Source organism: Rhinolophus hipposideros (assembly GCF_964194185.1).
Source record: "Rhinolophus hipposideros genome assembly, chromosome: 20".
Classification (NCBI taxonomy): domain Eukaryota; kingdom Metazoa; phylum Chordata; class Mammalia; order Chiroptera; family Rhinolophidae; genus Rhinolophus; species Rhinolophus hipposideros.
Window position 1 is genome coordinate 6,584,756 of NC_138066.1, and position 288,358 is coordinate 6,873,113.

Genomic DNA, 288,358 nt, shown 5'->3' on the forward strand with positions numbered 1-288,358 from the left:
AATTGGAGTACACTGCCACCAAGTGGTGGTAAATGCAGCGCTCATGTTAAAATAAGCAGTCTGCCTGAGATCAATGGGCAGACAATCATATAAACATATTGTCTACTTTTGAATAGCAAAAATATGACTTTATCAGAATAGTTGAAAATTATAAAATATTTTCAAGAGAATATAAATCAATTTCAGAAAAAAAAAAGAAATCTATGTGGTAACCACTATCATTTAATTCCAAGCAATTATTGAGCACCGACTGGTTTTAAGGAAAGGTCCCAAAGATAAGCAAGACCATAGTCTCTGAACTTCCATAATTAGATATGCACACAAATAAATGATTCACGACTCAACAAATATTAACAAGCACCTACCATGTGCCGGGATGGTGTTAAAATGTAAGGACTATAAGAAAAGTACTTAGAAAATGCTATGAGGACACAGAGGTAGGTGACATTGATTCAGACAGGCTGTAAGATTCAAAACAGATTCTCCAGAAAGACAGAAAAATTTGTGCATGGCTTTGAGCCATGGATAATCTTTTGAAAACTAAAAATGGCAGAGACATGCACTCTAGACAGTGGAATAATACTAGCAAGGCACAGAAGTAGAATGTGTTTTTGGAGAAGACAAATGGCCTGGCTTTCCCGGATATGGAGGAGGTGAATATGGAAAGGTGAGCTGGAGCAGGCACGTGGAGGACCTGGAACACATACTGAGAAACATAAATGGTCCACCATATGCAATGGGGAAGACTTTGAAGCAGAGAGATGAATGGTCATGGCTGTGGATCAGTGAGAATAATCAGCTGAAGCTTGGCAGACAAGAAGGAAGCAGGTCTGGCTGCTTGGAGAACAGGGAAGAAGGGCTCATTCTAATTTTATATGAGGACCCCAAACTTTTGCAGCACTTTACCTTTCTGGGCATTTGAGATGTGTAGGAAAGGGAGAAGAGAAGGGCAGGAAGAAAGTAAGGGAGGGAGGTGGCAAGGAGGGAAGAAGTTTGATGAGAGGGAGCCTACATGGGCCCCCTCCCTGCCCTCAGCTGCCAGATGCGTGGGTTGTGTCCAGTAGCCATTGAGTCCACGATGCCAGACAATAATTTGAGTTCAAACCTGCCTCAGGTAGAAATCCTCAGAATCGATTTCTGAATGATACTGCACCCGGAACATACAATAGCACATTTTAAACTGCTTCTTTAAATGGATTTTGAGACTGGCTTCGCTGACCATGATTGAAAAATAGCAGTTGACATATCATCACAGGGCTGATGATTTTTTAAAAATAGGGTGTACTGAGGGCTTCCTTATACACATACACACTGACTGGGTAATGAAGCATAAAAACTTTAAAAGCACCATGGAGAAAAATGTTCTCATTGACTTCATTCACGACTGCATTTGTTTTGCAGCAGACACCCATCACAGACACATGGGGGGTCCTCTGCAGATGGGGGTTGATGCCCTACAGAGAAAGGAGGGAGTCTCTGGGGCAAAGATAACATACACAGTATCTGGAGGATTTCTACCTCTCATCTCAATTCCCCCAGCCCCCCAGTGCCTACAATCAGAGGCTCGGTCCAAAGTCAGGAAGGTCAATATTTCTTTCCTGGAGTCCACCAGTGGGCAGAACTTAAGTGAGATTGCTTAGGGTAACAGAAAATCCCAAAACCAAAGGACCCTCCTCCAATCTCCTCTAGCGTAACCTCCCCATAGGTGAGACTGCTGACATCCAACATGAATGCCCAGACTGGGCACATAACCCCAATTAAGCAGTTACCCTGTGGGCACTTCTTGCAAGGGCCCCACTGAATTCTTTGCTGAAGAAAGTGAGAGGGGACCATAACCAAGTGCTACGAACTCAGGTGAAGGCATCCTGGCACAGGAGGAAATTAGAGATGCACTCTTCTTAGGGCGCCTATGGTCCCTGGAAGGGCTTCTGGGGAGTTGGGGCTGCCAAGAGAGACGATTATTGAGAGTCAGACTGTCCTAAACCCAGATCTGCCTGAGCCATGTTTGCTGAGCAGGTCACTTCACATCTCTCAGCCTCGGTTTCCTCATCTGTAAAAGTGAGGGCACTAATGCGACAGTTCAGTGAAGCTGAAGGTTCTGGACGTGATACTGGTGAGCCCTTCGAAAGGGGGCGTGGTGTTCATTAGGATTCATCCCATTTAAGAGATGTCACTGGAACTGGAATTAGTGGAGTGATCACATTGTAAGGTATAAAAATGTGGAATCACTATTTTGTACACCTGAAACTATTACAACTAATATAATAGTGTATATCATCTATACTTAATTTTTTTAAAAAAAAGAGAGAGAGATGACCGTGGAGGTGGAGTAGAGTCTGGTGGATCACACCTGCCCAGCTTCGCTGCCCTCTAAGTGACAGGCTTTGAAGAAACCACCAGGTCGGGGGTGAATTTTTGGTACACATAATCCAGTTTTCCAGAAACTTTATCTGCCTGTCTGTGCATGCATGGGAAGGATATATTGATGGAGTATATCATTTAGAGTAATACCCAAGATTCTGCTGCCCTCATGTGCTTTTGTACATCCAACCCCTGCAGGAGATGTGCAGGGCTTGTACATCACCCTGCCCCCTAGTACTGCTGGGAGTCCCCATATGGTATCCCCTGCCCAACTCGTCTGCTGATGCCTGCATCAGCAGCGCCATTTTCTCCCTTCCCACTTTGTGGGGGGTAGGGAGAGACTGCATGCAGGGACCTCATCTCTACCCTCTGTGTCACACACAAGGCAAGCTGCCTCATTAGTACACTGGTCACACTGGGCAACCAAGTAGCCACAGGTGAGAACTGCCTTGAATTCCCTACAGAAGAAGGGAGACTGCCTCTATGGAACATTAAAGATGGCCACAAATGCTTTGACCCTCCTCCTAACCATGGATGGGTCTACTTCCTCTCCCCTAGAATCCGGGCTGGTCTGTGATGCCATTCCAGCCTGTAGCAGGACTAGCAGCTTCTGCCTTGGCCTCATGAAGCCCTGGGCTGCCATGTTGAAGTGTGGCTACTCTGCTAGAGAGACCATACAGAGAAGGCCCAGAGAAGGAGAGGGACTCGGCCAATCCAAAACAGCCAGCCATCCCTGCCAAAGTGCCAGGGATGTGAGCAAGGCCCTCGTGGACCAGACAAGCATCAGACCAACATCTTCAAGTGGTCCAACACCTTCAAGGGCTCCAAGCATGCCTCTAAGCATGCCTCTTGGAGCCCACGGATCCCCCAGCCATGCCCTGCCCGACTCGTGACCCACTAAACCATGACAGCTAATAAAATGGGGTTTGTGTTAAGCCACTGAGTTTTAGAATAGACCGTCTGGTGGCAACAGATAATCAACAACCTCTTTCCCTACTTCATTGTTCTGTGTTCCACCAACATCAAAACAATGTTGTTTGTGTCCTGACTTAAGACATTAGGTAACTGAGGCTTACTTTACAGCCACACTCTTTATTAGAAAGCCTCACCTCCCTCACACATCCAGCCATGGGGAGATTGGGCTAGGAAATTAACATAAGTAACATGTTCTGTTCTCAGAATTACCCATCCCTCCAACACCTGGGAGTCAATTCAAGGCAACCAAGAGTGGATCTGACCCTTATACTCCCTCACGACAAATTTTCTAACCAGAGGCTCCTTAGACTCTCATGTAAAGGCTCCCACTGGAACAGGCCTGAGTCCCAGCAGAGGACACAGCTCAGGGTTAATCTGAGAGCTTGCTGTGCATTCTTTGCTCTCTGTCCATCAAGAAGTCCTAACAATGCCCAAGGCTTTCTCTGGATCCAGGGAGGTACTCCTTCCTCCACTTCCATGTCTCTTGTAAGAGAAATGAGGCACCTCGTAGGCCTCTTTCCTCCAAGATGGGCCTGGGTTTCAAGGACTTTAAAGGGTGCTGCTAGCACAGTCCAAGCCAAGGGTTTTCAATAGGTTTTGGCACATCAGCTGAACACGTTGGAATATTGTCAACACAGATTCTAGAGCCGCTCAGGGCTGTGCACGGGGGAGCTGCAGGTCAGATAAGATCTGTCTGGCATGCAGCCTGTATGCAGAGAAGCATGAAGTCCTCTCGACTCAATTCTTGTCCATTTCAAGATAAATAGTCTATCTAGGTAAATAAGATCTTTTACAGGAAGTTAGCGCTAGTGATGCAGATATTGACAACTGTATATCAGATTCCCTCCATTTGAGGATTCAAGGCCTAAATATTTATTAGATTAGAACATGCTGGCATTTCCATGGAACTTTTAACGATTTTATGCTTTATTGTCGAGTCAGTGTGTAGGCTCACAGGGAAGCCCTCAATACACAGTGACAAAGATACACACCACCTACCGGATAATGCAGATTCGGGAACAGAAGAATGACATAGCTTGCACTAATGCTGTATGAATAATACAGTGGTTTGCCATTTTTACAGCACTTTCAGTTTCTTATTTCAACAATATGGCAAGGTAGCTATTGTTTCCTTCTATATTACAGGTGAGAAAACAGGAGTTCGTAGAAACTGTGACCAAAATAACATGTGGCAGAGAGGGAATTCACATATAGCTTTTCTAAAGCCAGATCTGTGCTCTGCGTTCTTCAGTCCACCTGTCGTGAACATCGTTTGGTTTTGCCTACCCAAAATTCTTGTCCTTGTCTTTCTATGCTAGCGTTTTATTTTCCTCTGGGGACCACCCCTTTCCTTCATAGTGCAGTCTTGATGAGCACATCAGTCAAAGTTCCACCACCCGGGACCTCCAGCCAAGGATTGCCCTCATTAGAATCTGATTCCTGGATATAGAAAACGTTGGAGCAGATCTACGCCAACAGCAGCACCGCCTTTTCAGAAGCCTGGCAATAGCTATTCCTTCCACACGAGCTACTCCTTATCCATTCAATGGATCACATTTTTTTGTTGTTTGTTTAAATTAGGTATTAAGGTACTGTCGCTTGCAACCAAAGAATCCAAACATGGAGCCCCCATCAAAAGTAGAGTCCATTTCAGCATATGCTAATTTCTATTCTTTCATTTCTAATGTGAAAGTTAGACAATATGAAATACTACGTGTTTTTTTGCTGATGATAATATGGCAGGACATTAGCCGGGAGATTTCCTGTTGTCTCAGAATTGAAAGCCAGGACCCAAAATTGGGGTCAAAGAAGTATAAGGTATCATGCATTCTAAAAAGTGCAAAAAAGAGCAGAAACCTCCCTCAGACAAACAGGCTGTATGAACCAGTTCTTTTATTTTCTGTATTCTGATGCTTTGACATCCTGGGGCTTCGCTGACTACAGAAGGACTTAATTCCTAGAGATAGTAAACAATTTGCCTCTGGGAATACCAATCATTCCAGAGGCCACATTCCCAGCTGCTTCCTCTTTTAGGATCTTACACTCTGGGCCACTATCCACCTGCCCTAATCACCAGGTACCAGACACCGAGGGACAGCCGCTGTGCTCCAGAGCCCACTGGAATGATTCAAACTAGCCAAGCTAAGCCTGCTCACCCTGCCTCGCATGTTTCTTCCGGGGAAACCACAACGGAGACTTTTGCCCACAGCTCCCCCTCCTCCCTCTGCCTCTTGACTGACCTTGGCTCTTCCCATGTGGCCCTGCGTGCTGTGCCTCTTGCTCCTGGGGAACTGTGAGTATAAGAAACTTCTTATTTCATGATAGTCATTTCTATGTCTGCATGCCTTACCATCCCTGATTAAAACAAATCCCAAAGACCCTTAAAACACTGGCCTTGCTTCCCAGGCACGGCCCGCCCTACCCCCCCTTTCAAAGGAGAATGAGAAGTGAGAGAGGAGAGCTGCAGGTGTAGGCTGTCATCAGCCTCATGATAAACACTGGCCTCCTCTCCTCTCCAAAGTCAAGGGAGGAGAGAGAATCCAGGATAATCTCTTACAGTGGTGGGGCCCTGCAGGAAGGGGCACGGGCACCTTATTCTCCAGTCGGAGACCCTCATCTTTAATGGACTTGCTAAGCCGTGCATGTGACTATCGGGACAGAAGAAAAGAGAACTGGAGGCAAAAGCAGGAGGGAGTCATGGAGCGGCCTGCAGTCCACTCTGGGCACGGCCAGGATACAGAAGTTTCCCATGGGTCGAGCGGACACTGTGGAATGCAGCTGGGCTGGAGCCATCTTTCCGGTACCCCACCAAGAGGGCTGCCTGCCAGGCGAGCAAACTTGAATAACGGAGCTGAAGAAGAAAGGACATCGGTCCAGAGCCAGAACGCCTATATCAGGGAATGGGGCACTGGGGTGGCCCCACAGGGTGTTCCGAAGAATTCAAGCAGCACCCCCAAGAAAGCCAGCGTTTGGACATCAGCCATACCACACAGAGCTCATAACTGGCCGGTCAGTGTCAGCCAGAGAAGCAGCAGCAGCGGCCAGTAGAAAGGGCTGTAAATGTGCACAGTGAAAGAGAGGGGTAATAGGGGTGGGAGTTGGAGGGGTTAGAGGGGATTAATGACTGAGGGCAGCAAAACATGGAGCTTCCCCAGAGCTTTCTATCTTTTGACCTGGTTTACACAAGTGCATTAGTAAAAACCCAACAAATAAGTTATGTTTTATGATTTGTGTACATGTCTATACGAGTATATGTGTTATACTCCAATTTAAAATCTACTTTCAAAGAAAACACGGACACTCAGAATGACTGCTCTGCCCAAGCACGAGTCCTCCACAACCCACTTCCTCACCCATGTCGAGTTGATTCTCTGGGCCCTGCGTCCTTCTGTTTCTCTCTTAGTATCTCTAACACCCACTCAAAGGCAAAATGCATGGATCGGTTCCTCTAATCCTTTTGGGTGGTTCTTTCTCCAGCTTTGGGGATGTTTATCCACATACATGAGGTGCTCGGCCCTCACCCAAGACTCAAGGGGGACCCTCTGCAGACCTCTGGAGCTTTCTCACGGTGCAGCTCTCTTTTCTCTCATGCATGTGCCCTGTGATGTCCAGCTCTCCAGGTGTTCTGGCACTCCTGCCTCTGACTCCTCAACTTGGAGAGACCAGGGGTTCTGCCTGGGTTCCTTTCCCTGTGCTGCAAACTCTCTCCATGCAGTAAGCTGGCCAGTCATGGCATGTGCCTCCTTTGTTTCCCCACTCTTGATCCCTGCCTTCTGCTACCTGATCTCCAGTGTCTGAAAGCCATTGTTGTCTATATTTTGTCTTGGTTTTTAGTTGTTTCTAGTGGACGGGTATACCTGGTACTCATTACTCCATTGTGGTCAAAGCAAAAGTCCCTGGATTTATGGTTAACCAACCCATAGCTAATTCAACAGCATTTTTAATTGAATTGGCTTTATCAAATTCTTTACAAGGTTTCTAATATGGTTTTCATAGCATCAACAATACTTCTTGTTCAAATTTTGTTATTTTGTATGGTAAGTACCAGTGACCTAATCAGGTGTGGGAGTAAATACAATTGACTCTTAGGGAGCACGGACTGATGGGAGCAGAAATGTGTAAGTGGGACCTGAGCTCACAAGTATTTTGCTAGCATTGTCACCATGGCTTTCAGAGAGAATGGGGCATATTTGTTTATCCCAATGTCTTCTATAATAAGAGCATTTGGGGGCATGTTCTGTTTGAATCCCCTGAGGAATATCCACATGGAGATGTAAATATGACAGCCACATCTTTTTTACATTCAAGACAGCTAGCTGTCTGGGCTGGAGACATCGACTTGGGCAGTCTTAAGCATACAGAAGAAAGTTGAAGCTGAGTATGGGGGCAGCAGAGACTATGGAGAGTGTGGAGCACAAGGTAAGAAGATGACTAAGGTAGAGTGCATGGAGCCTTGACATTAAGGCACAGACAGAAAAGCGATGTCACAAGCAAAAGAATCACTACTTGTGGCCCCTAAGTCTGAGTTATAGCAACCAAGAGGGAGGGTAAGCCACGAGCCAATGAAAGGTCCATATTAATCAGCTTCTCTGATAGTATGTTGGTGCAAAAGTAATTGCAGTTTAAAAGGTTGAAAGTTATTAAAAAACGCAATTACTTTTGCACCAACCTAATAGAATAAGCAAGAGCTGGAAACATGCTGAACCCACAACTTACAGTCAACACAAAGGGCACTTTAATAAAAGGGCTACAACATCAGGACTAAAGTGTTTGAATAAACAACTACTCTGTTTAATAAAGATCCTCTTCACTCTTCATTGGGGACAAACATAAAGCTCCACTGTAAGAATAAACAAAGAAACATCGCTAAATATAATGAAAATATTAACTGATAAGTCGAAAGCATGAGTTATTCCAGGAAATAAAACTTCAGGAAACTCTCTAGTTTGTCTCCTCAGTGAGATTCAAGAGCACATTATGTGTATAAAACTGGAGAAAAACCAGAAAAACTATCTGAAATCAGGAAAAATATACTTGGAGATAAAAAATATAAACATCAAATTTTAAAACACGATGTAAATAATGAGCAACATACGACACACTGAAGAAAACTCATCAGGGAATTAAAACCAGCTCAAAAAAATCCTCCTGGGATTTAAAAAAAAGGAAAAGAGAAGTTCTAGTTAATGTACTAAGGAAAAAAAGTATAAATATTGGAAAGGAGGAGTAAAAATTACCATAATTTGAAGATTACATAATTGCCTTCCCAGAAAATATAAAAGTGACAACTGAAAAATGATTCAACTAATAAGATAATTCAATAAGCTGGCTATTTACAAAATGTTTTAAAAAATAAAAAACTGAAAAATATGAAAAGGTAATTTAAAACCAATAAAAATTAAATTAATAGTAAACAAAAATTTTATCATCATTGCTTACTGAGTAAGTGCCTATTAAAACAATGACATAGTATTTATTAGTTAGCAAATTAGCAAAAAAATAATAATTCATCAGTTATTGTCATATATAGAGGGAAATTAGCCTTCTTACAGATTGGTGTTAGGAAGATGAATCCATGCAACTTGTAGGTAATTAAGCAATATGTTTATGTGTGTTTAGAGTTTTTGCATACATTTGATTCAGCAACCCCACTTCCAGGAATTTATTTTAAGGAAATAATCATCACCATCTACAAACATATAGCTACAATGATTGTCATCATGGTATCATGGCACAGGTAATCATGGCGAATTATTAGAAACAGCCTAAGTTTTATAACAATAAAGCAATCATTAAATAAGTTATGTCATTTCTATATGATAGAATAATATTTACCCATTAAGATATGGTAGAAAAAATTAATAAAAGAAAAAGTTTATAATAAAGTAAGTAAAAATGACTTTTAAAAAACTATTTTAAATGATTCCATCACATATATACTGGGCATGCCGAAAACATGTATATACATTTTAAGAGATGTTATGTACATATTACTTTTCAAAGTTGAATTGCAGCAGCAATGTGTAACATGACAATCGCTCAAAAGATGGCGTTAATAGAATTCTAGCATCATCATGCGACAGGCAGAACAGTCAAAGAAAATGGCAGAAGCATGGTTGTCGTTTGAGAAGACTATTTTGAAGTGGTATTTGAAATTTGAGAACGTTGTGGAAGTACAACAACAATGGAGGCATGAGTGTGCAACAGAACCTCCAACACACCTAACAACTGCACGCATTTGTGATAAGTTTGAGACTCATGGTACTGTGTGAAGAAATTGAAACACCATGCACAGTGATCCAAGGGGACACTTTGGTCAACATTGCTCAAGCAGTAGTTCGCCATAATCAGAAGTGTCGGGATGCTGATGGTAACCACTTTGAGCACCTCTTGTAATTGCAGAAGTCAAACATGACTTGCATTCATCTTTTGTTATCAATATATATATATGTATATATATATATATACATATATACATATATATATGTGTATATATATATATATATATTCAGTATTACAAGTTTTTTCCTTTTTTAAAATGTGTATACATTTTTTGGAACCCTGTATAAATATAGAGATATCTCTATATCTCTTTATCTCTATATCTGTTGTCTATCTATCTATCTATCTATCTATCTATCTATCTATCTATCTATCTACCTATCATCTATCTATTTACATTATCTCCTGGAATTGTGCACACCAAAATGTTAAAGTCTTGGTGGTGGAATAATGGGTGACTTTCAATTTTTTAACTTTTCTCTTCTGTGTTTTCTAAAAATTCTAAAATTAATATTAAGTAACTTTTATGGGTTTTTTAAAACTATTTTTATACTCTTCCCTGAAGTCTCTCTCATAGTTGCACTTTTAAATTAGGATTGCAGACGTGACAGAATTTTGAATACAGGGTAAGGATCTAATTCACCTCTAATTTAAAAGATTTTATACATGTTTGAATTTTATACATGCAGACTCATGAAGAGATAAAGGACTCTCAAAGATGACAGCGTGAAAATATACATCTCTGTACAGATTTGAACTTACAGACTTATGAAAAGCACAAAAAAAATTGAGTAGAGATAAGAGGTTATTAGAGTCAGAAAAAAAGAACATTTAAAGCCTTGTTGATTTTTTTTTCTGTTTAAATATTGGTTGAATAAGCTGCTGGATAAGATCCCTGAGTCAGGAAAATTTTCTGTACTTTTATAGCAGATGAAAACATTCAGAGCTCAGGTAAATGTAGGCCTGGGAAAAATACTCATTTCTCTGCATTTATCCTGTGTTTTCTACCCACACTGCTCCACCTTCACCCTCATTTCTTCTGGAAGCCACAGAAATTCTCTTATCTTGTACACATAACTGCTGGGTATTTAGAGCAAACTTGATCAGTACAGCAGTTGAAATTACACTGAACATCTATCAGGAGAAGCATTTGCTTAATTGCTCTCCTTTTCCCTTTTCCATTAGAGTTTGTATCTATTTTGTCAAAGGACTTGGATTTTCTTTATGCAGTGCAGCTTCCACCCATCTCTTGCATACCTGGGGCACAGGAGTGTCCCCATAGATGGATTTGTCTTAGCCAAGGCTGGAAGGAGGACATAGCAGCATCACTTCAGGAAGCCCTCACAGGGTCACTGGGAATAGATTTTACAAAGCATAGAGCTCATTCTCAGGGACTGTGTCTTTTACCTTTATTTGTGTCCTCTGGATTTGCATCTGTATTAACTGGACATCTCCACTAGAAGGCGGTTAGTTTTTTTACCTTGTGAAAAGAAGTTTAAGATGACTCGAGATAGGCCATTAGAAATCATTATTAAAGCAGTTAGTGATGGAGGGAAAACCCAGATCTAGTTTGGGCCCCGAATTTGGGGTCTAAACTCTGTTACACCACTGTGGGATTCCACAGCCAGACAGATGGGATGTTGTAAAGGAAATCAACAAGCCCCTGGGTCCTAGAGGTCGAGAAGAGAACAAATGGTCCTCCATTAACTTCTTGTTATCCCATAACTGCATAGCATAACCTTAATTTGCTTTTGCATTTCCCATAGTTAAGTCGTACCGTGAGGCGTGCATTCAAACGGGCACTGAACATATCCACCGGACCTGTAGGCAGGTTTGTAAGTATTCTTCACAAAGTAGAGAAAAGGAAACTTTCTAAGCCAGGAGTCAGCCTACGCTCCTCCATCAGTGTCCAGATAGAGCCAAACAGACTCTCAAACACTTGGCTTCTTCACAAGAGCCATGTTCAAGTCTGCTCCTCAGGAGCGCAGACAGACACAAACAGCAAGCCTCCTGGATCCAAGAATGGCCCTTTTCCACCAGCGTCAAACACATTTCACAGCTGACCTGCCAAGAATGTGGATCCTGCTTCAAGATACACAGCCTGAGACAGCACACCGCAGCCAAAAGAGGGAATCTCCGTTTAGCCTGAATTCTAGTATATCCCCTCCAGATGGACAGTGTGTATACGGACTGGCAAGGATCCCAGCCTTTGGCCTCCAACAAAAAGTTCAGGATTACTTCAGAAGTAGATTGAAGAGATAAAGCAACTCCTCCAAATATCCTGTGTTTTCCATGGGGATTTGTAAAGTGGAGTGGAGGGAGATTCTCAGATCAATCCCTTTACGAGCAATTTGACCAGGACAGGGCCCATGCAACCATATATCCACCAGAAAGAGTGCAGAGACATCCAGGCTCTAAAAACCACCCTGGATTTAGTGTGCTTAAACTTTCCTCTGTCTGTATGGCTTCTAGGTCTGCCTGGTCAGAGTAAGGGAGGGTGGCATAGGGAAAGCGCATTACACCAGAAGTAAAGAAATTTGGATTCAAAGTCCCAGTGTCACCATTGATTCTCTGTGCTTGGAAAATTCATTTTGCCTTGCTTCACTAACCTCAGTTTTCATAGCCTTAAAAATGAAGGAGGGGGAGATAGCTTTGAACCAGAGGTCTCACGCAGACTTGACATTCTATGATTTTTTTTTCCTGCCCCAAATATCCAAAAATACCTATTCCCATTAGTATAGTGGTGCAAAATGGCACTCATTCTCAAGCTGGAAGTCTTTTGTGGATGGCATAACCAGATCTTGTGTGATGGTTAGCAGAAAATAGTTGGATGGTAGAGGGTAGGGATAGAAAGCATATTCTGCTTTCTCTCCAGGGTGCAATGTTCCCTGTCCACTCTCAAACTAGAATACCTGCCAAAAAGAGCTTCTGAGAGAAGTGAGGATAAACTAGTCTCAAGTGTTAATGGCTCACCATTTTCTAGACCTAATCTAAACACCCAAGGATCTGCCCCTGGGCTCTAGCGTACTTTGCTCCAATGAAGTCTTTTAACTCACTGTTTCTAGATCTATGCCTTACTAATTTCCATTCATGGCCTTTCATGCATTAGGCTGGCCTACCATTTCCTCCACCATGCCTCATCATAAAAAGAAAAAGCACATATGGACTAGAAATCGGAATAAAAAATGTGTCAAACATACAAGAATAGAAAACGCTAGGCAAAATTGTATCAATTTCAAAATCACAATGAAATGGATCATTTTACTTCTTTTAATTATCGAAAATTCTGATATTAGAAGATGTAAAAGAGCTCAATAGACAAGTAATCAGGAAATTTTTGAAAATTTTTCTCAAAAATGTATCTCCAAAAATACTTTAGGCCCAGATGGTTTTACTGATGGGTTCTTTAGAACTTTCATGAAAAAAATAATAATAATGATAATTGTTGTCAAAACCATTCCAGAGAATGGGGGTAAAAATTACAAATCAGGTAGTGACAATTCCAAAGAATAGAGAAGAAAACGAGAGAGTAGCAAGTTTACAGAGGACGGATCTGACAAACACACTTTAATCAAGTGATCCAGGTTCAAACTGTCAGTCATGTGATCATGTATCCTACCTATGATGTCATGAGGACGGCACCTCACCTCTAGGGTTTTCTTTTCCAAAAGCCATAAACCTCATCAAATCATGACAAAACCATTAGACAAACCCCAGTTGGGGGAAATTCTACAGGATACTCAGCTGGTACTCTTCAAAACTGTCAAGGTCATTAAAAACAAGAAATGACTGAGAAATTATTAAAGATCATAGGAGCCTGGGGAGACATGAAAACTGAATGCAGTGTGGTACCCTGAATTGGATCCCAGAATAGTAAGAGAACATGAATGGAAAAATAGCTGAAATCCAGATAAAGTCTGGCAGTTAGTTAATAGCAATGTTTGTTGGTTTTGACAAATTTACCATGGTAATGCAAGAAACTGGATGAGGGGCATACAGGAACTCTCTGTATTATCTTCATAACTGTTATGCAAATATAAAGTTATTCCAAAATTAAAAGTGTAAATAAAAAGTTAAAAGGGGAAATATTTAATATTATATTAATAGACACAAGGGAGATTTAGGGCAAAAAAAATTTTTAAGCCAGTGGCTTAACTGCTCATGAGATCTGTGAGGTGTGACTGTGCTCTAGAAAACTCTGATCCAGGACTTCAAAGGTAGCAAACAAAGATGAAGGTATGAATACTGGACACCTAGTGAGCAAGAAGAGGATACAAGCAGCATTTGGGTTTCCCCTATCAAAGCATGAAAACTTAGGGAAATCAGACCAAAATCAGTTCCAATTTAGGAACCCAACACCTAACTACTTATAATGAATGTTTTATTTTATTTTTTTCTTCTTCTTTTTCTACAAATTTTCATCAAGGAAAATTCCAAACTGTTCTATGAAAAGTGTAGGATTTCTGACACTCTCACATCAAAACTGACATCTTCCTTGCCGTCAGATTAATGCCCCCCCACAGCATTCTTAATACCTCTACTGACCCCAGATGCACCTCTGATATGATTCCCTAGATATATTCACTAACCTGTTCACTCCCAGTCGCACTCCTGGTCTTCTTTAAAATAACCCACTTTATTTTCGACGCCAGCCATCTGATCCCATGAATTACAGCCAACTTATTTTTCACCACAATCTTCAGACATTAAAAATTACCTAGGTGCTCAATTTCTCCCTGAAGCCCACTTTTTGATTCAGCATACATATTGAACAGTCAGGAAAAATTGTGAAAGACTTTGAAATGAGTTTTAAACGTTTCGTGAGTATCCTTTCAATCAAACACTAAGCAACCCTTCTGGGTTACCTGATTCTATCAGGATCTGTGTCTTTTATTGTCATGAGCTATTTTACCAGTCTGTAAGTGATACAAATGATTCTTGACTGTGGAAATACAAATGGGTTTTGTCTGCTAAAGATGCAGTTGATTATTGTCTATGGATAATGACCAGTTTGGCACCCGTTAGAAAATTTACTTTAGTATTTCTCATGACTAACATACGCGTTTGCTCTTTGAAATCTCCTTTGAGCTAATTTTTACCATCTTACTGGTTTCTTCATTAATTAACAAGTTACATAAAGTCTATTGTACATGTTCATTTTCTGTTTCTGTGATAGTTGTGAATGTTTCCCTTTTTAAAAATTGTTTTCTTTTGCCACAGTTTCTGATCCTCAGACCAATGATCAGAAGGAGTGCACAAGCTGGGTATTCTAAGAGAGCTTACCTTGCTATATGTCAGACTTGTACACATTGAGGAGTGAACGCTACACACGTAAGTCCCAGTTTCAGCAAAGATACTCAAAATCATGCAAAACCATCCAATATCAAGGAACCATACACGTTAGGATAACAAGGACCTCAGCAGTAACAAAGTGGACGAAAATTCATTGAGACCTTGCCCACACTGCTCTGTGCAAGGCTCTGAGGTAATTAGTGGTGGAGGAGGTGAGAGAAGTGAGGGGATCTCTCTTCCATCTGAGATGAATTTCTTGCCACAAAGATAGGAAGAAGCCCATTGTTGGTTTTAAATGAATCGATGGAACAGTACTCATACTTGCTAGATTGGCTCTAGGGAAGTAAATGGAGAAGATTCATGCTATTGGTGAATTTACAGATTTTGAGCATGTGCCCCCTTAGAAGGATGGGGTCCTTTCAGCCTGACTCTGAGGTGGAAGTCCCAACAGCACCTTGCTCTGTCCTCTGACCATGCAGATGTACTCTGGATTGTCTTTCCATCCAATTTTTCTTTCTTAAAGGGCAATGATAGAGTCTGCACACGGCCTTGTGGGTGTGGATTTCAGATAAAGCTGCTTGTTATATGAACAAAACCCTTCGCAACCCTTTGTTGACTATTTGGCCACTTTAATGATGGGCCACACGCTCCAGGCACAATGAACGATGATGTCAAGTTCCTTTAACTGAAGTGTAACTTGAAGCACCAGGCTTATCATTCTACATGCAATTTGATATTTAGTCCTAAAGAATTACAGTGTGCTCACCTGTGTTGAACCTGACTTTTCCCGCTACAGTTTATTCTCATTTAGTTTGCACTTCCCTACCTGAAAGAGATTACTTTCCATATCAAAATGTAATCGCTGTGCATTTTCTCATTATGGCAGGTTATGATCACTCATAAGCCTTGTTTTGGCAACATGCCCTGAACTCCCCTGCAGTGAACAGTACCCATCCCTTCCCTTCATATCTGCAATTTGTTCCCTAATCTCTCATAAAACAATCCTCTGTTGAGTCTAAACATTTCAAAACTGATTTGAATGTCAAATTAGATATTTTTGAGATGTAACTCACATTTCATATGCAAACATAAGTATCAGTCAGATTGTTACATGCCTTATACTGTTTTAGAAAATTCTCATAAATTTTATAATGTCCCTTTTGGGTTTTTGCTTTTCCAAACCCGACTGTTTGTTAGTTTAAGGGAATTTATACAACTCCTCATTATAGGCTCCATCAGCTCGTAAGGGGCAATCACTCTAACTGGGACATAGTCAGCCCTCAGCGCCCCAGGTCACTTCTCGGCAATAAGGCTCAGGCTGTACTTAAACTCAGAGCTGAAATCCAGCACTGCACCAGTAATTACAGAAGGAAGAGGACAGACATTTTTCCATTCAGTGTTCCATTTAATCTCTGGGCAACATCCAGACTTTGAAGTGGCTATTATACGCCCTAGGGACTTAGTCACACTCTTAGTTCATCTGACTTAAAAATGAGAAGCATCATAGCATACAGCTTAAGATCACAGCTTCTGCAGCATGGATTCAAATGTTGACCCCACCACTTAAAAGCCATTTGATACTTACCTAACCTGTGATCCCTTACCTCTCTGAACCTCAGCTTCCTCATCTGTAAAATGGGGCTAACAATAGTACCAATCTCACAGAATTTCTCAGAGGATTCAATAAGTTAATATACATAAAGCTCTAAGTCAGTTTCTGACACATAAACTCTTTCATAAAAGATTAAAAATTCTCATACAAACTGTCATACTATCTAACATCACTATTTTATTTGAATTGATTTTCTCCTGATAGAGACAGGATAGCTCAGTTAGGAGAAATCTTCTCACAGACTGTGTCCTCGAAGACACAGAAACTCCTTAGTTGAGTGAAAACAATAAATTGTGTAGCTGAGACGTTCCCTGACTGATGTTTACACTTTTCAATCAGTTGTTTTGAGCAGAAACTTACTGATGAATTTTTTCAGCAAGGCTTATGCTGGAGACAGCAAAATGGAGTCCTAACTGACTCACTCAGGTACCCAGTGTCCACATTGAACTTTAAGCGGCCAGTTATCCCTCTAAAACTTTTTCGAACCTTCTTTTTTTCTATGACTGCAAACCTTTTGACAGTTTTCCTTGATTCTTTAGTCAATATTGTTTCCAACTAGCCTACTCACGTCTGCGAAAAGAATCTTCTACAATCATCAAATATGTGTTTCAGGAAGCAAGTGACTCCCTGATGCCAGGCACCAATTCTGAACTCCTTGCTAGCACTCAAAGCTGTTGCTCTGTCAGCCTCTCCACCCTCTCCAGGTTCACCTCTCATCCCTTCTCTCTTCATCCCTGACACTACAATGATTTTTGTAATGCCATTAGTCTCCAGCCCACCCCTTTCCTCTCTACCAATTCTTTTGTCCTCCGTCTTTAACCCAAAACAAACACAGACAGCTCCCCAACCAGGTGGTGGGCTGGAGGTAGGCAGGAGGAACAGGTGCTTAAAAATAAACAAAAATTAAAAAATAAAAGATTCATGCTTTTTTCTCTTCTCTACTCACAACACTCTGATACCCAATGTGTGAAGGATGTCCCCTCATTCACCAGTTCTCCACCTTCCCAGACACCAACTGGGTGTCCAACAATTCAATTCTGACCCTAACTACCCAGAGTTAGAGCAGACCCCGCAGGTTCAGGGCTCAGTCCTATAAGACTGCCCCCACTTCAGATGCTAGTCGCAAGTCCTAGGCTGCCACCTCTGCTTCTGACCAACTGGCTATAAATCAGGGTTTCCAGGACCCCCTTCTCAGGTTCAGTAATTTACTAGCATGGACCACAGAACTCAGGGAAACACTCAGTTGCATTTACAAAAACGAACAGTCAGATGAAAATGTACACAGTGTGAAGTCTGGAAAGGCCCCGAACACAAAAGTTTCTGTCCCCATAAAGTTGGGGTACAGCAACCTGAAAGCTTTTTAGACCCCTTTGTTTAGGGATTTTTTTTTATGGAAGTTTCATCACATAGGCATGATTGATTATTAAGTCACTCTCTAACCTCTCTTCCCTCCCTGGAGGATGGGGGCTGAGGCTGAAACTTCCAAGTTTCTAATCATGGTTTGGTCTTTCTGGTGACCAGTGCCCATCGTGAAGATATCCAGGAGCCCACTAGAAGTCGTCTCATTAGAAGGAAAGACACTCCCAGGAAATTCCAAGGTCTTTAGGAGCTCTGTATCAGGAACCAGGGTCAAAGACCAAATAGTAGAATAAAAATGCTCCTACCGTGTTTACCCGAAAATAAGATCTAGCCGGACCGTAAGCTCTAATGCATCTTTTGGAGCAAAAATTAATATAAGACCCAGTCTTATTTTACTATAAGACCCGGTCTTATAATATATTTATATTATATTATATTATAGACCGGTCTTATATTAATGTTTGCTCCAAAACATGCATTAGAGCTGATGGTCCGGCTAGGTCGTATTTTGGGGAAACACAGTATTTCCCCATCACTCAGGAAATTACAAGGGTTTTAGGAGCTCTGTGTCAGGAACTGGAAGCAGAGACCAAAAGTATATTTCTTATGTCACAGATGGTCAGAGCAGATAGGCCAGGCTTCACTGTAAGCAAGAAAAGAGTGAAGCAGCAAGATCCAGGCCACACAGGAAGGGTCAGCATCCTGAGAGCAGCGGCCAAGAGGGAGAGAAAGCTGTTCCAGCATCGACCCAGGAACTGCAAAGGAGCTCTCCTCCTCCTCCTCTCTATAGAAAGTGTCTGGCTGAGAACCAGGTGATGGGCGATAGGTCACAATGGTCTACTTTGGAGGGAAGAGCTCTGTCCTTATAATCCAATAAGATACCCCCATAACCCACTAATTATTTGTTCCTTTTCTGTGTGTGCACAAGCACCTTGCTTTCTTTGTTACTTTGGTTTTTTTGAGGTTTTTTTAAAAAAATTTTATTGGGGGAACAGTGTGTTTCTCCAGGGCCCATTGCCTCCAAGTCGCTGCCCTTCAATCTTGCTGTGGAGGGCGCAGCTCAGCTCCAAGTCCAGTCGCTATTTTCAATCTCAGTTGCAGGGGGCACAGCCCAGCCCACCCTCCCATGTGGGAATTGAACCAGCAACCCTGTCATCCAGAGCTCACACTCTAACCAACTGAGCCATCCGGCTGCCCTCTTCATTACTTCATTTTATCGTACCAGGATACACTGTATTTTTTCCTTCATCTGGTTATGATTTATTTGGAAAAAAAGAGACAGCATTTTTGTTTATTTGGTTGTATCAATGAAAAATTCATTTAGCTGTAAGTGATAGAAAATGTGATTACAGTGGCTTAAGAAAAAGATATTGATTTTCCTCACTTAACAAGAAGTCTAGAGGTAGGTAATCTGGTGGAGTTACTAGAATATACCCTTAAAAACCTAGGTTCTTTCTTTCTTTTTTTTTATCACCCTTAGCATGTTGGCCTTTGTCCTCGTGCTGTGACCTCAGGGTCACAAAATGGCTGCTGTACCTCCAAGCATCATAACCATGTTCCAGGCCAAAATGTCATTCTCTCTCTTTTTTTTAATCAGGAAAACAATAGATTTTCCAGAAGTCTAAGCAAGAAGATATCAATTTGTATCTCAGTAGCCAGAATGCTGGACCATGGCCATTCCTAGACCAATTGCTAGCCAAAGGAAGCAAGATGACAATGATTACTTTTGAGACCCAGGACAAGCCATGACTCGGAACCAGTTTTGCCAGATAATAACTCTGAATTCTAGGAACAGGAGTCTACCCTTTCCAGGATCAAAACATCCCCACAGCCGTGTATCTACCGTAATAGTTAACATTTATTAAATACTTGCTAAATGTCATTGTTCTTAAGCAGTTACATGAATTCCCATTTAATCCTCACAACAACCCTAAGAAATCACTACTGTTGTTAATCCTATTTCACAGAGGAAGAAATAGAGGTATAGCAAAGTGAAGTAACTTTACAAGACTACACAACTTCTGGGCAACAGAACTAACAAAGACTCAGGCAGCCTGATCACAGAGGTGATGTTTTAGCTACTGCGTGTCATCACTGCTCATCTCTCTCCCGTGCTGTATAGGGGTCAATAAAGTTGGTTGAATGAATGGATAACTGATCAAAGAATGCATCTTTTCCCAGAAGAAACCGTAACTTGCTTGGGACTTCCAGTAGTGTTTGAAATCACTGTTCTCCATCCATCTTTTCAGCGGGGTCAGAGTGTTATTCCATGTAGAGAATTTATGTCAGTTTATTGTGCTCTGAAGGAGAACAAAAAAATCTGGTTTTCTTGCTGGGTTTCCTGAATAACAGAAAGTAAGTAAAAGAAATCTGCAGAAGTCTGAGTTTTATCAGCAGACTGAAGTAAAACAACTGTACATACATGTGCGTCTTGGGCCAAAAAATGAACAAAATGCAAAGCATGTTCAGACTTCAGCTGAATCCTTGAAAATTCTAGTAGCATGTCCTGGGCCCCCGTGGAAAAGGAGGGGAGAAGGGACACAGGGTCATCACAGATCAGAGAACTGAGATGTAGGTACTGTCCCAGTCAGTACGGGGTGAACTCGAAAGCTACGGATGCAAGAGGCCAGACTTCCAAAGGACAATTGAGCACTTCTGCCAAACATCTCAATATTTTGTCTACCCAGTGCAAACATCTAGACTGTGAATAAGTGATTGAATTGTTCTGGTCTCATATCGAGATTTGGCACTGCTGCAAATGTAGCTACACTCCTAAGAACTCCCAGAAAGTACTCAGACTCTGCCTCTGAGTGGAGACCCAGACAAGCCTACGCAGCCATAATTCAGTTTGATAAATATTTTCAATGTGAATTTCTTCTTTTGTAGGGTTGCCAGGTTTAACAAATGTAAATTGTAGGGTGCTCGGTTCAATTCGAAAATCACATAAACGGTGAATATATGTTTAATATAAGTTATGTCCCAAAACACATATTTGGGATATACTTATACTAAACATTTATTCATTGTTTATCTGTAATTCAAATTGAACTGGGTGTCCTGTATTTTCTCTGGCAGCCCAAATCTTCTGGAACACATAAACCCAGTTATGTTTTTGTCACTGTGCGCTACCCCCAGCTATAAAGGTGGGACAGAGATTCTCCTTTCCTTGTGTTCTCAGCCAAAGACAAGTGAGAAGTGCACTTTGAATGGCTGTCAGGGGAGCAGAATTTCTGTCCCAGCCCTGCCACTAAGTCTTGTACGAGCTTGGACAAATGGCTTCCTTTGCCTCGTTTGTAAAATGGAGGCTGAAATTCTGAAAGCACATGATTCTTCTATCACATTCCTCTGAACCACATTCTAGGCTAACCACTGAAATGCACGGCCACATTTACTATTCAGAACAGTCCTAACACTGTTCACATCTTTCACAGATGAAGAGCCTGAAAGGTCAGTGAGGTCTCAAGGTCCAGTCACTTGTAACAGCAATGTTATGATTTGTCCTTATTTGCTCTGAACACAGAAATCCAGATGCATACACCCTAAGATGGTCTAAATTCTAGTTCATTGTAAATAATTTTCTACATGAAGACAAAAGGATGAAGGCATTAGGGGAGGAGGTCATTTCCCTTGTCTGAGAGCCTCTGGAGCCCAAAGGGCCGCCTGGCCCTGAGCAGAAGAGACCTGCGATTTCCCCAGCCAGCTAGAAAGGGGAGGGAGGTGCCACGCTGTCCATAGGGCCAGACCACACAGCAGCCCGTCTCCCTCATACTGGAAATGTTGGAGGGGTTTTCAGCGTCTCTGTTGCCCTCCCCAACCCCTTCACCAGCTCAAGCCTGTGCCTTTTCAAGTTTTCCTTGTCTCTTTCTGGCTCCTTAGTGCTGCTAGGACAAAGTGTTAAGAACATTCTCTCACTGACTCCTCAGTTGCCAGGAACACCTAGTATTCGGAGAGTGCTTCGAGTTTGCACAACTCAGCTTTTGATTCCCATAGCTGTCTTGATTCAACTGTGAAGTTGGTTGCGTCCTCTCTCCATTTCAAAGATATGGAAGGAATATGATGAGAAAGTGGCAAAGCCCCAGCTCCCAACCAGGTGTTCAAATCCTGTGTCCAGGGTTCTACTTATGACATCTTATCTCTGTTAATTCGCCTACGTGACAAGCTCTGCCTTGAGTAGATGACCACATTTAGTGCCTGACATCTATGCAGGTAAATGGCCACACATAACAAGAAGCCATTGAAGCATAGTACTTAATACAAAACGGCTGTACCCTGGAGCACACCTCAGCAGCTGGCCTAGGGAGTGGCGCTGCTTGGCGGTGTCTGACAAGGATTCTGATGGGAGCAGAGTGGACTGTGGTTTGGCTTGCTTTCACACTCAGGCAAAGTGAAAACCAATTGCAACAAACTGTGAGCGGAGACGGCTGTTCGAATTACACTCACTCTGGGCAACTGATTTTCTAAAAATAATTTTAACATCTTGCGGTCCAACCGGAGGCAGGAAAATACTCAGTTATTCAAGTCCCACAAGTTTTGTTGGGAAAGGAGAGTGCGGCGAGAAGAATTATTCACTCCAGGAAGCAGAATGCAAAATCCAGCACAGAACCCATGTGTGTATTAAATTAAAATGGACACTGGAGTCATCCTCCTCAGATCTTCCTGTTAAAACTGCATCCCCTCGTTTAGGGAGAGAGCCCCCGAGGTTGGCCAGCAGAGCTGAGCAGAGCTCTGCCCTCTGATAAGGCAGAGCAGGGAGCTCTGATGGAGGGGGCCCACCTCTGGGGCTGGAGATCAACTGTGAGAGTTAAGCTGGCGGAGAGCCAGCAATCGTGGGAGTTAGATAACGGCACTACTTTCAATTGTCTTTCAGTGTGGGCAGATGCCAGTCGTCAGGTTTGAAAGTCATCAGAGTTGCACATTGTTTATTGCTCAGATTTCATCAAGACTTAGAATTCTGTTACTTTCATTCAAAACCCCATGGGGATGGGAAAATGTCTTTTCTCTGTATTTCTCTTATGAGGAGTGGAAACTAACCTCCACTGAGCATGTTCCATGTGTCAGATTCAGGGAGGCGGCCTCACCTATATTTACAAAATATATACTATTTTATCCTCTCCATGCCCTCCTAACGTTTAAGTAGCAAGTGCTGGAGTAGTACACAACCTGATCCACGGTCCGTGCTCCTCTTGAAGGAAAGAGAAGACCTGGGAGTCTCTAGGTGCTGGGAAAAGAGAATGCTGCTACATGTCCCAACTGGATGGTGATCCCAGCAGACCCTGGAAACAGGAGGAAAGTGTGGAGGGACATGAAAGCTTGCAGGCCCAGCTGCTTCAGAACGCACAGATCGGTTAGTGGCTGGTGAACAGAATTCTGACTTTAAATTTTAGCAAATCACTGCTATGAAAGCAAATAACCTTCTCCCAGCAAGCCTTCACCCTAAAAATATCACTCTATTTCTATCCATTTCTTTTTTTTTTTTTATTTCTCCAGCTTACTTTTCTTGCACTCAGTTTATCCTTCCAGCTTCTGTGGCCTTATTTTCTGTTCCTGAAATATGTTAAACAAATTGTTGTCTGGGAACAACTGGACTCTCAGTTCCCTAGGCCTTGGACAAATAGCCCCAGCTATTTCACGGTGGTTACCTCTCATCCTTTGCGTATCAGCTCCATTGTTGCCTCCTCAGTGAGCCTTCCAGAAATATCTATATTAAGTTAGCAAAGCACCCTTAATCTCTTCCCATCACATCCCCCACTTTCATCTATAGCGTGTTTCACTATCTGAAATTGCTCTGGTTATTTATTTTATTGCTTATTTACTATCTAGCCTCACCCCTTAACTACAATGTAAACTCTGCTAGAATGGAGCATTGGTTTGTCCTTTTCATTACAATATTCCCAGCCCTTTGAACAGTGCATGCCACCAACACGGTGCTTGATAAATAATTGTTAATTCAGTGTTGATTTATGATTAACTGAATACAAATACCCAGCACCAAAAAAGGAAAGAAAGAAAGAGAGAAAAAGGTAGGGAAGGAGGGACGGAGAGGGAGAGAGAGAGAAAGACAAAGAGGAAGAAAGGGAGAAACTGATTTGTTCGTACTGAGATGGAGTACAAATTCGTTTTTGTGTTTTGGTTTTAAGCCTTTCATATGAGTCCATTCTGCAGCCAGCGCCTGCTCTGGGGCACATAGGGCTGACTTAAATATATATCTCTTTGAGAGAAGTATTATGGTATAGTCTTACCCATTTTAATGGGAAGAAATGAAGCCATATTGTACTGCTCCCCAATCCTATGAAATCAGCCATCCACATGAGCAGCCACAATCACAGAGATGAGTTTAACTGATCAGCTAGCTGTCACTTTGGAACACAAAGAGCAGGCTTTCGCCACCAAACCCTGATGAAGAGACAGGTAAATAGTGATTGGGGTTACAGGAGAGAAATGTTTGGAGTATGGAAGGGCCACCCTGGAAGGCCTAGAATTGAAATAAAGGAAAGAAAGTAAGAGCCCTCACAACAAATAGTAATAATCTCAGACACCAAGAGGGACAGGAAAGCAACTATCCTGCAGACTAAAGAGCTGATTCCCTGAGTATAAGTGCAGGGAGAAGGTAAGAGTGAGAAGGGTGCAGTCGTGAAGGGACGAATGGGCTTCTTTCCCTCACATAGCTGCTTGAAAAGGTAAGCCAAAACCGAAATGCGTGCTATGTCATGTATCTGCCAGTGAATTCTTCCTCCCCTACGCTTTCCAATCCTGGCCAAATATGACCTGTTGCTCTGGGATCGGAAGACACAAGTTAAGTGTGAGTAAGTGCTCTTTTCTATTTAGTATAAAGGAGTAACACAGAAACTATTAAAAGGAAAGAGGGCCGTGATGACCAGGAATGCCATTGTTTCATTGTAAATGCATCCAGCCGACATCACTTCCTGTAGTTTTAGCTCACCAAAATCTGTCGTTCTCCATTTACCTCACCACCTGATTTATACCCCACACAGGCTATCAAACATGGAAAACTCCATTAAACCATTACCGCTGTTGGAGTTATTTTTCTTTCAGGGATTATGTCTCTAATAATTATGTTACTAATATTGGCATAGGATAAGCACTTAAATTTGTTAAAAAGGAAAGAAAAGAAAATGGGGGCAATTTCAATGAGAAAAAAAACTTTTTCAGAACCTCAAAAACACCACATGAGCTGTGTTTGGTATTCGTCTGGAAAAGTGAGTATTTGTCTGTGGTATTCGTCTGTGCTGTGGTAACGAATTAATCCCTCAAATCAGCGGTTTAGCCCCACAAAGGTTTATTGTGCCTTTATGCTACACACCCAGCGCAGGTTGGTGGCACTCTTCGCCCCACATACTCTCGCAGGATACAGGTCACTGGGTGCTCTGCCATCTTGTGAACTGAGGTGTCAATACCTGGCTTTCAGGGTTATTACATCCGAGTGCCTCCCTCTTCTGTCTTTTAAGGACCCTGGTGATTACTTTGGGCGCATCTAAGTCATGCAAGTTAGACTTTTCATCTCAGAGCCCTTTAGTTTCATCACATATGCAGAATCTCTTTAGCCCTGTGAAGTAACATTCACAGATTGCTGGGATTAGGACTTGAACATTGTGGGAGGTCATTACACTTCCTTCCTTTAAACCGAGAACATTGTTTTTAATTGAAAAACAAAAACAAGAAACTTAATTCTCCTGAATTTTGCTCTTTGCCCATCTCGGGATCATAAACTGCACGTGTTCAGTTTGGAGGATATCTCCTCTTTAATGAAGTGGGATTCTCAGCTGAAATGTTAAAAATGCACAGGGAACGTGTTAAGACACCTCAGACCTCCCTGTTGGTATACAAGACTTTGTTTTAAGAACTTAGGACATGATATTTACATTTTAACATATTAACCTCCATGCAATTCAAATGCACATTTTTAGGGAGTGGATTCTTAGATTATTCCATCCCAGAAAAGAATAACTATATTATTTTCTGATATAGTTCCAGGAATTGTGGTTTCATAAACCCATTCGTTTTCTCCTGTGGTAGACACAACTTTCGAGGTCAACAAATTTTACCTCAGATCTCATATTCTCTTTTTTTCTTGCACTAGCGTCAGAGAACAGCCACTATCTTATGCACAAGGCCCAGGAAAAGAGAGGATCTTCTACAGAATCAAGCTACTAAGCCAGTTGTCAGCCTTTACACTGCTTTCCTCAAGGAAAAATAGTCCCAATTCTTTTCATATTTCTCCCACAATTCTGGCCTTCATCCGTTCCATCACTTTTTTCTAGCTTTCCTTGACCTCCACGCAAAGGCCAAGTCTTCACACGGACTAACGACTTCAGCTGAGGCCTGGTCATCAGAACAGCCCCTGCACACAGCTGTGGAAATTCTTCCACCCCAGACCACATTCCTTGACAAGTCTGTGAGGAGGGGAAGCTGTGTGGTGAACATGTCTTTCCCTCTTCTCCAGCACACACGGTCTAAGAGGCACTTATTTATTTTGTTGATATGCCCCTCTGTGGTAAACTCAGAAACCAAAACATTGGTCCACAGAAGTGAGCGAGACACTGCACAGGATTTGTGGTATCTGAGGCCACCCAGGCTGTGAAAGGATCAGGTTCATGGGGTCACAACACTAGAAACTGCCATGTGTATATTCGATGCAACTGGACATTTGCTGCAAAGATACTTGGGAAATTCCCACATCAGGGTGAAATCCCTGTTGCTTAGTTCCCAGCTTCCACAGTGGGTTTGCAGCACAGGCTTTCCTGCCTATCCAGTCGAAGGTAGGTTCCCATCCCCACCTTACTGCCCATTGCATGACACTATTTAATTTCTTTGCATACTAACTGCATTTATTTGAGTGTTTATGTTTACTATATGTTCCTCCCTACTTCCACTCTCCCCACAAGCGTCCTCTGCTGTCGCTCATTTTTTTTTCATTTTTACTGACATCAAGTTCATGTTCAGGTGTGATTCCAGCAGGAGAAACGGAAGCTGCATGCATCCTCATTTACAACCACAGACAGAGACCCACATCTTACAATAAGATCATTTCCGCAAGACCTGAACACTCTGACCAATCCCTGTGGACAGAAGAAAGCTACAGCCTATGAGCTGACACAAAGGCGATGGGGTTTCCTGCACGGGCTTACTCCAAGTGGGGCTCAGCCATGGAGCTCCAAACAACATGCAGGACAGCCACACAATGCAGGTGGGTGGTTTCCCACAGGAACAGTGGGCTGCCGTTTGGAAGGGAGAGGAAGAGAAATGGATGCCAAATGCATGACCAATGAACATTCACAGCAACCAGCCAACCCCACCTGCTTCCCAGCTACCATTTCCCCCATGGATCCCAAATCAGTCTCACAAGTGTCTGGTCAAATCATTAGTTTGTGTATACATGTAGTGTATCTTACATAAATTCTTTTTAAAGCAAATAATTGATTTTATGGGAGACTTCTGTAATGTACTGAAGATATTGGTACAAAACTCTACTTTGAATGTCCCTCTCCACACACACCTAGAGTTGTGCAGAATCTTCGAAGAACGTTTCCCAAATTTTAACCCACTACTTCGTTAGGGCAAATCGCATGTCTGAATGGCTTTTTGCAGCATCCAACACTATTCCTTCCAACTGTGAACCATTAACAAAAAGTTGGTTTTGACTTAGAGAGTTGGTTTACAGGGAGGAAGAAACTTTTGGCCACACTCCTTCATGAGGGGGATGGATCGAGACATAGCTGGACAATGTATTCAGATGGGGAAACAAAATTAAGACTGGCTGGTGTGTTTAGGGGGAAAAATTAAAATGTGAATTTTATAAAGTTTGAGGGATTTAAGTTTTCCAGATTTCTACAGTTTTTAAATTTTCTGTAACTAACTTGTAGATTTGTTTCTCTCCTAGGTTTGTGTAAAGAGAGTATTATTACAGAAATAAAAAGTCAGTGGATTTTTCTCTGGCAATAAAGTATATAAATATTGAATTGGGATACAGATATTTAATAGGTTCAATGTGTTAATGCACTTTAAAAGATTATGATCATTTTCTGTTTCATTATTAGAATGTTAGGGCGAGAAAGATTTTGTTGGCTGGCTCACCTTTTCGTTTTGCAGATAAGAAAACTGAAATGAAGAAAGGTGAAATGGCTTTCTTTGATTCCCTAACACTCAGCCCAAAGCTCTCACCATTCTAATCTATGACTTTTTTGTTCTGGGAGGCCTCTTTTCAGGGAAATGCCATCTTAAGTAAGTTCATCAGTGTTCCTGGGTTAACCTGAGATAAAGCTTGACGTGTTTTGGGGGGCGTTTTTGTTTTTGTTACTTTTGCTGACATACAGGCTTACATTTTGCTAGTGACTTTGGAGAAACACAGGATTAACCAGGCAGGAAGTCTGAACATTGGTCCTCATTTGAATCTCATACACTCCACTCAGAGATTTGCTAACATGAAATGTTTCTCCAACAGCTCTATCTTCCCCCCTTATAAGCACCGGTCCCTGTGCTTTGGTAAATGTATGCCACTGCCATAGTAGCCCTGAAGGGGAAAAAAAAATTGAAAATCCCAAGGTCCACAGTGAGAACTTTCTCACTCCAGCGTTTTACTCTGGGATTCCAAACTGAGCTGCGGAAGCGGTCGGTCCTCAAGCAGATGGCCAGGGCTTAGCGTCCAGCAGATGGTTTGATCCGGGAGGTCAGGGAGGAAGGGGACCCCAGGGCAAGACCTCCGGACATGTGAGGCTCGTTATGAGCTGGGAACGAAGCCAAAGAGGCAAGATATGTATGCCGTTGGGAGCGGAAGGAGGGTCAGGGCTGTGACTTCGTCTGCACACCCGGCGGAGGGAAGTGTGGAGGCTGGGCGGGACGGTCAGGATTGGTCCCAGAGGCCAGGGGCATGACATCGGGGTGAGGGAGTGGAAGGCAGTCTTCAGCGATGGGGCACAGAAGCAGGCAGGAGGTTTGAGGACCAAGAGTTTGTTTACACAGAAACTTTTTTGAGACAGTAAAGACCTAAACCAATTGAGTAGAGCAGAAGTAGGGGTGATAGGAAGCAGAACCTGAGAAGATGAGTATCTCATCCTTTTCGTGGCTCCTCCTCCCTTTACTTTCTCTCCCTATGTTATGGGTTGGCTTGTGTCTCCCAAAATGATACATTGAAGTCTTAACCTCAGCATCACAGAAGGTAACTTTATGTGGAAATTTCAGGATTATTTCAGATGTAATGAATTAAGATCAGCTCACACTGCAGTAGGGTGCACCCTTCATCCAATATGACTGGGGTCCTTATAAGAGGGAAATTTGGATACAGACACACACAAAGAAGAGAACTACATATGAAGACACACATGCAGGTGGAAGATGGTGGGGTGAAGACCGGGGCAGAGAATGGAGTGCGGCTGCCACAAGCCAGGGAATATCCGGGCCTACCAGGAAGGAGCTCTGAAGGGAATGCAGTGCCACCAACACCTTGAATTCAGACTTCTGGCCTCCAGAACTCTGAGATCATCCATTTCTGCTGTTGTAAGGCCCCCAATTTGTACTTTGTTACAGAAGCCTTAGAAAACTAATACACACTCTTTTTATGATTTTCAGTTGCAGCCAATTAGAGAGAGGAACAAAATATTTTTTTCAACCAGTTTTTTAAATTAATTAGTCCAAATCTACCCTGCCATCCACTGTCCTCCCAGACAGGTTTTGGTTTTGTCCTCCATCAACCTTGGTGTACCTTTTTGGGGTGGAGAGAAGATGGAGCTCTCAATATCAATTTCTGAAAGAGATCGTTCTCCCTAAAATCTTTTCTTATCTGCTCTCTTAATCCTTTTATATTCTCAAAGTAGTTGAAAGAGTCTAAGGGTTGCAGAACAAGTTCTCAGAAATTCCTGATAAATATCTGCATATGGTGATTTGTCACCTCTGTTTGAAAGTTCCTATCTGTGGTATCTTGGTTCTTAAGCAAGACTTTATTTTAACAAATGTTGAAAGACTGAAAAACAACAGAGGCTTGCAAGTATGATAAAGGAATGGGAATCTATTTTTTTTAAGTGATTTGGAAAAGAACCAAACATAATTTCTGGAAGTAAAATGTATAGTAATTGGAATTGAAAACATCATGGACGTGCAATGGGGTAAGGCTTGGCCACCAAGGGAAGAGATTTGAAAATAATTCAATAGGTTAAAGGAGATGGTGGTTTATTTCTCTCTTATGAAATAGACTGAGGTGAGCATTCCAGGCAGCTGTCAGGCAGCTGTCAGGCAGCTCTGCTCTGGGCGGTCATTTAGGGACACCAGTTCCTTCCATTTTGTTTCTCAGCCATGCCCTAGGACATAACCTCATCTGGTCGCAGAGACAGGTGACAAAGCAGTTTTGTTTTTTCCCCCAATCTTTCCTGAACCGTTGCTTTTGTAAAATACAAAAAAATAAATTACCAGTAAAATGATTACATGCTTGAGTATTGTGACAATGTTGAATTGTTATAAAGTGTCCAAATGCTTTTCTTTCTGTTTTTAAACAAATCCCATCGCAAGCCAGTGACAGTTTATGGACCTGCTGTGTTTGAGCAGCGTTATTCCAGCTCCCCAGAAGGATAAAAGGTATGGAAGAGACACACCTCTTGTGCTAAAGTGACACACATCATTTCCATTCACATCTACTGAAGACTTAGTCACATGGCCATATCTAACTGCAAAGTTGTCTGGAAAATACCATATAGCTGAGCATCTATGTGTCCAACTACCAAACGATTAATACAGAAGAAAGAATAAATTATTGTATACAACAGTTGTCTCCATCACAAAAAGGTTACAAAGCACATTAGACAGAGTACATCGGAACGTCAGTGAACTAAAGGACAGAACCAAAGAAATTATCCAGAAGACGCTCTAAAGACAAAGAAATGGAAATATAAAAGACATGTTATGAGTCATGGAAAAGGCCCAACAAAAGAGGAAAAAGACAATAGTTAAAGGAGCATAGAACAAGAATTTTCTAGAATTTTGAGAGATACCAATGTTCAGATTCATGAAGCACAATAAATCCCATGCTGGGCACTATTGTAAAGGTTTCATATATTAACACATTTAATCCACACAGCAATCCTATATGGAAAGTATGGTTATCATCACCATTTTACAGAGGAGGAATTCAAGGTTCAGAGAGGTTAAACGACTTGTTCAACATCACACAGATAGCAAGGAGCAAAGGTAGGTTTCTAGAGTCTTTTACCACAATACTATACTAATGCTCAGAAAAAATCTGTGCTGTTTTAGTAAAAGCATCAAAGTCAGTGCTTTAAAAATATATATATATTGAAAATTTTTATCTGCTTAGAGACTAGGTCCATAGACCTAAATATGACTCCATCCTAAATATTAAATTTATACTACTGGGAAAGATGGTAAAATTAGTGTACATTTCCATAAATCCCTCTGAGATACCCACTCAAAAACAAAAAATAAAGAAGAAAATTTCCTTTACAATGAAATTAGAAAATGACTGTAGCTTCAACATCACAAATACTGAGGCCTCTATAGCAGGCACTGTTTTCATTTATCAGAGAGACCACAGGGGACAGGTTCTCAGAGACCACACAGAGGTCCCATCTTCTGTGGCCCAGGTGGTGTTTTAAGAGACCAATCTTGCTTTGCATCCTTCCTCCTTCCCACTTTATCTCTGTTTCTCAGAATGGTTCCTCTCTCCACCCAGAGCCATGCAACAGGGAGAGGGTAGGGCTCCTAGTTCCAAGTCCCTTTCCAAGAAGCTGTGTGATCTCAGGTATATCACTCTACCTCTCTGGACTTCAGTGTCCTCATTTGTAAATGAGATGCCTAATTTGCATCAGCAGTTTTCAGACCGACCCAAGACTCAAATCTTTTTCTCCTCACAAAACCTGAGACCAAAAAATTGCATAGATGGAACAGAAATCAAGCCACTGTAGCTGAATCGGAGAAGGAGGGGCGAAATCCCTGCCCACCAGGTTTTCCCATCCCATCCCACAGGTTGGGCATGATACAGACTTATATTCCTCAGAGGAGTTTCAAAATCACCCATTTTTATGATTTCTGACATCTTTTCCAGCTGTAATGACTGATCATTCTTTCGGGAGCCAGACAACTAAATATTGGTCGCTGCTCATTCTTTGGATGAGTAATGTAAAGAGTAGGGAAGGATGGGAAGGGGAAAGAGGAAGAGGAGGAGAAGGAAAAGGAGAAGAAAGGAGGAGAGGAGGGATGGGAGGAGGCGGTGAAGAAGAAAGAAGAAGCAAACTAAGCATTTAAACAAGAGCCACAAGTTATTTTCAGGCTAAATCCCAAACAAAATCTGACCACTGTCTTTGTGTAGTGAATAATTAACATGAGATAACTAAACGAGACATTTATTAACAAGAATTATGTTGCAATATCCCTTTTATGCTCCATCCTATTAAAATGTCTTGGAAAAAAAGAGCCATTTGTGGGCCACAGGTCTCACCTGGGGAACAGGCAGAGGGGAAGCCAAGCACCGTATCCCTATGAGGCTACGCAGGTTGGTGGTGACAGTTCTGGCTACAACCAAACAAACACATCAGCATCTTGTTTCTTCCACCTGAAAATTTATGTCAGCCCTCTGTGTACGCAAATCTGAAGAATCCCAGCAAATTGGAAACATGGAGCAAGAACAAAAAGCCTCTTTTGTCTCGAAGGCAACAAAATAAAAAAGGGCTTCTTTTTTCAGGCCATAAGAAAAGAATTACTCACTTTAAGCGCTCAAGCTGACATTTTCATGAGAAAACAAATTTGGACGATTTCATTTACTGCTTGCAAATACTGAATGACCTGGAGAGCTAAACAGTATTTCCACATATGTCTCCCGTCCTCTCCCCTGCCCACAGATGTTAACTCACCCTTGCCCTTTTCTCTTCAAGGGGTCCCTATAACATTCTTCTATTTATTTATTTGGGGTAATTTGGAGACTGAGTATTGTGTCTATCTGCCATGTGTTTTTGGTCAGTGTCAGTAGCAAAGTAATTCTTACACTTACATTGTACTGAGGGCTATTAAGATGACAATGCATTGATGTTGCAGAAAATGGCTCATTAGTTCAATCTCGGAGAAGTTATCCCTTCCCAGAGTGCCTCATGCTCCCCCTGTGCCCCCCTCCCGTCCCCACTGAACTTGAGTGCCCTTCACCACTTGTCCCTGTCACCTAGTACTGTTCTCTCAGATCTTCAAACTCACTTTACTATATTGCATCAAATCCAAGATCTTGCTGATTCTAAAATGTACCATTATCTAATATAACTTTGAAAAATAAAAATCCCTGCCAATAAAGTGTTGACACAATGCTTTCTTAGCACTGTTATTCTATACTTATTAAAAGAGTTCTTTTGGGCTTATTTAGACATAGGACTGACTTGTTTATTGCTCTGTGCCTACACAAAAATGAAAATACATGCTAAATGAATTGGTATTTCTAAAATTTCTTCACATTGGGAGCCTAGCTCTTCTGAATCACTTTTCTACTCTGAGTCATCAGCGCCCATGGTCTTTCATGTATTTTCATCCTCTACACTCTCGAGAGTGTTGGTGACGCTGAGTTTCCTATGATGGCTCCTCTATTGTCTTCGAGATGTACTCCCAAGTCACGGACATGCATCCTGCAATTTTTAATGTTGGCACTTTCTTGGCCTAACCAGAAAGTGTCAATTAAGGTTGTCAGACGACAATCAAGACTCAATGCCTTTCTCAAAATGGCTCTTAAATTGTCCGTCACATCATCATAAACAGCAACAGAATTGTTACGTGTGCAAGTAATAACATGTCATGACTGCCACCTGGCCAAAAGTGATTGTGAGATGCTGTCAGTTCTAAGACTCATCCCAAATTCAGAAATGTGAACATGTGTCCTAACATTGAGAAACGATGGGGAATGCTGTTTTCTCTGAATGTTGTCTCCCTACCCTTCGACCAGTCAACTCCTTTTGCTCTGGAGTTCTCAGCTCAAGGGTTTCTTTCTCTAGACCACCTTCTTCTCTAGGTCTAGACTACTCTCCTTTAGAGTTTGTGTCTCAGTCCATAATATACATTTACAAGTATGGTTACAATACAATGGGAGACATAAATAAGGTACTGAAAGAATAAGTGTGTGAATTCCCGATGGAATTTACATGCAAATGTACAGTCAATTTGCAGTAAATTTGTATCTAGGTATAAGGAATGAACATAACTGTAACCCATTATTCATTCAACAAATATTTTTGAGCCTTTTTATGTAGTATGCATTTGAGTGGAGGAAGTAGATCATGAACAAAGATGATATAACACGATATGATGTGATATGATATGGTATGACATATGATGGGTAGTAATGAATCATATCAAGGAAGGTAAAGCACGGAGAGGGGATAGAGTTTTTAAAAGCTACTTTAGATATGGCAGTAAGGCTTCTCTGAATAGGTGACATTTGAACTGACCCCTGGATGAAGAGAGAGAGGAAGGCCATGAGTGTATCTGATGGAAGAGCTTCCTGGACAGGGTAGGAAGGCAAAGGTCTAGAGATGGAAGGATCTGCATAGTTGAAGGACAGCAAAGGGGCTGGTGTGATAGTAACATTGTGTGCAAAGAGGAAAGTCGTCATATACGATGTGAGAGAGGCAGCCAGAAGATCAATTTGCAGTGCCTTGAAAGCCACTAGAAAAGCACTGGTTAAACTGGTCAGTTGTCCCAGCATGTACTCAAGAGCCCTTTAATGCTCTCTGATTTCCTCAGGGATTTTAGGGGCAATGTCCCAAATAGTAACACGAGAGAGACTCCCCACTCTCCTTTCCTAACCTGGTCATCATTCACTTGAATCCCTGCCTACCCAAAAGCTTCCCTGGGCAAGTATATTTGTGCAATGAGGTAGCTTCTTGCAATAAATATTGAACAAGAAGGAAGTGTAGATCCCAATGACTGTAAAGAAACATTTTTCTTTATCCCCTTTTCCCATGCAATCTTGCCCTGTAGGACCCATTATTCCCCTGGCACTGGAAGAGAGAAGCCATAGACTCTTATTCTCACATCTGCATGAAAAACGGTGCAAAGACATGATGTCAAAGAGCATGAGGGCAAAAAACAAAACAAAGAAACAAACAACAAAAAAGAAACAACCCGTGAGGGCTACCAGGATTATTGCAGTCATCTTTGAAATCAATCTGCCATAGAGGCCTTATAGTAAGCCTGGGAATGTATTTTATCTAGAAGACGAATATATTTCCCACCCAGACTACTTCAAAAGTCTACGACGACCTTCAAGCGTGGAGACCTGTCTAATATGTCCACTGAAAAGCTGAAAGCAGGGCTGGGGGTACAGAACAGACCCAAGTGCAAGGTGATGGAAGGGAGACCACAAAAGCTATGCCTCTGGAATATTCTACCATGCTTGCATACTGGCTGATGTGTTCTTTCAGTTTTCAAATGATTCTAAACAAACCCAAATTTATATTTCTATATTTAGCAGCCCCCAGTTTGATTCTGATCCTGTCTGGAGACGGCATGGCCTTCTGCCAGTGATTAAATTAGTCTGTGAGATATCTATTGCTCTGAGCTAACCAATAGTCATGTGATATTTTTAGCAACTGTAATATAATATTAGTAGAATTATGCATTTTTATGCCTTTGTAAAGTAATCTCTAACATAGTTTAAAAGCCGTGTCCCTTATTAACCCCATAAAAGCCACAGACCTCTGTAACAAGACTGTAAGAAACAGACTGGGTTCTAGATTTCTGAGACAGGCAAGTCCAGAGTACATCCATGCAAGAAGTCCCTCCAACAAAACACTACACTCAGGCAGTGTTAAGCAGTGTCCCTTCTCTCCCTGGTAAACCATTCCCTTTGCCATGCCAGAAAAAAAGATGAGCAACACGTGGGGAAAGTGGGTGAAAGCCCCTTCTAAAAGAGCCATGCCTCTGTGCCCTGAACAATCCACGTACTCCACTAAGAGCCTTTCTCATCATCCCCCATATGCCACCCCTACTGGAGTAATCATTTGCAGAGCACACCCAGCACATTGTCACCTTCATGGCTTTCCTTAAACAGTTTCTTCTGCCTGGATGCTTTCGACCCATCGCCGCCTGCCAAGTCATTCTTTGAGCTCAATACTACATACTCCAAAAAGGCTTCTCACATTGTCCCAGGCAGAAATCATCTATCTCTGATCTTCATATTATTTCTGTAAAAACAGGAAAATATTCTGTCTTAAAATGCTTACAAAGGTCATCCAAGGCAAAGAAATTCAGAAACTGTCACAGCCAAGAGGAACCTAAGGAGACAACTAAATGTAATATAGTACCCTGGAAGTAGTTCTGGGGGAAAGGGAGGCACTAGATAAAAACTAAGGAAATCTCAACAAAGTATGGGCTTCAGGTACGAGTAATGAGTCAATATTGGTTCATTAGTTGAACTAAATGTACCACACTAGCGTAAGATATTATTAAGAGGGAAGCGAGATGCAAGGTATATAGGAACTTCTGTATTACCTTCACAATTTTTCTGTAAATTTAAAACTGCTCTAAAATAAAATATTTGTTAAAAACACAAGCGCAGGAAAGAGCTCCACAGTTAAACCTGATGAAAATGAGATCAACAGAGGGTCACTGCCAACCATGTTGGCCTCAGGAGAGTACAGAAAGGCCAAGAGCCGGGTGAACAGGTCACTCCTAATGGGCAAACCCTCCTTGCTGATTCCATTCCCAGGACCAGATCTGCTCAAATACGTGAAAATGAAGATTCCACACAGAGACGAAGACCTGAGAGATGTGTGAAACTGTACAAGTGGTGTGCAATATTTTGAACAGGGAATAAAATGTCACATGATGCCAAAAAAATAAAATTGTACAAACCGTTTTGGAAAGTCATAAGCTGATAGCTATTACACTGAAGAATACATATACCCTTTGACAAAGCAGTTTCACTTTAGGACTCAACTTTTAAAATCTAACAGAAACAGATTCTTTTAAGGAGATCCAAGATGGCAGAGCAGATAAACACTGTGCCTGCTTCTTTCCATGAACACATTAAAATTACAACTAAATTATAGAATAATCAACCTGAAGAACCATCTGCAGCCTAGCTGAACAGAGGTTTTATAACTGATATAAAGCGGAAGCTACATCGAGACTGGTAGGAGGGGCGGAGTGGCCCCAAACCACAAACAAAACGGACTGGCCCCAAACCACCACGTGGCGGTTAAGAAGCAGGAGGGATATCTCAGCCACTGAAGCTCCCTGCCTCCCCAGAGAAATGAGAGGCCACAGCCCCACACCAGCCTCCCAGCCCAGAGTACTGGTGCTGGGAAGAGGAGCCTCCACAACATCTGGCTGTGAAAAGCAGTGGGGATTCTGACCATCCAGGTGGGACAGAAGATGGCAGGAAACCCAGACATCCTTTTAAACAGCCGATGCATAGACTCTCTCAGGCCCTTGCCTGCTGTAAGGAGAAGGACCCCACACAGGGAAAATAGCGCCTGTCCTCCAGCCCTCATTCTGACAACCCCCAAATTACTGTCCCTCAGCCAGAGCCCAAGGTGAGTGTCAGACAGAGAAAGACAGATGCAATGTGATTTTGCTTGTATGTGAAATCTAAAGAACAAAACAAACAAAACAGAAACAAACTCACAGATACAGAGAACATTTTGATGGGTGCCAGATGGGAGGGGGTTGGGTGAAAAGGGGAAGGGATTAAGAATTACAAAAGGGTTGTTACAAAGTAGTCATGGAGATGTAGGGTATAGCACAAGGAGTATAGTCAATAATATTGTAATAACTATGTATGGTGTCAGATGGGCACCAGATTTATGAGGGTGATAGATGGGAGGCGGTTGGGCAGCTGGTCAAAAAGTTTAAGGGGTTAAGTAGTACAAATTGGTAGTTGCAAAATAGTCATGGGGATGTAAAGTAAAGCATAGGGAATACAGTCACTAATATGGTAATAATTATGTATAGTGCCAGGTGGGTACTAGACTAGTCAGGGGGATCACTTAAATGATATAAATGTCTAACCGTATATGACTCTTTTATTGAGATATGCTGTACACCTGAAGTTAATATAAAATAATATTGATGTCAACTATACTGAAAAATTAAAAAGAGGGCAAAAGGTGAAGGGAAATAAGAGGTTCAAATCTCCAGGTATAAAACAAATAATTCATGGGGGTATAATGTACAAAGTGGTGAATATAGTCAATAATATTGTGGTAACATGGCACAGTGTCAGGTGGTTGCTGGACTTATGGTGACCACGTCTTTAGGTATATGAATGTTGAATAACTATGGTGTATGCCTGAAACTAATATAGTATCGTATGTTAGCTATATATTAATTAAAAATCTTGAAAAAATACGTAAATAAATATTATACTGCTCTTTGCCTCAAAAAGAAAAAAGAAAACCTAACAGCAGCATGACCTGAGACATGCAAACAAGGGTCGTCGCTGTGGCACTGTTTCAAAGGGCACAGACTGGGAAAAAAGCCAAATGTCTGTCAACAGGGAACTGGTTGACTAATTGTGGCACAGACATACTATGCAATCATATTTCAGTCTGTCCAAGGATGAGTCCTTTGAATTGGAAGGCCGTTCCTGGTGTCTTGTTAAGTAAGTGAGAAAAGCAAGTCATAGAGGCGAAAATGGGGAAGGGGAAATGGGAGTGGCTGGTTAGGTTTCCTTTCTAGGATGAAAGTCTCCTGGATGTAGACAGCTATGATGGTTACACAACGTTGTGAGTGAACAAAACGCCACTGCATTAAATAGTTAAATTGGTGAATTTTATGCCATATGCATTTCACCTCAATAAAAAAAGTGATAACTAATAAATCCCATATATTTGTATATTTTCAAAGTGCTCCTCTAAGAACCCCTTCTTGTTAAAGAAGACACTTGCTATTTGTGAGTGTGCTGTGGGGGGAGAATGAGCCCCCCAGGCCTGCTTAGAACCCAGGCTTTAGGTGGAAGGAAAGAAATCTCTGTAAGGGGGAAAAGGAGAATTAGGAAGGAGGACTCGGGTTAAGAGTGAAGGGGACAGGCCTCCTGGATGGGATTGGGAGGAGATATCAGGGAGGAACCTGTCAAACAGGAAGGTTTTAGGGACATTCTCAGGGCCTAAAGACGTAATCCCTCCACCCTGACTTCACAAACACTCAGTAAGCCATCGTACATGCTTACTGATGCTTAGCTGGTTTAGCTTTATTGTGGAAGCCAAGGAGAAGGATAAGGTTTAAGTCAAGATCAAGAGGAAGCTAAAAAATGAGTGAGCCCCTGGAGGCCTGGAGGATAAACTTCAATGAGTTCCGCTTCTTTAGAAGTCACGTTGTTCTGTGCCTCAGCTAATGAGGGTGACAGTGAGGGGGCACACCTATTCCACGAGGACATGCTTGGGATCTTGTCTGTCCTTATAGTCCCTGAAGGACTTAATACAATGCCAAGCACATAGTAAGCGTTCAATAAACATTTATGGAGTTGAATTATATTAAGATGGGTTTTTTTATTGAGATATAATTGGCATTCAATAAGCTTAAAGTATACAATATGCTGATTTGATATATTTGTATATTGCAATATGATTACCACCATAGCCTTAGCTAACACCTCTATCACATTACATAATTACTGTTTCTTTTCTGTGGACAATATTTAAGATCTAGTCTCCCAGCAACTTTGAAGTACATTATACAGTATCATTGACCCTCATCACTGTGCCATACATTAGGTCTCCAGAACTTCTTCATCTTCTACCTCCAAGTTTGTGCCCTTTGGCCAACATCTCCCCAACTTTCCTACTCCCCAGCCTCTAGTAACCATCATTCTACTGTCTGTTGCTACACGTTTCGCTTTTATAGATTCCACATGTTGGTGATACCATACAGTATTTGTCTTAATACTTAATTTGTCCTCAAGATTCATCCATATTGTTGCAAATGGCAGGATTTCTTTCTTTCTCAGAGCTAAATAATATTCCATCACATAGATAGATAGATAGATAGATAGATAGATAGATAGATAGATAGATAGATAGATGATAGATAGATAGATAGATAGATAGATAGATAGATAGATAGATAGATAGATAGATAGATAGCATATCTTCTTTATCAATTTATCCATTGATGGACACTTAGGTTGTTTCCCTATCTTGGCTACTGTGAAGAATGCTCCAATAAACATGGGGTGCAGATATCCCTTTGAGTCAGTGATTTTATTTCCTTCCAAACGTTTACCCAGAAGTGGGAGTGCTAGATCATATAGTAGTTGTATTTTTAATTCTTTAGCAACTTCCATACTGTTTTTGACAGTGGCTACACACATTTACATTCCCACCAACAGTGAACAAGTGTGCCCTTTTCTCCACATCCTATAAAATAAACAACATCCATTATCTCAGATTTTCTTGATGATAGCCATTCTCACAAGTATGATTTTGTGGTTTTGATTTGCACTTTCCTGATGATGATAGATGTTGAGCATCTTTTCATGTACCTGTTGGCCATTTGGATGTCTTCTTGGGAAAACATATAATCAGATGCTCTGCCCAATTTTTAACTAAATTGCTTGCTTTTTATTATTGAGTTGTATGCATTCTTTATATATTTTGGGTATTAACCCCTTATGAAATATAGAGTTTTCAAATATTTTCTCCTATTTGATAGGTTGCCTTTTTATTTTATTGATTGTTTCTTTTGTTATGCAGAAACATTTTAGTTTGATATAGTTTCACTTGCGGATGTTTGCTTCTGTTGCTTATGTTTTTTATATCATAACCAAAAAAAAACAAATCATTGCAAAGATCGGTGTCAAAGAGCTTCATCCCTATGCCTTTTTCTAGTAGTTTTATGGTATCAGGTCTTATGTTTAAGTCTTTAATTTGTTTTGAGTTAATTTTTGTGAGTGGCATAAGGCAGGGGTGCTTCATTTTTCTGCATGTGGTTATCCAGTTTCCACAACTCCATTTGTTGAAGAGACTATACTTTGCCCACTGAGTGTTCTTATCTTTAAATAAACTTTTTAAAAATTATTTCTAATCAAGAGATAATTCAGTACACCAATAACAAACTATCAGAAAGAGAAATTAAGAAAACAATCCCATTTACAATTGCATCAAAAACATTAAGTTTGTGAATTCATCCTAGAAAAAGTGCTACATACCTCATTGCTGAATATCACTATAGTCACTTTTGAAGTACTCCCCTTGGGAAGCTATGCACTGATGCTATTGCCTAGTCCACCCTTCTAAGCAGTTTGGAACTCTTTTTCTGGAATGGCCATCAGAGCTGTTGTCGTACTACCCTTGATTTCCTGAATGTCATCAAAATGTCTTCCTTTCAATATTTCCTTTATCTTCAAGTAAAGAAAGAAGTCATTGGGGGGCAGATCAGGTGAGTAGGGAGGGTGTTCCAATACAGTTATTTGTTTACTGGCTAAAAACTCCCTCATAGAAAGTGCCGTGTGAGCTGGGCATTATCATGATGCAAGAGCCATGAATTGTTGGCAAAAAGTTCAGATCACTTTCATCTAACTTTTTCATGCAGCCTTTTCAGCACTTCCAAATAGTAAATTTGATTAATTGTTTGACCAGTTGGTACAAATTCATAATGAATAATCCCTCTGATATCAAAAAAGGTTAGCAACATCATCTCAACAAGTTTGTTAATTTAATTATCAGACCTCATATAGTTGATGCATTCCCTATCAAAACACTAATGACATTTTTCACAGAACTAGAATAAATAATCCTAAAATTTATATGGACCCCGAATAGCCATAAAAGACCCTGAATAGCCATGGCAATTCTGAGAAATAAGAACAAAGCAAGAGGTACCATGCTGCCTGATACCAAACTATACTACAAGGCCATAGTAATCAAAACAGTATGGTATTGGCATAAAAACAGTCACATAGATCAATGGAACAGAATAGAGAGTCCATAAATAAACCCATGCCTATATGGTCGTTTAATCTATGACAAAGGAAGCAAGAATTTACAATGGGCTAAAGACAGTCTATTTAAATAAATGGTGCTGGGAAAACTGGACAGATACATGCAAAAAAATGAAACTGGACCACTTTTTATGCCATATACAAGAACAAACTCAAAAATGACTTATATGCAAAACCCCAAACCATAAAACTTCTAGAAGAAAATATAGGAAGTAAACCCACAGACATTACCCTTAGTAATATTTTTGCTGATATATCCCCTTGGGCAAGGGAAGCAAAAGAAAAAATGAAAAAATGAGTCAACATCAAACTAAAAAGTTTTTTCACAGAAAAGGAAACCATCAACAAAACAAAAAGACATCCTACTGAGAAAATATATGCCAATGATACATCTGATAAAGAGTTAATATCCAAAATTTATTTTAAAAAAACACTCATATAATACTGAAAAAAAAAACAACCCAATTAAAAAACAGGCAGAAGACATAAACAAGTATTTCTATAAAGAGGACATACAGATGTCCAATAGACATGTGAAAAGATGCTCAATGTCACTCATCATCAGAGAAATGCAAATAAAAAATCACTAGATACAACCTCTCTCCTATCAGTATGGCCATCATCAATAAATCAACAAACAAGTGTTGGCAAGGATGTGAAGAAAAGGGAACCCTCGTGCACTGTTAGTGGGATTGCAGATTGGTGCAGCCACTATGGAAATCAGTATGAAGTTTCCTCAAAAAAATTAAAAATAAAACTAATTATGAACCAGGAATTCCACTCCTGGGTATCTATCCAAAAAATCCAAGACACTAATTCGAAAAAATATATGCACCCCTATGTTTATTGCAGCGCTATTCACAATAGCCAAGATATGGGGGGGGGCCTGAAATGCATATCAGTAGATTGTTGAATAAAGAAATTGTGGTATATTTATACAATGGAGTGTTACTCTGCCATTAAAAAGAATGAAATCTTACCATTTGCAACAACATGAGCCGACCTAGAGGATATCGTGCTAAGTGAAATAAGTCAGACTGAGAAAGACAAATACCATATGATCTCACTTATATGTGAAATATAAAGAACAAAATAAACAAATAAAACAGAAACAGACTCATAGATACAGAGAACAAACTGATGGTTACTAGATGGGAGGGGAGTTGGGGGACTGGGTGAGGAAGGTGAAGGGATTAAGAAGTGCAAATTCGCAGTCACAAAGTAGTCACGGGGGTGTAAAGTACAGTATGGGGAATATAATCAATAACATTGTAAAAACTACGTAAAGTGCCAAGTGGGTACTAGACTTATTGGGGGAATCACTTCATAAATTATATAAATGTCTAACCACTATGCTATACACCTGAAACTCATATAAAATAATATTGAATGTCAGCTATAATTTAAAAAATAGTCACAAGGATGTAAAGTACAGTATAGGGAATATAGTCAGTAAAATTGTAATAACTACAGTGTGAGATGGATAATAGACTTATTGGGGTTATCACTTTGCGAGTTATATAAATGTCTACGCACTATGTTTTGTACACCTGAAACTAATAAAAAATAATTTAAAAAGAGGTACACAGGGCAGGTTTTATTAGCTCGATGCTAATAAATTTTGTTTTGGATGACCAAAACAAAAATCAGAAATTTGAAGATGCAGCAAGCAACGAGATTCCTCCTGAGAATCTAAATTACAGGGATAATTTTTCTAAGTTAAATCAGCCATTCGGGGGATGAACTTTACCAGTTGAAGCCAATGTACTTGTTCACTCATTTAATCATTTGCCCATTAATTTAATCGTTTGCCTGTTTGCTAAACTTTGTATTCTTCCCATCTGGCACAGTGTTTAAAATAATAGAAAGGCTTCACTAAATGTTTTAGAATTAATAAATGGCACATTTTCTTCCCTAAAAAAAGGAGCATATGATCATCCTATAATGATAAACCAGTAAATAACCAAAATACAGTGCCATACGTATAACTATATTCATTAATTCAATTAATATTTGTTGAGTACTTACTATATGCCACGAGCTGGGAAGAGACGGGCAGTTGTAGTGTGGAATTTAAGCAGTGTATGAGAACTTGACTGCCTGGCGTCAAATCCCAGCTCTGCTAATTTTAGCTTCGGAACTTGGGCAAAGTATTTATATGTCACAGAGCTTCAGTTTCCTCCTCTGTAACAGGGAGATAATAAAACATACTTGACAGGGTAGTTGTAAGGATTCTATTAGTTACCATATGTAAAAGTTTCAGATAGTGCCAGGTCAACAATAATGCTCAATAAATTATAGTTATCACCATTACTAGTTATTACTATTATGAAGCTGTGATATAAAAAACAGAGTCTACGGGCCGGCCCGGTGGCTCAGGCGGTTGGAGATCTGTGCTCCTATCTCCGGAGGCAGCCGGTTCGATTCCTAAATGGGTCAGTGGGCTCTAAACCACAGGGTTGCTGGTTCGACTTCCGCAAGGGATGGTGGGCTGGGCCCCCTGAAACTAGCAACAGCAACTGGACCTGGAGCTGAGCTGCGCCCTCCACAACTAAGACAGAAAGGACAACGACTTGAAGCTGAACGGCACCCTCCACAACTAAGATTGAAAGGACAACAACTTGACTTGGAAAAAAGGCCTGGAAGTGCACACTGTTCCCCAATAAAGTACTGTTCCCCTTCCCCAATAAAATCTTTAAAAAACAAACAAACAAACAAAGCAGAGTCTACAACTACAGGAAAACACAGATTTTTAAAATAAAATCTATGATTTCAAAAATAATTACTATATATATGTGTATATATATATATATACATATATATATATATATATTACAAAAAATGTATATAAGTGGACACTTTGGTCAACGTTGCTCAAGCAGTAGTTTGCCATAATAAAAAGTGTCTGGATGTGATGGTAACCACTTTGAGCACCTCTTGTAATTCCAGAAGTCGAACGTGACTTGTATTCATCTTTTGTTATCAGTATATATTGAGTATTACAATTTTAATACAGTTTTTTCCTTTCTTAAAATGTGTATAATTTTTTTGGCACTCTGTGTGTGTGTAATAGTGTGTGTGTGTAATAGTGTGTGTGTAAAGGTGCAAATGGAATTTGATTGGGAAATGAGAATCTTTTCAACAAATGGTGCTAGAACAACAATATCCATATGCAAAAAAAGAAAAGATCTGAAGCCTTACCTCACACCATACACAAAATTTTACTCTTAATGGACAACAGATCTAAACATAAAAGCTAAAATTACAAAACTTAATTCCAAAATGCTACTTCATACCCCTAATGGTTTTGACATTCATTTATGTTCTTGCACATTTGGGAAATTGGTTCATTTTCATTGCTGAGTGGTATTCCATGGTTTGATATACCACAGTTTGATAATCTAGTCACGTGTCAACACTTGGCTTATTTGCAGTTTTGAGCTATTATGAATAAAGCTGCTGTGATCGTTTGAGTACAGGTCCTTGAATGGACTTATGTCTTCCTTCCACTTGGATAAATACCTGTTCACAGGTAGGTGAATGTTTATAAGAAACTGCCAAACTGTTTCCCTAAGCAGTCATACCATTTTGCGCTCCCACAGCCTCTAAGCCAAATTAGGAGGAAGATGAGGACAGAAAGGACCACTGAGTTGGCCTCAGGCCTAATGAGGAGATGCGCATAGTGTTTCAGACCTAACTGAAAAGCAATCTTTACTCCCAAGGGAGACCTTTAGGAAGGCAGCTGCAGAACTGAAGCACAGAGCAAACCAGTACCCTCCTTCGGAGCCCAAACCCAAGGCAGGGCCTCGTGTTGGCAAAGTTTCAAAATATCTTAAAGACAAGAACGGCAATTTTCTTACCCTCCAAGCTCACATTCTTTATCCATGTGCTCACCCTTTGGCATGCAGAATTGCAAATATTTAGGAAACAAGAGGATGTGGACTATTCTATATACAGATCAAGGGCCCTCCTCCTGAACCGTTTCCATTTCATGTGAGTATTTGATTCATATTTGCCTCATTTGTTTAAATTCATTAGACAGGGACTGAAGTTCTAATGAAATCCAATAGTTGTATAAAATGTGAGAGGAGACACAAAGACCAGTGGTGCGTTCTGCAGAAGTGTCTCCCTGAAAGTCCTTCACTGACTACGTCAGCCATGAGGCCACACAGACCCAGGCACACAGGGCTGTTTATCAAACTGGCAGAGCAAAGAGAGCATTGTGTGCTGGACAGGGCTAGGGCTGGGAGAAAGGGACACGGGCAGGTCAAAAGGTCTAGTTGGCTGGTGCTCATGGTTACAGACGGTCAGGCCAGAATCAGCAGGTGGCCGCAGGGTTAGCGTTTAGACAGACTTCCGGGGTCTGGAGTAGGGCTTCTCACGCTACGTCCTGCAGAGCCCCAAGGCTCCCCACAGTGGACATGAGGGGGTATGGGGTTCCAGGCTACTATCTCTGTCTTCAACCAAAGCAGCTCTGCTTTTAAGTGTTTACATATTCAGGCATGCACAAGATTTTATTGCTTTTTTTTTAAAGGAAAAAGCATTTTCTTGCTAAAAAATTTTAAAAATTATTAGTTCAGAGCTAGACCTCAAAATCAAGCCTCTACAGAGGCAGAGAGGTAACATCAAGGAGCGAAGCAGGCAGAAGAGAATATAAAAGAGAAGGTTGGATCGGTACTGTGGCAAACTAGAGGGTATGTTCGTTAACTAAAAGGCCTCTGCTACTTGACTCCAGCAGGCTGTAGCTCTGGGGGATTGAGAACCCAGTGTTACCAGATCTGCTGATTTTCAAAAGAAACAGAAATATAGATTTGTATGTAAAGTATCTTAATTATTAAATGTCATCAAATGATTTAGTATATTTTAGCATACTGTATGGATCCAAAAAGCACATTAATGACCACAATTTGCCTCTAGATCACTAACTGACTGGTCTGGAAAATACTAGGTATGAGAGCAGATTTTCATTATTGAGGCAGAGAGGAGGAGGTTTCATACCTTTCATGAAGGTAGGAGCTACTTCTGTCTTTTCATTTTCTTTTAATTACTGCATCCTCAGTACTTAGTCCTAGCCTGGCACATTCCGTGCCCAAATATCTGTCAAATGACTGACTGTGATTTTCATCTGACTCTCTGCTGCACCAAGATACACCTCGAATCTGAAATAAATCTCCGCTTCTGCTCCGACATTCCACGTGGCAGCCCTGCTCCTTCACAGTGAGGCTGGGAGGAGCACACATGTGGCAGGTAGAAGACCATGCCTGGGTGGGCACACCTGGTACATCCATATCTCCCGGGGCACTGGTGAATAATCTGTTAGGTTTCTGCAAAAGCAATTACAGTTTTTGCAATTATTTTTAACCTTTTAAACCACAATTACTTTTGCACCAACCTAATAAAAAGGCAAACTGTACACCAGCTGATCAGAAACAGTGATCTGCAGTTCCCATGTCCTTTACAGGTACAAGCAACTTCTGGTTATGTCAGGAAACCCCCCAACATCATCAGTTCCACTTAGGAATAACGGAAGCCTGTAAGGAAGGTACACTGGAGCAAAAACTTCAATGATAAAGTTTTTTGACGTCCATAGACGGACGTCAAATGGCTGTGTCAATGTCAACAGATGCCCCAAGATAACTGAAAGCAAATAGTCCCACAGTCCAAAGTGAGGGGTTCAACCAACTCTGCAGAACTGGCACAGAAAACTGAATGATTCTGTGACCTATAGCTCACCTGGACCTATCTAAAAGCTAAAGAGAGTTGAAGTTGGGGAAATTAGGGAGATCCAAAATGGCGAAGTAGATAAACTATGCCTGCGTCCTTCCATGAATACATTAAAATTACAACTAAATTATAGAATAATCAACCTGGAGGACCATCTGAAGTCTTGCTGAACAGAAGTTTTATAAGTAAGGATATAAAGAAGAAGCCACGCCGAGTCTAGTAGGAGGGGCACAGAATGGGCCCCACACCTGAGTGTGGAGGATGAGAGTTAGAAGACATAGCTCAGCCACAGAGGTTCCGCACAGAGGAACAAGGGATTCCAGCTCCGCACCAGGCTACCCAGCCCTGAGTACTATTGCCAGGAAGAGGAACCCCCACATCTGGCTTTGAAAGACAGTGGGGATTCTCTCCATTTGAGTGAGATGGAAGGCTTCGGGAAACCCAGATGTCCTCTTAAACAACCCGCTCACAGGCACTCACCTTGGGATCCAGCAGACGGACAATGATTCAGGGTACATCAGAGGCATACAGGGGGCAGACTGAGATGTGAGGCTTCAGACTGAGATGTGAGGCTACCATTTTCTTTGGTAGGTGGGTGCCATCTTTCCTATGTTGAGCCCTCCCCCTACACTTACATCCAAATCTGAATCTGATTGGTCTGGTAAGCTCCATTGCTTTGCTCTGCTGACTCACTGGGACCCCGCCCCACCCAACTCCCTCAATGCTGGAGGCCCTTTCTCGCCAGCAGCCAGCTCTGCTTGCACTGCACTCTTTCTTGGAAAACTATCAGAGTCCATAGGCCCCAGGTGGAAAGCAGCTGGCCTCAGAGTCTGCAGGCCCCAGATGGGCAGCAACTGGCCTCGGTGTGCTCTCAGATTTTTACTGAGTAGCTCCAGGTTCAGCACTGGCACCCAACCAGAGTCTACATTAACCTGGTAAACACAACTCTTCCCATTCTAGTGACTCCCTGAGGCGCTGCTTCATCCAATTCGCGTACCACACAAGTTTTATCAGTAGCTGAAACTTAAGGGAGCTGGCAGGTGGCAGCAGGCTTTGGTGTGTCCCGGCTTTTTGCAGAGCTACCCCAGGCACACTACTGGTGGCAGACATCCTGGATTCACAGTGTGGCCTCTCCCACATGCCTCCAATTTTAGCACAGGCCAAAAACAACCGCAGATCACTGTGTAGCTCCTGCCAGGTAGCTCTCAGCCAGTCACAAGCAGGGGGTGACCTGGGCCTGCCCTGGAGCCCCTCCCAAGAGGTCCCAGAACCAACATATTTGGAAGTTGTCTTCAGACCACAGCAGAGCACCACCCAATTAGCCCCACAAATGGCACACACAAAAGGCAGTATCAACAGGCAACAGAGCCCTCTGGGGCAAAAATCCCACTCGGTGCTTGCACAGTAGCACATAAGCTATGGCCATGACCAAACACCACAGCCAGTCAGCCTAAGGGTTAATACCACCCACTGACATGCCAACAATAATCAAGGCTCAACTATAACAGGAGGGCACACACAGTGCTCACCAGGGACACTCCTGGAGCACCCAGTGCAGGTGACCAGGGAGATTTCCATGGCCCCACAGGAAACCTACTACATAAAAGCCACTGGTCAGTACTGGGATACATAGCAGCCCTACCTAATATCTAGATAGGCAGTCAAAATTAAGAAACAGAGAAATCATCCCAAATGAAAGAACAGGAGAAACTCTTAAAAAAGAATTAACAAAGGCAAGCAACCTGCCAGATACAGAGTTCAAAACAATGGTTATAAAGATGCTCAAGGAACTTAGTGAGAACTTCAACAAAGAGATAGCAAGCATAAAAAGGACACAGAACCCATAAAAACCAACCAGTCAGAAGTGAAGAATACAATAACTGAAATGAAGAATGTACTAGAAGGAATCCCCGGCAGATTAGATGAAGCAGAGGATCAAATCAGTGATTTGGAAGACAAGGTAGCAGAAAACACCCAATCAGAACAGCAGAAAGAAAAATGAATCCAAAAAAATGAAGAGAGTTTAAGAGACCTCTGGGACAATGTCAAGCATAACAACATTAGTGTCATACAGGTACCAGACGGAGAAAAGAGAAAGCAAGGGATTGAGAACCTATTTGATGAAATAATGACTGAAAACTTTCCTCACCCGGCAAAGGAAATAGACTTAGAAGTCCAGGAAGCACAGAGTCCCAAGCAAGATGAACCCAAACAGGCCCACACCAAGACACATCATAATTAAAATGCCAAAAGTTAAAAACAAAGAGAGAATCCTAGAAGCAGGAAGAAGAAAGTAACTAGTAACTTATAAGGGAGCTCCAATAAGATTGTCAGCTGATTTCTCAACAGAAACTTTGCAGGCCTGAAGGGATTGGCAGAAAATATTCAATGTGATGAAAAGTAAGAACCTACAACCAAGATTACTCTACCCAGCAAGACTATCATTTAAAATCGAAGGACAGATAAAGAGCTTCCCAAACAAGAAAAAGTTAAAGGAGTTCATCACCACCAAATCAGTATTAAAGGAGTTCATCACCACCAAATCCCTCTAAGATTACAAGGAATCTAAGATGAAAAAAAAATCAAAAAATTTAAGATGAAAAAAAAATCAAAATTATGAATAGTAAAATAGCAATAGCTACATATCTATCAACAATAACTTTCATTGTAAATGTATTAAATGCTCCACTCAAAAGACATCGGAGGGCTGAATAAATAAGAAAACAAAATCCTCAAATATTCTGCCTATAAAAGACTCACTTCAGTTTGAAAGACACACTCAGATGGAATGTAAAGAGATAGAAAAAGTTACTCATGAAAATGAAAATGAAAAAAAAACAAAAAAAGCTAAAGTAGCAATACATATACCAGACAAAATAGCCTTTAAAACAAATGCTATAACAAGAGACAAAGAAGAACCCAGTAATCCCATTTCTGAGTATTTATCTGTAGAAACCCAAAATGCTACTTCGAGAGGATGTGTGCATACATATGTTCACTGCAACATTGTTTACAATGGCCAAGATGTGGAGGCAGCCTGGGTGTCCATTAATGGATGGATGAATAAATAAAGAGTAGGTGGCACATATATACAATGGAATATTGCTCACCCAGGGAAGAGAATGGGTTCTTGCCATCTGTGAGGGCATGGATGGACCTAGAGTGTATTGTGCTGAGTGGAGTGTGTCAGACAGAGAAAGACAGATGCAATGTGATTGCGCTTATATGTGGAATCTAGAGAATAAAACAAACAAACAAGAGCAGAAACAAACTCATAGGTACAGAGAACCTTTTGATGGTAGCCAGAGGGGGGTTGGGGGTAGTTGAAAGAAGGGAAAGGGATTAAGAAGTACAAATTGGTTGCTACACAGTAATCATGGGGATATAGGTTATAGCATGTGGAATATAGTCAATAATTTTGTAATAACTATGTATAGAGGGGCACTAGATTTTGGGGGGGTGATAAATGGGAAGGGGTTGGGAAGCAAGGTGAAAAAGAGGGATTAAGAAGTACAAATTGGTAGTTACAAAACAGTCATGGGGATGTAAAGTAAAGCATAGGGAATACAGTCAATAATATGGTAATAACTATGTATTGTGCCAGGTGGGTACTAGACTAGTCAAGGAAATCACTTAAATCACTTAAATTGTGTAAATGTCTAACTACTATGCTGTACAGCTGAAATTAATATAAAATAATATTGAATTTCAATTGGAATTGAAAAATTTAAAGGGGGGGGAATGTGAAGGGAAATAAGAGGTTCCAATTTCCAGGTATAAAACAAATAAGTCAAAAAACAAAACAAAACAAAACAAAAAAACAAATAAGTCATGGGATGTAATGTACAGCCTAGGGAATATAGTCGATAATACTGTGATAACGTGGTACAGTGTCAGATGGTTGGTGGACTTATGGTGACTGCTTCTCTAGGCATATAAATATTGAACAATTATGGTGTACACTGGGAACTAACATAATGTGGTATGTTAGCTATATTTTAATAAAAACCTTTTAAAAATTAAAAATAAATAAAGAGTTGAAGTTGGAAATCAGGGAGAAATTGTCTTTGTAAGAGTATTTAATAGGCAGTGAGGTCTCTTCCCAAACCCATGTTGGAAGTGTGTTTTCTTTTCATCTAAGCCTAGTGTGAGGGACATCAACGACTCATGTAGAGTTTCCTTTGCATCTCCTGGAGTTTCAGTGATATTCATGAACTGTGCTCAGGAACTTCCAACCTACCTATAATGGTGCCTGTGTCCAAATAAGAGAAGCTTGTCTATTAGCCAGAAGAGGTAGACGGGTTCACCAGGTCGGGGGGCAAAGGTGCGTGAGTGTGTTTAATGGATGAGACGTGAGCCATAGGAGAGAGAGGACTTTCATAGAACCACTTAAATGCTGGCCGGGGATCTGTCTGGGGGAGAGGGGCATGATGATCCTAGCCAGAGGTGGGTAGTTAGACCTAGATTCCTAAAAGCAGAGGGAGGAAACATAAGTGGCTGCTGGAAGAAAATATATCACAAATGCTACAGGAAATACACTGGAATAGTCCTCGTACATGCCCAAAAGAACCCACAAATATACCCCAAGAAATGAAGTCAGTTTTGCTCATCTACAAACTTGCTATGGTCAGAAATAGTCAACATTTAATTACATGAATCCCCAGACCTTTCCTGTCTCCCTCCTCAACTCCCTCCCCCATTCAGACCTGGAAAGTCAGTGTGGGGACAAAGCCCCAAAAAACAGTTTCCAGGCTCTCGGCCTCACAATAGAAAGGTGCTGGCTCGGGTAGTAAATGGCCATCAACTGTGATCAGATGGCCAGCAGCTGTGGCTAGTTGGCCGTCAGCTGTAACCCGTAGGCCATTGGCCACTAATATAACTGCTGTGGCTACGCTAGCAGAAAAGGGATGGGAGCTAGCAAGAAGATGGTGGCTGGCAAGCGCGGACTGCTGTTAGGCAGATTATGTAGATCTTGCTTCCTGTGTCTCCAGCCCAGCCGCCAGCGAGAATATATTGGTTTGACTCTCCTACTTATGGCTCCATGGGTGTTCCTTTTTGGCCTTACCGTGTCCTGCGTTCTTGGGCGGGGAGTGGGAGCTGAGACCCTGCATGACAAATGGCGCAGTGAGCAGGGTCCCCCGCGTGACACATGGCGTAGTCGGCAGGATACGGTGCTGGCCAAAGCTTTCCGAAGGGCAGTGGAGCAGTTTGTGCGTATGAAAGCTCAGTCTGAGGAAGACCAGGAGGAGCAGCTGCTGGAGAGCTCGATTCCCGTGGAGGGGTGGAAAGATGCGGATGGTTCCCCAACCAGCAGAGGCCGGAGAAAGCGGAGAAAGCGAAGGTTGTTGCCGCCCTGTGGGCTGGGAACTGCTTGCTGAGGCAGCCCGGATGTAGGACTTTTAGTCCCAGGAGGAAACGCTTGCTGAGTCCTCCGTGGGAGATGAGGGTGAGGTCAAGGTCGTCCCTCACCCCCAGGACAGCCCTGGCGAATGACTATGGACTATGAGGAATTGCCTTCTATCCCTAATTTAATGGACGCTTGACTGTTTGGGAACATACCACCATGTAGTGGGACTGGCGGATGTTTGCTTTTGTGTCTTGACTGGCCGCCATTGATAATATGTAAGCACCTTGATGTGAGCCACTGTTGTTCCAGCACAGTACCCCGAGAGGCCCAGAGAGAGAGTGGCAGTGCCCTGAGAGCCCTGGCTGTGTCCAGGAAGTCTGGCTGTGTCCAGAGAGAGTGGCAGTGCCCTGAGGCCCTGGCTGTGTCCAGGAAGTCTGGCTGTGTCCAGAGAGAGTGGCAGTGCCCTGAGAAACTCTGGCTGTGCCCGGGAAAACAGGTGGTACCCTAAGAAGCCCAGGATGTCTGGCCGTGCCCAGAACTACTGGTGGTGCCCTGAGAAACCCTGGCTGTGCTCAGAGAGCCTGGCTGTGTCCAGGATATTGCATTCACCTCCAGGTTCCTCGCACAGGTACCCTCGCGGAAGGCAGTTGTCGTGTAGATTGTGAGGCGAGACCCTGTAGGGGTGGAGTGTGGGGACAAAGCCCCAAAAAACAGTTTCCAGGCTCTCGGCCTCACAATAGAAAGGTGCTGGCTCGGGTAGTAAATGGCCATCAACTGTGATCAGATGGCCAGCAGCTGTGGCTAGTTGGCCGTCAGCTGTAACCCGTAAGCCATTGGCCACTAATATAACTGCAGTGGCTATGCTAGCAGAAAAGGAATGGGGGCTAGCAAGAAGATGGTGGCTGGCAAGCGCGGACTGCTGTTAGGCAGATTATGTAGATCCTGCTTCCTGTGTCTCCAGCCCAGCCGCCAGCGAGAATATATTGGTTTGACTCCCCTACTTATGGCTCCATGGGTGTTCCTTTTTGGCCTTACCATGTCCTGCGTTCTTGGGCAGGGAGTGGGAGCTGAGACCCTGCACGACAAATGGCGCAGTGAGCAGGGTCCCCCGCGTGACAGTCAGTAATCTCATCTAGTAAACTGAGGGCAGGGCAGGAGGAAGAGAAACACAGAGTATCAGACAGAAGAGAAGCTTCCCACTCATTTCCTACCAATGCATACCTGAGCACACAGACACACACACACACACCTCAAAACTTCCATAATAGGCCTAGCTAGGATGGGAGAGGGGACACACAATTTAACCTTGAATAAGTTGGGAGGCCTTTTTTTTATTCTTAAACATTGCATTGTACTGGGTATATTAATTACTAAAATGAGAACATTCTTTAAGCTGAAAATGACCAGAGGACTTTTTAATTCTTAAGAATGAGCTAGCTGACTCTGTTGGCTGCCCAGGATTTTTATCAAAGTGTGAAGGAGAACTATCTCCAGAGAGCTATGGGGGGGGGGGGAGTAAAATTGTTACATTAATAAGCTTTTTTTTTGTTTTTAATATATAGGAAGAGGGAAGGGGGGTATTCGAACTTGGGCAACAGGAGGCCCACCGGTATTAAAGGCATGAGAGTATGAGGAAGACCGGATAGGCTGATGTGCCCAAAGCAAAGGAAGTGGAAAAGGTACATGGCACCAGCTCACCAAGATGGCTTTCAATGCTCTGAAGTGTGTCCTTTGTGCTGCTGGAGTGAGAGGAGTTCTGAGCGGAGGTAGAGATTACGGTCTGTTGGGTACTTTCAGGAGTTAAACCTGGGGACAGTGTAGACAGAGACTAAAGGTCCTTTGGAGGCTATTACAATAACCCACATGAAAGATGCACGCCTGATCTGAGAACCTCTCTGGGGCCGCGGTGACAGGAGCCAGCCCCTCTTTGGATGGGAGGAGTGGAGGAATAAGAGGAGTCAAGGGTGGCAACTTCTTAGAGCCTGAGCAACAGGTGACTGTGTGGTGCCAGTAACGTAGATCTGAGTATGAAATTAGAAGGAAGAGGAATCTGGAATAAAAACAATGAGTTCAGTTTCAGACATGATGAATTTGAAGTACTATTGGCAGGACGTTCTTAGGAAGACATCCGAGAAGCGTCTGGAAACCTGGCCTTAGAACAGCAGAGAGGTCAGGGCTGGTGAGATGGAAGTCTTTTGCCCCGTCTCAGCATCCTCCTCAAGGGGGTAACTCCAGCAAAGGGCATTCATCCACACTTGGAAAATTCTCCTGATTATTTTTTAGCACATCTTAGAAACGGAGGAGAAAAATGGATCTCCTTTTAACATTTTCATTACGTTCATTCTAAAATTATACACTCCTGATTTCCAAGGACTTCCAGTGCCTGGTGTTGATATATAAGCACATAACTTCACCCTCTGTATATAATGCTGAATTACTTATGCCTCTTCCAGGGCTCACTCCTGACATGGGATGTCAAACAGAAATAGAACATGCGTCTCATGCATCTGGGCTGAAACCTTACAGAGAATTCTATGGGCTGCAATAAATAATCCCTGGTGTTCCTGGAAAGGAGCTGTGTGTGCAGACAAGGTAGGGTCATTGCAGATTTATGAGTACGTCTTCCAGTCAGCAGGCTCTGCACAGCCCAGGGCAAGGGCCTGCCGATAGTGGGAGGTCCAGGGAGCAATGCTACAAAAGGACAGCTGGTCCAAGGGCTGTGACACCTGGGGACTTGAAGAGCCACATAGCAAACGTTTCCATTTCCTAGCATTTTTACTGCTGCTCTTACTGCCAGAAAAAGAACTTTAGGTTCATTGAAATCTGGGTGTGTTTTCTGACAACCATTCAAGTCTGATACAAGAACACTAGACAAACTACTAGTATTGTAAATATAATATAACGTCTGCCAGCTACTCAAAATGCCCAGAGGTTAACCTTAGATGAACTGTGCATGCATAAAGATTGTCTCCCAATCCCCACTCCTTGCTTATTTTTTCTCATTTCCCACACCTCTCTCTCTCTCTCTCTCTCTCTCTCTCTCTCTCTCTCTCTCTCTCTCTCTCTCTCTCTCTCTCTCCCTCTCTCTTCCTTAATTTACCTACGAAAATCCCCTTCTTGTGCATAGTCTGTGGTAAATGACTTTACCTCTCAGGCCCTTCATTTTCTCACCTGCAAAATGAAGGTGTAAGACCAAGTGCTTCTCACATTTGAAAGTGTAAATGATTCCTCTGAGGATATTGTTAAGATACAGATTCTGGTTTAGTATCAGAATACCAGGGTGGGGCCCAAGATTCTGCATTTCTGACAAACTCACAGGTGATTTCAGTTGTTGATCTATGAACTTCACTTTAAGTAGGACAGACTCGTGGATGGCACTGAACCCTTACCTGTAGGGCTATCTCCAATTATACTCATGCTCCATTGGGGAAGGCTGCTCATAGAGCTGTTGGGAGTTTTGGGGATGCATGCAGCCCCAATAGGGGAAAGGAGACTGTAGTCAAATACGTTCAAAATAAGCACATCAAATAATTGCCTTCAAAGGAATAGGTGATCTCTTATATCTATACAACTCAATATTTTAAAACATTTGTGTTTCTCTTCAACACAGAGAATAGCTCAAAAGCTGTCCGTGTATAAAAGAGTCTAATTTACTTATCAGTGTTAATGATGGATCATGGAGGATTGTTTTAAAAGAAGTAAGGAGAACAGAAATCATAAAGGGCCAAGAAAAAGTAGCATCGAAAAAATTATGGATGGTTAACAAAACAAAAGTTGGTTCATAAAAAAGATTATTAAGATAACACTTTGGAAAGAGTTGAAGAAAAAAGAGAAGGTGCAAATAAACACAATAGATAATAGAAAAGGAAAAATAAGTATAAACATAGAAGATGTTTTAATATCTTTAAAGCAATATTATGAACAAACAAACACCAACAAATTCCAAAACCCAAATGCAAGGGATGAATTGTTTTAAAAGGTAAAATGCAAAAATTTAAATATGAAAAGCTGGAAAACTAATTTAGGCAAATAATATTTAAGAAATTGAGAAAGTAATAAAAAGCCTTTTCTCAAAAGACACACAGACACAAAAGCCACGCATAGTAGGGTTTATAGGTGAGTGCTACCAAAATTTCTAGTAACAAATAATCCTTATGTTATATAAAATGCCCTCTCAAAAAATAATTTTTTAACTTTAAAAGAAGGAAAAAAGTATAAGCTAGTTATCAAAATCAAAAAGGGACAATACAAAGAAAGAAAATTATAGGTCAGTTTCATCTCAGAATGTAAATGAGAGTCCTAAAGAAAATATTGACTAAATATTGACGAACAGCATCCAAAATATATTTAAAAATAATTCATTATAATCAGATTTTATCCCAGATATTGGAGAATGATTTAATATTATAACATCTATCAATCTAATTGAAAAATTTAACACAAAAACATGATTATCTTAAAATAATGGAAAAACATTTTATGGACAAGGTTGGACATTTAAGTTGGCGAAATTGTTGCAACAATGTTGCTAACATTTTCTGATATCAGAGGGATTATTCATTATGAATTTCTACCAACTGGACAAACAGTTAACCAAGTTTACTATTTGGAAGTGATGAAAAGGCTGCGTGAAAAAGTGAGATGAAAATGACCTGAACTTTTCTCCAACAATCCATGGCTCTTGCATCACGACAATGCACCAGCTCACACAGCACTGTCTGTGAGGGAGTTTTTAGCCAGCAAACAAACAATAACTGTATTGGAACACTCTCACCTGATTTGACCCCCAATGACTTCTTTCTTTACTCGAAGATAAAGGAAATATTGAAAGGAAGACATTTTGATGACATTCGGGACTTCGAGGATAATAGATGAAAGCTCTGATGGCCATTCCAGAAAAAGAGTTCCAAAATTGCTTTGAAGGGTGGACTAAGCGCTGGTGTCACTGCGTAGCTTCCCACGGGGAGTACTTCAGAGGTGACCATAGTGATATTCAGCAATGAGGGATACAGCACTTTTTCTAGGACGAGTTCACGAACTTAATTGTCTCACCTTGTAACTAAAGCAGAGCTTAGAGGGAAGTTATAACTGTAAATGCCTATTTAATTAAAAAATAAACCTCAAATCAATAACCAAATCCTCCACTTTAAGAAACAGAAAAAGATCAAACTAAACCCAAAGCAAGCAGAAAGGACATAATAAGGATTGAGCAGAAACAAATAGAGTAAAAAAAAATAGAGAGAGAGAAAATCAATGAAACTAAAAGTGAGTCCTTTGAAAGTTGGACAAAATTGACAAATCTTTAGCTAACCTGACTAAGCATAAAGGAGAAAAAAAACTTGAATTACTCAAGTCAAACATAAAAGAAGCAATATCACTAATGACATTACCAAAATAAAATGAATTAAAAGTGAATACCATGAACAACCATATGCCAAAAAAATGAGTTAACTTAGATGAAATAGGCAAATTTCTAGAAAGACACAGGCTCTGAAAACTGACATAAGAAGAAATAATAAATATAAATAGGCCTATACAAATAACAATATTCAATTAGTAATCAAAATGTTCCCATGAAGTAAAGCTCGGGGATAATAGTGGAATAAACATAAAGTTAAATCAGGCTGAATTTACTGCTATGGGCCCACTAAGCAGAAACTCTGGACTTGATGTTGTAGCTTGAGGAGTTAGAAAGTGTTCTCAGTTTGATTGGTTGGCTATAACCTGGACCAAAATATGATGTGCCTTAAATGAAACTTTAGAACTGTCTCCGTATACCATCGAGGAAGGTGTCCAAAGGCTTAGGGAAATTGGAATACTAGAGTAGGTTCGTCATGTAAGACCTGCTCACCTGCCCCAGGAGGCTCCAGAGGACAGACGCACCTTTCTCCACAACTGTGAGAAATAAATAAATTTGCGAGGGGAACCCTCTTTAAATAGCTCTGTGGCTGCTCTTCTCTGTAGGTGAAAACTTATAGTCGGAACTGATGCCACTGAACTGGGATCCTTAAATGCAAGAGAACTGATTGGCTCTTGGAGTGGCCAGGGGCCAAATGATGTCCTTAGCAGCAAGATAAGATGGGTGTGATGACCACAATGGACAGTGGAATTGAATATGTCGTCAGAATAATCTAATTCACAGTCACGCATGGCACTGGCTCATGGACCATGGTGGCCCTAGAAAAGAAATAGATGGGCAGTCTACTAAATTCTTAGTTGATCTATATAAGCAGAAGAGTTCTAGGTCAAGTAAAAAGAAATCTAAATTGAACCACCAAAACAAAGAGTCATGGCTCCTTAATTATTTCCCTGACTTGAGCCAGTTAACAGAATTAGAGCCCTTGAATGAAGGGAAGGCCATGACCCCTTGAGAAAGAACTGTGGTACACTACCAAAAATTTAGTCTTTCTCTTCGCCTTCCCCCAAAGAAACTTACATCCTTTCACGCAGGTGACCATGCATTGAGGGAAGAGAAATATTCAGATTTTGGAGGAATTACTGGACACTGGTTCTGAATGACACTGATTCCAGGAGATCCAAAATGTCACTGTAGTCCACCAGTCAGAGTAAGAGCTTATGGAAGCCAGGTGGTCTGATGGAGTTTTCATTCAGGTACATCTCACAGTGGGTCCAGTGCATCCCTAACCCATCCTGTGGTTATTCCACCCAGTTCTGGAAAGCAAAATTGGAATAGACTCAGCACTTAGCAGAATCCCTACATTGGTTCCCTGACCTGTGGAGTCAGGACTGTTGTTGTAGGAAAGGCAAGTGGAAGCCACTAGAACTACCTCTACCTAAGAAAACAATAAACCAAAACTAATGCTGCATTCCTGGAGGGATTTCAGTGCTACCATTGAGAACCTGAAAGATGTAGAGTGGTAATTTCCACCACATCCCCATTCAATTTGCCTGTTTGGTCTGTACAGAAAACAGAGACCTTAGAAAATGACAGTGGATTACTGTAAATTTCACCCCACGGTGACTAATTGCAACTGCTTTTCCAGATGTGGTTTCATTGCTTGAAATCCCCAGGTACCTGGTAGGCAACTACCCATCTCTCAAAAGCTTCTCTTTCTCCATGTCTGTTAGTAAGGACCACCAGAGGCAGTTTGCTTCCAGCTGGCAAGGCCAGCAATATAGCTTCACTGCTTTTCACTGAGATACTCAGGGGTATATCAACTCACCAGCCTTACATCATAATTTAGTTGACAGTCACCGTTCCCTTCCACAAGATACCACGCTAATAGCAATGTGCTAATTTGACCTGGTAAGCTGAGATAGCAACTACTTTCAACTAATTTGTAAGACATTTCTGTATCAGAGAGTGGGAACTAAATCCAACAAAAATTCAGGAGCTTTCTACCTCCTCAATGAAATGTCTAGGGGTTCAGGGGTGTGGGGCATGCTGAGTTATCCCTTATAAGATACAGGATAAATTGTTGCATCTGGCCCCTCCTACAACCAAACAAGAGGCACACTGCTTGCAACGCCTCTTTGGATTTGGGAGGCAATGTATTCCTCATGTGAGTGCCTATTTACCCAGTGCTCCAGCCTATTTACCCAGTGACTCTAAAAGCCGATACTTTCAAGAGGGGCCCAGAATGAAAGAAGGCTTGGCAACAGGTCCAGGCGACTGTGCAAGCTTCTCCTCCAGTTGGGTCAGATGATCCCGCAGATCCAATGATGATTGAAGTGTCTGTGGCAGATGTTGTTTGGAGCCTTTTTCAGGCCCTTATAGGTGAATCAAAGCATGGGTCCTTAGGATTTCGGAGCAAAGTCCTGTCATCCTCTGTGGATAACTACTATCCTTTCAAGAAACAACTCTGGGCCTGATACCGGGCCTTAGGAAAGTCTGAACACTAACCTTGGGCCACCAAGTTTCCATGCAACCTGAACTGCCCATCATGAACTGGGTGTTGCCTGACCCACCAAGTCATGAAATTGGGTGTGCACAGCAGCACTCCATCATCAAAAGGACGTGGTATAAGTGACTTATGTGAAGAAGTAGCCCACATGCCTGTGGTCCCCACTCCTGCTACATTACCTCTTCTAGGTAGCACCTGTTGCTTTATGGGGGGAGGGAGTTCCTGTAGTCAGTTGACTAAGGAAAAGGAAACTCAAGCATGGTTTACAGGTGGTTTTGAGTGATACACAAGCATCATTCAAAACTGGACAACTGGAGCACAGTCACCTCTTTCTGGGACATCTCTGAAGGACAGTGGTGAAGAGAAATCCTCCCAGTAGACAGAACTTTGGGCAATGCATTTGATTGTTCATTTTTCTTAGGATAAATGGCCAGAGGTATGAGTCTATACCTATTCATGAGCTGTGACCCATGGTCAGGAACTTGTAAGGAGCATGATTGGAAATTTTGTGATGAGGGTATCTGGGGAAGAGGTATGCAGATAGAACTTTCTGAATGGACCGAAAACAAAACCAAAACATGAAGATATTTGTGTGTTATGTGGCTTCTCACCAAAAGGTGACCTCAGCAAAGGATTTTAATAATCAAGTGGATGAGATGACCTGTTCTGTGGATACCAGTCAGTCTCTTTCCTCAGTTACTCTTCTTATTGCTCAATGGAGTCATGAACAAAGTGGCCACGATGACAAGGTTGGAGATCATGCATGGGTTCATCAACATGGACTTCCACTCACCAAGGCCTACGTGGCTACAGCCATTGCAGAGTGCCTAATCTGCCAGCAGCTGAGACCAAACTGGCGTCCCTCATGTGATACCATTCTCCAGGACGAGTCATTCAGCTCTCATGTAGAAAGTTGATTACACTGAACCATTTCATCATCAAAGGGGCAGCATTTTGTTCTTACTGGAATAGACACTTAATATGGATATGGATTTGCCTTCCCTACATGCAAGTCTTCTGTCAAAACCACCATCCATGGACTTATAGAATGCCTTATTCACCACCATGGTGTTCCACACAACATTGCTTCCAATCAAGGAACTCACTGCATAGTAAATGAAGTGTAGCAATGGGCCATGCTCATGAAATGTTCTGACCTTTCCATATTCTTTTTCATCCGGTAGCTGCTGGCTTGATACGATGGTGGAATGACTTTTTGAAAACTCAGTTATAGCACCAGTTAGGTGTCAATTCCTTGCAGGGCTGAGGCAAGTTCACAGGAGTCTGTATTTGTTCTGAATCAGCATCTAATATATGGTGCTATTATTACTCCCATGGCCAAGACTCAGAGGTTCAGGAATCAAGGGGTGCAAATGGGAGTGGCCCCACTTACTCTTACCCTACTGACTCACTAGCAAAAGTTTTGCTGACTGTCCCCAGGACCTTATGCTCTGTTGGTCTAGAGGTTTTAGTTCCAAAAAAAAGGAATGCTCCAGCGGTATATACAATGGTGATTTAATTGACTTGGAAGTTAAGACTACCCCTCAGCTACTTTGAGAACCTCCTGCCTCTGAATTAACAGGCAATGTAGGGCGTTACCGTATTGCCTGGGATGATTGACTCTGACTACCAAGGGGAAATTGACTGTTACTCCACAATAGAGAGAAGGAAGAGCATGTGTGGAATAATACAGGCAATCCCTTCGGGTCTCTTAGTATTACCCTGCCCAATGGAAAATTACAACAATCCAATTCGGGCCAGACTGCTAATAGCCTAGTCCTTTCTGGAGTGAAGTTGTGAGTCACCTCAGCAGGCAAAGAACCATGACCAGTTCAGGTGCTTGCTGAGAGAATATGGACTGGATCGTAAAAGCAGGTAGTTATAAATACCAGCTACCATCACATGATCAGTTGCAGATATAAGGACTATAATGGTTCTGAGTATTTCTTCCTTATTTTATTATGACTATGTCTCTACATGCATATCAAATGTCTTTATTTTCTTCTCTCTTTTTTCCCCTTGCACTCTAACACAGATATATTAATAATAGTTAAGTTTAATCACATTATTTAAATTACACAATATCAAGAAATTGAACATCACCCAAGACTACCTCTTCTTCTGCAGAAAGAGTAAGCACATTTTTTATTGTATGCAGGACGGTTGTAACATGTTAGGCAAAAGTATGACTTTGTTATTGTCTTTACTTAAAAATAGCAGTTCTCTCCCAAATGCTTCTATTTTATCAGTAAAATAGGAAACAGGGCCATCAGCTAAAGTGGAGATGAGCAAAGACAAGCTGGAGACAAGTAGAGAGGAGGAAAAATGAAACAGTTATATGGGAGAATTTTGAAGGTGAGTGGTCTAGTTATATTTTGATTGGCAGCCTTAAATACATTAAAATACATTAAATACATTAAAGACTTAATGGTGACAAATTTAAAGGGGAGAAGTAAACAGAGTTTTGGTTTTTTTTCTCCTCTAATCATTTTCAGCTTGTATGTGTGCAGAATGGAGAAGAGTTGCATTGTGTGAAGAGTTGAATGATATCAGAATCATGATTTTGCAACAGGAACAGAATACAATGAAGAGGGGTGAGGAAATGATTTAAATAATGATTGACCATGAATTTTAAGCAGGATATGAAAGAAGCAAGAACATGAGAGGGTTGAGGGTCAGTGAAAACATAAGATCAATGGATTGAAGGTCCCAAGTGTTGTTGGCGCCCAGGCTTTGCTCGTCCAATAACTGTTAGATTCACACATTAGATTCCCCTTATTTACATTCTAAATAGGATGGCATAAAGGAGTATTCAAATAGATAAGATGATTTCACATTGTACTAAATGTAAGCAACTAAATAAAGCAGAGGAAGGGCAGAGGGAGTCATGGCAGAGATGATGCCCCAATCCCACTTCTGTCTCCTATCCCACTCTTGCCAGATGACTGTGCCACCTTCCTCACTGGGAAGTATCACCTACCAAAAATTCTTTCATGTTTCCTTATCTCTAGGTCCAAATGTTTTCTCTTTCTCCCATCGACCCACGTTCTCTCCAGCCTCATCAGTGGGAGACCTCTTTCCTCATAAATGACAGCCTCTCCATCTTGCTCCTTAGCCATCATGTTTGATCTTTTACTGACTGATCTGGTTCCTTTTCTCTTACCTTCAAACAATCACAGGGATTCCCATATGGAAAAGAATATTCCCTTGAACTTTGGTGCTTTGCTTGGGAACATCCAGAAAGAAACCTCAGCTTTGAGACTCCTCACCTATAAAATACTGAGAGTCCATGCCATGGACTGACGTTTGCGTCCACCCAAAATTCAGGTGTTGAGACCCTAACCCCCAAAGTGATGGCCTTTGGAGGTAATTAGGTTTAGGTTAGGTCATGAGGTGGGAGCCCTCATGATGGGATTAGTGAAAGAGTAAGACACAGAATACCTCTCTGAGGGTATAGTGAGGGTATAGTGAGAAGGTGCCAGAAACCAGATCTGCTGGCACCTTGATGTTGGTCTTTTCGGCCTCCAGAACTGTGAGAAATAATCTGTTGTTTAAGCTACCCAGTCTAACGTATTTATGTTACAGCAGCCAGAGCTGACTGACAGTCCGTGAACCTCTCATCTTCCTCCACAATTAAGTTTCTTCTCTTGCATCCCTCTTTCTTCCTTCTGTTATTGGGCTACACAAACCTGGCAATTAAGTTCGTGAACTCACCCTATAAAAAGTGCTACAAACCTCATTGCTGAATATCACTATGGTCACCTTTGAAGTACTCCCCTTGGGAAGCTATGCACCGACGCCAGTGCCTAGTCCACCCTTCAAAGCAATTTTGGAACTCTTTTTCTGGAAGGGCCATCGGAGCTGTCATCGTATTACCCTTGATGTCCTGAATGTCATCAAAATGTCTTCCTTTCAATATTTCCTTTATCTTTAAGTAAAGAAAGAAGTCATGAGGGGCCAGATCAGGTGAGTAGGGAGGGTGTATCAACGCAGTTAGTTGTTTACTGGCTAAAAACTCCCTCACAGACAATGCCGTGTGAGCTGGTGCATTGTCATGACGCAAGAGCCATGAATTGTTGGTGAAAAGTTCAGGTCGTCTAATGTTTTCACGTAGCTTTTCAGCACTTCCAAATAATGGACTTGGTTAACTGTCCAGTTGGTACAAATTCATAATGAATAATCCCTCTGATATAAAAAAGTTTAGCAACATCATTGCAACAAGTTCGCGAACTTAATTGTCCGAACTTGTATATCTAAGTGACTTTTTCTCTTCCATTTTCTTTACCTCCAACTCTCTACTGTGAAGCCTTGTTCCAATTTTTCCTCACAGCATATCTCAAATTTGTCACTCTAATTCTAGCCCTACCTCCACCCATGTTAGTCAGGGCCCTTGTTATCTGAGGTTTAAAAATCTTTAACAACCTTCTAACTGGTCCCTGCCCCCAGACTCACCTCCCTCTAATCCATCCTGCATAGATTAATCTTTCTAAGCTACTATTTGGATCTTTTCCTGCTCAAAATCATTTGCGTCTCACCCATGAAATTCCAGACTAAGGAGTTTGGACTTCGGCCTGGAGACAAAAATCCCTGCAGACATGTTCTCAACCTATCTTTTGAGATGTTTCCCCTCACACCCCTCAAGAACCCTTCTGTTATGAAGTGACCTGTTTTGCACCCCTCTCCAGACATTTCCTGCCTGTTGAATTTCAGTCTTCCTCCTAACATTTTACCCTGTCTTCTGACAAGGGAACTTCCCAGACAACAAGCACCACCTCCTGCTTCACCACCACCACATCTAAACTTGGATACTATAGACGTGTCATATCCAAGTGCAGTACATCAACATTTGCAGGGTCTGACTTCATTCCATCAACATTGTAGAGCAAAAAGAGACCTGGTATCCTCACACATAAAGTCATGGACAGGGCTATATGATGCCGCACACCAAAAGCCATTCAGTCACTTGCCCCAAATCAAACAAGGACAAGCAGGCCAAAGTCCTTTCACTCCTTTCCTAGCACCTTTTGCCCCTCATCAACCAGCTTTTGAAGTTTGTATGTTTTTATTCTTACAACATGCTAAGCACTCTTCTAAGCACTGGGGACACAGCAATGAGCAAAACAGATGGATAGCCCTGCCCAGGGAGCTAACATTCGAGAGGAAGGAGACAGATATTAAACAAAATATATCAGTTGAATATATAGAATGATAAGTGATAAGTGCAATGGAAGCGGGAAAGGAAGTGTAGGTAGGAAGGAGGGTGCTGCAATTTTTAGGAGTGGTGAGGGGAAAGGTGAGCACAGACCCGAAGGAGATAAGGGAGGGAGATCTGCAGCAATTTGGGGTCAGAATGGGGCAGGCGGGTGGGGTAGGTGTTACGGTGGGAGCCTTCCTGGAATGTTCACTGAACAGCTAGGAGGTCAGTGTGGCTGAAGCGGAGAGGCCAGGCAGGAAAGGACTAGCAGATGAGGTCACAGACAGTCGGGGACACCAGTGGGAAGGGTCGTTATAACAACTTGAGTTGCCATTGGAGGTTTTCGATATGAGGACTGATGGACACTACTGGGAGTTTTAACAGCATCAGTCAGCCACTCTGCGGGGAGTAGGCTATAGAAGAGCAGAAGCATGCAGAGCAGTGAGGAGGCCATAGCAATAACCAGAGATGAGATGGTGGCACTTGGAGCATGATGGGAACTGAGGAGGTGGTAAGAAGTGACTAGATTCTGAATTTATCCTGAAGATGGGGCCAACATGTTCACTGATGAATTCAATGTGGAAAATGGGAGAAAGAGAGGGTTTAAGGGCAACTCAAAGGTTTTGGCTGAGCAACTGGAAGGATGGAGTTGCCATTACTGAAATAAGAAAGTCTGTTGGAGGAACAAGTATGGGAGAAGATAAGGAGCTGTTTTAAATAACGAGAACATGAGATGTCTCACAGGCTTCCAAGTGGAAATTTTGTGTAAGAAGTTAGATTAATGAGCCTGAAGTCCAAGGGAAAGATCTAGGTTGGAAATATAAATATGAGAATTATCTGCTTATGGGGGGGGGGTCAACTTGAAGCTTTGAAATTTAATGAGATCACCAAGGGAATGTGTGTGTGTGTGTGTGTGTGTGTGTGTGTGTGTGTGTGTCTGTGTCTTTTCTCCTGTGTATAAGTAAGTTCTTGAAAGCACTGCCTATTGCCTGTGTTTTACAAAAACGGTGTATATACCAGGGCATGGTACGTATTAAACAATATCTGTTAAACAACTTCTTGTTAAATGCAGACCTCAATAAAATGAAAAAGTATAACACAAATTTATCAGCCGAGAACTTGAGAGGGTAGGATTATTTTAAACTCTACACAGACACACCAGGAGGAGCAGTAAATTTAGCCATGCTTGAAACTAAAGTTGATTTTTATCAAGTAATTCATTAATGAATTGGGGAATTAAAGACTCTGGTTTTCAGATTACCAGTTACTTGAATGACTATGAGTAATTCATTTCTCCTATCTGAGCCTCTGTTTCCCCAAATGAAAAAAATGAGAGAATGAAACTAGCTAACCTTTAACTCCTTCTCTAACAGTCAGAAACTAAAATCTTTACTTAACAGTTCCTGGAACTTCTTTTTCAGCTACATGTCTCCCCCAAGTGGCCAATGAAATGAATGCAACTTGCTTCTTAGGCAGTAACTCAATTGAGCTCATGACAGGTTATCCACCGTGAAATCAGACACTGTGGTAAGCATTTTGGATGCATTTTCTTGTTAAATCCAACCCATCTTGTATATGAGAAAATTGAGACACAGGATTCAAGGTTGCCACGGTAAGTGCTGACCCAGAAGTCAAACCCAGGCAGTCTGAGTGTAGAATCTGAACTCCTGACAATTATGCGGGTCAGGATAAACCGCTTCCCAGGAGTAAGAATGGATGAATAGCCAAGGCCAGAAACGCTTTTGCGGTGTCAGCACTTGAGGAGAGGTCATGAATGGCTACCCTCATGTGGAAAAAGGGACTCGTGGCTCAGCTGGGAGTGGACGAACCCCCCTGCTCACTACCTCAGGTCAGAAAGGATTGCAGAAGCCAATTTAGGCCCTGCAGGAAAACTAGTGCCTCTCCCCACTGTCCAGCTCATGCAGGCCTCTTCCAGCATGACTGGAAGAAGCACCAGCTACCTCTAGCGGTTTCCTTGAAACACAGTCTTCAACAGCACAATTAGAAAGTGCACAGAAATGAGCTCGCTTTGCTCGCTTACTTCCAGGTAGATTGGGAGAATGTTTTGTTTTTTGAGGTTCAATTAAGTAACCGAGACCAAGCAACCAAAAAGTGGCTGAGCCTGGGGGAAACCAGGTCTTCTGATCTACGTCCCATTCTTTGTCCCCTCTCGTATGCTATTGTTTAAAAGTTAGTTTTTGTTTCGTTAAAATTCACCCGTTTTGGTGTGCGTTTCTATGGGTTTTGACTAAGGATAATCCGTGTCTCCAAGTCTCTACTCCTTTCCCCTATCCGGATGCCTGCCCTTGCGTGCTGTTCAGAGTCCACAAGTGGCTGCCTCTGCCACCTGTATTCTTACCTGTGGTCAGAGGGAGAGAGAGGCTGGAGTGGGTGTCCTGCATCTTGCCCAGCCCAGAAGCCCTCTAGGGAGTTTTGATATTTTGAAAAGAACAACTAATTTGTATGTAGTCGGGCTTAGGGTGTGAGGAAGATAGACATAGCCCAGCTGGCTGGAGAGCAGGTGGTATATGGGTCTTTGCAGAGCTCCCAGGGAGAAGGAAGCTGAGGGGCGGGAGCTATAGTGTGATGGGGCTCAGACGCTGGGCCTGCGGGGTTGCTCAGGGTCCACGCTGCTACAGGGCCTTCAGGAAGGAGGCATTGCAGGAATTTCTCCTACTGCACTAATTGGCTTTTTCTATGGATATTCTCCATCTTGTGGCTTCTGCTCCCTCGGAAGTTGACTTAACACACGTACTCCCACAGCCTGCTACCCCCAACTCAGGGGCTCTCCATCCCTGTGTTTCCTTTCAGCATCGATTCCCACTGCTACCTGCATCTCAGTATTTCCCAGGTGATAGTCCTGAGAAAGAATAAATGATAGGTCCAGTCATCTTTTTACACCGGGCCCTGCCTATGGCTTGGTTGATTTTCTGTGGTTCAGTAAGTGGTGCCCCAGTGACAGAGGTTAGAAAGTAGTGCCACATGTTTCTTCTGTGGCTGCCTGAAGGCTCGTCACCATAATTGTATTTTCTAGCACAAGTAGAATCTTCCCTTACCACTGATTAAAATTATTGTTCTCTAGTATCCCTTTAAAAATGTATTGTTGGGGTGGGCAAATGGCTCGGTTGGTTAGAGCGCGAGCTCTGGGCAGCGGGGCTGCAGGCTGGGTTCCCACATGGGCCAGCGAGCTGCGCCCTCCACAGCTAGAATGAAGTCAATAAGCTGCAGCTCAGCTCCCGGATGGCTCAGTTGGTTGGAGCACATCCCCTCAACCACAAGGTTGCCGGTTCGACTCCCGGAAGGGATGGTGGGCTGCGCCCCCTACAACTAGCAACAGCAACTGGACCTGAAGCTGAACTGCGCCCTCCACAACTAAGACTGAAAGGACAACTTGATTTGGAAAAGTCCTGGAAGTACACACTGTTCCCCAATAAAGTTCTGTTCCCCTTCCCCAACAAAAAGAAATTATTGTGATGGTGCCAGATGGGTACTATATTTATTGGGGTGATCACATCTTAAGGTATATAAATGTCTAATCACTATATTGTATACCTGAAATTAACACAGTGTTGTATATCAACTATAACTGGAAAATAAATTTTAAAAAATTATTGTGAAGTATTTCAGATAAACAAGAGTATATGAAAGATATGTGTACAGTTTAAAAAATAAAGCAAACACCATATCCAGTTTAAGAAATCCACGATTAACACTATGTTAGAAGCAAGCTCCTGCACACCCTTCTCTGACTGTATCTCCCTTCGTCCCTGCCCAGACGAAACCAATATCCTGCATTTTGAATTAATCATTCTCTTGGTTTTTATGAGAATTGTACCACCTTTCAATGTATTCCTAAAATATATGTTTTTTTTGTTTTGCCTGGTTTTGAACTTTATATAAATGGATTCATAGCTTTTACAGCTATCTGTGGTCTGCTTCATATATTGAATGTTACACTTTTGAGGTTCATCCAATTTGATATGCATAGGGCTGTTTCTTTCATTTTCAATTGTTTATAATATTCTATTAATACATATAGATATGTAATAAAATATATTATATAGGTATAGCTATACGAAGTGTGACAATTAAGTTCACCAACTGGTTGCGATGATGTTGCTAACCTTGTTTGATATCAGAGGGATTATTCATTGTGAATTTGTACCAACTGGACAAACAGTTAACCAAATTCACTATTTGGAAGTGCTGAAAAGGCTGCATGAAAAAAGTTAGACGACCTGAACTTTTCACCAACAATTCATGGCTCTTGCATCACGACAATACACCAGCTCACATAGCACTGTCTGTGAGGGAGTTTTTAGCCAGTAAACAACTAACTGTATTGGAACACCCTCCCTACTCACCTGGTCTGGCCCCCAATGACTTCTTTCTTTACCCAAAGGAAATGTTGAAAGGGAGACATTTTGATGACATTCAGGACGTCGAAGGTAATACGACGACAGCTCTGATGGCCATTCCAGAAAAAGAGTTCCAAAATTGCTTTGAAGGGTGGACTGGGCGCTAGCGTCGGTGCATAGCTTCCCAAGAGGAGAACTTCGAAGGTGATCGTAGGGATATTCAGCAATGAGGTATGTAGCACTTTTTCTAGAATGAGTTCACGAACTTGTCAGACCTCATAAAATAAACATATCAACATTCAATTATTTTTATATATGAGTAAGATATAATTAAAGAAATCACATTATAATAATATAAATATCAAATACGCAATTAGTGTGGTGATGATTGCATATATCTATGAATATAGTAAATACCATTGAATTGTACACTTTAAATGGCTGGATTGTATGGTAAGTGAATTATAGCTCAATAGAGCTGTTTCTAAAAATGTACATAGAAGACAAAAGGGTCAAGAATAACCAAGAGAACCCAGATCCAAGATGGTGGAGTGATAAACACTGTGCGTGCTTCCTTCCGTGAACACATTAAAATTACAACTAAATTATAAAACAGTTAACCTGGAGAACCATCTGAAGTCTAGCCAAACAGAAGTCCTATAATTGAAAATATAAAGAAGCTACATTGAGACTGGTACGAGAGGCGGGGACGCAGGACGGGCCCCAAACTTCTGTGTGGCCATTGAGAATCAGGAGCGATATCTTGGCCACAGAGGTTCCTCCCAGAGAAGAAAGAGACCCCAACCCCCAAAACAGGCTTCCCAGTCCAGAGTACTGGTGCTGGGAAGAGGAGCACCCACAACATCTTGCTGTGGAAAACAGTGGGGGTTCTGACCATCTGGGTCGGAGAGAAGGCTGCCGGACACCCAGACGTCCACTTAAAGTGCCAGTGCACAGACTCGCTTGCTCGCCGGTACTCACCCTGTGCTCCAGTGGAGGGATGGTGACTTGGGGGGTGTTGGGGGCATATGGGGGCAGACTGGGCTCTGTGGCTTTGGAGCAAGGATTGGAAGACACTGGCCATTTTTCCTGTGTGGGGTCTTTCTCTCATGCAGCTAGTGCCATCTTTCCTATGTTGAACCCTCATCCACAGGCCAAATCTGAATCTGATTGGTCTGGGGAGCTCCACTGGGACGCCACCCTACCCAACTCCCCAAATGCCAGAGGGTCTTTCTCTGCGAGCAGCCATTCTTTCTTGGAAAACTGTCAGAGTTTGGCAGGTCCAGGCAGGCGGAGACTGGCCTCAGTGTTCTGTGACACTTTTGCTGAGTCACTCCAGGTTCAGCACTGGCACCAAACCAGATTTAAATTAACTTGGTAACCACAACTCTTCCCACTCTAGTGACTACCTCAGAACCTGCCTCACCCAACTCAAGTACCGCATGAGGCTTTATCAGGAGTTGAACCTTAAGGGAGCCAACAGGTGGCAGCAGACCTTGGAGTGTCCTGGCTTTTTAGGTTGGTACTCCAGGCCCAGTACTGGTGGTAGACATCCTTGGTCTACAGTGTGGCCTCTCCCAAGCTCCCCCAGGAGTAGCACAGGCAGCAAACAACTGTGGATCACTTTGTAGCTCCTACCAGGTAGTCCCCGGCTGGTCACAGGAAGTGGGTGACATGGGTCTGCACCAGAGCCTCTTATGAGAATACCCAGAACAAACATACTTGGAGGTTGACTTCAGACTTCAGACCACAGCAAAGCCCCACCCAATTAGCCCCACAAGTTGCACACAAAGAGGGCAGTCTCAACAGATACCAGAGCCTGCTGGAGTGAATCCCACTTTGTAGTCGCACAACAGCCTAGCCAAATGTCCCTTCATGTTTTTCCTTAAGGAAAGAAGAGTTTGTGAGATTGTGCCTTTCTGGGACTCTGTTCCATCCTTGTGTTTACACCTTATGTCTCTCTGTCTGGTCCCCAAAAGATGGTTTGCAGCCAAAGACGGGTAAAATATCTCACGGGAGATACAACCTAAGCCAGGCGGAACCGACAATGAGCTGCCTTGGACAGGTATGGGAAGGGGCCTTGCCTCCCCTTCCCCCTGCTTGGGAAAGTCTATTGCCGGCTCTGGCTTTCCCCTTGCACCTGTTTCCACTTCTCTCAACAGAGTTGTTACAATGTGAAAGACTCCATCCTGAAAAGGTACATACTTTAGGTACAAAACATCCTGGGACCTTGTGCTTCAGCTGTTTACAGACAAAGGATGATTGGAATAAACATTTCCTGTTATGAAGTCTGAGCCTCACAGACCGTGTGAGAAACAATGTTGCTTTCTTGTAGTTGCTTTCTTATAGTTGTAGACCTATCAATAAAAACCTCCAGCCAGCTTTATTCTGGGCTCCAATCCTCTGAGACTGAGAGACCCCTGGCCTTCGGAGAGATTTAACTGCATTAAGTCTCTGATTGTTTCTTGCTTAAAAACTTAACCCAAACCACCCCTTCTTGCACCCTCACTGCCCTTGTTGCGCGGGACACGACACCACATAGTGGGGTAAGCCCCCTGTACAGAAGCCTATAAGCTGTGGACACGGCCAAACCCCATAGCCAATCAGCCTGAGGGTCAATCCCACCTACTGACATGCCAATAGCAATCAAGACTCAACTATAATAGGAGAGCACACACGACCCACACAAGAGACATCCTGGAAAACCCAGAGCAGTGACAAGGGAGACTGTGCCAGAACCCCACAGGGAACCTACTACATAAAGCCACCTGGCCAAGACTGGAAGACAGAGCAGATCTACCTAATACATAGAAACAAACACAGAGAGGCAGCCAAAATGAGGAAACAAAGAAGTGCATTCCAAATGAAAGAACAGGAGCAAAATCCAGAAAAAGAACTAAATAAAAGGGAGACAAACAACCTACTACATACAGAGTTCAAAACAGTGGTTATAGGGATGCTCAAGGAATTTAGTGAGAACTTCAACAAAGAGATAGCAAGCATAAAAAAGTACATGGAAACCATAAAAGAAAACCAGTCATAAGTGAAGAACACAATAACTGAAATGAAGAATGCTCTAGAAGGAATCACCAGCAGACCAGATGAAGCAGAGGATCGAATCAGTGATTTGGAAGACAAGGTAGCAGAAAACACCTAGTTGGAACAGCCAAAAGAAAAAAGAATCAAAAAAAAAAAAAATGAGGAGAGTTTAAGAGGCCTCTGGGACATAAAGTGTAATAACATTCACATCATAGAAGTGACAAAAGGAGAAGACAGAAAGCAAGGGATTGAGAACCTATTTGAAGAAATAATGACTGAAAACTTTTCTAACCTCGTGAAGGAAATAGACACGAGTCTATGAAACACAGAGAGTCTTGAACAGGACAAACCCAAACAGGCCCACACCACGACACATTATAATTAAAAGGACAAAGGTTAAAGACAAAGAAAGAATCCTAAAAGCAGCAAGGGAAAGGTAACTAGTTATTTATAAGGGAAATCCCATTAGATTGTCTGCTAATTTCTCAACAGAAATTTGCAGGCCAGACGTGATTGGCATTAAATATTCAACATGATGAAAAGCACAGCCCTACAACCAAGACTACTCAACCCAGCAGGGCTATCATTTAAAATTGAAAGACAGATAATGAGCTTCCCAGACAAGAAAAAGGTAAAGGAGTTCATCAACACCAAACCAGTATTACAAGGAATGTTAGAAGGACTTCTTAAAGATAGAAAAAAATTCAAAATTATGAATAATAAAATGGTAACAGCTACATATCTACCAACAGTTACCTTCAATGTAAATGGACTAAATGCTCCAATCAAAAGACAGGAGGGCTGAATGGATAAGAAAACAAAACTCTTACATATGCTGCCTACAAGAGACTTAACTTCAGATTGAAAGACACACAAAGACAGAAAGTAAAGGAATGGAACAAGATATTTCATGAAAGTGGAAATGAAAAAAAAAAAAAAACTGCGGTAGCAATACTTATGCCAGACAAAATAGGCATTAAAATAAATGCTATATAACAAGAGACCCGGTAATCCTCCTTCAAGGTTTTTATCTGAAGAAACCCACACGCTACTTTGAGGGGACGTGTGCACCCCTATGTTCATTGCAGTATTGCAATGGGCAAGATATGGAGGCAGCCTGAGTGTCTGTTGATGGATGAATGGGTAAGGAGTAGATGATACATACATACAATGGAATATTGCTTGGCCATGGCAGGGAATGGGTTCTCACTATCTGTGGTGGCATGGATGGACCTGGAGGGTGTTGTGCTGAGTAGAGTGTCAGACAAAGACAGATGCAATGTGATTTCATTTATATGTGGAATCTAAAGAACAAAATTAAGAAACAAAACAGAAACAAACTCACAGATACAGAGAACATTTTGATTGTTGTCAGATGGGAGGGAGGTTGAGGGTGGATGAAAAGGGGGAAGGGATTAAGTACAAAAATTGGTTGTTACAGGTAGTCATGGGATGTAGGGTACAGCATAAGGAATATAGTCAGTAATATTTTAATAACTATGTATGGTGTCAGACGGGTACTAGATCTGTTGGGATGATATGTGGGAGGGGTTTAGGGATCAGGGTGAAAGGTGAAGGGATTAAGAAGTACAAATTGGCAGTTACAAAATAGTCATGGGGGTGTGAAGGAAAGCATAGGGAATGTAGTCAATGATAAGGTAACAACTATGTATAGTGCCACGTGGGTACTAGACTGGACAAGGGTATCACTTATTAAATTATATAAATGTCTATCCACTATGCTGTGCACCTGAAAATAATAAAAAAAATAATATTAAATGTCAACTGTAATTAAAAAATTTAAAAAGTGTGGGGGAAAATGTGAAGGGGAAAAACAGGTTCTAATTTCCAGGTATAAAACAAGTAAGTCATGGGATGTAATGCACAGCACGGGGAATATAGTCGATAATACTGTGATAGCATGGTACAGTGTCAGATGGTTGCTGGACTTATCACGGTGATCACTTCTTTAAGTACATAAATGTTGAATAACTATGGTGTACACCTGAAACTAATACAATATTGTATGTTAGCTGTATTTTAAATAAAAATCTAAAAAACAAAAAAAGAAAATGAAAATGGTGAAAAGTTACTGAGAGACAATTTGGATCACTAATATATAAATGACTATAACAAATTAATGAATAGAGCATTAATAGTCTAATGAGAATATGAGCAGAAACAGGAATTAGGAAACATATCTGGCCAATAAACATATAAGCTGCTCATCATTAGTGATTAAGGAAAGTTCTATCAAGATCACAATGTGAAAGCATTTTAAATGTCTTCAAGTGAAAAAAATTCAAGTCTGAAATATCTAATGTTGGATTAGATACAGAGAGTAAATTGGTGAGACAACTTGGAAAGCAGTTTGGTATTATTTCTGAAAGCTGAACATACACATGCTTTACAATCCCCCAGTTTGACTGGTAAGTATAGATCCAAAGGAGATTCTGGCGCTTATAAAACAGGACACATGTACAAGAATATTCATAGTGGTCCCGCTATAGAACAATCTGGAAATAACCAAAATGTCCATCAATGGAAGAATGGAGTTTTTAATGAAATGAAACATTACACAGCAATCAAAAAGCTGTGTGGACGAAGCTTAGCAACATAATAGTAAGAGGGAAAAAATCCCATTATAGACAACATGACCTTTTGATAAAATATATACATAAAACCTAGACTCAAAAATATCTATCTGTCTGTCTGTCTGTCTGTCTGTCTGTCTGTCTGTCTGTCTGTCTATCTATCTATCTATCTATCTATCTATCTATCTATCTATCTATCTATCTATATCGTCTATCTATCAAGGGAGGAAAGAAAGGAGGGAAGAAAATGACATAATAGTTAGAAAGGAAAGCAAGTGAATGATGACCACGGGGATTCAAGATGATTAGCTTGTGCCAGGAAAGGCAGGGAGACGAAGAGTAAAGCTGTGGTTGGATACATATACTATTGTTCAAGTTACAAGTTTTATTTTCATCAATGTTCCTTACATTCTTATTAGCTAATAAGTAACCAAATAGCTAAGTAAAAGTGAGAGGAGAAATAGTTACTAGCTAGGCAACCACATGCCAATATAAAACTCATGCTTTTATTCCATGTTTTTATTGCTAAAAGGAAGAAAAAGAGTAGACACTGGGCGTGTGTGGCGAGGGAGGGGTATCAGTGGTCTCCCCCACGCCATTCACTTTACTATTTCAATCTTGATATTGTTCAATTCTAGAAGTTTTATTTGATCCATTCCACTATTTCTCAATAGACTTAATAGTCTCTTATTCCTGGCTCATATTTTCAAGCTTCCCAATTGACTTTAACAATAAACATGTATTTGATAGTCTGTATCTGATAATTAAAGTAACTGCTTGTTTTTTCTGCTGGTTCTCTCATAGCGTCTTGTTTCTGTGTGTTTGTAATTTTTGACTGAGCTATTCATTTTCCTTTGAGCCTTTCCTGAGGTAATTCCTTTGAGCCTGAGTTGAAGGAAAGTTCCTCCAAGGACTATTTTGATTTGCTTCTGCCAATACCCTGGGGATACTCTCTGCTTGGGGTTTTTGGACCACAGAGGAAGTGTGAATTCAGATCATGAAGCCACATGGAAAGTGACTTGTGGTTATGGATTCTTGGAGCTCGTAAACAATTTCTTCTACCCAGTGCCAAGATGAAGGCAGATATGCTTCAATTCCATCTCCAACCAATAGGCAGGTTTCTTTCTTGTCCTACTCACACTTTGTGTGTAGCCCTTGGAGCTCCCGGCCTTCCTGGAGGATTTCCCGGTAGACATCCCACGTTGGGCAGGCTCCACATCGTATTTCCTGAGCCCTGAACCCCACTAATTTTAAATATGAAAGCTCAAGGTTTCCGGGGTTCAGCCTGGAAGCCCTTAGCACAGAAGACATTATTTGTGGGTACTTCATGAGGCAGCTTTCAAAGCAAGGTCCTGACACCTTCAGCAAAAAAAGTTGCTCAGAGCAAAGTCCTTAACACTTTTTTTCTGTCCTCCACTGAAGAAACTTTTCATGTTTTGAAAATGGATTTACCTTCTAAAAACAGGCAAAAGCCAGTGGGGATCAAGAGTTCCTGCTTCTATGTATGTGGGGGCTTCCCAGATTCCTTACTTTTGTGCCAATTCAGGAAAGCAGTTTACAATGAATGTTATTTTGTAAGTCCCAGTGCAGTTACTCCAGTGAGGAGTGTCGTCATGCTATCTAGTCAGACATCCTGTCAGAAATGGAAGTCAGTAGCACCTTCTTAATGGTAGCTGACCAGTGTATACTCAGTGCCTCAAATTTGGTTGCTAACTATTGTCTGTGTGGTAGGACAGTCCCAACGACAGCCTGCATTTACTTCTTTGCTTTTTAGCAGAAATACAGGATGAATATGTAAATCTAATTGATTTTGCATTGTTCTAGGGAAAAACCATCTAGACTCAATAGAATGAAATGTTACCTTCAACAAGTGTGATTAGGCTTTCATGGCCTTTTTAATGGAAAAGAACTATCAGTGTACGACAGCCAGGCTGATACACCATTGGGCCATAGGATGACTAAGACTGACTTCAAAGAACTCACAACCAAGTAGGGAAAGAGGCAAATAATTGCAACTAAACACGATCAAATACTGCATATATATACATGTATGTGTGATTTGAGCCCAGAGGACAGAATTGGGAAAGGCTTCCCAGAGGGTGTGACATTCAACTCAGGTCTTAAATAAGTAGGCACTTTCAAAAGACACGTGAAGAACAGAATTCCAAACAGAAGTAAACAGTTTAGATAACAAGGAAAATGCGTAGGAGAGCACAGCTAGTTTGCTAAACCATGAAAGGCTGTGAACGGAACAGATTCCGTAAAGCAACCCAAGTCACCCAAGCCAAAAAAATCATTTCTCCAGCTCCCCCCCTCACCCTTACCCCACACATTTGATCAGCAACCAATCTAGCTAATTCCACCCCCTAAGTGTTCTCTTAAATCCAGTCCTATCCATTCCTGGTTCCACTACTTTACCTGCCCCAATTTTTGCCTAGAATATTGCAGGTTTCTTAATTGTCCTTCAAATCTCCATGCTTCCATTCCAGCCTACATAGTCACCGAAATGATTTCCTAAAAGTACAAATCTGATCAAACCATTTCATTGCTTGAAATCCCATCTAATTCTCCAGCACTTAAGAGATAAAGTTCATCCTTGGCATGATGTACAATTCCCTATATAATTACGATCCTGTCTACCTTTTCAGACTCTTGCCTGACGTCTGATCCGTCCAGATTCCTCACTGGCTCCATGCTGTCAGGCAGGTTACTAACACAGTGAGCTCACGTCCTCATCTTTAAAATGGAGATAACAGTTCCTACCTATGTGTTGAAGGTTAAATTAAACTGTACATCTAAAAAGCTGAGTTTGTCCTTTATGTTGCATATCCCAGGGACTCATTAAAGAATTTTACACAGAATGACAGGATTGGATTAGAACTTTAGAAAGATGAAGGGCAGTAGGGGGGATGGATTGAAGGGGAACCCCAACACAGGTGAGGAAGACCAGGCAGGCAAAAATACAAGGTGAGAAATGAGTGTGTCATGGCAGTGGGAACAGAGAGGAACAAAAGGAACTAGAGAAAATTAAAGGATATAATCCAACGGTCTTGGTTCCTAACTCCAAGTAGGTGACGAGAACGGTGTATTAAGAAGGCAAGCTTCAAAAAGAGGCCCTGATGTTCAGGAACAAAGGCTTATTCTAACAAGTTTTCATACTTTTCCTGCCCTCAGCTGAAGCCATTCTGTATGCTTTGAACGTGGTCCAGCCTTGCAAACACACAAATTAAGCTGTAAATACCATTTGGGATAAAAAGTGAGCAGGGGTAATTATGTAATGATGCTTCTAATCCTTTGCTAATGGCATTTTCCCAAAGGAACAGAAAAAAAAAAAATGTTCTCATCAATTGTTCCACAGACTGGAGTAAATGTACTCTATAAGCAAGTGGGAATCATGTGTATGTAACAAGGCTTTGCTTTAAAAAACAAAAACAAAAAAATCTAGCCATTTTATAATCAAACCTTGCCTTTCATCACATTGTCAAATTGGAAACACGTGGTTTCGTGAGAAAAATCTCAACAAAACATCACAAGACTTGATGCTCAACTCCATGAGCATATGACCGTAAGCAAAGTACCTAATTATTTCAGACCAGTACACTGTGTGTTGGACTAAGGCAATCTCCTTCCTACCTCAGAGTTGTGTTCACACAGAATTTGGGTATAAGTGCTAGGGAAACCCAAGTCTTACTGTGCAGTTCTTCAGCAAAACGTGGACGTGGACAGACCTTGCAAATGCAGATAGAAATGTGACGCATTATACATTTCGGTTCCTCAACTGTGACTTTACACTGTGCTATAGGGATTGACCATTTTAAACAGCAGACTCCCATTTTACATTTAAGAAGTGTAAATACACTTTGGCATAACATCAGAAAAACAAAAAGCTATCACAGATATTGAACGACTAATCCTTATGATTTCAATGATTGAGATGAGAATTCCTGGATATTCGCTGATGTCAAAGCTCGGGAAGACCACAAAATACATCATCACTTCAGTGTGTAGCACATTCCCAGAGGGTACATGGAAACTGATGTCTCACGTACTAAAGGAATTCCGTACACCACAGTCTTATAGCAACTGTCCATTACCTGTGGTTCTTACAGTGTACTCTGAAGAGACTCACTATTGCTTTTTAGCTTTTCCCTCAAACCACCTGAGGTATTTAAGGGAACCAACAAACTCAAGATCAACAGTTTTAAGTCTCTAGCTCTTACATCCCAAGTAGGAAGCAGCTACGTGGACGTGCCTGACGCAGACAGCCCTGGCCGAGGGCCGCAACACAGAACCACGTGTGACCTCCAGGGTTCCAGGGCACAGTTAAGACCTTCTGTGTCCCTTATCTTCCTGCAGCTAAGACGGAAGGACTCAGTAAGGGAAAGGGCACTAAAAGAGCCACCTCCAGTTCCTTTGCTGCCTAATCCCCCCTTCTCATTGACTGCCACGTAACGTCATTATGCTAATGGGGACAGAGCAGAGGCCTCCATACTGAATTCAGGTGTCCCACTCATTGGGACCTAGACAGCTCCTGAGCCCCACTGTGGCCCCCGGAACCTCTGACTTCCTCATTTCTAAGACAACAGAGCAGGCCTTGGGAAGGTTTAGGAACAGAGTATCCCCAATCTCCTACTTCTCAACTCCACACTTCTTTGATGGCAGTTTTTTAATTAATGTAATTTCTTATTTCTAATTAAAGAAATTAGGTATAGTCTGGATGTGAATCGCAGCTCTCCTCCCTAATGCTACCAGGCTCAGAACTTCACTTCCCTAAGCCTTGATTTTCCTCCTCTCTAAAAGGGGACACTACAACCTGACTTTGAAGGCTACACTCAGGGTCCAATGAGGCTCACAGATACAGGTCAGGTCCTGAAGCATGGAGTGCCGTCTACTCTCTCCCATGACACTCTGAGTCGGTGCTTGGCTGGGACCTGAAAACTCTACAGGGTAACCGTTCCCCTAGCCGCTAAGGCTCCGGTGGAGAGGCCAGGATTCCTACAGCCACACCCTTTCCTGGAGAATGTGAGATCCTTACCACGTCTGGTCTGGTTCTGTAATGGTGTTTTCCTACATCTGAGATCGGGTTACAAGCAGGCACAGAGAGAGCAAGGCACTGAATTAGTATTCAGTCAACTCGTCAGGATTTGCTCAATGACTGAGAGATGGTGGTAAAACAGATAAATTCAGTGCTGCAGATTCAAAGTTCTCTCCAATAGTTTCCAGGCTTCTATGACTTTTGCTCACCTCCACTGTCCTCCCATCCGTAAACCTCCCCGGTCTAACCTCCACAGGTCTTTGACCTACAAAATCTCCACTCCTCCCCGCTCTCTCAGGTAGCACTGACTGCAATCTGAGCTGCCATCTAATGCTCACCTGGCAGCCGCAGCACCAGAAGCACAAGGCAAGGCTGGCAACCAAACCTTGGGCCCAGCCGGCTGGGCTCTTACAAGCTGTGTCTCTCCACCATGTCACAGGCTGAGGAACAGAACCCTCTTCCTCTAGTATTAAGAGAGCTGGGGCCGGTCAGGGAAACCAACAAAGGAACAAACTTGAAGAGACGCTGCATCACTCCTACTCAAACAGAAAGCAAAACCATATAGCAACCACGAGAAGAGAGGAGAAAAAGAAAGAATCCATAAACACTTCTGGAAGAAGAGAATTTTTCCCAATGTGAAATGCACAGATAATTTAATGGAATTTACTTGATTTTCCCCTCTCAGGGTCAAACTTCAGAAAATCAAATTACAAAGTCATCATCACATCCTACATTTATTACAACTGACCTGCAGGCAAAAGGATAGAACTATTACATAAACACTTCGATTCCAAGTATATATCTTAAATAGAGGAGGAATTCAAACCAGAATACAGGATAAAATATTCCAAAGCTCCAAGAAGCAGTTATGTTACTGAGCTCCATTTTTACAGACAAATAAGGCAATATCCCTGCACATTAGCTTTTTGATAATTTTTATACATTTTTCTATGGTACAAGAGAAAAATAACCAGAGCTCACAATGTACAGTTCTTACACTATTTTCACAGTTTGTGAACACTATACACCCTTTTGTTTTAATAAAGATACATTGTAATAAACTCCTTGCCCTTAAATTTATAGTTTATAATAATCTATGATTAATATACTAAAATTGCCTTTTTATGTGGTCATCCACACAATAGAACGGTCAGATTAGCTCCTGGACAGTCAGAATTGCTTTGATCTCCATTTGTAAAATGGCAAAGTGACCCTATGCTGAGCCAGCCGGGACAGCGAGCGCAGAGAAACAAATTCCCCTGGAGTCCCCGGGAGCCACGGAGGACGATGGCTTGGTGGTCAAGGAAGACGTGCAGCGGTGCTTCCTTTCAGAACACTGGGAAGTCTAAGGTTTAGGAGGCAGGGGAGAACACAGGAAAATCAGGCCAGCGGACTAAAGCCATCCATCTTTTCTGAATTCTGAAATTTACAGGGATGTAACTTGAAACAGCACCATTCTCCCTTTATTGTCTTATAGTGTTTAGGACTGTCACTCTGGGAGGAGACACAGCATACCTGCCACCGTGCGGTTCTGTGACGGCATCCCCTGCATCTCAGACCATGGCTGTTTTGTATTCCAGTGTGAACCACTCACAGTGCTGCCTAACTGCTATACGAAGCCTGGTGCTCAGTGCCAGAGAGGCCAGAGCGCCACCTACGGGAAGGGGAGCCTGGCTGGCTGGGGGCGGGGTGGGGTGGGAGCACTGCAAAAGACAGCAGAGTTAAACGGCCTCTCATGATTATTGTGGGATTATTTTGTTGTGTAGAATTCCAATTCCAAGAAATGACAGTGACATGCTAGAGGTTCTGGCAGGTGATGAGCTTATCTAAAAGACTGCCGTTGCGTTCCTCATCGGATCGCATGTGTCTCTGAAAAGATGCTTCCTCATCACCCACCACATCAGCTGAGCCCCACATTTCTCAGCCTTTTCAACATTAGAGCATATGAGAGACCTAGGGCTAGAAATCCTCGGTAAGGAACATCCCTGGTAATTATAAAGGTTTTTGATATAAGAAAAGGCGAAATATTAGATTAAGCGAAAGTCACATAGCGGCAACTGACTACATGGGTGGGGAAAGAGATTCGGAAACTGAAGGCCTGGACTAGTGATGGCAAACAGCTGAGATTTGGTCTTTTGCTGCCTACAAGACATCTTTTATCTACTCAATCAAGGCACATTGCTACCAGCTACTTCTCCCTGTTAGTGAGTTATGATGGCTGAAGCATCAGGCTTGGGACAAAGGGGAAATACATAGCTGCTACAAGTTGTTCCAGATAAGATACTAGTATTAAAAACATCTGTAAACTTTGTCCTCCGTGCTTCTTTCTTCTTTCTGTCCTGGTGGTTGATGGCAGGGAACATCGCGTTGGCAGCATACCAAATTCTGAGAATGAAAATTCTTAGGATCAGCACCTTCTTTGACAGGTGGCAGACTCCTGAGTCCTCCCCATGCAGAGCAGAGGGGCTGGGAAAGGAGAAAAGAACACATTCTGTCCCGTCTCGCTACTTGAATGTTCACCTCTTTGAACGCAACACAGTTTTTGGTAAAGAGAAATTCATTCTGATTTAACGTGGTATTTCAAACAGGGAATTTGGCTGAGCACATCGATCCCCAAACATCGACCGTGACTGTAAAGCAACAGAATATCAAATCAGTAAATCTATTGCACTTGGTGAAGAAAGTAAAATGCCTCCTTCGTCTCCCAGCTCCAGAAGGCAATGCGTCTCGGTGCTGTGCAAGCTCTTCTCACTCAAGCCCAAGTCTCTATGTTCAGACAAAGTACATCCGTCACTGCGTTCTTCCAGAATTTGGAACTCTGACAAAACACCATTCCAGTAGCTGCGTCTCCAGGTTCCGAGTCTAGAAATGAATTTAAGATGTGATCTAATCACAGTCAACAAGTTGATCGTACTGACTTCCACATTTCATGAACACGTTCATCGGGAAAGAGCAGGATGAGGTCTCTCTGACCAGCGCAACACTGTGGTCACTCGGGTATTACGGGGGTGCACGTTCTAGGTGACAGGAGTATACAGACAGGATGGAAACGAACACCAATCTTATTGCACATGGTGTCTGGGCGAGCAATAAAAACACTGTGATATGGGATGACAATTCTTTACGTCTTGCTTCCTCTCAGCCCTTTATTCTAGAGTCTGACGTAGCAGCGATATCAATCGACATACATGGGAGAGCTGGGAGTCGCTGGCATTTGATCCAGGATTTTACAAACATAGCTTGCGACCTCTACGGTACGTTCTTCATACATCAAAATAAAGGTATGTTTCTGCAAGGAAAAACAAACAAACAAGAAAAACATCAAAGCTTGGATCAGAGCCCACAGTAAACTTTTCCCAATTTCAATAGCACATAGAACCAAAGGCTCCAGGCCCATGTCTGTAAAACACGGTGGCACCAGCTCAAAGAGGCAAGTACAGCTGCACTGCAGGGAGATGTGTGAGTGGGTGTGGGCATGCCTCGATATGATGCATGGTGCTACAATCTGGAGTGAGGTCTGCAAACGCACCTGCACACCAGGGAATATTTGGGAGGCCACGAGCAGCGCTGTTCCTCAGCACAAACATGGTTGGAGCCTCTGCCACCATCGGAGGGCAGAGAAGAACTGCATGAACACCGGCTGCTAGTCTCAGGACACAGACAACACACGTAAGCTCCACCTGCCCATTTCCCCAGGCGCAGCACAAGGACCTTACCAGAAAGCGTTCACTTTCAGTCCTCCCGACTCCCACTCCAAAAGCAGCTCAGTAGAACCTTATGCTACAAACTTCTGTGCTGCACTCTCCAAAGCCGGCAGCCCCGTATCTGCCTCACAAACCCACCTTTTCATACATCATCTCTATCAAGAGTTTTCTTTCTGATGGACAGCTTTAGGGTCTTGCTGATGTTGGCCATGCTAGTTTGATCTAACATCCTGGAGAGCTAGAAGCTAAGTGTGACTGATGAGTGGTTCCTGAAAATAGTCCCACATTATTAGGTCACAGTACTTTCTTCACACCTGACACCGATGCCACATCCAGGAGACTGCTTAAAGCGCCTGGATCCCATGGGGTGGGTGAGAACTTTCAAAGAAATGGGAACTGGCTGTACGATCTAAATTTACATGAGAACATTTAACAAAGGTAAGCTATGCGCAATCAATGCTTATGGATGTTACTCACACATAGACCATGAAGTGGAAAATGGCTCCTTAAAGTAAATGTTAAAATTCTTTCGGTTAATTTTTATAACATGTCAAGGCCAAAACTTCCCATGAGAATCTAGCTAGTAAATTAGTAGAAAAATTATAATTATAAAGTTTCTCTTTCCAAATATCTTTCTTTCAAAACAGTTTAAATATATATCTCAATAAAGGTCACGCTGTTTGTCTGTGACAGTTAAGCCCGTGGCTTGCTTAGCAAACCAGCATGCTGAGGATTCGGGCGTGAGGAAATAGCTATAATAATATTCCCAAGATCTCATACTCACCAGAAGTTCTTTATACTTTGGCCTTTTGGATTCATCCTTTGTAAGGCTAAAATAACATAAAAAACAACGTTATTAAAAGGGAGACACATTTACCCCCAAATATTTTTCTTTGCACCATCAAAATATTATGAAGAATCAAGTAGTTTTTTTCTTTCAAGTAACAAAGTAGGCAACCTGCCAAACACAAAACACAAAAACTAGACAATCTATAATCTAAGGATTTATCTTTAGGATATTCAGTGCAGGAGCAATAGAGAAAAATTAGAAACAAGTTAGCTATTGAAAATTGGATAAATAATGGCACAGCTGCATGGAAGAATACTAAATGTATATTCTCAGTTAAATATATGAATTTATGTGTAAGTATAAAAGTGTGTGTGTGTGTGTGTGTGCATGTATGTGTGTTTCTAAATATGTACAGATGTATTTATACAGGCACCACCTAAGAGGAACCGGTGATCTGGGAGGCACACTACATACAAACTTCATCAATTTATCCTTAGATTTGAAAATTTTTTACACTCTGCATCTCAATCCTGTGTTCTTTGGTTTAAAAGTTTACAATAGTACTTCACTAAGGACCATACTGATGTATGAAAAACCTCTCGCTTGCTGGTATTTTCCCCTTGAATTCTACTTGTCTAACAATTATTAACAAAAGGATTTTCATTTTCTCTGTAGTGGACCATATCTTTACCTGATCTCGGACCACAGCTTAATCACCACTCTCCTCCAATCTCAAATGCATTTTTTACTATCCGAAGTTAGTTAATCTGGGCAACATAGTTCACCTATTTTTAAACTCAATGCTGTTTTTCATTTTTCACACATTTTCTGGTGGGTGCTGCCCTGTGATACATGGAATACAGATACAGAATTCCGCTGTAGGAAGGAAGGATTTATTCCTCCACCACTGAGAGTGCTGCCAGCAGAAGGCCCTCAGTTGTAGGCCTCCTAGGGATTATATCCCTGACGAGAGCTACATTAGCCTTCCCGGGGCAGCCCATATCTAATGACTGATTAGATACAACCTGCCACACCCTTCTGTTGGGTTTATTTTTCTTCTTCGCCAAGTACATCTTTTCAAAACAATCTATGAATGGTTAACTCTTAAGTCTTTCCATTAAAAAAAAAATCCATTATATTTCCTTCATATTGTGAATGATAATTGAGTGCCCAGGTATTGAAAGTTTAGGACAAGGTTGACAATTATTTTTCTACAGCCCTCTGGAGCTATGACTCCATTGTTTTCTGGCAATTATTTTTGCTGATAACAAATTTGCTGACAGTCTAATTAATTAATCCTACCTGCTAACATTTAAAAAAATCTTTTATTCAGAAAGACTGAAATGGCTGTATGCTAATTTGAACAGCTCGGCTGTACAATGACTTTAAAACTTTTGATGTCCTCAAGGGCTGGATTCCATTATACATGCTTTGTACTTTCTTTAGACCTTGAAAACTGTACAACGATTTTTCAACAAGTGATTGATTCCTTCTTCCCTGTCCCATGTTTGGAAATCCTTATGGTCCCTCAGACGGTTCCTTTTGTAACAAACTTTCCTCTTCTCCTCCAGCCAGCCCCAGTGGGTCCACCTTTACCAGCTCTGAGATTAGGGCAGGAGGTAAGACATGTAAATGTTGCTTCACTGGGAATCTTCCTGCTAACTTTTATTTCGTTATTGTTCTGTACTTTTGCTTCAATGCCTTTTGGTATAAATTTAGTTTTGTTTATCCTACATGATACAAAGTCTCTAATTTCAATCTGAGAATATCCTGGATCAATTCTCAAATGCCTTTACTATCATCTCCTTAAACATTGCTTCTCAACTTTCAGAATTGTCTTTTGTTATTTCTATTACATTCATCTTAGAACTTCTCATTCTGTTCTCGATTTCTTTTCTTTGTTTCCAAGCTGTATCTGAGACTGCATAAACTCATCCTGATTTAAAGTAAATGTGTGTTCTATTTTGCCAGTTGCTTTTCTTAGCATTAGACTTCATCTATTTTAGAATTCTGGTTTGCAAAATCATTTTGAAATCTGAATGGTTCTGGATAGAGATGATAGAAAAATGCCCAAAGATAGTGGAAGGGAGAATGGACAGACGTGGAGAGCTGATAGGCGCGTACTACAAAAATAGATATACTTCAACTGTAGACCCTAATGATTTGGAATGAGATGGAACATGAATGTACTCAGGAAAAACAATGGGACATTGATGTCTACAACTGTTATCTACAGGAGAGGACTGCACGAAGGGACACGACTAAAAAATATACAAGAACTATACATATATAAAACAAAACCAATAAAGGTATCAAGAAATAAAGAAGAAAGAAACCCTGGTCGAGGGTCGACAGGTGATATCTCAGATATTATGCTCTGTGACTCACACAGATTCTTTTAACCAACTATTTCACTAAAATGGAATATAGAAAAAGATCACATTTATGCAGTTATATGAACTGCAAATATGTGTGCAAGTTGATAAAAAAAAAAAAAAAGGTTGTTTTTAAAAAGGGAAGCAGCCAATTTGAGTCATCGTTAGGATCTTCTATCTGGAAAATGTCGAGGAAATCCTCTCCCCTCTGAAAATCAGCACAAATGTAGAATTTGGTTAGAGAAGATGAAAGGGACTTGCAAACTCGAATCAAAGATATGTTTCTCTTTTCAATTATTTGAAAAGAGAGCAATGCTAGAAAATAAAATGTAAGTTTTTATAGGACCTAAAAAGAGTAGAAAGAAACAGCATGCCTGGTGATAAAAAAAATGTAAGAAAAGGAAAAGCATTTTTCAAGAATGAAAAGAAGATATACTAAACATTCTGGCTTTTTGCTCATAAACATCTCATTTTTAAATCATGTTGGATAAACAATAATTACCAAAAATAGTAAAATGATAACAAAACAGGTTGTATTTAAAATATAGATTGAAACAGCACAACACACGATTGTATTATTGCTATATCTGCATATTTTATTCTTATGTGCTACACACACACACACACACACACACACACATACACACCTGATAAAAAGTGGACAAACAACATTAACAGGTGTGAGGTCCATACCTTTCTTAGAAGAAGTCTTCAGAGAGCCAGCATACAGTACTACCAACTGAGTTTTGGGCCTGACTGTGCTATGTACACCCAGCCATGTTATGTGTTATGTCAGGGCAGAGATCCATCCCTGAAAGTCTGAGCTGGTACGGTCTTGACTTAGGAAAGCTTCCCAGTGATTTTGGTACAATCCCACGGTTAGAACCACAGCAGAATAGGATGCTCAGTCTCACCTAAGCTGCATATCTTGTACAAGGTACTAGGCATCTAAAGGAGCAGCTTCTCTACCACTGCCATCTGATTTTCACTAGTACCTAAGTAGTAGCGTAAGAGAGTGGAGCCTCTGCAGGTTAGCTGGAACCTTTCGTGTAGCCCTGGTGACCCAGAGTCCCAGCTCAGAAGGCAGTGATATGAAGGCTCCCCTCCCCCAGTGTAAAGCCCCAGTGCAGTTAAGGTTAAGTAAACCTCATCGTGCTCAGCACATGTTTGAGTGTTTGTGAATCAGGTACTCACCACAAGTTGACAAAGTTGATGAAACTTGGGGAGAATTCCCTTTCCTCAGAATTACTCAGCTGTGGAGGATCTCCTTTCACGACTTGTGTTAGTTGATCAAATACACTATTCCACTTTGGATAAGGAAATCGGCCTGTGGCCAACTCGTACTAAAGAGAACACAGAGGAAAAAGCAAAATACACTACGGCATTATTTACTACTGCTCGCTGGAACAGCCACATTGAAATCTAAACTCCAAGCAAAACTCATTAAAATCCTTCAATCAAACCCTTATCAGGTTAAGGTGGACTCTTCAGAATTATTAAGGCTAAGTGGAAGTGATATTTAGAATCAAGATCATATAGAGAATTCTGTAGTACCAACCAAATTCAAGGACTTGGACTAAAAAGAAACACTAAACTTAAGCCCAGACAATGTCCCCTCAGTGCCTCTCTAGGGCAGCTTCTTTGGTTCTGAGCCCTTTGTATGAACGATTCTGGAAGGCTGGTTTTAGAACTGTCTTAGTACAGTATCTGCACAATTTATAACCACCTGAATGGAAGGCCATGTCCAGAACAGTGGTCAAATTCGTTTCTCAGGTAAAAGAATATTCAACATACAAAAAGCCCAATTGAAGCTCAAAGGAAACAACATATAAATCCTGTTTATAGCCATTCTGTAGTTGCTACAATTTCAACCACAATCAGATATTACTATTACTAAAGGAACCAAGCCAGGGTAAAATCCTTCACCTTGAACGTCAATGGTGATGCTCAGGATAGTATCTCTAAACCAAACCAAACCAGATCTGAAAAATGTTATGGACACTATGTCTCAATATGCCAACATCGAAAATATTTGTGAACTGTATTGTCATCTTTCTCCCACTCTGTTCAGAGGATAATGAAAACCTAGAAATTGTGTTTTTCAAGAAACATCTAAATCTACAGCATGACCTAAATGAATCCCATTTTATGTTCATTGACAGGTGATTGACATCTTAATATGATGAGACTCAAAAATTATTAGAGCGGAAGATGGCATATGAGAGATAGCACAACCTGAGAAAATTGTTTGAGTTTCTCCAGCTTAGATATGATTTTGTCAATTAGTCAAATATTAAATAGCTATTTTATACAATGAAAGGAAAGTTATCAAGCAAACATAAAGCCATCCTCAAACAGAAAGCCTTTATGGGAAGGTTTTTTTCCCCCAAAAGAGACCATCTTCAGCTCATCACCGTCTCCAATTACACACGTATGCCCGTGGGAAAGCAGGCAGGAATGCATGCAAACACACACAGAAATTCATTCCTTTAGCTGAGTTTTCTTTTCGAAAAAAATGCAAATACTTGGGAAGCAATAAACCTTATTGATTATTCACAGCATCAGGAATAACTTCATTAAATTCATTCTTGAGGACATAACAGAAGGAAAAAGCAGAATGCATATCATAAGGTAAAGGACTTCGCACCTTATAAATTAATTTCACACACTTCATAACTTTTGTAAGATTATCCGTGTGAAAAATAAATTATGAAGCAGTTATAAGTACTGAATACTTCGCTTTGAAACAAAGTTTAACCAGATGTACTAAAGAAACTTGGTAAAATTGTTTCTATGTGAAAACTTTTCACAGAACAAAAGTTTGTTTCTATAATGAAGTAAATATTTTTAAACATAACTGGTTGGACAGATAGGTATTTGTGACATTACCATGGCTTATATATATGCCAAGTTGCCTCAGCTGGAAGCTACAGATCTTGCTGCAGTCTTTAGGACCAGTAGCAGACCCAAGTTCCATGTGCTCTCCTCACTAAAAAGGATGGGATCCTTCTCCTTTAGACAGTTGGCATCACAATGGAAAGAAACTCCAGGAGCTACCTTCCATATCTGGTCACGAGGGAAACTAGATGGGCGTCTTCTGCAGGGGTGAGCTATTAGCCCTCACCTCTCTACACAGAGAATTCATTAGGCCTGGCAACGCGACTCACCAAGATTAACTAGCGAGGGAATGTGATTCTGATTTATGGGAAAATGATCCCAGGACTATATCAAGATAATGAACAAATGGAGATCATTTTCTAAGCCATAGAAAAGCTCACTGCTCTGAATCTGGGCTATCTCCAGACTGGGTGATCTTATTGAAGATGGGAGGAAAATGGAAGGAAAATTTTGGGGCTGTCTACCAAACAGGACAAAGCCCCATCTAGAAATAGAAAATTCACACCCAATGTGAAAGAAGCTGTAGAAAAAAACTTCCATCAATCAAGCTCTGGTAAAACAGCAAGAACAAGAAAATAAATCTAAAACTTCAAAACAAAATTTGGTAATAAGGAAGTAAGCAAATAAAGATATGTTGTAGATAGAACCAAAATTTCAATCCAGTCCACCGGTGAGGACAAAATAGTTTATTTAATTGTGCTTATTAGTTGCAGATTAAGCAGCTTTCTTACTATTCTTTCTTAGTGTTGTTCCAAGGTAGAACTTCCATATAGAATTGTCACCTAGGCAATTCTTGGTCCTCAACAATAGAATTACTTTCAGTTCATTCATTTGTGGCTTCCTGTTGTGACTAGGAGATTCCCAGCAGAAACTATTTTCACACACATAAATACGTATACCTAATATGCACACTGTACGCAGTTTTACTGGACATACTAAGTTTGCCTGAGATGGGAGGAGCCTGCAGGTGAGCTGCCCTGCCCTGTTCCCGTTCTTAGTGTGGATGCTGATTCCTACAGGTGGGGCCAAGGTATGCAGAGCGACATTAAAGAGCCCCAGGCACTTCATAAAACCTCGAGGGAAATAATCAACTCTGATTTGATTTTTAAGGTATAAAACGTACTTTTTTCAACAACTAGAAGATATAGTCCCTGTGATATAACCATGAGCGAAAAAAAAATAGGTGAATAAAATCAAAGACTAGAAGAGACAAGAAGCTGTTCTTAGGCGGGTGGGGGAGGGGGGGAAGACGAATGAAATTTCCTTTAACTTCTACAGTTCTTATTACACTACCATGATAAGATTGAGTCGACAGAAACATACCAATGTGATCCCCAAACTCCAGACATCAGAGCGGACATCGTATCCTTGTCGTGATGCACTTGGGTCTATTCTTTCAGGCTGGAACAGAAAGAGAAGTTATTGTCATTAATTACACACACCTTCAAGGGACAGGCAAATGGAAGCAAAAAGCCAGCAAACTCCCAGAGGGATCCATGTCTAGGGTCAGATTGGGAGTAATAGGAAGTCATCATAAAAACAATCAACAGGAAAAAAAAAAAAAAGACTCAATGGCTTCCCCCCCATAAAGGGACCACAAAACAACTCTTAATTATTTCCCCCTAAGGCCTGACAATCATTTACAAACCTGAAGCTGAGGACAGACAAATGGAGACATAGGAACAAAACTGGAAAAATAAAGAACTACAGCGTCAGATTAGTAGCAAGTAGTGGTTAACCGGGGAGGGGTGGGGGTGTGTGGACATAGAATAAGTCTTCTTTGTTTCAGCGAATAAGGCCGTACTGCAATATATTTGAGATACAAAAGCAAATAGGAGCTAAATTTATCATTATGCATATGTCTATTATTCATTTTTAACCAAATTAAACACTGCCAATATAGTAATATATTGTCCTTTCATATAAATAGCAAAAATCATTTTTAGTAAGTTCAGTGAAGGCAACATCTTTACATTTCCTTGAAATAAGAGACCATTGTTTACACAGTGTTAGAAATGGAGAAGAAAAGAAAGAGGGTATCAGGGGCACGGAGCAGACAATGGATCCTCAGCTGAGACTGAACAACTGCTGTTGAAAGACATGTCCAAAAAAGCATAATAGCCGACTGTATTATATTCTCTGCCTGTCAGCAGCAACTTGCTTGGAGACCTATGTATTTTGTTTGGAACATGAGTACGGTGGCTACATCATTGGAAGCTATTTATGCTATTTTTAGTTACAAATATATTTACCTGATAAGACATTACATAAAAATCCCCAATAGTTGACCAAGAGAGAAAACACTCCATCCAACAGCTGCAGAACACACATTCTCTCATGCTCACATAGAACATTCACTAGTATAGACCATGTTCTGGGCCATAAAAAACACCGTAGTTTAAAAAACTGAAATTACACATAGCATGTTCTCAGACCACAAAGGAATTAAATTAGAAACCAATAACCAAAAGATACCTGGAAAATCCCCAAATATTTGAAGATTAAACAACATAATTCTAAATTACACATGCATCACAGAAGAAGTCTAAGAAAATATAAAAATCTTTTTTTAACTAAATCAAAATAAAATTACAACATATCAAAACTTGCGGGATGCCTGAAAGTACTGCTCAAAGGGAAATGTACAGCACTAAATGCATGAATTGTAAGAGAAGACAGACTGAAATAACGTAACTTCACAGCTTACGGAATTTGATACAGAACACACTAAACACAAAGCAAGTAGAAGCAAGAAATAATAAAAAATAGAGTGAAAATAAGTGAAATGAGAACAAAAAAAACACAAAGAAAAATCAACAAAACCAAAAGTTCATTCTTTGGGAAGGTCAACAAAATTTACAAAACTTTAGCTACACTGACCAACAGTAAAGAAGACTCAAATTACGAAATCTGAATGAAAGAGGGGGCATTACTACTGATCTTACAGGAATAGATGAACTGGACATTCTTTGAACATGAAAACCCACCAAGAGTAATATAGAAATCTGAATAGCCTTAAAACTATTTTTCAATGAATTTGTTAATAAAACCTTTCCATGAAAAAAATTCCAAACCTGGATGGGTTCACTGGTGAACTCTTTCAAACAACACCAATCTTACACAATTTTTTTTTTTTTTTAAATAGAGGAGGGTATGCCTCTCAACTCGTTTTTATGAGGCCAATATAATCATTATGAAAACCTAACAAAGACATTACAACACAATTAATAATCCCTCATAAACACAGACACAAAAATGCTTAACAAAATATGAGCAAATTTAACCCAGCAACATACGACCAAGTGGAATTTATCTCAGGAATACAAAACTGGCTTAATATTTGAAAATCAATGTAAGGTATCACATTTACAAAGCACTACTACTCCTATGCAGCATTATTGGAGCTCCGAGCAAGTACAAAAAGGCAAGGAAGAGAAAAAGCACTGTCTTTATTCATAGACATTTGAAATTCTACAACTGTTTACCTAGAAAAATTCTACTAAAATTAAGGGCAAAACCAGCAAGGTCACAGGACACGATGTCAAAATATGAAAATCAGTTATATTTATCGATAATAATTGCAAAATATTAATAATGTATTTTTAAATTCCATTTACAACAGAAGCATCAAAACGCACGAATCCGTTAGTAATAAAATTAAAAGGTGCTTTAGAGTTCCGCACTGAAAACTACAAAACATAGCTGATAGCTAAATTACCTAAATAAAAGGAGAAACACACCAGGTACTAAAAAATACAATAATGTCAAGCTATCCGCAGGTGAACGGATATATAAATTCTGGTGTATCAATACAGTGCAAAACTTCTAGCAATAAAAAGAATGAACTAATACACACAAGATTATATACATTTATATGAAACTCTAGGAAAAGCAAATCAAATATATAGTGACAGAAAATAGGACCGATGACCTTTTTTAGATGATAGACATGTTTTATATCTTGATTGAGGAGATGATTATGTAAGTAATGACATTTGTCAAAATTCAAATTGCATACTTAAAACGAGTGGCTATCATTTGTAGAAGGTCATTCTGACTGTTGTATGGTTAAGTCACTAAGAGCTGGAATTTCTAGCATGTGTATGTTAGGAAAACTTACCCAATTCCTGGAAATAAGTCAAAGAAAGGATTCCATTTCCTTTCAGTGTCATACTGGAGACCTGTCCAACAAGCCGACCCGAGGATTATTGAAGTACATGTTTGTTTCACTTACTATTTATTATTTATTAGGACATAGACATTTAAGTTACATGATTTAACTTGGAGATTTTTGTCCAGTCAGAATGCAAATGATTTCTGTCCAATAACCCCGAGTTATTGTTTTACTGACCTAGAGATAATAAGCAGTGTTGTATGTAAATTAGCCATTTCATTCCAACATTCTTTCTTCAGTGACTGTAAATACTGAAATACCCAAATGTGCTTTAAGCCAGTTTCACCATCTTCTGTCCAGTTTTCTCATTAATGAGCTAAATATATTTTTGATACATGTTCATTCTTTATTTGTATGTGTAATATTTTTAAATTTTTGAAAATTATTCTTTGAGAGAAGTAAAGATTTAAGATCCATTAAATTAATTAAAAACCCTGTATCCTTAATCTAAATCAGAAGCATGGGTATGAAAAACAAAACACTTTTTTTAAAAAAGTATAACAGGAAAATACCAACCAACTTAGAGAATAGTATAGGTAACATTAACAAAAATGCAAAAAGTGATAGCTAAAACAATTTTCTATCCAAAACAAACATATAATTTACAATAAACATGCAACTGAACTTACTTTGTGTTGAAATATATAAAATAAAAACCAAGGTATGAGGGAAAATTGACAACCACAATTTTAACAAATTTTGAACAAATCCTTCTCATTTTGGGGGCAAAAAATAAGCATTGAATAAATGTAATTAATAATACAGAACAGACCTTTTCCAATATTTCATTTTTAATTGATCATTTATCATGCTAAAAAGAATTTTAATGTGTCCCAAAAGGCAAAAATGTACACGTTAAAATGCTTTGAAGGCAAATAATAAGCCAAAAATTAACAAGGGTCAATTAAACACTTTATAGTGGTTAGCTATGTTGTATAACAAATTACCTGAAAACTAAATAGCTTAAAACAAGAAACATTAATTATCTTATAGTTTCTGTGTGTCAGGATTTAGGCAGCATTTTCATGGGTGATTCTGACTCAGGGTCTCTCATGAGGCTGCAAGTAAGATGTCAACTAGGGCTGAAGGCTTTACCGGGCTGCAGAATTTGTCACCAAGCTCATTCTCATGGTTACTGTGGGAAGCCTCAGTGCCTCACCACATGGGTCTCTTCATAAAGCTGCTTAAGTATCTTCACGCCAGCTGGATTCCCGAAAAGTGAGCAATCCAAGAACAAAAAGCAAGAGAGAAGCCACAGTGCTTTTTCATGGCCTATTTTCAGAAAGGTCACACTGTCATTTCTGCCATATGCTCTTCACTAGAACCAAGTCACTAAGTTTAACCCACACTCCAGGCTGTACTTAGTCTCCATCTTTAAATGGAGGTGTATTAAAGAAACTGAATAAAATGTAATACTACTGCAACCTTGGATATAAAACACACACTCCAGTACACAGCACTTACATCTAACATTTAAAACAACTAAGAAAATGTATATGTGCAAGTACACGAGGTGTGACAATTAAGTTTATGAACTTTTTTTGATATCAAAGGAATTATTCATTATGAATTTGTACCAACGAGACAAATAGGTAACCAAGTTTACTATTTGGAAGTTCTGAAAAGGCTGCGTGAAAAAGTTAGACGACCTGAACTTTTCGCCAACAATTCATGGCTCTTGCATCACGACAATGCACCAGCTCACACAGCACTGTCTGTGAGGGAGTTTTTAGCCAGTAAACAAATAACTGTATCGGAACACCCTCCCTAATCACCTGATTTGGCCCCCAATGACTTCTTTCTTTACCCTAAGATAAAGGAAATATTAAAAGGAAGACATTTTGATGACATTCAGGGTAATATGACGACAGTTCTGAGAGCCATTCCAGAAAAAGAGTTCCAAAATTGCTTTGAAGGGTGGACTAGGCACTGGCATCGGTGCATAGCTTCCCTAGGGGAGTACTTCGAGGTGACCATAGTGATATTCAGCAATGGGGTATGCAGCACTTTTTCTAAAATGAGTTCACAAACGTAATTGTCTGAACTCATACATATGAACGCGCACGCACACACACACACAAATACACAAGCTGATGCTAAGGAAACAGTAAAACTTCATAGTTTTCAAAGAATTATCTGTCATTCCCCAAAGACTCCTGGCCAAGATGGATTTCTACCTCAAAGAACAGAAAACTATGCTACCACAAATGTTCTAATACCTGGGGAAGATTTTTGAGCTCAAGGAGGCCACAGATATGCTTTTGCTTACTAGATGATCTATAATTGTCACTGTATGAATAAAATAAATAAAGATGAAAACCTTCCCAATTCAATTTTTAAAACCTTTACAATGGAAACTATAAACCAATCTCACTTAAATGTTTTTATGCAGAAATCATAAATATTAACATAGCAAATGTAAAAATACATTAAACGTATAAACAATGAGCCATGTAGAGATTGTTTCTGGCCAGAATGGTTCAACCACAGGAAATATGTTATTATGATTCATTATAACAGTAGCTACACAGAAAAACATTTCATCATGTACTAAACGATGCCAAAAAGGCATTTAGTAAAATGTAATAGCCATTCCTAATTCAATCTGATCCCCTCTCTCATACACACATATGCTCACATACAGATGTACACACAAACTTAGTAAATCAGAAAAAGGCATTTGCTTTCAAATCAAAAACAAAATAAGAAAGCTACTAATAATGTCATTCAACATTGATCTAGAACTTCTAGCCAAAGCAACAAAGTAAATACGAGAAAAAGAAACACACACACACACACACACACACACACACACACACGAGAAAGATCAATAAATACGAGGAAAGCCAAGGCAAAAATTATTTGCAGAATGATACCTTGAGTACCATGTGAAACCTATTTAAAAACAGCTAGAAACCTCAAAATTAACAATTGATAAGTTCACCCAACAACAGCAGAATGCACGTTTTTCTCAAGTGCACATGGAACCTTCTCTAAAATAGACCATATGTTAGTCCAAAAAACAAGTCTCAATGAATTTTAAAAGACTGAATCACACAAAGTATCTTCTCCGAACACAAAGGAATGAAGCTAGAAATAAATAACAAAAGGAAAACTGGAAAATTCACCAATATATGGAAATTATATAACACAGCTAAACAACCAAGGGTCAATAAAGAAAACACTGAAAAATTAGAAAATACTTCAAGATGAATGAAAATTAAAACACTGAATACCAAAACTTACCGGATGCAAAGCAGTGATCAGAGGGAAATTTATAACCTTAAGCACTGTATTAAAATGAAGATCTCAAATAACATAACTTTATACCTTCAATAACTAGAAAAAGAAGAGCTAAACTCCAAGATAGCAGAAGGAAGGAAATAATAAAGATTAAAGCAGAGATCAAGGAAACAGAAATTATAAAACTAAAGAAAAAAGAAGAAGAAAAGAAATACAACAGAGAATCAAAGAAACCGTAAGTTTGTTCTTGGAAAAGATCAACAGTATTGACAAACCTTTATCTAGACTAAGAAAGAAAAAGAAAAGGTGAAAATAATTACAATCAGAAATCCAAGTGAGGACATTACCACCTACTTTACATAAGTAAAAAGAATTATAAGAGAATACTATGCTATGAACAATTGTAAAGCAACATTAGATAACCTAGATGGAATGGAAAAATTCCTAGAAGCATACAAATTACCCAAACTGGCTGAGAAGAATTATAAAATCTGAACAGATCAATCTCAAGCAGAGACTGAATCAGTAATAAAAAGCCTCTCAATGAAAATAAGTCTTAAGAGGGACTGCTAAATAATCTCTTTACGAGACATTATGAAAATCTGAATGTTCATCAGACAAAGGGGAAAAAGTCTTGTATACGAGTGGAAAATGAAAATTACATCTTGAAAAGTAAAGTAATTTTGAAACCAAAGGGACAGAGAAACAGAATATAAGTGAATGAGTCAGTTATTTACAAATTGGTTGAACACATCAACAATTCCCTAATGTTGATGAGCTATAACTTGATACATGCCTACTAGGCTGTATATATTTTAAGAGAAGATTATGTTGGGGTTTTAGAAATGTCCAAGATAAATAAACTGACATACTTCAGAAAGTACTGCTATGAAATGAGTTATTTCTATAACCAATTAAGACTATCTTACAAACTAATACAGATGGGCTTCTATAAGAAGAAAAGGTGTTGCCACGCAGCAGCCTACCCGGCTGTCCCCTCATACCTGCCCCCAAAGAAAGGAGAGTCTGTGAGACGGATCCTTTCAGGGACTTTGCTTCACCTTTGTGCTGGCACCTTATGTCTCCGTCTGGCCCCAAAAGATGGCTGGTTAGTCAATGACGAGTAAGATTCCCCACGGGGGCGGGGGTGGATGGGGGGGGACAACCCAAGCCAGATACAGCCGCGTGGGTACCATCTGGGGAACTCGTGGGGTCGATAGAGGCGGGCACAGCCCCCCACCTTCCCCCGGCTAAGGACAGCCTCTGCCTCTGTGGCTGCATTCCTTCCCACAAACCTGCAGGGGAAGTGACTCAATGATGTGCTCTCCATCTATTCATGTGCATAAAGGCTTTATCCCTTGGGGAAGTACTTATCCTGAGACTTAGGGTTCCACTGCCTGCAGGCAAGGGCGATTGGCTTAAATCAGTTTCCTATTATAATGTATGGGATTCACAGATCCTGAGATCGACAAGCTTTACTTCTTTTACTTCCAGCTTTATTTCTTTTATTTCCACACCTAACTAATAAAAGCCATGTGTTGGACCGATTCGGGGCTCAGTCCTTGAGACTTGAGTCCCTTGGCCCCGCTTCACTCTACTCTCGTCTACTGTCTTTCTTAACCTTGTGCCACCCTTCTCGCTTCCCACTGCTCCTGTTGTGCTGGACGCGACAAAGAGGTACAAGAGGAAAAGCTTCTAAAAGACTGGGAAACTGAAGTGACTTTTTAAAAGTCTCTTCAAGTTGGAGGGTAGCAGAGGGACAGGTTAAAGGACACAGGATGAAGGAATCCTTCAAAAATGAAAATTGTCAGTTACTCATTTGGGGGAGGGAAACAGAAAACAAAATGAGGAAATGAGTTCCTGTTTTGTAAATGTTTCAACTGCTTAAAAGAAAAAAAGCATGTCAATAAGCATTACAATTAGGGAAATAACCTAATATTATGTGCTTCGCAATGTGATACTTGTAAATTACCCATCATCTATGAAGAATCCATGCCAGAAAAATATATGGTCTGAAACTAATCACGAGGAAACAATCAGGCAAATCCAGAACGTGAGACAGTTGAACAATATTCCCAAAAAAAGTCAGTCGTGAGAGGAAAAAAACGGTCTAGACCAGTTTAGATTAAAATACAAAATGTAATAACTGAAAGCAATGTATGATCCTGTTGTGACCTTCAACTGACAGCCATAAAATACATTTCTTTTGGATAGCTGGGAAATTTGAGTATAAACTGAGTATTAGGTGATACTATGAAATTCTTGTTAATTTCTTTTAGGTTTATGTTTTAGGTATCGTATCGATATCGTGGTTATGTAGAAGGATGCTCTTTTACTTGGGAGATATGCACTAAAGTGTTTAGATTACAAGTCGTCGTATCTGTGACTTTCTTTCAATATTCCAGAAAACACACGTATGTATATATGTATACATATACCTAAGAGTGTGTGTGTGTGTGTGTGTGTGTGTGTGTGTGTGTGTGTGTGTTTGTGTAGGGAGACGGGGAGGTGGCAAAGTGTTAACAACTGGTTTATGGAAAAACTAACATTTAAACTGTACACTTTGTACACTTTTTATGTTAAATAATTTAAAGAAATCACAATTCCTATAGACTAAAGACAAATGGTAAGTCTTAAATAAAAAGACAAGTTACACCGCTGATATCTTCCGTCAAGATGTGTCAAAGAAAAGTCAAGTCACTTAGAGGCTTGTAAAATGAATGCTGATTAGTAAATGATTGTCCATCTATACAGAAAACTAGAATGGGCAGAAGCATTTCATGTAGTCCAGTAAAGATAAGAAGCAGAGAGTTTATCATCGGCCTGCTCACTCCAAAGCTGAAGGAGGTCAGCAGGAAAAGAAAAACCTCCTGGGCCTGTGAACCTTACTTACTTCTACACAAAAACCAACAGTGCACGTCTTTCTTCAGTTACTTCAATTCAATTCTATCAGGGTTACAACTGCATTTTTTAAATCCAACATAAATCAAATGTAAGTCTTAGCCACTGTTACACAGAAAAAACACTTAGTCAACTTTAATAATGAGACAAGCCCTAAAAGTTTAGATAACAGTTTACACTTAATTCTCAGGGCATCATTACTAAATACGTAAATTACACAAATTCCCAAATGCTTCATATTTAATTTTTTTCTTGCTTTTGAACACACACACACACACACACAAAACTCTGATATTTTCATTCATTTGTAGAAAAGATGACATGAAAAGATACAGCAAAACAATAATGGGATATTAAAAATTTTAACAATTCTAAAATACTGTAAATAACAGAAAATGTTTAAATATAATGACCTGAGTATAGGTAACAGAATGTGTACAAAAAATACATGTAAAGCTGTGCCTTACACTATTTATAGACTCAGAGATAAATGAAAAGAGAAAGAATTGTTGATGTAAAATTTACTTTCAAATAATGCTGAAGATAACATATAATCAAGTTTTTCAAATAAGTGTGAATTTGGGGGTAGCACTAAGCCTGCCCATCCATAAACAAGATAAAAAAGCTATAATATGTAGCCTATGATTTTTCTTCCTTTTCTATTACTTATAGCAGTGGGTTTGCAAATATATAAATCAAGAAAGAAACTAACAGATAAAAGGAGAAAAAATGTTATTCAATTCTAAGCTAATCTTTAGTTTAAACGAGTTTTTGAAGACTGAAACAGAAACTAGAGGAGCCTTCTGGTCCCCAAAGAACCATGGCCACATTAAAGAAGAGATCAATACCTAGGGAAAATGATTGAAATATAGACACTAAGTTTCCAGTCAAATGTAGGTCAAAATCCAGGCTGTAGGAACAGTATATGCAAACGCACTGGGCTAAGATGAGTATGATATGTACACAAGGAGAGTATAGGTCTGTCTCCTAGAAGGGAAAAGAGGCTCCAGGGAAATACTAAGGCAACAACTCTGGCATTTGCCAGAGTGCTTCATCCACCTCTAAAGAAGGGAACAGCAATATTCAAAACATAGCTTCAGGTTCTATAAGATATACTGAGTTTTACTAGGAGCTCAAGTCTTCCCATTCTTCTCTAACTGGAAAGAGCATCACTTAGGAACAACCTAAGACACATTAACAATGTATCTACTACAATGTTATCTGCTACTCAATACAGCATACAGGGTTCTAGAAACACAAAGAGGCCTTCTGAGAACTAACCATCTGGTTGATTAATAGCTGAATGTAATGAAAAAATAGTAATCAGAGAAGACCACAAATGCTAAGTACCAAATAAGAGGAACAGAGTGAGACCATGAAACAGGATTTGACTGGGATCATTTTGCATTTTCATGGAGAAGCTAGAACCTGAGTTTGGTCTTTCGGAAGAGGAAAATAGTGCAGTATGATGAAACTGTATGACCAATGGCAGTCCTCAGAAGTACAGTACCACAGGGCATAGGCTCTCTGTGCTAGGACTATCAAGCGAGAAGGCTGGCCTTTGCACTTACTGCCATGTATGGCCTACACCCAGCATCTCTTGTCTTGGCGATGGAGTCCACAAGCTGTCCACTGATGCCAAAATCACAGAGTTTAATATTTCCACTTCTGTCCAGAAGGATATTGGAAGGTTTGATATCTGCAAGAGATAGATATCATTCAGTGTACAGGTAATCAATCAAATGACCTATATCATAAGGTACTTTAAGTAAAAATATTGAAAAACCTTAGACAACATAAGTGATCAAGTCCTTAAAATTCACATATATAAGATGAGAAATACGAAAAAACAGTTTTCTGAATGCCAACGCCTAAAAATTCAAGATCGAAGAATGCCATACAATATATTTAGGCATTCTATGATGTTGTCCTTGTTTTTATCAAGAGGTTTATAGATTCCTTTACTTGTTTCAAATTCGACACTTAACAGTCAAAATATGAAGAATGAATCTGATCTGTAAGAGCATACTAAGCTACTCTATGTGTCAAAAGCTATACAACTAAATACAAAGCATACAAATTAGAAACCCACAATTTAGTTAAAGGAGAACTTTATCTAATTTAGGAAAGTATCCAATCCTGTACATCTAAAAGACCACAGGCTTTGGGATCAGAGAAGCAAAGGTTAAAAATCTGGGTCTGAAATTCACAATGTGAAATTCACAATGTGACCTGTGAACTTTTAGGTAGTAACCACAATTTCCTTATCCACAAAATGAAAACAATAGTTCATAATTCATGGGGTTGTGGAAATAAAAATACCTAATACAGTGCGTGAACATTATTTATACACAATAAGTGCATCCACTTAATAATTATTTCTACTTGAGAGATTGGTCTTATCTTTTTTTTTAGTTAAAATTTATTGGGGTAACAATGGCCAACAAAACTACATAGGTTTCAAGTGTACGATTCTTTTCTTCATCAAGTGGCTTCATCAAGTTTCTCCCCCCTAACCTTTTCTTAAGAGTCGTGCTTGAGGAACCAGATTCATGTTTACCACTCCCAGAGTGTTTGTGCTTTCCTGCAAATTTGAGAAAGGCAAATCCATTCATTTGGATCTACAGGTTTTACATAGTCTTGCCAAATTGCCCTCTGGTTTATCACCTCTTCCTCACTGACAATCAACTCAGTGTATGCTAATTAGTCTGGCCACTTCTCCCCCTTTGCTCACTAATTCTCTATCCCTATCTTAACCCTTCTATCCACTCTGTTGTTACTATCATGTCTCAATGAACAAAAAGTAAAGATTAAAAATAAATACAGGGTACAAAAATATCTGTCTATAACTCAAAAAGTGACCTACAAAAAAACCCGGGAAAGATCTCTTAGCATCCTGACATGGCTGATTTCCTATCATACATCCATTCCTAACCATACCGTCCTTCCTGATGGAACCGGCATTTTATTGAGGTACCCACCCTCCTCTGTGTAGCTCTACCCCACACCTCCAAAACCCGGGTCCTGACTGGTCTAAGCTTATCAAGGTAGTCTCGGGCTCCGGGCCAGGGACTAGTGCACATGAGTATGAGGCAATTCTGATGAATGCCAAGAGAAAACAGGCATATAAGGAAGATCTCCCTGCTCCTAAGACAGCCACATGGGAAAAGGGAGCTTCTTCGAGTGGTTGTCATGTCTAGATGTGAAACTGGGCACCTGCTTTAGTTGTTACTACACTGAGGATGGCGCTGTAATAGGGACGGCACAGCCTAAAGAAGGGAGCTTGAACCCTAATCATACTGTGCTTGCAGCCACCTTATCTTTGGATTGACTACAACAGATAACGAATTTCCTTGTGGTTTAAGTCAGTTATTAGGATTTCCTGTTACTTGTCATCAAAAGCACTATAATCAGCAAAAAGCTAACTGATCCTAATTGATAAAAAGACTGTTATAAACTCATCAATTTATTTAGTAGTCGGAAAACCTAAGTTATTTTTGAAGCTTTTCCCTCTTATTCTACTCCTTCTCAGGCACTGTCTTAGTGCTTGACTGTAATCGGTGAGTATTTCTAAGGTAACCAAATAGCCCTAAGATAAAGGCGATACTCGCGTAATTGCAAAACACAGCCAAAAAAGGAGGGAAAGCCCCAAAGATCAAGATGAACTATGAGAAGAATAATTTTGTTTAGGAACCTAACCCTACATGATTTTAGACCAAAGGAGAAAATAAAAGGCCTGTCTAATATTATTTTAAACAGGCATTAAGCCAAGCAAAAGTAAATGAAATATTCTGATGGTCACGGTTAACTAATTTCAATGGTCTAGGCAGGGTTAACCCCAAACTACAATTACTTTAATAAATATGCCAATTACCAATTTCTTTAATCACTAGAAACTATGTTTCTTAGAACTCAAAGTTTTTCGCCTCTCTGGATATGACCTTGACCTTCTGTCCTTTTCACATTTACTGAGCATTGTGTGCCTCTTCAAAAGCACCACCTCAATACTGAGTCTGTCATAGTAATAAACAGAGCCACTACTTAATCTATTTGCTGAACTAAATTCAGGATTCCCACTGTCTTCCAATAGATCTACATCAAATATTTAAAACATTTGGACCTGTGTCTAATTAAGGCCGAGATCGCTGTTCTCACAAATACAAATGTTTTAGAGGAATTTCAATGTACAATACTAGTTAAAGAATCTCTCCCAATTTGCAAAAATGTCCTCTAAAGTGAAGAAGAAACATTTGCTAGGAACAGTAGCGTGCCTTTAAAATGCTCAAGGGTACTACTCTTCTGATTCGACTTTGAATCTCCACAGAACCACCTTCATGCTTTATTCACATATACAGAGAAACACTGATTGTCAGACAAATGAATAACTGTTTTTCAACTAAGAGGAATAAGAACTTACAGCAAAATCTCTTTTAATTTCTAAGTACAATATACTAATAAATTAGAATGAAATTTTAGAACCCCAAAAGGGAGGAAAATACCCTAAATTAATAATAAAGTTTTAGGGTACATATAGTATGTTTTGCTAAAAAGTGACACTGTAATTTTCAATATTTTTTTCCTATTAAGGAAAAATTGTTCTATTGAACACAATCCTATACCCACCTCTGTGAATGATTTTCAAGTTTTCTTTTAAGTGGTTTAGTGCTTTCACAGTCTAGGGAGAAAAGGCAGAGATGGGATAAATAAACAATTTTCTTTTATCAAACAGCACAATAGTTTATCATAAGTAACAGCCCACATAAACTAAACATTTGCATTCTTTTAAGCTTAATGTTTCAATATTCTGTCCATTTTTTTCATGTTAACTGAAGATGCTGAATTATCATCTTAAATCTGAAAACTTAGTTGCCTTTATACGCTGTTTTCTGAGACCAAAAAAAAAATCCCTGGTAACTTAAAAACTTTTTAAAATAAGTCATTAAAGAGTTGTATAATGTTTCTTATACTGTCAAACTTTTTAAGAATAGAAAAATGTAGTGCAAGAAAGTCCAACAGGCTAGTTCTATTATCAACTCTAATTTAGTAAGTTTCTCCAAATTCTCAGTTTCTCAAAATCATTCATCCTCATGGAGTGCTGAGGTTTCAATGTAATTTTTGCAGAGCCAGAGTATTTCTGCTCAGCCACTATGGCAGTTTATCCAGAATTTATCCTATTGTTTTGATCTCTGCTCATGATCAGAAAATCAGAGACTTTGTCAAGGAATGACTTGAATTAAAATGTCCACAACCTCAAACTAAAAGAGAACTACAGAAGAGGCCAACCTCTTGCTACAGGCCAAGCATATGCTACAGTCAAATTTCTGCTGTCCTCAAGCTTCTGAGTATCAGGAATGCAGAAGTGCAAACTTGTAATGTTCCAAATAGTTAGGCTCGAGCATTCATTGGGTTATTAATTAGCAAGAAGAGATTTAACACACAAAATTTTAAATGTTGTGTTTAATATAAAGGGTGATCTATGTGCCTAGACACAGGCAAATACATAATACATGATTTATTACTGTATCTATATTACACATATTGCAATATACGATAAAATAATTTTACCTATGTTTTCCAACTTCATGATCACGCTGTCACATAGTGGTTGAGAACAGGATTCTGGGGTCAGGCTGACTGTGCTTAAAGCATTTACCACTTACAATTTACAAACTTCAAAGCAAATTAATTACTTAACCTCTCCATGTTTCGGATTTGTCATCTGTAAAAAGATGCTTACACTATTTACCATAGAGAGTTGCTATGAGGTTGAATGCCTTAAGATCTTGTCCTGACACAAAGAAACATTCAATAACCACTAGCTAGTATCATTATGTTACTATTGTTCCATTATAATTATTATGAACACTAATAAGGTCCAAGATAATACTGCATTTGGTATACTGGAGAGAGATGACTAAATTGATCAATATAAAATTTCATATACCTGTCTGAATAATGAACAAGTTTCAAGTATAACACAGCTGCTTTTTATAAAATTATATAAAAGGGTATATAACTTAACATTTAGCTCATAAAACATTAAAATTTAAGCATTAATTCAGCTAAATAATTTAAAACATTAACCTGAGACCTATGAATCTTAAGATTATAATGACTAGAGTTTAATCTGATTTTTTTAATGTCATTAATACACATACACACATCTCTTAAATTAAAATACAATTCAGAAACTGTCTATATATTTTAACATTTATTGTCTTTAATCCTTAGTAATTAAACACGATAAAATGGTAATTAACAAGTAAACTATATTGGAGGTAGACGATGCAGGGAAGGAAGAGATAGGAAATTACATGCAACCAGAATATCTATCTTACAACTTCCTATAAAAGTTGGTTTACACATCTACTAAGCCAGGTCGTGTAATTAGCTCAGATTCCCAGGTTTCTAAGAATCTTACCAATTTTACTCTATCAAAAAGAATTTTTTTTGGAAAAAAAATTGTGAACAATCTTTGTCAACTATTATAAAAGATGAACAAGAAAGAAAATGATCATGAATTCACTTTTAAAACTGTAAACGTATATGCAAAAAAGTACCTCTTTTCTTTTCAGTACTCTGATAAAAGTGAATTGACCAAACTGGTAGTAATGCAGGTTACCAAAATTGCTAGTCAAAAATTTACATAGTTTAGACTAGGTAGCCCAAATCTTAAATCACAGGAAATAATACTTGTCTAAGAGTTTTAACTAAAGGACTTCCAGGAGACTGCTGTGATTCTGATTAATTTAGGGATAAATGTGACAACATATTTAAAAATAGTTAAAGCAACAGGGGAAGAGAGAACAGAAAATTGCCTTTCCTAGTCTTATTTACAACACAATCTATTATGGTTCACTGTGATTTTACTGAAAAGAGTATTGTAGTATTGATGTAGGCCATATTTTGAAAATTGTTTTATGACTTGTGTTAATTACCACACAGAAGTGATTTTTGTCTCTTCTCCTATTACAATGACTTTCCAGGAAAGTTAGTAGCATTCTGGGAAGGACATTCAGATACGTGCATTCAAAACTCCAGCATCATCTTTATGTAAGCTAAGCATATACAGAATGAACAGTATGAAAACCAGGTACTTACTGCTAAAGTGATTTTGCCTAAAATTTCTTCTGGAATAACATCATCTAATACACTATATACATATTTGTAAAACTTATCAAACGAGGTAGACATGAGTTCCATACAGATCCAACAGTCACCCTATAAAACAACAGATACCTGTTATTTTTACACATCTTATTAAGTACCATCTTTACCTAAAATAGAAATACAATTAGAGAAAAAACAACCTTCTTTTTGTTGTTTTGATCTTGTGCTAGTGATAATTTTTAGTTCCTTATTAAGGCTCTGGGCAGAATATTCTCCTCATTTTAAACACAAACTTATTTGCCCAATTTTCCCAACTGTTAATTATAAGGACAGGACAGTCTTACATGGAAAACTTTTGTGCTTTTATTAAAATTTCAATTTTTGCCATAATTAAATAGAAAAAATGGAACATACATGGGAACCTATTCATTCTCACTAAGAAAGACAATAGATTACAGTAATCTTGAAATACTATAAAAACTTAAATTAGTAAAAAAAGAAAAAGGAAAAATTACATAAAGCAAATCCAACGCCTCAACTTTGTTCAAATGCCCCCTTCTCAGTTGCTAACATTTAAAATGCCTGATTTAAAATGTAAGTTGTCCCCCTTTTAGCATCCTCTAACCCTGCTGTATTCTGTATGACCCTTATTATCTTATATAAAATATAATTTATTTATTATGTTTTTCATCTATATCGCCCTTAGAACATGACAGAGGCTCAATAAACATCCCTTCAATGAATGAATGCTGGCTATAATGAATGCTGTATTATTAAAAAAATTGTTGGCAGTATTATAAAGTGATTTAAGCCAGTCTGAAGGCAATCTGATGATGAAATAAGTGTTTACACCCTTTGATAGACTCATGACTGGGAATTTAACTTAAACATAAATTACAAAAAAAGCAAAAATGAAACAAAACTAGTAACCCCTGAACTATCTAATAAGCAGAAATGGTACGTTATTAAGGGATTATGTAAAATTAAATTATTTTGAAAACTATACAGTTCATGGGAGGTATCCATGAGAAAACACAGACCATAAGCGATATAAGGATTCTAACACTGTAAAAGTATTTGCACGTATCAACAAGGACTACACTTTCACACTTGTGAAAGTGTAAACAGCTATCAGGATGATGATAAGAACTATCTTCAACAATGTTGTATGCTGTTACTAAACTTATGGGTCCAGCTGTATCCTCAGAGATTTTCCACCCCTAACCTCCACCCCTAATCTCACGTCTGACCTGGATTGATTATGCGAGACATCAATGCCCCTAACAGTACAGGGCCTTGCCCAGAACAACACTACTACTTAGTGATCCAGCCATGAAGAGAATTCAGTTTACTTAGCTCCTTTCTCCTATCAACACCCACAGTGCAAGGGTGTTAACCTCTAAGCAGAGAAAGCACATGTGGTGGTGAGTACAGAGATGAGCAATAGACTCTTACAAAAGGACCACCTGCTAGAGGATTCATGGACTTTGTGGCTTCAGGGGACACTTGTTTGTAAAGTACATGTGACACAGTGAACTTTTACTTATGTATATTTCTTCAAATCTTTCTTCTCCATGTCTCTTTTTCTTTTGAGTGCTCTTGCCGAATGACTCTCAGAAAAGACTGAGTAACAACCTTCGCCCAAAACACACACTTGAATTTATTTTAATCTAAAGATACCATCTCAATAGATTTACTACATTTTTTTATTGTAGAGAAATACAAAAACTCCCAAATTCATTTTTTGAAAAGCAAAAGTTTAAAACTTTTTATAAAAGCTCTTTCTGACTTCAGGGTAGGAAAAAAGAATTTCTTCCCAAAAACATACATGAAAAAAATAAATCACCAACGATAAGATCTGTTAACTCCATTATAATGAATATTTCTGTATGATAAAGCACACCATACCAAAAGTTCAAAAATAACATAAAAGCATTTATTTGGGTGTAAAGAAACAAAGGATTAGTATCGTGCATAATAAAGGATATACTTAATTAATTAGGAAAAGACAAAACGTAACAGAATAATGGCAAAGGTATATGAATAGGCAATTCACAGAAAAGAAAACCTGACACACAAGTAAAAAATTCTGTACCTCACCAGTAATTAGGGAAATGTAATTTTAAAAGTGAGATACCACTTCAACCCCTCCTGATTGCCAAAATGAAACATTTAATAATCCTAAATGATACCAATGAGATCAGTGACAATAAATGCATATGGCACTCAAAATACACACACACACACACACACACACACACACCTTTGTTATATACAATGTACCCAACTAAAACTACATTTCCCAGTCTGCCATGTAGAGAAGGGCAGCCAATGAGATGTCAACACAGTCAGTTGGTTGTTGATTCCAGGATAGCCCTTTGAATTCTCTCCTCTTCTCTTACTTTGTGGGGACATGGTAGCTGAACTCTATGAGCCAACTTGGACCATGAGGCAATCTTAACAATGAAAACCATAAACTAAGTAAGCCACTAACAGTCTCCATTACTGACGCCTGAAATACAATTTCTGATACAAAAATTCTCATTCTTACTGGTAGGAATACAAGATGTGATCCAACAACATGGTAAATGTTTAAATTTAAAAAAATGTATTACAGTAAAAGACACGTTGCCACTAATCCCCCTCAAAATACTCCTCCTCGCTTTGAACACACTTGTCCCATTGTTCTTGCACTTTCTGAAGCCGTTCTGGAAGTCCTCTTTCATGAGTGTCTTTAATTGCACTGTCGTGGTTGCCTCTATGTCCTGAATTGATTCAAAATGTTTACCTTTCATGGTTATTTCGACTTTGGGGAAGAGCCAGAAGTCTCACGGTGCCAGATCCAGTGAATAAGGTGCATGAGGATACACTGTAATGTTTTTATTTGACAGAAACCCCACATACCAGAGTGCTGTGTGACACAGAGTGTTGTCATGATGGAGGATGATTTATGGCACTTTAAAACACACCTTCTCTCAACCGTAGCTCACACCTGACTGATTGTACTGAACAAATTGAAACTTGTCACATAGTGTTACTAAGGTTCAACGTGCCGCTTCCCATACTGAAGATCCCTGCCTTTCTGTTGGATGGCACTCGGCAGCAGTATTCACCGTATTTTGTGATCACAACGGAAAGGCTCCATGTCACAAATCATTTCTGGTACAACAATTTCTGTCAAATAAAAACATTACAGTGTGTCCTCATCCACCTTATTCACTGGATCTGGCACCGTGAGACTTCTGGCTCTTCCAAAGTCAAAATGATTCAGAACCTCGAGGCAGCCGAGACAGCGCAACTAATGATACTCACGAAAGAGGACTTCCAGAACTGCTTCAGAAAGTGGCAAGAACATGGGATAAGTGTGTTCGGAGCCAAGAGGAGTATTTTGAGGGGGATTAATGGCAATGTGTCTTTTACTGCAATAAAAAAAATTTTTTTAATTTAAACATTCACCGTAGCTTTTGATTACACCTCGTATAAATTAGTATAACCACTGTGGAGAAAAATATGACATTGTCCTATGCCATTTTATATAAGAAACTTATGTAGCTGAGGATGTGGGAATAGGCAGGGGTCCTGGAAGCAATCCCCTGCAGATAATGAGGGACAGCTGTAATTAAGTTTTGGGGGAGTCAAAAGTTATATGCAGATTTTCGCCTGCGCAGGGGTCAGTGCCCCTAACCCCTGTGTTGTTCAAGAGTCAACTGCACTGTGAGAATGAGTTTGGCCATTTTTTGAAAAGTTAAACATACACCTACCATATGATCCAGCCACTCCACTCCCAGGTGTGTACCAGAGGGAAATGAAAGCATGTATCCACTCAGACTTGTACAGCAATGCTCATAGCGGCTTTATTTGTAATAGGTAGAAACTGGAAACAACCCAAATGCCCATCAGCAAGTGAATGGGTAAACAAACTGTGGTATGTCCACGTGATAGAATACTACTAACACTGCTCAGCTATCACAATGAACACAGTATTGATACATGCCACAACATGAATTGCAAAATAAGTATGCTGAGTAACAGAGTATTTTTAAAAAGGGTTATACACTGTATGAATCTATGTACATTACTTTCTGGAAAATGCAAACAGTGGCAGACAGCCAGTTGGTGGCTGCCTGAGGATGGCAATAGCAGGGAGGACGTGTGTATTACCCACGGGGCACGAGGGAGCTTCTGAGTGACAGAGACGTTCCTTCTCCTGATTACGGTGGTCATTCTACAGGTGTACACATTTGTTCAAACATATCACACTGTATACTTTAAATATGTGCAGTTGGTTATGTGTCAACTTTACCTCCATAAAGCTGTATTTAAAACTTGCAAGGGTGAAGGAAAGGGAAAGAAGAACATGAGTTGACGGAGGGACAGAAAAGGAGGAGATGACTACTGCAGCTATTGCCAGCCTTTTATATAATCCGTAATCACAAATTACTCAGAATAGTATTGCCTACACTAGAATTACTCCAGCCTCAAGATATTTGAAATAAGGGCTTCCTTGCTATTAAATTATGAAAATTTACATGTTAAAAGACATTTTTAAGTGACTCTAGGTTTCAGTATTGATAAGATAAATGGTAGGTAAAGGACTTTAAATAAGCTATAGTCTAAGTTACTTTTATTTTTCAATACTACCAAACTCTTTTTTTTTTCCTGTCTACAAAGTCTGAAGATGAAGTTAGAAACCTGTGCACTTAGGTGTCTAAGTAACTTATCTAGGTCAAATCCAAGTTGTACTTTGAGAGTTTTGAATTTAGGTCCATCCTAGAAAGAAGTACACATGGTTGGAGACAATGGTAAGAAATTAGTTCCCAACTTCAGTATTAAATAATATTTATTCACTACTCTGATTAGAGTTATAGAACTCAAAATTACTCATCAGCAAGATTAATCTCGACACAGTTTCTGCAAGAAGGAAAATAACATCTCACGAGCCCCTTGACTGATGACTGATTGAACCAGACCAAAACCTGATGTCTTGTGGTCATATAAATTATGTGAAATAAAACACTCTGCAGGGTTTCTCTCGGTGACAGGAATTAAAAGCATTTGTCTCACTCACAGTGGTGATTAAGGTAAAAAGTCCTGACTGTGTACATTCACTTCCATTCTTTCCTATCATAAACCCAGAATTCTGTGTCTATTATTGGAACCAAAGGTCATGTCATGAAAAAAAACAATCATTTTTTTTTTAACTAATCAATCTTGAAAGAAAAATGGTTCTTTAAACTCTTTTCTTTTAATATTTTTAACCTATGAACTTTAGGGAACACACTTTGACTATGCACTCTTTAAAGGTAAACTTTCTGCTTCTAAAACTTTGTTTTTTATTATTCAGAAAGTTCCTGTTATTTCTTCCATTCTAAGATTTGGTGGGGAGGTTCAAGTTCATTCTGTCTAGGCATTTTGTGATGTATACAACTTAACTGTATCATTCCTAAGCTTGCATCTTATACTCAAAAAAGTCATAGTGTTTAAAAAACAGATTATATTTTATATAAAAGAATACTATTCAGATACTATTCCAAGCTTCTGTTTTGTTTCTAGTAACTTTTCAATCATAAGTATAACTTACTTTGCCTTCTTTTCATAAAATCAGACTTCCATGCTATCTAGCTCGGAGCTGTATATTTAAATGTTGCGTAAATGAATGATTAAATCAACAAACGTAAGAAATAAATTGGCACATTCGAGCACTATGGAGATTAAACAGAGTTAAGATGAAGCCAGTGAGAATCTATAATGATAGTGAATACAGCACTGGAAAAGCTGACTGTGGAATCGAATTAGGAGAGAAAATCTAGTCCAATCCCTAAATTGCAGAACTATTGTTCTGTATAGGATTTAAAGAGTTAAGTAGCCAGAGGATTTAAGGGTTATGAAGAATAAATTCATGGTTTGGGGGAAAAGAGATGGCAAGGCTCTTGAGCAAGATTCATGATCTTACTAAAGGAATAACATTATGTATTACTTAGCTCCAGGATACAGTTATGTACCTGAACACATGACTACATATGGATACAATGCAATACTGATGTGAAATGGTGACGCAAGTGAACAAAATTCAATGTATCTGGCCACAAAAATGAATATTCAAGTCATAACAAGGACAAAAGTAAACAGAAACTACATGAGTCTAGAATTAACAGTGGTTAAATGGACTCTATCATGAAATAGAGAGCTTCTAGCTACTAGCTACCTATTAAGAACACAGATAAATACATAAATAAAAATTCCAGGATTCAGTGGAGAATTAAATGACTAACCTCTAAGGTCTTCTCCAATAATAACGTTTCATACATTTCTTCTGTTCAGTGTTACATTCAGTGCTATCTTACAACACAGCATATTTCAAGTTTCAACAACTACAACAAAAACCCCAACGCTACATACACTATGTGACCCAGTCCCAAAATGGAGAGAGGTGTGGGAGGGGTTTTCTCTTACCAGTTCATAACAACCCCACCAGCTCATCCTAACATTTTTCAAAATGAGAATGGTATTTTTTTGAGAGTACTTAAAATGCTTAAGAGTTCAGTTCAAGTCCTAGTCACTTAACTATCACAAGTGTATGATGAATGTCCAGGACACCATAAAGTATTTGACTCATTTATAGCTCCAGCTTTACTCCTTGGCCCTAGCTTACTTCTCTGCAGTAGGTAGTGGGATGACTGGAAATGAGGAAGTGGGTTACAGTTGGAGACAGAAGTGATACCCACATCAGGATAGAGAATAACCAAAGGCCAAAAGAAGAAACAAGACTATGAGACCAAGGAATTAGAATTGTAGTTTCTGTATAAAAATTTGGGTAACATAACTAGATAAAATTCTACTATACTTGTTAATTTCCATGTCTGGTGGCTTTATTGAAGATTGTTGGTGGGTATGAATAAATTCTTACATGAAATGTAGACACATTTGATAACAGAAATGAATAAAAGTTTTAATAAAGTGGATGGGGTGCACTGAAGGAGCTCAAGGCCAAAAGAGACAGATCTAAACCTACAACAAAAAAGGCTAACATTCAGAAGTCAGCTGATTTGTCAGGTACTTAATGAACAAAAAACATTTATAAATGAAGGAAATATGGGATTCACAAATGACAACCATTAAAAAAAAAGTATTAGAGTCACCCCTTAACCAATGAGTGGTAGAAATTAATGTAAAGATTATCATGGCTATATACTAAAATTGAGAAATTAATTGACTACTGATGTATGGCATTTAACTGAAGATCAAAATCTAATCCTGCCATCCTCTTATTTATTCCAAGTAGATATTCATCCCTCAGCTAAAACCCGAATAATTTATTCCTACCTCTCTGAAGAGTGCACCATAAAACTGAACAATGTACGGGCAATCACTACTCCGCATTACTACATCCAAATCCATAAGAAGTTGTTTTTGTTCTTTTTCATCCACAGTTGACCGAATTCTCTGGAAAAGAATGACAAAAGATGTCATAAAAACAGAAAACAACTTTCGAAACCTGAGACAAACCGCTACCACACAAGACTGAAAATTTTGAAGCAAACTTCACAAGTACCAACCAGACATAAAAATTATCATCCTTCTTATACTTTACAAGAACAATTTTTATCACAGAAAAACATATTAGCACTTAGGAATTTTCATTTTTAACAAAACAGCACTTCGTAATTCTTTAAAGGCTACCGAGCTTTTTAACCATAAGCATTCACTGTTGACATTGGAAGTTATGCAACGAAGTTCTTGAGCGGTGAAAGCCCACATGCAAATACAAAGAAAATCATAATGAGCTATACTTGAAACAGTTTTCATGTAAATAATCATAGGGAGCTTCACATATACTTCTCATCGCCATTTCAGAATTCAACGGCCCTCTTCACCCCCTGGCATACTGATCAGCGATAGAACGCATTCGGAACAGGTAAAAGTGAGAACTAGCATAGGAGGAGCACACAGACTGTACCCCATGTCTCCCAAACCCTAGGCTGCAATTCTCCCCCTTCGCCACACTCTGTATGGTAAAAAACAAAAAGTTCTAGGTGACTCCAACCTATGCACGTGTCAGAATGCAGGGCAGCGTGTTGATGGAAACCTAAAACTGAGGAAATCAGAGGGCTGTTTGTCTACTCCTAAGCTGATGAGGCCTCCTCTGCACACTGCAGACCTGAAATACATCCCTAACCCACCTGTACAACTTCTCTGCACAATCCTAACAGACTGCCACAAAAGATTAGTACTCCCACCTCCTGCCCAGGAACTGTACAGACATGGAGACGGTCAGAGGGACAGTTCCCACTGCACTAGACAGACAGGACAGAGTCAAGTTCAGAAACCGCAAAACATTAATCATGAAGTTATGCACATGAAGTCGTAGTTTAACATCAAGGCATGCAGGCGACCTCTGTTTGCATAAAAAAGTTTTGCAAAGTCACACCGTGCCACTGTATACAATACACAGCACATACTTACAAGGCAAGTTAGTACCAAAAAATACAAAAGATGGCATTTTGTCTTCCAAAGACTTCAAGGTATCTGTCCTCAATGTTCTTGAAAGGGATGAAAGCAGTCAATTATGTTCTTGAGCCCATTTTACAGAAGAGAAGCCAGAGGCACAGAGAGTTACAAAAGACGTACTACACTTCACACGACAATAAGCAGTTGGATAAGGAAGATAAGCAGGTTCTCTCATTTTTATTTTCCACACTAAATGAGGAATTCCGTATATTACAAATACAAATTTAATTTTGCTACTTAAAATGTATATATAGCCTACAGCTACAGTACTTCAAACAAAATATATGAACTGGCATTTAACTTATGTCCACTAATTATTTATAACATTTACATTAAATATTACTTCCCAGATAAACAAGAAAAAAAAATAACAATGAAAAATAAAAACAAGATTGAGACCAGAACTTTTAAATTTAAGAAAATTTTCCTTCTCTATCTCATTTCTATATTTTCATAGTTTAGGGATTAATAATCTTGCTTTTAAATCAACATCAGCATGTTTGCTCAAAAATGATATTTTTAAAAAGTCAAAATAGCCCAGAGACATAATTTGTATTTCTTCAAAACATGATATTGATAATTTTTGTAAAAATTTTATTACATTTATTCCTGTTTTTAAAATATAACTTTAAAAGTGTAGCTGTGAAAACACTAATTTGGGAGACAATTATTTTTTAAGACTTAATAATTCCATATATCTAAATTCAAAAAACAAGGACTTGGTAATTAGAGACAAACAGGGATGAAAAAGCAAATGACCCTCTGATTGGGGAAGATTTCCACCTACTAAAGAATTCTCACTATTAAAAGATTTAAAAACATTTTTTGTTCTATTTTTACTTGTATGGATATATTGGCAAGTGTAAATATACAAGCACGCACACTTACAAAACACTATTTTAAACGATGCCCTCTTTGCTAGTTTATTTTTTCTTTCCCTAAACTGGTTATATGGCTTTCTAAATTTAACATTTGTACAAATGTTTATATTTTCAACTATTGGAAAGCATATTACAGTCAAAATCTCAATAGTTATCAATTCCTGACTCTTAATTTCTAAAAACACTGCTGTAGCTACAGAAAGGATACATGTTATGACATGAACTGGAGGCCTAGCTGACGTCCCAACATCTGATTACTATCTAATACTCCATCCCTGACAGGATTATTATTAATTAGAATGTAGAGAGAATTCCTGGCACAGCTCTAACCTTTGAGATCATCAGCATGGCAGGGAAATCTATTCATCTATAAATCAGTGTTTAATGCCTCCACTAGTACAAAATAGAACATGGTGCTCCTGAAGGGCCTAACATGAAATTGATTCTGCCCCTGGATACTTGTCAACAGATGACAACACCTCCTCATGCTCTCTGAACATCTTATCTGAGTGACAGGCAGTAGGTAGAGTTTTAGAGCTGTATTGCAACATTTGATATGTGAGCACTTACTAAAATAAACCAATTCAAAAGGCCTGAAGGACTCAAAAAGGAGATTAACTACAAATACACCTACAAACAGCAATAGCTTCAAATTGATATTAATTCAATAATTCAATTCACGATTAAGTTGGAGAATACTTGATGATAATAATTCAAATCAGAGAATACTTAGTAACAAATGTCACTACTAGGAAAGTTTTTCTAATGGAACTTCAAAACAGTATATGAGGAAAAGATTTCTACCATTTGAAACAAATACAGCCAGGATTCTCTAATGTGAAGGGAGCATAATCATTTAAAATGGAACACATCGATGAGAATAAACTTCCCTTCCCTTTATAAAGCTGTCCTTAGTTGAAGGAACTGGAAAATGGAAGTGCAAAGGTAAAGCTGATTGTGCTACTTAAAATTCACTTATTGGAATATGAAATGTATTGATAAATGCCTTCAATCACAGGAAATTTTACTTATATCATAAATTTAAAAGTTAGATAAGGCTGATGTTTATTTGACCTCAGCAAACTTTTTTTTTTTCCTCATAAACAGTGGGGATGAAAAGCCCATGGAAGACCACAAAATATTTAAGAAAATCATCTCAAGGACTTTAACTTTTTAAAGAAGTTTCCTTTTCACCCAAATGTCAGAACTCATTAAAATCACTTTTGTTTCCTCTTATGGGGATATTGAGCTCTTTTACTTGTCAGTATTTTATTAACCTAAGTAATTACATACAAGCTCTTGGGACAAACTAAACTATACTCTTTGAAAATCAATGCAAATCACTTTTCCAATAATGAAGTATTTTCAAATTATTGTAAATTTTACTTCTTTTGCAATATACTGTAGAGAAAACACTTAAAATCAAAACAAGGATTACTACTCTACAAATATAAGTAGTTTGCATAGGGAAGAAATTTACACACTTGAAGCATAAAAAGGTTTTCTTAATTATTGTCCAAATCTGTATTTAAGGTTGTTTTATACTCCTAATTAAGTTTTAAAAGCAGATAAATGACAATAAAAACAGCATGTAGCTACAGGTCAGCCAAAATGACTTCAAAGAAGAGTCACTTAGAGACACAGGGAAAAGGATAAATTAAATTCCCAGTTCTCATTGGTTTTATGACTATTAGTGTTATATACATGGTTCTTGTCCAATTAAAAACAATTCCAAAGAGCTTCCCTGTTCTAAAACAGCCAGTCCAACTCATGCCATTGGCTAGAGCAGCCACAAAATCAGTTACTTAGGAATTGCACATGCCTTACGCTGCAGTGAGAAAGTTAACAAGCACCATAGGACACGCTTAAAAATTTACGTTAGAAATTGTCCTCTCCTACCTCGTGCACAAAACACAGCACTTTGAAAATAGTCCCCATCATATAGGAACACCAAGAAGTTTTTGAAAGCTTGCTTCCCTTCTTTCTGTGCAACGTGGCACCTAGAAATCAGTGGTAAAGTTGAATACTGGTAGCTTATATTTGGCCTTATTTGGAATACCTCAATTTTTAACAACTTAAATATAAAGTATAAGTACTCCTTTACTAATGTTGACCAACGTGCTTGCTTCGGTAGCACATACACTAAAAGAACTGACACTGACCAACTATTTAACTGTGGAGTAGGTCTGGCTGTCTTCTGACTTTACACTTGGGTCTTCACACTGACAAGATTCTCCTGCCTTATCCCCAAACCCTGCCAACCTGACCTCCCAACACACAATTTGTTGGTTCTCATCAGGAATGAATGGCTAACTTCACTAAGTATAAAGAACCTTCGAGTAGATTAAGACACATGGTTGTAATGGAAAAGGATTGGGGGGAAACTATGAAAACTAAATTCAGTGAAGGACTGGGGGTGGGAAGGGCAGAGAGAGAAGCAAAGAGCATAGGTGGAAATAGGCAGTAGCCAGTTTCACAGAAACTGATCTGACTGATCTGAAATGACATTCGTGTCATTTTTGTTTGTTAGTTTGTTTGTTTCTCTTCCTCCCCTAAATCTATTTTCAGGGGTCAGGAGAGAGAAGGAGAGGGAGAAAAGGAAAGAGTATAATGATCACCTAGTTGCTATTGGGGGGAAGGCTAGGATGGCTCAACTACAAAGAGAAAAGGAAGAAAGGCTGACAACACAATGGCTATGGGAGGAGTTGGAGAGGAAGCAAAGTAAGAAAGGCCCATAGGTAGGTCCACAGAAGCAGGTCATCAAGGAGCATTTCCCATAGGTGCTAACCAGACACCTACTGGATTGGGTAGTGGTCCCTGCCACTCTGATTCAGTTAACCCTTACATCTCCATGTCAGAGTTCTCAGATACCTAGTTGCTAGAGGCCAGGCACACACCAAAGTACCCAGGGCTCCCTTGAAATGACGCCAGTCTGTGTCTGCCTGTGTCCTGATGTGACAACTCCTGACTCACCAACAACCCAGAGTTTTCCTTCCTAGCAGCTGAAACGCTAAGGAAAGGTAAGGCACATGCCAAGCTCCACCTCTTGAACAATATGTGGGCAGAGAAGGCCCTCGGGTCACTTGATCGCATTCCTGCTTAGAGAAGGGGAAATAGGTCATCATTTACTTGAAATACTCGGCATAAAGAAAGATTGATGACGAGTCATATATGGTGTTAATTAAAAACAGTAGTTCCACAGTGTGTAGGGCACACGTTAGTTCCAAGGATTTGAGCATTCCAGGCAAAAAAATACAAGTCATCTGAAAACATGCCAATCAATAATCAAAAACTGCGGAATCCAGGAACCAACTTTAGAAACGACAAAGAGTTGAAAATAGCAACACAGTCAAATGTACTTACAAAATGTCTATCAATTTTCATACTTCTTTTTTGTTTGTTCTTGTTTTGAAATGAAGAAAATATACAGGGTGGGGGGGGGAGTGGAATGTGGGGAACAGAAGAAATGGGAAAACTGATGTGGAACGGCATGACCACCATCCCTGGCAGATGATGTCTCTAAATTCTCACAGGACAAACTCTTGTCAAGTTTCTACAGAGCGCAGCTGAGGGTTCAGAGGGCAGTGTAACAGGTGACAGCAGTAAGGTAGGTGACTCACATCCCTGCTGCACACGTTTATCTTTAGCTGCTTAGAGTAAGTTAGGAATAAGGTGTGAATATGCAAAAGTGAGGTCCCTGATCAGAAATTAGGGCATAGACACAAAGAAACTCAGCAAGCTGATGGATTCAATAACAGCGGAGGAAAACAGTGTAGGACTTTAAAGATTATTCTAGGCATTGATTAAAACAATTTGACATGGAATAAAATACTGCAAGCGATTAGTATTTTGGCCATTAGCGATGCAGTGTTATTTTCAATTTACCACCAACACAGATCAGATCAGCAGGAGGTATTTACTCTTCAGCAAAGCTGTGTGGGATGTGCTATCATCTGCAAGTCACTGAAACTCCTATCTCAATGACTGTGGCTCAATCTTCTACGTAAGCACCTATTAGCATCGAAGGTTACCAAAAGTATTTGCATCCCATATTTCAAGTACGTAATTGCCAAATGTCTTGTTAAAATGATATGATGCCAGAACAACCACTCGCAAGACAAGAAGGAAATCAAAAGCTCCCTGTGTTGACCTTGTGTATCAAGTGGAAACTGATCAATAGCACCCATGTGGAAACCCCAGAACTGGTATAGGAGCAAACGTATCACATGGGATCTTAGGTGGAACTCCTCTCTAGGGAAAATAAAAAGTGACACAGTGAACGTTCGACAGTCTTTCATTTACAATCAAAAGATGAAAAGAATAAGGATTATTTTCATTTATATAGCTATAATACTTTGAAAATGTGTCCAGCTCCCGGGATGTAAACACCAATGCTGCTCTGCCATAAACACACCCTTGTTCATTAAACATTCCTTGCTCAAGACCCCTCCTAAGGTTAGCGTCTATGAATAAACCCGCAGGGGAGTCCATCGCCCGCCTTCAGTGGGTGACCTCAGATCAACCTAAATCAGTCATGTACGGGATAGACGAGAAAGGGTCACACTCACATCCTCCATGCTCCTAGCCAACATTCTGATCCTTATAGACTGCTTTCCCAGCAGAAATGTCCAGAATTTAGTTCTCATGTAGAGTTGGAAAGCCCCATCATTGTGCTGTCACCTTCCTCTGGGGGCCAGGGAAACTTAGGCATTGTTACTTCCCTAATTTCAAAGCAAAGATTTTATATCCCACAGATGCAGCAAGACTCTTTTCCCTGCTGCACAGCTTTATCCTAGAGTCTTCTAAATAGATCACGAACAAAAGTGCCCACAGTGTCTCACAGGGCCGTCACTAATGAGGCCCAACCGATGGCAACATCGGCCAAACAAACAGAAAAACAAGCAAAGGATTTGGAATGCTGATCCAAGATGCAAAGTCGGTTTTCATATCAAAGAGTAACCGTCTCTGTAAAATCAGTTGTTTTAAATTGTAACAACACATGCTTTTACTAAGGCGGGAAGAAGGGATACTAATTCTTAATTGCCAAATCATCTAAGTCTTCAGAATCAATTTAGTGAACCCTCAGTTGTACCTTAGTCAAATTAATTAATGGTAATGCCTCCTATTCTTCTGAGGATACTGAGGCCCAATTAATTCCTTTTACATATCTTCTACTCATCATCAGAGAACTTGGGAGATCAGTTCCAAAAATATATGCAATATTACATCATGGGAAGAGCTGCCCCGAGGACAAAGTTAATGGGACAAACTTGATAAATCTTGATAAGGGTGGTATCATCTTCTCCCTCTTTATTACATCATCCCCCTGAAAAGGGCACAATGTTAATCTTCACATTAAAATTTTTAAGGGCCTACATATCATAAATGACAGATCATTACTTCAGTACCCACAACAATAAAGTGAGGTAAGAGGAGAAATCTGACGTATAACCAATTTCAGAGGCAAGGCCATAATACAACAAAGAATGACAGAAAATGTGCAGAAGGTATATCAAATATTAATTCACATGATCCTCATTTAGAGTGAGGTGTGGTAAGATAGGTTTCCTCTGAATAACTAAATAGGCTGGGATAAGCTCCTATATCACAATTCAGTCAGATTAACCGAGTGATAGGTATCCAGAACATTCAGAAACACATTAAGGGTTGATTCAAGTTCACCTACAGCAATCATTTCCAACCTGTCCCACTTGCACCCCAAAGGTCTCCTCAGAGCTCACACCCCAAGGACTTCTAACATGGGTAGGTAGTGTTCCCGCCTCCTATTCCTTACATAGACCAGAATAGTACTAATTTTGTCTATTTTATTTATTGGGGTGTATACACAATTCTGTTAACTAAATGAACCCACACTCTGAAAAACCACTACCCTGTTTCCCCGAAAATAAGACCTTGCCGGACCATCAGCTCTAATGCGTCTTTTGGAGCAAAAATTAATGTTTAAGACCAGGTCTCATATTATATTATATTATAAAAGACCTGGTCTTATATTATAGTAAAATAAGACCGGGTCTTATATTAATTTTTGCTCCAAAAGACGCATTAGAGCTGATGGTCTGGCTAGGTCTTATTTTCAGGGAAACATGGTAGGAGCAACAGCAAAACAAACATGTATATTAGGAGTTCTGACCCCCAACCACACAGGGACCTGAGTTCAAAACCAAGGCTGTCTGCCGGGCAGCCCTGTCACACCATTCCTGGAAGTGACCCGCTTAACACTTTTCACTTGCAACACTACACTATTTAAGAAACATTAGAAAGCATAAAATAATATACGGTCCAATCACTTGTGTATTTCTTCCTTAAGCCACAGGACCTAGCCAGTCAAATGAGAACGAAGACACTGGAATTCAGTCTGCATTTACAACAACATGGCCACGACTTCTGCACCCCACCAGCGATCTGGATAATCAAAGACTAGCTAGCTTTCGAAACTCAGCAGAACTGCCTAACAAAGCACTCTATACTATCGGAAAGAAACTTGCCCAATATCATTCTAGTGCTTTCAGAACAGTGTGCAAGACCAATGTTTAAAAACTAAACTGAACCTCCTCCAATAATGCTCACAGTTCCCCCGAAATTACTCACTGATGAAACTTCTGACAGAAATGGCAAGGTCCCCGCGGTGGCAGGGCAAACGAGCAGCCCACACATGCAGAGCCCTGCCTTCCCAGAGGGGCAGTACCATCCGCACAAGGAGACCTCCCTTACCAGCAGGTGAAACCCGACCCTGCTCAGGAAGGGCAGAGCTCTGGGAAGCTGACACCGTCATATAGAGGGCTCTGGTACTTCTCAGCAGGCCTCAGGGTTGACCTAGGTCTCAATCCCAGGTCAAGGACACTGAGGTCAAGACCCAAATACCAAGGAGAAGCAGGAATGCATGAATGGAGGTCAGGTTACCAGCCCAGGATCAGGACCACTTAAATCAATACAACAGAGGGGTTGAACAGTAGAGACAAAACATTGAGTGTTGAAGAAATAATACAAGTTTGGCAGAACACCAAGACAGGGAAAATACCTGAAACCCTTAAATACAAGGTCACATCACTAATTCAATGTGGCCTAAGCACCTAACATCCAACAGCCCATCTGTTTTTCCCAGTTAACTTCACAAATAGAAGACTAAAAATTCATTATAATGATCAACGGAGACAACCTTAACATAACACCTACCCCAACCTACCTGTCCAACATTAGATCCATTCTCCAAGGAGATGACAGCATTATCCCAGCATTAACCCTCCAGATAACAATTCCAGTGCCTTCCATCTTTAGCGACAGCCACTTCATTCCCTCATATTCCCTCTCACTTTTATTCTTTTCTACTCTCCCCCGTTTTTTCTCCCATAGCCTACAAATAGGAACAGGGCATGCATACCTTCAAGAAATCAATCTGGACACGAGTCAGTTAGAAAACAACAAGGAAGCTGGTGGTGTAGCAGCAGGATCTCCGCTGCAGGCAGGGCCAGGTGATGACACACTGTCAGGTCCTGAAGGCTCAGTCACTCCTCCCTGTTAGCAATGTGTTTGTCCTTCCACTCCGTTCCAGCCCATCAGCCTGAGCTGTGGCACTTCGCCTACTCTAACTCTTCACTCCTGTGTTCCTGGACTTGCGTTGACACCCTGATTCTGATCATCTGTGGCCCTAACTCTGCTGGGTCTTTCTCCCAGATCTGAATTTCTCTAACACTAGCTCAAAAACCTAATCCTGATTGCTTCTTCAAAGATTTGCTCTGAATCCTGGCTCTTCCCCATCACGATGAACCCTGCCAGAGAGCTAACCAGACATCCACTTTACTCTTCGAGGACAGGGATTGTGCATGTCTAATTTTTTTCATTTAGGGGTTATCCCAACATCACACAAAACGGGGTATTAAATAAATGTTACCTGCAGAGGATGCCAACCAAAGCCTGGAGTACCTAGACAGAGTTGAAGGTTGTCCTTCCTGAGCTTTAAAAGACCCTGTGATAACAATGGCTTTGCCCTCTGCAGCCTTATGACTCAGTCATTCAGCAGAGTTAGACAAACTAGTAGTATTACTCCCACTCACAGAAGAGTAAGGCCCACTTCCTCGGGGAGATGCAATTAAAACTGACGAGTTCAAATTTCCAGTTTCTTCGGTCCTAACAAAGACCAACCTCACGGGCAGCTTGGGGACTGTCCTCAGGCCACAGGTCAAAAAATTATTGTAAGTACAACTCTTACAATGTTATTATGCCAAATCGGATTTGTTATATTGTAACTGATTTTTAGATTAAGTCTTAAGAGATCATTTTTTCTGGTAACTAAGTCATCTTTTCAAATATTTCTTATGCGTAGCAAAATAAACTTGGGAAAGGGCTCCTTCAAAACTGCAAATGAGGAATAATACTAATTTTTAAAAATCAGGCCAATTCCACAGTTCATTTTTATACCAATACTGCAAGTAAATCTTAAGGACAATTTCCAGGATAAAATTACTATCTAATAAGTAATCCTACTACAGTCCCAAGTGCACATTAAAACGGTAGGACAGTGCTACTTCAAGTGTATTTCGCATTTCACCAACAGCAATGGGAAACTCACAGGAGTGAATCATTGCCTCATAGTTCATTTAAATCTCCAGTCCGAATCTTAGAGCTAAATACAGTGGGTGCTCAGTAATTCACTTTCTTCATGTAAAATATCAAATCTAACTTCTTAATCATACTTTGCCTCTATGTATTTCTACTTGTCGATCTGGACTGTGTGCCTAAGTAATGAGGGAACAAACTCACTCAGGTGTGATGAAAAACTAAGTTTTTCCAGAGACCAACAATAAATATATTTTACACTTTGTAGCAGATGGCACATATCAGTCACCAAATTGGCATCATATTTTAATGTATATTAATACAAAAACACTTACTCTTCCAGTGTTACATGAAATCATGGAATCTAATGGCACCCCCATCGATACATTGATTAACATGCCATATTATAACCCTCCCCATGCTGAACTATCCTGTTTGCTCAAGAATTCAAGGTGATAAACAAAGCTGAGTACAGATGTGACTATTAGCAGTCTGTTGGTCCCATGACTGCCTTAGTATACCTAAGAGTTGGGATTTTTAATAGCATTCCAACAGGGGCTCTCAAAATAAGGTCAGATCACAAATGGCGGACAACAATTTCTATTTTTCACTCTTAAATTCCTTCGAAACTTGATTAAGCATTATACAGTTTCAAATGTTATCAAATTAAGAAAAGAAATGTTAACATCAAAATGAACTACCTTCTTTATTTACCTTTAATAAAGCCTATTAAGTATAGCTAAAGTCAATCCAGATTACTAAACAAATCATGATGTTTGTAAACACAGTGAAGCACACATAGCATAGACTGAAAAAAGCAGGACACGACCACTGAAAAGTACTTTCCCTAGTATCGGGAGGAAAGTTTAGAATTTTAGTTAAATAGGATAGATTTCCCTTAAGACCCAGCCAAGTAAAAGGGGACGTCATGCACAGGTAGCAGGGCAATGCAAAATTCATCCAGAACAGTCTAAATAAGATGGCTTTCCTTTCACTTACACTGCAGTGGCACAAAATGAAAATAGAGAAATCATTTCATATTCCAAGAAAAATATTTTATTTCAACATAAATCCAGAGCAGAGGTCTTAGCCTTTTCATTGTTAGAGGTATACGGATATATGCAAAATTCTGTATATGTATGCACCTTCCTGAGAAGAAAGTGGATAGTTCTAATCACACTGTAAAAGAATATCACCCAAAACAAAATTAAGAACCCATGGAGAAAATCACAAAATTTTTTTTCCCACCATTAATTTCTCATTTAGTTTTATGTGACCCAGCAAAGAAAAATGATCAACAATGAAGGAGGCTAAAATAGCAACATTTTGCTCACAATAAACTTCAACACACAGGTAGCCTTTATATTAATATGATACATAACCACTCCCAAAAATCAAGTAAGAAACTGAGGCTCCTCCTCTCATCAAGCCACTTTAAGAAACTCTCAAAAGAGGGCATTAACAGGCTGATGATTAGCTTAGACGGTCTGCAAACCCATTCTCAGTTCTCGCAAACTGGGGCATTATTTACTGCCATAAGAATTTTAAGTTCCATGAGAGTATGGCCATATCTTGCTTTTTTTTCTTTTTCTCTTTAAATTGCCCCCCACCCCGATTGTCGATTTTCTTAAAATATCTTACACAGAGCAAATATTCATTAAACATCTGAACAAATTACAATTACATGGGCCCAGTAAGAGTTAGATGGAAACCATCCGTTCATTACAGGTACCAACATAAGCCTGCCAGGTACAGTCTATGGGCCAATCTCCATTTCCGGCCATTCTTAATTTTTTTTTTTAATGAACATATTAAGTGACATGACACGATAAGGACAGAATGTGACAGCATTATCAGAAGGTATGCATTTCAATACAACTTTCAAACCAGGGAACAGGGCAGTACTGAGTGCAGATGAAATAAACAAACAGAAGCCGAGCCGGTCAGGACCGAGTAAGGTTGAGGTTAGTGGCAACAGCATGTGCGTGGTTTCCGGGAAACCGTCAGTAAGACTGCTGTTAGCCCTAGCCCCGCACCTTGCCCAACCCAGTGTGCTGCCTCCTCTTCCAGCTCCCGCCTGGCTCAGTGCAGCACTGCCCTGCTCCCAGGGGTGCAGCCGCCCGGCCTGAGCTCACCTTGGCAGTGGAAGGGCCTGAAGTTTAAAACACGTTAATGCATCATGCTGGAAGTGCAGCGAACACGCACACTTCATACACTCGTGTTTCCAGAGCAGTGGAAAACGTGCCACCGACAAGGCAGCCTCTTACAGAACACTCTCAAAGCATTCGAAGACACAATTTTCAAAACACCCACAATTACCACAAAAGTAAGAACAGAATAATAGTGGTATTACTGCACCAAGAAATTGCACCTAATGAATTAAAGAGCCAAAAATAATTACGGGCATCACCTACTTTAACTGCCATTATTTGCCCACTTGGTTTGTGGACCATTTTGTTGACAGAACCATAAGCTCCTCGTCCAATTTCTCCAAGGTCTTTCAAGTCCTCTGCAGTGAAATCCCAGTGCTGTTCAGGGGAGATCTTCAGTTTTCCTGACGATTCAATGCTGTGTGTTCTCAGTCTCTCTCTGTTAAAATATTGGGAAGCAATTTTTCCACATTTTAAATAGGTTTTGACTTTTTTCTTTTAGCTAGCACTGATTAATGTGTTGGAAATTTCTTTTTTCATCATTTACTAAAACAGTCTGACTTCCAGGTTTGGGGAGTTCTTTTGCTTGCATTATCTTGTTGGGTTTTTTTTACAAACTGAATTAATTAATCAAGGCTTAAATTTAGGTAATCAATAAACATAGCTTTAATGGGATTTATAAAACAAATTCCCACTTCTTGAAGAAACAAATTCTGCAGCCCAGTTCTCATTTCCAAATATAAGATCTTTATCAAATTCTGCAAACTGCATTCATTATCAAATGCAGAATCCCAGGAGCTACAGACCTCATTTCCGAAAAGCTCTTATCCTACCTTACACAACATTAACTATCCCAGGTGCTCAGTCAGTACAGCTGGCTGTTCACAAACTTTGCTGCACATGAGAATCACCTGGGGATATTTTTAAAATCCTGATGCCCAGCTATCACCCCATAGCAATTAAATCATAGTATCTATGGATAGGAGGCAGAAAACAGTATTTTGATAGATCCCTAGTGACTGGCAAAGTTTGGGAAATGGCACCTTTGTGCACTGCCCTCTTCATGCTAATGCCATGCCCAGGCGGGAAAACAGTTTAGTAAATAGTCAACTGGCTCCAAGAGGAAAACTCATATGCTATTCAAAATCGAAACTTTTAGCCATTGTTCAATAGATAGAGTAATTGGGTGGAAAAAATGATTCATGGACAAAAGTGCTCACTCATCACAGATTTTCATTAAATGAAAACATCATTCCCAAAATTCCAACCTGGAGATCAATATATTAATTTCTAACCATGCTTTGTAAAAACAAAAAAAAAGCAAATCCAATGAAAAAAATGTAAAATCAATCTCCTCTCTCTCTCTCTCTCTCTCTCTCTCACACACTCACACACACACACACACACACACACACACACACACGCAAACGTGCACGTGACCCCAATGTGTAGGAATGAAGTATATTAAACTAGAGAGCACAACATACATAAAGAAAAACATTCCACTGAATAGCATCTACATTTTTCAATTTCATATTAAATGATGGGAATCTATTTTAAAATCTGATCTGGTGACACAAGCAAGAACAATTTATGTGCTTGGTTATTTACTTTTCTTCTTCCAAAATTTATGAATGTTTCTCAGATTTTTTGTTTTTTTGTAGTTACTTTTAAAATAGCTGCAAATTCTAAATATTTCAAAATATTTAGAATTTTAAAACTGTCCCACCAGAATAACCACATATACTAGTATTAATAATAACCAAGATTTGGTCAAAAGGTACAAACTTCCCAGTTATAAAATAAGTCCTGGGGATGTAATGTACAGCATGGTGACGATAGTTAATAACACTGTATTGTATATTTGAAAGTTTCTAGGAGAGTAGAACTTAAAAGTTCTCATCACACACACACAAATTTGTAACTATATGTGATGATGGATGTCATAACTAGACTTACTGTGATCATGTCACAATATACACAAATATTCGATCATATGTGATACACATGAAACAAATATAATGCTGCATGTCAATTATACCACAATAAAAATAAATAAAACCTCTTCCCAGTAAAAATAATGATAATAATACTAATATCTCAAAGATTAATATGCCTTGTCTAAATAACTTAGTGAACTAGCATTACAAATGCCAGATTCTCAAATCATAACATTAATAAGTCATAATATAAGCTTTCTTTCATACAAGTTCGTTCAGGTAACAAAATACTTTCACCAATATTATTTATACTGTAGCATCTAGAATCACAAGAAACCCAGAAATCAGAGGCATAAGTGGCAGTCAGGTAAAACCTGAACAGACTTTTAAGATGGAAATCAGGTCTAGGCAAGTACATAGGGCCTAGTAACTAATTTTCTCAGTAATCTTTTTCATGAAGTAAACAAATTAAGCCAGAAAATACTCTAACATAAAGAAGTTATACTATAATGACTATTGTTCTACGATCATTGGCAAGTAAATACCATCTCTACAGCGTGGTGAAATATACAGTTCCAGACTACTGCTGAGGATAGCTGAAAAAAGGCAATTAAATTTACATGTAAATTAGAAGCAAAAGATGAACAGGAGTTCCATTTTCTCAATTTAGACAGGAAAATAGTTCTGAAAACCACAGAAAAGCATGCTATGGATTGTCACCAAGGTATGCTCATAGAGTCTTCATGTTGGGCTGTCAATCTTTTCAGTGAAGCTGAATCAATTTCGCAGCTATCGTTTTCAGAGTTAGTCCAACCGTGCTGGCTTCCAAAGGACTGTACAGACACAGCACTCGAGTGTCTAGATCTGGAAGCCAGACCTGAACCTTCACCACTAAACTCGAGCAGTCAATTACTGAGGCAACTGTACCAAGTGGTCAAATAAATCCTTGCAGTTTTTCATCTTAAAGCAGATTTGTTAAACAAGATTTAAGTGTTATTTCTACCAGACAGTACCAGAAATTCTTAATCATTTCATTATTAATTTCTTACCTGAAAAGTTCAACTCGACTCCACAAACCTGTAAGTTATCCCCCAATGCTTTTGCCCTATCAGTAAATAAGTTCTGCCTATGAACATATATTTACTCTTACATTCCTTCTAAAATGTATGTTAAGTACTCTATACGGGCAATTCTTAACCAAGACATCCCATCATTCACTTTGTTGGGTCCACTCAAGAAACAAACGAGGGACTGAGGTTCCAAGTTTCAAATTAACCCAAGTCCGAGACAGGCATACAAACCTGACCCCCTATCAAACCCTCTGCATAAAAAAAAGTCCAGTAGAAAAAAAGTCCACAGAAAAATGAGTAACAGCCTCCTCTGGATTTAGAGATCTTTAATATGAAAACAAGTTGCAACAGTTTTCGTTGTAATGGGACTTGTAATTAGACTATCAAATAATACACATTCCAGTTTAAAAATCAGCTATACACTTACATCTTGTAAGGCCTACAGATCACAAATCCAAATTAAATAGTGTATCTCTTGAATACAGTATTTCAAACAGTATGCATTTTTGGATAGATATTAATATCAGGGAAGCTGTTTAAATATAGACTGATGTTACCATTCAAGTATTTTCTTCTATAAAAAGGTAAGTAGAATTTTAGTGACAATAATGAACTTCGGTGAATTACAGACATCAGCACAAAGAATTAAAATCTGAAAAAAAATCAACCAACTGTATTAACTGATTTGAATCAAATTTGAAAAATCCACTCATGGACATATTGTATCTTACCACGAGATTCACAGATTAATACTATAAATAGACTGCGTGGATGTCCTATGTGGCTAATATTTTCATGTTTCTTTTCAAAAGACTACACTTCCTAGATTTATAAAGGGATGCCATATGAATGACTGGAAAACATCAAAGATTTTAGGAGTCACATCTCCCAATTGTTGAAGGGAATGCCTCATCTTTCCATGCAGAGGAATATGTTCTCTCAGCCGAGCCCTGACTGACTGATTAGTGAACATGGGAGAAGAAAGTGAACACATCAGTTCAATCCTCTCTCTGAAAGCTAGCCTGCCTAATGAGAGGGATGCTATGGCTGTCCCTCAGAGAGCTACCACGTCTGGGTGGGTAAGTAATTATCTGAGGGCAGGGCGAGTTAGCAAACTATCCTGGCCTCAAATGTAGAGCTACACTTCCAAAGTGATCAAGAATAGAATGAACCTCATAATCTCTACCTGTTTGGCTCCTGCATCTCTCTCTGTTGGTTCCAAACTCTAATGGAAAAGAGGCTTTTTCATTTTGTACCAGACTGTCATATAATCAAGACCCATAAATTGTTAAAAGTTTTAACAAGTACTGCATAGTAATAAGCCTAAACGCAATTATGCAATTCCTAGGGTTCAAGAGAATAAAACAATTTCAATGTGACCTAAGATCTTTCAGGCTCCAAGAGTTTCAGAATTATGTAATAGACCCTGTAACCTAAAGCAATTCCCATTATTCCCCTCGTAGAAGTGCACAGAAGAACATAAGGAAATATTTTTGGTGACACTGAGTTATACCTGTAGCTTGCAAGTGCTACTTTATTCCACTTTTGCGAGAAGTTCACCAAGAGTCTCAAGGGGCAACAAGGGATCATGTACAGTCTGTAAATTGGAACATCTGTCCTCAGACAACTTCTAAACTACGTAGGAGGCCTACAGGGGGAAACATGTGAATAGCAGAAAACACACTCATTGGGAAGATTGGGGTAAAGGAAAACCAGCAGCAACGTCAAGTTGTATTTACTTGCTGATAAATATTTACGTACAGTTTGTTCTCTTTTTTCTTTAGAAAAAACGGTTCCCCAACTTCTCTTTGGGATATCACTTTCTTGAGAATAGGGACTATAGTTTATCAGAAATAGTAATTCCTAAATATCCCTCATCTTTCTTTCCTAATTTCCTATGCACAATTTTATAGAGATTATCCTTAGCTGCCGTCAGTGAACACTTCATGGAGTTCCAGCTCCCGGGCCCTGGTTATCAGCCAGGGAAACTTAGCCAAGAGCCCCTGTGGCCATTACTACCAGCTGCCACCCGATACCATTCTCTTCTTCTTAATGGAATCTTTTTTATTTGAGGCAGCAATACACCCAGCTAAAAGGCTACCCTTCCCAACTGCTATGGACTGAACTGTGTCCCCCCCAAAATTGAAGTCAAAGCCCTATTCCCCAATGTTACTATTCTGTAGACAGGGCCTAACGGAGGTAATTAAGGTTAAATGAGGTCAGAAGGGTGGAGTCCTGATCTTATAGGAGTGTTACTGAGAGTTGCTCAGACAGGAGAGTCTCTCCCCCACCCTCACCTGCACAGAGGTCATGTGAGCATCACTTACAAACCACGAAAAGAAACCTCAGAATGAAACCGACCCTGTCAGCACCGTGATCTTTTCAGTCTCCAAAACTGTGAGAAATATATTTCTGTTGTTTAAACCACCCAGTCTGTGGTATTTTGTTATGGCAGCCCCAGCAGACTACGACGCCAACCGTCCTTGCAGTTCGAGGCAGCAATATGAATGTAGTACTTAAAAGGAACTGACTCAGCTGGAAGGAAAGTTTCTTACTTTCTCCCCTTTCTCCTTCTTCTTGCCTGATGACCCTCAAGGCCCTTGAAAATGGAAACCATTTACTGAGAATGAAGGAGCAGAAAATTAATGCACTCTGGACTCTGATGCCATCAAGCCACTACACCAACACTCAGCCCGCCTATCTCCAGACTGCATCTCCAGAGAAGTAAACTATCTTGTTTAAGCCATTATTTGTTTTTGTCACTGTTGTTTATATGCAAACAAACAAACTTATTTTTAGCCCCTAAACAGTATTTTGTTTCCCAGGGATTCTCACAGAAGGAGGTACTAGCCCACACCAAGCACTGACAGTGATGGGAGGGTTGGGGAGGGAAAGAACAGGCAGCAGTTTGGTCATCACGGTGACTGGGAAGGGCTAGGAGCATTTAGTGGCTGAGGGATAATGGTGCTAAATGTCTTGAAATCCACAGACCAGTTCCAGACAACAGGCCAAATCTACTTCCTTGAATAAAATCCTTAACTCTGGTGTCCGATTTCTTAGAGCCTATCTAAACCCCATACCTAATAATTATTGGTTTCCAGAGACTAGCAGTTCCATACTCTAGCGAAAAGAGAAAGGAAGAAAGGGAAAGAGGACAAGAGAAAGAGAGGGAGAGAGAGAGAGAGGAAGAAGAGGAGGAAGGAAAAAGGGGGAAGGGAGAGGGAGGGGAAGAAAAACTGACACAGATGCTATGGGCATCCCCAAAAAGTTAAATGTGTTCATAAATGCAACTTTTGTAAAACATGCAAGATTATAGGTAGAATACTTAATATACAGCATGAATCCATACAATACAGGCCTCATTAAAACATACTTCAATGTACAGAAATAATTTTCTGAAATCAGGGCATTATCTGGTCAAATTAAATCTGAAAACTGTAGTTTTGATCTAACATTGTGCACTGAAGTCCTTTCTGAGCACTTTCTCTGATCTTCTGGATAGAAATGACCAATTTGTCCATTTACTATTTAATATTGAGTCATTGCTAGATTACTCTGCCATCCTTTCAGTAACCCAGACTAATCTATAAATTTCTGAAATCCTACAGATTCCAAAATAACCAAAGAATTGTGACATAATGTTCCAGAATGTTAATCAGAGACTGGGCAGAGAAAAGCTTTCTTTCTTTCTAACATGTCTAATAACACTGTCTGGGCTTTGGGTGGGTGGACTTGTTTTTCTGAAGCAATATAGTGGTACAGCCAAGGTTACCTGTGACAGCTCCAGTCCCATCCTCCATGCCCACCCCTACCCACCACTAAATTCAGTGTTTTGCAAATTCAGCAGCAGTGCAAGTACTTGAACCTCTTTATCCAATCAGATTACCAAATTCTAAATCTCTCTTAAAGCTGCACAGGTAAACAACAAATTTTAAAAAAACACACAATCATAATCTAGGGAAAACACTGACAATTAAGTATATCCTTTGTAGCCTTCTGTCCTGTGTATAGGTTACAAAGTGACCTACCCCGCCTATTACGTCCAGACCTCACTTAATACATTTTGACCTCAGTGGTTACTGTAATAGGGAGTCTGCACTGACTCAGCTACACCAGCAGCAAAGTGCCCACTGTGGCCCGTCAATAGCACCCTTTTCCTTCCTGCCACCCTGAAAGGTGACTGGCGTTAGGCCACTGTTCGACAAGTTGCATTTTGACTTACAACTCTCAGATATTTGGTAAAAAATGTTTTGTTTTGTGTGTTGTGTTGTGTTGTGTTTTGTTTTGCTTACTGCCTAAGATAAAACCCCTGAGTCCTTCTTGTCCAGGTTTTGGTTTGTTGTTACCGCCACTGCTAAAAAGTTCTTCACCTACTGACATATGTATTAACCTCCATCCTGAACTGCATATATTTCTCCAAGGTGTTGTTTACCTTCCCATTAGATATGAAGGCAGCAGAGTATCAGGTAAGAGACAGCTGTACAAGGAGGAGAACCCCATAGATATGCAGGGGTCCCTCCTGAATCAGCACACACTTATCAGGAACGTACACAAGCCTGAGCAATGAACCACCTGAAAGGTTTAGAGGGAACAACTCCGAGGCTCAAACAAGTCCTGATCCTGGCCACTAGCGTGGAAAACTCCACAGTTCATGGGGAATACCTCAGAAGGACCTGGTATCACCTACCAAAGCTAAAAAGCAAGACCTAAAAGGATCAAACTCTTTCCAAGTAACTTAACCAAAGAACAAAGCTCAAACATATTTGTTAGAATTGAAAAAGATCCAGCACCCAATATCTGGCATGCAATGTAAAATCACCAAGTATGCAAAGAAGCAAGATAATATGCCAGAATGAAGAGAAAAATCCATCAATGCAAACTGACCCAGAAATGACTGAGATGCTAGAATTAGTAGACAAGGAAAATGAAATGGTGTTTATTACTGTTTTCCGTATGTTCAGGAAACTAAAGGATGAAGAGAATATGTTACTTAAACATGGAATTTATTTTTTTTAAAAAATCAAATGTCTAGATATAAAAACCACAATGGGGCAGGATGAAACTTTTTTGGAGGCTGATAGATATATTCATTACCTTGCCTGTAGTGATGGTTTCATGGGTGTAGACGTGTCAAAACTTACCAAATAGTACACTTTAAATATGTGCAGTTTATTATAGACAATCATACCTCAATAAAGTTGTTGAGAGAGAACACTGTCCCTGGCCCCGCTCTTCTTGTGTAAAAGGGACCTGCATGTCTCTAGTTCAAAACATGTCTACAGTTGGAGACATCCAGGGCTCCAGGTATAACCAATCGCAGCACTCACTGCTCCAGCGGCAAATGTCCCATCTTCTCCCTGATCTCTAATACTGTACTCTCAACTGACAGTAGCAAATACAAAACACAATTCTCAGTTTACCTTGCTATTACAACCCTTCTGCATACTCACCTACAACACTACTCAGCATGATCATACTTCCCAGGTAGATATGTCTACATCCATTTCTCCTCCCTCTTCCCATCCCTCCCACAGCTATTTTCTGGGAGGTCACGCAAGGGGATGAAGACTCTGCCTGAGACTCCGCGCGGCTCCGAAGGGACCATCTCGCCGCAGGCATCTCTGCAGGAATGCTGTAAGAGAAACCCTGAGGAACGTTCTTTCTTTTTCTGCCTGTTATTATATTTGAGGTCCTATAGAGTTTAACATTAAGTTGTCTTAAGTTTCTGTTTCATATTATCATCTTTGTTTCTTAATAAAATTTTAGCAGGACGCTGCTACTCACAGATTTTGTTCTCCAAATCTGAAACTGCTTTCACAAAGTCAGAATTTTACTTCTTGACGCAAATAAGAATGAAGAGTCTTACCCACATTTCATTCATAATCTGTAGCTGATTTTATACTATTACTATATGAATTGTCTTTTACACACACTACTATGAAACAACTACAGACTCAAACTTACTTGTATTATTTCTGGGGTACATTTGTCCAAATAAGTCAACGAGAAAAAAAGATTATATTGAAATGTTTTATTAACAGACACATTTAGAAACATATGTTCTTAATATATAATATACACACTTGTAATCTAGGGTATTTTTTAAGCCTTATAGTGCTTAAATTTTAGTTTGTATGAATTATAATCAACCAGCTTAATTTAATGCCAATCTGTGCTTTAAACTTTATCTCATTCTATTGCCTTATGTTTACTCTAAATGCCTGCCAATAGAAAAATAAAAAGTTAAAGTCTAACTGTAGCTGAATTTGAATCTGTAAAGCTATTTAAAGCTTAAGCATACAATTCAACACGGTGGCACTTAATGCATAAAATACTTTGTTAAAGGAGGAAAACTTTCAATCCCAGGCTTCCTAACATCTCAGTTTGGTATTCAGGGTACACATACCACAGACTAACAAAATTTGATTAGAAAGGAAACACAGACTTCATCCAGTCTTGTCCTTCCAGAAAACTCTGCCTAAAATTCCTAGGTTGGGTCGTGTTCCTCCTCTGTACCCATGAATGTTGAAATCAAGAAACACCAGTCCTTAGCAAATTCTGATCAGCCGTCCCAGTAACATTTTGTAAAATTACATTAGGTTTGGTATTGCTTATACCCTAATCTGAACCCACATCTAACTATTTCTGCTTAATTCTTCTGATGATTGTCTCCATGAAGTCCAGACGTTTCATTTTAAGGGGCACAGGTGGGGACCTAGGCATTAGGCCAGGGCCCCTCAAACTACAGGATCGAGGAGGGATTTCGCTGCAGCTCCCGCATCCACACTGGAATCCTATCTATGTGACTCTTCACTCTGGGCACATATCAGTTCTTCAACATTCCCAGATATACCCCAATAATGCCAAATGAAACTTGCAAGGAATGCAAGGATAGGTATGTCCTACTGTGACTACGGCTTACAAATGCGCTCGGATGATAAGAGCAACACAGTACAGACCTTTCCTACCTAGGCCAGTAACAGTCTGTACTCCCATAACGACAAAAAGGTTCTCCAACCAGAGTCAAGCCTCAAACTCACAGCTCTGTGTACTGCTGTATACATTCGACATTACACACACACACACACACACACACACACACACACACACACACACACACACATTTCCTGTTTTCATAATCTAGTCTAATCCCTCAGAACTCCAATTCTTATTTTGGTGCCAACTATCTTTCATTAAAATTTCAAGATTACTTTGTTGTTTTGGGGGAGTGAGGGTTGAGATACTGGTGGAGATAAGAAGCATTACACACTTCTCTTCGTTAGTTTCCTGTGAATATTCTAGTACTTTTTCTCCTTTGAATATTCTACTAGGTTGGTGCAAAAGTAATTGCGGATTTTGCAATTGTTTTTAACCTTTAAATCACATTTACTTTTGCACCAACCTACTAGTACTACCCCTATCCTTGCTGCTTAGGTTTGCGTCACAGAGGTGGTCTTCTATGATTGCTTAACTATGCCTGTGTCATCCTGTCCTCGAAAAGTGAATTTAATGTGCTCCCTAGCTGGTCAACAGCTTACTGCAGAAAGTACATTCTTCATAGGTTTCCAAAGGAAACTTGCCAGAAGCTAGCTATTCTTAACACAGAATGTGGTCTAAGAAGCCAAAACCCAGGTCTTCCATAACATATGCAGCAGGCTATATCATGCCTCCCCCACCCCCAATGAAAGATAGGTCATCTGAACCCCAGAAGGTGACCAGATCTCTGCAGATTAAGTAACATAAGGGTCTCAGAAAAGGTCATCGTGGATTAGGGTGGATACAATGACAAGTGTCCTTATAAGAGACAGAAAAAGAGAGTACATACACACACAGAGACACAGGGAAGAAAGCCAAAAGAGGTCAGAGACAGGACTTGGAGTGACGTTACCCCAACTCAAGGAATGCCAGTATCTACCAGAGCTGAAAGTGAGGAAGTGTCCTCCCCTAGAAACTTCAGAAGAAGCATGGCCTGTCCACACCTTGCTTTTGGATTTCTGGCCTCCAGAACTGTTAAAGAGAATAAATTTCAACAGAAATTTATTTAAAAATTTAAGCCACCAAGTCTCTGGTAATTTGTTACAGCAGCCCTAGAAATCCAATATGCCATCTAAACCACAAGTCACCAAACTTTTTCTGCAAACGGTCAAACAGTAAATATTTTAGGCTGTGCCAGCCAGTCAGTCTTTGTCCTTACTATGTAACCAAATGGTTGTGACTATGTTCCAATAAAACTTTATTTACAAAAACTAGTAGCAGGCAACATCTGGCTCACGAGCTATAGTTTGCTGACCATATGATCTAAATAATATTTAGTCATCTAAATCATATCTATTCATTTTTCATATCCTTTCTCTTTCAAATTTACAATTAATCTCTGCAAGATAAACTCTGTTTACCCAAATCTTATAGTTTTATTTCCAGGATTTAATCTTGAGATGCATTTTAATATTTTTCTTAAAAATCCCCCACAAATCAACAGAGAGTGGGATTAAAGGTCTGATAGCCCTTCCCTGATTCTCCTAGGGAAACAGGGACAGGTAAGGCAGCAACAAAAGGCCTTAACATCTGTCATACGTACATATCTTTCAGCAGGTGAAGAGCTAATTACCTTTAACAGATTTCTTCCTGGACTTGAGAACTTGATTCCTCAAACTTGCCAAACAAAGCCTACTGATTTCCTTTTGATAAATAAATATCTTCATCAGTAAGAACCTTTTCTTACCTAATTAATTTGAAGTGTGTTTTCTCGTCTAATTATCACAGTCTCCTACTTCATGTAACTTGATCTTGCTTTCCTCCGTTATCACACATATCTTTCTTCCCAAATTATTTCTTCCTTCTTTTCCCCCTAAGCTTCCTTGATTTTATCAAGCCAGCGTGTACTAAAATGCCGAAAGCTGGTTTACTCTCTCCTCAGCATATACATAGAGCAATCCTCCTTAGACAGGAAAATAAACATAACACATACCCTGCACACACTGCAACTGTTCCTCTGTGTCCGTACTGTTAGGATCTCTGGATGAATACTGCTTTATGCACCCTTCTGCAATGCAGCTCTGTTAATTCCGGAAATTTCCACAGTAAATTCAGTCTGCCAGTTGTCATGGAAACTGCCTGCTTCCTGGCACTATTTAAAAAATAAGTATCTTTGCTAAGATCTAAGATGAGGCAAACGGGGAAAAAACTGAAAAAAGGAAGATGTCTAGAAGAGTTGCTCAAACACTCCAAATATAAATTTTCAAATTCTGATGTCCATGTTCAGTTAACAGAAGGTATTAATTATACAAATCTGCAGTATTTTGAAGCAGTATTGATTTAGGAAGTAGAAAGCAATTTTTTATCACTAAGGAAAAGAGTAGTATCAGAGAGAGTAAGATAAACGTTCATGTTTGCATCCTGCTGGTAAAAATGGCACACTCCCTAAGAGCTGATGGTGTCAGCTATACTCCACGCTTACCATGAGAATAGTTTTCAGGGCTGCATTTCTTATAGAAAAAAGTTAGGAAAGCCACCCTAAACCAACAGGTTACCCATTTCCTTAAGACCCTTTCCCTGTTTGGGCCCCGATATCCACTGGTATATAAGAAATCAGAATAGTATACATATAAGAAATCAGAATCCTTTCTGATTTCTTCCAAGTATATAAGAAATCAGAACAGTTAAAAGTGTATCTCAGAGTTGTCACCACTGAGCAGCCTTACTAGTACTCAGAACATTAGACATAGCTGACCATGATCCTCTCCCACCCTCCCTTCGAAACAATGCTTGTTTTCTATGACATCACACCCTACTGATTTGCTTCCTACCTCTCGTGTGTTTCCTGTCTTTGCCTGTTGCTCCTATTCCACCCAACCTCTAAACATTAGATTTCCTCAGAGCTCAGCCCTGGACCCAATTCTCTCATCAGAATACACTCTCTTCCTAGACAGTATTCTCGTCTACACCCTGAGAACACTCAACCTTGCATCTTCAATCTACATCTTCTACTCTCGGTAACTGAACTCTCACTCTTCTATGCTCCCTCATCCAGATGGCTCCATACCCAGTGGTCCCCACCTAAGTAATGACCACTGAATCCATCATCCAACCTACAATTCTTCAAGTCACTACAAACATCTTCCCCTCTTTACCGCCCACACTGAAATCAGTACCAACTTTTGTTAATGCTACCTTCAAATTTTCTTGGGAATCTGTCCATTTCCCTCTACCTTCACTGTTATCCACCTAATTATCATTCATTGTCTCCCATCATGTTTCAGCTACACTACCACAGCTTTACTAGAGCTCCCTAACTCCATTCTTGCCTCCCTCCAATACATATCCCACCCAGCACCCAGAACAACCACTTCAGAATATAAAGCAAATGTCACTCGCCTGCGTATAACCCTTCCAGACCTTTCCACAGCACTTTAGATGTCATCCCAAACCTTTACCTACAGGCCTTACATTATCTGGCTCATGACTACCTCCCCACCCTTATTTTAAATCCACTTTTCCTTCTCATGCAATCAGTCTCTAACCAAAATGGCATTCGTTCAATTCCATGAAAAGCTGAATCTCTCCCACCTTGGTGCCTTGCAACTTCAAATACATACTATTCCCTCCACTTTCAATGCTCTTATCAGTCTCTTCCCCAAATCTACTAAAACCTACACAGGCGTACAGACTTCAATGACTACTTCTTCACCACCTCCACTCTAAATCAGGCTCCTCTTTTATGCTTTCATAGCATCTGGTTCTTTTCCTTCAACAGTATGTGTACTATTTATAATTACATACATACATCATTTTAGAAATGTATATATTGCTGAATGTCTGTGTCTTCCTCTAAACCTTCATCTTCATGAAGCGGCAATCACATCTCCTTTTTTTTTTTTTTATCATGAGATGCCCCGTGCCCACCACAGTACCTAGTAGGTGGTAGGTATTGAACAAACACTTGATGAATGCATAACAGAATTTGTACTGAGCTGCTTTGGTTTCTGACACCTATCAGCTGCTCAGAAAGCTTTAACGCACTCTCTGGGCTCTACAAGACATCCTTATATCCATTCTCCAAACTCCCCTGCACCTTTTGGGGCATCCATTCAAATTCCAAGATAAAGAGGAACACAACTCTTATACTATCTGACTTTGGCAGCTCCTCAGGAGAGAGGCAATAGTTACCATCTGTGTGGAACCTGCAGTGCTCACTGTACCAGTAATCCTCAACCATGGACAATTTTGTACCTCAAGGGTCATTTGACAATTTCTGAAGACAATTTTGGTTATTACAACTGGGGGAGGAGGGGCTACTAGCATCTATTGGGTAGAGTACAGAGATGCTGCTAAACATCCTCAAATGCACAGGACAGCCCCTATAACAAAGAATTATCCAGCCTAAAATGTCAGTATTGCTAAGGGTGAGAAGACAAAGCTACTTCCAGTCTCCTAAGATAGGAGAAGGATCAAAACCTGCCACACTATGAAGGATTAAACATTTTTTAATAAAAAAAATTACATTTCACCAGAACAAAGTTGTTCTTTAAAACACTGTTTTTAATTTAAGATCGAAAATGATCTAATTGCTATCAGTAAGCAACTAGGTAAACATATAATACACCTATACAAAGATATATAATTGATTGAAAAAGAATAGATATATGCTAATTTAGAAATGTCTTCAAGATGTACTAAGTGGGCGGGGGGGAATCAAGCTACAAAGCAGTGTACAATAAAACTGCTCTGTTAAATAAATATTTTCAAAGATTTACATAAATTATTATATATTTTAATATTTGAACAAGTTTTTTCTGCAAGGACATATTACACTTACAGGGTTTCATCTTCAGAAAGAAATATTAAGTGCATGAAGCTTACTTTTTATTTTATAACTTTCTGTATCAGTTGAATTCTCTTAGTAGAAGCATGTATTACTCATTTTTTTAAAGGGTAATATAAACTATCTGGGTGGCAAGATTATGGGCCATTTTGAGATGGGGAAAGGAGGGGGTATGGAGGAAGGGAGGCAGGGACGGAGGGAGGGGGACAGGGAGACTAGTGAATGTCCTTTTTAAATAAAAGACAGTAAAAACAACATGTACCCACACTTTTTCTAGGGGACTCCAACTACTTAGTAGTAGGTACACCGTACCTGATGTGACTTAACATATGTTCTAGATTAATCCTCAAAGAATTTCTTTAAGAATTTTTGTTTGAAACATCATGACAAGGGAAACCAAGTGAGCAAAAATCAAATGTCCCAACATTGTTTTACAAGCATTAACGTAAAGTTCAATAAAAGCACAGTGTTCATATACTTGTCAAGTGATTGTTAAAACACATAGGTGCTTTGAGAACAAGAACAAAAAAACCACAAGGACTGTTCAGTGAGAGTAAATAATTTATCCACAATTTTTATTGCTGTTGTTTTGGCTTTTTTAGTTTAAGTATTTTCATATCTTGAAATGCATAAATCATAACTATAAAGTTGGATAACAAATGCAAACACCCTTATATCTCATAACTCTAACAGGATACAGAACATGTTGTCACCTTGGAAAGTCCTCTTTTGCCATTCTTAGTCCCCTCCAGAGACAAAAAGTTTTGATTTTGATCACACTAGATTGGTTTTGCATACTTTAGAATTTCACTGATAGAATCAAGCGATGTGTCTCCTGTGTCCGGCTTCTGCTCAGCATGTCGGGGGCTTTATCAATGTGATTGCAGGCTTCGGAACTTTGTTCTTTGTTATTGTTGAAGACCATTTCATTGAGTAATATGGAATCAGCCATCTGTATCTGCGGGATCCTCATCCACAAATTCAACCAACCAAATACCGAAAATATTTGGAAATAAAAAAGCTATGCTGTTGCTGACATGTACTATGTAGTTAGGCCCACAATAGTTGCGTCTGTACTGAACATGTACAGACTTTTTATTCTTGTTATTATTCCCTAAACAATATAGCACTATTTACATAGCATTTTCCATTGTATTAGGTTTTATAAGTAATCTAGAGATGGTTTAAAGTATATGGGAGGAAGTGTGTAGGTTATATGCAAATACTACACCATTTTATATAAAGGACTTAAGCATCACCAGATTTTGGTGTCTGCAGGGTTCCTAGAACCAATCTCCTGAGGATACTGAGGGACGACTGCACCACAGTTTGTTTATCCACTCTTCAAGTGTTTACGAACATTCATATGCAAGTCTTTGTTGTATAAAGAAAGGACATTTTCATCTTGTGTAAATTACAAGGACATAGTAGAATTGCTGGGTTATGGGGTAGATGTATGTTTAATTTTATAAAAAACTATCAGCATTTTCTAAAATGGTTGTACCATTTTCTACTTCCCCAACAATATATGAGAATTCCAGTTACGCCATATATTTGCCAATTACTGTGTAGTCTTCTAAATTTGATCCATTCTGGTGCATATGTAATGGTGTGAGCTAACAGAAAACACACACACACACACACACACACACACACACACCAGGGGTGCCAAAAAAATGCATATTAGTGGACACTGTGATCAAGGTTGCTCAAGCAGTAGTTCGCCGTAATCAGAAGTATCTGGACACTGATGGTAACCGCTTTGAGCACCTCTTGTAATTGCAGAAGTCGAATGTGACTTGTATTCATCTTTTGTTATCAGTATGTATTGAGTATTACAATTTTAATAGTTTTTTCCTTTCTTAAAATGTGTATACATTTTTTTGGCACCCTCTGTATATTGGTCTCTGCCCCCGGCTCCTGGCACAAGGCTCCTAAACTCTTGTGATTTCCTAAGTGATAAGGGCACTAGTCGCATCTCTTGTTTTAAGGAGATTCTGGGTGGCTCCTGGATGTGGGCTGGTCACTGCTAGGACTAAGCCATGATTAGAAGCTTGGAATTTTCAGCCCCACCCCACATTCTCCAGAAAGGGGGGAGAGGCTGAAAACAGAATTAATCATTGATCATGCCTCCGTGAGGAAGCCTCCATAAAATCCCAAAAGGTGTTCAGAGACCTTCCAGGCTGGTAAACACATCCACACCAGGAGGATGACGCACCCCAATTCCACAGGGACAGAAGCTCCTCTGCTCGGGATCCTCCCAGACCTTTCCTATGAATCTCTTCAACTGGCTGCTCATCTGTATCCTTTATCACATCATTTAATAAACTGGTAAACATTAAGGAAGTGTTTCCCTTAAGATACACTTTTCCTTAGATACAGACACACTTTTATTAAGTAACTTTGCAAGTTACTTGTAAGGCCAGTTTTGAAAATGCAGTCTTTGTGTCATTCCCCCACCCGTCCTGCCACCTGCTTTGATAAATACACAAGCTTGTTAGAAAAATAATGCTGAAATCAACCTATTTTATGTCTCTGATATATGACCAACTCTACTTCACACCACATCCTAAGTTAAAAAGAAAAAAAAGTGGTTGTTTAAAAATAGACCTCATACCCAGCTTGGACCAAATTCTTTCCCTAATTTTTATGTCTGTGAGCCCCTCTGGCAAATTAATGGAACCTGAGGAAGGGGTAGTTGGAAACTCTGATCTATGGCCTGTCAGTCTGAGGAAAGAAGCACACAGTAGGTTTCTACATGAGTAGAAAATCTGAGTTTTTCCCTTTACAAAAAATCTTTGTGGTTTTCATTTGCATTTCCCTAATTACTAATGTTGTTAAGCACGTTTTTCATGTACTTAACCCATTCCTATACTTCTTTTGTGAAATGCCTGTTCAAGTCTTTAATCCATATTTTTAATTGGGTTTTGTTTTGTGTTGTAGTTCATTATATATATTAAAGTCCTTTGTCAGATATAAACTATGAATATTTTCTCCCAGTGTGTAGTTTGCTTGTTTACTTTCTTAAGAAACTTTTGATGAGCAGAAATTTCAAATTTTGATGCCATTCGATTTTTCATTTTTAATGGTTATTTCTATGTCCTGTCACAAAAGAAATCTTTGCCTATGCCAGATCAAATTGATTTGGATATTTTAGAAGATTTATAGAATGTTTGTTTTTAGGTCTATAATCCACCTCAATTTTTGCATTTGGTATGAAGAATGAAGTAGGAATCGTACTGACCCATACTTTTACACAGTTGCTTCATAACCATAAAAAAGTCTATCCTTTTCCCCACAGAACATATAGGCACCCTGGTCAAAAGTCAATGACTGTATGTGTGTTTGTCTATTGGACTTTCTATTTTATTCCATTGATCTATTAGTCTATCCTCAATGTCCTTCCACAGAGTCTTAATTATTATAGCTTTACCTTTACAGTAAACGTTGAAATCACATAGTTCAAGTCTTCCTTCTTTTACAAAATTGCTTGTGGTTATTCTAGTTCCTTGGAACTTCTGTATCAATTTGAGAACCAATATGTCAATTTATATTTTTAATAGTTTGGTGGGATTTCATTGGGATTACACTGAATCAGTAGATAAACGTGGGAAGAACAGCCATCCTAATAATATTGTAGCTTCTAATCCTTAAGCAGGGCATCTTGATACATGAATTTAGGTAATTTGTTTCTCTCAGCAATGTTTTGTGATTTTCAATACAGAAGTCTTATGCATTTTTTATTAAATTTATCTGTAAGTATCTTACACTTTTTCATGCTACTATAATCATTTTGTTTTCAATTTCATTTTCTAAGTGGGCTTGTTTTTTGTGTTTTTCTTGGTACAGTTTTTTAAATTGATTTTGGAATAATAATCGTGTATCTTGTGACCTTGCCAAAGTCGCTTAATAATTCTAGTTGTTTTGCAAAGTAATTAAAAGATTTTCTACATATACAATCATATCATTTGGGAGGGGGAAATACATGTTTTACTACTGTTTTGCTTCTTTTCATTCTTTTTCTTACCTTACTGCACTGGCTAGGATCTCCGATATAATACTGAACAGAATTAATGAGTGCAGACATTCTTGTCTTGTTACCAATTATATGGATAAAGCATTAAGTTTTTCATCATGAACTATGACATTAGCTGTAGGCTATTCATAGATACCCTTTTAAAAGCTAAGGAAGTTCCTCTTTTCCTGCTTTAAAGAGAATTTCTATAATGAATGGACAGTACATGTTGTCAAATGCTTTTTCTGCATCTATTGAAATGATTACATCATTTTTCTCCCTTATTTTATTAATACAGTAAATTATATTGAAAAATATTCAAATGCCCAATTAAGATGTATGCCCTTTGGTTATAGTATATTATCTTTTCTATTTATTGCTGGATTCAATTTGCTAATATTTTGTTGAGGATTTTCAAGTGTGTGTTCATAAAGGATACTGGTGTGTAGTACTCTCTTTTTATAATGCCCTTGTCTAGTTTTGATATCAGGGTTATGCTTAGCTCATGAGTTAGGAAATGTACCCTACCCCTCTATTTTCTGAAAAGGTTTGTGGAAGCTTAGTCTTATTTCTTTTAATGTTTGTAAAATTTACCAGGAAAGTCATCTGAGGCCCTAAGTTTCCTTTGCATGAAAGTTTTCAATCACAAATTCAATTATTTAACACGTATAGGGATATTCAGATTTTCCATTTCTTTTTCAGTTTTGATTATGTCTTTCGAGGAATCTGTCTATATCATTCAGGTTACTGAATTTCTTGGCATAAAGTTATTTATTTCCTTATTATGCTTTTATTATTTGTGGGATCCGTATTGCTATCCCCTCTTTCATTCCTGACAATAACTTCGGCATCCTCTTTTATTTCTCATCTATCCTGTTAGGGGTTCATCACTTTTTTAAAAAGATTTTTATAAAAATATAGCTAACATACAATATTACACTAGTTTCAGGTGTACATCAGCTATGCAACAGTACCCACCTGGCACTACACAGAGTTATTATCACATTATTGAGAATATTCCCCTGTGCTAAAGAAAGATCACCATAAGTCCAGCAAAAATCTGACACTGTACCACGCTATTAAAATATTATTGACAATATTCCCTGTGCTGTATATTACATCCCCAATACTTATTCATTTTATATCTGGAACTTTGAACCTCTTATTCTTCTTTATCATCCCCCCCTTTTAATTTTTCAACTAGAGTCAAATTCAGTATTATCTTATATTAGTTTCAGGTGTACAACATAATAGTTAGACATTTACATAATGTAGGAAGTGATCACCCTGACTAGTACCTACCTGGCACAATACAGTTTTCGCCATACTATTGATTATATTCCCTATACTTTACATCCCCATGACTATTTTGCAACAACCAATTTGTACTTCTTGATTCCTTCCACCTTTCACCTACCCCAACACCCTCCCATCTGGCAACCATCAAAATGTTCTCTGTATGTATGAGTTTGTTTCTGTTTCGTTTATTTTGTTTGTTAGATTCCACTTATAAGTGAAATCATGATATTTGTCTTTTACTGTGTGACTTACTACACTCATCAAAATACCCTATAGGTCCATCCATGTTGTCACAGATGGCAAGGTTTTGCTCTTTTTTATGGCTGAGTTATATTTCATTGCATATATATGTACCACTTCTTCTTTATCCATTCATCCATTTAGGAACACCAAGGTTGTCTTCATATCTTGGCTACTGTAAATGAACGTTGCAATGAACACATGGATGAGCACGTCCCCTCTAAGTAGCATTTTAGGTTTGTTTGGATAAATACCCAGAGGTGGGATTACTGGGTCCTTCTTGGTCTCTTGTTATAGCTTTTGTTTTGAAGTCTATTTTGTCAGGTATAAGTGTTGCTAACCTAGCTTTTGTTTGTTTCCAATTTCATGAAATATATTTTTCTATCCCTTTACTTTCAGTCTATGTGTGTCTTTCCATCTAAAGTGAGTCTCCAGTAAGCAGCATATGTAAGGATCTTGTTTTCTTATCCATTCTGCTCGCCTCTTTTGATTGGAGCATTTAATACATTTACCTTGAAAGTTATTGTTGATAGGTATGTAGCTGCCATTTTATTATTCATTTGTATATTTTTTTCCTCTTAAAGAAGTCCCTCTAAGATTCCTTGTAATACTGGTTTGGTGGTGATGAACTCCTTTAGCTTTTTCTTGTCTGGGAAGCTCTTTATATGTCCTTCGATTCTAAATGATAGCTTTGCTGGGTACAGTAATCTTAGTTGCAGGTCCTTGCTTTTCATCACATTGAATATTTTGTGCCAATCCCTTCTGGCCTGAAAAGTTTCTAGTGAGAAATCAATTGATAGTCTTATGGGAGCTCCATTGTACATAACTAACTGCTTTCTTCTTGCAGCTTTTAAGATTCTCTCTTAGTCTTTAACTTCTGGCATTTCAATGATGATGTGTCTTAGTGTCGGCCTCTTTGGGTTCACCTTGTTTGGGACTCTCTGTGCTTCCTGGGCTTATACATCTATTTCCTTTTCTAGGTTAGGGATGTTTTCAGCCATTGTTTCTTCAAATAGATTCTCAATCCCTTGCTTTCTCTCTTCTCCTTCTGATACCACTATAATGTAAATGTTGGTATGCTTAAGGTTGTCCCAGAGGCCCCTTAAACTCCCCTCTATTTTTTGGATTCTGTTTTCTTTTTGCTCTTCTGACTGGGTGTTTTCTGCTACCTTATCTTCTAAATTGCTGATTTGATCCCTTGCTTCACCTAATCTGTTGATTCCCTGTAATGTATTCTTCATTTCCATTACTATATTCTTTATTTCTGATTGGTTCTTTTTTTTGTTTCTTATCTCCATTTTTATGTTTCCTATCTCTTTGTTGAAGTTCTCCCTGAGATCACTGAGCATGCTTATGACCAATGTTTGAAACTCTGCACCTCATAGATTACTTGTCTCCCTTTTGTTTAGTTCTTTTTCTGGAGCTTTACTTTGTTCTTTTACTTAGGACATCTTTCTTTGTCTTTCCATTTTGGCTGCCTCCTATGTATGTTTCTATGTATTAGGTAGAGCTGCTTTATCTCCAGGTCTTAGTAGAGTGGCCTTATGCAGTAGGTGTGCTGTGGGGCTCAGCGGCGCAGTGTTCCTGGTCACTTGACCTGTGCACTCCAGGTGTGTCCCTGTGTGGGCTGTGTGCCCTCCTCTTGTAGTTGAGCCTTGGTTGCTCTTTGTATGTCAATAGGAGGAACTGACGCTTGGGCTCACTGGTTGTGAGGACTGGCAGGACAGGGTCTTGAATCATCAGGGCGTGGAAAATGAAGGGCATTATCCAGCTGGATGGAGACTCAAGATATGGCGGCCACCTGTATCTGCACACGGGGAAGGGGAAGGGCTCAAAAGAGAAACAATGGCCTCTACCAGCAGCTCTGTTCAGCAGAAAGCTGCCCCTCCAGCCACCGTGCTGACGCCAGACAACTCAGTTCTGTACTGTATGTCTCTGTCGCCTCTCTAGCTGCTGCCCCAGTGCTGGAGCTCAGAGCCAATGATTCCATTGGTGGGTAAGTCCATGCAGCCCCTTTAAGAGAAGCACCTGGGACTCCAGCTGCCCTTCATCTAACTCAGTTACAATCTTTGCTGGTTTTCACAGCCAGAAATAATGGGTCTTCTCTCCCTGGCACTGGAACTCTGGGGTGGGAAGGGGCTGGGACTCCTTACTCCTCTGGGTGGACCTCTGCAGCCAAAATATCTCTCCCAATTTTTTAATGACCACACATGAGGGTGGGACCAGCCCATTCCACATCTCTGCCCCTTACCAGTCTCAAGGTGGCTTCTTCCGCAAGTCCTTAGTTGTAGGGCTTTGGTTCTACAAGATTTCAGGTGATTCTCAATGACGGTCGTTTCGTAGTTTAGTTGTAATTTTGATGTGGTTGTGAGAGAAAGTAAGCATACCATGTACCTACTGTGCCATCTTGACTAGACATCCAGGGACTCATCACTTTTATTGATCTTTCCAAGAACACCTTTTGAACTTGTTGATTTTTCTCTACTATTTGTCCATGTTCTATTTCATTGATTTCTGCTCTTATCTTTATTATTTCCTTTTTTCTACTTACTTTGGATTTCATTTGCTGTTCTTTTCCTAGCTCCTTAATATTATGCATTACTCTTTTTTGCCCCATTACTCTTTGTAGTGATTGTGTGTTTATGACTTGCCTAGGATTTAAATATTTGGAACAATACCATGACGTTTCCTATTTCTTTCTCTTTCATTCAGAATCCATCACCATTCCCTCATATGAATTTAATTCATGTCCATTTCTTTTTTTAAATCTCTAAATTAAGAAACAAATATTTGGATCAGTTACAACACAAGCAAAGAATGCTTGACATAATTCTTATGTCAAGAAGCTTTATTTTAAAATCCCATTTAATGAAGAGATGTTCATATAAACATGCATTAGTGTCCCCTCACCTCTGAAACACCAATGAAAAACACAGAAAAGGATTTTTTAAATATATAAACTCATGATGTAAAAGAGACGAGGAAAAACCACATTGGATGAAAATAGCAACATATTTTTGGAAAGTCAAAAGTAAATGGACAAGCAGTAAGAGATTTAGCAAGGTAGAGAAAGGTGAAACTAAAAACTCCATGCAAAAGGGAATACCAAAAGAATAAATTGATTTATACAATAGAAATCCAGAAAAGTTCAAGAATGGGAAGCATCAGTTAAGGAATAAATTGATTTATACTACAGAAATCCAGAAAAGTTCAAGAATGGGAAGCATCAGTTAAGGATGAAGGGTGGGGCTTAAAGCCAGGGGCAGTACTAAACGTCTACATAAGGAGCAACTAAATTCCTAGATTCCCCCAACCAACTGACCATCCTTCTTCCGCCTCAGCTGGTGACCCAGGGCTGTATTATCTGGAGAAACTACTACCAGGCAGAGAGAAGAAAGGTGGAATGGTGGATTAAGTAAAAGCCCAATAGAAATAGAAATACACAATAGAAATATGCCTGGTCTCCTCTGATCTACTGCAGAACGGTAGCAGTCGGACACATATGCCTTCTCAGCAACCCAATCTAACTCACTTCCCACCATTAAGAGAGACACGTTTTTATCCCCTTTGGGAGGAACAAAACAAAGATTTGCCCAAGAGAAAAAGAGGAAAAGACTCCAGACACTGACATTTGGGGATCATCCAAAGCCCTCCCCTTCACCTGTGAATCCCACAAAGCCTTATCAGTCAAATCCCAAAGATTCCAATCAACTTTCTGGGGTGTGTGTGTGTGTGTGTGTGTGTGTGTGTGTGTGAGAGAGAGAGAGAGAGAGAGAGAGAGAGAGAGAGACAGACAGAGAGAGAGAGACAGAGAGAGAGACAGAGAGAGAGAGAGAGAGAGAGAGAGAGAGAGAGAGAGAGAGAGAGACAACAACAAAGGTCAACCAACGACAAGAACAAAAAAGTAAAAATACATATAAAGATGATGGGAGAAAACAGTTAAGAAAAATAGGGATTCAAACTAAGATGTCCAAAACCTAAAGCTGAGTTCCAGTAGGAGAGCTACTAGAGAAGAGAAAATCAAAAGAATAAAAGAAAAATAAATCATTTATCCTAGAATGAAAGGTAGTGGTTTCTAAATAAAAAAAGTCCACCAAGAACTCAGTGGAAGAAAAGAAGAAAGGAAGGAAAGAAAAGAAAAGGAAAAGGAAACCAAAGAAGATACACTGAGAAAAAAGACAAAACCCTACAATCATCAACAAACGAAAGAAAAAACAGGTCACATTCCAAAGTTCAGGAATCACAATGGCATATGGCTTTTTAACAGTAACCCTGGAACACTGAAAACATTGGAGCAATGCCTTCAAAATGCAGAAGAAAAATTTCTATGCAAAAATTTTACAGCGAATAAAACTATTAATCTATTAGGAGGGTAGATAAAGGCATTTTTAGACATGCAAAGATACAAAAACCTTACTAAGAAAAAACACTTATCTCAGAACACTGTTAGAAAATATACTCCCCAAAAATGTATGGGGAAACTGGGGGAACAAAAAAAGGAAAAAAAGAAAACATGATATCCCAGAAGCAGGGAATCAAAACCGGGAGAGCAATATAGGCATTCAACAGCCATGAAGCAGAATGAAGTAGAATGGTGGCTGCCAGAGGCTGGTGGAAAGCGGAATGGGGAGTTAGTGTTTAAGGGGTACAGAGTTTCAGTCTGAGAAATGAAAGACTTCTGGAGATAGATGGTAGTGACGGATGCACAACAATATTTACTGTCACTGAGCTGTACACTCAGAAATGGTTAAGATGGTAAATTTTACGTTACGTATGTTTTGCCACAATAAAAAAAGTTTGCAGCAGTACATCAACTGTAACAAAAAATAAAAAGATTACCCCACAGAATTTAACACCGTTGGTGTTTTTTTTGGGGGGGGGTAGTAATTTGTACCTATATATATCTCTACCATTACTGCCATTTTGTAAAAGTACTCCACTATTGAAATTACTGCAATTCCAAAATTCCAAATTACTGCAATTGCATCAAAAATTTTCGGAGATGACTGACGTCAAAGCATACTACAGGACTATAGTAATCAAAACAACATGGTATTGGCATAAAAAGACACACAGATCAATGGGACAGAATAGAGAGCCCAGAAATGACCATGGCTATCTGATCATTTAATCCATAACAAAGGAAGCAAGAATTTACAGTGGGGTAAAAACAGTCTATTCAATAAATGGTGCTGGGACACCTGGACAGATACATGCAAAAAAGTGAAGCGGGACCACCTTCTTACACCATATACAAAAATAAATTCAAAATGGATTAAAGACTTAAATGCAAGACCTGAAAAACCATAAAACTCCTAGAGGAAATTATATGAAGTAAATTTGCAGACATTACCCTTAGTAATATTTTTACTGATATATCCCCCAGGCAAAAGAAGCAAAAGAAAAAATAAACATGTGGGATTACATCAAACTAAAAAGTTTTTTCAAAGCAAAGGAAACCATTAATAAAACAAAAAGACAACCTACTGAATGGGAAAAGATATTTGCTAATGATATATCTGATAAGGGGTTAATATCCAAAATTTATAAAAAACATACAACTCAGCACCAAAAAAAAAACAACACAATTAAAAAATGGGCAGAGGACATAAGAGACATTTTTCTAGAGGACATACAGATGGTCAACAGACATATGAAAAAATGCTCAATGTCACTAATCATTGGAGAAATGCAAATAAAAACCACAATGAGCTATCACCTCACACCTGTCAGAATGACTATCACCAATAAATCAACAAACAACAAGTGCTGGCCAAGATGTGGAGAAAAGGGAACCCTCCTGCACTGTCGGTGGGATTGCAGACTGGTATAGCCACTATGGAAAACAGTTTGGAGGTACCTCAAAAAATTGAAAATCGAACTATCATATGACCCAGCAATTCCAGTCCTGGGTATCTGTCCAAAGAAATCCAAAATACTAATTCGAAAAAATATATGCAACCCTATGTTTACTGCAGCACTATTCACAATAGCCAAGACATGGAAACAACCGAAATGCCCATCAATAGATGACTGAATAAAGAAACTGTGGTACAATTATACAGTGGAGTATTACTCAGCCATAAAGAAGAATGAAATCTTACTATTTGCAATGAAATGGATGGACCTAGAGAATAGTACGCTAAGTGAAATAAGTCAGATGGAAAAAGACAAATACCATATGATATCACTTATATGTGGAATCTACAGAACAGAATAAATGAACAAACAAAACAGAAATAGACTCAGAGATATAGGGGAGAAAAACCTGATGGTTGCTAAAAATCTGATGGTTGCTAGATAGGAGAGGGGATGGGAAAGAAGCAAAAGGGATTATCCAGCATAAATTAGTAATCACAATATAGCCACAGCGATATGAAACACAGTTTGAGGAATATAATCAATAATGTTGTAAAGATTATGTAGGGTACCAAATGGGCACTTGTCTTATTAGGGAGGACACTTCCCTATGGCCTGTGTAGATGCATGACCACTGCGCTACACACCTGAAGCTGAAGTTGAATAATATTGAATGTCAAGTATAATTCAACACATATATATATAGAGAGAGAGAGACTCACGGGATGTGTAGTACAGCATAGGGAACATAGTCAATGGAATTGTAACAGATATATACAATGTCAGACAGGTAGTAGATTGGGGGGGCTATCACTGTAAGGGGTGTAAATGTCTAACTAGTACATTGTTTTGTACACCTGAAACTAAAAACAAACAAACAAAATCAAACAAACAAAATTTTTTTCAGAGATGAAAACCTTTTAAGCTCATGTATACTAGTGGTTTTCACTCTTAGGAATTAACCAGAGATGTCCCAGGGATTATTCTGGGGAATGAAGGCAGGTAATAATATAGAGCCTTCTCCCACCCCACAACACTTAGCTCATCAGGCTTGTGCATGAGATTTTATTTTTAAAAAGTAGTGCAAAACTGGATCAATCCGCATTCTCTGTCTCTCTCTCTGTCTCTCCCTCTCTCTCCCCTCCCCCCAACTCTCTCTTCTAATTATTCACCATATAAAATAATGAAAGTCACTATTCTAATTCAAGGCCTGAATTGAGATCAGAGTTAAGTGACACACTCAAGGTCACAGAGACAGTGATGATGCTAGGACAGAAATCAGGATTCCAAAACTGACTAAAACTATTAATCTGAGAGAGCAAAGTTTAAAAGGTAAAGTTTTCACAATTTAACCAGGAGTAAATGCCTTGAAATTTTATAATTACTGTTCTAGTTTTAAGATAAAGCTCTACTGAGTAGGCTCATCATGGACTTAAGGGTACTAATGATTAACTGCGGGAATTTAAAATGCTTTAAAACTACTTCCTAGATGTTCTCTAACACGACTGAGCCTTTTTCTGCTCAAATGTAATGAAGACAAATGAGACACTAAAGACCTCTTGGTCGCAACAAAGACATTCCCTTAAACTTAGAACATAGGGCTCCAAAATGTTTAGCTTAAGCTACAAAATGGATCTGTACACACCATTATTTATTTCCAATGTTAGCTTTTAAGTTAGTGTTTCTTCTTGTATGATTCTGATATGTTGTGAAGATAAAAGGGCTGTTCTTTCACAATAACAATTGCATTTGGAGGATCCTAAATGATTCAGTACAGAGAGCATTCACACACTGTTCAGCATGAGAGCACAGACTATAACAGAATACCTACTTCTGTCCATGTCAAATTTATATACAGAACATGGTTTTAGCGCAAGCCTATCACAGTTATAATACCCCTGGTGTATTAAAAAGACTTACAGTGCCTAGAACAGGCCAATCAAGATGGAAATTTAAAAGGTAGCCACACATTTTCCTTGTACTTTTTAGTTTTACAGCTTAATCTTTCATTTAAAGAGCCAAAGGGCAAAATGTTAACATCTGCTACATCTAGATAGTAGCTATAGGAGTCTCTATTATTATAACACTCATTTTTTTATATGTTGGAAATGTTTATAATTTTAACCAATGATAATCCAAACTCAGGGTTTCCTGTTCAGGTTCTCTCCTCACTTTCGAAGGACTTACTGGAAAAGAATGATCTTTTTTTTTTTTTTTTAAGGAAAGAAACTGAGAGATTTAAACAAATTTCTGAATGCCTGAAAACAGGTAAAAATGGGTAGACAAAGCAAAACTGATCAACTCCACAAGAAGAGACTCTTTTGTTTCAAAGATTAATCAATCGGCTGCAATGCAGCACCTTGTTTAGGTCCTGCTTCAAACTATTAAAAAAAAAAGGTGAGGTTATATACTTATTTGGTGATATTAAAGAATCATTTATTCTATTAGATGTAATAATGGTATTGTGATTATGTTTTTAAAAAGTCCTTGTCTTTTAGAAATACATCCTGAAATAGTAAAAAATAGAATAATATGTCTGAGGCTGGGTTAAAACTAAGGGGTGGGGGGGATGGCGGAATAGATAAAAACAATATTAGCTACATTAACTGCTGAAGCTGCTAAAGCTGACTGATAAATATATACAGATTCATCTACCACTCTCTAGTTTGGAATATATTTACAACTTTCCATAATAAGGGGTTTAAAAAAAAAACAGTAATAGAAAAAACTACAGCCCATAACACATGGTGGGAGGGAAGCATGCAGCAGAGATGAGAGATAAATAATGGTCCCAACAGAATCTTAGAGAAAATCCATAGTTGGAAGGTATGAAGTCCTAGAAACAGATGAGTTAATTAAAACTCTTTCTAGAAAAAAGGTCTAGTCAGTTCTTCCTTTCCTCTCCACCCTTGCCTCCCCCCCCAAAAAAGAGCAAGTCTCTAAAGAAAATAAGCATAGTCTTTGGAGAGAAATAGGCCTCCCGGGGTATATGTTGACCCTATTCATTCTGGCATCTAGAATATTCATGGCCTGACAGCCAGCTCTCAAAACATTTAAAGAAAAGTAAAGTCTAGCTCACCAGTTGAAAATCAATAACCAGAGCTTCCAATCAGCTTTCTAATTTCCTCATCCTCAACAATCAATGGATAACCAAGAATTATAAGACATGTGGAAAAATGCTAACACAAAGGAGAAAGACAAGGATAAAAGAAAAACTGACCTTTGAGGAAACAGTTTACCTAGAGGATAGAAAAGAACTTCAAAATTCCAGATTTTATATCCATAAATTAAGAATAGGATACTAAGAAAAAGCCACAATCCATTTGTAGAAATTAAAATGAATTGTCAAAATAGAATATTCCATCGAAGGTTCAAAAAATAAAGGAAATCTCGTAAGATAGAGAACAAGAAAACAAAGAGATGAAAAACATGAATAGAAAATTCAAAGACCCAGGGACTTGAATTCAACGCCCAAAAAACACACATTTCAGGAAGAGAAATAGGAAAAACATGAAGGAGTCTGTCAAAAGAAAACCAGCAGAAATTTTCTCAGAAACAGATACTGTGTTTCCCAAAAAAATACGACCTAGCCGGACAATCAGCTCTAATGCATCTTTTGAAACAAAAATTAATATAAGACCCGGTCTTATAGTAAAATAAGTAAATAGTAAAATAGTAAAAATAAGACCGGGTCTTATGTAATAAAATATAAGACCGGGTATAATATAATATAATACCTGATATAATATAACATAATGCCCGGTCTCACATTAATTTTTGCTCCAAAAAACACATTATAGCTGATTGTCCGGCTAGGTCTTATTTTGGGGGAAACACAGTACATGAGTCTTCAAACTAAAACAATTTATCCAGTACACAGAAAAGATGATCCAAATCTCAGCATATCCTTATATAATTATAGACCACCAAGAATTTAAAAAAAAAATGCTAAAAGTTTCCAGTGAGCGATAGAAATAGGTAATACATACAAGTAACATCTACGCTACAATTACATAGATTTGCACATTGTACCCAAAACTTACCTTGTACTTACACTCACCACAATGCCATTCTCCACCTATCTGTTCTCTCCACTTATCTGTTCTCTACCTGTCTTCCCAAACCCAATTCAAATCTTGTTCCTTTGTGAAACTTTTCACCAAGTTGTTTATATAAAGTGATCTCACCCCCTCCTTGCACCATTCATTGGACATTCAATCTGTATTACCTTATGCCTTACTTCTTGAATTGCTGTAGTCAACTGTCATTTCTTGGAATTTATTTAAATTGTTGGTTCTCAGAAAATAAGGGCACAGTCTTAATTTTTTATTTTTTATTTTTTTTGGTTCTTTCACAGAATCCTGCAGCCAGGAGACATCAAATGCCAGATGATCTGAAACTGGTTCCTGGGACATATTTTAACTTCATTAGTTGCTTATATTTCGTCTTGTCTTTTAGAAGACGTAAACACATAATAGCACAGAGATATCTTTTTCCAAGCCCCCACAAGCTGCAAGTTTTATTTTCTAATTGCAAACTACGTGTCCTCAACAGTGAACAACAGTGGGTTTAGTGCCTGACAGTATACAATTCAAGGTTAATGGAAGTGGGTGGAAAAACAGAGGAGACAGGCCACCCTAAGTTATGAAACAACTGCCTTTGACCAATATCTATGTAGGTAGTTGCTATTCCTCATCCAGATAATAAACCAACACAACAATAAAATTCAAACAAAGTCTGGGTCTAAAATTCTACAGACCAGAATCAAATTTTAAAGATTCTATCAAACAGTAAAAATGCCTATGACTTGTCGTTTCAAACTTCCAGCACATGCTGAGAAGAGACAAAGGATAAGAAACCTAGCTGGTTACAGGATTATTATGAAGTGGATTTAAAAAAAAAAAACTGATTGACTCAAATTTTAGAAAAGGCTTTTTTTCACCCTGTTTACTGTTCATTTTTTAAAAAATTGTTCACGAACCTCCTATACATGAAAAAACTCTTGAGGGATGAGGGTATAAATATATGGGAATGATTTTCCAGTTCTAAATATGAGTCAGGTTGTCTTTCTTAGCAGGGGCAGCAGTGGGGGGGGGGGGCTTAAAAAGAAGAAAAATCTGTTAAGTGTAGCAATTACTGCACATCCTTTGTTTCTTAGACTTCAAATATACGGTTCAGCTGGCAACCAAGATAATAGAAATGGTCTATGTTCAAGAATTAGTTTTGTACTAGCTGTCACTAAAAGTTCTAGGAAAGGAGGAAGGAGGTCCTTCAAAGAGTGTTTCCTTACTGCTGGAGCTCTAACAAGTACTAAGAGTTTCCTTCCTCAGTACCATAGCCCCATTTGATGTTTCAGAGAAGCTAAAAAGGCTGAGACTCTAGGCTGAGCTCTGACAAGAAATCTCGTGATAACTACCAGTGTAATAAAACTGACAGACACCATTTCCAGTCAAATAAACTGTTACTTCAGTTTTCATCTAAATTATCTTTCACTCCCTTCAAGGTTATAGGTGAAAGTATTAAAAGCAGATCCACACATATAGTCATTACTCCCTTCTAGACACTGTTATTTTCAAAATAAAATATTTTCGACGCTCCTACTGTAAGCTACGCATCCTTCCACCAATCTGTTACTTTTTCCAAATACAATGCATATCTAACATCAAATGAAAAGAAAATAGCAATAAATGTGTCTCTTTGGGAAGAATAAACATATCTGTAGTCTAATAATAAAGTGTGAATACAAATTGTTGAGAAAACACTATAAACTGATGTATTCTGACAGTTTGTTTTTTAATCACACTTTCTACCACTTGCTTTATAATTCTCAATACCAGAACTAGGTGAAACTTATCTGTGTGGACATGAATATAAATGTGAAAACCACTCCTTTTGACCCTGTTCATGGTAGTTTTTTGGGGGGGAGAAAGGACGTTATTAATTAATATATCACTTTGACTCAAAGGTTTCTGTAAAATATTATTCTGGAGGCATTATTTTAAATTAACTAACATGTTTCTAATACTTTCAGTGAGACATTATAACATCATTTCTATTTTTAATAAAAATATTCAGGGAACAAATTTTTAAAACATTCACTGACGCCTATACACTAACATATATACATTTTTTTCAATTTACTATGACATGGAAATCTCTCAGGAATTCAGTTTATTAAGAATGGGAATCTATTCTGTCACCTAGTCAGTGGGGATGGTTTGTGCAGATCTACAGGAGAGAGTTAAGTTTCCTAAATATCACTTACAATTTAACTGGAAATCCAGAAGGAAAGGTATAAACAATATTCTCAGTTCAGTGAGAGGGAAATTAAAAAGATATAAATATATCTGGATCTTTAGCAATTTTTTTCCCTTCAAGTAAACTGTAAAAAGGTATATTATGTTTACCTACTTCCGACTACAGCACCAATACCTTTCTATTTAAGTTCAAACAAAAATATTTCAAATGGCCCATTAAAATAATAGAAATACCAACCCCTCACCTTGAAAAAAATTCACAAAATACCGTAACTTTAAAACCTTTGCTTGAGTTGAGCCTTTATTTGATTACCAGAAATACTCACATGTGTGGGTTTTGAACTCCTGTAGGATTGGGATTCAGAGTAAACCTTGCTGTAGATTTGAAAGGTGGATTTGCAAAATTCAACTTCAGTGCTTTGCGTTTACCTAAGAAATAACAAATAAAAAGTAAAAGTTTCAAGTACTATAAAACAGGTACTATTCTGAGGGCATAAGAAATTCACACCAAAAGGCAGAAAAATTGGCTTTAACATATAGTTAATATAACATTATGAAAGGCAACAAAAAATTTCTCAGAATTAAGAAAAAGTAAATAATATGATCTAAAGTTATTACTATTCATAAATTATTCATTATGTTCCAGTGAAACAGAAAACAATGCTCAGTGCTTCAAGTTTATATGGTTCAGAGATGCTAACATTTTTGCAAATGAAAATACCACTATAAAAATCATTTACCTCAACAGAAATATTGGAAAATACTAAATTCTGCCTTGCTGTTGTTATACTTTAATGTCTTAGTTTAATAAAAATAGTTTTGCCTCAAATGTAATAGAAACAACTGACTGAAGAATCTAAAGCATTTGCAACCATATGGGCTAAAAAATATCATGGTAGAGTGAATTTCAAATTAATAGCATGGATATTCCAAATAATCATTTATTTGGAGCAATTTCTTTGGAGTGCGGAGGGAGAAGGTATCCATATTTTATATTATACAAACCAAACATGTCCATTATAAAAAAGCCAGAAAATTCAGAACAGATAAAACAAAAATATATATTACACATACACCTATAAAATATATTGGGTTTTTAAAATATATTTATATAAACTTATAAATCCAGCTACCCCAAACTAATCATCTATTGCAGACTATTTTCTATACATAGATACAGACAATATTTTTTTTCTCTACAATTAAAATCACACCACAATACTGTTTTATAACATGCTTTACTGACTGACCAAACTTCTTTCTATATCAATAAATCTTACAAATCATTTCTTTAGGATTCTAGTATATAGAAACTTTGTAACAGACTTGGGTTTTTAAGCATTTCTAAGCACATCTTGGTTTCACATACATATTAGGGATATTTTTTCCAGCATTCTCTCTTCACCATTTATTATACATGTTCTACCTTCTCAAACAACATCTCTGCAACCCAAACACTTTCCCACCTGAGTGGATTCAAAAGACTTATTACAGGGCTCACGCTGCTCTGCCTAGCATTTTCGGTGAGGTTTGAGAGTCTGAGTGTGCCATACTCGTTGGAGGAGACTGCAGGGCAAGAGCACAGATGTGGCTCCTGGATCCGCTCCCAGGGGTGGCCTTTCTACAGCATTATGTGAATTCCCAAGGCCAGACCCATCGTTTTCAGAAATAAGCATAATACAGCATGATTTTTCCACTTAATTTGCCTTTCAGGCACCAAGAATTTACTTTAAAGTGATTTTTGTTTGACAACAAGCAGAGCAAGGACATTCAAATTAAACATGCAAAAGGTACTCTGAAAAATGGCATATTTTGCTGTATTAAAAAAGCAAATTCTGTATATTACCAAAAAAACTTTAAGAAATTAAAATGCAAAAATTTTAATTCAAATTGGGAAAATCCTTATAAAATCAGGAACGCTAAATAAAGATATCACACAAATCAAGAAAAATAGAAAAACTAGGAAGGGTATGAACAGTAAAGCAAAATTAAAGAATTATGAAAGGCACCATCACTAAAAACAGTTAATATTTTTCTTCATGTGAAATTGGCAAAGTTTAGAGGTTTTATTTTATACATATATATATTTTTTAATGATAACATGTTAATCAAAATGACTAGATAAAATAATCACTAGTACAATACTCATACATTGTTGGTAGAAAAGTAAATTGATGTAACTTTTCTGGTGAGAGGTTCAGCAATATACAGGAAAATTTTTTAAATGAATGTACTCTTCTATTTCTTGGAACTTTGTCTTCAGAAATATTTAAAGGCAGAGGATTATTCCCAGGCCTTGAAACCTAATGGAATTTTCCCTGCTGGATTCTGAAATTGCTTGGGACTGCTAATTCCTTTCTTCCTTCAGTTGTCTCCTATTCTCCCTTCGATTTTATCCAATGCCTAACCCACCATTGCATTTTGGAAGCAGACAGATAACTTGTCTTCTTGTTTCTAGGTTCAGAGAGAGAAAGGAATTTTGTGTCAAACGGATCACACTCATAGTCTCGCCCACATACCTGATCGAGATGACTTTGGTGATGAGACTTGGAACTGCTGAGCTGATGATGTCTACGTGAGATCTGGATTTGACCTGATGCTACGAGTTAAGAATTTAGGGATATTGGAGAAGGGTGAATGTATTTTGCATGTGGGATAGATGTGAATATTTGTGGGCCAGAAGGCAGACTGTAGCAGACTAAATAGTGGCCCCCAAAGATACCAGATCCTAATCCCTGGAACCTATGAATGTTACTTTATATGGCAAAATTAAGTTAAGGACTTTTGTAATCATTAATTTGAATAAGCACAATGCCCACAAACTCCCCAAATCAAATGCTGAACACCTACCCGGTACATCATCCATGATCTGTATATGGTGAAAAACTGATAAAAGAGTAAGATCAAATGCAGGACAGTAAGTGAACAAAGAATCATTGTGAAAACTATCCAAAGAAAAACACCCAAATCGGCCATTTCTACAAAAGCCCAATTTGAAGGGACAGTAGCTAATCTCTGCAGGCAAATAAAATCTATTACTACAATAAAAACTTACTCACACTGTTTTATTGAAAACAAATATTTATATATAAAACACACAAAGATTCCGTTTCAGCATTACATTCACATTTAAACAAAAATAAACTGTGGTCTTTAAAGGACATTTACTGCAAAAACAAAAACGCACGTGTGTAACAGAATGTGACTTAACTTCCATAAATTAGATTTAAACCCACTCTACATTTCAGAAATATCTGCAACTACCTTGAAAACTACCCAAGTACTGTAGTCTGATCTTTCACTAATAAAATATACTAAATAATTCTATAAAACTTAAAAGCCTCTGTAAGCAAAGATGACTCAGAGCCTAAAACTGGTGCCAGGAGGTTTAGGGTAAGATCCAGCTACACGGCCTGTTCTCAGCAGTGTACCCCAACTCTCCAAATGATGGTCAGTTTAACGTGAGCTCACAAGGCAGTCTGGAGGACGACAAGAAACACCCCAGAAAGTCACCGAAAAGTGAGATTCAGGGAAGGGGTAGAAAGAGGCGACTTTTACAGTGCTTTCGAGGGCACATTTCTGGCTAGCTGTTGTTGATCTGTAGGCACGAGCCGTTTGTTTGTTTTGTTTTTTAAACATCTCTCCTCCAATTAACTTTCTCTAAGAACCTCTTTAGGACTGGTCTTTCTCAAGGGCTCCCAAAACTAAACCCTAAAGGCAACCTGTCACTATGCAGTCAGATAACTTTAATGACAAAACTACAAATAAAATGTAGATCGATATGGACTTTTTTCAAAAGCCCGCACAACTTCCATAGGGAGCAAAGGGTGTAAGGAAAGAAATGATATCATAGCTGACCTATGCAGATTGTTAGACGCTAACAGGAATTAAAATCTTTGTACAACAGGGTTTAAAGTAATCAATCAAGAAAGATTATAAATTTGTGATTATAATTCCTCCTTTGGTGAGGCTGACACCAAACAACCAATTCCTAGCCAATCAACAGAGATAAACAACCCTCCTCTTTATCTACAACAGGGCAGAAACCAGGCATGATCAATCTTCTTAAATTATTTATATGGCAGGAGAGGTTTTCTCCCCTATGAGAAAATACTGTCTTTGTAAATTTAAAACCCAAGTTCAGTGCCTGACATAGAAAATGCTTTCAAATGTTTATTGACCTGGGAATAAATGTGACATGGACAGCCCCAGACAACTCAAGTGCAGGTCAACTTAGCTAGAATAAGTTTCTGTTGTTTGCAACAAAGCACCCTGACTGATGAGAAAACCAGTACCTGTCCTCATCCCGCCGCGTTTCCAAAGCACTGCTATATCCTTCAGGGCGATACTGCCTACATTTTCCATGTTGTGGCTCAGAGAGTAAATGAGGACATCTGTTCAAGACCCTGGGAACACAAGACTCACAGCTGGCCCGGAGGCTGGCCTAGGTGCTCAGCAGCCTACGCCCCACTCAGGCAGGCCAAGGACTCAGGGGACCCATCTCCACACCACCCCTGAAGCTCTCCCCGAACACCCGCTATGATTTCAACAGCTTTGTCCACATCATCTAACACAATTTCTTCCTCAGAGTTCTCATGAGAAGCATCCCCAAGCATGGGACCTTTAAGAATACTCAGAACAATGATTCTGAAGAACAAGAATGTGTCCGAGCATATCCACTGACTAAGGCCCAGGAATATCTTTTACTGTAATTCTGAGCACAGAGCAACTCACAGGCTCACAAAATATTGAAGTTGGAAGGAAGACATCTTTCAGCTTTATTTAGCCTTCAGCAAGATGAAAAAGAGCCGTGAATATTCTCCCTCCACTATCTTCTCAAGCAACACAAACCTTTAACATCACTTTGTACAATCAGCGAAGCTGGCTCATGAGTTGATCAAGTTCAACCTTGGCCAAAGACCCACAAGGGCAGCTGAGAGTCCACCGCTCAAATATGGACGAGGACGTCCGCCACCAAAAGCATCTCTCCTTCACCTTCCAGATGAGGAAAAGGTGTCATTTCCTCATTATTCACTAAGAAGAAGTATTATTTATAGTTGTCAAAAACATCAAAACCAGTCTGTCCTCAGAGGGATACTGTTTACACTAGTCCATCTTGCAACCCTCTCCCATCCTCTGCAAGGCTGTTCCCATCATCAAATTGTGAACAATTTTCTGTTCTAAATGTTTAACTATCTTGATTTATCTTTGAGCTCTGCAAATCAGCTGTAACAGGTAACTAGAACAAAATAACAGTTCAACAAATACTTATGGAATTAGAATTAGTAGATTGTTTTTTAATCAACATTGCACTACCCTCTCATACAACCGAGTGGGCTTTTGTTACCCGTATGGTTAGAATGCGAGAGCCAGAATCCTCCCACCCAGCCTGTAAGAATGGAATCTACATATCTTCAACACCAAACTTGAAACAATAATAGCGAAGCCCTTATTGTTGATGGCAGTGAAGATCACCGAGAGACCTGTGCTATGTAACAGCTGCCTCTAGAGGATGGCATTTTTAATACAATAGTAATAGATCACTGTGGGTTATACGGTAGATTGTTACAAAAACAGCCACCAAGGAGTCAAAGGTCCCTGTGTCCTTACCACTTTTCAATGTAACTTTGCTGCCCTCTCTCCCCACCTCTTGAAGCTGGGCTGGCTTTGGGGCTCGCTTTGACCGGAGAATACAGCAGAAGGATGTTTAATGACTTCCAAAGCTAAGCCGCATGAGGCCTTGTGGCTTCTACTTTCACCCTAGTGGAAAGCTACAGAGTCTGAGCATAAAGCATTTCAGTCCAGCTTCCTTGATGACGAAGGACCATATGGAGCGAGAGATCCAGAAGTCCCAGCCACCCCAGCTGAGCTTACCTGACCCCACTAGACCTACTAGCTAAATGCAGCCATGGGAGCGAGCTCAAGGGAGAGCAGCAGGACTACCACTAACAAACAGAATCCCAAAAATCAGTTGCTCTTTTACACCACTACTCACAGGCCAAAGGCAGTAGGTAGGAACAATCTAAAGGCAAGCAGAGTAGCCACTATGGAAGGCAGTGTGGAGGGTCCTCAGAAAATTAAGAATAGAATTACCATATGACCCAGCAAACCCTCTCCTGCGTATCTACCCAAAATTCTGAAAACATTTATACATAAAGACACGTGTGCTCCAATGTTCATTGCAGCTTTATTTACAGTGACCAAGACATGGAAACAACCAAAATACCCTTCGACAGATGAATGGATAAAGAAGTTGTGGTATATAAACACAACGGAATACTATTTTGCCATAAGAAAAGATGAAATAGTATCATTTGAGACAACATGGATGAATCTTGAGATTATTATGCTGAACGAAATAAGTCAGACAGAAAAAGTTGAAAACCATATGATTTCACTGATAAGTGGTGTATAAAACTGAAAACAATAAAAGAACAAGAAAAACAAATGAAGAAACAAAAACTCATAGACACAGACAATAGTTTAGTGGTTTCCAGAGGGTAAGGGGGTAGGGGGGTAGTAAATGAAGGTAAGGGGATCAAATATATGGTGATGGAAAGAGAACTGACTCTGGGTGGTGAACACACAATGTGATATATAGATGATGTATTACAGAATTGTACACCTGAAACCTATGTAACTTTACTAATCATTGTCACCCAATAAACTTTAATTTAAAAAAAAAGAGGCAATCAGAATCACTCCCTCTTAAGGAACCCCCACTGCCACTACAGGGAATTCCCTAGAACGAAATGGAGGGAAAAGAGAGAACTTGAAGTACAAAGCAAGTCACTCATGTAACCCCTTCAAAGATACTGGTGAGTGACCTACAGGTACTCAGAGCATAAAGGACTGCCTTCAATTCTCATTTCTCCCTTGGCTCTAATTCTTAGTACCTCGTTTTCAAAACAGAAAGAGAATCCAGAATAACTTTTTTAATTGTTTGTAATCACTAGTTATGAAATGAGGAACACACAATTCCAACTATGCAACTTTATATTCAAACAATTTCAGAAATGAGGAAATGAAGTGGAAGACAAGAACTTACTTTCATTCCCTTTTCTGCTGAAATTATTAAGTGATGAGTGCCCTAATTCATTTCATAAGTTCAAGAGAATAAGAGAGGAAGGATGTTAGACTTGGAATTAGAAGAAATGGGAAGCTTTGTCAGATCTGTCCTAGTCTTGCAATCTCAGGCATTCCAAGCATTAAATGAGCTACTAACAGCGAATGTTACATTGCCATGTCCGTCCTCGAGCCTTTGATACGTGAGCAATTTCCAAAAATTCATAAATCTCACTTAGAACTTTGAACTCCCATCAAAAAATAAAACACTTATTCATCATCTAGGCAGCTAAGCATTCTGGAAACTGGTCTATGTTCTGAGTTTAGAAAACAAAGTAAATATGCCAACAGCCGCTTTTAACACATTTTGAACAGCCTGTGTTAAGATGGATTTGGGGGAAATCCAATATAATAATTTACATAGCCATATGCGCACAAATATCACAATTATACACAAGCTAGTGTGTAGGGCAGTGGAGTCAAAATGAAAAGGTAGCTGACCTAGGCACAAAGACTGTTTTGTTTGGCATCCTGTCAAAATTACAAAGGAGTACAGCAGGAGGAAGCTCAAGGATAGGGATAGGAAGAAAATTATTTTTGCTTGATGCTGAATGATCACCACTGAGACCCTGGAAGAACAAAAACGGGGATTTCTGTGGTCTAGTCATTGACACACCTATAAAACTACGATACAAACAATCCCCTACTTGGCAACACTGCTGTGGTGTGAGGATGAACAGACCTTAAAAATACAACAGCTTAACAATTGTCACCCCAATAATTTTTTTTTAAAAAGTGAAATGTTAAAACAACAAAAAAATTCCTTCTGTTTAAAAAAAAATACAACAGCTGGTCCACAGTAGCTATGAAAAACTGGTAACTACTCTGATACCTTTCAAAACCTACCAGCAACAAGGAAGAAATTCGTTTCACTTTGTAGATTCGTTTAAACTACTGTCACATAAAAATCACTATTCCTTTCCAAATCCAGCATCCATCCCAATGGTGCTCAATTAGAAACCAGAAAGGACAACAGAGAGGCAGAGCCAGTTTGGCTAGCTTTAGGTCTCAGCTCTGCTACTCACTAGCCGTACGCGTATTCTCTGGAGGGAGTAGGTTCACCTCTGTGCCTGAGTCCCATTCCTGCCAAGTGAGATTAACACCACCTTCCTCAGAGGGGCCTTGGGAAGAGGAAAGGTGGTAGCATGTTTAATAGTGTCAGCCATTGTCATTCATTTTTCCCCAGCTTTTATTATCAATTATGTCGAAGTTTATGATGGTGAGGTCCTTCCTGTACCAGGGTGGTATTTCAGGAACGCCACTCTATGCTTCCTAAATGTTAAACGTTTTTCTTCAGTTGACAAGCTCAGGCCTCAGGGGCTCAGCTGCCAAAGAAAGAACCGAAATAATTCACTCTCTGCATTCCTGACCTCTGGCAGATGATTCATAGTCTTCTTCCTGGGTAGAAAGGTTCTTTTTTGTTTTTTTTTAAATCTGGAATATCAAGGATTCTATTATTTCTCTATCAGTTCCGGAAGGGGTACTGCTTTGGCACAAAAGCATAACAGCTCCTAGCAGAATCTTCCAGACTCCAGACAAAGGCAAAAGCATGATGCTACTTGTTGTCTAAAAGGCTCTTGTCTGGTTAACAGAAATTTTCATGGAGAATTTGAAGGCTTACAAGCCCCAAACTAGCCCCAAATTTGGATGATCCCAAATTGATCATCCAATCAGAAAAAAAAATTTTTTTAACTCATTTTTCTATCGTAGTAAAACGGGGAGTTAGTTTATCAAGTTTCACGGAATGAAGCTCACAATATGCCCTAAAATCCTTCCAAACCTAATATTAGGAGCTCCTAATTGGTTCTTCATTCTCTGGTTCAGCTAACCATCAACTCTGACGTTGATTAGACGAGCCCCTCTATGATCACCAGTGATTTTAACTCAATTATGCACAACGTCATTATTATGCGTTTCTATAGGTAGCCACACCTTTGAGCTAGCAATTCATTAAAGCCAACAGCATCACTTTGAGACCAGCAAGCAAATATAATTCCTCAGGCTAAACTGGCCAAATCCAAACTCCTCAGAAACGCCCAGGGAGCTGGCTAATGCAGGAAGTCCTGCTGGGATTAGCAACACAGCACAGGTGCCAAGGCTTCACTGACATAAACAAGACTTGAGGTGTCCACACAGTCATGCACATGGAATCAAACAGATTCTGTGGAGCAGAATCTGGGTTTTGAATGTCCATGGCCCCAAGTTCTCCTGTGGAGGGCCCCAGGTTCAATGAGGGGCAAAAAGCAAAAAACCTTTGTTTGAACTTCATAGCCCCAGTTGAAGTCACTGCCTTCTGAAATGACACACTGAAGGAATACGGAGGGGAAGAGAAGGGCTTTACGAATGGGTAGGACAGCACATATCCCAATTAGAAAATAAACAAAGAACACAAACAGGTACTTGACAAAAGAAAGAACACAAATAAACCATTAGCATGAAAAAAAACATCAAATTCTTCTAGTTATCCAAAAAATTAAAATTGCATTTTTGCCTTTAATACCACACAGAAGTAAAAAGAATCCCGATGTCAATGTTCACAAGGGTAAGAGGAAGTGGGCAGTCTCTTCTAAACTTATCACAGCTACACTTTGACGTCTATTTGTAGTCATTTGGTATCTGCCTTCTCCAGGGCACCCTGGGCTCCAGGAGGGCAGAAACTCCATTTCTCATGTGCCTCAATTCCCAGAATTATGCCTGACCCATAAATTCTAACATTTGTTCAGTAAACAAATGAACACAGGTAAATGAATGAACAAGCAAATTACTAATAGGAATATAAATTGTTCCACTTTCTAAGAGAGCATTATCTAGCAAATATCTTAAAATGTCCTTACAATTAACCCAGTAACTCCATTCCTAAGAATTTACACCGTTTCAAAAGTTAAATATGCAAATCAAGTTGTTCAAAGTAGTGATAGTTATATCAGTTATAAAAATTACAGTACATCCATAACTGGAATGCCAAATAAATACCACGTTTCCCCGAAAATAAGACCTAACCGGAAAATAAGCCCTAGCACGATTTTTCAGGATGATATCCCCTGAACATAAACCTTAATACGTCTTTTGGAGCAAAAATTAATATAAGACCCAGTCTTATTTTTGGGGAAACATGGTAAGTAAGTAAGTAAGTAAATAAATAAATAAATAAAATACTGACATCAGAAAATATTAATAAATAACAAGGGGTTTTTAATTGGGTGATAAGGAATGTGTATAATAATCATTTTAGTAAAGCATATGTGAGTATAATTTATATCACGGGTGGTGATTAATTCAAGGTGGTAGAATGTGATTTTTTTTTCTTTTGCTACTTTTCTGTTTCAGTTTTTCTACGGTACGCATTTATTATTTCTGTTTTAGTTATAATCTCTTTGCTACTCACACCAAAGCTTTCTGAAAGGGACCAATCTTACTGAGGACTAGAAAACAATTTTTTCTTAAATGGCCTTAAAAGTACAAAAATAATATAACTTGGGTATTTCCATATCCCTATCATTTTGTAATATTTCACAAATGGTATCTTTTGAGGGTTTTGAAGGTATATGGATCAGCTAAATTTAATAATATTTTAATCGCCAACAAAATGGAAGAAGCTTGTCCAACACAATCCTCCCCAACACCATGCTCCAAGGACTGTGCAAGTACAGGCTCCATGGGAATCTAAAGAGTTGGAATTGCAGTTACATGCACCCTGAGAAGGTTCCAAATGGAAACCCAGAAGGTGGTAGCCATTCCTGTCAACACAGTCTCCACCCCAGGTCAGGGCAGAAGAGGGAGAACGTGCTGATAACTCTGAGTTCTTCATTTGTCTCCAGCTTGTTTAGCGTCCCCTTTACACCATCACCCTGACAACCATTACTGAGAAAGGCCTAACCTGCCACACGCTGCGTGAATTCCACTCATGCAGAAGCACTGTTGCCACATGCTGCTGAGAGTTCTAGCCAGGAAGGGGGAATGGTCGCGGCACAGCAAGTTGGTAAAGGTACTCAGCACCTTGCCCAAGTACTCAGAACACTTTTAAATCCATGTAATGCTTAAAACACAGGGCATTTATGTTCTCTGAGGGCATGTACGCTTCAAATTTGTGATCAAATCAACATGGAGACAAGTGAGACACAAACGCCATGTTGATCAACTCCAACGAAATTTTCTATGCAGAATGGTCAACGGGATCCCTTCTTCTGTGATATGTAGGCCATACAGTGACCTCTGCCTCCCAATCAGACCCCTCAACGTTCTAATTAAGCTCCTCATCAGCTCCCCCAAAGTTCTAAGTTACTGTCTCACCATGCACAAATAGCAAGATATCAGGATTCTGGAAAACCATCCATATAACTGACTCTTACTTTTTGATAGCTATCTTTCTAGTGGGACGAGACACATAATACACAAACTTATGAAAGCTGTGTCAAGAAACGTCACAAGGCTCATTCTGATTTTCAGCAATACCCCAGAGCCTTGCAGTGGCTTCCAGCCAACCTCACCGCCATGGCAGAGGCACATGTCACACAGCAGATATTCTCAGGACGGCCTGCTTGAACGCCATCAAGCAAGAAACCAAGTGCCCACTGGTCTTGGGTCCCTTTATTTTCCCTGCTTGGTAAACCCCACAACATCCTATCATCACCATTTTCACTTTCCACCACCCATCAGTGAAATACGTAGATTAACCATCTTTCTAACTGTACCATCAGATTTTTCGATCAGTGCTTCAAACCTTTTTTATATGTGCCGTGATGTGGAGAAAAGAACATCTGTACAACACAAGGAAGGAAACACAGAGCCATTCCTGGCTAAAGACCACTGACCTAGAGCTCTAGTAAGTGGCTCCGGCCCACAGGGCAAGGGGATCTGTATTTCAGCGGACAGGTAATGTATTCACAGCGGCACCCAAACTCAGGAGCTACAAAAACAACCAGATTCAACTTCTCCTTCTTGAAAAGTGTACTTAGAATAATACTATTAACCACACAATAAAGCCAGAATTTCATCAAATGTTAATTTTTTTCCCTTATCTGACAAAAATACCCATGAGGATTCCTACCTATCATAAATAATTAACTCAGCTACGTAATCTTATATAAACTTCATTAGCAAGTCGATTAGGAAAAAGAAAGCTGTAAAAAAAAAGGCAATTTAGCATCACAGTGAAGATGCCCCTTTGGTCCGAGAAGACGGCATATAGAACCTTTCCACAACAGAAAATCCACCATCTGCTGGCCGAAATGATATTAGGTACCCACTGGTCTTTCCAGGCGAAGTATATATGAGCCATCCTAGAAACCTTACAGAATCAAAGCTATGAATGGATCTACTGCATGCAAGGTAGTTTTGCTACAGTTTTGTGATATGAGAAATACATTTTTTATATGTATATAGTTTTTGAAAGTTTGTATTACACCATTTCCCTTTTGCTAAAGACCTACATCAGTACCCGTTTTCGCTAACTGAAAGAATTCCAGAGTGGATTTTCACTTTTATGAAAAAAGGTAAGAGAAAAATCGCATTCAGTGTTTGTTTTGCAGGAAGCCATTATAGAGGCTGCCCACACAGAGGAGAGAGTGGCCGCCAAGCTCCTCCTGGGAACCACCCTCTGCATCTCAGCATCAGGCGCCACAGCTTTGAACTGTGTCTGTAAGCATCTGCGCTTTTTCTCAATTTTGTGCCTCTGTTAGCAAGATGCGTCCTAAAGTATCAGAAAAGCCGAAGAGAGCTCGTAAGGTGTTACGCTTAGCATAAAACTGGACATAATTAAGCACTTCGATTGTGGTGAACAAAATAAAGACATTGAGTGTTCCCAGGCCCAAAAATCAACACTTGAACAAAAAGTTTTCCATATAAAATAATGGTAATTGCTTCTTCCCTTTATACCACTTCAGCTTATGAGAGGTGTCACAGAAATGCTCTAATTTCAGAGAGCAGGGGAAAACCTGTATTCAATTTTCTCCCAGGTTCCTGGCAACTCTTGGTTTTCCTAAGTGATAGGAGTGTCTTTTGTTATTCATGACAAGCCCTTCTCAACTTAACCAGAGTGTATATTAATGAGGTAGGGGCGAGGGGACCTACAAAACTGCTAGATAGGGGTGGGTCTCCAGAAAACTCAATCAGGTGACCAATCAAGTGATGGGAGGGTTATAACTTTTAGTCCCATCCCCTCAACTCCATTGAGGGAAGAAGGGTGGGAGACTGAGTTCAATCACCATGGCCAATGATTTCATCAGTCCTGCCTAGGTCATGAATCCCCGCTAAAAACCCTAAGCAGTGAGCCTGGGAGGGCTTCCTGGTCAGTGAACACATCAAAATCCTAGGAGGCTGACACACCCAGAGAAAGCACGAAAGCTGTGCACCAACTCTCTCCACACCTGGCCCTGTGCACCTTTTTCCATGTGGCTTTTCCTGAGTTGTATCTTTTAAAGTAAACTGGAAAATGTGTTTTCTGAGTTTTGTGAGCTGTTCTAGGAAATAACTGAACTTGGGGCGGGGGTGGGGTGGGGAGGGTGGTGAGGAACTCTCTAATTTGTAGTCAGCCAAGCAGAAGTGTGAGTAGCCTGGGAACCACATTTGCAGCTGGATCTGAAGTGGGGGCAGTTTTGTGGTGCTGAACCCTTTAACTTGTGAGATCTGATCTGATGGTAATTTCAGATAGATAGTGTCAGAATTGAATTGAATTGTTGGACACCAAGTTGGTGTGAGGAAACACCCGAGTGTCAGTATTTGAAATACTGAAAAGTAAAGAATATTAAGATTTCCTAAAGGCAACAGAAGTCAGTTTCAAGAAATAAATATTTTATTTCCATTAATAATTGTAATTGATTATTTACACTATCCAAATCTATAAGCAAGCCTAAAAACAGGTGAAAAATACTCCAATTCAATTAGAGATAAAGTGAAAAGACATCTCTTATGGATATATTTTTCTCTGTTATATATCAATAGTCAATGTATAAACAGATATAACATATTATCAAAGATTATCAAGCCAGAAATCCTCAAATACCTGGCAGATTCTTGATTTCATGAAGGTGTTCTTAGAGCAAAGAATGAACATACATGACCACAGTATCCTAGCTCGGGGAAATCAGAAACAGGGTCTTATTTACTTCTTTTCCTTTCTATTTGGCTGCACAATGGATCACAGTTAGCTTTTTATTCCGAGATGACTTCACTCCCTCACCCTACTGCCTAATTAGCTTATCCTCAAAGCAAAGAATTCACACCAACATATAAAACTTTACCTATAATAACCTGCTTTTCACCATATGCCCTTAGGAATCCAGAAAGGCAAAAGAAGGAATCAATTTTGTTGTTATATATAATTTTGCCCATATTTTAATTCAGTAAAATAATCTAGAAAGCCTTCATGTAAACTTTTATCACTAAATGGCACCTTTAAATGACAATAAGGCTCAATTTTATTGACCATTTGTACTGATGGCTGAACAAAACCTGCACTCAAACAAATGTATGAGATATTTACTGCTGTGAAGCAGTGGAAGATAAGCATTGTTACAGTAGCTTGCACTACCTAAAACAGAAGGAAAGCTTTATTTCAAAGATGACTTCCCCAATTCTAAAACACCATCAATAGTTTAGCAATAATTTAATTACTGCAGACGGACAAAAACATAACCACTATATAATTTGTAACTAGTCATCAACAGCATACTATATTTATATAATAACCCCTTTCTTTTTTCAGGAACACACTCAACATTGGAACATACGAATTCTTCACATTCAGGACCTAAGTATTCATCTGGATGATTTCTGACCACTGTAAATTAGATATAGCACAGTGACTCAGTTCTTTATATAATTGCACTTGACATATCACAAGAACTCTAATTATTGAATTAATGAATAATTCAAGATCAAGTTTTCGATTTAACACCTTTAAGACAAATACTTTTCACTCAGACATCTTAATTGTGGGTTTTATCTGTATTCCTTAGTAGATCTAATTTGCCAATTCATTTTTTTCTCAAGCAAAATATGTATAACTAGAACTTATGTAGGTTCTTTGAAAAAGTTAGCCAGAAGCTTACCTAGAGAAATAATCTTTATTCACCGAACCGCATAACACACCAGTTAGTCAGACATCTTCTGGTTTTAAAAAAGATATCTGGCATTTTTAACTGCCTTGAGTTACACAACAAGTAACAATCTTTTCTATACTCAATTTTTTCCATGTCAGTGCTGCATTACACTATACATCTTTTTAAAGAAATTTTAAGTAATAATTTGCAATCCAAATTTTAATTCAAATATCATTGTGTTACTCCCAAAGCAAATAACAGAGGTGGAAAAAGAATAACATCTACACAAAGCTCATATTGTGTATGTGTAAGCAACAACTACTGCCCTGTTACACTCCTCTCACCAGGACATGAACAGCTTCTTTTTGGTCTCCACTGAATAATACCTCCCAATTTAAAAATCATTAAGATGTGAATAACACTTTCATTTCTTAGTGGACACAGTTAAGTTACTATTTGATGCCCATAAATATATTCTACAAGTCAAGGTTTTTAAAGGTTAAAGTAGTATTAATCAAGAGGGTAAAATGCATTCTAACAGGATCTGGTGTAGCCTATCTACATCCTGAAGATAGCCTACGGAAGAGTATCCTGACACATTTCTCTAATTTGTTATTTACAAATTGCGTAAGATCAAATCAATTTTAGAACGTCAGGAAGGAGAGACTTTAATAATTTAGTTACAAGATGCGTGACTGAATAGGAAAGGTAAAAAAGGAGAGTTGGGTAAGAAACTGCTACTACTGAAGGGTGAATAATGACACCTGTTGGACAAGATATACCAGCAACTCAAAAGGTAATTGGAACACAAGTTGTTCACCAGGTTTTTTAATACCCTGGATGAGAACTCTTATTTACTTCGACTCGCACGAAACTGCCTTTTGATGACTAATTCTGGCTCCCAAATACTGGAAAGGTTAATGCCCTGAAGGACCTGAATATTCTAAGCATAGAATATAAATTAATAAACAAAGCTAGACTCCAGTTTAGGATTGATCTTAATTTGGCAGCACTGGTCTCACATACCTACTGCTTCTATAACTTCACAAAAAAATGTCAAGAATTATTATTTTACATTTAAAAGTTTAAAAGGCCGGATTAATGAATAAGTCAACTCATGTTCCAGGATACGAAGGATAAATGTCCACTTTTAATTCTCTCATAGTAGAGAAAATCACAATAAATGTCTGTGTATGTGTGTGTGCATATGTACTTTTATATCCTTCAAACAGTGCTGCAGTCAAGTCAGAGATATGCTTAACTCTGTAATTTGCATTCAATGGTATGCCCCAAACACAAACTTTTTTTTTTTGGCTGACTACAGCTACTATTTGCAAAGCTCAACAATGTTTGGAAACACAAATTAACCAGTCCCTAATGAAGTAATTTAGACAAACATCACTGATGGTGGCCAAAACCATTAGGTGAAAGGCTCATGGGGAACTTGAGTGTATACAAATCACAGTAACAACACCTAAACCGACACTGATCAGTCTTAACGAGCCTACAACCAGAAATCACACGCTTCCTGATGAGATGCAACAAGAAACACACAGCTCCACCTATGAAGTGTTCTTGCCAAAACTCTAAATCTCTACATGAAGCCTGTCTGTCTAGCTACGGTACCAAGTAACAGGAAATATGGGGCAAAGAGGAACATGTGAAACATTAATTACTAAGAGGATGTAGTCAGCCAAATCCAATGTGCAAAATGCTACAAAATACATAACCCGATTTTTTTCAACGGATAAAGGGTAAGAAAAAAAATGAAGAGAAGAGGGAACTACTCCAGGTCTAGAGAAACTTAAGACTTATCAACCAAATGCAATGTATGTGGACCTCGCTGAGATCTCAGCTTGAAACAATCTACTGTAAGTATGGCATTTGTAAGGCATTTGAAGAAATCTGAACATTTGAGTGGCTGTCTGATAATACTGTGTTGTTTATTTAATGGTGTAACATGGTATTGAGGTTATGTAATTAAGAGTCCTTATCACTTAGAAGGTGTGTGACTGACAGACCTGTGGATGAAATAATGACAATCAGAATCAGCTTCAAGACATTTCAGTAAAATTGATGGAGGGAAGAGGAACAAATGAAATAAAATTGGCTGTATGTTGATAACTGTCGATGCTATGTAATGGGTACATGGCGTTTATTATACTATCCCATTTGAGTGCATGTTTGAAAACTTCTATAATTAAAAGTTTTAAAAATTAGATAATTTGCTCTCTTCCACCCATAACTAAAAGAAAGTAGGCGGGACAACTCATTGTCAGGAGTCTCTATATACAAATCTGTCCTTGTGTGTGCATGGCTATGCCCCCTTGTCCACTGACTCCCAAGTTTCCTGACCTACCCATCTTGGTCTGCTGTTCTCCAGACACACAAGACTCTCACTTGAGAATCCCACAGCAATTCATTTGCTGCATCCATGTAGGCCAGAACAATTCTGAGTTCTGTACTGAACATTCTTCCCCAGTGGAAGGACCCCTAAGTCCCTAGCTTCAGAGCCACAGGAAAGAATCTTTCCACTTACTGTTGTGCCAGGCTTATTAATGACATTATGAAACTCTGCGGGGCCAGAAAGTCAGAAATGATACAAACGGTGAGTCCAGACCGCCTGATCATTTGCAATTAAAGACCCCTCAAAAGCCACTTGGTTTGGAAACCATTCCTTTGAGCGCCCACTGCTTTCTTTCAAGAATCCATAAAACACTGCGGTTGATAGCATGTAATCTGTGACCAGACCAAGGTCACACAGTTGTGTTCCTCATTAACTGTGTGACTTGGGAAATTTTACTTAATCTTTATGTGCTGCAGTTTCCTCATCTCTAATAATTATTATACCTACTTCATAAGGTTGTTGTAAGAATTAAAGGAGTTAATATAAAGTGCTTCGAACAAGGGTTGGCACACAGTATATAAGAGTTATCTATTATTATACCTACCACACGGTCTGTCTCAACATGTTCAATCATTCAAACATAAGCTTCTACAGCGAGGGCTCCAGATTTCATTCATCTTTAAAGACCTCGCTGCCTCTTACCATCAGTGGGATACCTATATTTGTTAAATATTACATCTGTGTCTCTGTTTGTGTAATGTCATAAAAGGTTCTCTAAAAAGGAGTGAATAGGCTTACATACACTTGTTTCCGATTAATGCTCATTTACTTCTACCTAATGAGGTAGGTGATGAACTCCAACATGGAAGCTGCACAAAATCACATAGCGAGAATTCAAGTATTTGCTATACCTTGTTTGAAAACCATCACCCTAAATTTTTAAACTAAGTTGAAAACCACTTTGATTAACTTGAGATTTAGTTGGGAAGTCTCTGAAAACTTTCCATATCATTTCTGCCCTTTATCTGTTCAACTACAAAAGTTGTGTCAACTGTCCCTTCATTGTTCATAGTAAAGTTCAACTGGCAGCTGAAGGGAAACTTTCTGCAATGTGGGCAAATCACTATTTTTTTTGTTGTTCAAATATATCACACATTAAGTTTCTCCAAATGATTTTTAAGGTGCAATAACTGTTCGAAATGAAAACTTTCTCCTTCAAGCATCAAAAACCATTTTTCAGGAGAAATTAATGTTTCCACCAGTTCTACGTTCAAAGACAAGTAGGCAACACCCCCCCCCCCCGAAATGGTACCCTATACAAAGGGACAAAATGAACCTTGACTCTTCCTACACCACTACTACAGACCTTGGGTTTTCATGAGTATAGAGGCTGTTTCCAAGCAGATCAACTATCCACTGGCAACTTACCATGGTCCACAAACACAGTGATGAATATACTGGACACTAGTTGGGCTTATGGCTATGGTAAATACCACAGAAGTCTCGTTTTCAACTAACTTCAGCATCTACATAAATTTAAATAAACTTTGTTAAACTCCAATGGTAGCAAATGTGGTCTTTCTGTTTGTTAGGGCTGCTGAAAAACTTAGCTGAGTTTTAAAAATTCCAAATGATAAAATGTTAGTCATTGGGTATAGATTTTTGCCACATAAAATGGCAAACTGGAAATTTAATCAGCTGAATTTTCTAAGCTCTTAGTTCTAAATGTAGACCGGTTTGGCCCTCCCTCCACTCCTTACTTCCCCCAGTTTTCTCTTATACTCCCCCTCCAAAAAGGTTAAATACTCTCTTGAGCAAAACATCACCTTTTACAGACATTTCTTATCAGATCAAAAAACATTAACGACATCCTCAAATTTCTAGAAAGACTCATAAAACATTATCACTCCTCTTTATTGTTTCCAACTTAAAAACATTAAGATACTTAATTTAAAAGAATAGCTTCACAATGAAATGAGACTCTGTCACTAGGATACCTCCACTTTTTTCTCCAAATACTCCGATGTGCAGTGTGACCAAAAACAATCACTACCTGTAACCCAATTTCCATCAGTGACTTCGAGGATAAGTCACCTCTGGAGCATATAATTTTCTAAATAAACATCCCATTGCTATGCAAACATCCCCAAGGAAAACAGCTTTTAAAAGCCACTAGGTTTTCAAAACTACCAAAAGTGTAAAAGTAAACGCTACATAGACTCAGCACTATCAAAACTTGTCTTGAGCACTCAAACCTCTATAGCCATGGGCTAAAAATACCCTGAAGTACAGGAGGGAAAGAAAGACTAAAAGAGCCCTCGTGTGAAAACGAAATATTAACAGAGTATTTTCCAAACTGCTAACTACTCTCACATTGATTAGCACAGGACTCTGTTGGGCATTTTCTGAAGAAAATCCCTATGCGCCTGGATCCTTAATGGGTCATAATTCCCACGCAGATAAAAAAAATCAGAATGGTGATAAACTAAGGTAAATTGGACATTTATAAAAGGATTTCTCAAAAACTGTGTTTCTAGGCAAATCTACTACCCCCTTCAAAAAGATTGGTTTTATAAAGCAAAGCAAATCATACACTAAAAAACAGTGTTTACGTGTTAGCTCATTAGAGCCACTGAGGCATAATTGATAATTCAAACTTGGTCATAAATCACATAAACATCTTTACAAGTACAAATTATTTTGAAATGATAAATGATGAACTTATCAACGTTCTAAATGTAGGAGCTCTACATTGTAAAGAATATTTTCCCCTTAAGTTGTCTGACATTCAGACTTCAGAAAAATTCAATGATCCAACAGTGTTAAAAGAAACATTGCTATTTTAAATAATTATAACTTTATTACATATTATCTTAAATATATATTATCTTAAACATATATATTTAGAAAACAAAGAGCAAATAAATGCACAAACTATAATTGATTAAAAAAAAAACCATAAAGTGCAAAGTGGATTTTTATTGAATTTCTATAAAAATCTGGTTCCAAATTCAAATATGTACACTATTGGCTTGTGTGTGTATACACTTATACACACATCTCCAATAAAACTCCACTAACTTATAACAGGCAATTGTGATAAACTGATTGGAATAGTGATGTAGTAATACAAAAAAACAAAAACTAGGTGAAAGTCAAACAATGGAAAAAATTAATCCTTCAGAGCTTCCATTAGTCATCAGAATTATCTTACAATCCATCTTTTCGATTTGTGGTAGAGAATTAAGCATTTGGAGCAGCAGTAACTCAAACTTATTACTTTTAACCATCTCTAATTTTACACTCTTTTGCCCCATCCCCTCCTATGACTATTGTATGGTACATAATTATTTTTAGTGAATTAATTATAAGTTTTTCTGATAATTCTGAAAAACTCTTAGAATAGAATTGGAGATTCTGACACTAGAATATGCCCTCACAGGTGAGAAAATACTGCTTTGGTGATTTGAAGCCCTCTATTTTTAAAGAAATGAGTGCTCACTTTCAACATAAAGTTAATGTCTATATTCCAGAGCAAACTGGAAGATTGGTTGTCTGCAAATATTACAAAATTGCACTTTTCATTTTTAAGTCATGCCAATCGCAGGACCAGTTTTGGAAAAAGGTGCTGAAAACTTATCCTAAAATGTAGGTACCAAAAGTGCAAAACTCAATGCTGTCAACTTAAAGCACCTCCAACCCCAGCTCCAAGCCTCCCTCGTGTGTGCTCCCTCCTCTAGAATCTTCACTGAAGTCCCAGGCAGCACACACAGCTCAGACCCATTTCTGGATCTCTGAGCCATGGTGTGCAATCAGGAAAGCAGCTACCCTGAGAGCCCTCCTCCTCGGTCTCGCACGACAGAACAGCAGGAGCAAAGGTGCCCAGTACACATCTCTGCACCGTCTCACCCTGGGCTAAGCTGCCAGTGGTAGTCGAACACGTACAGTCAACACAAGATCAACTCAAGCTCACTGCACTAACAGCCCACTAAGGGGAGGGACCAATTCTATTCATTTCTGTACCAATAATCTCCCTCGCTTTATGATACTGAGGTAGTATCTAATACATGGTAAGTGAATGCATGTATAAAACTGTGTTGAATCCGAAAAGTGGGAAATGAAGAGGGGGACCTCCCAGAGAGGGAGAAATAAAAAGGGAGATGTGAGAAAGCATCACAGTGTGATGAGGCAGTGAAGGCAACCCAAAGAAAGCCTCCAAATGCGAATATACATGCTTCCTTGTAGATTCTTCCACGTGTATTAAAAAAGGCAATGTGCAAATTTATCATTTCTATAACAATGGGAAAAGGACAGGACCATTTAGACAATCTAAAGGTATTTTTATTCTACCTACAAAGCTATTTATAGACACTGTATACACATTTTAAACTTAATAAAATTAATGTTTCTCTTGTTTTACATCCACAATAGGACTAAGTTAGAAAAAACGGCAACAATGTGAATGCAAAACATCAGCATTTTTCTTTAGATGTTATGTCCATAAAAACTAAAAATTATATTAAATGGATACTTTATACTAAAATGTGAATGAAAGCTAAAAACTGCCATAGTAAATGTGTGAAAAGAGCATAGAAGTTGTAACGTCATTACATATATATACATGTATGTTCACTATAGGAAGAAAATACCTTTCCTACTGTTTTTAATTTGAAGTAAGAGAAGGATGATAATATGGGTCAATTAAAGTTTTATCCTAGGGTCTAGGTACCCTAATCTATTACTTATTATATGTTTGTATCATGGGTAAACCATTCAAGAAATAAATCTTTGTTAACTACCTTTCAAAGGAACTCACAGTATTCAATCAATGGAAATTAAGCAGTTATTTCCATCATAAAAATTTAAAAACAGCAGAAATGTTTTCTCCAGATTAAACTTTGTTTCCTCTGAACTAACTTTCTTAAGAACGACACATATCAGGGGATCTAAAACACACAGCGTGGTGACTATAGTTAACAATACTGTATTATATACTTGCAAGTTGCTTAGAGAGTAAATCGTAAATGTTCTCAAAAAAGAAATATTAACTATGTGAGGTGATGGAAGTGATAACTAACCATACTGTGGTAATCATTTTGCACTATGTTAGTGTATCAAATCATCACACTGTACATGTTAAACTTACACAATGTTATAGGTCAATTATATTTCAATACAAGTAGGGGGGGAAGAGTGACATAGAGAAAAGTGGTCATCATTCTTCCTCTCTAAGAATAAATGTGCAGAAAATGAAACTAGTTACATTTATTTTATTTTGGGGTGTTTTTATATTAACTGGAGAATAGTCTCCATGAGTTGGGATTTTTTAAAACTGCATTTTTAATACAAATGATATTTAATACAAATGATATTTAAGCTTTAAATGCATTTGTTTTAGTTCTATAAATTTTGCTTTTTATAGAAAATATATTCGTATTCTGTGAAGACTCCTGTCCTAATATAAAACATTGAGAGAACGGGAGAGGCAGGAGGAAGAAATAAGCTTTGTTTTAAAGAAAAATAATAAAATGCATTAAATATATGGTTTAAAACAAATCAGTTTTAAAGCACTAGATCTTTGACAGTTATTTATTTTTTGCATTACAATCTTAAAAGTGAACTTTCCTCAACTTGTGACTTAAATTATGGTTAAGTTCAAATACCTACATACATCTTTTATAACTATATACACATGTACACCTATCGATACCTTTCTATACCCTGTATACATCTTTCTAAAACTAGCATATCTTTCAACATCTATATACATCTGAATATAATATATGTGTGTGTGTGTGTGTATATATATATATATATCTTTCTATACCTGTATGCATTTGAATACCTATATATAATGTCTTTATCCTAGTTCAATTTCAAATGGAAAACATGAAAAATTTACAATCAATTAATATAACAAATTTTTTTTTCTTTTTGTATGTGGAAAAAGAATGAAAAATGGAAGCTCTTTTAATGTAAAATTGCCATGGTTGGTTAGTTGAAACAATAGTAGACACATTCCCAATACCAAGATGGATATGAAAAAAAAAAAATAAGTAGCATAGTATCATAAAATGTGTAGCTTACTTTGTGCCTTTTCACAGAAGTTTATCTGAAAGCCTAAAGTAAAAGAGATAAGTTCCAGTTCATTTACTGTAAATCAAACAAACTAAAATTAGAACATGACATTGCATTTTTATATTACATTTTGAATCAAACAAATTTAAGAACAGTTCAAATCACATAACCCCCACCATCACAGAGATAACTGTAACACATGGGCTTTCTTTAAAAATCCAGCTTTTTCTAATGTAGATGTACTTTAGTATGGAACTGAAATCAAGTTTAAATTATAAGAGTTATACTGTCTTTATCTTTATTTTTCACATCTATTCAATAAAAAGAACAGCTATTAGCCCTTGGAAATTAAGAGTAACTTTTAAGATAGATTTGTCTATTCTTTCAACCTACAAATTCAAAACGTATTTCCAGTTATTTTATTAACTCAAATTAGTGACTTAGAAATATTCTTAATTACTACCTATGATTCAAAACTTTTAGTAGCTCCTAAATTGTGAAACCTAAACACATACAGCAACATTTTCTAGTCTATTTATTAGCTAACTTCCAATGATAAGACAATGAACCACTGAATAGGTGCTGAAATTCTTCTCAAGTAGGCCTGAAAAAGAAAAAAAAAGACCACATCCCTAGAATGATAAGACAGAGTAGGACTTCAGTTATAGGAAGAAAACCTGTGAATTCACTTTAGAAACATGAACATCTTCCAAATCCAATTGGATCTGGTTATACCTTATGCATATAGTGTATACAGGTATAAGTTTTTAGAAAATGTACCCAGTAAAATAAGCTGTGTAAAACAATAATGGCCTTCTCAAAATATTCTTTCACCCCCTTAGTTCATTGGGTGAATACCTGGTTTTCTTAGTGGTCTACCTATGCCTGTGTTTATTACTGCTTTGGGGAACAATATGGGGAAAGTAAATTTAGAATGAGTATCACTTAAGCTTGTACTTACACAAACTCAATTAAAACTTGTAAGAAAAAGAACCAGGACTAGAGAAAGAATATGTTTAAGTAGTCTTCCCCATTCAGTTATCAAAATGCTTAGGATTCTAAGAAGATAAAGATATCACCTATAATGTAGAAAACTGAAAAATGCTAATGTGGCTACTCTGACACGAAGGTGCCTTCGTGCACAGACATAACCCACTGCTTACCACTTAATGCCACAAATGGCAGTGGAGGAGGAGTAGGAATGCAGACTTCATGGAGCAGAAGTACTGGGGGCAAACCTGGAGGCAGGGCACGGACACTCGTCTCTCTACCACTGAAGCTCAGTATGTGCCCCACCAGGTGTGCAGCGGAAAGACCGAGGAAGGGAAAAACTCGGAGATCTAGGGGTCTTATAAGGCTAAGCAACCATCTCCTTCCTTCCACCAGTCAGCCATCTCCTTCCAGGCAAAATGAGCCAAGCAAAGTCAGGAGGAAAGGGAAGGGCTCCCTGGAAACACCGATGGGACAGAGAGCAGGGCGGAGTCCGAGCCACAGTTCAGAAGCCAGTCTCCCACGCTCCCCACTGGAAGAGGGGAGGAAAAATCCACCTGTACCACCATGGAGAGCAAGCTGATTAAACACTGAAACAACTTTAAGGCAATAGTTACTCTTCTCTGTTTAGCTTTAAATACAGACAATGGTTGCTACTAAGTAGCAAAAATAAAAGGTGAGAGAAGAGGTGAACAAAATAGCAATATGAACGGAGAAAGGAACAAGAAAAATAAATTTGAAAGGTATGAAACGATGAGTTGCATCTCTATATATGGTTGTATAAAAAAAACAAGTTACAGGATAAAGCATAATAAATCAAAAAAATGTTCAAAGGTATATGTAACATACCAATTACTGCTTTAATACTTAGAAGTTAAGCCCACTTTTAAGTACTTAAAAATTCTCAAAACTTGAAGTTCTGTCAGTACAGAATTAATGCAAGTAGCTAACAAGAGAAGGGGTGAAATTCTCAAGCACAGCTACAGACTTGCTCTTTTTACCTAATTATGGACGAAGGGACCAGGTGAATGGATTCTAAGCCTTGTATATCAACATCCGTCTCTGCATCATTTCTCACTCAGAAAAGACTTGCCGACTGCTACCGGACCTGGGCAAGTGAGGGCTAAACTAACTGGAACTGAATGGCTCATCTTTTCCTTGGAATTCCATTTAACCTCAGATAAAAAGCTAGTTAGCTAAATTGTTCCAGACCTCTAAAAGACTATATATACTGTGTGTATGTATATATATATATGTATATATATATATATATATATATACACACACACACACACACACATATGTATATGTGTATATATGACTAGAGATCATATATATATATATTTATATATATGTAGATACATATATAGATATCCAGATATCTATATATCTAAGATAGATAGATAGATAGATAGATAGATAGATAGATAGATAGATAGATAGACAGATAGACAGGTAATCTGGAAAAGAACCTGCAATGGTCAGAAAATTGGTGCTTATAGTACAGATTTAGGGAAGTACAGGACAGCTTCCCTAGCTTATACTCAAGGGCAGGGGTGGGGGAGGGTGCCCAGGGGACCACCAGCACTCTTGTACAACAGAAAGATGATGGGAACACAATGGTGAGGAAAATTTCCAGTATCTTCAACTTTATGAAAAGCCAGTGTATGGTTATGCTATAATTAATCCATTAATATCCACTCAAATATGTTCAATTCTTGAGAGCTCCCTGGTCTCAAAAGTTCTGTCTAAATGGGGTGTTTCCTTCATGTCCTTTAAGTCCTGCATCCCCCAGAATTCGAGGATCAGTTGACTCTGCTGCTGATAACCAGTTTATCTGTTAAATGTTAGGTGCGGCACTCTTTTATCCTGGTGAGTTATGTGTACTCTGGGACTTAACTTTACATGACTCTCCCCTTCAAATTTTAGTCTTTCTCATTTTATCTGGCCCCAGGCACGTTTTTTTTCATTAAATCTTAGACCCCTAAGAATAAATATCAAGATGTATTAGATAGAGTGCCAGTAAGCCTACAAAAGAAATAAAGCTATGTGGGGCATTTCACTCTCCCTCCTTTTTCTCACTTAGGCCTCTCCTACCCTCTTTCCCACGTTTCCCACTCATTCTTACCCTCTTACCTCAACCTTGAGAGCCCTTAACTGTCCATAACTTAAAACCTACAATTGACTATATTTACCAAATGAAGTGAGCATGTCTACATTAGTTTAAAAGGCTGTTTAGGATGTGTGTGAGTGTATATAAAAATAAGAGTAAACAGTATTTGATAAAGCAAAAAATGAAATGAAGAATGCCAGGAGACCAGGGTTCCAGTTCAAGTGTGAAACTTAAGTCATTTCACTTGAGCCCGTTTCCTCATTTGTATATAAAATTAAGAACAGTATCTGCTAATCTAATCTTAGAATTTGAAAACAATGTGTTTACACCTACTTTTGCTTGTGTAATGACCCTCATGCGGTGTGGCAGTTACCTCTCTCCCCTTTCTCTGGGTTGCTGTTATAATCCAGGGAGGGGGCAGGGGCACGAGTGGGTTCCCCCTTCTCAGTGGTTCCTCATGGTTCCCTGGACATCTTGATATTGTACTGCTGCAAACGTGTTGTGAGTTACAGTCTGAACCCACACTAATGTACAGAAAAGCAGAGCTGCCTCACCGGGTCATGCCCATCGACCAAGCCACCAAGACTCCCTTCTGAGAAAAACACCAAGACTCTAGTTGTTTGCAGCCTTAAAGCTTCAACCTCAGAATGCTGGCATGTGTCTTAAACTGCAAAATTACTCATAATCCATCGTTATGTTCTAACACGTAAGAATTTATCTAAGCTTGTCCAAAATGTCTATTTTCATCGTATTTAGAGTCCCACCAGATGTGTTTCCTGCTGTTATTTCATTTAGCTTTCCTTACTTCACCTTTCTCAAACTTAAAGGGGAACCACCTTAATTTAGTAATTTCGGGTTGTCGGCATCACGAACAATTTACTAATAATCATCAAATCCTTTCCACATTTTTTTTAAAATTCAGGATCTTGTCAGTTCCCATACGTTAGTTCTTTTTCTAAGTTATGTAACTTAACGCTGTACTGTCATCTCCAGACTGTTCACTGAAGCCTAGCACACCCAGGGAGAGCAACTGATTAACTATGTGACTGGGCAGGTCTCTAACCTCTATCAAGCCTCAATTTTCTCATCTGTAAAACAGAATAATAATACACCAGTGCTTTGTGATGATTAAATAGGGCAATACATCTAAAATGTACAACAGAGCCTGGAATAAAGCAGGTTATTATTATCAGTTATTATTATTCCGGGTCTCTCCCTCAGGTGAGCAAGGATTGTGGTACCTTCCCTACCAGATCAGCTTAACGTACAGAAAACCAGGCTCTCTCCTTCCATTCCCAATCACCTGAAGAGAGTTACAAGAGAAGAACTCCAGGCAGCACGGGGATCTCCACCCCACTCTCTACACTTCTGCTACAGCCCTTCCTAGACGCAGCCTGCTGTCCTGAGAACTCTAACAACTCCAAAAAGGTGGACACTTCCCTCCCTGTCTCCACCCCGCCTCCCCCGACAGGAGCCTAACCCAGATCTCAGGGATACTGGCAAACATATCAGGGCAACCACTTAATGTCTCTTATTTTTTAGCAAATGCAGGCAATGCATAGACACAGGCGTGTCAAATATGTAGCAGAGCTGTATCTGGCAATACTTGTCTCCCTCTTTCTAACATTTTGCTTGCATGATTTTAGGTAAGATGGAACACAGCGTGAATGAGCTGCTGGGGTGTCCAGGCCACCTTTCCCTGTGGTGCAGAATGACATGATGGTCTTCAGGAATCAAGCTGTGTAAGATGTGATTGTTATCGTCTTTCAAAAGGTCCATCTTGAGTCGTGTTGACTGGCAATGCTCCCTCTCACTGTGTCAGGCCAATCTTCTCCCTCCTCGCCCTTGAATCCTTTCTGCAAGTGCACATTAATTCCTGACCCTGCCAAGAGTGTACAGAAACACAGGAAGACTTTCTGGAGTCGGGGGAAATGGCTAGAAGGTAACCCATGCCCATTAGCAGGGACAGTAATTTGCCCAGATGGCAGATTTAGCCAGGATGACAAACTGTTACTCTTACGATTAATGGGTTCCTTTTATATATTATGGATAGTGTTCAGAGAGTTCTAGTACTGTTCCTATCTACAGTGGCTTCTTGGGCCAAGCCCTGATTAAAGTTTTCTACTTACTTGTAAATTCCCCATCAAAAGGTCTCCAAATTCAAAATGCCACTGCAAACCCTCCAGCAAGGTGAGCACTCTATTTCATACAGCTGCATCAAGAAGCAAAAGGTCTCCAAATTCCACCCAAATGTGGCTGGAGGCCTAAACCTTCTACCCTCTGACTGAAACCTAAAATAATCTCTCCCTTCTATTCCTGAATTTGCATTACTTCTGGCAAAGATTCTTCTCTCAGACCTGAGTGGCTGACATGACTTAAAGACAGCTCAGAGAACCATGTGAGCCTGTGTGATAGAGAAGCAAGAAGAGCAAAGGCCACCGGTCATATAGGTGGATTAAAATCCATCTCGACTAGGACAAATTACTTACTGTAAACATCAGTTCCCTCATCTAGAAAAGGGGACTCTGCCCAACTACCCTTAGAGGACGCATATGGGCATCAAATTAGGTAAGATACAGAACGAGAACCGCTGACTATTAGCTTCCCTTTTAAGTCTGAATTCAAGTTTCTCAGCTTGTTTCATTTGCGCTGTCTCTGTCTCCTAGAGATGGGAGACTGCAAAGGAGAAGGAGCTGGGCTATGTATGATAGAACTGACTATGATCTCCAGACCCCTAAAAGGAAAACTCTATGAGCCCAAATCAACCCGGCTTCTCAAATTAGGTAAAAGAAACAGGATGAAAAAGAGAACTTTATGAAAAAAGAAAACATGACTCAAAATACAAACTTAACTTATATCGCACCTTAAACAAGTTTCAGCATGCATTCACTGTGATAAGGTACATTAAAGCAAATGTGATAAAATAAATATCCTAAAAGCAATATATCGTTCTACTTTTTAAATTTTAATACTAGAGTCGTTCTCATTTTTAAGCAAACATAAAGAAATGCAATATGTGTTTTCAGGAGGGACTAATTTTCTGAGCTGGATTTTTATCAGGTTATATCAAATAGATGGTAAAATAAATAAATAAATAAAATGCAACACACTGGGAAAGGCAAGCAATTCAAGGACTTGGAACGACGTACATCGAATGTCCACACAATTCAGTTCTTTAAAATGAAGGTACAGGTACCCTGCTATGGTTCTTGAAACCACAGACTAAATGGCAAATAGTCCAATACAATCACAAATATTATATAGTCAAATATAAGAAAAAAGTATACTGATTTTAAATCTTTCTCCACATTTTCATAACAGATATGCTTCATTACACTTGAAAGTTTTGTGTGATTTTTAAAAAGTAGAATCAAACTATCATCTTTTTACTTAAACTGATACGTATAAAATGTTCAGCTGGGGGTAAACAGGTAACGGTCTGGACTAGTCCATAAATTTCTGTTCAACATCTGTATTTGAGACCTAAGAAGAAAAAAAAGAATACCTGTCTAGCACAGCACAGTAAGAGCCAGAGACCCCAACAACACGTCCAATGTCCTGTGACAAGTACTTTACAAATGCCTCCGTGTTCTTCAGAATCTGCTATAGATTCTAACCATTCTAACCATTATTTCTTTTTTTAATTTTTAAAAAACTGACATGTCTTAGTTACCTGAATAAAGTTTAAGAGAACATTTTACTTTTCCCTGCTTTATCTTCTATAATAAATTTAACATCTTGTGTTTATGAGATCTTTTAAATCTAGTCCATTTTAAGTGACTAGTAACAACTAACTCAGGTAGGTAACCATGTCTAATAACAATCCTTATATCCTTATAGATATCTTACAATTTTCAAAGCACTTTCACATGCAATAATCTAATAATCTGATTCTCATGATAGCCCTGTAAGGCATTATGCCTATTTTAACAGACGAAATACTTAAGAGTTCAGAAAAAGTGGGTAATTTCCCCAAAGTCACAGAGCTTGTACGTGGCAGAAAAGTTACATGAAACCAGGCAGAATAAAGATTCATCAAGCATATTCTGAAAGGAAATGCTCAAATGAAAAATAGAAATCTACAGGTTAGAGAGAAGGGTAGGACCCATTCATAATGAAGCTAAAGAAACTGTGAGTGGATCATGAGGGGTTAGAGACTCATCTACTAATAATGAAAGAGACCATTAATGAGACCATTACAAGTAGCAGTATTGTTGCTATTAACAATGATGGTGGCTAACATGTATTGTATCCTTATTACATGCCAGGCCCATGCTTTACATGCATTCTCAAAGTTCCCGTGAGGTAAGGATTATTCCTACTTTGCAATTGAGAAACTGAGGCTTGGAAAGGTTAAACATCTTGCCCAAGGTCACAACAATCTTAAGTCCCGATGAGGGGATTCAAATCCAGGACTCCAGAGCTCTGGCTCTTAAATAAAGCACTATGATATTAAGAAAACAGTATTTCCCAACCTGGACCACTCTTGAACTACAAATGTCAGGAGTGGTCCAGGCTGGGAAATACTGAAAAGGTGTGCAGGGTTACCCAGTGGCCAACACCCACCCCGTGCCTATCACACAGAAGGACCTCCAATGTCTGTTACGTGAAATTCTTCCATATGTCCCACAACTGAATCCTGCTGTTTGAAAGAACGTAGTTATTAACTCCCAGAAAGGCAGTGTTTGGGGTGGTTAAGTAGAAGCAGATTGTGGGGAAGGGGTGGAAATATACCAAACATCTTTTAAGGCCATCTCTGTGAAGTCTGACCTAAAGCCAAAGATCTTTGATAGATGAAGTATTGGAAGTTAGGCTCTAACATTACAAAACAAACAAAAAAGAGAAATTCTAAATTGCTGCTTAAGCTCATGCTTTATAACCTGAACTGTGCTGGACAACAACCTGAGAATTTCAAGCACTTCTCTTCAGTCTTAGTAATCGAAAGTTCCTAGAATACTCCAAGCTCTTTCCCACTTCAGAACCTACACACACTGTTCCCTCAGCCTAGAACGCTCTTCATTAGCATAAGAGAGTCATCTTTCCTGGTCTTCATTGACCATCTATCTTAAAGCAGATTGCCCTCTCCCCTATTATCATCTATCACAAAACCCAGCTCGTTATCTTCCTAACACTTTTCTCAATTAGTAATTTTTCTTATTTACCTGCATATTGTCTTCCCTCCCCCATCTTATCAGGAGAGTAAGCTCCATCAGGGATGAGCCAGTCCGAGTCACTCTTTTCTATATACCCAGCACTAGAGTACTACCGTGTTTCCCCAAAAATAAGACCTAGCGGGACCATCAGCTCTAATGCGTCTTTTGGAGCAAAATTAATATAAGACTCGGTATTGTTTTACTATAAGACCAGGTCTTATATTAATTTTTGCTCCAAAAGACTCATTAGAGCTGATGGTCCGGCCAAGTTGTATTTTCAGGGAAACACGGTATACCTGGCACTGGTCAAATGCTCAATAAATATTTTTTTTAACAAAAAAATAAATGTATAGTTTTTTCACCTTATCAACCTCCTTACCCCTCCAAAAAAATAGCAACCCCAAAAAAGATTTTTGTATTTTTTTTATGAGTCACCCATTTTGGATAAGCAATGCAATCCTAAATTTTCATTTTGCTGTTTCATTTCCCCACTTACCACCGACTAGACTGTCAAGCTGTAAGATCAGAAAACCCATCTTGTACTTCAACTGCATATTGTGCTGTGCAACGCAGTGGCATCCGACAACTAATTCAATTCGAATCAATGACCGAAGGCCTGCACAGAAAGTGTCCTCTGAGCTCTGACATCATCCTGTCTATGTATCTATCACCATTTTGTACGTACATTAAAAGTATCTCATGGGGTGGGTGACAGGACTGTAGAAATGACTATAAATCCTATCTTTGCTTCCTGAATCACACACACTCTCGTGAACATGAAACAGTGAATAAACGTTGAACCTAACTCGACACACAGTGAAGACACCAGAAGCCCCTTTAGGAAGATTTTAATCCAAGAGTAATCAGGGTCACACTGATCCCGCTGAGAGTCTCACCGAAGCACTTTGCTGAAGTTGTCAAGGGGTTTCTGAGGTTCCCTTTTGAAAAGGGAATCTCGAGAGTCCCCAGTAAACTGACGGAAATGGTCCCTACGGGGCTGGGGCCCGGTCTTGTCACCACACCCCCCGTCAAGAGCCGCACAGAGCGGACAGCACTCCCAGTGGGAGCAGCCACTAGTCGGGAGGGCTGCCCGACGCCCAGACGCGGGACGGACAGCCGTGCCACCCGGACCCCGCCTTCCACCCCCGCGCCTCCCCGCGCCTCCCCGCGCCAAGCCCCCTTCCCACGTTCCCGGTGCGTGCTTCTGCGCGCACGGCTGGCACGGCGGCCCGGCCCGGCCCACACGGCTCCCGGACCAGCGGCGAGCGCCTTACAGGTGGCCCAGGCCCGCGCGAGCCCGCGCCGCCCCCAGCGCGCAGAAGTTCGGACACAACGGTCCGGCAGAGCCGCGGCCCGGAGGCCGACTCGGAGGCCGGCTGCAGCCGTGCCCCGAAGGGAGCCAAGATGGCCCTGAGCGGGCCCGCGGCGGCGGCGGGGAGGCGCGCCAGGGCGCAGGGCCGAGGGCCGAGGGCCGAGGGCCGGGACGCCGCCTACCTGCGCGGCGCGGGGACCGGGCGCCAGGCCTGCGGCGCCTCCCGCCCCGCCGCAGCCGGGCCGGCCGTGCGGGCCGACGCGGGCGGGCGGCGCCAGGTAAGCGGCGGCGCGGCGGGGCGGCCGGCCGGGCCCGGGAGCCGAGCGCGGGCGGAGGCCGCGGCCGGGCCTGCGCGCGCCGGAGCCCGGAGCCAGGCCGAGCCCGCGGCGGCCGGCGTGGGGGAGCAGCCGCGAAGGAGGGAGGCAGGCGCGGGCGGCTCCCGTGGCTTCCCCAGCCGGGGCCGGGGGCGCCCGCGGCCGCAGGGACAGGCCGCGACGACGCCGGCGGCCGCGCCAGGGAGCCGGGGTCTCGGCGCCGCTGCGTTCCTTACCCTGCATGCTGCTGACGGCCGGGTGGCCCGGCGCCGGGGACCCTGTGGGGCCCGGGGTGCCGCTGCCGCTGCCACCCCCGGAGCCGCCGCCGCCGCTCGGGCTCGGAGCCGCCATTGTTGGGAGTGAGGAGCCGAGCGGCGCCGCGGCGGCTGCAATGCAGCAAGCTCGGCCTCTCGCTCGGCCAAGGGGCGCGGCCTCCGCCCGCCTTGGGCCCGCCCCCGGCACGCCCCGGACACGCCCCCGGCACGCCCCCGCCCCGGCCTGACGCGGGGCCGCTCCAGACGTTGAGCTGCAGAACCGCCCAGGTCCGCTGCGGGGACCCGAAAGGCGGGCAGACGTCCTGCACGCAAGCTGCGGGGCCGCTCGCTCGCGGGGCCTAAGGCAGTTTGCAGAATGAGGACTGTGCGTGCATTTGGGGGAATAAGAAGGTGCGTAGCGCTTGCCACATTCCCACAGAGGTCTGTGACCCCAAACGTTTAAGAACCCGCTTGTTGCATCTCAGAACCCAAAATCAGAATAGTAATGCTGAAAGCGATCTCAGGGGTCATGCTTCTTGTCTAGTCGCTGACGCGGACCTTCTAGAGCAGAGTTGGCTCTAGATATGGTTCCATCTGGAGCTCTTTTTAAATCCTGCTTACACTCCAATCCTCTACACTGTCCTGGGGGCTTTAAAGGGTGCTGCTCAAAGTACTGTTCATGGACCCATCCCAAAACCGCTGAATCATAATATACATTTTAATATTATCCCCAGGTAATGTGTATGCACATTAAATGTGAAGAACAGCATCTTAAGTACCCAACAGTCCCTGGCCTCCCAAAATACACTGCCGACATCACCCTCTTCCCTTGAACACACACTGGATTCCCTCTCACACTTCCTTGGCACTTTATAAGACCACCCATAGCCGTTATTATGAATTACATAAAATGACAATCCCAAAAAACAAAATCAGGTTTCTTCCAGTGCTTTGCACAGGGACTTTGATTTTAGGAAGTCAGCAGCTAAAAGCAGAAAAATGACCATCTGAGGCTACGGGTTTGTGATCCCACAGAAATGTAATTAGAATAGTGAGACATAGGTCTCTGGGCAAAGGTATGTCTTGCCTAAATACAATGACCAACTATGCGATATCCCAAGTTATCTGAACTGTGGAATTGATGTTCCCTGACCTTTGGAAATATTGCACAATGTATACCAGGACCTCCTTCTCCAACCTCCCTCCACCCACCTTATCTGTGCTGGGATTTCCTCATAGCATGCTGGAAATGTGTCCTCAATCGAAAGAGCTCCGCCTTCTTGCTCCAAACCGAACCTCAGCCAGCACCTCGATTGTTCAGATGCTAACAGAAGCTAGAGATAAGGCTTAGGGGAAGTAAAGTGGGGTGTCAATAAAGACAACGGGAAGATGAGATAGAATAAGTGTACTTAAATGCAGAGCCTTTCACATTCCTGTCTGCCAGACTCTCCCTAGACTCTCCAGTCCAGGTCATTATAAACATTGCCAAGTCTCCATCTAGGGTGAATCAGTAGCCCACCTTGCTCTTGTTTGTACTGGGGAATCCTAAATGTGGGGTCCTTAGAGGAGAAATCTCATCAGAACCAGAAAGGAAAAGTTCCCATCTAGGCTATTCAGCCCAGAGTACAGACGAAATCATCTATCTACATGTTCTGCATAGTGGTGATGGAAGAGAAATAACAAATGACGAAGAAAAGCAGGAGCTGTCGCTCCCTCCATTGTCCCCTTTTAAGGTGCAGATTGGAAGATGGCTTTCGTTACTTTGGGGTTTGTTTATATTTTAGTGTCTGGAGGAGTTAGTATCAATAAGCAAGTGAAATTCCTCTTTCAAAACATCAACACAACTTGCCAACAATTAGAAAACATTGATGCAGAAAAACGGGGACACACACACCTTGCATTTCGGTTGGGTTGTCCCCTTTGGCATACTGAGAAAAGGCATCAACAGCCCCACAGTTTGCTGGCAAATGAACCAAGTACAGTGTCCTGTCTGTATCGGGCTCCAGTTGAGGGATGACCGGATAAATACCAGATCGTTCTATTTGAGCAAATTTCTGACACTTTATTGCAGTACCTGCCAGTAGGGTTCCCCACCAGTTCCTCTTGTCTAAATGTCACTGTTGTGTGTGTCATCTCATTTCCCCTTTCCAGTTCCAGAATCCCACCCCCATTCTTTAATGTGGACAATTGATACGGTCACAGTCTTATGTAAAGTGCTGCAAGCCCCCTTTTCCATAGAAACTTATTATCTCTTTAATAGAAATCCTAGAAGCAATACTAGAGATTAGGCAAATGCTAGGAAAAAATTTTTAAAATCACATAGTTTTTCAATATTGCTTTAGATTATGTATCTTACATTTAAATTTGTTCAAACAGAATTTAATCAAGTAAGAAAAATATTGACCTGATAGAGTTAAATTAACATAAATGAGAAAAATATATGTGACAAATAAACCTAAGGGAAAACCTTTTAACGTAGGAAATTCAGGAAAGTTGAATTAAAAGAGAAATGTATAACTAATGTATAACTAAATGTATAACTAATGTATAACTAATTTTTATTTAATCATACCTAATGCTGGTTTTGTGATAAAACTGACAGTATACTTGCATCGATGTTAGCAAATTGCTGGCTAAGAACCAGGAAGAAGAACCATCGATTACGCCAACATATGGGCTAAAACGAAAAAAGACCTCGGTTTGTTAAACTGATGAAGTTATGAGATTTTTTAACTTTTTTGTAGCTCATATTTTTCTTATGGTTTTGTGGGGTTTTTTTCTTATATGTGTTTTATGGTTTGTTATTGACTGAATTGTGTCCCCACAAATATTTGTATGTTGAAGTCCTAACTCCCAATACCTCAGAAAGAGACTATATTTGGAGATAAGGCCCTTAAAGAGGAAATTAAGGTAAAAATTAGGTCATATGGGTGGGCCCCAATCCAATATGACTCGTTTCCTGATAGGGAGAGTAGGCCACAGACACACACAGAGGCAAGACCCTGTGAAGACACAGGGAGAAGACAGCCGTCTACAAGCCAACAAGAGAGCCCTCAGAAGGAACCAACCCTGCTGACACCTTGATCTCCAACTTCCAGCCTCCAGAATGTGAGAAAATAAATTTCTGTTGTTTAAGCCACCCAGTCTGTAGTGTACTTTGTTATGGCAGCACTATCAAACTCACACATGGTTCAAAAAATGAATTGCTTAAAAGAAGTACGGCATAATTTGGGAGGGGTAGGGAAAAGCAATTAGGCAATATATATCAATAACCAGCCAATTCACATTTATAAGAGTTCCTTAGGAAAACGCCCAAATGGGCCTGAAACTCTTGGCTCTGCCATGTAGTGACTTTTCCTTCCTACTCGAGAGGATGGGAGTAACAGATTCAGACCATTGCTATGAGCAGTGTAAAGAGTGCCCTGTCCTGAAAGAGGCTGCAGAGAAGAGTCAAGTCTGCATATACCCTGCTTAGAACACCTTTGCTTAGAAATCTAGCTTGCTGGTTCTTTTTGATACATATGTCTCAATGGTTAGATTAAGAAGACATTTTTAACTTCACCTTCCAAATAAATTAAAAGAAAATTTCAACTGGATTTCACCTTAGGATGTCAATTTCAGCCTCCAAGAAGGTAATAAGAAGGGTCAGACACCTCAACGGCATTTGGCTGGACCAATCACCAGATATTCTCTATAAGCACTCAGCAGTGGGCTTTGAGCAAAACCTATCTCCTGTCTATCCCCAAATCACTGAGGACTCAACACCAGGCCATCTGATGACTGATTTAGCCTCTAGGCAGAGGGCTGCAAGCTGTACAGGTTTCTGGATATTGGCTGATACTGCATTTAATTGGAAACAAACAGCATGTGAGAAACTTGGACTAGTTCGTGCCATCAAAAGAACCACAGTTCTCTCTCGTTCAAATAAAAGAAGACAGTACTAATTTTGACTATTTATAACCCTGCATGGCTATAAAGATTTATAGGCAAATATTCATCACAACATTATTTATAAGAGCAAAAACAAAAAATAGAAACACCTCACTCTAGGTCACTGCTGCTACGTGAAAGGTAATATTGATAGTATTCACTGTGGTCTGACCAGATACAAATACATACTACAAAGGCGTGATTCTCATCTGTTGGACCTATACCCACAGGATGTCCTCATATTCTGTATTCTGTTTATCTATCCTCACAATGTTTAAAAGAAAAAAAAATACTAAAAAGGAATAAAGAGAACAGTGGGCATATCTTTGGGGGAAGGAAGGAGCACCACATGATTGCCTGGGAAAGGGCAGGAGAGAACTTTCTAGGTAATGATCATGTTCTATACCTTGATAAGGGATTGGGTTACAGAAGTATACACACTTGTCAAAATGCAGCAAAAGATGCTCAGGATTTACATACTTCAAAGTGTGTAAATTATACATCAAAAGAAACTATAAGTAAATATCAAACCGTAGCTAATGATATAAATATTAAAGTATTCAAGAGGATACTTACTGATATCTGCAATTTACTTTGAAACATGTCAAAGCAAGCTGGATGAATGAAAGGATAGCAGGATAGATAGATGGATAGGTATGTGCTAAAACAAGCATAATAAAATGTTAATGGTGATATCTAGGTGGGTAGCCTGATGTTAACTACAATTTTTTCAGCTATATCTTTGAAATCTTTCATAATAAAATATTAGGGAGAAATGAAAAACTAATTTTTTTTAAATCACACAAACATTAAACTTATTGCTAAATTATGTTGCCCTCTACAGCAAAAAGTAAAAACCGAATAACATAACTTGTAATGAGTAAGTACAAATTTATCTAATTGGGTAGGTTTCTTATAAAAATCAGGACTTCCTGAAACTTCTCATCTAAAAGGAATCACCTAGGGTACAGCCATTCAGTGTCCTCATATGTAAGGAATAGGTCTCCTTGGACTTACAAGGTGTGACAATCAAGTTCGTGAACTTGTTGCAATGATGTTGCCAATCTTTTTTGCTATCAGAGGGATTATTCATTATGAATTAGTTTCAACTGGACCAACAGTTAACCAAGTTTATATTTGGAAGTGCCGAAAAGGCTGCATGAAGAAGTTGGATGACCTGAACTTTTCACCAACAATTCATGGCTCTTGCATCACGACAGTGCACCAGCTCACACGGCACTGTCTGTGAGGGAGTTTTTAGACAGTAAACAAATAACTGTGTTGGAACACCCTCCCTTCTCACCTGATCTGGCCCCCAATGACTTCTTTCTTTACCCGAAGATAAAGGAAATCTTTACCCGAAGATAAAGGAAATATTGAAAGGAAGACATTTTGATGACATTCAGGACATCAAGGGTAATACGACGATAGCTCTGATGGCCATTCTTGTGACCATAGTCACTTTTGGCGCAATTGACTACATCAAATTCTACCAATCAGAGCTGAAGAAATTGTGCACTTTCCCAAGAGATACACACAGAGTTTTTGACTTACTCTAACCATCAGATAGCAGTAACTAAACTCTATTAGTAGTTGATGGAGTACTTTATCAACTACATATGTAGATTTATTGAAGAATTATTGCTGGACACATAGGAAAGTATCTATTTTTGGAATGCTGAAAATACTTGAATTACTCAACATCAGAATTAATAATAAAGTTATGCACTACACACATATGAGAATATGTCACAAGGACAAAAAAATCTGAATTAAGTTTTACAAAAAGACAAAGTGGACACTTAGCAAAAATGTAACTTACCTTGTATTAGTCAGATGCTGAGAACTTTATTAACTCTAAATACATATGTCTCTGAAAACTATCACCCATCATACTCCAGGAAAACATATTTTTGTTTAATTGTTTGTAATATAAGCAACACAAAAACTTTTATTTATTTTAATACCTAAAGAGCACATAAGCCAATAAATGAACACCAACCATGCAATAGAACAATGAATAAGAGATAAATAAATATAAAAGCTTATAAACTAATGATTCTAAGTCTCATTTATAATTACAATAATATGCATGAAAACAATAATGATACATAATATTTTACCTAAAAATTGACAAATATAAAAATATTTGATGATTCATTTTTCTGTTGACCTTTCTAGCATATGAGTTATCTCAGCTACAAGCTCCCATTAGTTTAAAGAAAGCTCATCTCTTTAACTCAACTCATTCATTCAAAGTAATTCTCTCCCTGATCCTGTCACAGTTGTTAGACAGAAAAACTGGAAGACTGCCCCGGTAGCTCACAAAATGTAGGTGTATTCTAATATGAATCTAGAGTTGTAAGGCTTTCACATGATACTGCATCAAATTTTGTTATGAATTAATAGATAAAATTTCAGAAAGAACTAGAATTTTGGCACTTTGTAGTTAAATCACCTTTGTTCACCTTTTCTTTCTCATTGATATCTCCATATTTCTCTTCCTTTATAGTTTTCTTTTTTTAAAAAAAATCTATCTTTCTGCTTCTCTCTCTAAACTGTGATTTCTCTGCCTCTGTACCATTGGCATTTTTGTATTAGATGTTTTGTTGTGGGTGCCGCGTTGCCTCATGCGTTACAGGGTGTTTAGCGGCATCTCCCCAATCATGACTATCAATAATGTCTTCACATGTTACCAAATGCCTCTTGGGGCAAGATTGCCCCTCGCTGAGAACCACTAATCTAAAATCTCCTTAATATGTATTTGTAGTATATTTTCTTAATTTATTACATTTATTAAGTGAAATTTTATCAATCCACCTCTTCAATTCCGAGAATGAAATGGAGTGTTTTGTCATTATTCTAAAATCCTAAGTGAAGTTACTTTTTATGTTTTATATGACTCACAATTCTTTTTTCTATGGATTGGTCATACTTTATTTTTTTTAAAAAGATTTCATAGTCTTCATCTGAATAAAACTGGACAAGCTGATTACAAAATTCATATGGAAAAATAAACCAAAAGAGTCTCTCAAAAAAGTGAACAAGAAGAAAAATAAGTAAATCTAGCTCTGCCATATATTAAAATATTTTAAATCTATAATAATTAACTTTATGGAACTGGCACATGAAAGGACAGAGACAGAACTAATTAGGAAGACCAGAAATAGACTCAAATATTTCTAAGGGTATAATATAATTAAAAATAGGATCTCAATCCTGGGGAATTATAAATTTGGGAAAAAGTAAATTTAAATTCATACCTGAAACTTTAAATCAGAATAATTTCCAAATTAATAAAAAATATTAGTGTAAAAGAAAAAAATCACATTAAAATATAAGATAAGCCCATCCTTTCTATGGATGGCACACAGTAGATAAAGAAAAATCTTTTTTTTTTTTTAATTCCTCTTGGCAAAAAAGCAATAAGCAAAGTCAAAAGATATACAACTCACCGGGAATATTATGTTTCAATTTATAAAGCAAATAAAGGGTTAATTTCACTAATAAAGATTTCCTACAAATCAACAAGGAAAAGACCAACAACCTAACAGAAAAACGAGCCAAGGATATCAAATAGACATTGCAGAAAAGGAATATAAGTGTCACTTTAAAATTGCAAAGTTGTTCAATCTTACTCGAAATAAAAGAAATGGAAATTAAACCACACTGGAATATCATTTTTCAATTATCTAACAAGCAAAGTTTAATAACACAATATGTCGATGAGAGTGTAGGAAACTGGCATCCTTATACATTACCAACGGGAATGCACGTTTGTACAATTCAGTGAAAGGCAATTAAGCAATGGCTATCAAAATTAAAAATGTATATGCTTTTCAACCCGGGAAAATTATTAATATATATAATATATGTCACACATATATATGTCCTAAATGATATGTATGCGAGATATATATATGTATATATATATATGTGTGTGTGTGTATATATATATATATATATATATATATATATATATATATAAAATTTAGGATAATATTTTTACAGAAAAATAGTAAATCCACCTAAATGTCCTTTATTAGGAGAACAATTAAATAAATACGGAGGGAACTCTACTATACAACCATGACAATAAGGGAGCTCTTTATGTAATAATATAGAACAGTTGCCAATATATATTGTTAGGTGGAAAAAGCCAGATGAAGAACACCATGGTTAATATACTACTATTTGTATGACAGAGGGGAAACGGATATTTAATACAAACACACTTGTTTAAAATCTGTTTGGAAGGATACCCAAAAAACTAAAACTATTGATTGTCCCAAGGGAATGAAACTGGGTGACTAGGCAACAGGAGTGGGAGAAAGTCCTTTCATTATAATCTCTTTGGTAGCTTATGAATCGTGAATATTGTGAAGGTAATACCTAATGAAAATTAATTAATTAATTAATATGTAATTAAACCAGGAATTATGGCTGTCCTTTCTGTTGTTGTTGCAATGAACATTCTTAGCAGACAATTAAAAACATTCATTAACATATATTTATATTCTTTTACAGTTTTATTTAAAATTACTCAAAATAAAATATTCTTTTTTAAAGATTTTATTGGGGAAGGGGAACAGGACTTTATTGGGGAACAGTGTGTACTTCTAGGACTTTTCTCCAAGTCAAGTTGTTGTCCTTTCAATCTTAGTTGTGGAGGGCACAGCTCAGCTCCAGGTCCAGTTGCCATTGCTAGTTGCAGGGGGCGCAGCCCACCATCCCTTGCAGGACTCGAGGAATCGAACTGGCAACCTTGTGGTTGAGAGCCCACTGGCCCATGTGGGAATCGAACCGGCAGCTTTTGGAGTTAGGAGCATGGAGCTCTAACCACCTGAGCAACCGGGCCGGCGCAAAATAAATTATTTTTGAAAAGTCTGTTTTATAAAAAGTCTTTTGCTTATAAATAGATTCTGTTTTACTTACACAAAATGGTTTTTCTCCTTTTATTAAACCAGAAAATAAATGTACCAAGTTTGTATTCTCTGCTCAGATATTACTTGAATAGCAAAGATTGAAAGGCATTGAATAGCAAAGACTAAATCACATACTGTGTTTCCCCCAAAATAAGACTGGGTCTGATATTAATTTTTGCTCCAAAAGACACATTAGGGCTTACGTTCAGGGGATGTCATTCTGAAAAAATCATGCTAGGGCTTATTTTTCCGGTTAGGTCTTATTTTCGGGGAAAAGATAATAAATTCTATAAGAATTCATTTAGTAAACATCTATTACTAGATTAATAGCTTAAAATTCATTGATAATACATTTTTACTTAAAAGGCTTCATTGGATCTTAAGAATAAAGTCCTGTTAAGTTGTCCTCCCAATTTCTCTCTGTCTATTCTAACCCATTCTCGATAGGTGCTACTGCAGAGTTTCACCCTAGTTTTGGTCTATTATATCTTATTAAATCCAGGCCAAGTGTGCAGTCAAAGAAAAAGTGATATTTTTTTAGTCATTTCTAAACTACTTGCTCCTGATGTTACATATGTAAGCTATATTTTTACTATTTTTTCCCCTACCATCTCATAAGTCTATGTGTTAGAATTCAGGAATATATTTTTAAATAGTTTGGTGGAATTGAATGGTTTTCAGGAAGCAGAGTTAAGGGATTTCTTGCTTCTTTTCCCTCTCAGCCAGACAAGGAGCAAGGATCTTTAAAAAGCTCAGGAATATATGACACAGAGATGGGTGGAATATGCCCACGGAGGACCCTCGGATCCTGCAGGAACCCACAGGGAATTTATTGTTTTCTGAGATTCCAATGATGCAATTAGGAATAAAAAGAATGTGGTTGCAAGGCTGCCCTCCTGGAAGCGTGGATGGCGTGCGTAGTTCTGGGAGTAGCCCTGTACAGACACAAAGAAGTTTGTCTACACCAGTCCATATCTCTTTGAACGTAAATGTTTTCAGGTTCCTGGAGCAAATCTGGGATCATTCAGCGGATTTTTCTCTGAGAAAGAAGTCCAGATTCCCGTTCACAAGTGGGTGTAGCCTTGAAAACTTGCTTCCTCTCCCAGGCACCACCTCCACCCCCACAGTGGACCGTGGCTAAGATCTATACAACTCTGGTGTTCATATGTCATGAATTTTCCAGGGCATTCGCCATTTCAGATACTACATTCCCAATTTTGGACCATGAGACCTGAATGCGAGTTCTGAAAATAGAGTTACAGTACACCAAGGCTATTGGCTTCGGCCAATTCCTTAGTATCTCCCTCTTGAGAGTTCCCTCAAATAACGAGGATGTTGAGAAATGAAGAGTTTTCAGATGTTGAGTGCCTAGTGGAGGCAACAGACTGATCAGCAAGCTGTGAGTGAGATAAAGGCTATGCAGTGTTCCGTCCAGTGGGTCGGCAGTAGTCAACCTTGCCTCTTTGCCTGAATTCCCCAGGCCCCTGGCCAGCAAACCCTTAGGCATCCCTCGTGGCCTCCAAAAGGCAGGATCCAAGGTGGGTATCATCAACCACTGCCTCCTAGATTGTTTACTGAGCAATCTTATTCAAATGTCCTCAGAGGCCAGCTAAATATGTAAATATGTAGAGACCTGATTTAGAGGGAGGATCAGACTGAAGGCGAACAGGAAATTGCATGCACCATAAAAGGTGTTCACATTCAAAGTAAGAATTTTTAAAGTTGTGCTTGCCCTATGAAATACAGGCTGCCAATTTCCAACTCCTGGTTTAGAGGGTCCACATCAGCATCAGAGAAAAGAAGGAATCTTGGGTAGAATCCAATAAACTTTCATGAATGCATTTCATGCCTAATTCTTGGTAACCACCTTCTTCCAAGATGGAGCTGATGTTTCGTGTCTGGCCACGTGCTGTTTCTTCGGCACATCTCCATGCGGCCTAAATCTCGCTACAGTGACCCTAGTCAAGAATTTCTAAAACAGACTACTGCCGCTGATTAGCTTTATTTTCCCTCTGTTCTCCAAACAGTACCTAATAAATAGGCTGCATTCTGGAAAAAAAAAATGAAAACCCTGGTGTCTGGTCAATCTCAACCCTTTTCCATCTGTGTGTTCCCCATTGTGCTAATTAGCAGTGGCAGATGAGTCACCAGTCTTGCTGTCTCCACAGGGGAAGAAAAACTTCACTTCTCTTATTGATCTGGGAGACCTTCAGGAGTCACCACATGCTCCTGGAAGCTTCTGTCAGAGGAAGGAAAGTTCAATCTGAAAAACCCAGTGCAGACAGAAGCCAAACATGGGCAGATGTCCAGCCATCCCCAGTGTCAGACAGCAGGGACAGATGGGACTCTCCACTTCTCAATGCTCAAGGGATTTTTGGATGTCCTGAACAACATTGCGAGGTAAATGTCACAGACCCAGCAAGGGTGTGAAAGTTAGCAGGGTTGTCAGCCTAGAAGGGTATCAAGCCTCTTGGAGTGAAGGAGGCCCGTGAGTGGCAACAAGTGACCATGCAAGAAGTAGAAGTCAATTAAGAAGGCTAAGATGAGGCACATGTGGGGACCAAAGAAGGAGAATTCTGGGTAGTAGAAAATTTAGGGGTGTATGAGGCTTCTTGCTAAATCTCTCTAAGACTGTCACCTGAATAGAACTTCCCAAATTTCAAAGGGGCCCTGGTCAGTTAATGAGATAAAGAATTGAGGCTATAGAGTCAGAAGATTTGCAGATCTGCAGATGAGGGTTGGAGCTCTTTTTCTGGCGTAAACTGGGTTCAAAAAGGAGATCGACGTATATAGGGGTTTTTGGCCCTGTTCTATCCCAGTATTCAGTGAATTTTAGGCTCTGTGGTTAGAGCCCTAACCCCCTTCTCGACAGAATAAAAACAGAATCTTGATTTCAGTAAGGACAGAGATTAAGTTCAGAGGCACAGTTTCACTCTAAAAAGATGGAAATAAAATAAAATGAAGATTGGCCTGTCACAGAAAACTGCGTTAGTGATAGATATCTCTATGAGACAATAGCCACCATTTTCATTTGGGTTTACTTTTAATCTTGAAGAAAAATGTGATATTCATTACACGGTTGCAGGATGTGTCACATTTTGCATAACTAAATTCATTTAATTGAGACTTTTATCACATTTCTAAGTGTTACAAATCAGTTTTTTTTCTTCTCAGGTATCTGGACATTATGTTGAAACACTGTGACAAAAACAATGTGGTAAAAACAATGTTTATGCTCAGATATAGTAATTTTTTATTATCATTCTTTTCAGGACTTTCCTATTCTAAAATGGATGGTAAGTAAACACGATGATACGAGTAACAGTGAGATTTTACTATGTGTCAGGCACCATTCTAGGCATTTTACATATATTATCTCACTTAAGTCTCTTAGCAATCCCAAGAAGTAGGTCGTTATCATAGCTCTCATTTTACTGATGAGAGAACTGAACAAGAGAGGTGGCTGAGCTATTTATTATACTAAAGGGATTTCTATGCTAAGAGTTCATGGATAAAAGTCAGTGCTGAAAGCTTGTTCTGCTTTAATTTCTTCCAAAGGCATTCGATTACCAGTCAACTGTGTTACTCCCTGAGTTGTGTTCTCATTCCTGCCCATATAAGTTTGGGCAGCTTGTCTCTTGAAGTTTGAGTTCGTAGACAATTATTTGTAACTGCGCCTTGTAATGCTTCCCCTCAGATCAGTGCCAAAGTCATCACTTTGGAAATGTGTTTTAAAAAATCACATTTCTGAGCTCCACTTCTTAGAGAATCTCTGATTAGGGGAGAAGGCAAGAAATCTGGGCTGAACACGTCCCCTGTGTGAATCTGATGGTCAGCCATGTTTGAGAAGCAGTGATTTTAAGCAGTGAGCTACTCCTTACCAGTAAAAATATTTTGAGGCTGGATAACCACTATTTGTATATATTTATTCATAAATAATATGCATGTACTGTTTTGCTTACATATTACATACTATAGCACATATGCAAAAATAAAAGTCAAGAAAGGCTGAGGTAACAATGAAAAAATAATATTTTAAAGTATCTATTTTACATATTGAATAAAGTTCCCACTAAAACTATAATTGACAGTGAGACTGCTTTGCCTCACTATTTGAGCGAATCTTGGTTTAACACTCATGATACAGAGATTTTTTTCAGACCTGGTTCTAAGTTTAGTTTACTTTTGACACTTAGTTTTAATGATTGTCAGAAGAGAAAAAATAAACTTGTGAAACTTCCAAATGGAAAAAGTATGTCACTGGCAGCATGTATTCATTCTTCAATACCATTTGCTAATTAAGCAGTAATTTTTTATGAAATACAGCTACAAATTTCCATCGTCCCTGATGTAAGTCAGTAGCTCTTGCAAACTGATTGAAAGATATGTTGCATTTTAATATTCTTAACCTGCAGACTTAAAATAAAAAGCATTAAAACCTTTTATATGGAGCAATTTTATGTATTGATTTTCGTTTATTAGGATCAAAAGAGGCTACCAAATGTTTGTTATTAGATATAATGAAATTTCACAAAGTATATGATAGGACATTGTATGACCTTAAACAATGCTGAAAAATTATCTTTGTGTTCTGGAGATATATACATATATATGATCTGTGTGTATATACCTATAATCTATATGTATTTATAACTTGTATATATTTAATACTCTGTATATATACTGTCATATATATACTAATATATATACTTATATGTGCATATATACTAGTATAAATATATACACATACATATAAGTACATATGCATATATACATACATATGTTTACATATAGTATAGATAAGTATATATACACATATATTAATATACAGTATATATAAGTGTACATACATATTATATAAATATACACATGTACATATGTATAGTTAAGGTGACATTCATCGTAATAGTGGATATAAACATACATTTCTAATAGACTTCTTAACATTTGAAAATATTTTATGCCAGATATGATTAGGTTGTCATCACTTCCCAATGTATCTGAAAAAGGGTTAAACTAAAAGCATAGTTCTGCCATTTTCTTGTTGTTTACCTGTGCCTGCATTGTTACTGTAACCTTCAAATTGATATTACTCTTCTGGGAAATTTTTGAAACTATGTGCCCATTTTGTTAGGGTTAGTTTAGTGAAAACTAGGCAATGCCATCCATAAAGCAACTGAATCCAACACATGTCAACTTCAATATATCTCAATATGTTGAAAGCAAATAAAAACATGGGACCCAATGTCAACTTCTCCCTGGCATAGATCTCCCCTTCTTCCCTCAAAGCACCTCCTATGCTGTGACCCAAGTCTGCTCAACAAATGACAATTAAGGGGACCAATCAGCCCATTATTATGCAGTGCTGGTGGTTTGTGGATTTAGCAGTTTAAAGGATCTGCCTCAGCATGCAATGGCTTTTTAAAGTGAAAAAAAAAATTACAAAGTCACAGATCCATTTGAGGAAGTCTCCAGAAAAATTCTCATACCTGCAAACCTATGCATTGATGGTGCTTGGTCATTGAAATCCTGAAGCCTCAGATGGAGAACCCTTTGTCTAAAGACATTTTATGTCCTCAGGACGGAATTTGGTTCTGTTAGAGAAGCATTGAGATTTGTCCACAGATTTTTTTTAAAGGTATAAACTTTAGTACTTGGATTTCTCAAGCCAAGTTTCTTCTTTTGTGGTCTCTTGTGTCAACTGCAGACACTATAGGAAAAGTCATTACCCAGACATGGCTATCTGAACCTTTTGAACATCTTAAAGATCTCCTTCAGGACATCCCCCATAAAACAGGCAATATGTTAGAACTCCTAACAAGAAAAACAGACTTAGCATTCTGTTTAATTCTCTATTCTCTAAATAGCCCATAGAAGACAATGCCTTCTGCCGTGAGTTAAATCATTGTTTGCTCTGATGAAGTCAACAGGATAAAAACCACAACTTCATGGCAGAGGGAGAGTGTTTATTGGGACTGGTTTCTGTTCTGGTCTCCCATTCCCTGACCGGTCCATGTGATCAGAATTTCCATACTAATACTCATGTTTCCTTAACCTTGAGCCAATCTGAATCTCTCCCCCAGTTCAACAAATCTTTTCAAATTTCTTCTGTGTTTCAGAGAACTTTTGGTGAAATAACTGATCTACCCACCAAAATCCCATGCAATTTAATTTCATCCTTGTATTAGTTTCAGTCTTATCTTTGCTGATCTCCCATAATCCTGGCTACCTTGCTCTCTCCTGGGGCAACATGCAGCAGAAGGGAGAGAATATGGAATTTGGAGTCAGAAAAAGTAGAGCTCAAATTCAGCATCAACAACGGAATGCCCTTATGGCTTTGAGTTAGGCACTTATCCCTTACGGATCTCAGTTTCTTATCTCTACAATGGGAACAAGGATATTTGCTCTTTCTGACCATCGTGAGGATTAGACCTTTCCATTTCTAATTTAAAAACTGAATATTCTTTTTTCATTTGTAAAACATATAATTGGCCTTACAGTTTTATTTACTTCTTCCCACCTTTTCTCTCCAACCCCCATAATGTTCTTTTGTTTTATGATTTCTACTTTTTCTTTTACCTATTTGAACAACTCAGAATACTTATTATATTTTAAAATCTCTTCTAGTTTGCTCTATTATCTCCAATTCTTGGGATGCAAGTTCTTCCATTTTTTTTTTGGTAACTGATGACTGTCCCTTTTGATGAATTGTTGTTGGTGTCGCTCTTAAGTTTTGACTTTAAGTTCCTCTTCATTGGAGAATGTTTCCTATGGGCGTCCCACATGGCCTTGAGTATAGGAGTATCTAAGAGTCTTCTTTTTTTAAAAAAAATGAAGGTCTTCTCTGCTAGAGGATACTGTTCCATAGTTGTCTCTTCCCTCCCCTGCAATACAATTTTTCCTCCCTACCAGATCATTCCAATTAACACACAAACATGCTGTAATAGCCCCTAATTTGAATGACTCGTCTGTATTTGTTGCTCCAATTCTTCTCATATTTTTCTACTGAACTTGCTCCATTCAGACACTTCCTGCTCCCACCTACTCTCATCAAAGTCACCAATGATTCCCCTGTTGCTAAAATCAATGGTCAAGGGGGAAGCGGGCAGGTGGGGGGGGGGGGGAAGGGAGGCTGTGGCATTGACCTCGGGAGGGTTTGGTGTTGGGGTCGAGGTCGAGAGCGTCAACGGCCTCCTCAGAATGGCTGTGCAGTGGGTGCAGTCTTTGAGGGACCCAGCAGGACGCCTGCTGGGGGGGGGCAGCCCTCTCTCCCTAGAACACCCCCTCCTTGAGCCGAGGTCAAGGGTCAAAAAGTAGCCCCAAATTGCCAATTTAAGGTGAAAAGCCTTGATTAAGTATCTGTGGGGCAGGAGTGAAGAGGTGCCTTTGACTGTGTCTGCCTTAAAGGAACTTGGATGAAAACACAGAACAGAGCTGGGACTGTTCCAGCAAAGTACTTTGGGTGAAAAACAAAAAATTCACAGAATACACCTTGAAGTTGAAAATACCTCCCTTGTACCAGGCTGGTATTTTCTACCTTTCTGCTTTTTAGCAATAGATTATTTTGCCAGAAAAAAAAGAAAAATCAATGGTCAATTCTCAATCCTCATCATACCTTTGATCACCAGCATTTGATCCAGTTGATTGCTCTCCACTTCCCCTTCTTTGAACATTTTGTGCACTTGGCTTCCAGGACATCACTCTGTCTTTGTTTTCTTCCTACCTCAATGGCTCCTCCATCTCTTCCTCCTTTGATGGACCCTCCTTATCTCTCTGACCCTACATGGTGGTGTCCCAGGGATCACTCCTCACACTTCTTCCCTTATTTTCACACATTGTCTAGGGCTTGGGCATTTATTATTTCTTCTGCCTGGAAAGCTCCCCCAGATGTTCACAAGCTTTGTTCTTTTACTTCAACTCTTGGTTCAAGTTTGTTTTATCAGTTGGCCTTTCTCTACCATCCTACATAAATTATACTTCGTCTGATACTATATCATCCCTTACATTCACTTAATTTTGTGCACAACATTTATCCTCACCCAACATACTTATTATCACTTGCATATTTATTTATTGTCCATTGTTTCTCATAAAATATAAGTCCTGTGAGGGCAGGGAGTTTATCTATTTAGTTCATCATTGTACACACAACTATTGGAACTATACTGGCACAGAGGAGGAATTTGATAAATATTTATTGAATGAGTGAGTGAATAAATAAATGAAAATAGATGACACCTTTCCATTTTTCTAAGTTGATGTAGATGTTTCCCAACTAACTTTTAAAAATTCTTTTTTGATTGTTCAATCTGTTGAGAAAGAAGAGAAGTTTCATGCTTCATCTCAAATTGCCAGTTTATAAAGAAATTATTAAATTGCCAAGTGAAACATCTACCAGTATTAGAGTTCTCAATCTGAGGTTCCTAGGTTCCAAGAATGGGCCTCAGGGCTCTGTGAGCTACCTGAATTTGAGTGTAAAATTTTATATGTAGATGTGAATGTGTATTTTCCTTGGGAAAAGATTTATAGCTTCCATCAGATTCACAAAGGGGTCTGTGACCCAATGAAAGCTTTTGAATTACTCTTATCTTCCTTGGATGTTGATCGGCTAAAAGCCAACATGTTGAAGATAAAAAACCCATCATCTTCCTCCCAAACCATCTCCTCTGTTCACTTTCTTAGAAGCAAAGCACTTTGGTGTTGGAAGTAACACTCACCTAAATGTTCTTGATAAATCGTTACCTATGCTCTGCTCAGGTACTCTTTGGAAACTTCCATCTGGGGTGAGCTGAATAGTAGTTTTCACATAAAGAATCTTGTTCAGGCCCTAGGATCTAGAGAACATGTTGCATCTCTTTTCTACTCGCCTGTTTTTCAGATATGTGAAGATATGGGATCCGCACCTTCGCCCTACCCCAAAGCTTTATTTCTCCAGAAGAGATATCTCCAGTTCCTCCTAACATGGGACAGGGCACTTCGCCATACTGGCAACTCCCTTTTTGAATCTCTTCAGTTTGCCAAATGCCCAAGATTGAATATACATATAATACACACATAACTTCAGTAGCCTAGATTTGAACATGATACAACTATCACAAGATGACTGTGAGGCTGAGGGCAGGATGGCTTGGAAACGGGCAAGGTTGCAAGCCTGGAAACTGGAGAAATAGTTGCAGCCATTATCTCGCTTAGAACTGATGTGGAAAGGAAGTAGAGGTAGGGAATGGAGAGAGGGCGAGGTGTCTGAGAGATAAGGAGGTAAATCACAGGGCCTGGCGACTGTTGGCTTGTGAGAAAGGGATGGAGGGGAGGGAGGAGGCAAGGATGACATCCAAGTTGGAGTGCAAGGGAGTGGGGGAAGGGAATAGGGAGACGGAGACAGAGAAGAGACAAAGGTGGGAAGAGAGGTCGGCACACTACCGAACTCCAACACTGAAAGGGGAGAAGTGGAAATAGAGGGCCCAGGAAATGCAGAGTTGGTGAGAGTCGGAGAAGCAAGACAGAGCAAGGTCGGAGCAAATCAAATGCCCCAGGAAGGCCAGGTTGGGTAAGAATGGAAACAAGGAGCGAGAACCGAGTTAAGAACCGGGGATGATCGCAAAGTTTCAGCTTTGGGTGTGGGACTGGCAGTGGGGTCTGGAATAGACAAGGGAATTATCTTTCTAGCCCTGGCAGTGCTTGGCCCAGTGCCTGGAACAAACTAATGCCTCAATAAAAGTCGGTTTGGTGACAACTAAACGAATGCACGAAACGTGAATGAATGACTGAACGGCCAGCTGCAGGACACCGAAAGCGGCCACCGCTCAGCCGAGTGGCCAATCAGAGCCCGAGCCCCAGTTCCGGCCCCGCCCCTCACCCTGCCTCCGCCCCGCCCCGCCCCGCCCCTTCAGCCCAGTGGCCGCCCGCGTCTCGCCCGCCGCCCGAGGCTTGCGCAGCCGCAGGTCTCCCGGAAGTGCGCCCGGAGCCGGCGCCGCGGGCCGAGGTGAGCGCGCGCGGGCTGGGCCGCCCGGGGTGGGGGCCTGGCGCCGCCCGTGTCTGCGCTGGACTCGGCCGGGCCCCTGGGAGCGGCGGCGGGGTCTGCGGACGCACGCTGTGCGCCTGGGAGCGCGCGGTGCCGCGGCGATGGCGGGGGAGGGGCGGGGGCTGTGAGTGGACTCGGGGGTCGTGGAGACCCCTGTACCCGGCCCTGGCGCTCCGTCCCGGAGCCTGTGGGCCCCGCCGGACTCTCCAGCCACCTGTGTGGACTGGGACCAGACTCGGGCCCCTGCCTCCTGGCTTCCCCCGAAGCCTGGCACTGAGCCTGGGAGGAGGGGACCCTGATGGACTGATGCTCGGTGCCTCGCTCTCCAGGCTGCTGTGGTCGTTGGGGGCGGAGGATGCGCGGCACCGCGCAGCGCCCTGCGGGGCTTGAGCGGCCTGGAATCCAGGGCGCCCAAAGCCAGCAACCCCCCCCCCCCCCGCAGCTGACGGGACTGGGCGCCCCGAAAGCCGCCCCCACAAATTTCCAAACGTGGGCAGCTGTCCAAAGTCCAGGCCTTGGAGCTCCCCGGGTTGGAACCAGAGGTTTCCATCTGTAAACTTTAATATTTACCTTGCAGGGTAAGAGTGAGGATTAGAAATGACATGAACAGGGCCTAATGTGCACCTGAGACACAGCGTTCAAGAAACCATGACAAAGACACTTGTTCAAGACAGTAAGGCCGACTGCATGCTACTCCAGAGGGGTTTTGCAGGAACAGAGGGAGACTGACTGCAAGGAGAACAAGCGGAGATTTACAGCCAAGGAGCAGGGTGAGGGGCAGTGGATGGAAAGTCACTCCAAGGAAACATGTGGGTTAAGGGGGCGTTCTGGCTGAGACTCCGTGCCAGGAGGAGTTTGCTGAAGGCAGGCCAGGGTGAATAAGGAATTCGATCAGCTACCAAGGGAGGGGATGTAGAATTTGGTCAGATGTCCCAGGTAGAGGATCTTCCCTAAACTGGACCAGCAGGTCCCAAGGGCCAGGCCTCGTCAAAAAGATGTCTCAGGAGCGTGACCAAAGTTTGGGTAAGGAGTCTTTGTCAATAGCAGGTGCTCCGCAATTAAGGTTACTTACATATGTATGCGTAGTAGGTATACTTACCTAGATGTACATTTTAAAATTCTAATTTGGTCTAACTTTAATAAACATAACAACTATACATTTGGGATAACCTTACATTTTTTTTTTTCTGATGAGCAGATTCTTATGAAGTTTTTGGGATATAAACCCATAAACCTAATAAAGTAGTTTAATTTTGAAAAAAAGCCATTTTTCTTATTATGTGAGAGTATAATTACTAAGTCAGATTTAAATATCGTATAAGGTCTATAGTTTTTCCTAAATGTCGTTTTCCCTAAATGTTTTCTAAAGTGCTATCTGATTTTATTAGGGAAGGGGAACAGGACTTTATTGGGGAACAGTGTGTACTTCCAGGACTTTTTTTCCAAGTGAAGTTGTCCTTTCAGTCTTAGTTGTGGAGGGCGCAGCTCAGCTCCAGGTCCAGTTGCTGTTGCTAGTTGCAGGGGTTGCAGCCCACCATCCCTTGAGGGACTCGAGGAGTTGAACCGGCAGCCTTGTGGTTGAGAGCCCACTGGCCCATGTGGGAATCGAACCGGCAGCCTTTGGTGTTAGGAGCACAGAGCTCCAATCGCCTGAGCCACTGGGCCGGCCCCTAAAGTGCTATCTTAATTCAGGAACCAAATAAGTTTGAATAAGTCTACTGATCAGTCTCTTGTATCTGAATCTTGCTACCTGTTATTTGAAACTCAGGAGCCAAATAAATTTAGTGAAGGGTACATGTGGTATATTTATCCATTTTTAAAAACACATTTCAAGCTGTACATTTCTCTCTATACAGTGCTTTAGCTGTTTTCTACAAATTTTGATATGTTGTATTTTCATTATCATTTGATATGAAAATATATTTTAATTTCCTTTGTGATTTTTTTATTTGACCATAGGTTAATATTGTTATTTAATAATTTCCATATATTGGGATTTTCTACATATCCTATTGTTACTGATTTCAAATTTAATTGGACTGTAGTCAAAGAATATATACTTCAAGATTCCAGTCTTTTGAAACACAATATGAATGCATCCAATAACTGTTACATATTCATTTGAAATGAATGTGTAGTCTGCAGTTGGGTTTAAATATCGATTAGATCAAGTTGGTTGATAGTATTCAGATTTTCTATACCCTTACTGATTTTTTTTTTAATGTACTTGTTCTATCAATTACTGAAAGAAGGGCGTTAAAATCTCCAACTATGATTGAGGATTTGTTCTTTAGACCTGATACTAGGTACATATACATTTAGGGTTGTTTTGTGTTCTAGAGGATTTATTACTTTTATCATAATGAAATGTCCCTCTTTTTTTCTTGAAGTCTCTTGGTCACATACCAATATAGCCATACCAGCTTTCATTTGCTTGCTGTTTGCATAGAATGTCTTTTTCCCACCATTTTATTTCCAAGCTATCTGTGTCTTTATATTTAAAGTATCTCTTATAGACAATATATAGTTGGGTCTTGCTTTTTTAAAACTGACAATCTCTACTGTGTCTTTTAAGTGCTTAGCCATTTACATTTAATGTAAATCGTGTTAGTCTATCATATTATCTTTTTTCCATTTGGTCTTTTGGGGTTTTATTCTCTTGATCCTTTCCTATCCCATTTTGGGTTATTGAATGTTTTGTAGTATTCCTTTTGGGTTTTTTAGGTATACCTCTTTGTGTAATATTTTTTACAGCTAGCAGAATGCATCCTTAGATCATCAAAGTATAATTTACCAGAGTCTACTTTAATATTGTACCACTGTATACTTCACAATTCACTTTTATCATTTCCTGCCTCTCACTTAAGCCTTTATACTTCCTAGTTTTCACCTGACACTACCACTCAGTTCCATAAATGTAAGATTGATTGAACAACAGACTGATTCCATTTATCCCCTCCTTTGTGCTATTTTAATATCTTTTACTTTTACTTATGTTCTAGTATTTCTACTTATGTTGTTATTTTTGCTTTTAACAGTCAGTTGCCTTTTAGGGAAGTTAGAAAAAATAAAAGCATGGTGCTTTATATTTATTCATAATATATTTACCATTTTTGGAGCTCTTCATTCCTTTCCCTTCAACTGGAAGAATGTCCTTTAGTGTTTCTTGCAGTACAAGTCACTGGTGAAAAATTCTTCCACCTTATTTATCTGAAAAATGTCTTTAATTTTTCGTTTTGAAATATGTTTTTGTTGGATGTGGAATTCTGGGTTGATGGTTCTTTTTCTAGAATTTGCATTTGGTTCCTTTTATAATTTCTGTTTCTCTGTGGGAAGTCCTTTTCTCTCATTAAGACTGTATTTTTCTTTAAGTCCTCAGGCCATCTTGGAGTTGGTTTCTCTTGACTGCTTTTCCCCTTGACTTTGAGTCATATTTTCCTCTTTCTTTACTTGTATATGTCTAGTAATTTTGGATTGCATCCTGGATATTGTGATGGTACATTGTTGATGCAAAGGATTCTGTTATCTTCCTCTGAAGAGTGTTGACTTTTGTTCTAGCAGGCAGTTCAGTTACTGACTGATCAACTTTGACATGTGTTGTCTTGGTTTTTTGCCTTATTACGGCAGTTCTTTGGAAAGCCCACGGTGTTCCCCAAGTTGTTCTAACTAGATCAGACTAGACCAGTAGACTGGGTCACCTTTGTGGATTTTGTTGAGGCTTGGCTTTAGGCTTTTCAGGGCAGATTTAGAGTAGGTCTTACTCTAGGGCATCGTTTTCACTCCTAAGGTGACCTTTCTGGTGTTTCAGGATGCCTTGAGTGTGAATGAAAGCGGAACTGTCTCCATTCTCAGTGGTCAAAAACTTGCACGTCTTTCATCACTGATTGGCCTTTTGTATCTCTCTTTTGCTCTTAACCTGGTAGCAAATGCTCTCTGTTAAACCTTGCATAGTTTCACCCTGCTAATGAGCAGTCTAACCCTTGGCCAAGAGCCCACACAGACTTCTGCCTTTATCTCCATAACTCTCTCCTCTCCACTGCTCTGTTCTTCAGATTCCAGCCACTTCAGGGGCTCCAAATTCTGATCTCTGCCTCCTCAGTTTAGTTTTTATTAAGGAGACCACGGATCTCTGCTTGAGCTCCAGCTTCCTGCACCATTGTTGGGAAATTGTCCCCATGTAAGACAGCCAGGGTGATCATGGGTTTTCCTTCTCGCGGGGATTTCATCCTTGCCTGCCCGTTGTCTAGTGCTTGAAAACAGTTGCCTTATAAAGTTTTCACTAGGCTTATAGCTTTTTACAGTGGGTAGGCTAGTCTCTACTACCAGTTACTTGGTCATGATCAGAAATAGAATTCCTGCAACACATATTTATTGAGCACGTAATATATAATAACTGTAGCACACTGGCTGTCACATGAATATAAGAATGAAATATATTTACTTCACTTTTTTGTACTTTGAGGTTTTTTGTTTGTTTTAAATGATTTTGTGATATAGGAGGAAATGTTTGGGTGGAGTGGTAGGGAGATGAGATCATTGCTTCTTATACTTCAAGGAAATAGCAGCTTTTAAAAGCTAGCGTGTAGTGGGCCGCCCCGGTGGCTCAGGCGGTTAGAGCTCCGTGCTCCTAACTCCGAAGGCTGCCACAGGTTTGATTCCCACATGGGCCATTGGGCTCTCAACCACAAGGTTGTCAGTTCGACTCCTCGAGTCCCACAAGGGATGGTGGGCTCCGTCCCCTGCAACTAAGATTGAACAGGGCACCTTGAGCTGAGCTGCCGCTGAGCTCCCCGATGGCTCAGTTGGTTGGAGCGCGTCCTCTCAACCACAAGGTTGCTGGTTCGACTCCCGCAAGGGATGGTGGGCTGTGCCCCCTGCAACTAGAAAATGGCAACTGGACCTGGAGCTGAGCTGCGCCCTCCACAACTGAGATTGAAAGGATGACAACTTGACTTGGAAAAAAGGCCTGGAAGTACACACTGTTCTCCAATAAAGTCCTGTTCCCCTTCCCCAATAAAATCTTAAAAAAAAATTAAGAAAAAGAAAGCTACAGTGTTGTTCTGATCTGTCATTAAGCGAGATGCCCAAGTGATGGGGTGTTTGTTGGTGGTTGTGGGTAGTGTTATGGAGAAGTGGTGACATGTAGCTCCTTCATAACATTTAAAGATTCAACCAATAACCCAATATTAGAATTATTACATGCAAAGAAGGTAACTACATATAGTGCACAATTCTTTGAAAATATCTTATTAACTTTGCCATTTAATATTTCTCTTTTCACCATCTTAATTACTATGTTCTAAATTTTGATAGCATTCGCCATACAATAGTAATTAGTTGGTTCGAGTCTGTAGGGATGTTTTTGAGGTAGTCAGTATTTATTCTAAACCTTTTAGCCCAAGGTTAAAAATTTCCGGTGTGACAGGCTGCTTTTCATAAATTCCCAGTTTTCAACACGGCACTCAAAAGAGGTCACTTAGAAATTTCATTGCACCTGATAGGGACGATTTGTTCTCTTCAGCCTCATTTATTATGGAAGCAGCTGATCATTTCAACATTAGCTTTCATTTCTAGGGCATTGATATCTTGGTTCAGCTTTGTTTTTCAGTTTACAGACATGGATGCAGATACCGAAGTGTGTTTGCAGAAGAGCTGTTTACCTGGAAAACCACAGAGCAAATGATCCTGTGGTGCATTTCGTTCCTCTACTTGGTCTGGACATTTGGAGGCCAAGCGGGAATGTTGTAACATGGCCAGGGGGATGGTGACAGTTTAGATACAGTGTTTAGTGGTTTGCTTTGTGGCTGCAAGTTTATAGTCTTTTAAAATGGTGTGTGCACTGATTTGAAAAGATCCACACTTGATTGAGGCCTCTCAGGTAGGGCATGGGACGTGGTTCTTCCTGACAGTGTCCCTTTCCTCTGTGTAGCACTCGATCTCACTCCCTGTCTGTGTCCCTGTGAGAGGCGCTGTGAAGACCTGGTTCTCCCCAGAGGCAGCTTCCTCCATAAGCACTTCACCGAAAAGGACTTGCCAGGCCGGATGATGCCCGTTGAGCTGGGGCAGGCCCGAGTGCTGCTGCCGCCACTGGCGAAGGCCGAGGACTCCCCGTTTTCTGAACTAGATGCTGCCGCTCCAGGGCAGCCCCACAGCCCCGAGACTGCACGCCAGCGTTTCCGGCAGTTTCCTTACCAGGTGATGTCTGGGCCCCAGGAGACCCTGCGACAACTTCGGAAGCTCTGCTTCCAGTGGCTGCAGCCAGAGGTTCACACCAAGGAGGAGATCCTAGAGATCCTCATGTTAGAGCAGTTCCTGACTATCCTGCCCGGGGAGATCCAGATGTGGGTGCGGAAACAGTGTCCGGGCAGCGGAGAGGAGGCGGTGACGCTCGTGGAGAGCTTGAAGGGAGACCCCCGGAGACTGTGGCAGTGGGTAAGTGGAGGGAGCGTGTTCCGGTCTGTGTGCGAAGCACAGGGCTCCTGCGGGGGTTTTCTTTTGGTTCTGACACCAAGTATGTGGAGTTTTCCACACCAACAACCAGTTCTCCAATTCCCTGATGCCAACTGGGGGGCCTTCAGTTCTGTTCAGTTCTGACACTGAATACCTTGGGTTGGCTCAGAGCCCACAGGCTAAGAGTCAGATATGCCAGTCCCAAGTCACAAGGGCTGCCCACACTTACAACCCGCTGGCTATAAATTTGGAGGTTCCCACAATCCTCTCCTTCAATAATCTGCTAGAATGGCTCATAGAACTCTGCAAAACACTTTGCTTACGTTTACCAGTTTATTATGAAGGCTGTTCCTCAGGAATAACCAAATGGAGAATACGGAGGTTGCACAGGGCTGCCATGCCCTCTTCACGCTGTCCACCAATATCGTTCAACTCAGAGGCTCTCCGAACCCCATACTTGAGGGGTTTTTTTATGGAAGTTTTATTGCTTAATTGTTGGCCAGTGGTGATTGAAAATTCCAGCCCCTGTCCCTTTCCCAGAGGTTGAGGGGGATGGGGTGGGGACACGCTGAAAGTTCTAACCCTCTAATCACCTCTGGTGATCATCTCCATCCTGAAGCTACCTAAGGACCCACCAAGAGTCACCTCATTAGCATAAACTCAGGTGTGGTTGGAAGGGGGTCATGAATAACAAAAGTCGCTCCTTGCACTCCGATCCTTCAGGTAATTCCAAGGGTTTTAGGAGCTCTGTGCCAGGAACCAGGGACAAAGACCAAATGTATATTTCTTACTGTACCACATCAGTGTATCCCTATACCTCACGTAATTCTCAGATTCCCTGTGACTCTGAACACTTTTTAGCCATTAGGGATTGAAGATACAGTCTGCCATCCCATTCCATCTTTAGTCTAGAATGTTCGAGAAGTTGTTTGACAGATGCCTGAGTTTTAACTATCCAGTAGAAACAAAGTAGAGACTATCCAGCATAAACACAGTATTAGTGGCATTTCTCGAAGGTGTCCCAGACCTGCTTCGGGCCTCAGCTTTTGGCCCCTCTAGGATGTTTCCCTCACTGGGTCCTGCTGGACTAAACATAGAAGCTGTTTTTCTCTTTCCCATGTCCATGTCTTATGATCTATTATAGAAGGTTCCTTCTGGAGCTCAGAAACCCTCACTCTGGATCCTTCAGTAATTTGTACTATATGGTCTCTAGATCAGCATTCAAGTTCTGGGACAGGACATCTTATTCGAGAAGGTGGAATCTGCCAGCTGCCAAGTGGGGGAAGTGGAGTCCCATCTTGAAGTGATGCCTCAGGAGCTGGGACTTCAGAATTCACCCTCCGGGCCGGGGCAGCCACTGAGCCACGTCGTGAAAGAGGAGTCTGACACAGAACAAGACTTAGGTGGGTGCAGTTACTCATGGAGGCGTGTGGTGCCCTTTTGGAGAAACTTGGGGATTGTGGTTAGTAGGCCCAAGAGGGAGTTGAAAATGATAATGCTGCACAGATCGGGGGATCTGTAGAAACAGGGTAAACCTGCATGGATCACCCTGATTTGGAAATCCAAAGCCTGTAATTTAAACCACTTTATGACTGGGCCAGACATTTTAGATTTTGGTTCTGAGGAAACAGGAGGGAGAAAAATACGACTGAGACTGAAAGGTTAGAGGTAGTTGGTGTTTGTCAGGGAGCTGAATATAAGTCTTGAAATCATGGATGGTGAAACAGGTATCAGTTTTAATTTGTGAAGATTTTTAGCCGTACCATCTGGGGACTGGTTGAGGAGGGCATCTAGTTTTTCAAACTTCCTGTTTCTCACTTCAGCAATGGCTGCTTCCCAGCTTCCTGCCCAGCCTGAGGACAGGCTCCTCGGAGACCAGGACTTGGGACCCTCACTTCTCCAAACAGCACCTCAGGTGAGCTGGGTCGCCCTGCTTCTCTTACCCCTGAACCAGGCTTTGAGGGTGTGTCAGTAGTGAGGAGGATTGAAAGGGGAAGGATTCTCGCAGTGGAGTAGAAAGGACGGCTTAGCAAGGGTAACAAGAATAATACCTGTGGAATGAAACCTGAGGTTCAATATTTTTCTTAAGGCAGAATGTTTCCTAATTGTCATGTTGAGTAATGGATTCCGGGCCCTGGAAGAAGCTGCTGGGAAGAAGCAATCTTGTCTCACTCTCTCTCTCTTTTTATTGTCTTTAGGTTATGCTATGAAAAGACTATTTGCTTTTCTAGTCTAGGCCTCTCACATTGGAGTCAGTTTGACATTTTTTGAATGTTTGTATCTAACGTGGGACAGGTTAATCTCACCTGTGCTCTGCCCACCAACTTTATGGAGGCATAATTGGCAAACAATAAACTGCACATATTTAAAGTAGACAGTTTGGTATATTTTTTGACATATATGCAAACAGGAAACTATGACCACAATCAAGATAAACGTATGTCACCCCCAAAGGTTTCTTTTCCCTCCCTCCTGCCTCTCTATACTCCCCTAATCCTGAGGCAACTCCTGATCTGCTTTCTGTCACCATACATGAGTTTTCATTTTCTAGAATTTTATATAAAATGGAATTATGTCACATGTACTCCTGTCTTTCTTCTGTGTATAATGTATCTTTCTTGCTTTTAATGTTTTCTCACTGGTTTTAAACAATTTGGATATGATGTGCCTCGGAGTAATTTTCTTTATGCTTCTTGTGCTTGCGTTCATTGAACATCTTGGACCTGTGAGTTTATAGTTTTCATCAAATTTGGAAAAATTTTAGCTATTACTTATTTGTTTTTTTCTGTTTCCCCTCCTCTTCTTTGAGGACTCTAAGAATAATACACATGTGGGATATGTATAATGATAATGTGTATGCACATATTATCTCTTCAAGTTGTCCCACAGCTTACTGATGCTCTTTTCTTTCTCTTTTGTTTTGTTTTGTTGTGTATAGTTTCTACTTTTATGTCTTCAAGTTAATTAATCTTTCCTCCTGAAGTATCTAATCTGCTGTTAATACCATCTAGTATATTTTTCGTCTCATATGTGTTTTTTTATCTCTAGAAGTTTGAATTGGAGCTTTATTATATCTTTCATGTCCATACTTAATGTGTTCAATCTTGCCTCCAGCTTCTTGAACATATGGAATATGGTATGATATCTGTGTTAATGTCCTTATCTACTAATTTATCTGTTTCGGTGGATGGATTGGTCTCATTATGAGTTGTATTTTCCTGCCTCTTTGTATGCCTGGTAATTTTTAATTGTATGTCAGACATTGTGACTTTTATCTTGCTAGGGGCTTGATATCTTTGCATTCCTTTAAATGTTTTTGAGTCCCACTCTGGGGTGCGGGTAAGTTACTTGGACAGTTATACGGCATCAGAGAAGCCACTAGTTTAGGGCTAATTTTCCCCCACTACTGATGTAATATCCTTCTGAGTACTCTACCTGATGTTTCTGGATATACAAGATTTTCCACTCTGGCTGCTGGAAATAATGAAGTATTTCTAACACTGTGCAACCTCAGAGGATTATTCCCTCAGCTTCTTTTGGGTGGTTCTTTCCTGGACTTGAGTTGGACCCTCTGCAGATCTCTGGAGCTCTCTCTTGGGGCAGCTTGTCCACTCTGGGCTTCTGCCCTGCTAACTCTGTAGCCCCCTTTGCTTCCCAGGCTCAGAACTCTTTCTGCTCAATTCAGGGGCTCCCTGGCTCTGCCAGGGTTCCCCTACCAGTGCCGCTCTGGATGTTCTCTACAGCCAGTAAATTTGGGTAACTGTAGGATTCCCTTAATTTGTTTCCGTTTTCAGGGATCTCTGTTCTGCTCTGCGTAACATGCAATATCTGCAAACCATTGTTGCATATATTTTGTTTCCTTTTTTAGTTGTTTTAGGCAGGAAGGTAAGTCCAGTCCCTGTTATTCCATTTTGTCTGTATACAAAAGTCTCGGACAGGTTCATCCTGGTTATGTAGTTAACAACTATGAAAGGTTGCATTTGGATAAATATAAAGATTTTCAGGAACCTATACACCTATTCAAAATACTGTTTTAAACCTTTGGAGGACTCTTCTTGGGACATACCTTGTGAGGTAATTTAAAGTAGTGTGAAGGTGGGGAAGCCAGTAGGTGGTGCTAAATGACCAGATCTAAGCTTCAGCTTTCCAGGCTCAGAGATTTAGAAACCACATTACCACTTTGTCGTTTACAGCAGGCAGAGGGATGGGGAGCGGGCAGGGGAAGATACCTTTCTAGTGACTCCCGTGTGTCCTTTCTGCTTTCAAGGTGCCCAGAAACAAAGCTGTTAGGCAGGAGGTTGTTTGATGAAAAAGACTGGGTATGCTTTCAAATATTTCAAGCAGACTTGGAGGATTATTGTTGCTTCTGTAGTAAGTACAGAGTATTCCTATGAAAGGTATATACAGTTTATTAACATATTTTATGTAGTAGAGTTAAACATTATCTCTACATAGCATACTGACATTTACCGTGACCTGTTCTGGATAGCTTAAAGTTCAAAGATTCAAAATGCTCACCAGCAGCAGCGTGTGTGTGTGTGTGTGTGTGTGTGTGTGTGTGTGTGTGTGTGTGTGTAAAATTCCCTCTATGTAGCAGACAACTGATTAACAGCCAACTGATCAACCCAACAAAGTTCATCCCTACCCAGTCCCAATGTCCTTCCCCCAAACTAGAATAGCTATTTCCATCAGGACATTGATATTTAATGGAATCCTTTGTAAGTGAAGGGACTTTTTAAATGTAAATAATTGCTTCCCCTAATCTCTTCCAGAAGTTAGGAATGTGAATAATGCCAGAATAATGAAGTAGCATCCCACACAGTGGCACTTAATTGTTAAAAGCTGTAATTGAATCAGAACCTCACATAGACTCGGGGAGGTATGTACTCACATTCCTGTGTTTTCAAACTTCGGGAAAGGAACACAGCACAAAGAACTCTTTGTGCGAGTCAGCTGTGGCAATTTCTCATCAACCCACAAGACGGTGCTGTTGTCACACAAAACCGAGAGCATTTCCCCATCAAATCTCATACTTGGCCCGCCCTTCCAGAATAGGAATTTAGATTTTTCCTCCTCTTATAAAAATGAGAAAAAGCAAAATGGCTGCAGTTGGTGTCTTGCCTCTTAAGTAAGGGTTTTATTCAAGCAGCGCTAGCTGCTTGACGGTTCCTTGAGTAAGTTGGTGGCTTTCAGCTTGAGGTGCACTGTTTAGAGCAGGGGTGTCCAAACTTTTTTCAACGTTTTTCATCAAGGGCCATAGGTGGTAAAATACACAAACAGCCAGACCACTCACTCGAGGTGAAGTACGTATTGCCTCACCTGGTTTATTTAAGTAAACTAAATATATTTTTGGAATTTGCTGCGGGCGAATTAACAATGGATTGCGGGCCGCAGTTGGCCCGTGGGCCACAGTTTGGACACCCCTGGTTTAGAGCCTCCTGAAGCATCTTTCCTGGTTTTGGAAACGGCTGATTGTGGCCCTTGGGAATTTTGATGGCTGTATTCTTTTTTGCCTTGTACTGTACTTGGCAGCTACTACTTTGATGCCCACGGAATAGACCCTGTATCCACAAGCCAGGCAGCCAATCACATCACGGCGCTCTGCCTTCCCATCCTTTTTTTTGTCAGTGCGGAGCAGGGATCTGTGTTCTGACAGCGAAGGCCGAGAACTCCCGCATTCAGCAGGGTTTGCTCCAGCTGTTTATTTGCAGGAAGTTGTTAAGGTAGCATCATTCACAGAAGGTTAACAAAATAAACTGCTGACAAGTCTTACTTTAAAAATGTAAGTTAAAATTTATATTAAAAATGTGGTTATAGTTAATAGTTAAATTTATTAAGGTCACTTTTCACCCTAAAAAAATTCAACTCCTCCATTTCTTTGTTTTTCTCTCTCTCTCTTTCTTTTTTTCTTAGTATCTGCAAAAAGGTTAAAGACTTTTTGGTGTCTCCATTCTCTTACAACCATTTCCACTTCCCTCTGATATGCTAGGATTGAGAATGGCTTCTCCGAGTAGTGTATTATTTGTAATCGGAAGTTGACTTCATCTTCTCCTTCTTCTCCTCTTTTCTGCTCCCTGTAGCCTGACTATTCATGACAATAATCCGTGGCTATCAACTTTGGGGTTTCTGAAAGTGTACAGAATCCCTTAATTCTCTGCAAACCCGTGGGGTGAGTCTGGGAGATGGAGTATCCCATAGGACACCTGTGATCGTAATAATTGCATCACCTCCTCAGGACTTACTGCTAAGAGCTGTGTATTTCACACAGGCAACATACACAGAGGGACTGCTCTATCCTGGACGGGCCCCCGGGACAGTGGAGTCCTTTTCTCGTGGTGCTCCTGTGCTAGTAGAGCCAACTCTTAATTAAATACTCTTATATGTATGTATATAAAAAAGATGGGGTATTCCGTCATATACATGAACATAAATATTTCATAAACTGTGATGAATGAAAAGTACAGTGTGCTATGAACAGAGATGACACCTGCATTATTTCTGTTGAAGCCTCCCCACAAGTTTTGAGTTCAGTACTGTCATGAAGTGTGGACTGAGGCCCAGAAAGGTTCAGTGACTTGCTCCAGATCACACAACTGGAAAGTGCAGAACTGGGATTTGAAACCCAGTATGTCTGCCTCTAAAGACTGCAGTTACTCACTCTGCTGTACAAACTGAGTTTCTCACAGGTTTCTGTCTTCTTGGAGGGGAGATTGAGATTTGAATTCACGAAAGTAGACCCTACTTAGATGGCATTCTCAGTTTTGAGTCTCCACAGTCTCCAGTTCCATGAGAAAGGCACGTTTGGGGATAACAGAGGGACACCTGGCTCTAGAGAACCCACCAAATGTCCTTCTCACTGGGAAGCAAACTGATTTAATGTTAGACCTTAAACTCAGAACTATCAGATTCCAAGTATGTATGGCTGCAGCGTCTCTCTCTTCTTTGAATTTCATGTTTCACAGCAAGACTTACAACTCAGTTGACTTCACTGGTGATTCTTCCCACTTTTTCACCGATTTGCAGTTGCTTTCCTAACAGATACCTTTTTGTTTCTTTTCCCTCTTGAATTTACAGATTTTAATGAAATATTGGGACTGTTTACATGCCTGTTGTTCAGGGATCTCTACGTGAGCACTGGAAGAGTTAAAGAAAAGGACAGTACAAAAAGGGCTCCTGCCTTCTCTGTTCTCCACTCTTAAATACATGCAACTTAATAAAAATACAGACCCTAAAACCTAAGTGCTTTCTAACCAGGGCAAGAAATCCTGATGTGGGGCCTGTGGTTTCCCTTGGCCTTTTCCTTTGAAGCACCTCCCACGATTTCTTACTTTTTCTGCTGGCCAGGATCCTGAGGCACTCTTTTCTTCTCAGCCTCCTCTATGCAGGGAAGGCAGGCTTCAGAAACCTTCACTGGAGTCACAGCCTTGTATTTTTCCTAGGAGCAGTGGAGGCACCTGGATTCCACTCAGAAGGAGCAGTACTGGGATCTCATGCTGGAGACCTATGGGAAAATGGTCTCAGGAGGTGAGGGCGTGGGTTAGCCTGATGGAAGGCGGGGGGAAGACTGTTAAGCATTTTCTGTGTACTCTTAGAGACAGCTTCTCTACTTGAGGCTCTCTGGGTGGAGAAAATCATTAGAGACACCGTTGAGAACTGGGGTGAGTTGGAGGTGGCAGAGTTACAGTTAGGATTTCCTTGTATTGAAAGTATTCTGTGCCTCAGAACTGTCGTGGGTGCACTGCACACAGTAACTGCTTTAGTCTGTGACATGGGTGATGGTATTCCCTCTCTTAAGATGATGAAGGTGAGTGTCAGATTAAGTCACTTGTTACATAGCTTGCAGGTGCCGAGTTACGATGGAGCTCAGTTGTGGCTGGCTGTGAGTGCACGCTCCTTAATACTAAACTACCCTGTCTCAACTGACCATTGGAGGGTCATAGTCATGACCCTTCCACTAGCCTGCCAGGTGGTGGAACTCTTCCACCTGCCCAGACTCTTCTTTTTGTGAAAAGAAGCATACGTGCTGGTTATTCTGTGAGTGCTGGTATCTTTGAACCTCTACATATCCTTCTAAGATGAGTAAACTTAAGGGGTAACTTTCATATTTCCTTTCCCACTCAGGGTACTCCTTTGCAAAACACTTTGGTCCCCAGTCCCCGCTACCCCATGCATGTAGGCCCACATATTCTCTCTCTCTAGCAGGCATTTCCAATTCCAAGCCTGACCTGACTAATTCAGCAGAGCATGGGGAAGAGCTGGCAGGACTGCACCTTCATGCAAGACCCACCTGCATAGGTGAGTGATCTTTCATTGGTCAGAGCCATTTCTGATCTGTCATTAAATTGGAGGCGGTAGGGGAGATATTAGGACTTGGTTTCTACTGCATTGGCTATAACCAGCCCTGACCTGGTCAGTCTAGTCTGAATACCCAGATTGGGTTGTCTCATCCCAGGCTATAGGGCTATTGACACGTATAGTTAATCATGGAAGAAAGACCACACATTGAATCTCCTGCCTTCAGTCTTATCTGTTGTGACAACTGCCTTTCTCTGAGAGAGTTAAGATTAGTACGGATTGAGACCACTACAGATATGGGAGAATTCTATTACCAAACAAAAAAGATTATGTAACAGCCATTGGAACCCCTCCTAATAAGAGGGTTCAGAGTAACTAGATTTTCCTTATTCTGGTTATAGTGAATAGTAACTAACCCACCCTCAACAAAACAAAACAGACATAAAAACATGTTTTAGCTAATCTTCATGCACCTGTCATTAAACAGCAGAAACAACAAATACTTCCTATCAGTCATGTATTTTAGGACGGGGGAGTAGAAATATGAACTTGTTCTGTTGTAAAGCAATCATCCTTTGCCTTCTGCATTCTTCTAAAACACTGCACTTATGTGAAACCTTTCTGTCCTATACACATACACACACACAGTTTTACATATACAGAAGACATATACTTTCATGTATACAAAAGATCCCAGAACCTTGGAGGAAGAAAAGGACGAAGGATGGGAACTGTATGACAAACCATTTTTTCCCCGCAGTGGGATCTAATTAATTATTTTCCTTTGCTAATATACCAGAGAGCAAGTATCAAATGAGACATATGATTTTAATTTTAAGCAATGTATTTATCATAATACTATTTCACAAGGATTCCTTTGGAGGAGCATTTTTCAAACTGTATTTCATGACCAATTAGTGTTGGTCATTTCATAGGTTGCAGCCATCATTTATAATAAATGATAAGATTGAACAGAAAATATCAGAATGCAAATAGAAAATATTAGATGTCAAAGCAGGTAGTGTTTCAGGAGATTTTTGTTCCAAATATGTGTGTATGTACTGCAATTCAACATAAACATATTTCTTATTATGGGTAGCAGACAAAAAAGTTTGAAAATATTGCTTTAGAGTTTGTTGCAGTAGGATTTTTCTTTTAATAGACTTTACTTTTTTGAGCAGGTTCACAACAAAATTGAGTCAAAGGTACAGAGATTTCCCATATATTCCCTTGCGGTAGGATTTTATTTGTTATGTGATACACAGCAACTCACTATATCTCCACTCATTCTTTTTTTCTTTTTTTCCCCTTTCATCCCTTCTGCTGACATGGGCCCATTAGATCTTACCTTGAACCAGACTCTGGAAAATCTACAAAGCCAGCCTGCCTTGATAATGCCATTTTAGGATCCTGAGAGAGCATATGTAGAAAGCAGGTTGAGGAAGTAGCAATATGCAGGGGAGCCTGGGAGGGAATGCCTAGCGGATAGGACCCCTGCGGGAAGTTGATGTAGGAGTTCAGGTTTGCAGGGATGAGACCTTGGACCCCTGTGGAAGCAACAGTGACAGGATGGGAACGGACTGGTTCATTCGAAAGGGTAACAGTTAGCTGCTCTGCCAGACCTGGACTCAGACTGGGGCCGAGTCCCAGGAGAGCACGTGTGTGCTATTGTATTTGACCCTATGGAAGAACAGCTCCTACTTAAAACAAGCCGGCAGACGAGGAAGCCTCAAAAACACCATTTACTCAGACCTCTAATCAAAATCCCAAGGCATTAAAAAATTATTTGGAAAAATGATTCTTAAGTAATTATTTGGAAGAATACTGCAAGAATAGTAAAGTTTTAAGAGTGTTCATCAATATTAGAGCTATAACTATTAAGACTGTCATTTAAAAATCATTAAAATAATGGGATACTGATGTAAATAGAGGCACAGACCAATGGCACAGAAAGGAGAGCCTAGGAAGAGAAGCTGATCTTTATAAGAATTTCACATATGATGACAGAAGCAGCAGCACAGATCCCTCAATGAGCAGTATCTGGAAAAGGGACTGTTTGGGAAAAGGAATCAGTTTAAATTTGATGTATGTCTGTATCAAAAGAAGTTGGAAATAGATGAGAAAGACATAAAATATGAAAATAATAAAGAAGAAAATGGGTGACTATTTGACTCATTGTCTGGATGGAGAAGGTTTTTATAAGTATAAAAGCAATGGAAAAACTCACTAAGGAAAAGATTAATAGACGAGTATATTTAAAAAGAAAAAAATACAACTTTTACACATAAAAATAATGCCAAACAAAATTAAGGTAACTAAATGGGTGAAAAACATTTTTCATGAACATGACAGATAAATGATTACTTTTCTTAATATAGAAAGAGTTAATTTAAGTTGATAAGAAAAAAATGACTTTCCCAATTAAAAATGCACAGCAGTCTCAGAGTATGAAAAATAGCTCATAAATGTGAAAAAAAATCATCCTTTAAGGAATTAAAACTTATAACATGAAAAACCATTTTTCAGTGGTTTAAATGGAAATTCTTTTTAAATCTTTTTAAAATATTCGATCCTTAAGTATTAACACTCTCCTTTGCTCTGCCCAGCGTCTCATACCAGGAGATGGCATAGTCGTTCTGGAAATCAATTTGTCAGTAAGTGTCAGGAGCCTTAAGGACAACGTTTATACCTGTTGACACAGTCATTCCACTTAAAGGAACCTGCTGTAAGATACTGATCAGAAATGTGGGCAAAATTTTCTGAAGGAACATACTTCTCACAGCGTTATTTATAATAATAAAAACACAATAAACAACTTAGATTTCCACAGTAGGAGAACTCCTGAAAAAATTCTATGTTTATTATGTGTTTTTTATACATCTCCACGATGGATCATTACTCAGCTCTTTAAAATGATATTTATAAAGGATTCTTTAAAGACAAGAGAAGATACCTTTGCCTGTTGAGAGGAGTATGTTCTAACGCAGGGGTGTCAAAACTTTTTTCAACGTTTTTCACCAACGTTTTTCACCAGGCCATATGCGGTAAAATACGCAAACAGCCGGGCCACTCACTGGAGGTGAAGTACTATTGCCTCACCTGGTTTATTTAAGTAAACTAAATATATTTTTGGAATTTGCTGAGGGCCAATTAACAGTGGATTGCGGGCTGCAGTTTTGACACCCCTGGTCTAAAGCTTTGTGAGTTAAGAAGTTCACGGCTACTTCTCTAGCACACGCCTGGGTCTCTGGCAGATAACTGAAAGATACTAGTGCAGGACAGAGAAAGACAAATCACTTCTTTAGGTCTATAGGAATAAAGTAATTGATCAAAACTGAAAAGAAATTCGATCACAAAAATAAAATCTTTACTATATGCATCATGAAGCTTTGATAATCAGAAACCCAAGTTATGAGGAGAAAAACAAAATTTTAACTGTTACGCGAGTTAATGAAGCACAAGCGAAGGCTGAATTAAAGCAGAGGCTGAGGGGTTTGCTTTCACGCCACAGCCTTACCGCGCGTTGCAACCAGGGTAAAAGGACACACTGCTGCATTTCATGAACGTTGTGTTATTGTGAATGGGAGAGTCCATCTGGAGTTGATAAATCTACCTAATCTACAACTTAAATGCTGCAAAGTAAGACAAAGAACTGTATATACAATATAGTACTGATTATGTCAGGAAAAAGCACACACGTACATATGTATGTACAGGTTAAATAAAGACTGGGAGGAAATGTATAGTCTAGTTGTTTCCTCTGGGTAGTATGGTTAAGGTTGATTTGACTTTCTTCTGTACACTTTTCAAATCCTTTTTAATGATCATGTTTATCTTTTACATATGTTCATATAAAAACCAATCATTTGAAAAGTGGCACTCTCATATAATACACTTGTTTTTCATGGGCCTTAATAAATATGCCTGTAAAAATAGAACTGCCTTATGACTCAGCAATTCCCCTTCTGGGTATTTTATTTGAACAAAAGGAAAACACTAATTCAAAAAAGATAATGTGCACCCCCATGTTCATTGCAGCATTATTTACAATAGCCAAGGTACGGAAGCAACTTAGGTGTCCATCGACAGATGACTGGATAAAGGTGTGATACACACACACACACACACACACACACACACACAATTATAATGGAATATCACTGAGCCGTAGAAGGGAATGAAATCTTACTACTTGCTACAGCATGGATGTACCTAGAGCGTATGGTGCTGAGTGAAATAAGTCAGAGAAAGACAAATACCATATGATTTCACTTACATGTAGAATCTAAAAAACAAATGAACAAACAAAATGAAACAAAGTCACAGATAGAGAACAAACTGATGGTTGCCAGAGGGGAGGAGGGGTGAGAGGGGGGCAGAAAAGGGGAAGGGGCCTAAGTACAAACTTCCAATTATAAAATAAGTCATGGGGATGCAATGCAGAGCATAGGGAATGTAGCCATTAATAGCGTAATAACTATGTATGGTGGTTACTAGACTTAGCGCGGTGATCACTTCGTAAGGCATATAAATGTCTAATCACAATGTTGTACACCTGAAACTAACAGGTTGTATGTCAACTATAAGCTTTAAAAAATGCTTATTTGGGGGTCAGAAAAGCGCTGTGGGAAGTCTCCTCTGCTCAGCTCCAGAGCTGAATCACTTAGCCTGGAGTCCAGCACCAGTGACGTGACTGCCAGGCTCTAGGCTGGATGATACTTTTCTTCCTCACTAACTGATGCTCTCTTGGCTAAATAATTGTTTTATGATGACTCTTTTTGACATACGAGTTACAAAACAGGGCATACGATTTACTGAGCTACTTCAAATCTTCTTTCTTCTTTCAGGAGATAGACAGGAGAATGACAAAGAGAACCTAAACTTGGAAAATTATAGGGACCAGGAACCTCCAGCTGCCTCCTGTCATGCCTCAGAAGAGGCATCTTCTCAGGCTGCTTTGAGTGGTCTCTTCAGTGAGGATGAGCCAAGACGCTTTGGAGAAGGAGAGACTCTTCACGAGGCTCAGGAAAACCTGTGGGACGAGGGCATAGGGGGACAGCTCTCTCCTCAAGAAAGGAATTCTGGGAAACAGCTAGGTCATCATTTGCCTAATGCTTATCCAGGAGAACTGTCCATGCTGTGGCTTGAGGAGGCCAGAGAGGCCTCCTCGAGAGGGCAGCTGAGAGCCCCCATGGCCCAGAAACTCCCCACCTGCAAGGAGTGCGGGAAAACCTTTTACAGGAATTCTCAGCTTGTTTTTCACCAAAGAACTCACACTGGAGAGGCATACTTTCAGTGCCCCACCTGCAAAAAAGCCTTTTTGCGGAGTTCAGACTTTGTGAAACATCAGAGAATTCACACAGGAGAGAAGCCCTGTAAATGTGATTACTGTGGGAAAGGTTTTAGTGACTTCTCAGGATTGCGCCACCACGAGAAGATCCACACAGGAGAGAAACCCTATAAATGTCCCATCTGTGAAAAGAGTTTTATTCAAAGATCAAACTTTAATAGACATCAGAGGGTTCACACAGGAGAGAAGCCTTATAAATGTTCCTGCTGTGGGAAAAGTTTCAGCTGGAGCTCGAGCCTTGATAAACATCAAAGATCCCATTTAGGAAAGAAGCCCTTCCAGTAGCCATGCTTTCAGCCCGTCTCTATCTCCTGGTCCATTAAAAAGTATTTCGTTCCATCGGGAGAAATTGCATCTCCTAGAGGGTGTCCCTGGTCTCTTTTCTGCATGGATTAGAGAGGAGAGTACCTGCACGTGGTTTTGGACTTGGAGGATATATTGGCCTGTGTGGATTGGATTTCACGCTGGTTTCCTTTCTTGCTTATGCACCAGGAGGAAGAATAGTCACCTTTCACCTCATCTCTTCTTTTGGGAAGAGATGGGGGAAAAACGATCCCTTTTAGAGAGCTCCCGTTTTAGAAGTGCTGCCTGGCAAGAGTTTAACTGGATTAGCCACAGCTGCTGCTCTCGGGAAGAACCTCGGGTCAGCCTTTTAGAACTGGAGTTCTAGAGCAGGCGTTTGTACAAAAGGGGGAGCATAGAGGGCCAGTGAGCTCACGTGTTCTTTGTTATGCGGATGCAAAATTAATGTCGACTGTCCCCATTTTAAGTCAACTTAGCAGACTCTTATTTGTGTCTGAAGCGTCCACTGTGTGTGTCTGGAACTCAAAATACATTTTCTCATAAAAGACCCTAAATGGTAGTTGAGCAACTAGATCATCCCGTCCAAACCTATCGAGTTTATCACCCAGCTGAACAGGGTAAGAAAGTGCAAGCCTGGTGCCCGGATGTGACAGCGTGGCCAGTGCTGGGCATTCTTGGTCTCAAGTCTGTCTCTGGTGTGGGACAGACAGAGCCCACCTCCCACTTGCTCGCACATCGCAAGCTGCCCCTCTCTCCTGGCACCCCCCTCAGGCTATCATTTTTGCCCAAGTATTCTGCACTTTAAAACTATTATCTCTATTATTTTGTCTGTAGGTGTTAAATGGTAGGAAGAAATCACTAGTACTGATGTAATTTATAGTATTGTGCAGAGTTTTACTAACACACTTATCTAACCTACCCACTGGTCCTCGTCTTCAAAAGTCACATACCCCAAAGTGTCCTGCTCTCAGGTCATGAGACTTCCTCCCACTAGGGTCCTCCCCGGGCCTGTTCTATGTCACTGTTTGGGTGAGGGTGCGAATGAGACGGACAGCGCTATTTCCCTGAAAACGTGAACCTATAAGTGAGAGACGGCTGGTTCTTGGCAAACAAAGGAAGGACATTGCTGGCTGATGAGAGACAAAACTGAAGTTGAAATTTCTGGATTCCAGAGGCATTTGTTAACTCTCACATAGCATGAAGGTGAATCAGGACTCTCTTTAGGGTATGCAGCAACGCCAGGGCAGGAGGCAGGAAAACCATAGAGGCATTGGCATTACATTCTGCATTCTGCATACGTAGCAGAGATTTGTAGGATGGAGGGTTTTCCATTTTAAATCAGTTCTCAAAGTGTGGCTCTGGGACCAGCAGCATCGGCAATTTGTTGGACTTCCCAAGTCAAAATCTGAAGGGCGGGGCCCAGCAGTCTTTCTCTGAACAAGCCCTCCAGGGGATTTTGACGGCTGCTCAAGGTAGTAGTTAACCCAGAAAATGTCTGCAAGGATATGTGGGAATGGTGGTCCTAGAAGCTATCCTGGGCCCTCCCAGGCTCTTTTTACCAAAAAGCCTCCCCATAGAGCTCTCTAAAACTCATTAAAACGGGGGTGGATGGAGGCTCCTTGGTATCCCAGAGCAAATTTATTCCAGAGTAAATGCTAGAAAACTTTTAGGTTAAACAGCTTTAGGTGAAGGGTTTCTCCTTGGCTCCCTCTTAATGATCTGACAGATGACAGAGGTATAGGAAACAACCTGTCATTCAGTTATGTTCTCAGCAAATAGATGTTAGATAAAAATTGATTGAATGGATATGTGAATTAATGAAGGATAAATATATATAGTCAGAGGGTGCCAAAAAAATGTAAACACATTTTAAGAAAGGAAAAAACTGGATTAAAATTGTAATACTCAATATACACTGATAACGAAAGATGAACACGTAGCATGTGTATACATTTTTATGGCACCCCCGTTGATCACCCTTACCCCCTAGAGTAGTGGTCAGCAAAACATGGCCCACCACCTGTTTTTGTAAATGAACTCTTTTTGGACTGTGGCCACACCCATTTGTTTATTGTCTATAGCTGCTGTGGGGCTACAGTGGCAAAGTGGCAAAACAATATGCCCTGCAAAGCCTAAAATATTTACCGAGATCCTTTACAGAAAAAGTTTGATGACTTCCCAGGTCCAGAGTAATGTTTCTCAAAGCATAACGTGCACACAGATCACCTGGGGAGCTTGTTAACATGCACACTGATTTACAGGCGACACCAATGCCACCAGTGTACGGAGCAGCTAGGGGCTCAGGCAGTGAGAAAGGTGCCGTGTAACCATGCCAGGTCCAGGTGTTTGTTTCTCCCGGATCATGTATGACGCTGCAGCTTTCAAAGCCTGGGCCACACACAGCTGAAGAATAAATCCTTTTATTAGGCAGGGCTCAGTGTTATGAAACGCCTCGCCTAGCTCCTGGGTCCACAAGGCCCCAACTCAGCCTCACCTTAGGCACTTCTCTCCGAGTTCCCTAAAAGAATGTTACCGAATTGGGAGTGCTGATGCTTTCTTACCTTTCTCTGTCTGTGGTTCCCCCCACACACACACTTATCCCTCTGGGCAGTCTCCAGCCCAGCCTTGTTTTCTCAGAGGCTCCGCAGGAAGCTAAATCTGGAGAAGCAAAGCTACTCCAGCCAGAACCCACTTCGATGGCTTCTCCTTAGTTTTCAGGTTGAAAGTCCACACGTAGGTGGGTCCCCGCTGACAAGTTTTGTACACAGGACAAGGATAGACACTGCGGCAATCCTGCTTGTCTGCAGGAATGGCCCTGATGAACACCACAGGCATGGGGGGTGTCAGATCCTTCAGCTTTGCCTCTGCAATGATCCCAGCCTGAGGACGAGAACACGAGAAGAGCCACCTTAGCTGAGACCCAGAGCCCAGCCAGCCAGCCAGCTTTCTCCTGGCAGAAGATCCAGGAGATGCGCCTGGCAGGGCTGGCTGTCTTTATGCCTAACCCCTCACAGGTTCTCCCAGTAAGCCACGATGGAATGCATGGGGAAAACATACTGCTGCGGTTCTCTGGCCGAAATCACCCTGAAGGAGAGTTCGGAAAGCTGATATTTGTGATACACAAATTAATCCCTTTGAAGCTTGAGTTTTATTTTTCATTCATTTCATAAGGTGACATTTCATATCGAATGTAACCATTTGCCAGATGTCATGCTAGGTGCTGGGGATTCAAAAATGAGTAAGACACAGCTACCAGCAAATACTTTGGATTTTAAAGCTTTGGTTATGTCCTGTTCCAGTTTCTTATGTGACCTCATCCACCCTCTGGTGCATTTTGACTTTTTGAGTGGAGGGAGCTATGTTCCATCTTTACTCACAGAATAGGGACGTGGCCTTTCGGTAGCTTTTCTCTTGGGGTCTCTCTAAGGTTTTCTGAGATGTCTCAATAGAGCCGTCTAGAGCAGTTTTTCCTACTAGTCCTGAGAAACGCTCTGAGAAGCAAATAAGCTTTACCAAATAAGCTTGGGAAATGATGCTACCACACCCCGGATTTGAAGCTGAACACAAAGGAGAAGTCCTAGCAGTAAAGAAAGCAGTTTAACTTCATTTAACCTGGTATTGCCAAACTTTACTTGCCAACAAGACCCTTTTCTTTGCAATCTATTCATTTCCCACTGCATAAGTGTCTTATGGAACGTGCTTTGGGAAATGCTGATCCAGAGTAATTCACAGATTCCTCGCCTGTGTCCAAGTGACTCTGAGCCCCTTCGGCTATGAATAGAGTTTGGTTTATTTTCCATGAAATGTATTTAAAGGTAAGGATGTGCCTCTTCAGTTCTGTTAGAGGCTGATTAGAGGCATGATGAGTAACAGAACTAAGGGAAACAATGGGGACCTCCTTGTCCCCCGTAACTGAGTGTTTATGGCAGTGAGTGGGAGCAGGGACAGAACCTTTTTTCCCACATACCATAAAACCAACCTTTTAAAAATGTACAATTCAATGTTTTTTAATGTATAATCATCACTTTCTAATTCCAGAACATTTTCACCACCCCCAAAAGAAGCTGTAACCATTAGCAGTCACCATTAGCAGTGGGGTATTGACATTTTTAATTATTATGGTTGAATTCTCTGTGTGAATGGCATGTTTTTTAATCTGCTTACTTTCAGCCTATTTGTGTCTTTAAATCTAAAGTGTGTTTCTTGTAGAGCATATAGTTGGATCATTTGGAAAAATCCATTCCGCCATTCTTTGCCTTTTAATTTTAGTGTTTAATCCATTTACATTAATGTAATTGCTGATAAGGTAAGACATCTACCATTTTACTATTTGTTTTCTGTCTTATGTCTTATTTGCTCTGTTCCTCCATCACTGCTTTCTTTGGTGTTAAACAGATATACAGTAGTATATTATTTTAATTCCCTTGTTATTTCTTTCACTATGTTTTAAAAATTATTTTCTTAGTGGTTTATAAATTAACATCTTAATTTATAAAAATCTGTTTCAGATTAACACCAACTTGATTTCAGTAGCATACAAAAAACTTTACTCCTATATAGTTCCATTCCTTCCCCTTCCTCTGTTTAAGAACTTGTAATTTTTTCATCATACAAATGCCATCTATTACATTTTATGCCTGTCAACTCAGACATATAATTATAGCTTTAGGCAGCTGTCTTTTAAAACAGGAGAAAAATAGAAGTTATATTGTAAAAAAATTCATTTGTATTGGCTTTTACATTTACATATGTAATTACCTAATTACCTTTACTGGTACTCTATTTCTTCAATGTGAACATGAGTTACTCTCTAGTGTCCTGTCATTTCATCCTGAAGGACTTTTAGTGTTTTTTGTGGGGCTGGTCTGCTAGTAAGGAATTCTCTCTGTCTCTTTTTTTAAAATTTGGAATGTCTTCCTTTCTCCTTTATTTTTGAAAGATAGTTTTGCTGGATATAGAGTTCTTGGCTGGAGGTCTTTATCTTTCAGCAATTCGTACAATTCCACTGCCTCTGGCCTTCATGGTTTCTTATGAGAAATCAGCTGTTACTGTCATCAAAGATCCTTTGTAAGTGATGAATTGCTTTTCTCTTGCTGCTTTCAAGATTCTCTTTTTGTTTTTATCTTTTCACCATTTGATTATAACATGTCTAGGTACGGATTTCTAAATTTATTCTATTTGGATTTTGTGGAGCTTCATGGATGTGTAATGTTTTTCATCAAATTTGGAAAGTGTTGGCCATTATTTCTTCAAATAGTCTTTCTCTTTCTCGTCTCCTTCTGGTACTCCCTCTGGGCATATGTTGGTATGCTTGATGGTGTTTCCTCAGGTTTCTAACCTGTTCACTTACCTTCATTCTTTTTTCTTTCTGTTTCTCAGATTGGGTAAACTCAATTGATGTATTTCCAGGTTTAGGGATTCTTGCCTACTCAAATCTACTGTTGAATTCCTCTACTGAATTTTATTTTAGGTGCTATATTTTTCAACTCCAGATTTAATATTTAAAAAAAAATTCCATCTCCTTATTAATATTCTCTATTCAGTGATACATTGCTCACATACTTCCCTTTCGTTATTTAGACCTGGTTTCCTTTAGTTCTTTGAATATATTTAAACTAACTGATTGAAAGTCTTTTTCTAGTATGCCCACCTTCATACTTCCTCAGGGACCATTTCTGTTGACTGCTTTTTTCCCCATGTGTATGGGCCATTCCTTTTTGTTTCTTTGCATGTCTCATAATTTTTTTGTTGAAAACTGAACATTAAAAAAAATAAAATATGGCAACTCTGGTAATCAGATCTTCTCCCTCTATAGGGTTTGTTGTCTTTCAGTCACTTTTGTGAACTGATTCTCTAAAGTCTGTATTCTTTGTCATGTGTGGCCACTGAAGTGTCCTGCTCAGCTACCTTAGTGAGCAGCAAATAATTGGACAGAGATTTTTAAAATGCCTGGAACAATAAGTCTCACAGTCTGTGCTCAGAGGCTGTGTGTGTGTTGGGGGCATGCCTTCAATGTTCAGCCAGACAATTTAAAACTCTGCTTTAGCCTTCACTTCCTGCTTTCACAGAGTCTCAAGGTTAGCTAGAGGTGAGAGCTTATGGCCTTCTCAGGTCTTTCTTGAGTGCGTGCGTTAGCTCTGCACATGGGCATAGCCTTCTAGTTTTCCAACGACACGTTGGAGGTTTACCAAGTCCCTATGAACGTCTTATTTTCTGGTTTCTCCTTGTAAGCTTTTTGGCTATCCTTTGATTTGCTCCACTGTTACCTACTGCCTCCGGCAAGCTTCAATGTTAAACAGCTGTCTTTGATTATTTTCAGTAAATGCGCTTGGAGAAAGGCTGTTGCCCTGGGTAAGCTCTAACTCAGGTCAAATAAAGACAGGCTTGTGAGTGGGGTCTTCTATGAAACCACTAGACAGGGAAAATAATGACAGTTTTCTGGGAATGGGGCTTTGGAAGCACTACAACTCCATTTTGCCCCCCTCCAGTGGCTGCTAGGCTGCTGTTTTCACTGTGACTGTGGCTTGTTGGTTGTCAAGACTACCGCAGAGTTTAGGTGGGAATAGGACAAGTTAAAAGGCACAAAGTTTGCTCTTCTTACTGAGATTCAGCCAGTCCAGACACTCACTTACTGAGATTCAGTAATCCAAACACTCCTTGGATTACTGAAAGCCTTTGGTTAATTTCCAGAACACTGAAAAAGTTGATTTTGATATTTTTTGGCCAGTGTTCTTATTGTTTCATGGAGGAGAGGACTTTTGGACATCCTTACTCTTTCATTTTTGATGAACTCTTTCTGGGATAGATCCTGTGAGAACAAGAGCTTTCGGCAGGTATTACTTTTTGGAAAGTTTTTATTATTATTACTTAGAAACAAGGTAATGAAAAACTGGAGGTAGATGATTGGAATCAATATCTTTTCCTCCCCCCCGCCACCCTAAGCGCCATTGCTCTTCCTTTTGCACTTCTTTCTTACTTTTTTTTTAAACTTCTCATTTTGGCGTTTTTGGTATCCTAGTTCTGGCTCTCCCTGCACCAACCTACCCCTAATACAATCCATGTGTGATCTCCACTGACAAAACCTTGTACAAATGTTCAGGTAGAGAGAGAGAAGTCAGCTTCCTTCTCAAGGATCAGGCTGTTCAAACATTGTTCCACTTTACCATCCTTTCTGTTGGCTCTCAATTGGTTTCCTAGGGCCGCCGAAACAAATGAGCACAAATTTGGTGGCTTAATACAACAGAAATGTATTCTTTCAAGTTCTGAAAGCCAGAAGTCTTAAATCAAGGTATAGGCAGGGTTGGCTTCTCCTGGAGGCTCCGAGGCAGAAACTGTCTCAGGCCTCTTCCTAGCTTCTGGTGGTTGCTGGCAATCCTTGGCATTCCTTGGTTTGTAGCAGACACATCACTCTACTCTCCACCTCTGTCTTCACAGGACATTCTCTTCTGTGTCTCCAATATGACCTTCTTATAAGGATGCCAATCATTAGATGTAGGACCTGCTCTACTCTACTATGACCCTATTTCCAAATAAGATCCCATTCTAAGGTTCTGGGTGGACATGAATTTTGGAAGGACACTCTTCAACTCAGTACAGCTTTACATGTTTATTTACATGGCCTTCTAGGATCTTCTAAGTCTTCTAACAGTTTTCCCCCATTAGCTTGATACTGCCTCTAAGAATAATCTAGTGTCACTTGCCAATAAGATGTTTGAATAAGTGCTCCTTCCGGCTCATGTGTACAACAAATGTAAATTTGTTCTAGAGTTATCCATCCTTGTTCATGTCACTTATCCTAGTCATCTGTGCTCGTTTGCCAATTTCCTAACCATGATAAACAGTTCCAGTCTTATGGTGACTCCAATTTTTATTAGCTTTCAGTGAGGAATCCTTTCAAAAATGTCGTATCTACTGGCTCCCCTTTGCTGACAGGGGACGATGCAAAAGGTAAAGGGATTTCTGACATCCTAGAGTTCATGAATGAGGGAAGTGGACCAGGGAGGTGAAATGCTATCCCCAGGTCACACAGCAGCAGGGATTGCTGACTCCAACACTTTTTGACCACTCCCTATGTGCCAGGTGCTAGTCTAAGTGTCTTGCTTATAAACTCATATAATTTTCATAGCAACTCCATTTTCCCATTTAACACTTGAGTAATTTAAGATTTGGAGAGGTAGAACTACATTCCAAAGGCACAGAGTTAATTAATGGTGGTGCTGGCAATCAGATCCTACCCGTCTGGTTCCAGAGCTCCTGCTTTGAACCACTCTATTCACTCTGCAAAGCCTGTGCTCTCTGCACCATCCCAGGTTGCATACAAATTGCTTGCCAACCTCAAGGGAAGGTCAAAAGATTCAGGGGCATCCCTTTCAGTGACCATACTCTATGGGAGATATCCTCCAAAGGATGTCCCTCAGCTCATCCCAGGATTTACCTGTGTATCCCAGCGAGCACCTTCTATGAAGAGGCCGTAGATGTAGGCTCCTTCCCGAGGAGGGCTTCTGAATTCCTCTCTGTTCTTCTTTGTGACATCACACTGCAGGGCCATCTGGTCCAGAGGCCACTCATTCTTGCGGGCCATGGACTGCATTATGGCGGTGAGGAAGGACTGGGGGTTGAAGAAGCCTGTCAGCCACACGGTGGAGGGCATCGCGAAGTCGCCTACCCAGGCTTCCAACTCCTTGATTCGGAGTTGGAGGTCCGCAAACCAGACTGCCAGGCCTGCTGTGGAAGGGTAGGCTCGCCTGGCCCAGGGCTCTGGCACTGTGTCTAGGTACAGGGCACTCTGTACGTTCTCCATGTCGCTGGTCACAGTCAGCTCCCCCTGAAGACAAAGAGTGAGAGGGGATGGTGAAGAGGCAGCAAGTCCCTGCAAAGAGCTGGCTTTACGGACCTCTGGCCGTGGCCCTCAGGAAGACAGGAGATGGCTCCAGGGGTGGGTGACACCATGACTGTCCTGTCTAGTGCTTGATTTACAAGGGTTGTCTCATAGAGACGGGTCCTTTAAAACTCTCCCTGCTCCTCCAGTGATATCAGAATCTACACTGCTGGCAGTACTGGACTGGTCCACCTTGGACCTCAAACCAACCTGTGAGTTAGTTCCACGCTGAGTCAATCCTACCCTGAGGCTTGGGCTCCATAATTCTCCTCCAGCCTTTGTCAGAGCCCTGCAGGCTCTTAACACGCAGCTCAGAAACACAAGAAGCTAAAACCCACAGGATCTGTAGTCCCCCAACTCAAAGATTTCCTTCAGAAATCAAACTATTAGACACCTTGTCAACTTTAAGGGACCCTCTGCCAACAGCTAGATAAAATCTGTAAAGAAAGGTTTATACTGAAAATTATCTTTAAACTTTGTTAACTTTGATTATGCCAAGGATCTAGCAGTACTCTGAAGGCCCCATCTCTAATGCAGTGATTCCCACACAGGGTTTGTGTTATGGGCTGAATATTTGTGTACCCCCAAATGCATATGTTGAAATCCTAACCCCTAGGGTGAGGGCATTAGGAGGTGGGGCCTCTGGGAGGTGATTAGGTCATGAGGGTGGAGCCCTCTTGAATAGGATTGGCGACCTCATAGGAAGAGACTCCATGGAGGTCCCCTGCTCTTTCTGCCATGTGAGGACACAGCAAGAGATAGCTGTCTATCAAGCAGAAAGTGGGCTCTCGCTAGACACTGATCTGCCAGCACCTTGACCTTGTTTCCAGCCTCCAGAGCTGTGAGAAAAATAAATGTCTGTTGTTTAAGGCCCCCAGTCTGTGGTATTTTGTTATGGCAGCCTGAGCAGACTAATATACCCCAGAGAAAAGAGGTCATTGGGAGAGGTGCAGTGGACTAAACTGATGGCCTTGAAGAGCTGTAAGCCATTTGGTGGGGAGGTGCTTGAAGTCACTTTTGGGCATGTGAGGGCCTCTTTTCTATGGGAAAATGACCTGATATTCTCTCTGGCAGACTTAGCTGCTAGGCAAGTCCTTCCCCATTATTTTGGGCCTTAGATTGGATTCAGTACAGATGCTTTAAGCCAAATGTGTCTGCTCTGACACCCACTAGCCCTATGCTGTAGCTGTTTACATGCAAGTGACTTAAAATTATAAGATGAAATTTCAGCTCCTTAGTCACATGAGCTACATTTTGTGTGCTCAGTAGCCACATGTGACCTTATTAGCACAGATATGGAACATTCCTATTATCAGAGAAAGTTCTACTGGCCAGCTCTGGTCTAAATAGAAAGGCGTTGTTTTCCGTTTGGTAACGTAAACTGCAGTATGTGTGTGGTCTTGCCAGGCCTAAAAAGTCCTATATATTGCAGTCCTAATAAAACGTGTTCATGGGCATACGACTGTACAGACTTGCGTCCTGGAGGAGTCCTGTAACGTGACATAACAGAACTGGGTCAGCATTACCGGAAAAAGTGTGATGAAAATATCTCAGTCTTTTGGCCCCTCTTTTGAGGGCGGCGGCAGAGTGAGAGAAACAGAGATGAACTCAGATGGGGCAAAGTCCTTTGTTTCCCCGTTATCTCCCTGGCTGAGTCCACCCCTTACTCTGCGTGACCATGTCTCATGTGCCACTTCTGAAAACAGTGAGGTCATGTGAACCTCTACTTCTCTGAGTTTCGCTGTGATCAGAGGAATGATGTGCTTAAAATATATGCAATATAGAGGATATTTAGGGCAGTGAAACTAGTCTCTAAAACACTGTAATGGTGGATACATGTCATTATACATGTCATTATATTTGCCCAAATCCACAGAATGTACACCACCAAGAGTGAACCCTAATGTACACTACGGACCTTGGGTCATTATGATGAGTCGATGTAAGCTCATTAGTTGTAACAACGGACCACTCTGTTGGGGACACTGATAGTGGGGGCGGCTGTGTGTGGAGGGGGCAGTGTGTATATCGGAACTCTGCACCTCCTGCTCAATTTTGCTGTGAATCTAAAAATGCTCTAAAAAGTAAAATCTAACACTGTGTTTCCCCAAAAATAAGACCTAGCCTGACAATCAGCTTTAATGCGTCTTTTGGAGAAAAAAATAATTAAGACCTGGTCTTATTTTACTATAATATAGGACCGGGTCTTATATTAATTTTTGCTCCAAAAGACGCATTAGAGACGATTGTCAGGCTAGGTCTTATTTTTGGAGAAACATGGCAATAAAAAAAATATATGCAATACTCAATTTTCAACACCCTTCAGAAATCTAAAATCATTTTGATAGCAGAGGAACATAAAATGTGTAACTTGGCTTTCTTAAAAACTTCACACAGCTGCTTGTAATAGGATTATAATTTATTCTGACAATGATTTTGCATTGACTAATTGAATGTGCAAGTGATGAGGCCTTAAAGAATATACTATCTCTTAGGTTTTGCCAGTTTGAGAGTGAAGCACGAACGATTTAGGAAAAGAAGGAATCATGAGACTTGTACTTAGGTGTCTGAACTGAGATATTCTCATGACATGGAGCAGAAGTAGAAGTGACTCGTTTTCAGAGGAGGGGCAGAGAAGAAACAAGCGCAGTTCTCTCTTCCAAAGACTTAAAAACTTGCACTCATCTGAACTCTGCTATCATGTCCTTGCACCTTCCTTTTCCCATGAAGATATTTCCATCTCTTTATTCTACCAACTTATGTCCATGTCTTTATTCTACCAACTTGCCTTAATACTGTGCTTCACAAACTTGAGTCACCACAAGAATTACCTGGCTGCTGGTTAAAAATAGAGGTTTACAGAACGCGGCTCCGGAGGTTGGTAGGGCTGGAGGGTGGAGAGGGGAATGTGTATTGTGATAAAACCCCCAGGAAGTCTGATGACCAGGCTAATTTGGGCACATGTACTAATGAGACTGGATTTTCATGACAGCATTTGTAAATGGAGATTGCTCTATCTGTCCTCCAGCTTATAGAGGGACCAGGAGAAAAAGGCAATAAATATACAGTTGTTCTTACAGCTTCTGGGTCATTGTTCTGTCAACACCAGTTACCATATCACTATTACTCACCTGAGTGGACTCTGCTCTGGCCAAAGTCTGTTAAATCTTAGAACAGGCTTGGGGCCCATCTGCAGGGAGGCTCTGGAACACTCTTCTGTGTCACTCCCTGCCGTAATCCCACCTTCCTCCAAAGCCCCCTTGATGTCACTTCTTCTCTGAGGCCTTCCCTGATCCTCCACACTTGTTTTTCCTTTTCTTCTCCCACATCGCTCTATGCGACATTTAATTAATTCTGCATTGTATTATAATCAGTTGTGTGCTTGTTTTTCCAAGATTGTCGTTCTGCGGAGGGAGGCTCCCCTTTCAGTCTCCTTTGCGTCCTCTGGGATGGAGGGCCGAGATTTGCCCAAAGAGCTCATCAATCCACACTGCTTGCATAGGCTGAAAGGAAAGAAAAGGTCCTCCCTGCCCCCTTCATCTCTGCCCTGGCACGCTCTGTGATTCCTGACACCCAACCGCAGCAGAGGCTCTCAGAAGAAAAATGAGTGAATGAATCAGAAGTCGAATGGGTAAATAGGCTGCGTCAAATTGCATGGATTCAATAAGCTAAGATTGCAACAAACGTACTCAGGGTAATTACGGATATACCTGCGTGCCACAGTGATGGAGCTGCATAATGTGACAGGTAACGTCCTTGTTTACGTTCCAGATTGTTCTGTGAAATTTTTGCCTTCATTTGATTACAGACTGTGCATAATTTGGAAACATTACCAAACACTGTTGATCCTCAACATCCCTTCCCGTCTCACCTTTCTCTTATTTCCCTCCATGCATACTGGGGGGGAAAGATAAATTAACAGATTAAAAAAAAACCTCCACTAACCTCGATGTTGCAGCCTATTTCCTAGTTTCTATGTGACCACATGAAAAGAAACTCACAGTTGTTTTTCCGATGTACATGTGACCATGGTTGTGTGACTCCAAGAGCCAGACACGGAGGTGGCAGCACCCCACAGCCCGACCCACAGGGCTTGGCTGTGCTTTCACTGTCGGCTACAAAATGGAGTTCTCACTTTGCCTCTGTCTGGGCTACAATTCTTTTAATAAATGTGGGGATGTAAACCAACAATACTCACCTTCCTTGGCTCCGAAAAGGTAGCTGGCCTTTCCATGATAAGGTGAACCATCAAAAGAACTCATATCTACTAGGCTCCGTGCGAGGCACTGGACATAATCATCTTATGGCGAATACAGTTAACTTGTTTAAATAATTAATTGTAGAAATAGAGTTTTTCATTGTTCATGAGAAACCTCAGAGCCTGTGCAACTTTGGGTCTTTCAGATCTTTCACACAATCTTTAGGTTGTAAATGATTCCAATTCTTTCCTTTCCCCTGATGGGGTGATAGATAATAATACTATCAGCTAATCCTTTTGGTTACTTACCATGTGCTGTGCATTGTTCTGAACACTCCATGGAAATCCATTTATTTAATCTTTCCAAAAGCCCCATGAAGTAGGACCATGATCCCTGTTTCACAGGTGAAGAAGCTGAGACACAGTGAGATTGAAGTCACTTTGAGGCCACACAGTGAGGAAATGCAAGGGCTTAGAGCTGAGCCCAGGGAGTCGAGAACCTGGTCTGTTATCCAGCACACGTTTTTGCCTCCCACGAAAGCAATTTTACCTGTGTTAGTAGAATACACCCGGGAGTCAAGACTTCTCCCTGGGGACAGTCACTCAGAGCATACTGTGACAATTAAGTTCGCGAACTTGTTCCAAAGATGTTGCTAACCTTTTTGATATCAGAGGCATTATTCATTATGAATTCATTCCAAATGGACCAACAGTTAACCAAGTTTATATTTGGAATTCCTGAAAAGGCTGCATGAAAATGTTAGACGACCTGAACTTTTCACCAACAATTCATGGCTCTCGCATCACGACAATGCACCAGCTCCCACGGCACTGTCTGTGAGGGAGTTTTTAGCCAGTAAACAAATAACCATATTGGAACACCCTCCCTACTCACCTGATCTGGCCTCCAATGACTTCTTTCTTTACCCAAAGATAAAGGAAATATTGAAAGGAAGACATTTTGATGACATTGGGATATTATGGGTAATATGACGACAGCTCTGATGGTCATTTCAGAAAAAGAGTTCCAATATTGCTTTGAAGGATGGACTAGGCTCTGGTGTCAGTGCATAGCTTCTCAAGGGGAGTACTTTGAAGGTGACCATAGTGATATTCAGCAATCAGGTAAGTAGCACTTTTTCTAGGATGAATTCACGAACTTAACTGTCCATGTCGTAGTCTCCCGGGCAACTGGCATACGTCATTCTGATGTCAGCACAGCTTCAGGTTTCTCCACCTCGTGTCTTACCCTCACTTCAGCGTGAACAGACTGGTTTCTGGGAGTGATCCCTTCCTGGGCATTCAGATTGCTGTAGCAGCAGGCTCTCCGGGTCCCAGGTTTCCTGGTGTCACTTTCTCCCCAAGGGGGCCCAATGCTCGTCCTACCCAAGACCACACCCACCTTCAAGCCGAGGTCCAGTTCCCTCAGTGAGCGCTGCATCTCCCTGGTGAGGACGTTCATGCGCTCGCACTCCTGGAAGGCCACGACCGTGTAGGGGGTGCGCTCCTCCACTCTGGCCATCAGCTCTGGGAGGTTAAACTCGTCTGTCACCCGCTCCAGTATTTCTTCCAGGAGGGCTCTGACCTGCCCCACAAGAGGAAACACAGGGTTTAGAGGGACTCTCATCTCCAGAAGGACTCCATTCTCCTGTGATATTGCACTAACGGTGCCAGTCACCCGTCTCCTGGCCATATTCTTGCCTGCTTGCTTAGGTCAACTGGTTCCGGGGTTGAAGACCAGCCACAGGATGGCCTCTCCATAGGCTGTGACTTGTGCAACATGCTTAAAAAGATGAGCACAGATGCCTTTCCAAGAATTGGGAGTTGGAGAAACCCAGAGACTGACCCACCTATCTGTGAATATCCAACTAGAAAGGCATAGAATAGACTTGGGCCCAGGGTGTTCCTTCTGGGCCCCATGAAGCTGCAGTGATGAATATAAATCCATTCCATTCTGAGTTTCCATGAGGCTGCACTGGGGTTTCTGTCCTTGGGTCCTGGAAAAAGCGTCTCCATCTATCATGTAAACCTCCTCTCCCACCCCATGATTCCTTTTGCCACACAAACTGTCAGCTAATTAGACCAGTGGAACTAGTACAGCCAGGATCTCTGTCCTGGAAAATAGGAATTGAAGCACCGAGATACTGAGTTATTTTGGGGCAAGCACTTGGGAGGCTGAGTCTGCCATTTTGAAGTAAATGAGTAAGCCCAGAAAGTTTGTCAGAAGAGAAATAAAAACAAAACAAGTATGGATATAACAGAACACATGGCCAGCAGAAAAGGATGCAGGGTAGGAGGGAGGGAGGGAGCCAGCAAGAGAGAGAGATAGCCTTCCTGGATCCTGAGAGCTGAGCTCCAGACACAAGGGGTAGATGTCTATTGCTTTTGTCTGTTCCTTGTCTCTCTCCTCTTCCTCTTAAGAGGTCCCTCTCTCCTTGATGAAACGACCTCGTCCCCATTGTTTGGGGGTAGAGTCATGGGGCCCAGCCCTCCTGTGACCCAAGTAGGCCAACCTGATTATCTGTTCCAGGAGCATAAAAATTTGAATCTCAAGCCTGGGATTCAGGGACAGAAAGTGGCTGGAGCCACTGACAGGACGGAAGTGCCCTGAAAAGACTGTCCTCTTTTCTTTCTCCCTGGGCTCCAGGGCCATTGTGGTTCTATCCTTTCTTAGGTTGATTCCTTTGATATAGTGTGCTATTTCTTGCCTATTTCAGCTGCATTGGTCTCTGTTGTTTGCCACCAAAGAACTCTGACTGAGTTAATACAGTTCGGTTATTTATGCATTACCCACGTGAATTTTAGCAAGACATTTAGGCCTCAATTTTCTGCATCTATAAAAATTTCAAAGAGCACCTTCCTCCCCCTGCCCCTCCCCCCCAACTCCCAGGGCTGATGGGAAGATCAAATCCAATGAGTTGATGAATGTGGCAGCATCTGAAAGCTATGAAAAAGTATATAAATGTAAAGGATTATTGATATTCACTTTACCTTGTATTGTTAACATACAATACATTCTCTAGGAAAAGAGCTGATGTTAGAAAAAAGAAAGTAGAACACTTCACCCTGTCACAAATGGGTCTCTGCTGCTGTCACAGCAAAAACTGGAATGGAATTTTAATGGTACCTGAAGGCTGCTGCTAGGGTAAAAGACAAATGGCTAAAATTATATCATATTTCTGTCTCTGGAGCGGAATTTGCAGGAACAGCCCTGTAACAGTGAGCTACCATTTGGACATTATTCACAAAGAGATGAAAAGATAGTTTAGAGGCATCATTCCAAAATACATTGAACACAGGAAAACAGTTCTATTCTGTCACTGGTCAGGCCTTGGAGAATTCTGAGACCAGCCTGAGGCCAGAGAGAAGACTGTTTGGGATGAGAGCAGATCCACAGACATAGACAGACAGGTTCCCTCTTTTGCTCAGAGGAGCCCAAAAGCCCCTTCCGATGGGAGGAGTAGGTCCCAAGAGATGTGGTCTAATTTATTTCCACAGGCAAACACCTCTGCCATTTTTCCTTTTAGGGAAAGTAATAAATGCTTACCATAAACACGTAAACATTACAGGTCCATATGATATTAGAATCAAAATCCTCCCACAAATTTTCCTCTTCCCTCAAAGGGGAAAAAAACCCAAATAACTGCTAATTTTTCAGTTTATAATTCCTACAAGTATTCTTCAATGCATATAACTCCATCCCTCCCTCCCTCCCACATTTATCATGTCTGTGATATCTTCCTTCCTGTTTCTTTTCTTCCCTCCCTCCCTTTCCCATCCCTCCACTCCTCTTTCTATCACTAATGGAATCATTCTACACATAACTTTTCCAGCTTGCTTTTTTCACCCTGTGATAAATCTTGGACACATTCCCTTGTTAGTACATACAGATTTTCCTTTTCCTTTTTTTTTTTTTAAACAGTATGCATTATTTCACTGTTTGGCATACCTTAATTTATTCCTCATTGATGTATATTTGGTCTGTTTATCATCTCTACTACTAAAAGCAATCCTGCAATCAATCAATAAAAATATATCATAAAATCTGTGCACTTTTGAGTGTTTCCACTAGTTGAATTGCTGTAGAATTATGAGTAAAAAATATGAACATTTTAAATTTTAGTAGCTAGGTCAAATTGTCCTGTAATTTAAACCTACCAGCAGAGATGAAAGTGCCTGTTTTCTTAGGCCCTCACGACTATATTATGACATTTAAAAATCTTTACCATTAGGTGAAAAATGATATTTCACTTAACTTCATTTAGTTATGAGTGACATTGACAATATTTTTATTAACCATTTGTATTATGATGTGAATTTATCTAGTGTTCTTCTTTTCCCTCCTCTCTTCCTCTCTCTCCTTTTTCCATATGTAAGAACTCTTTGTATATTAGCAAAATCTGCCCATTTCCTGGTATCTGTGGTGAAGTGATCATAGTTTATTCATTTCTGAGATACACACACACACACACACACACACACACACACACACACACACACACAATTCCTTGAATTAGTTGGAAGAAAGGGATAGGAAGTTTCGAGACCTAGAAGCTTCTTTGAATGTCATCTGAAGAATCCTAAATCTGTTACTTTTACAGTTCCAGCTTTTTTCATTTTTAGAGCTAGGAACATTTTTCATTCTATGTGGTTTAGTTTCTAGGTAATGTAAAATTTCTTCTCTTCCTTTTGTTGTCAAATTATATCTTCTGTATCAAATGGTGAAACAGTCTGAATAGTGCGATTTAGGGCACCTTTCTAAAAGTATGCTCAACCGGCCTCAAAATTGCTAGGGTGCAAATTCCTGGACCTAACCCCAGACTTCAGAATCAGAATTTCAAGCTTCTTAGGTCATTTAGAGGTATATTAAAATTTAAGAACTACTATTTTAATGACACCAGTCCATAACTTAAACAAAATTCCTTTAGTATCAGTTTGTTTTCTAAAATCAGTCCCTGGAGTCTAAAAGTTTGGTCACTCCCTGGGTTTCTTAATCTTTAGTCTTCTAAGTAGGTTCTCTTGTCAGCCCAGTAGAATCTCTAATTACAGGAATGCGGGCAGTACTGTGGAGTGAAGGTGGGGTGAAGAAGGTATCTCTCAGAGGATAAATTAGCCTGTCTTAGGAAAAGCTTCACTGAGAAGTTTCATTTCAACGTCCCACTCCTTTTCTACCCTCTGTTGCGTCCACACCAGGGACAGGACCCTTGCATTGCCTTTGGTTGTCCCCAAACCCAAACTCATCCTAGTCTTGCCATTTGGTTGTCCCCAAACCCAAACTCACCCCATAATTACTCGCCATTTCCTGAAACTTCAGGAAGTCTTATGCTTAGTAACACTAAACTGTGTGTTAGTCTGATTGAATGTCATCCACACAAAGGGATTGAATGTCATCCACACAAAGGGAAGGCATTTTTGTCTTAGAGGATGAGTGAATTCAAGTGAGTATCTAGTTAGTGGCATGAGGGTGGAGGTGTTTACTAGCAGCTTCCCACTCATCATTACTCAGTTTGCCAAAGAATCACAAAGTCAGTTTCAAGCTTCCCAAACCACCATTGTTCAACCCTGACCTTTCTTCACTTTGGCAGACAAACTGAATAAAAATGGACTTTGGGTGAACAAGCAAAGCAAACTGCCCAACCCAATGGCAGGGACTTCCTATGATATAACCAGATGGCCAGCGTGGTGACATGATGGGGAGGGGCTCCTGGAGTTGAAGGGCAGGCATGTCCAGGCTGGATGGGTGGGCACGTGAGAGGAAGGTATGCACAGTGTGGTCTGTGCTATGAACTGGCAATAAGACCTGTGGGAGAGGACTCTCCATCTGCAATCCTCAGCTCCCCAGAGGGATCCCAAGCAATGCCCTCCATATACCTTTTCCTCTCTTGTGGGTCCTGCTCCATCTCCAGCTTGGCTGTCCCGGGGCTGTAGCTCCAGCACCGTGCGAAAGAGTTTTTCTGAGGTCTGGGTCAGGAAGCCAATCTCGGCGTTGGGGTGGAGGCCATAGAGATATGGTGACTCTGGGGGCAGCTCGGCATCAACGTACTGAAAGGCAAGGGCAAGCTCACTTAAAAACAAACCAAGACGTATTTCCCATCTCCCATTCTGATTCGTACTCCACAGTATTCCTTTGGCCCTCTAGCTGAATGCTGTTCACCACCACTGGCTGATACCAGTGTGCTCACCACCTGTTTACACCACCTTCCTTCCACACCAGCCATTTATGAATGCTGGGCCAGTTTTCCAGAACTTCCACATTCATGAGGTCATTCTCTGTTTCTGGAAGCAGAGAGGACTTTTCCATCTCCAGTCTCACCCCCTCCCACTGCTCCCCAATATACACACCTGTCCCTCCACACACAAGAAGGTCTCAGAGTTCTCAGAAATACTAAACCCTACCGGGTATTTTTATTCCAATTCTTCTAGGAGCTCTGATCTCTTCCCCTGAAACTCCTTTCCTCTCCCTCTGTTTAGCTCAATCAGGAATGACAAACCTAAGTGCAAACATGGCACCCCGTATGCACAACAACTGTGTGAACTGGGAGTAGGACTTGGTGACCTCTGCTTTGAACTGGAGAGTTCTTGCCTCTGATGAGAAGTATTCAGATTTTAAACAGTGTGTCAGCCAAATAGCCCGTCTCTGTGATCAGTTGTGGTGGGCCACAGTCTGCCCTCCCTAAAAACTCCTCCTCAGCGTTGAAGGCTCCCTTCCTTCTCCAAATATTCTGATTACTCTTTCACAATTCTTTCTATGACAGTGAAAAAATATCCCTCAAGTTTAGCTTCTAATCTGACTTGGGTGATTTCTTGGTGTTAGTCCCATCTAGTCTAAGGAAAATATTCATTGCTCATTCCTTAAAGGGCAACTTGTGTGTTTATTTTTGTATTTCTTCCAGCAGCCAGCATACGGCTGGACTTCTTGGTAGGTTCTCTGTGACCATCTAATAACTGACAGATTAAAGGGAGGGATGACAAGAAGGAAAACCTATCTCTGTCATTTGGAAGTGTGCAGACCACTCTGTCCTTCATGACTCCAGCCTCGTGGCAAATTGCTCCACGGACACTAGGGCATGCTCGTGCCCAATTTTCTTGGCTTAAAGCCCTGAAGCCTTGGGTCAAGCAGATTTTAAAAAAATTCCTCATATTTTTTTTAGGGTGTTATTGTTTTTAATTTATTCTCATAGGTCCAGTTTTTCTGGATCAAATGGCTTTTTTTAAACAGGAAGAAATAACCAAATTTATCACTAACGTACATATGGGGGCGGGGTTCCATAAGAATGTGGGACCCGAGGAGAAACCCAGCAGTTGAGGCTTATATGCCATCCTGAGCTAAAGAAAAGGGGTGGGGCGGGTGTTGTGGTGTGGGACTTCAAAGGGGAGGAAGGCAGTTCACATGAAAGCAAGTGTTTGGTAAATAAATGTTTGCTGGGCCATCTTCACATTGGGACACAGAGAGGGCTTTGATCTAATAGGCCTTGCTAGGTTCCTCCTTGTCTATCACTCCTAGTTCCTATTAAATTGCAGTTATCTATGATGATGGCTCCCTTCCTGCAGCAGGTCCTTTATCTAAATTCTTAAGATTTATATTAAAAATATAGCTAACATACGATATTATGTTAATTTCAGGTGTACACCATAATTATTCAACATTTGTATACCTAAAAAATGATCACTATGGAGAGTCCAGCAACCATCTGACACCGTACCATTTTATCACAATATTATTCACTATATTCCTCATGCTGTACATTACATCCCATGACTTACTCGTTTTATGCCTAAGAATTTGGACCTTTTATTCCCCTTCACCTTTTCCCCCCTTTTTAATTTCTCAATTACAGTTGACATTCAATATTATTTTATATTAATTTCAGGTGTACATTATAGTAGTGAGACATTTATATAATTTAAGAAGCGATGCCCCTAACTAGTCTAGTACCCACCTGGCACTATACATAGTTATAACCATATCATTGACAACATTCCCCACGCTTTACTTTACATCCCCCTGACTATTTTATAACTACCAATTTGTACTTCTTAATCCTTTCACTTCTTTTACACTGCCCGCCAACCCTCTCCCATGTAACAACCTGATGAATCTAGTACCCACCTGACACCATACATAGTTATTACAATACTGTTGACTATATTCTTATGTTATACCCTACATCCCCATGACTACTTTGTAACAACCGATTTGTACTTCTTAATCCTTTCCCTTTTTTCACTCACTGTCCCCCTCCCCCTCCCATCTGGCAACCATCAAAATGTTCTCAGTATCTATAAGTTTGTTTCTGTTTTGTTTATTTTGTTCTTTAGATTTCACATATAAGCGAAATCACATTGCATCTGTCTTTCTCTGTTTGACACTCCACTCAGCACAATACCCTCCAGGTCCATCCATGTCACAGATGGCAAGAACCCAGTCCCTTTCCTGGCTGAGCAATATTCCATTGTATATATGTACCATCTCCTCTATCCACTCATCCATCAATGAACACCCAGGCTGTCTCCACATCTTGGCCATTGCAAGCAATGCTGCAATGAACATAGGTATGCACACATCCCCTTAAGTAGAATTTTGGTTTTTTTTCGGATAAATACCCAGAAGTGAGATTACTGGGTCCTTCTTTGTCTTGTTATAGCCTTTGTTTTAAAGTCTATTTCGTCTGGCATAAGTATTGCTATCACAGCTTTTTTTCTGTTTGTTTCCGTTTTCATGAAATATCTTTTCCATCCCTTTACTTTCAGGCTGTGTGTGTCTTTCAATGTGAAGTGAATCTCTTGTAGGCAGCATATGTAAGGGTCTTGTTTTCTTATCCACTTACCCATGTGTCTTTTGATTGGAGCACTTAATCCATGTACATTTAAAGTAATTGTTGATAGATATGTACTTATTGCCTTTTTATTATTCATATTTTTTATATATTTTTTTTCAGTCTTAAAGAAGTCCTAACATTCCTTGTTATATTAGTTTGAGGGTGATAAACTCCTTTAGCTTTTTCTTGTCTGGGAAGCTCTTTATTTGTCCTTCAATTCTAAATCATAGCCTTGCTGTGTAGAGTAATCTTGGTTGTAGGTCCTTATTTTTCATCACTTTGCATATTTCATGCCAATCCCTTCTGGCCTGCAAAGTTTCTGTTGAGAAATCAGCTGACAATCTTATTAGTACTCCCTTATAAGTTACTAAGTTGCCTTTTTCTTGCTGCTTCTAGGATTCTCTTTTTGTCTTTAACCTTTGCCATTTTAATTATAATGTGTCTTGGTGTGGGCCTGTTTGGGTTCTTCTTGTTTGGGACTCTCTCTGTATTTACTGGGCTTGTATGTCTATTTCCCTCACCAGGTTAGGAAGGTTTTCAGTCATTATTTCTTCAAATATGTTCTCAATCCCTTGCTTTCTCTCTTCTCCTTCTGGTATCCCTATGAATGTTGTTATGCTTGATGTTGTCCCAGAGGTCTCTTAAACTGTCTTCACTTTTTAAATTCTTTTTTCTTTTTGCTGTTTCAATTGGGCGGTTTTTGCTGCCTGTCTTTTAAATTACTGATTCAATTCTTTGTTTCATCTTTTCTTCTGGCGATTTCTTCCAGTACATTATTCATTCCAGTTATTATATTCTTCACTTTTGACTGGTTCTTTTTTATGGTTTCTATGTCCTTTTTTATGCTTGCTATTTCTCTGTTGAAGTTCTCAATAAGTTCCTTGAGCATCCTTACAACCATTGTTTTGAACTTTGTATCTGTTAGGTTGCCTGCCTCCATTTTGTTTAGTACTTTTTCTGCAGTTTTGTCCTGTTTTTTTTATTTATTTGGGATGTACTTCTTTGTTTCCTAATTTTGGCTGCCTCTCTGTGCTTGTTTCTCTGTATTAGGTAGATCTAGTACATTTCCCTGTCTTGGTCTGGTGGCCTTATGTAGTAGGTGCCCTGTGGGGCCCTGGCACAGTCTCCCTGGTCACCTGAGCCGGGTGCTCCAGGAATGTCCTTTGTGTGGGTTATGTGTGTCCTCCTGCTATCGTTGAACCATGATTGCTACTGGCATGTCAGTAGGTGGGATTGACCCTCAGAGTGACTGGCTGTGGGTTTGGCTACATGCACAGCTTATGGGCTGTTGTGCAGGAGGCTTAACCCACTGAGTGGGGTTCTCCCCAGTGAGCGTTGGTGCCTGCTGAGATGCCCCTTGTGGGGCTAATTTGGTGGTGCTCTGCTATGATCTGCAGCCAACCTCCAAGTGTGTTGGTTCTGGGGCCTCTTGAGAAGGGCTCCGGTGCAGGCTCAGGTCACTGGCCAGGGGCTACCTGGTAGAAGCTGCAAAGTGATCTGTGGTTGTTTGCTGCCTGGCTAAATCTGGAGGTGCACGGGGGAAACCCTGAGGCCTGTTGCCACCTGCCAGCTCCCATAAGGTCCAGCTGCTGATAAAGCCCTGTGCAGTACGTGAGTTGGGTGAGGGGGGGGGTGTCTCAGGGAGTCACCAGGGTGGGATGAGTGGTGTTTACCAGGTTAATGTATTATAGACTCCGGTTTGATGCCAATGCTGAGCCTGGAGCTACTCAGCAAAAGACTCAGAGTACACTGAGGACAGTCACTGCCCACCTGTGGCCTGCAAAGCCAGATAATTATCCAAGAAAGAGTGCAATGTGGGTGGGGCTGACTGCTCGCTGAGAAAGTACCTCTGATGTTGAGTGTGTTGGGTAGGGTGGGGTCCCAGGGAATCAGCAAGGTGGAGGGAGTAAAGCTCACCAGGCCAATGAGATTTAGGTTTGGTCATAGACATGTGAGGAGAGCTAAACACAAGAAAGTTGGCATCTGCTTACCAACTGCTCGGGAGCAGGACTCCACACAGGGAAAATGGGAATTGTCCCTCCACTCCTCAAGCTGATGCCACACAATTCAGTCTATCCCTGTATGTCTCTAATGGCACCTGAGTCACTGTATCTCCACTGGAGCCCAGGGTGAGTGACTGTGAGTGAGTGAGTCTGTGTGCGGCACTTTAAGAGGGCTTCTGCATTTTCCAAAGTCTTCTGTCCCACCTGGATGGTAGGAATCTACACTGTTTTCACAGCCAGATATGGGGGCTCCTCTTCCCAGCACTGGTACTCCAGGCTGGGGAACCTGGTGTGGGGCTGGGGTCTCTCACTCGTCAGGGGGGAACCTCCATGACTGAGATATCCCTCCGAGTTCTCAACCGCCACATAGATGTTTGGGACCAGCCTGCTAAGGGTCTCTACCCCTCCTATCATTCTCAGATGGTGCTCCAGATTGATTGTTCTGTAATTTAGTTGTAATTTTAATGTGTTCATGGGAGGAGGCAGGCACTACTCTGCCATCTTGGATCTCTTTTGGATCAAATGACTATTATGACTTACCTTCTTACATTTCATGAATTAAAAAAAAATTTAAAGTTTGTAGTTAATATTTTTATGACCAGTATTTCCTTAAATTTGTTATTCAAAGTTCTTTTAGGTATGTTCAAAAGTCAAGCAATGGAAAAGTTTTTTTTTTTAAATATATCTTTCAATCTATTTTCCATGGCAGGCCAAATAGGCAAAGATGAGCACCTTAAAAATAACTGTAGTAATAGTAAAATGAAAACCCAAAGTAGTATGAAAAAGATCCATTTGAATGTTTTTCTTGGTATGTGTATGTGGGCACATGCTATGTTCATAGCAACCAACAAAGAATAAGAGGGGTGAGTGACCTGCCCAGAAGATCATGTCCTCTTTAAGACATTTAGAATCACTAACATAAACTTTAGCAAAAGTTGGCTGAGTTCTTACCTGAAATTTTGATAAAAATGGCTTTATCAATATGCTGAATGAAAACAATCAAATGAATGCCCCAGATGTTATTTATATAAAAGAGCAACAAATAGAATTATTGAACCAAACATCAAAAACAAAAAGGTCTCCAAAGGCTCAATTGTATCATGGATTCGAGGCTGGAAATACTATAGCTCTCCAACTGAACAGGGTAAACTTGGGGCTGAGAAGCACCGTTATGATAAGCTCGGCTCTTTAAGCCACGCTTCCTTGGCCCTGTGTGAGAATCCTAAGCTGTGTAGGGCAGCATTGAAGGAAGACCCAGGCCCCACGCGGGCACCATCATGCTGCCATTAAGGAGAGGGCAGACTTACCTGATGGTAACCATTGTAGTCCATGTTGCTTGGGAGTGGGAACCCTGGGGCCAGAGACAACTCTCCTTCTAGCATTTCCGGTTTAATGAATTCCTCCAGATAGGTCTTGCAGAGTCTCCTGTCCCAATCATCAGTGATATGGCCTCCATACATGATCTCTCCAAAGAGGTAACGCAAATCATCATAGGGGACCTGAGAGACAGGAAAAGAAAAAAAGATATATACACAGGCTGGTTTGACGCGCGGGCAGAGCATAAGCTACCAGACAAGCTGCTCTTTGAGACGAGGAGCAATGTTTTATTCACCTGCATATCCCCAGTGCCCAGCAGAGTCAGGCATGTGTGGGAGCTCATTACTGCTTGAAGAATTACATCAAAGGGTGAGTACAGGTAAGGTGCCAACCCTTTGCATATATGCCTTCCCTCTCTCAAGGTCATTAGCTGTGGCAAAGAAGTCCAGCTCTACCAACAAGCCCTTTAAATAGGCAAATGTCAAACGGAAGAATGTGAGGCCCAGGGTACTTTTCTAATTTTCTGCCATTAATTAGATTGATTAATTGTCTCTTTTGAAAGTCCAAAGTGAATGAAATGCAGCAGGCAAATATACTGGTGTTCAAGTCAGGGAGGGAAGCCCCTGGGAAAAGCCCTGCCAAAGTGTAGCCAAAGAAGGGATGGAGTTGGAGGGCGGGGGGTGTTTCTTGGGTCCCTGGAAGGCAGAGGGATTGCTAAGGGTGTCTGGGCCCGATATCTTTCCTCACCAAGAAGAGGAGGAAGACTTGTTGATGGTATGTTTGGCCTATGAACCAGAAGAGCTTTAGCTTTGATGGTGTGAACAGGCCCTTAAGTGAAATCACATGGATTGTTTGTGTCAGTTTTCTTTGAAATAGAGAAATCAGACAGAATGAGCAGGAATTTGGCTTCTTCAGCTTTGGCAAGACCATACCTATATGAGGAACTGAGTTTCCCATGAAAAGTTCTGTGTCCCTGGCTAACTACATTGGGAACATGTATGAGGTGAGTGTGGGGTCTCTCCTGGCCAGTCCACAGTCCCCTCCAAAGCTGTGCAGGCAGGGGTGGTCTGTGCCCTGGAACAAACACTGATGGGACTGACTCACACCAGGTGTGAGTCACAGGTTTGATTTTCTGAGCTTTTTGTGGTCCTCTGCTCGGCCTCACACCGGCCCTGGGATTGGCTCATCATCCTTCTCAGAGGTGGCCCTCCAGCCCCACCCCTGCGCTGGCTGGCACCTTTACCTTTGCATTGGCCTCCAGGAAGTTGTAGAGCACGTTCACAGAGATTGTGAGGTCCCCAGTACTGAAGGGGTAAGAGCGATTCCATCCCTGGGGCCCAAACTTTCGTCGTTCCGCCACCACTGCGTGAAAGTAACAAAGAGCAAAGAGGATGCTCTTAAACTCTGTCTCCCGGGAACACATGTCCAAGGTGTCCTGAAAGGAAAAGGGTCACGTCCAACATTAGCACAGGGCTGCTGTTCTGCAGGCCACGCCAGGGTGTGGGTTAGGGTGGCTGGGGCTGCTCTGGATAAGGTTACCTGGTTAGGGCCTGAGCGACATACAAAAGGGACTATGGATTGCATTGTAGGTAGGCATGGGCTCAGGGTTTGAGGTGACCTTGCAGAGGGTTGGCTTGTAGTTTAGAATCTCAGTTAGATTCAGGTTAGAATCAGGTTAGAATCTGAGGCTTAGATTCAGGTTAGAACTCAGTGTGGTTTACAGTTAAAGTTTGCACATATGGACATCTAATTAAGTTCTCAAGCACAGCTAAAGGAAAATGGAGCAGTGGCCACAGGAGTGTCGCACTGGTCATATTCATGTCACTTTGCGCTGGGGTGTGGATGGGGACTCCTACAGCATCATTTCTTATTTCTTCCCTTCCTGTCATGCTTTTCTTGGCCATCACAGAACCTTAGTAGGTGTAATTACTGCCTGTATGACTGAGGAATTCCTGGCTCATCAGCTGGGGAAGCTGCTTCAAGCATGTGGAGGATGGGACTCAGAGCCACAAGAAACTGAGGAGTGGCATGCCCTACACCATCCTAACTGCTCCTCCAAACCTGAGCAGGGGAGATGGGATACACACTGAGGGGGTTCTGGCTGCAGAGCATAAAGCCAGGGGAAAAGGTTTGGCTTGTGAAGAGAGGGTGAAAGAAAGGACAGATGGAAGAAAAGAGAAGCAGAACATAGTTGAGAGGGAGGCAATGGAATTGTGCTGGGTGGTAATAGTGGGGAGGGGGAAATCTGCATTTTGAAGGGATGACAGGATAAGACCCCCTGGATTCTTTGGAATTAAAAAGTTCCTCCAAGTGAGACCCTCTCTGTTTAGCAAGACATTGCAGCTGGAGCCCAAGGAAGGCACTTTCCAAGCTCACACACATCAGACTGGGTTCAGTCCTGGTGTCTCTCCTATGAACTGGTCCTTAGACTTTGCTCGCACGAGCGGGGGGACACAGGAGGCAGGACAGACTAAGCTTCTGGCAGGACTGACATTTCTCATGGAAAACCAACCCGTGAGACCATCTCCTTTTCTCTTGGCTATGTGGGGACCACCCTGGTGCCTCTGTTGGGTACCATGTTTGCCACAAAGGTATGGACGGGACAGGTCAGAGGTGATGCAAAGGACCAAGTAACTGCCTCGTGCAAGCAGACATTTATTAACGGCTTTCTGGAGAGAGCTGTTCTCTACCAACATGTAGTGTGCTTCCTTTGTTACTTCTGACACTTTGGAAAAAAATGGGTCTGGCTGAAAAATGCCTCTAAGCCCAAACAAGGAATTACATATTAAAATGCTGAAACTGGTTGACAGTGGCACATTCAAACAAAAGTCAGGGTAAAATAACCATCCCCTAACAGCACAGCCATCAGGGAAGAAGAATAAAAAGAGCTCAGCTCTATCATCTGTCCCTTAAGTGGTTAAAACAAGAGCTCTGAAGAAAGAGAGTGGATAATAGGGGGTATTAACCAGGTCTCTGATCCAGGGCACTTGTAAAAGCAGAATGGAATAATTAAACCTCTTGTGAACAATGAATATACTCATCAATCTATCCCTCTCTCTCAGAATGAGTGACTGAAGATGGCTATACATGGCCCCGAACCAACTGTTGGTAAGGACAGAATAACCTGGAAAAGCCAGCATCTCTTAGGATGTAGTTCTAGCTGCCTGAAGACCAAGACTAGACATCGGGCTTGCAGAGAGATAACCCAAGAACAAGGGTCCATGGGGAGGCTATGAAGATGAAGCCAGATATGGAGAGAGATGACAATAATCCTACCAAGGAAAATATTATGATATTCATTATTAGGAGATATAACATGTGAGGCCTCTGCTGCCCTCCTCCCTGCCTCTGTCCATGACCCTCAAGGCAGAAGAGCTGGGAATGGTCTGCTACTGTAGCCTTTAATAGAGCTCGCTAACTATATCCCAATGCCTTTTTTTTCAACCTTTATTATAAAAAATTGTTCAAATATGCTTTATATAAAGTGTACCATATTAACGATTCTGAAGTGTACAGTTCAGTGGCATTATGTGCATGCCTTCTCAGGGCAGAAATGTCTTTGCTTGGAACCACCAACAGCTGTAGATTTCAAAGTTAAGCATGTGTATCTTCCCTACATGGCATAGAAAATCTAGAAAATTTAGAAGTTTTGACTTCTGATACAGAGTACCTGAGAATTTAGTCAAGGTTTACTTAGGAAAAATAAAGAACGAAAAAAAGAATGCCCATGGACACGAGAGCAACCTACTCTTCGTCCCGCATTATACTGGGCAAGTTAAAACACTCCGAATTCTCTATTCCAGATTATGTGTGGGTTTGGAGTTGGGTTGGGAAGGTGAATGAAATAGGAGGAGACTGGACAAGCTTCACTTCTGAAATCTTTGCGGCAACTTCCTGTCCATGCTGGATTGCTTGATTCTGACATCAAGAGGGATAGCATACACAGTAAAATCTGAGACTCATAATCACCAAATGGTCTTCACTTTAAGTTAAATTAGTCCCCAGAAGGCTCCTGTTCCTGATGGTTTCTGTTGGGCTAGCTAGAATAGTTGTCCTCTTGGATGGTCTGTTACCTAGATGACCCAACTGGGATTTGCAGTGAGTTTTGTGTGGGTTCTACGAAGCTGGAGACTCACTGATGCTATCATAAAGCCTTCCCAACAGATCCTAGAACCGTCTTCTTGGACGTCGCCAAGGCTAGCGTACTGGATGGATCTGAAGGTGGCCTCCATGGCCCCCACCCTCCTGGTAGTCACACCTTTGTGCATTCCCTTTGACAGGAAAGTAGAACTCTCCCAGGAAGAAGCAACAGGAAAGGATACCTTCCTGAGAAGATGACAGAGGCCTGTCCAGCAGACTCTGCAAGTGCTACTTTATATGTGGAGTCAGCCACCCATGGGCGTGGTCTTGACTTTTAATAAGCGCTCCACAAGATGAGTCTTAGAATTCCCAGAAATGCAAATTCCAGTAATGGAGTAGACTGCATTTGAAACTATTCTTAGTCTCACTGTAGCATAGGGTTCTCAAAGTTGACAGTACAAGAGAATCCCCCGGAGAGCGTGCTGGAACACAGATGATTCAGGAGGTCTAGGTGGGGGCTTGAGAATCTACTTTCTAACAAATTTTATTTATATGTTGCTGTCCTGCCAGGTACACTTTAAGAGTCTAACTCATGGTGACATTTCAAGTCCTGATCCCCACTGCCCAACCACTGGATTATTCGAAGCCCTGATACTCAAGTTGCAGGCAGATATCAACTATTATCATCTGAACATGAGGGTCAACCCCCTGCTTGAAGACAGCATGCTTAGCCGATAAATGTGTGACCAGTATATCAATCATATCAATTAGATTTATAGCAACATGCCCTTTCCCATCCTGGAATATTTAGTTAACATGAGGACTTGCAGAAAATTTCCCCACACCTCTTGCCCAAGAAAGACCCTAAGCTCGGGTCCCCTAGGTGTATCAGGGAATGGGGAGGCAGGTTGTACCCAGTAGGCACGGGGTGAAGGTCACGCTCCAAGAGAACACATTTTGCTCCCATCAGGCATTTCCCTGTAGCCCAGCTGGTCCCCACCCCATCGCACCCCGTCTTCACATTCTTCCCCCACCCGGCTGAATTGAAGGGGAGGTGGGGTGCTCCTCTCGCCCTCCCGGGCCGTACCTGAGTGAAGTTGTCCAGGGCCTTGTGCAGGTTGGCATGCATGCCTGTGGGAGGCTCACTGGTGATCTTAATGGCGCTCTCCAGGATGCCCTGGGGGATGATGTGGCCCTCAGGGGAGGGAGCAGGCTCTGCACTCATGAAGACCCGGAACTCTGGGTGGCTGTTTTGGCTGTGCTCCTCCAGCTTCTTCTCCAGGGTGCTGAGCCACTTGGCCACCAGGTGGATGTTCTGGTGGGAAGGAAGTCCCCCTCAATACAGGCATCTGCTTAGTTCTGCTAGTTACCAGGGAGGCAGCTGGAGGAGGGACCTGGCCATAGCTTAAAATAAATCACACTGTAGCCTGAGTCTTGGGATTCCCAATAATGGGGCCCTCCTACTATCCTGCAGTAGAACCCTTTCCCTCATATCTTAAGTCTCTCCTGTACTGTGTTCTCAGACTTGATTATGCATCAGAATCCCCCAGAAGGCTTATTGAAACAAAGATGCTTGGGTCCCACCCAGAGTCTCTGATTCAGTAGGTCTGGGGTGGAGCCTGAGAATTTGCATTGTGAACAAGTTCCCAGGTGATGGTGATGCTGCTGGACTGGGGGTCACATTGTAAGCGTTTGACGTGGTTACGTTCCAAATCCAGATCCCTGCTATCCGATGCCTGGATTATTGAACTCCGATGCTCAAAAGTGGGGCCCATGGAACAGCGATGCTGGCATTACCTGGGAGCTTGTTAGAAATGCAGACTCGTAGGCACCACGGGGACTTACTGAATCAGTGCATTTTAATAAGATCCTCCAGTAATTGGGATGCAGGATAAAACCTGAAAAGCACTGATTTAAACTCTTAGCTAGCTTTCCTGATGCCTTCCTCCCTCTCTCCAAACCATTCAGCTGATTGTTTCCAAACTTATCTTCCTCCACAGAGTCACTACTGCTCACAGATGTCCCTACTCCAAGCCCAAGACCCTCTTTTATGTCTTTAAGCTCTTCTCTCCCCATTGGGATTTCTATTTGTCTGTCTGTCTGTCTATCTAAACCTACATATATTTTTCAATACTCTTTGAAGAATGCACCTTTCACTTTAGTAAAGATAGTCCCTTTGCTTCCTTGCAATATGTTTCATTATGATGCATGGAGAAAAGCTCCTCGATAAATATTTGAGGAAGCTTGCTTGCAGAGGCTTAAATACACAGCGTGTCACTGAGCATAGTACTTAGGCCACAGCAATCTGGTCTCTGAGTGCTGCTTCCTCTTCTATAAAAAGAAATAACAATAATATTTGCCATACTCATTCAAAGAGTTGCTACAAATAACCAAAGGTAATGGGTTTGAAAGGGCATTGCATACTATAAAATGCCATGTAAGAGTTAATAGTGGTTGTTGAAATGAAAATGTGGTAAATTAAAGAATTCATTTATGATCTCGCTCTTGGAGTGGAGACTTTAGTGGGCTGCCCGAGAGCCAGAGCTGCCCAAGAGCCAGGGTTCTGTTAGCGAGTAATTGCTACTTCTCTGGGAATTCCAATTTCTGGGTTTAATCTTGGTGAGCTTTCAGAAACCACATCAGCACCAAATGTGGGGGTCCTTGGCAGCTGGTAGGTTTTGGGGGAGGAAACACTCCCTGTTCATTGGCTGAGGGCTGGGTTCCTGAAGGCACTAGTGCCAGAAGGGGGTCTCTTTGGCAAATGAGCCTGAGACAGCTGTGGAGATCACACACCCTAGCACCATGCTGATCCACGTGGGAGGAAGCAGGAACCCCACCTGTCACCATCTTTTCTATGAGATTCCCACTGTTTCTGAAAAAAGAACCCCAGGGAGTGGCAGCCCCCTCAGTTGCTAGGCACCACATAAGTAACAGGCTAACTGACGAAGACCCAGTAGCAAGATGAGGTACAGTCAATAGCAAGGAGATGGGGAAGTTCTTGGTAATCAGTCAAGACAAGATGGGAGTGACTGGCTTTGTCATTTATTTTTTCTTCATTGATTTCTTCATTGATTTGAGCGTCTAGTATGTTTGCAGTAATGTGCTGGGTGCTAAAAGGTAAATAAGGAAATCTCTTTCACCAGGGAAATGTAGTGAAGGACACACCTATATATTAAATCCTCTTGACAGCCATGGACGTGCTAGTAGAGGTGGTGGTAGGATGTTATAGGAGAGAGGAGTAAGGCACATGCTCGGCCCCAGCCCCAGCATGCATACAGGTTGTATAAAACAGGACTAGGAGGACAGGCCATAAGAGAAGAGGGGTGGCCTTTATTTCTCGTAAGGGTTTACTGAAATTATCAGCAGTGGGTTATCCAGATTTCCAAACACCAACGTGAACGCTCAATGACGAGGCCAAGTTCTAGTTACACAGGCAATGTTCTAATCATGCATGTAACAGAGACCAGAAAACATGTAACACAATAGAAAAATAATGCAAGGGAGTTCTATGAAATCCATGGGAAGAGATCAGCAGCCAAAAAACATCCAGCTGCCATGGCCTTCAACAGAACGTTAACTTTCTGAGTATGCATTAGGGTAGGAATTGGCTTTCTTTTGTAAGTAGAGCTCTTTAAACCAGAGAGAGTGGCAGGAATAGGAGAAAGAGGAGAAGAGTTATTGGAGGTGAGGAAAAGAACATAATGAGGGAGAATTGGAAAAAGAGATGAGGAGGAAGTGAAGGGGGCAAGGGTGTGGAAGGAAAGGTGGGTCAGAGGGGAAGAGAGGGCAGAGAAGCCCAGAGACTGTGATGTGAGGTCCAGACAGGTATGGGGTCCAGAACAACCCCCGTCAGAGAAGAGGGGCCATACCTGCAAAATGACCCAGTGACCTTTCTTGGCAGCGAGGTCCAGAGCGGCTTCAGCCACGACTTCCTGTCCTTGCCCCAAAGACACGTTGTGAAAGTTCCGATTGTTGCAGGTATATCCGAGTTTTTTACCTACAAGGAGTATAGAGTTGTCATTTATCTCTTGGGTCTAATAATCTGTATTGTCTAATGTTCATAAGGAAACACACACTTCCATATCACTCCTCAAACAGAGGCATGCCTGAACCCATACCCTGAGCCTCGTAGACTGACCTTTATCCTTCACCGTGGGCTGCATCCAGCTTTCTCTTCCCAAACAGAAGGAAGCACTCGTCTAGACCAAAAGTGATTCACCCGCCCTCCTCTCTTAGCCCCCAAGAATGCTGATGCTCTTCTGTACACCTTTGACCTGAATGCCAGGCCTCGCTCTATCTTCCTGAAGAGTACTCGTGTGAAAGGCTCAAAGAGTAGCTTAGCATGTGGATGTGGCCCTGTCTCACTTGCTTTATCCTCTGAATACACAGAAGGTGCCACAAAAAGGTATACACATTTTAAGAAAGGAAAAAACTGTATTAAAATTGTAATACTCAATATATACTGAAGTCAAGTTTTACTTCTGCAATTATAAGACGTGCTCAAAGTGGTTACCATCAGCGTAATTTTAACACAGTTTTTTCCTTTCTTAAAATGTATATACGTTTTTCTGGCACCCTCTGTATATTTTCCCTGGAATTTTAATGGGACGTATGCCTAGCAGGTGCCGAATTCAGGTAGTGCTGACTTCATATACTTTATGCCATATTAACCACTCCCCTATTAATCCCAACACATGGGAAAGTTTTAGCTCATCATTTTGCATGAATTAGAGTGAAGAGAAGCAAGAGGGAAGACATGATGGGACTTGGTTGCATAGGTGTAAATGGTCTCTTGGATGTATTTTGATAACACCTGTTGGATGTTGCTGGTGTTGGGGATGGAGTAAGAGAACGGCTACACCAACACAAACATCACGGCCACATCCCTGGAGCAAGGCCAATGTTCATGAGTTGTCCTCCAGCCCAAGAAAAACTCTACACAAAGAAATGACTTTAATAGAGTGGACGAGTTCTGCTTGGACACCAGCTATTAACTCAATATAACAACGTTTAGAAAAATTACATAATAGTCTTTAGGCAAAAGAATCATAAAAATGTATAACACTATGAAGGAATCATTGTGCAATTTTTCTAGGAAGGTGAAGTACACTAGATAAAAAAAAAGAGAAATTAAAAAAAAGAATAAAAGTCTGTACTTAAAAATTTTAGTTTTAGATGAGCTAAAGTTGAATTCAAGGAAATTTAAAGAAAACTTTCAATATTGGACATTTGTTTTAAATACTAAAAGAAGTATAGACTCTCCTTCAACTGGATGAGACAAAGCAAGATGATGACTTTTCTAGTGAAAAATAGTTATTATAAATTCAACTGAGATAAACCCAAGAAATACCCTTATTAAACTCTATAAATCCTAGCTGGCAATAGATTTGATGTCAGCTTTAGAACCAAGGATATAAACAATTTATTCCAGAGAAAAATACCAGGATAAAAGGTACCGGGATTATTAGATAACCTTGGTGACATTTCTACTTACAAAAGGGCCTATTTCTTTTCCTTATTAGAAAAAGAAGGATATGGGGAAAGAGGAGCTTAAAAAAGATTACATTGAAAACGACAGACTGGAGGGACCATTGGGGGCAAAGTCTAGCACTGCAGAGGCCAGCTCGGCTCTGTTTTCATTAATCTAGGCTTCAGGCATGACGATCAGGCTGAAGAGCAAGAAATGGATCTTCGAGATGATGAGAAGGGGAAAATCTGACAGATGTGCACTAACTGAACACTCAGCTGAAGATGACTGCACCACCTGTGAGCCTTGTCATGAGACAAGGTGACCTTGCCGGGGCCTTGCGTTTGCAACTCTGAGGCTCTCAAGGCACCTTTCCAGGTCATCAGCAAACCCCTTTAGACAGTTACGTTCTCTTGGGGTTTCACCTGCGTATTGTTTTGTATTATGGCTTCCGTGTCCCCATCCCCACTGCCTTTAACTTATCTTTCCCTTTCTGATCTTCCTTCCAATTCTCCATCTGGTCATGTCACCCAGAACTATGCCCCATTGGAAACCTCCTTTAAAACCTTCATAGTATGCTCCTTCAACCTTTAATCCATTTGAGGACATTGCAACTTCTGTGGCTCTCTCCCTAGTTCCACATACCTGTGGGCTGGGAGGAAGAGGAATATTGTCTAGCCTTCTCTTGCTGCTTGCAGGCTATTTCTTCTCCATTCTCATAAAAACAAAACAAAAACAAACAAACAAACAAACAAACAAACAAAAAAACCAAAAAACCCCAAAGCATACCAAAACAAAACACATGCCACCTGGCTGTATTATCTACTAACTTTGTAATATTCTCTGCCTTCTACCAACTCCTCAGTGAGATTCACATTTATTAGTGGCTTTGGTACTTGTTTTAATTTCTTCCACACTTCCTGTTTCATTATTCCTGGTAAACTTTATTGTGACTATGTAACACAGCCAACATCCAACCTCATGTTTCTTCATCTTCAAAGAACTTAACTCTGTTCCATTTCTGTTATCCACTCCCAATGCTTTACCTGAGACCTTTATTATCATTGAGAACTGTCCCATTCCTGAAACACTATTCCTTCATATCTACTCATGACCATTCCTTCCTGTTATCTGATTGTTTACTCTCTTACTCCCACCTCTCCTACTATTCTAATTCAGTGAAATGTCCAGTCCACTGGCTCCTCCATTTTTTTTCTAATCTTTACCTTTACCTTCCTCTTATTTTAATATGGACCAATAACCCTTAATTTGAACTACGATCTTACAAAATCCTCAACTCCATTGACCACTTCTACTTCAGCATCACCTAACTTTTATAAAATCTCAACCCTAGACAACTCTATTAATCAAAGAAAAATAATACATTTAGTAAATTGGAGAGACCACAAGTTCAAGATTCTCAACCTCAATGCTGCTTGGTAATCTTTCCATGTCCCCAGAAGTTGGTTACATTGTTCATTTCCTTTTCCTTTAAAATTCTGAATGGACCCCTCACCTCCTTCTGCTCAGCAGTTTGCTTCACTCTCTACTTCCCTGAGAAAACACAGGCCATCTGGTAGAAATTCCTTCAATTTACTGCCATTTTGCCTGTATCTCTGAACATTCCTATTATGTCTCATCCCCATTTTAGTGGAAGACATTTTCTCCCTCTGCCTATCACCGATCTGTTCTCTAAATCCCATCTCTTCTCATAGCCTCAGTCTTGAGGATACACTCTCTCTATTCACGCTCCTGCATCCTGGCACTTCAACAAATGAGTCTTTCTCCACACAAAAACCAATAATCTGCCAATCTTGAAGCCACTCTCTAAAGACCGTACTTGCTCCAACCTAACCAACTTTCAATGAACTCTTACAGAAAAGAGAACGAGGCCAGGAACAATGAAAAAGAGACTCTAAACAAGTGTTGATAATCTGTGTGCAAAGACACTACCTTGAAAATTGTTTATTTGAACACACCTTGTAGCAGGCCTACAGAAATCTAAGTGAGCTCCTAGTAGTTCTGGCCAGAACACTGGAAAGAGAAAAAGGAGGCGGTGAAAGGCGAAGGTGGTACATACAGCTTCTTTCTGATCCTAAAATGGAAATAACAGAATTTATTTCGTCAAAGCCAGGTAATTAGATAAAAGAACATGGAGACCAAGCAAGATCAAGCTAGAGTCAAGTGAAAGAAAGAACATAGAAGATGCCTGCATAAGAGCAAAAAGGGCAAGTCCTCTGTTGGGAAGGCCGAAGATGAAACTATGCTTTGGAAAGGGATGAAAAAAGATGTAAAGAAAGGAGCAAACTGGGCTGCCTCCAAGAACAGACCAATCATCATCACCATTATAATGTCGTCCATTGCTACTGTACCTTTAACCTTTCAAAAACCTTTTCACATCTGAGATTTCATTTTTATCCTCACAGTAACCCTAGGAGGAAGGTATTACTGGTGATTGGAAACAAAGAATGATTGCTTTCAGGTGAAGCAAAAGCAAACATTATTGTGCAAATAAGGAAATGTGGCTCGTTTAGGAAGAAGGTGATGAGAAGAGACAGAAAGAGGGTAAAATTAATCTTGTTAACGGATTAATCTGAGAAGGCAAGAAAGAAAGCAGTAGGAGTGGATGGTGGTAGGTTTCATGTTAAAATAGAGGCCAAGAAAAATGGATGGAATTTCTTTCTCCTTCTCTCCCCCTCCTTCAAAACTGTTGAGGAAGGAAAATCCCGGAGTAGACTAAGAGGCACAAAAGTGGCAGAAAAGCATAGATTCCTAATCAAGTGTCAATGAATGAGTTCAGGGGCTTAGAGAACTCCTAAAATCATATACAAAATTTTATCTGTGCATTCATGCAGTTTGAGAGGGAATGGGGTTTTGAAATGAGGATGAGAAAACAAGTCTTTCAGCTGACTCTCAGAGTTTTAAAACCCTACCCAATATTAAGAACTGCTGTGATGAAATAGAGGGATAAAGAAATGAAGTAGTTAAGAATAGAAATACCATACTTAAAAGTGGGAAAGGATGCCAAGCTTTGTTAAGAGTAAACTTAACTGGAATAAAACAGTAAACTGATACACAGACTCTGTCCAAGCATAGAGAGAATACATTTTCTTAATAAGCTGGGGCTAGAGGAAACAGGGGAAAGTGTTTGGGTCAATCATGTGGATTCCAAACTTAAGAATAGGATCCCATAAGGCAAACTGATTAGATCCAAGACGCAGGAAACATGGATACCACCCGAGGATATGTATATTCTAAATGGGTGCATTAGAAAACAAATCAAACCGTCAGGGAGAGGAAGAGAAAGAGAAAGGGGCACAGGTGCCCAAGTAATCTGTAACTGATAAACAGTAGTATTGCCTCTGGTAATGAAATGTGTGTTAAGATTAACCCAAGGGCAGGACTGAGATACTATATTTAGAGACAAATAACCAATATGGGTTAGGGAGGGGTCAGCTTGCCTGAAATGACAGAAGGCTTCAAACTACATGATGGAATAGCTGGAGGTCAATAGGCAAAGAACAGTAGGAAATTGCTCATCAACAGGGTATATAAACGTTCAAAAGAAAAATATTGAATAAAAATGAGGAAATATGAAAGAAATGAAACCTCCGAGGGAGGGAGGGACTACACAACTCTATAAAAGGGTGAAAGTCAGGAATAACTTAGCTGTGACAACAGCCATAAGAAGGAATGAAGTTCTGATTCATGCTACACCGTGGATGAAACTTGAAAACATTACGCTCAGTGAAAAAAGCCAGCCACAAAAGACCACACAGGTGTATGATTTCATTTATAGGAAAAGTCCAGAATACGCACATCTTTAGAGTCAGAAAGTAAATTGGTGGGGACTGGGGCTGGGAGGTGGAGGGATGGACTAGGGGATGACTGCTAATAGACACAGGTTGACATTTGGGATTCGACTGTGATGATGGTTACACAGCCTTGTGAAAATATTAACAAATTTTCAATTATAGACTTTAAATGACTGAATTGCACAGCATATGAATTATATCTCAGTAAAGCTGTTAAAAATTTGGGAAGAAGAGAGTCTTGGTGGAGCTCAATATTTATTTTTCACATCAGGGGATACTGAAAATAGATAAATTCAGAAATAGTGATGAAAGATTATTAGTCGGAAATAGAGAAGTATCTTTCAGGAAGACTAAATTCAGAAATGGGCAAAAGCACAGAGTCTGGAAAGGGGGACTGGTATGGGAAGGGCTGGAGCTGAGAACTGTTGCGTTCCATTTTAAATTCTGTATTATTGGTATTTTAAAAAGTACTTAAAATATGTTACTTGTAATTTTTAGGATATGATATAATAAAAATATACATTAAATTAGTGGATGAGAGAATTCTTTCCCTTATACAGATCGTCTCCATTCTTTGGGGCCAAGTAAGCATCATCTTAACTCCCCCAAACACCAGGCATATGCTGCACATTCCTTTCATTACATGATGAATAACAGACTGCCCGTGGAGTTGTATTACATGGTCTGGGTTCTTACCTATAAAGACTTGGCTCTATAAAAGCCCATCGGGTCTTTATTTCACTTTGCAAAACGTTGTAGTTTGGATTAGTTATTCATTTGCTCATTCCTTCACTTAACATCTATGTTCACATGAAAAGCACAGTGCTAGAACTGAGGATACTCTGGTGAAAAGGAAACCTAGTCTCAAAGAGCTGTCATTCTCATAGGAAGTCACAACCGTCACTAGACAATTACACCGTGAAGCACAGAAAGAAGGAAGCTCTAGGAGCACATGGGAGGGGGTCCCAGCACCTTGGAAATCAAGTTGGGCTTCCTGGATGCGGTGAGATTGAAACTGGTATGTGAAAAATGAGTAGAGGCGAGCCTAGTGAAGGTGATGTTGGAGGGGGAACAATGTTTGGGAGAATGGGATGGCTGCTGTGTAGAGTGAAAAAGACTGAGGCGGGGAAATGTAGGCAGAAAAATGAGTCCCCTAAGATGTCCACGTCCTAATCCCCAGAACATGTGAACATGCTACTTTACATGGCAAAAGGGACTCTGCAGGTGTGATTAAAGATCTTGGGATGGGGAGATAATCCTGCATTATTTGAATAGGTCCAATATAATCATGAGGGTCCTTATGAGGGAAAGAGGGGGCCCCATTTATTAGTGCGACCTCCAGAAGTGTAAAATAATAGTGGTATTTTCAGTCTCTAAGTTTATGGTAATTTGTTATAGTAGCAATAGGAAACTAATAATGGAAAACAGGCTGGAGAAATAGGGAGGCACTGGAGGATGAAGGCCCCTGTGAGCCCCAGTAAGGAGTTTGAATTTCGTTCTGAGGGCAAGGAAGCCTGTGGAAGGATCGTACTTGAATTTCAGAACAGTCGCGCGGCAGCTACAGGAAGAGGGATGGGTGGGTGGCGGGACAAGGTCTCCTCACGAACCTGCTACTGTGGAGTCTACCTTATAGATCTAGAGCCTAGAGCAGGCCTTTCTCTGGAGATGATCTCTGCTGCTGGTTCAGCAATGAGCCTGCTTTCTGTATGGTTAGCGAATAGCAAGTACTACATAATGAGCTTTGAAGCTGGAACAGGGAAACTGACAGATGCAAAGAGTGAAAGCTCATGGGGCTGGGGCAGCCGTGGCACCATGATGAAGTTTTTTCACCTTGATTTTCCACGTCCTTCAGTGGGTCCACCCCTGGAGACAGGATGAAAAACATGGGAGTGGCTGGCCCTGATTCTTCAAAAGAGGTTGCAAAGTCTAATGCTCTTCCCACCACATATTTGCTTCCTAAAGTCTCCTCAACGAAATGTCTGCCAGAAAAAAAAAAAAAAGTACATCAATGTTTATAAGTCACAAAACAATAACATTTAAGAAATGGGGCTAATAAGACCTAATAAATATATATATTTTAATTGCAAAAAAACGGAACAAAAACACAAATGGGTCTACAGAAATGAAAGCATGTGCTGAAGGTCACGGGCTTGGTAGTTACAGAGCTAGGACCGACTCCAAACACTACTTATTAAATCAACACTTACAACCTGTGCTGTTAGTTGCCAGCCTGCTCACCTAGATGGGGACTCCTTCTAAATCCCCGTCCATCCAGGCCACCGCTGACTCCGCTGGAAGCCTGAGTGACCGGTCATGTCTCCACTATCCATAAGAAGACTGCCAGGACCAATGCTTCTGACAGCTTGCGGGCAGCTAAATCCTCCATACTTCATCTCTCTGTGACCCTCCATTCCTACCCATGACTTACGGCCTTCCAGTGTGCTCTCATGTCATATCATTCTCTGTTTCCTTTCACTTACTCCACTTACCAATGCTCCTTTCCAAAGTGTCCCATTGTATACTAAACCAAGCACAGACGCTGCAGCCACTTACTGACCATCTGGCCAGCTCCTGGCCTTAACTCTCCCAAGGACACTGTAGCCATCTCAGGGGGGCTCATTCTCCTACATCAGATGTGCCTCAGGACTGGGAAGGTATCACGGTCCTGCTCACTGATGAGGTTATTTCTAAACCATTACTTCTCCACTCATGTGGCTCCACTGAGACTCATTTCCCCGGCTGTATGACCACTACCCCTGCACATTCATGTTGTCTGTTGTTCCTTTGGTCACTCTACTAATTCACTGAACACTTGGACATTTGCCTCATGGATTTTCTGTCTACCAGCCTGAGTGACATCAACATCAATGTGATAGACCTCCAGATTCTTAAGAATCTTCATTTTTTTTCTCCACGTGAACCATCGGATTCCACGGCCACACCCTCATCCTGATCATTACCTGGGATCATTTCCTATGTCTGAAACCATAGACAGAAACATCCCATTCTCTGACCGAAACTTTCTATCCTTACAATTCTTTCAGCAATCTACCCTTACTCCACTGATTCTCTGCCTGTATTTGTGCCACTACAAATGTAGGATTTCCAGTACCTTGGCCTCTCTGGTGTTTTTTTTTTTTTTTGGTTGTTTGTTTTTTAAACCATCCCCTTATTCTTTTCACTTCTTTCCCATCCAGTGTAATGTCCATGGCCTATAAATTATTATTGTTTTTTAAAAAAACAACTTTTCTGAGGTGTAATTGAAATACCATAAAATTCACCCATCTTAAGTGTACTATTCAATAACTTCTAACAAATTCACTGAACTGTGCAATCCTCACCATAAATCAGTTTTAGAACATTTGCACCCTGCCAATAAGGTTCCTCATGACTGTTTAGATAATTGCTAACCCCACCCTCCAGCCCTAGGCGACCACTAAGCTGCTTTCTGTCTCTATAGATTGCACAGCCTATGACTTCTAATCGTTCTCATGCCAATACCTCACGTCCCTTGCCTAACGCTTATTCTAACATCCAAACTTGGAATGACCCATGCTGTGCATCAACTGAAGTCTGAATCTACACCTGGGCTGCTGTGTGCAACTCCATCTAACGGTGAAGACTGGTGTCACTACAAATGCAGGATCTTAGCAAGGTGCGCCCTCAATACTACTCGAAATTCTTTCAGTTCCCCTGGTCAGGCTTCTCCCATTTTTCAAGATCCTATTTCGAACCTTCAGCACTCTCCTCAAATCTCCAATCCTCACACCTCCCATTAAACACAAACTCAACCGATCATCTTGCTTTCTATTTCTCAGAGAAAATAGAAGTCATGAGGCAAAATCCTTCTTAACTTTCTGCCATGCTTCTACCACCCTAACTACAGCCACACCCATCTCTCTCTCTGTGATGAAAGAGATGTTTCTCCTGCTAAGGATGACCCTTTCATCTGTTCGCTGGATCCATTATCTCCTGCCACATTAGATGTGACAAGCATCCTTCTCAATAGTGATATTGATGAGTATCTCCTTCCAAACTGTCCAGCTAGATATAAGAAAATGCATGGCAAACAGAGCAATAGGCCTTATGGGATTTGGGATGTTGGTACAAAGACTCCCATTACTAGAAACACGAGGCCTTTGTGCTCAGCCCTGCTAGCCTGGCCATGCTGAGATTGCCCCATGCCTTTCCCGGGCCTCCCCACAACCCCCTCCCTGGTTCCCTACCGCATGGCATAGGTCATCCGGTCAGGCCGCATGGCTCTCATCATGCAGAGGCGCTGCACGGCTGTCTTGTTCTTCCATTCCTGTGGGAACTTCTCCTTCTCAGGACATTCTGATTCCACAAACTTTTTCCAGCTTTTGGCAGATCCCTCAATGTCCCGATCCAGATGATAGAATTCTTCCATTGATGAAAGTGCCTAGGAAATGTCAGAGAATCTTGCTCTGGAATGCACTTTCTCAGAGCTGTAATTTGCATTGTGTTGGGGTCGAGGGGTAAGATGGTACTCAGACGTAATTTTGTCTCATTTATACTTTTTTCTGGAGCCTTGACTCTTCCTATAGATAAACTCAAGGAAGAAGAAGGATTTTGATCAGCTCACCTTTAGCAAACTGCCCCAGTAATAATATGCAAGGTTTAGTAAAAAAGTGTTTGGGATATTACCAGCAGCAGAGACTGAGCAGCACTTGCTTGCAGGGTATTACATGGAAAAGGGGACGAGAAGGGATGCCGTGATTTTTTTAGTTATGGAAACTGGACACCTGACTCCTCCCTTTCATTCCCATATTCACTCTACTAGCAGTTCCTTTTTTCCTTTCTGTCAATTCCTTTCTCAAAATGTCTCCAGAATCTTTGACTTTGTATTAATGCCAACTCTAAAATTTCTAGGAATTGCCTGCTTCCATAAAATTTAAGTCCAAGTGCATAACTTGCTAATTAAATCTCTTCACTTATTGCTTCCCTCCAATCATTCCAGTTGACCAGGGAGCCCACTGTCTGAGCATGTCTGCTCCCAACCGTGGAAATGTGCCAGACTCGTTCCCAACTCCATTCCTTGTTCCTTGTTCCCTCTACTTTCACCACATTAGAGGTCCTGTTCTTTTCTCCACCAAATTCTACTCCTTTCTTATGTTGGTCATGACTGACTATTATTTGTTAAGGTTCTACAAATTGTTAAAGTCCAGTGCAAAATCAGCAACCTCCCTCACATACATCCTCTCTAATCTAGAACACACAGCCCTCTCACTGGAGATTGACTCAATTTTTAGATGTTTGACTGCTGATAGCTTTTAAGCCTTGTCCCTCCCTCTTCCTCTTCAGATCCATATCTGGGCAAGTGGATAAGTAAGCCTAGGTACTCCCTCTTTGGTGCTGGAGGGAAGTTGTACCACATAAGCCCTTGCCCATTCACAGGAACACTCACCCTGGCCCCATTCTCTAACTTCCATTAGAAACCCCAATGTAGTCTCCTTTCCTGGCTCTCTCAAGCCATTTTCAGACTGATTGGGAGCTTCCCTGCTCTCTCCAGAAAGTCTCATTATATGAGTAATAAGCTTTTCTATACCCTCTTAGGTACTTTTGTGGCATCATTTGTTTTGACATGGGAACCTATTTTAGCTAAGGGGCGGGGGGGTCTATCCTATTTCCTCAGAGTGCCCACATAACCATCACTCAGTCAGACACTGAATTACCTGCAGCCTTTCCATTATTACTCACACCTGCTTGTATGTTTGGCCTCTCTAATGACCTTAAAAGCTAGACTGTGTCCAAAGCACCTACCATAATGCCATGGATTTTAAGGAACTCACACATTCTTTGAATTCATTCACTCATTCATTTGATATTTACTGAATGCCTACTGCATGCCAGGTACTTGAGAATACAAAGGTGAATGAAAAAAGACATGCATTCAAAGAGCTTACAGCCCTAAGTTCAAGAGAAAGAGGAGATGAAGGAGGCCTTAGTAGGTACGTAGAATTCTATTGGGCAGAGATAGCAATAGAGAGAAGAGAAGGCTATTTTTTGGGGGAGGATCAACACGAGCTGAAGTCTGGATGGGGAAGAGTGTGGAGCATGATAGAAAGGAGTGTGACTACAGTAGAAGAATCTTATAGGTGAGAAGGGGAAAGTAAAGTTGGAGAAGGACATATACACTTGATCTGGGCTTGCCTAGGCTTTTTTCCTGTGTATGAACACCTGTCCTGGCTTTATGTGCCCTTTCATATGGGCTCTGTGGCTTCCCAATGCACCCTGAGCACTTACAGCAGGGAACACACCTTCATCTGTGCTGAAAAATGTCGTTGAGTCATGTGTAGGATGGTGGGGGAAGTACCAGGAAACGAGTATTCTGGTCCCAATGCCACCTCTTATGAGCCTCTTATGACTTGGACCTATTTTTAAACCTTTGTGGGGTTTGATTTTCTCATTTGGAAAATGAGGTCAAGTAATTCTTGTCTGCATAGCTTATACTCTAATGTAGATACAAATGCTTTGAAGACTCTAAAGTCCTTCCTTGGACTTTCTTTGGGTTCCTATAGTTACTGAACTGCGACTGCTGGTTTATTCATCTGTTACTCCCACAAGATTGTGAGTTCCCTGTGGGCAAGAACTTTCTTAGTCATCTTTGTATGTCTCAGGCCTAGCAGGCAGCCTGGCACTTAGGAAATGCTCAATTAATAAAATTTGACATCTGGGCAGCCAGCGGGAAGGCTCTTGACAGGATGAGGAAAGCTACAGCTGCTGTAATTATTTCTCTCTGTGCTGAGGAAGTCACTTTCATCTTCTTTCAGGCAACCACTTCAGCCCCTCTTCCCAGCATGCATCATCATTAACCCTTCTGCAGTCCCATTACCCCCTCTGGTGTTACTACAAAACTGAGCAAATTACACTGAGCTCAGTGTTCCCAGCTGCCACGACTGGGTCTGCAACACACTGTCTTGAAGCTCTGGGTGGAACACAATTGCAACATTTAATCTCCCAAATGAGGGAAAGGCACTTCTAGCCTTCTAATAAGCTAAATGGAAATGACTAATTAGCCTAATTACATTGGACTGTGTAGCAAAATACAACTGTGCTAATGTGCCATCCAGAGTGGTAGTGAGGGGCCTTCAAAGGCTAACAGAGGCATGCATCACAGATGAGATTTTCTAGTGAAGAGCAGAACATGCCCAGTACCTTAAAGTTCAGTATTTGATGAGACTTAAAAAATTCTTACAAAGGATGCTAATAAAAGCAGTATTTTATCACAAAGATTTCATTCATTACCTGCCTATTAGTTCTGCTGGGGAAACAAGGCAATCCATCTTCCTCATCAGATAGAATGTTTAAGAAATTTTGTTTTATCATGTCCTATTCAGTTATACTTATTTTGTTTCTTTAGGCAAAACTCCAGCTGAACACTTTAAAAGACCATTCATCAAAGACTTCAATGTGCACTACACATTGCATTGTATTTCACCTGCTCACATCCTGTACTATGCTTGAGTTCAATGGGGCTGGACTTCGCTGCTCCACATCGCAAAACTCAGAGAAAGAGAGAGATAAAGCTTCACTCATTTGCAAAAGCCTTTGAACAACCAGATGAGCTTAGCCCACAAAACAAAACAAAAAAGCAAAGTGAAGCAATGCAAACCAAACAGTCCATTTTGTGAAGAGGAATGGAACTAAATTGCACAGTAGCTTTTGAGTTGTAAAGAGTGCTTTTCAATGATTGATTCTTTATGATTCCTGCTGCAGAGGGCTTTTTGGGACAATAGAGAGAAAGGCAACTGGATTTGGCCCAATTGGGTAACTCATAATTCCTTAAAGATTTTCCTTTTACAGAAAAATTCTATCAGGCACAACTCATATCAACCACAGCATGTATACACTTTAGAGATGGGCAATTAATCATCATAACTGTGATGGGATGAACTGTGTCCCTCAAAAAGATATGTTGAAAAACTAACCTCCAAGATTTGTGAATGTGACATTATTTTAAAATTTCTGGTCAAGATGGCAGAGTAGGTAAATGTACTTGCACCCTCTCACAACCACATCAAAATTACAACTAAACTACAGAACAACCATCACTGAGAATCACCTTAAGTCCAGCTGAACTGAAGCCCTACTACTAAGGATACACAGAGAAGTCACCTCGAGATTGATAGGAGGAGCAGAGACACAAAACGGGCTGGTCCCACATCTGCGTGTGACCATTAAAAATTGGGAGGGATATCTTGGCTGTGGAGGTCCCCCTGGAGGAATGAGGAGTCCTAACCCCTCACCAAACTCTCTGGCCCAGGGTTCCAGTGCCAGGAAAAGAAATCCCCATAACATCTGGCTATGAAAACCACTGGATATTGTGTCTGAGTGAGATGGAGGGTGGCTGGAGTCCCAGGTCATCCTCTTAAAAGGCCCATACATGGACTTATGTGCTAATGGACTCATTCACTCTCAGCTCCAGCGTAGGGACAGCAGCTCGAAAGTGCCAGAGACATACAGGGAGGAACTGAATTGTCTGGCTTAGGGTGAGATGGAGGGGCAGCTTTCTCCCACAGAAAAGTGCTGACAGAAACCATTATTTCTTTGCTGAGCACTCCCCACTCCTAGTGAGTCTCCAAGAACCTGGCTAACACTGTTTTTTCCACCCTGGTGATTCCCTGAGACCTCACCCCAACCAATTTTTGGGCACAACCGAGCCACTTCCAGTGGCTTTTCCATGCAAACATCCTGTCTTGGCTTATGCTGTGGACTTTCCTAAAATCTCTCAAACGTTCACAAAACCTAAACAAGCAGCCTCTGGCCTCGGCATGCCCTGTACCTCTTCCTGAGCAGCACCAAGACTGGAACTAGTAGAAGTCTGCCTCAGTTCACTGCTTGGCCTATAGAGGCACTTCTAAGCCCAGCACAGATGGCTGCTACCTGTGGGTTACGCTGTGGCTTATGCCAGGTGGCCCTGGAGAGGGCACAAGCTGTGATAGAACTTGGCCTGCTGCAGGGCCCCTCTCAGAAGGCGCCAGGGCTGGCACACTGGATGGTTGGCTTCAGACCAGCTGGAGCAACATCCAGCTGCCCCCACAGACAACACACCCAAGGAGCAGACTAGGTGGGCACCAGAGCCCTGCTTAAGCAAATCCTGCACAACAGTTCCTCTACTGTAGTCACGTCCAGTCCTTATATCTAATTAGCTCTAGGGTCAATCCCTCCCATTGACATGCAAACAGCTCAACCACAAAGGAAGGCACACATAACCCACAAAAGGGACACACCTGGAGCACCTGGCTCAGGTGACCAGGGAGACTATGCCACTGGACCCCACAGGACACTTACCATATAAGTCCACTCTACTAAGACCAGGAGACATAGCAGCCCTACCCAATACATAGAAACAAACACATAGAGGCAGCCAAAATGGGGAGACAAAGAATATGTCCCAAATAAAAGATCAAAACAAAGCTCCAGGAAAAGAATTAAACAAAATGGAGGCAAGCAATCTACCAGACACAGAGTTCAAAACACTGGTTATAAGGATGCTCAATGATCTAATTGAGAACATCAACAAAGAAATAGGAAACATAAAAATAGAGATAGAACGTACAAAAAAGAACTAGTTAGAAATGAAGAATACAATAACTGAAATAAAGGAAACATGAGTGGGAATCAACAGGAAATTAGATGAGGCAGAGAATCATATCAGTGATTTAGAAGTAGAAAACACTCAATTAGAACAGCAAAAAAGGAAAAAGGAATAAAAACACAGGATAGTTTAAGGGGCCTCTGGGACAACATTAAGTGTATGAATATTCCCCTCATTGGGGTACTGGAAGGAGAAGAGAGAGTGCAAGAAATTGAAAACCTGTTGAAGAAGAATGAAAGAAAACTTCCTTAACCTGGTGAAGAAAATAGACATACAAGCCCAGGAAACAGAGAGTGTCCTAAAGAAGCCTACACTAACATACACCATAATTAAAGTGCCAAAGCTTAAAGACAAAGAGAGAATCTTAAAAGCTGCAAGAGAAAAGCAGTTAGTTATCTGCAAGAGAGCTCCCATAAGATTGTCAGCTGATTTATGAACAGAAACTTTGCACACCAGAAGGGATTGGCACAAAATATTCAAAGTGATGAAAAGCAAGGACCTACAACCAAGATTACTCTACCCAGCAAGGCTATCATTCAGAATCAAAGGACAGATAAAGAGCTTCCTAGACAAGGAAAAGCCAAAAGAGTTCATAAACATCAAACCAGTATTACAAGAAATGTTAGAGGGACTTCTTTAAGAAGAACAAGAATGAAGAAAAACCCAAAACAGGAATAATAAAATGGCAATAGCTACGTATCTATCAAAAATTACTTTCAGTGTGGCCGGTTAGCTCAGTTGGTTAGAGCGTGGTGCTGATAACACCAAGGTTGCTGGTTCAATGCCTGCATGGGCCACTGTGAGCTGCGCCCTCCTTAAAAAAAACAAACAAAAAATATATTAAAAATAAACTTTAAATGTAAATGTATTAAATGCTCCAATCAAAAGATAGGAGAGCTGAATGGATAAGAAAACAAGATCCTTACATATGCTGCCTACAAAAGACTCCCTTCAGATTGAAATACACACACAGATAGAAAGTAAAGGGATGAAAAAGATGTTTCATGAAAATGGAAACAAACAAAGAAAAAAAACCTGGGGTAGCAATACTTATACCAGACAAAATATACTTTGAAACAAAGGCTATGACAAGAGACAAAGAAAAACCCAGTAATCCCACTTCTGGATAGTTATCTGAAGAAACCCAAAACAGTGCTTTGAACGGACATGTTCATCCATATGTTCATTGCAGCATTATTTACAATGGCCAAGATATGGAGGCAGCCTGGGTGTTCATCAGTGGATGAATGGATAAAGAAGAGGTGGCAGATATATACAATGCAATATTACTCAGTCATAAAAAAGAATGAAATCATGCCATCTGCAACAACACTGATAGACCTAGAGGGTACTATGCTGAGTGGAGTAAATGAGAAAGGCAAATAGCATATGATTCTACTAATATGTAGAATCTAAAGAACAAAATAAACAAAACAGAAACAAGGTCATAGATACAGAGAGCATTTTGATGGTTGCCAGCTGGGAGGGTGGTTGTGGGGGTAGGTAAAAACGGGGAAAGGATTAAGAAGCAAAAATTGATAGTTACAAAATAGTCATGGGGATGTAGGGTATAACATAAGGAATATAGTCAATAATATTGTAATAACTATGTATGGTGTCAGATGGGTACTAAACTTATCGGGGGGATCACTTCATAAGTTACATAAATGCCTAATCACTAAGTTTGTCACCTGAAACTAATATAATATTGTATGTCAACTGTAATTTAAAAATTTAAAAACTATTAAAATAATAAAATAAAGTAGGGTCTTTGCAGGCATAATCAAGTTAGGATGAGGTTGGTAGGATGGTCCATAATCTCATACGACTGATGCTCTCATAAGAAGAGAAGAGACACAAAGACACGCAGAGGAAAGATGGCCATACAACGACCATGGACATGGAGTTTGGAGTGATGCTGTAGGAAACCAAGGAACTCCTGGGGCTACCAGAACTGGAAGAGACAAGGAAGGATCCTCCCCTTGGGGTCTTTTGGAGGGATCCTGGCCTGCCAAAACCTTGATTTCAGATTTCTAGCCTCTAGAACTGAGAGGTAATAAATTTCTGTTGTTTTACGCCAATCAGCTTGTGGTACTTTGTTATGGCAGCTTTCGGAAACAAATATAATAGCCATAACCATAATCATCACCATATTCAGCTTCTCTTTACTGTATGTTTGTATGTCTGACATAACCCTGTGACGTAGGTATTATGAAGACCATTTTGCAGATAAGGAAAGAAAGTCTCAGAGGAATAAAAAACGTCAGAGGCCACACACTCAAATTTGAAGGGTGTGGTCCGTATTGAAAGGAACCTACTTAAACAGTTTGTAATCTGTTCAATGTTCACAGAATCCCAACCAAACTAAACTGGGCTTTGCAATTGGACAGGCTGGAGTTTGAGTCCTGAATTGGCTACTTATAAGTTGCGGGACCTCACTTTCTGCATATGCTAAATAGGAACAAATAATACCTCTTGCCCAGGTGAAGATGAAACTAAAATAAGGTAATGCATTTCTAAGGTGCTCAATAAATGTCAGCTGTTATTAACCACTGATAATCCGGGCTGGAATGCATCTCCTGCTTTGAGGCTGAATTAAAATTCATGTCAAGATGGCTGATCAGAGCCTGGCATCTGTTTGTTTCATGGAAGTGCTATCACAGCATCTCTTTACCAGCCTGAGGGCCTCACAGAGGAGCCTACGCTCCAGCCCTAAGCACTGACAGGTGAAGAGCAGCTCAGCTGAGTCAGAGAAGCTCACAGGACCTTACAGTTACATATGTGACATACGTGGCATCCCAGTAGGCTGGGAAGGGTGAGCTCTGCTGTGGGGATACAGGTAAAGGGATGCACTATGTTAAAACAGCTCCAGGATGAACCCCCCAAAAAGAGCTCTACTGACTTTCTGGGGACCAGCGTCAGAGACAAACTCTAGGAGAACTTGACTTTTTTCTAGGGGCTGGTACTGACCTTGATGCCACCCCAGGCCTGATGGGAGAGGAATTCCACGGGACTGGTGACGCCTGTCTGCACTGGGGATCGAAGCAGGAAATCCAACTCTGCTGCACTGACTTCCTGGTTCATGAGGAGAATCTGCAATGTGAAGGAATGACACTGAATTCCGTTAGCTGGTTGTAGTCCCAGGGGCCTGGAGGTCTTCAGGGTCATCACTCAGTGCACGTCTAACACTAGCGCTTGCTCATCACTTTGGATTGTTGACAGGAGGCATGGAAGGAAGTGTATTTCTGTGCAAAGCACTTCTGTGGGCATGTGTTTTCACCCCAAATATCAGCATGATTTAAATGCACACAATGAATGACTATATAATCTTGATAAGCGAGCGTTTTATGTATCAATCATAAATGCCACGGAATACTTTCCTGCAATCTAATTGAGAAGATGACACATACAAATGACGTGATTTGAGGAGAGTGTCAAAGTGACATATGAACATATGCAAAACAGAAGTGCTTATATGAATCAATGATGCTAAAGGGCTTCAGGGATAGGGGAATGACCAGTAAGTGGGAGGGATTCATCTGACTAAACCTTCTGTACGTAGTTTTGAACTGGGTCTTGGAAAAGCTAAAAGACGAGAATATTTAGACAGGAAGGGAAGGCTTTCCAGGGAGAGGGCAGTAGAAAGTGGAGAGGCTTGGAGGCAATTAGTGAGGTGTGGGATGGTGAGGCATTTGGCTTGTTTGAGCTAACGCTTGATGCTGGGAGGTGCTTGGGAAACTGTTCTCCTCCCTTCAAATGGTGTTCTCTGCTGAGAAGTTACAGATGGAAATGTTCACTGAGAAATAAAAAATGTGGTCAATTTAAGAAAAAGTATCTAAGGTGATAACAGGGTAGAAATAGCAGACGAGTTGGAAAAGCCCTTGTTAAATGAAGTTAAAATATGAGAGAAGAGTGAAAGCTAGGGGTGGAAGCTCCTTGGGGTCTGGGGGAAATGTGTGGTAAGGTGGAAACTAGTCTACGCTGGGCTGGGGCTGGAGTTTTTTGAGATGGCTAAGCCACACTAATACTCGCTCCCCCATGGATTCAGCCTTTGGAATCTGCAGAGTCAGCGCAGAAGTGATCATAGAATATCTGACTTTTAGAACTGAAAGAGGCCTTCAAGATAATCTGGTCTGTGCTCCTAATTTATGTACAGAAAAAAAATTCCAAATGCTACATGATCAGAGATAAGTGCAAGGAAATAAGTATTCATGGTTTTTTTTTTTTTCATTTGTTTTTGTTTTTTGATGTTGAGAAGAAATAGAAGACAAGCGTTTCTTATTAACACTGGAAGTTCCTGATGCTCCCAAACCCTTGAGAATCAGAGTTCTAAAGGACTTTTTTAAAAGGCCAAGACTGCTATGGCTATAGAAAGACATTTGCAAAATCTTATTCCAGGGGACAGTTAGGACATTCAACTTAAAACCCTAGAGGTAAATAAATAATGTGTGATACCCTAACAGAGTTCTTACTGCATCTCAAAAAGTATCTAGTGATCTTTAGGGCCAGCCAGTTTCATCTTCAGTGCCATTTTGGATTGGTGGGTAGTGGCTGCTGGAGAGCTTGTTGAGGAGGATCTTTGATCAACTAAGATCATCAGTAAAAAGTACAATGATTAATTAAGAACGTCTGCCATAAGTGGGTCAATGGTGGGGCAGCATGCGTGTACCCAAATGATCTTCTTGTTTGATACCTCTGCTTAGAGCTCAACGGTCTTCACAAGCTGTGGGAAATGATCTTAAGAAAGGTTTTTATTTTTTTACATTTGCTGCTGGGCACTAGAAAATGAGTTGTTTTCTGGAAACTACTTCAATATCCTTTTACCTGAAAGGTGAGCTGGGCAAGGTAGGTCAGCTTATCACACTCAAAGAGCCCGCGGGTGGTGTACTGGTACACAGAGAAGGTGATGCTGTCTGTTAGGTGGGTCACTCGCTCCTTGAGGCTCTCAGCGGGAGGCGCCTTCTCCACAGCCTTCTGGAATATGACACTGAAGGCCTGGGGGCACGAGGTAGGACATTTACATTACTGTATATAACTAGTAGACTTACATGTGAAGGATGTTATAATTTGTCAGCCACAGAAATGCTTGCCCAACATACCCTGTGAAGAACGGACAGTGGCAACAAGAACACTCTTGTCTTGGTTTGCTAAGCTCTTTTCTTAGTTGGCTTATATGAATTATCACATTGTCACAAAGTAGGTAAAGCTACGAGGCATGCAGAGAAAAGCCTATGGTTTTGACCAGCGAAAAATTAATGTCCAGTGTCCAAAATAACTAAATGAAATCCAATAGTCCTGTTGTATAACTACCCAAATAAAAAGTAAATACAGCCAACAATAACCAGCTGGGATTAATGAATGGACCCACTAGATTATAAAATTCTGGATGGTAGAACCAGTGTCTTGTACAACTCTGTTGTCTTAAAGAGACCCTTGTATGTAATAGGCACTCAGAATATTTTTAATTAGTGATTTTTCCTTTGGTAATGATAAAAATCTCATGTGTTCTTTGTTTTTCTTTCTGTTAACTCTGCAGTCATTCGATGAATCCTCTTACGTGTCCTTTTTTCAGGTGAGGACCTTTCCTGCAATGGTGGGAGCATAGCCTGATTTAGTTACATCTTCTGAACTATACATTCTAGGCATAATACGAAATAAAAATCATATGAATCAATTTTCCATTTCTTTAAACTTAGCTATAGACTGTTAATAAAAGTACATTTAGGAATGGTGCATTTTGAATGTGATATAAATAGAATAAATCATTATAAAAATCAAGATATATTTGGCTATGAAGATTTCCAGTCTTTTCTCTATTTTCATCTTGTGGCTTCAAGAAAAGGAAAAAAAACCCCAGAGCTTTCTAATACCAGGCATTTGAAACTCAGTGGAAACCATGTAAAATTTGTGGCTCAGTATTTCCTTGTTTGCAAAACAAAGAAAAAACAAGAAAAAAAAACCCCGTGAATTCCTCTCTCTGTTTCACAGTTCCATGGTGTTTTTCGTTAATGCAGCTTGTAGATTTTCATTCAGTTTTGATGATCCTAGCAAAATCCTCTAACTATCTTCACCCCCAACCATTATGATGTTTACCTTCCCTTGGTAGGATTTAGATCAGATTATAGCTTGGTGGAACCCCGCAGTTTCCCAGCACCACACGGAGCAATTTGGGAAACTTCTACTTGCAGAACAGGTCCATAGAGACGGAGTGGGTAGTTTTCCCGAGTTGCTGGTTACTATGGCCATTCTTTAAAACTATCTTTATCAAAACGACAGTAAAGAATCTCCAGTTACTAAATTTAAACAATGTGATTTGCGACTCAGGAAAAATCTAAAGGAATTTTTAAAAACCCAGGTACATTTTAGCATTTTCTTTACAATAGAC

General features: G+C 40.3%; 3 protein-coding genes across 24 annotated transcripts in view; 1 reads left to right on the top strand and 2 right to left on the bottom strand.

Annotated features, from left to right (window-relative positions):
- Positions 1-81,605: 81,605 nt before the first annotated feature.
- Positions 81,606-194,663, bottom strand: MAP2K4 (mitogen-activated protein kinase kinase 4). Of its 8 annotated transcripts, XM_081028569.1 has the most exons (13): positions 194,486-194,653; positions 184,377-184,409; positions 163,629-163,664; positions 161,105-161,207; positions 128,542-128,716; positions 115,488-115,607; positions 108,156-108,275; positions 105,678-105,729; positions 102,626-102,753; positions 92,060-92,137; positions 89,033-89,181; positions 85,458-85,503; positions 81,606-84,258 (listed from the first exon to the last, which is right to left on the bottom strand). In XM_081028569.1, the coding sequence occupies exons 1-13, from the start codon at positions 194,598-194,600 to the stop codon at positions 84,145-84,147; spliced, it is 1,269 nt and encodes a 422-aa protein (XP_080884695.1). In that variant the 5' UTR covers positions 194,601-194,653; the 3' UTR covers positions 81,606-84,144. The 8 variants fall into 8 exon arrangements, with proteins under 8 accessions (XP_080884695.1, XP_080884696.1, XP_080884697.1 ...); XM_081028570.1 differs by lacking the exon at positions 163,629-163,664 and having other exon boundaries at positions 194,486-194,663; XM_081028571.1 differs by lacking the exons at positions 163,629-163,664; positions 184,377-184,409 and having other exon boundaries at positions 194,486-194,663.
- Positions 194,664-213,266: 18,603 nt separating this feature from the next.
- On the top strand, positions 213,267-236,381 carry ZNF18 (zinc finger protein 18). 12 transcript variants are annotated; one of them, XM_081027611.1, is made up of 8 exons: positions 213,302-213,340; positions 213,957-214,149; positions 219,309-219,811; positions 221,043-221,232; positions 221,653-221,744; positions 227,269-227,353; positions 228,029-228,124; positions 232,972-236,380. In XM_081027611.1, the coding sequence occupies exons 3-8, from the start codon at positions 219,422-219,424 to the stop codon at positions 233,757-233,759; spliced, it is 1,641 nt and encodes a 546-aa protein (XP_080883737.1). In that variant the 5' UTR covers positions 213,302-213,340; positions 213,957-214,149; positions 219,309-219,421; the 3' UTR covers positions 233,760-236,380. The 12 variants fall into 12 exon arrangements, with proteins under 12 accessions (XP_080883728.1, XP_080883730.1, XP_080883734.1 ...); XM_081027603.1 differs by having other exon boundaries at positions 213,319-213,340; positions 227,275-227,353; positions 232,972-236,381; XM_081027602.1 differs by lacking the exon at positions 213,957-214,149 and having other exon boundaries at positions 213,267-213,340; positions 227,275-227,353.
- The window catches only part of DNAH9 (dynein axonemal heavy chain 9), a 319,243-nt gene continuing 267,067 nt past the window's right edge, over positions 236,183-288,358 (bottom strand). For all 4 annotated transcript variants that reach the window (XM_081027600.1, XM_081027598.1, XM_081027597.1 and 1 more), the window contains 12 exons: positions 286,798-286,968; positions 284,944-285,066; positions 276,581-276,774; positions 274,185-274,333; positions 266,942-267,069; positions 264,160-264,387; positions 260,236-260,427; positions 258,983-259,174; positions 252,725-252,895; positions 248,256-248,438; positions 242,212-242,601; positions 236,183-236,657 (listed from right to left, as the gene is read on the bottom strand). In XM_081027600.1, coding sequence (XP_080883726.1) covers positions 236,430-236,657; positions 242,212-242,601; positions 248,256-248,438; positions 252,725-252,895; positions 258,983-259,174; positions 260,236-260,427; positions 264,160-264,387; positions 266,942-267,069; positions 274,185-274,333; positions 276,581-276,774; positions 284,944-285,066; positions 286,798-286,968 — 2,349 coding nt within the window. In that variant the 3' untranslated portion in view covers positions 236,183-236,429. The remainder of the gene's footprint in view (positions 236,658-242,211; positions 242,602-248,255; positions 248,439-252,724; positions 252,896-258,982; positions 259,175-260,235; positions 260,428-264,159; positions 264,388-266,941; positions 267,070-274,184; positions 274,334-276,580; positions 276,775-284,943; positions 285,067-286,797; positions 286,969-288,358) is intronic.

Bases quoted from the DNA above. Each gene is read 5' to 3' on its own strand.
- MAP2K4 (XM_081028569.1), bottom strand. From the start codon at position 194,600: ATGGCGGCTCCGAGCCCGAGCGGCGGCGGCGGCTCCGGGGGTGGCAGC. The intron at 115,608-128,541 runs GTAGGTGATGCC...ATTCTTTTCCAG, and splicing joins GGCAAATAATGGCAGTTAAA to AGAATTCGGTCAACTGTGGA. The intron at 85,504-89,032 runs GTGAGTACCTGA...ATGTTATTTTAG, and splicing joins ATCAACTTTGTCAACTTGTG to CCTTACAAAGGATGAATCCA.
- ZNF18 (XM_081027601.1), top strand. From the start codon at position 214,375: ATGTCTCAGGAGCGTGACCAAAGTTTGG. The intron at 227,354-228,028 runs GTGAGGGCGTGG...CTCTCTCTCTAG, and splicing joins TGGGAAAATGGTCTCAGGAG to CAGGCATTTCCAATTCCAAG. The intron at 228,125-232,971 runs GTGAGTGATCTT...TTCTTCTTTCAG, and splicing joins TGCAAGACCCACCTGCATAG to GAGATAGACAGGAGAATGAC.